The 288358-nt window shown below is 37.1% G+C and overlaps 1 protein-coding gene across 1 annotated transcript; it reads right to left on the reverse strand.

The window, feature by feature from the left end:
* Window positions 1-5421: 5421 nt before the first annotated feature.
* Window positions 5422-195892, reverse strand: cntln (centlein, centrosomal protein). Its single transcript, XM_088933536.1, has 27 exons — window positions 195724-195892; window positions 195075-195163; window positions 190591-190679; window positions 184140-184224; window positions 171770-171904; window positions 170985-171164; window positions 167075-167212; window positions 162372-162530; window positions 161959-162150; window positions 137020-137199; window positions 132026-132151; window positions 120328-120449; window positions 116822-116938; window positions 95312-95412; window positions 78471-78562; window positions 73587-74077; window positions 68135-68309; window positions 66405-66495; window positions 64866-65083; window positions 58537-58740; window positions 46740-46837; window positions 40928-41054; window positions 38703-38840; window positions 38176-38361; window positions 28610-28795; window positions 24767-24844; window positions 5422-6404 (listed from the first exon to the last, which is right to left on the reverse strand). Exons 2-27 carry the CDS (start codon window positions 195159-195161, stop codon window positions 6297-6299), a joined length of 3903 nt encoding a protein of 1300 aa, XP_088789662.1. The 5' UTR covers window positions 195162-195163; window positions 195724-195892; the 3' UTR covers window positions 5422-6296.
* Window positions 195893-288358: the final 92466 nt, after the last annotated feature.

Consider the following 288358-nt stretch of genomic DNA (forward strand, 5'->3'; position numbering starts at 1 on the left):
GGTACCAAGGTGTGATGTTCAAAGTACCCAAGAGCTTCCCAGCCACATTCCTAAAGACGTGAATCAGAGGAGCTAATTTGGAGCAAAGCTGTGCCAGGATTATTCTTTGCTCAAGGCAATAGAAAGATAAAATTCAAATCTTTTAGAAAACGTCATTCTAAATGTAATGATAAGCCTTGCTGCTACAAGACCAGTTCTCCGAACTAAATTAAATCTTTAACACACACATGCACACATGAATATAAGGAGGTATAGTCACATGGCTAAAGCTGGCATTAGGTAACATACGAAATTGATTCATTTTCTAACTGCCTTATTCAACACAGAATCGCAGGGAAGCCGGAGGCTATCCTAGCAAGCAATGGACTCAACGCAGGATACACACTGCATTGCAGTCCATTGCAGGACACACACACAGTCACACCACGGCCAATTTTTCCAGAAGCCATTGAACCTACCAGTATGTTTTTGGATTGTGGGAGGAAACTGGAGCACCTGAGGAAAACCACTGGGAGAACATACAAACTCCACACAGATAGCACCCCAGGATCTGGCTCCAGTGCAGTGAGGCAGCAATGCTCAGCACTGCGATAGTGTGCTGCCCACATATAAAAATGAGATCATCAAAAGGATAATTCGGTTAAGTCCACCTCTTTGTCTTTCGTTTCAAAAGGCCAAAAATACTGCTCAATAGGAAGACAGTGTAAAGGAACAAAAACAAGTTGAACTTGACAAGTCTTATGTCAAATTCACTTTAATAAACGCAAAACTGAGTTTATTTATCACTCAGAGTTTATTTATTAAGACTGGAAACAGTATCTTGTCGGTAAGATGAAACACTACCATTACTACCCTGACTATGTTTAATGTTCTCATTTCGCAATATCATAATATTTTGCAATATCTGGAATGCTGTAATTCTCCAGGTGCAATGTGTGTTATCTTTCCCTGAAGTAAAAAGCAAACCGTTCCAAAAATCAGAGAGTAGCGTATGTGAGTTTGCAATGCTTCGCAATTACTGTACACATCTAGAGCAAATAGCACTCTGAACACACAATATCAATGAAAAGAGAGAAAAAATTAAAAAGGATGACATGGCATTAACACATTGACATTGTATTAGCTTACATGTATAATGCTACTGTATGTTAATCCAATGAAGCTGAACCATATGATAAAAACCTCATCAGATTGTTTGTGAAGGATGGGAAAAAAAATGATAAAGTTGAAGATTTAACAAACACCTTCAGTACAGTGTAGTCTAGCAGACATCTTATTTCTTGAATGACATACTATTTTTTTTATTTCCACACCCACTTGTCAAAAGGGTGGAAATCACATTGTATTATCTCTTTATATACTAGTCAGCAATCGTCTTTTCCTGTAAGAAGTGCTCTTTAACCGTAAAAGCTTTTTTTACTATAATTTATCATTTTGCACTTTTTTTCTCCTGCTTTAAAGACTTTGGAATATATATGTGATAGAATTTTCTAGACTGCCTGTTTTAGTTACTCCAATCATTAACTGCAGAAAATGCAATTGTCTGTATGATATCAGAGAATCATCAGCAAAGCACTCCTAATTTTCAGGAAATCTGTATGCCTTGATTCATGTATAACCACTTAACTAAATTGTGTATTAGTAGAACAGTAATAGTGTCTTTATTGTTCCCTTTGGTTTATAAATTCACCTTTGGATCCCTTTGGTTAATCAGAGAAGTACAGTATGCTCGCAAAAGGAAAATTTGCTTGTGATACAAAGTGTGATAAAAACAACAAAGAACTTGTCACTTTTTTCTTCAGATGTAACCTGGTTAAATTCATTTCTCAACATTTCGATAATCCCTATTACTTCTTTACACTACACTCCAATTATGAATAGCCACAATTTATGATCAACATTTAATTAGAGTAATTATCCCATTTTCCCACATTTCTTCGATGTCCAATGGTGTGAATACTACTAGCCACTAGCTGCCAGACTCTCCTGTGTTCCTGATCCAAGACTTGACTGTGCTGTTGAATATTCTTGTGGAGGCAGCTCATTTGCCAATTGCCATATCTGAGCAATATTCTTTAATAACTGATTGTTATCTCAGGTCATGAACCTGAGTTGAAAAGAATATGGGTTCAACCTGATCTTTTTTTTAAAAAAAATGATGCTCAATACATTTAAATGGCGAATGTGTTGAGGAGGGAAGACATGCTCCATGTGGTACAAACTCAAGAAGGGCCATTCTCAGACTGCATCACAGAGAAGAAAGAACTCAAGAGGTCTCCCCCCTCTAATTCTTTAAAGCCATGAACAGCAACACTGCACACATACCGACCAATGATCCAGTCCAGTTAACAGTCACCGCTGTTTTCAAATTATTAAATTACGCACCATGTACTTTTTGTTCCGACCCTATACTGTATACTCTTGTGGCGAAAGGATGGCAATTGCTAATCGAATTCACGTCTGTATCCGACATGGCATCTGTAGATGATCGATGTAGATGATAGGGCAGGAGATTTAATGTTTCTCTCCTTAATTCATTCTTGCCTCATTTCCAAAATCGGCAAACTCTTAACTTGATGATGAAATCGCTTCGTTTAAAAAAAAAATAAAATCTATAAGCTGACATTTCAAAGAGAGGGGAGGAGAACAGGGTTTGTCCTCGGCTGGAAACGCAGGGGCCAGTAGAAAGACAAAGTTTAGCTCAGTTCATCATTTGGGCATCAGTCTTCATCAACTGAGAAAGGGACACGTGGAAGCATTTGTTCTTTTCTGGCATAATTAACACAAAGGCCTTTGTTAATTGCGCTCCAGATTCTGGGGTGGGCCCTGTGCCAGCTCTGATCCCATGATTCTCTTTGTACTCAGCTGCCTGGATTTTCCACCCTGCGACGTATCTAAACACAAGGGGAGCTTCCATTGATTGCTTCGGCATAAACTCTTCACCTTTTCCCCAAGAACATGGCGCAAGCCCTGGAAACTGGGACAGGTGGATTAAAAAAATGACACTCTGCACGTCTCCAGGAGAACAGAAAGGAGGAGGGGGGGTCGTAAAAAAACAACTTTGCATTGGTAACTACTGATCAAAGTAATTCTCCAATGAGACATTTTTTAATGAGAGAGTTGTGAAAAAAGTGGATTAGTCTCATTCTTCATTCCTATGGAGGATGTGGAATTATATTTGGTATCACAACGGATTTGAAGTGTACATTCTGTATCTTTTAACATCTTCACTGTAAAGCAGTGTAAGACCAGGTTAATTAAACCTTAGGGAAAGGCCTGCATTTGAATATGTCACATAAATACTAAAGTGTCAGTAGAAATGGCACGAGCGGAAAACATGTTGACTATGCAGTCTCCCGAACTTCAAAAAAAAAAAATGAATCCATATGCATTGCATAACTTTTTCCTCCCTCTGTGAAATTACTCCTGAGTTATTAATGTTTGTCATTAGGAGCATTATGCTTTAGGACAGTGACTCGAAACTGCAAATTTAAATGGGACAAATATTGACAATAGCCCACTCCTGGGTATTCCAAGAAGAAAAGATGCAAACTATGTTAATTAATGGTAATTAACCACCAGGGTTTCCTTATCCTGGATCCTAGATAAATTGGTCCCTGTGTTGCTGGAGACACAGTCCTGTGCTAATCCTTTATTATAAAAAGATAAAGGAAAACGACATCATTAGCATAAATTTGATGAGATAAAAAGTTGAATTATTCTTGTTAATTCCTGAATGGATAATTGTACATAAGGTTATTTAAAAAAAGAAAAAAAAATGAAAAGAAAGTAGAAAAAGAAATGAATACACAATAAAAAAAATCTGAAAAATAAAGGATTTATTCAAAGGAAAAAACCGAGAGGGTAACAACTGAAAACCCCCCATTAGTAAGAGCAGCAAGGTCAGCACAGTTTCTGGGCTTTGACACAATGAGACACTTTATATTTGATTTACTATAGTAATTCCAAATACAGTTGATATACACTTCTATAATAATTATCGATATAAGATAACTCTTACCTTTACGCAATGCCGCCAGAATTAATTGGTTGTGTTAACAGAAGATTAAACCAGCTTTAGAGCTGCTCTTGACTTTCTATTTAAGCAGAACGTCTCATTCTACAAATGTGGCTCTCTGGAGTTAGGAATGGCTTCAGATTTGAAGAGTGTGTAAGTAGTGTGAAAGACTCAGTACGTTCTCATCACGTCCTTGTGATTTTACAGGGAACAGCAGCCACAGAGATCAAACAATCTGGATTCTTAGTGACTTACATTCAGCACAATAAGAAACATGCCAATCAATAACTAATCATACTGAAATACTTAAGAAGTAGCAGAGAAACTGCAAAAAATATAACACCAACTGAGGCTTGAAAAGCCTAAGCTCTTGAACCTCTTGGAAATGATGTACAAATGTAATGCTCTTGTAACTACGATTATAATGGCTAACGTATTTTTGACAACCAAAAACCAGAAATTAAAGTGCAAAGTACTTTTCTATTTGTACTCAAAATTCATGGTCTGATGGGGCACTGCTACAGAAAGTGATTTCTATGCAATTGCATAGATTAAATTCATTTCAAATGCGAAATAGCAGGAATTGGATGTTAGAAGGTTTTCTGATGTGGTAAGTATATTATTCTATATTAAGTATAATATTGTCTCCCCATATTTGAAGAAATTTAAGAAAAAAAATCTATACTTAAGGCTTTAACCAGTGAACTATAAGGAGTGCAACAAACTATAGCTGAAAAGCAGAAAGACTACAGTGGCTTAAGCAGACTACACACCTTATTCAGACCCATCTTTATTAAACATTGAAAATTCTTTGTAAAACATACCACATGTTTAATTTCAAAAGACAAACATAAGTGTTTAAATAAATAAATCCCAATTAAAAAAAAAGATTAAGAAATACATCTGATATACTGTAGGATTTTAACAAAGTCATCCTATGCAGGCCATTTAACGTAAAAAGCAATGAAAGGCATAAAAACACAGAATCATAATTAAACATATAAAACATGGGATGTGTTCACTGTTTAATGTGATAAAGCACTGCAAGCAGCTAAGCGCTGAATTGCTGTTTCACACTAAATCATCCTTCACCGTGAGGATGTGTTTGGCTAGGATTTATTTTGTACTGCGTAAAATATGCTCAACACTAATTTCTTGCTACTAAATGTATAACCCACTTGTATCAAGAAGATAAACAGCTCCTCTTCCCTTTACCCTATACATGAAACATGAATTACCCACTGTGTAACTTTCACAGTTGCATATTTTATCTATATTTATGTACTTATGTTTTTTGCAAGCAAAGCATAAAAAAGGGGGTTTCTGTTTAATGGCACTGAAAAGGCCACTACAGGTAAGGCCACATCTTCTCTAGTTCATACCACTCTGTCCAATCTTGGTAGCCCTTGGTGAATTATATGGTTCTGATCAAAGCTGGTTAATGCCCTAGTCTGGATTTGGGCAACAAACAATATATAGGAAACTGGTTACCATACTCATAACATGCATATTTGTTTGTACAGATGTACAAAATGGCCTGCAAGTGCCATTATACTCTATAGCATCATAGCATCTGGAATGTAATTTTACAAGCAGAAAAAATCTTTTATTGCTCCAGTGCTTGAAGAATGCAGTGAGCTGTATGAACAAGGTTATCTGTAAGCAAAGAAGGTATGATGAACTTCAGTTCTTCCTTTCAGTAATGAAGTCAAAGGGCACAAATGACATCAACAGAGGAATAAACGTAAGTGTTGTTACTAGAGGAGAAACAGCTAACAAATCCCAAAGAAGCAATTCTGCATATGACACTGGGGGGCATTCTGAAAGGCATAATAATGCCTGCAATGTCAACACCACCCTTGTCCTCATGGGTATGAGTCAGCCTTGTCAAGCTGTTTGAAAAATTTAAATCTCAAAAAACAAAAAAGGAATAAGCTTCTGCTTTATTACCTGAGGTTCACATTGTGTAAAAAAGTCAGTAAATTAATAAATGGCTAAAGGGTATTAGAGCTCAGAATAGCTGATGTATTAGATGCATATTTACAAAACATGCCTCTAGGTCTCCAGTGAACTGTTGAATGAATGCAAGTGCTAATTTTGTCAGCTTCCCACCCATTAAAGCAACAGGTCATTATTAAGAATGTTGTGCTTTTGTACAAATATTGATGCACCACAAGCTGTAAAATAAAAAATCGACACTTGAGTGAAAATGATTCCTGGCACAATAAAACACTTGAAATGGATGACAGATTTTAGTGGAACACAAAGCAGCCTGGAGTCAGGCTTTTTCGCTGACTTCTCTGAGTGATGCCAGTTCTTCTGTCAGCATTTTCTTTTCCTTCATCTTTGCAAGCACGGCCTCCATTAAAAGTGTTGCGAGAGGAATCTGCGAAAGATACAAAACAATAAAAAAACATGTTCTGGGTTTGACATGTCGCTGCTCTTCTTTGTTTGTGGAGATCAGTTTATAACATGAAACTGAAGAAAACAATAAAAGAACTAAGTATTGGAGAACCTGTAAATCAATCTAAGAGTACCAGGTAGTAACGTTGCTATGGAGTACTGAGGTAGTATGAAGATATGAAGAATGCTAGTAGCATAGAAAGAATACTAAACACATTAATGTCCATTTAGAGCTTAGCATGAGTATCAAAGGATCTTGTGCTAAACAATAGATCACATCTACAGTACTTAACAGGATTCAATTACTATCCAAAAATTTGCAAAGCACTGTAGCAAAGCATTGTAGCAGTTTGGTGTGTATATTATTATCATCACATTTCAATTAGCAGGGGCCCTGGATAAGATCTGCCCATTTTGCTGTGGATTGGTTATACAGTACTATGTTTAACCTACATTGCTGTACTGTAAATGACTAATGCTAGTTATATTTGTTTACTCAAGAGCACAGGTGTATAATACAGTAATATTTGTTTTAAATATGACAGTTATCAAGCTTGGACAAAACGAGCTAAACAGTTTTTGAAGAGCAGCAGTTAAAATGTTACACTGAGATTTGATTGGTTAGGAAATGAGAAGTTTCTGGTATGAACCTCATCTTGTTGACAACCAGGTACAGACATGAGATCGACAGCAGAAATGTTAGAAGTGCAAATCTGAAACATGATTGGATGTTAAATCTGCCAAATTTAATTTAATTGGTGTAGTGCCCAGGACAGACAGTTTTGACAACAAAATGGTGGAGTGGTTCACTATAATGGCAACATATTGAAAGGAGAACAAAATGGCAATGAGGTGGCTATCTGGTTTTCTGCACTGTCCACTCTAGGGAGTAATCCAGCATCTTGCCCTGTATTTGCTGGATAGGATGCAGTTTGCGGCAACGTTTACCAGGATTAAACAGTTTTCGATTGGATACACGATTAAACTTGATGATTTCTTCAATTATATTTTAAAGCTGCATGTACAGAAAACTAGACATTGTTCTACTAAGACAGCTATCTGTATGAACATTTGGAGGAACAGAGACAAACTTAAAGACATGTTTTTTAAGTGTTAATGTGCAATAGCTCAAATACAACACAACCCCCTCCCACTTTGTATGCAACTACGTTTTGTATATCAGGATTTATATATTCAATATTTTTATTTAATTTTAGCACGTATGATTGTGTGTGTATGCTTTTCCATCTTAAATAATGCTAATCTTTGTGTTTTTTGTGTAAACACCCTTACACAGCTGTTTAATATTCTTTAATTAAACTTAACGGAGTGACTATTTGAGAGCTGTGTTTTTATAGTTTAACTGGGTACAATACGCTTTGAAAAAAAGCTGAATATACAGCTAATAATTATACTACACTGAAACAGTCAGAAACAGGCAACAGCTAAATATATATCCATCTGCTCCTCAGTTTTTGTATTTAATAAATACATTCCAATTCCCTGAATTGGCATCAAGAAGGACGATAATTATGACACTATGTTAAAAAGCATTGTACTGCAACTTCAATACATGACAATTATTCACTCAAAACACTATTCTACTTCATGCAGCTCATAATATTCTGAAGTAATTCCAAAGCACATTAAGGAGTAAGAGCATTAAGTCACCAAATTAAATAAATTTTTGTACTTCTTCATTTCCTTTTTCTTTGATTACATTTCTTATTAACACGCTGACACTCAAAAAGCTAAAAATTAATTTAATTGGACATCCAACTTTTGGGTTATTTCAAGTATTTGAGAAAAGGTACTAGTATAAAAACATACAGTATATTATAATAAATGTATTATAAATACATACATTATACTGTATATACTGTAGAAAATTCTTATCCATTCATCTATTATCAGAAAACTGCTTATTACAATTAAGGATCATAGTAACCAAGAGCCTATCCTTTTATCAGAGGGATCAAGTTGGGATTACAACCTGTACATGGTGTCAGTCTATAGCAGGGTGCATTCACATGCACAAGCATACATTAAACATTCATTTGTTTTAAAAATGCATATTTCTGAGGTAAAAAATTACTGTGTTTGTTTTCTGTGTGGATTAAACGGCATATTTAACACAACATGTTCCAAAAACTCATTTTAACATGTAGGCCAACAACCAAAATGAACCAGAATATGTCGATATACTATTTTATTCTGCATAATTATTGCATTCAATTATGTAGGCTTAATTCAGAGCAGCCACCTGAAAAAAAAAAGAATAATAAATATCCTATCATTCAAACTTCACAATATCTAGCACCTGTGACTATCCTGTTGAGCTGCTAGATCATTTGATAGGCTGCTGGTTTTTACAGCTGTAATCCATTTATAATGCAGAATTGCAACTTTGCCAGACACTGCAGGAGTCTTTCCTCAGCCTTCTTTAAAATTTCAGCATCCTGTGTTTGGTATATCTAAAGGGTTCCACAAGATATTTGAGCAAGTACAAGTCAAACAGCAGCAGATATACAGTATAGGTGTAACAGTCACAAACTGGTGATGCTAACACAAACTTATCAACTCAGCCATTAATTACATTGCAGCTGTAAGGGATTAGTGGTGTATTGGCTAATTATACATTGTAAAATATACAGAAATATACATATCCAATTTATCAAACAAAATGTCCTTTAAAGTCTCTATGAAACACTTCATCTGTTAAAATATAGATCTATATTTAAAATAGACTATTCTATGAAAATGCCTAAAATCGGTTTGACCATCGGTTTGACCAGCAACAGTGACCTGTGAGAATGCAAGATCACACCAATCTTCTCATTTAAGATGGGCCTTTTCTTGCTTAGTGCATCAACTGTGCATATATTCACGTTTTCTTCTGAAGCCGAAGATGGGCAAAACCACCACAGAAAACGGCCTATCTAGTAATATGTTATAATGAAGTGAATGTTCTTTTGAGATACTGCGAGCTTCCCTGAAATCACTTTTGAGTTTAATTTTATTAAATGTTTATACAGCGTGTTATGGGGACAGTGACTCAGCTGGTTAGAGCATGGGGCTGATTAAACATTTAATAGGGAATCTTACTCCCAGTAGAAATAAATGGGGGAAAAAGCTAATGTCAATAATAAAGGCCAGCTTATGTGCTGCTTCAAACTGCTTTCTCATTGTTAATGATGGAAAAGAAACATATTGACATTTTGGTTGAATTTCCCTTTCTCCTTCTCTTCAGTACAGATTTATGCCCTTTTACTAGAACAGGTGAGATACTTGACTTTTGAGTGTTGTTTTTAGTTGAAGTGCAACATCATTTTGGACTATTTTGTTGTACTGTCTAACATTGTCTGTTTTAAATTAGTTACTCCTTACAGGGTTACTGCAAATCCTGCAAACATGATTACACGGCAAAATTTAAACTGCAAGTTCTTTTAACATATTATGAACTCCACTGTGAGATGAACAAATATCTTGAAACAGTGGATTCCAAGAACTGACTAGTTGTAATGTACTGTGGTAGTGGCATTATTAAATTTAACCAAGCCATAAACCTGAATATCTTCGGCTTTGTTTCTTACTTACATAGCAAAATTTACTCTGAATTCCATCATTACAATTTCACAATGTAATTCTATATGCAATTTTATTTTTGCTTTCATTGTGCAATTCAACAATTGCTTTCATTGTGCAAAAATACCTGCAAGTGTCAACAGATCCCGAAGTGTCTTTGGACCAAATTCTAGTTTATGTGATGAGCAGTATGAATTAAGGCGTCCACCAGGCCACATCAAAACTCATTGGCTGTTTTCTCTCTCCTTCTCCATCTCGCTTTCATGCATGTTTTGAGAGTTCTAGTTAGTGACACTGAAGGAGCCAATGGTACCAGGTGATTTCAAAAGAAACTGTCTCTGCTGGTACTGTAACTATTTACCTGTCAGCATTAACATTCACTGGCTATTTAATAAATCAGGTTCAAAGAGGCCTTGGTGGATTTATTTATTTTGTTTCTGTGTACTTCATGTTGAATATAATTTTGTGTTGTTAAGGTACTGGGCACAAATTCTAAATTAAAAAAATGAATTTTCCAACTTCTGAACCAAAAGCACAGGCCAATAAAATAATTACAGTACATCCGACATCATCAAAAATGAAAGAAAATGAAAAGCTGATGAGAGGACAAGATTACCTCTATCTTATTGAGCGCTTCATGGATTACTGATCATGTTAATTATGTAATATGCAATAGGAGCAAGACTGTCATTCATCTTCAATGAGCTGATCAATAGGAGAGGTTATACTTATCTTCAGGGCATTTCCCCTCCAGCACCACAGCATTGCTCCTGTGAATCACACCTACGAGACTCTGCTTAGGCTTGCTAGTCCAAGCGGAAACACAGTGGCATGTCTCGTTCATGTCTCGTTCATTAAAGGAACAACTCCCTCTCGGGGAGTTCAATGCTGCATCATTTAGTAAGGTGTCTGGTGTAAAGCAGTCCCTCTCCTGAATACATCAACAGCAAAATATAAAATGAGCACAGAATTCTGTAAATAGGCATAAAAAACACAGTGATATGTGTTTTTGCAAATGGTACAAAATTCACGTTGTAGGAAGAGATACTGTAAACAAGTACATTGCTTGTTTTCTGCAAACTGAGTTCTTAAGATGACTTATTAAACACTGACCTTTATACTGTTGTTATATTTTAATATACATTAATGAAAAACACAAAAATATATGGAAAAGATATGAATAATAACTCATGATTGATCTACATTCACCTGATGCTAAAAATGATAACTTAAGAAATGACAGTGCACTATGTTTGTCCATAACACAAATGTTAGAACATTATCAGCATGTCAGATGATTTCAAGTGGCATTTAAAACAGAAAGGGAAAATCAAACTACTCATCGTATTCTATGTTCTCAAAAGAAACGCACACTGATACGTCTATCAAGATTATTAAATGAAATACCACACATACTAATTATAGTTATTATTGAACTCAGAACAGTGACAAGAGCAGCACTGCTTTTTTGGTAATGTTTTATTCATATAACATATACAAAGGGGTCAGCGATTCATTTTCATGGCTACTGTATATTGTAAGAATGAAAAGATATTGTACGAATGGACAAATAAACAGTAAATGTTTGGTGTTATTTTATTACATTGAGGTGACAAAGTCTCCATAATTATGTTTTGATAATCAGTTTAGGAGATATCAACTAGACTAGTATTTATGGCTTTGTCCTTTATTATTGAATTTCAGTTTAAATTCTGCAAAATGGATGATTACACCAAGCTGAATCCAGTCAGACAATGCTGAAATACCAATGTCCTTTTCTTCAAATGTTAGCATTCAAAAAATAATTCACAGAGGTTCAAATGCTTAACTGTAGCAATTTTATACCCCTGGCTAAATATATAATTTACTAAATCACTACATTGCATGAAAGCACCACAGTTTGTGTAACTGAGCCTGATTCTCAATGGCTCGATGATTTGTCAAATTAACACATAGCTTGACAGTGCCTTCTAAAACAAGTGCCAGAGGAACGACCAGCGTTTTACCTAAGATAATCTTCGAATGCTGCAGCAATAACATTTCAGAAGCAAAGAAATTCAGAAGGAAATGGTTGTAAGATGATGAGTCCTGTCTTACTTGACAGGCATTTTACTATTTATTCCATGGAGAAAACAAGCCTTTTCGTTGTCTTTGTTCAACCACTCATATCAGTGCATTATTTTTTCCACAAGATTCCAGGTTGGAGAATAAGAGGAGAAGGTCCTGTACAGTCAGGTCAAGGATCTGGAAGCTGATGTCAACAAAAGAAAGGAAAGCAGGGAGAGAGATCTCTATGCAGGGCAAGGTTTTTATAATTGAAGCAGCGAGGGTTTGGGTTTTAGGGTGAAATCTGACTGCAGATGGAAACACTCTTTAATAAGAGCCCTAAGGGGATATCATGCTCTTATTAACTAAAGTATGTGACCCTGAATTGGATGAAGTGGTTAGAAAATGAATAGATGGATGGATAGTTTACTAGACTCCTGCCACTGGGCAAGCTAAGAACCTTTTGCTGGAACCAGACATACAGTACAGTATGTCTAATCACCATACCACTCTTAGGGAAAAGACTACAGACCTGTAAGTGACAAACAATGTTTCCAAGTACTTGCATACAATAAAAAACAGGGTCATCACCACACATTTTTGTATTTAAACTAAAATAATGCAGAATGTGAAGGTGTTTTACTGGCCAATTTAATGACACTGTAGTGTTGATAGTGCCTCAGGCAATCCAAAGGGCACGAACACTACACAGTAAAAACATTGCCCCCTGTGAATTATCACCATTAAGAAGTAAACTTTTTAAGGTATTGATTATTTTGTCCTCCTTTAGAGGGTAACAAAAGCATCCTAAAGTCCAATTTGTGTGAGATATAGACAAGAAAATCCTGTAGCAAAACAACTGAAAATAAAGCCCTTTGAGAATCATAGTTCTAATAAACAGTGCTGGAATACAATTTAGTATTATGTGTGCTGATCATCCTTTAATTTAATAAGAGGCCAGCACTGAAATTTTACAATCCCTTGTTTAAAACATTTCTGGACTGTTTGATCCTCTTTGACTGATGTTTGGAAAAACACATATCCAGCATAACATCACTTAAGCTGTGTTTCACTACTACTTTGTGTCATATGTTATTGTGTGCACAATACTTCACTGATGTAGTAATGAACAATGTGCAGTACTAATTTGTTTCCCCTACCACAACGTCAGGCAATCTATAGGCCAGATCCAAGAGCACGAAAATGCAGTGAATGGGTGAGGTACTGTATATGAGATTTCAACTGAAGTGGTTTCTTAGGTTGTACAAACATTTCTTGTGTAATAAATTATTATTTGTTATTGACTTCTGTAGCACACCTCTGCTTTGACCCTTGTAACCCTCTGGTATGCAGACTTGGGGGTTTGCCAAAGAAAGTTGTTAAAACATGGAATGTAGATACTGCCCAACAAGAGCTAACCAGATAACCAACCAATAGTTCCTAACTGTGACTCAAATTAAAAATTTTAAAGGCAACAAGTGAATCGACAACAGCAAAAATAAAGCACACAAGTGAACACAAATGAAAAGCCCTGTTGTATATCGCTGAAATTTGCAACAAACATTTTCACACATGGAAGTATTGCCAAACTAACACAGAAGCACATCAGGAATGGATAAATGCAGAACTTACAGAAGAGTCATGATCCAGCCACAAAGACCCATCAATCAATAAATCTTTGATCCCATTAAGCTGCCTTTTTTAACCTAAAGCTATCACAGCTACCGACTGAAAATACAGTCAAATCCTTTTTATACAAAATGACTAAAAATGAGACTCATTCACCAAAACACTGATTGATTACAAAACTGACCTATTTGCACCTTAAAGGAGAAAGCCGGTATGAAACAAAGTCAGACAACCTATTCAAAACTGCAGCTGACAAGTTTATTAGGTCATTGCATACTAATTGTATTCTCCAACACATTTTCAGAATGCTGCATTACACATCTAAAAAAAACAGTTTTCCTAGTGCATCTTCCTAAGCAACAGTATGAAGGGCCTCTTTCTCATGTAACTCCAATGGAGTATCTGTAAATGTACTGACAGGTCCATGTGGAAACACCAACAGAGGTAAAAGTAGTCTCGTGCAAATCACTAGGCGGCAATGTTCTACATTCATAAACTAATTTCACCTTTAAATGGCCTCCACCTTGATTGTTAAATACTGTCAATTTGATACAGTTACCTTGGAGGTAGGTGTACATAAATATATGCATTGTAACAGATGGATAAGACTGATGAAAAAATAAAACACTGGTAGCTAGATTACATAACATAATTAATTTTACCATGATATTTGCACAATTATACAATAACAAGACATACTATAAAGCTAATTTTCAAATGGGTAATGTAACACCAATGGCACATAAAGAAATTAGACAATTCACCTATTCTACATAACATTTTAAAGATGGCTAGAACCCATATACAGTATATGTATACAGAGATACAAACTGTGTATGATATTTAAGACATCCCAAGTAATAGATTTTCAGATTTAAAACTAAACCACACTATTCCTACCATAATGTTAGTTTGTGAATGGGAAAATGTTAAACCATCCATAATTGATGGGCAATCCCAGACACGCAGACCAGAATTTGCACTTAAGAATAGTTTACCTGGAATACCAAACTCTTTGCAGTCTCTCAAACTACGGATATAATATTTAGTATGGGTCTAAGCTAACTTTCACCTCCAATTTATTTTGAAAAACTAAAAACGTATTAATAAACTACAACAACAATGCAGAAAGTGTCATACTCAAATTGTTAAATCCTATCTTAAACTATCGAAGCCCTTGCCGATCTTACTGTTTGTCTTCCTCAAATAGTGGATCATCTTCTGGCTCCTGAATGAGTTAAATTTAATTAGTTGAATGTAAGGACATTGCTGCTCATTGCTCCTGTCCTTAATTATTGATGGTAACGCCTTCCATTATTCAAAGGTTTCAAGGAACATGTTTGTTTGAACATAACAATTTACAATATATCATACTATCATATTATTCTAGTTCTGAGGCTGCAGCAATAGCCACACTGCACAATGTACTGTATTCTCTAATCTAGCAATTTCATTAGTCATTTATCCATTCACAGATTGATACATATACAGTATGTACAGTACATATGCCTAATAAATATCAATACAGTATATACAGTATTAAGTAATACAGGACAGAAAACCCAAGATTATATTTATGATCGTGAAGTATTGCTGCCTAGTGACTTGTAAGAAAATGTTTTTTTGAGATCACCATTATAACATTTTGGAGATTTGTTAGAGGAAAACTTTTTACACAATTACCTAAAAGCTCCTGAACTCTGGTTTTGGAATATTTTATGATTTTTTATTTTGCACTGGATGTCTTCCCTTTAAAGACAAAGGAGTACTATCAATGCAGTAAGGATGTTCATTCTTTCTCTAATCTTTCTTTCAACCAGTAATGCTTTGTTAAGCTTTTTGAACCCACTACTTATGAAGGATCAGAGAAGCCAGATCATATTGCCACACCAAAACCACACTGATTTCTTCACTTTGTTTTTAAAGCAATTAAGAATGGACTAAATATTTCAAACCTGTTAAAGGCTCAATTTTGCATTAAAAACATGCTTTCAGATAGGGGATTTTGGACTGAATAATTTTCGCTAAAGCTCCAATCTATTCTTTTCAATACTAATTATACACCAGTGATGAAGCTGCTTTCTATCCTACCCCAGAGCCCACAGAGACTTATATGAAAGGGAATATTCACTCTTGGGACAATAGATACAGTAATTAAAATGTTTTTTTTATGTTGTTTATACCATCAGGTCTGTGCAACCTGTGCTGTTAAATCTGACCTACATACACCTAAGATTAAATGAAAACGCATTTGAGGCCTTTGTTTTAGTTTATTTTTATCTAAAGAACAGACAGATAAAAAAAAAAACAAAAGCAGAACATCGTAAGTAAGTGAAGCAATTTTCCATAATATTCCCCAGCAGACTTGACAGAACACAAGACACTCCCAGTGCCACTAGTTCAATAACTGCTTCTGGACACACTGTTTGGACAGGAGGCTCCTATACTCAGATGCTTGGCTAGAAGTGATCATTCACGGACATCCACAAAACCATGCAGGCATGTTATCTGTCACCAGAGCTACGGGCATGCAGCATTATGAAGGTTGTGTGACTTTTGCCTCAGCCACACCTGGTGGCTCCTTGGTTAATTTAGTAGAATTGTCTGGATCTCTGCAAGTTGCTCAGCCTAATCTTCAACCAGCAATCTCCAGGCTGAAGGACCAAAGTCTTTTGTAAACAAAACATGACACTTTTTAATCCAAATGAGTATGAAAAAAGCTATCCAACCATGTTGTTGAAGCCCATACCCTGGTTTCTTTCAAGAGATTACTGAATGAAATCCTTGGATCAAATAACCACTAACTACTAAACAGGCCAGATGGGATGAATGGCTTCCTCACTGGTAACCTTTCTTATCTTCTTAATTCTCCAGTACCCTGTTTCTGTTTGTGTTCCTTTGCACTCAAACCACAACAGATTTCTTGAACCGCTTATTCTGAGATAAGTGAAAAAAGGACAAAAGTGGTTCTCTGGTTAGTTTTTGGGACAACATCGCTAATGTTAAAAATGCTAGTGCTTTCTCAACATTTTCAAAGATTAATTCATATTCATTTTCTTGTTATTTAATGTATGACAGATGTATATAGTCTAAATGGTCCATTATTGTTTTGGGGCTTTAGTAACATAAACATAACTAAATGCTTGAAAACCAACCAAAATGGGAAAAAGCCATCGGGGTAAGCACATTAAAGCAGTAGCAACAAATGAAGTCTATCACACTACAGTCATTTTTGACACAAACATTTCATTTTCTACTTCAGTTTTTAGAAGAGAGCTTTTTAAAATGTACAGTACTGTAATTAAAAAAATAGTTTTGGAAAGCTAGTATTCAAGTTTGGAAAGCTAGTATCCATTATCAAGAGATAAATGTCTAAACAGAAACAACAGTGTAACTGGAAAAGGCAAGTAATGAAATAAAAAAAATATCAGCTACATGCAACACACAGCTGCAATGCTTCAATACACCCTTGTCATCTCACAGCCCCTAACACAACTGGAGCCTGACAGACCTAATTCCCCCATCTCCTACTTCTCTTATCTTTATTCAGATTTGGCTACCATTTTAGAGCCCACACTCTTTAAGGTATTTCCTTAAGACCTTTAATATCATAGAAAAATAAACATAAATGAGCTCAAATACAAGACAACTGCATGGGGAAATGCAACTACAACTGCGAGCAGGTCTTTTTTACACAAAGGGTTGTCTGTGTCTGAAACAAGCCTCCTAGCCCTGTTGTCAAAACAGATTCGGTCTTCTTTCAAGAAAAGGCTGGATGAGATGCTCAGATCACTTTGCTACTAGCAAGAAAACCATAAACACTGGCCAAAAGCCTACTCTAATTTCTAACATTCTTACTGTCAACCAAAGAAGACTTATGACATTTTATATAGTCCAATATTGCAGTCAACAGGACACATTTACATTCCACTTGATGATATAATCTATTCACATTTCAGGACAGACTATGTTGACTGAACCACTTTTGTTCTGTGCAAAAAAGACAGTACCGAGTTCTATAAAAATCTAAAAATATCCATCTACAGATAGCACTATTATCACAACAATAATTTTGTAATATATTAAATCTTTCCTGTGCACACAGACATAAATCAAAATGTCCTTTTTTCTTCTCATATAGTCTCCATGGATCCTGCATAATGCTATGGACTGTTTTATTCCTCATCTCAGATAGCTTACTCCAAGGTGGTGCACAGTATGAAGTACAAGTATGACATGAACAAAAAATTAAACAAAAGAGCAAGGAAAAAAGATAAATACTGGAAATCATTGTTCTCTTTTTCCATTTCGGGACACTAGGTGGACCTGTTTAAACCTGTGCAGGAAAATTTCTCCCATGAGTCCAATAGAACACAAACATTACTGAGCAACTGGTACCGTGCTCACCCTAATGTACCAGTAAAGCAGGCTGTACAAGTAATAAAAAATAAAGAGTCAATGACTTTTTAAATGTTATTGTGCTGTCAGGGCGGAATAAAATTAGCTTGAAAAATGATCTAAAGGGATACGATGCAGTTCATTATGTATAACAGCAGAAGCAGCCGTATCCCAGTGTTCATAAAGACTGCTCCATTAAATTTACCTCCAGTCAATAATTAGGATTCCACAAATAAACCCAGGCAATTAAATCAATACTGCTGGGCAATTACCTTCTGGAGTCCTGACTCGGTGGCACAGAAAGACACTATATCTTAAAATACATTATTCACGGTATGACGCAATTGTATGCAGGACCCTTCGTTTACTTATAATAATTAGAAGGCAGCAAGCCAGCTTTCTTGGTGAACAGAGCTGCAGTGACCCTCTTCAGAGAGCCATTCTGCTTATTTCATTAAAGGCCACTGGTAAAAACCAACAACCGACTATGAATTAATGCAATTTATCACCCAACTTTTAGTACACATGTGAGGCTCCCAAGCAGTTGCTATCAGACAAGGATGATGGAAGCACAGTTGCTATTGAGGACACTAATAAGGCATTCCTGGCATCTAAAATTGAACAATATGACAAAAAGACAGATGTTAAGACAAATAAAATATTTACATTATACAGCAGTTTCCACATTTATTCATAGCCTTGAAGAACTGTGACAAAGTTGACTTGGCAAAGACAGTGGTGGTGTACATCAGGAGATTTCAACATGCACTGTATGAATTAAACTGTGATAAAATGTATGAAATGGAATACAACAACAACAGCATTACTTAAAAAAGCATACATTTTAATTATGTTAAAATATATTAATACCTTGTTAATATGTATAAATATTTAATATATATAGTAAATATGAAGTTATTTAAATATATGCCAGTAAATATAACATTTAAATACTGTATATATGCCACTAATATACCATGCTCTTAAATATTATCTCATCATATGCCTGATGACAACATTTTTCTTGAAACAGAATCTAGTTAAGGCCACAATTAGATCTGGTTTTCGGTGTATGGAAATACTGTAAAATTTAATGGAAACTTTAATTTATTTAATAAGGCCAGGGAGGGGCCCCCAAAACTATTTGCACCAGAGTCCATGATACCTAAGTTCCACTGGTTTCATGGCAACATAAAAATGACACATATTTGCCACATAGCCTCTAATTGACTTATGATTGAATTGATTGGTTATGTGAAATTCAAATTAGTTTTTGGAGCCACACCAGCAATACAATTAGTACAGCACAGGGAAGATCATTTTGAAAAATAATGCCATCCTTTCAATATGGTATAGAATCTCAGCATCTGAGTATAAAATGGATTTGTTGTGGTTTAGGATTGTTTTGCATTCGCTGATCCCCGATGCTTCATATGAGGATATTACAACCAAAAACCTGGCTCCTTCTGCTAAGATGCTCATGTTCGGAAAACAAAATAGACTTTTTAGTTGGATAATAACCTGAAACACACCTCCAAATCTACTGCCAAATGGGTAGGGGAGCATAAAATCAATGCTGTTTGGCCATCACAATCTCCAAATCTCAATCTGATAGAATACATGCTGCTACAAACGAATGAATTCAGAACTGATTTAACAGAATAAAATGGTAGGTTTGACAAAGAATCTCACAGAGCACACTTTAGGCAAACACAGGTTACTAAAGCTGCCTGTAATCTGTCTACAACACTATAGCACTTACATTGTTTAACATCTCAGCCCTGCTGGCAGTTAGGACAGAAGAGGCAACCCGGTGACTAATAGGTTTGATATTGACACTGCCATTCCAGTAATGGAGCTTTGTTACTGAGGCTAGTTCACTAACAGCTGACAGTGACAATGGCTTAAGAGACTTCTAGTGACAACGTACCTGTATTGAGAGTCTTACAGCACTGCTGAAAAACTAAGGCCTGTAGTTATCTAGAAAAGATTGTACATGATATTCGTGTTCTAGATCTTATATGAATGTGAACGGGATGGAATGGTGAATTTTATTGTACAGTCACTCTGACTGCAGAGAGAAAGGTATCTTTTTTAAAAGTGTTTAGTAAACCATAGCATTTGATTATACAAGGAGCCTACAAACTCAGTGACGTCTATTGTACAGTACCTAGAAGACAATTTCAGCTGAATGAAGACCAATGGTTGGACAACTAATCAGGCCAGAAATTTCCCAACTTATAAGGCTTCCAAAAGATAATGTGGGAGATCCATGGTAAGAAGAAATTGAGTAAGTTTAAAGCACAAGAGGTGAATTGACAAGAACAGACCTCAGCTTTACAGCCTGTCCTTACCACTGGATTCCCTGATCAGATATTGGACACAGAGGATACTTAGACCACCTGACTGGTCTCAGTATTCCCTAACCAGTGGGGTGTGTTATTATTTAACTTTTATAAATTGCTTGTAGTCAGGCCAATGTCAGGACTAACTTTAATATTTAACTATTGCCAAACTTCTTCTTCTGTATTAACACTTCTGCCCCCTTAATATTAACACACTTTCATAAAATGCCACCCTATTGTGAATTTAATACGACAGTATGTCCACAAAAGTGAAACCAATGCTTATTAATAATAATAAGCCACATTGGCACAATATTCTTTCTGCATAAATATTAAAAATGTGAAAAAGCTCATGTTAATATCCTTTATGTGCTAAATGCCACATGTGTATGGTCTGAAAACTAATTCAGAACAAAATAACAAAAACTGGAGCCATCATCTGCTTTGGTTCATATGGTTATCTTTTGTTTCATTTAAAACATTGTATCATGTACAGTTTTTGCATGATAATTTTCTCCACAACAATTAATAATTGAAAAGAGTATTTTAAATTAGTACACAGCTTAATAAATGGCACACTGTTTTCCAACAGTCAGCTTCATGATGAATAAATACATATTCATACAGAGACTTTTGTCTAGTAACATACTGTAACGTAAAATAATAAGAGACACCCACACAGTATTGACATTAAACATACATTTGTAATTAGAAAAAACTTGTTTACAATCATAGTGTGAAATGATTTACTAGCTCAAAACATAAAAACCCTATAAGGTTTTTAATTAATTGGCTCCCACTACGCTGTGTTTACGAAGACACTCGATATGGTGCTATCCTAGCTAGCTGTTCCATTGTCCATTTATGAGCAGGACAGCCCAGAATTCACTTGAAGTGCTCCATTGTTACATTCCAGCTTTAACCCGAAATAACCACAGACTTCACACATGCAGAAGAGAAAAAATGCACATGAACATCCTCAATTCTTTACTATTAAAGGAAAATATAACATCCTTTTGATTCTAGTTTCTAAAAAAATTATAAGAAAGTTCTTAGAAGACTAACATTTTTCTATGCTAGTAGACCAATACCACTTTAACAGTTCTCCTTTCAGCTGTACCTACAGTAATACAATTGAAGACAGATACGTTAGAATCAGTAGTCCAAATCAAATGTGCAGACTACAAACTGAAATATGTTTTCTCCGTAGTGCAGAAATCTTAAAATTCTGATTCAAATCCAACTCACCATGATATTTTAATTATACTTTTTCAGCATCCTTCAGTATTTTACATTAATACAGTTAAGCTACACAAAGTGAATTAGAAGGTTTTGTAACCGTGGCAAATATAGAGTGTACAGTGTTTTGTACATACACCAGGCCAGTGTAAGCAATATTAAGGTCACATATCCAGCCACTTGGATGTCAGTGCTAAGGGTTGGCGTGCTCCACAAAGTACATCTAGAAACACAGTAGATAAGCTGATCAAAGTCTACACCACAGCTTTTTTTTGGGGGTTCAACATCTGCAGACAACCACTTTTGGATATACAAGCAAGCATGAAATGTGAACAGATGTTTTGCTGAACTTAATAACATTGTGAAGAGCAGCAATATTTTTTTTTAAATAAAAGAATGTAAAATCTTTATCGAAAAGAAGAAAGAAACTTTGGTTGGCTTTGCTTTTATCAAGCAGTCAAAGACATCTTTGTGACTGTGGTGGCCATTTACATTACACTTTAATATATAATGAAGTGGACAAACAACCCAAATTATACAAAACTAACGATGTAAGTACTAGTACTGTATTTTGGCTGATGCTTTTATCAAAAGGGATGTTTGCACTCATTTATACAGCTGAGCACTTCACTGGTGGAATCTGAGTGAACTACTTTCCTCAAAGGTACAACAAAAGTGTCCCGACCCACGATCTGAACCCATGACTCTCCAGTTCAGAGTTCTAACCACTCTACACTTGCTTCAGCACACCATGCTTCAATATAATTAAGACAGGTTTTTCCTGTGAGTAAAGATACAAAATACATTTTTATACTTAGAACAAAACTTTCATGGAGTCTCTGAAATCCTACAAGCAATCACATTATTATAGATGGATAATTCAATATCCTGTCCACTTGCAGTCTTCCTTTGGATGACTGTTACCACACAAGCCCTGCGTAGCACATTTTGCAGTAACTGCCATAATCCACACAGCATGTCATGAAGTCATCTCTGTGCTCTTAATAACACTATTTTTTCTCATAATGATGCTCATAATAATGAGCTTAGCATTTACTGGCCAAAATGGCAGTTCAAAGAGTACAGTTAATCACAGCAAAGCTAAAAGTCTAGAAAGTAAAAGGCAATTATTATAGTTGCACAGGGCTGCACGAAGCCGTTTGACCTTCACATTCTTATATTTAAAATTAATAAAATATTTGCAGCAAACAAATGTTAAAATGTATACATACTGGCTTTTATACAATTACAAACAAAATTCCAACTTAAGTGCAGAATTAATACTTTTACTTAGTAAATCATCATTCTAAGAGGATAACAATAAGGTAATACATTCACAGCACTCTCTGGCTATTTGGTACGCTGACAGAAGATTACATCCAGTCACAATTATACATGACTGTATGTATAACATTTTTCTGATCTGTCTTCTGTTTTTTGTACGTATCACATTAAGACTTGGAATTTTCTTTTCCTTTTTGTAAAGCTACCAAATCATTCTTCAACATCAAAACATCACTCCAGCTACGCCTTTCTTTCTCATTTTCTCTGTTTCTCTCTTCTGATGTGTTTAGTCATCATTTTGTTCCACATTTACATGAATATTTGAGATATTGCTTCACTCTATTTACTTGAAATGGATCATCAGTGCACCAGTGTCAACAGGGGAACAACAATGTTTGTTTAATAACAGCATATTTATTTTTTAGAAACAGAAAAAGGGTTATTTTGTGTGGGGGGTATAGTAAACCACACTAGACATCAATCAATATTGGAAGATTTCCTGAAAATTGAGATTTTTTTGTAATAAGAACAGCATTTTGATCCTTTTTTAAACAACCATACAGCTTTCAAAGCCTTCTCATATTATATTTTCAACAAAAATCAGAGGAAGAGGAAGACCAGATGCACACATACAGGGCCTGCACTCACTCTCTCCCTCTCTCTTCCACAAAAATCTCACCTGCCAATAAACTGCCCTTGATCACTTACAAGAGCGGCATGGTCCCTGCAGACTGTCTGTTTATTAAGAAAAGGGGAAAAAAAACTTGAAAGAGAAGAAAAAGTATCACACAGGTCACCACAGCAGTCTCAATGGACTCCTCTGGGATTGGAGCTAGTCTCAGTCTTGTCATCCGCTGAGCAGTCTTCCACTCTGCCCAGAAAATGTCGATAGGAATATGTTTGAGAGGGTCTCTGGTGGACATTTTTTCATTCTTCCTGCATCGACAGGACGCCAAATCAATATTTAGTTCCCACTAACAAGCTTCTCGCGGTCTCAGTAGAAAATATTGTGTAGAATACAGGATGGCAGAACAGCTATCAGCTGTCCGGCTGTGAGGAAAACATGAATTGACTGGATACAGGTCTGTGGATAAAGGTCACCAAAATCTGTGAAGTGCTCCTCAGGTGTCCTGTGCAGAAATATCTAGCACCAGTACTCACACATAACAAAGCATTCCTGTTCTCTTATTTTCCCTTCGCTTTTCTTTTGGACGTGTATATGTTGTTTCAGAGGATCAGGCATCTCTTTCATCACTTAAAACTAAGTCTATTCTCATTTTGTATGTAATGGAATCTCTTTTATTCATCCTTACTTTCATAAAACCTACAGTAGATACACACAAGAACATCCAGCATTTAGCATTTGATTTGATTCAGGGATATCTCTTGAAAATGTGCAAGAATGAATGAATGGTTACCTTGGTTGTAACAAAATAGAACCCTGTATAACATCTTTATTTAACCTGAACAGTGTTTGAGAACCTTAGAGATACAATCTGCATTTGAATCTTATAAAGTAGAGAAGCTTTGCTCATACTTTACCCTGTTCTAATCTCTTTGTGAGAAAAGGAGAAAAAAGCCTTTTCAGTTTTCATTCCTACCTACAGTACAGTATCTAGGGGAAAGCTTTTTTGTTCTAACTGTTTTTATATTGTAAATTATGGTATCATATTTAAAAAAATGGCACTGCAAGAATTATACCATAGTCCTATTTGCTTCTGAAGTGAATAAATATTTGCACATTAGTAACACATGGTGTTTTTTAAAAAAAAGATCGCTTTAGCATCAGCAAGATCACACTGAAATTCCACATCAGTACCTGCTGCTGGAGGATGTTCGCAATATGATCCAGCCAGTCCTGGTCTTTTCTTCTTTCTATTTTGGCCTCTTCAGTTTCCTGTTAATAAAATGATAAAAGTGGATAAGAAAATCACTTTAATGCACGCAGGTCAGTTGAAGAACTTTCAGTTTTTTGTTAAAACATCACAAATGATGAAACAATTATGAAAAAAAATACATTTTAAGGTTATTGGGAGTGGAAGGGTGATTGATAAGGGTTCAAAATTCAATACTTTTAAATATAAAATCCTTTACTACCCTTTTATTACACCATATATAGATTTCTCTAATTTCAGTGTCTCCCAGCTGATCGTGAGGCATCCACGCTGTGCATTTCCATTCGCTCTGAGCATTTTAACCTCACGTGCTGCATTTACAAATGATGCCATGTGCTGGCTTGTTCCCGAAGGACTAAAAATCAAGTTTGGTACCTATTGTGTGTTTCAGCCTCCTTGACTCTAATCCTGTGTAGGTCAGTGTATTAGCAGACCTCTCCTAATTTCCATGCTTGCTGCTTGTAGTTCATGCTCATTATCATCAGCCAAGGGGGCTGCCATATTGTGCTCCATTCCTCTCTGAATTTCTGTCTGTACAACTCCTCTGGGGAGTAGACCCAGCCTGTCCCCCTCCAAGGATGCATAACAATGCACTGACCCTCCAATTCTCACTAGGCACCCATTGGAAAACAAACACGGCTTAGCAATTATAGGCTTATTACAAATGGATCATTAACTTTAAACAAGCTGTCATTTGAGATTGTGTGCATAATCTTGGACAGGAAAAAAAAAAGATCTATTTTTCAACCGACCTGATTTAATATCAGTTCAATTCTCAGAGCCTTGGCCCTGTGTTTTGACATTGTCCCCAGAACAAAAAGACTCGACAGCGAGATAATGCTTTTTAATGATATCATCAGGTCCTTCTCTTCTTTCCTGGAGGACTTGAGGAATATTTATGGCAAGCAATATATCATGACGTTATCCTCAGTATCACCTTCATTGATTTTCCTACTGTATTCATAAAAAAACTGGTTTGATCAAATTTTTACATTTATTTGACAGGTATGGTGGTTGAATGCTGAAATGTTTAATTTATTTTTAAATGCTCATTTTAAAGCATTCCTTACTCAATGCACAACTCATCCTGAATTCAGAGATAGAGGTGCTTTAAAACAGCTATACAAAATATGGAATTTTATTTAGATATTTTTAAATGTAATGTCCAACCAGGACTGTATCAAAAATGCTACATTTCGTAAATTATGTTAACCAACAGAAAACTTGAAATTTAGTGAATTATACAGTAACTAGGACTGTTATTCTTTTATCTTTGTTTTAATCCCAATTTGGCCCTTAAAGTGCTTGGACATCTTTGGATTCCACTTAGTTTTGCAAGCAAAACTTTAGTTCCTAGAACCTAGCAATCCGTTATAATAAAGATCATATATAACATGACTATGCTGCAATTTGTTCTGCAGTCACAGTCTTTTTTCCTCAGCCTACTGTCCTATTTCTTGTCCCAAGTCAATCCCAATTTACGTGTGGAAAATCTCTTAATACTGTATTTACAATGAAATTAATGTACATTTTATAGCAGTTTGATCCACTTCAGGTTCAACCTGAAGGACAGATAGAGCATAAGGTGAATTCAAATTTATTGTATGTTAAAACACATTAAAAAAAAAGTTTTGGAATGTCACTCTGTGCAGACGTAGTCACAGTAATTACCAAACTTCAAACACAGAACACATGGCAGCTTACATAAAAGGCTGAAGCATGCAAAGGGGCTATAATAGTTATGCAAAGGCAGCCTTTATTTCCCAAATGTATATGTCTACAACAGGTAACACTGAGGTTCTACAACATTTAGCTGAATTCAGTTGCTTATTCACTGAATCCTTAAGCGCACATTCTGCATCGAAGCTTCAATTAGAAAATGCATTTTTTCATTCAAGTTGCTTCTGATCCCTTGTCCACTGTTAGGGGGGTGCAATAATGTACAGGCTAGGGGAAGCACAAGTACCAGAATAACTATTTTTAATATGTGATATATTCTACTGTAGGTAGAAATATTGAAAATGTGAGATCTGTGTCAATCATTATACTTTATTTTAACTCAGGTACAGTAGATTTGTTACACAAGGGCAGATTTCCCCAGAAAATTAAATAAGCTCAGTCACATCATTCTCCATTAAAACGTATTTTTTCAAACATCTGAACGCCTCTGTGCATGTGACCATCTGCAAACACTGTCTGAGGATTTCACTTCTGCCGCAGTTCTGTCCTGCTGCACACAGATGTCAATGTGTACATTTAAACCCTACAATTAAGCTGATCATGTTGATGGTTCAGTCATTAGCCCATTAACAGTAGCAATTACAAATCTACAAATCTATTAAAATTATGTTCCCAGAAATTACAATGCTTATGCATAATTAGATGCTTATTAAGATAAAGATATGGTATCATGAGATATGGTAAATGGTAATAAAGAAGGTTTACATAACACTGAATGAATGTAACGTTTTTACTATGAATGTAACAGGTTTATGTTTTCCATTCATAGTAATACAGTATGACAGGAAATGACTGCATTTCCCTTTGCGTTTCTCCATGTTAGAGTAAATAAATATTAATTTACTCTAAATATTCTCTAAATCTGGGTAAATATTATATAAAATATTAATGTTAATTATTTATGTTAATAACATCTACAAACTGGACATTAAATTATACACATTTATAGTCATTTTAGGCCTTTTTCATGAATAAAAATTAGATCGTTAATTTAATTTTCACAATTCTCTTTGCAAGTCATCTAGTAGCGAGTCTGACTTTTCCTTTTGCTGGAATCAAGTCTTTGTTATCCAACATGGATTACTCTCATATTTGTGTAAGTGTGTGCAAAAAGCTATGAAAGTCAGGAGGACAATAAGCACATTTTCCAAGGATAGACAAGCCTTTATTCTCTATTATTTTATTTTTTATTCATAAAACTTCCTTGCCAAATACTCTCCCTTAGTTCTAAAATAAAGGTTTGTGAATAGTTAAAGATTTCAATTGTGTTTATATGTGCAATACCTATTAATTTGCTTTGGAATGGTTATCAGAATGGTACAGTATGTCTTGTTGACTGTACAAATACTGTATATCTCCCCTGTCATCTGAGCCCTTCACTTGAAGATTAAGCAACCATGTTGCTGTAGCTGATAGCCTGGCATCTTGCAAAACTCAGATGGATGAGATCTTCAAATCACTCAACTACTAATATTCAAAAGAGCTAGATGAGCCAAAAACCTTTTTGTCATTTGTTACCTTTATTTTATTCTTCTGTTCTCTTTTTTATTTCTGAAAATATGTTTTTCCTTCAATACCCCAATTAACAAAATAGTTATCCGATTATCTTAACTGCTATGGTCCTTATACTTGCATGGGAAGGACTGCGACTGTATGTTTTTATCTCTAAAATACACTCTGTCACAGCCATGCTGACATGTCAAAGTGTGAAAAACATAGGAAAGTGTGAGAAACTTTCTCGCAGTTATCAAAGACAGCAAGCACTGTTTGTAAGAGAGAAGGCTACAGTGCTAACTCACAGGAGCTCATTCAACTCTGTTAGGGTTTGCCAATCATGCATTGCCACTTAGAGAATTCAGGTCAGGGTCAGCTAATGGCATGGGATGGACATAAAATGTTTGGACTGTACAGTAGGTCTCAACCTTCACTCAAAAAATGAATGGATTTCCTGATTGAGTCATTTGGGAACCCCCTGCAGCAGTATCTAAATCCACACAACATAACCAGTCCTTGTTTTTTGCCCTTACTTCATCGTCTGTTTTCAACATGTCCTCCACATCTGCCTCAGAGATGTTCAGAATGGATGCTGCGATAGACTGAGCTCTGCAAATAGACTCCTTAGAAAGTCCTCCTGTGGCTGACGGCTTCTTCATCCTTCTCCTAAGCTGGGCCTTTGTGTCTTGTACATCCCTGAGTATCTCTGTTGCCAGAGCCTGCAGACAAAACAGTAAAATCTGTGTTATTAGTATAAAAAAAGAAGTCCTTCCTTGCTAACTTAGACAAGGGTAAAAACAAAACATCAGAGAATTTAAAGGCTGCTATAGATTTCAAAGGTCATTCAGTAATTTTTGGGGCTATGTAGCACTTACTAATGGTACTGTACATTACTGAGATTTGAACAGAATGTAGCCAGTCTATCTGGAGGTATAGAATTATGAACATTATACAGTACTTTTTATTTTTTCAATTACTCTGAAATTTCCTGTAGAATAAACATACTTAATGACTAAAAAAAATACCAGGTTATGATGTTTGCTTTTCTCATCATTACTAGTCTTCAAGGGAACATTTTTGTGAAACCATTGGAAACTGTTGATTCTACTCCACTTTTGACCTCATATACACTTTAAACTGCAGTATTGAGACCTTAGTTGAGACTTCATACCTTGTTGAAAGCTAAGAATTTATATTTTTTCATCATAACCCAAAACTTACTAACTATATGCCAAGTTTCATTAAATTAAAGCAATGTGGTTTACATGCTTGGCTAAGTTGACAAGGAATGACCCAATGTGCACTGTTTCTTGAAAGTTTGTATTTCACCACAAGGGAATTCACAGAAAAAATGCATTAAGAAAATCTACACAAGGACTCATACCGAAATGCAGCAGTGATAAATTGGATGCAACTTAATTTACATTTTTATGAGACCAATTATTTGGTCTTTTTTATAAAAAGAAATATCTTTTATGTTTTTGAAATGTTCTTCCCTAGTTCTCTCTATAGTGTCCAAAACAAAGGATAATTATTTTTATTTGCTTTCAGATGATGCAGCAATGAGTATACAAAAAGCCTATGATGACTGTTTTTCTAAAACTTATCAGAACAATCCAAATAATATTATAATTAAGCTTTGAAGAGTTTAAAATGTACCCATATGATCTCGGCAGCACTAAAACCTGATATTTTGAGTCTCTTTGTACTGCAGAGCAAGAAGTGAAATGTGAGATGTGTCTAGCTGCAGAAGACAATTAAATGTGCAAAAGCTGCCACTGTACTTGAGAAAGTCAATAAATTAATCTCCCCATTGCTTCATTTAGAGTTTATTGATTGCAGTAATAATCTTCTATATCATTTGCTATAAGTCTAATGAAGATCTGACCTCGAAATGGCTGGTCAGCAGAGATACGGGATAGCTGGATATTTCCCAACACATAGCACTCATATTCTGTGTGTATATAACCAGGCCTAATCATGAGTGTCCCAAAGCACAGTTTATAACACATCTTCACAGACCATGCTACTGTTTTATTTTTTTAGTTTCACGCTTATGATTTCATGGAGAGAAAGAAGAAAAAAACTCTTTACTTAGCATAGCCACCATTGTATTTCAATTGTGGTTTATATTTTTGAAGATTAAATTTAGGGGTGAAATTACTGTTGACAGATTGCAGACAGCAGATATTGGCATGCCGAGAAAAAAAAATACACATATGGAATGGAAAGTGAAAACAACCACAATGCAATTGTAGATCAATGCTCAAAGGCATGCTGCAGTGTGAATAAGAATTCATCAATAATTTGGTAAGTTTACAGCAACACTGTGCCGAACAGGGCAAAAATATAAGCCTTTTCCTTTCTTACAATTGAAGTGCTCCACTTACATAAAAAGTCCAGGCACTAAAATAATCACTGAACTATTTTTCCCTTTAAAGCTGCAAAATAGACATTTTAAGGACTGTAAGTTTATGCAAACCTCCCACATAAAGTGAAAACACATACAGTATAAGACAAAGAGAAACCTAAGACACTTAATACAATAATAAAGGAGTAAAACCTTTCCAGTAGGAGATTTAGCTTGAGAGATATGTGAGTTAAAAATCATGCAAGTCTAGTAAAAGATATAAATAAGTGATTTTACTTGAAAACCTTATCCTCCAGTAGGATCCTAGTGTGTGTGCTGTTTCTTTAGGAAGATGTGCAGCTTATTAACATCCACAGTGCCTATTACTTTGTTTACTGCCTAATAGATATTCATTGTCACTAGCCAGGACTTCAATTCCATTTACCTAAATCCCAGGTGGAGAGTAATCCTAACAGAGATTAACTGAATTTATCACTTATTCTTGCTCAGTCCCATCACCCATGAGAGGGTTTGTTAATATCTGTCAAGTGCTCTGACAAGGGACAAGTCAGAAAAAAGAAGCCTTGATGAAACAAACTATTCTGTGAGACATACTAGCCAGAGGGGCAATTAAAGGCTGGGAGTTTTACCAAAGGATTACTTGAAATAATGGAAAGTGGAAAATGCACAATTTTTTTTGTGACCTTTTTTAATTACTGAGCTTCAGCGGTTTAACTTTCAACCTTCCCTTTCCCTCTAAAACACCTCTGTGTGAAGCCCTCTGTACTTCAAATGCTGAATGCACTTCTTCCTTGTCTGTACACCTACTGTACTATAGCACTTATGTCATGTCCGCCCACTACGACTACACAATGAACACTGCTTCTCGGCTCAAGTGTTAAAGTGCACGCCTCACCTACAGTAGGTCCCAATCAAGCAACAAGCCATTAGCTCCCCATTCCTGTCAACAGAACCTCTGCAGAACTCCCCAGTGGTGCTCTAAGCTAAATGAGCACATCATGTGATGTGTCAGGTGTACTGCTAATTAGGTTCATTAGACGTACAGAGGACCTGACTAGATCAGAACACATTCATCAATCTTCAGAACTCCTCAGTTATGTGATGGCTTTCAAGCAGAAAAAACGAGGAAATGAAAATTAGAAACAAAAACACACAAAAAAACAAATGTGAATGAAAACAGATTTATCTTCATGTGTAAAGAAAGGGGAAAAATCCTTCAAGGGAAGTGGAAGAACAAACCTTAATTTTTCGTCTGTGATTTATCAAGCAAATGTCATCCTGTAAATGACATTTAAAATTTTAGAATCTAACTCTAAAAGATAAAGAATGCAAAAACAGGATGAAAGTGCCAGAAAATATTTTTATAAAACGTGCACGGTTCTATTAAACAGCAATTTTATGAGGTATCTCTTAGAGTTCATTAGTTAATGTGACTCCTGGCATCTAGAATGACTGCTGGCCATAAAAAGGACAATGAAAACTTGATAGAATTTTTAAAGGATGACCAATTTTTTTTTGTATGAACAGTGCTTTTGGTAATGTTGAGTATATCATTGCTTTTCTGGTACACATTCCTAAAAGCACTTACCAAATTAAAACCAAATTATTAACAGTAACTTACTTTGTTTTAGCGAATCTGAAATCACGGTAGGAGTTTTTCCCAGGTCTTATAGCAACATTCTTCTTTGAGAGTGAAAATACTGTGTACAACAGGCCATGCATATCATATACAGCAGAAAAAACAAAAGAAACTGTGAGAAATCTAAACAATACCACTGAGAAAGATTTTAAAGGGGAAAAAAAATGATGACTACATTTGTATTTCACCGCTTTCCATACCTCATACTATTGCATACAATAACAACTGCAGAGCCCAAGGCACTCCACTGCGCATTAAGTTAAAGCAAGATAAAGTCTTAGAAGTCTGCGATCTGACTTTAAAAGTTGTATCTGGTGCATTGTAAAGTGATTTTAAATAAAGGAGAAAACATCGGTGGACCCTGAAGGGCTGAAACTGTTGGGACTGTGAGCTCTCTGCACTGTGAAGAAATCCCAGTCCTGATCAATATTTGACAAGACTAAATCTCTTCTGAGCATTAGGTCAGGCCATCAAAGAATCTAATGTACTTTTATGGATCACTTGGATGCACTGTTTCAAAAAATCTGCATCATGAATGGTGATGTATAACACTGGGTTATGTGAAAGTTACACTTATCTTCCTTTTAGCAGCAGACTTTGAATTGGAGTTTCATGAACAAGACAGTGAGCTGAAGTCGGGTTACGTGAAATACATCCCTAGATGGCAATAGCTCTAAAACACTGAAGGAGGGTGGCCTTTTAAGTGTTGATTCTCACAAACATGAGAATCTATGCTGTTTTTAAATTACTGTGACCTTTCATTCAGAACTAAAACTGAAAAATATGGAACACGTACAGCATAAGTAGAAAGGAATCCATTTCTTTTAGAACTCTACAGATTCATACACAAGGGACATCACAAGAACATATGGCCACACTGTAGTTATAGGGTTACAGAAGTCACCAACAATGCATGAATAATATCAAATTAAATCCCATTTAAAGCTGTAAAGTATATGAAACAGGACACATTTACCCCTTTTGCATGTCAGAAAAATGTTTAATATTATTTATTAAAATAATAGTACTGTATCTCAAACAATAGTCTAATCTGCTAATTTAATTTATGATTAAATTATCACTTAAAAAGGATAATGTTTTTAAAGGGATGTGATTACTGTATGCTAATATACATGGCAGCAGATACAGAATGTGTAATGTAATAAAGCCTCCCATTTTGACTGCTTCTGACTTTTAAATATGATTTCTTAGAACTCAGTCTTACTCTTAATTATTAATTTATGCGGCTGATGCCTTTAACTAAAGATACCTACATCAGTACCCATTTAAACAGCTTGACAATTTACTGGAGCAGTACAATTTAAGTGAAGCACCTTGTTCCTTGGTACAACAGCAATGCCTCCTAGAACTGAGCCATTCTCCTTTTCTCAGAATGTTAGTGATTCCTGCACTTAGTGGTGCAGGATGGTCAACACAATAATGATTGCTCCCTGTTGGGATTTCAGAATATGGAGCAGATGATGAAACAAAAAGGGTTTCTTAAATTGCTTTGTCACTTATTTAGCAAATTATTATTATTATTAATTAAACCTATAACAAAAGTAAAACTTAATTCAAAAGGTAAATAATGTGCTATGTAATGTTTACACTTACTGATTCAAAAAAGAACCTTAACACCAAGATCCAATGGGTTGAATAAAATATTTGGAATTCTTGTGTAGAATTCAAATCAAATAATCAAATAATTATTTAGAATAATGTGTTCAATTTCAGTCAGAACATTAAAAAAATATTGCAGCTCTGGAGTCAGTCCAGAAGCTTTCTGGGTCTTCAAGAAATGTCCTACAGTGACAGGCTGAAGATCTGAACCTTTTTAGTGTTGAACACAGAAGACTATGAGGGGACCTGATACAAGTACTCAGAATCGTCTAGGGCAGTGGTTCTCAAACTATGGTATGCATACCACTTGTGGTACCTGGCGCTGCCAGGTAGTACGCCATATGACCCTGGAACTTTGTTGTGTGCACTGAAAAATTGGGACAGGTTTTCATATTTTCTATTTTAATAAAATTAGTTTGTGTCGAATACGCAGCTTACGTACTACGATACAGCACGCGCTAATACTTGAATGGACACAAGAGCTACTTTGTAATTCTATACCATTCTATAGGAATGCGTGCTACGAATTTAAGTGACCAATTGTATTTAAAAAAAGTTATCTCCAGCAAATAGCGAGGTAGGAGAATGTGCGTGATTGGGAAGCAATGCCAACCTTGTGAGCACAGGAAAGCGTGATAGATGAAAGAAAAATATTTAAGAATTGTTCTAGGTTAATTTGAGAAAAATACACAGAGCGTCTCTGTGTTTCATTCCCATGCGCATGAAATAAAAACGTGTAACTTCTGAGACGGACTCCTGAAACAGAAACTGGGAAAAATGCAAGCTTGCGGATTGCTAAAGCAGGTAAGCCCCACACTATTTGTAAAGAACTATTTACCGTTGGCAAAAGAGTTTACACGTATTATGTGGAGAAAAAGCTGCTAAACAGCTCGACCTGCTCCCCCCTCCGAAAGACAGTCACTCATATAATTATTGATATGGCAGGTAATATCAAAAGTACAGTATGCCGATAGAATGCGTTAAGATGAGCAAATGCTTTTTACTGCAACGAGATGAGTCTGTAGATGTTGTTGTTTTGGCCAATTTGCTCGTTAACGTTAGATACGAGTTTGAGGGTACGTCACATGAGGACTCTGTTCTGTAAGCCCCTACCAACAGGAACTACAGGAGAGCACATATTTCAGCTACTGAATGAATTATCGAAGTGAATGGCATCGACTGGATAAAATGCGTCAGAGTTTGTACAGACGGTGCTAGAGCGATGACAAGCCGACAGAGCGGTGTAGTTGCACGAATTAGACAGGGTACTCCAGATATGAAGTGGACGCACTGCTACATCAACCGCGAGGCCTTGGCCATCAAGAAAATGCCTGACGATTTAAAATCAGTTAGAATCTGCTGTGAATTGTATCAAGGCTCGACCAATTAATTCACATCTGCTTTGCTCGACTAAACAGGCTCACCCCTCTCACTGAAATTGTGCTTTTTTATTATTTTTAATTGTTGTTGTTCCTGTTATTCTGTAAAGCGCTTTGAGAAGCCACCTTTATATCTTATATCAAATAAAGTTTATTATAATGTGTATGTGAGTGTGCTTATGTTGGTCATTTAGAGTTTCTGGGGTTCCTATGAGAAGATGACTTGTAGGTGGTACTTGGATGCTTTGGTTTGATCAGGGGTGGTACTTGGTCCAAGAAGTTTGAGAACCACTGGTCTAGGGCACTGACACAGAGGATTTCTTCTAGTGAAACATGAACCTCAGGACACAAACCGAAAATATGTTGAAGTGCATTTTAAACCGAGAACAGCGAGCTCTTCTTTACTCAGACGGTTTTGGGTGTATGGCACAAGCTATTCAGACATGTGGTTGATGTCGATACATGTGGTTTCCTTCAAGAAGTGGCCGGATGAGACCCAATGATCAATACCAATGGACCTGGTGGGTCTTCTCGTGTATAACATTTATGATGTTTCCCTTATGTCAAACCAAATTAGAGAAATGTGAACAAAATTACAGATTAAAATATGATCATCTATTTTATTGTGATATGTAACATACTACATGTCAATGTGAAGTTAGTATTGAGTATAACCTTCCTTAGCATTAACACAATAACAGTAGCATTGAAGCATAGGCCTGATCAGAATCTGGAGGAATGTTTATTGAATGTTCAGCCACTGTTCCTGTGCAGTTTTTGCCAGCTAGTGAAGTTTACTCAGTTGCAGTTGTCTCCCGTTAATGGCGTTGGTGAGTTGGTCCCACAGATATTCTATTGGATTCTGCTGGAAAACTGACACTTCTGCATTGACTTGTAGGAACGGAAAAACTACTGTCTCATAATCAGTGAGCAGTAAGACTGCCTGCAAGTTGCAGCGAGAACATTCTTGTGTAAAACAGTTAAAGGAAGTCACTGCTCAGATCATCACACCTTCACTGCTTGAACAACAAAACAGTCAGCATACCGCTCACCAAAACCACTAAAAAATCCCTCCTTACATGGTAGCCTGCTTTAGGATGTCAAAGGCGAAATGGTATTGTGTCTTGAGTAAAACACTCCCCCACTTTCTCTGCCACCACCTGAAATGTTCTTTGGAACAAGATGGATAGCTTCATATCTCCACTGTCAAATTTACTCCTCAATAGCCTCCAAGCACGCAGGTCATTATTATACAGACTGTGGACCACAGTCATTCTTCTGATGGCTTGGCTCTTTATTTCCTGGAAGTTCTCATGCTGTAGCCATTGCAGCCTGAAAATGATCCTGACATGGCCTGTCCCTCAGAGAGCTGGGTTCCTGGTGATCTGGACTAACATTTCATACTCCATCTCTCACAGATAGGTCACCTTCCATACCTACCAATAGAAACCAGGTGATCTTCATTATTCAGACACGCTTATGTCTTTCACTTTTCATGTAAATCCTGTCTTTATGAATAGCTATTTCTACAGATTCTTCAACAATCTTATTTAAAATGTAAATAACATTAAGAACACGCAGAATGAGATACTGACACATGGTTTAAGGTTGCTGTGACCCTATGATGCATTATTATACAGTATATGGAAGTGCATGCAAGACATGTCTTACACACCAATATTACCACCAATATTCTGCCAATATTTCATGCTGGCACTTAGTTAATTACACTCTGGCTGGATGAATAGTTTTGTTTTAAAGCCTCAGTTTAATAAACTTTGTGATGTGCCATTAGGCATAACCAACGGTAGAAAACAAGCCACATGTGTATCACTGTTTCCATCATCAGGTGTTACCACTACCGCTGCAACAGCTACACTAAGAACAAAAAGAAAAGAAACTTATCTTGGGGCTGTCATAATAGGATATCAGACAGAAGTAGTAGTCTTAAAAAAGGCCTGAACCATGCAGTTAAGATAAAGGCAGAACAAACAATGTAAATTTTTTAGTACTCTCCTTTAGAGAAGCAAAAACACGCAACAATAGCTGACACAACAGTCCTAAGCTAGACAGAAAAGACAGAACTTTAAGGTTCTCAAATCATCAGTTTTGAACAGAGACATATCTCTATTACCTGTAGGAGTTTTCAGTGAATTTCAGCTCTGTCAAAAATGAAGTCTTGAAAGTCCACAGGAAACAAAAAAGCAAAATATGCCAACAGTATACAGCTGAGAGTGTGTCAAAAAGAATTATTGGACCTGATGATTTTAAAAAATATAAAAAAAAATATGAAACACATTTTTTCTCTCTTCAGAAAATGTTTTAAACAGATGCTTGATAAAATGTTGAGTTTAAAAAATATCCTATTATATTGGGTCATTTAATAAAACCTGAAAATGTATGCTATCGTGATTTTGCTGTCTGCCCTGAATACAACAGAAAATAATCTAATTAAAATCCCATAAATTGTCCCCACAATTTGTGCTGGAATGATGTGCTGCTATCTCTTTAAATGTCATTTATACCTTCAGTTTTTTTTTCTTTTTTTTTCAACTAGCGAAGCTAATTAGCAGATGTCACCCAGCTATGGAGTAGTAGAGGACAAGATGCAGCCTGGCCAGTCTTTATCTGACATAGCCAGACGCCTGCTTAGTTGAGTCTACAGTAGTACACCGAGACGAACCAGTCAATTTTCACAATAAATTGTGAGAGGCAGTCCACTGCCTATATTCCCTCAATTGGGATGTGCAGTGTTACACATTCCCTTACAATATTACTAATTTTATGATAGCCTTCTAAAGCTCTTTAGCTTTACTTTTCTGTCACAAAATGAACAATCGAGCAGTAAATTACAGTTACAGTATATTAATCTGGCGGCTTTAAACAATTTATTAATCCCTTTATTAATGCACATGGTATGATAAAAAAATATTTACTTGGTTAAATTGTGCACACAAAAAAATAGATCAATGAATTAACCATACAGAAATAAGAACAGCTGGAAAAAGACCAAATACCACTGGTGTTATCTCGGCAGCAGTAACATTCTTTTTTATCCTCCTTTGTTGACAAAATACAGCCTCGGCATACCTTGATGAAGCTGACCAGCTCCTCCAGCTGTCTGTTGGCAAGCCCCAGTTTCCTCTGCACACCCTCCAGGGCCTGTCCGCTCTGCAAGGCTAACCCGTGCATCTGCTGCGAGGCTGTCTCCTCCAGCTCTGTCAGGGCAATCTCAGACTCTGCCACCCTGGATTGCAGGTCCTGCACTTTCTGGTTCTGCGGTGTAAATCAAGAGCACGATCCCTTTGAGCAACACACTCCAGTAGATCTCCCTTAAGACCCTATTATCATGTGAGAAACGCACTAGTAACGTACCGGCAACTTTAGATCTAATGGTGGAGAAATGTATTTTTGTTCAAAAAGTCTTTAAACTAGACTACAAAATCCACTGGTTGCAATGACGTTCTGGTTTCATGGTACCATTAGATGGCCCACGGAACATAGCAGTTTTCTCTGGCTGAGCACAGGTTGCATCAGACGTTGGTGTGGAAACATCGAATTAAGGAAAAGCACAGAATCAGAAATTAAGACGTTTAACAAAAATATAAGAAGCTCACCTTCTTTTCTAGCTCTTCCCTCAGCTTGAGACAGGTCATGTCATGTTGATTCTTTTCTTTGGTGACTACGTTGAGCCTCTGCTTCAGGGAATCAATGAAGGTCTTTCTGTTGGATGCATCTTCAGACAGAGTCTTCACCTATTCAATTAAAAAGAGCAATCCTGGGATGAAGCCGATTCCAGTTCTGGTTGAGTTTGAAGATGCTTTCACTTTTTTTTAGTATTTAGTTATCTGACCCTTGCCACTACAATGAAAATGCAGTAAAAACAGGAAAAAGATCAAACTTTTACCAACACAAACATCTTCCCCCAATAGTGAAAACTAGTATTTTGATTACTTTCAATTGTTAAAGAAAATGGGGCCATTTTTTATTGGATCCAGGAGGAAAAGGTTAATTAAAACAACTTTACAACCATCTAGTTCATTTTACTTAAAAAAAGATGCTGTGCTTTGCATTGAGGTGATCACACATGCTTCAGAAAAGTGTTATGATTCTACTCCCCTCTCTCCTGTGTGTGATATGAGTTGTGGGATTCACAGAAGGCAAAATGGCTCAGAACACATAATGCCTTTACCACAGGCAGGGGGGTGGTTTCATTCCCATTGAGAAATTAAGAGCAAAGCTTTATTTATTCAGAACAGAGAAGTATCTTGTACTAACAGATAAAGTAAACCTGCCTCATTTGACTTGAACCCAAAACTTTCAGCATTTCTTTTAAATGGCTTATGTTTTACTTCAATGCTAGTCAATTTAATTGAAGACAATGTCAACTGCATATAGAAATTAATACAACCTTCTCATAAAGAGAATATTGGATAATTTGGTATACTGTACACTTTTACAGTGTTCACAGAATTCATCTGTGCCAATGTGCTTAATCACATTGCACTCTGAATAGTAAGAAGTGCTTGCTGTAAGAAATCAAACGGTCATTTTAAAAAAATCAGATATAAAGATGTTCCCTCTACATAACTAATCAAGATCAAATAGAATGGTAGAAACGGGCAGTTCAGTTTCCAGTTATCCCTGGCACATGAATGTAGTGTCAACTAAAGAATAACCACTGAAAAACTACTGAAGATCTGCATTCATAACAGCCTCCTAATGACCCCTGTAAAGTCTGATCTAAAATAATCAATCGTCAATCATATGAAATCTATATATCAACCAGTGTTTCGCTTAGCTACAAAGACAGCTGGTGTTTTTAAGTTCTGTGATCTCAGCTCTAAGTCATAATGATTTTCTGTGCACAAGCATCCCCAGTGCTGGAACTATTCTGCAATAGTCCTTCTATGGAGGATTAGCCGATGTCAGAAAGCAGTCCAAGGATTTTCACAAATAAACGATAACCCTCAGTGACTTGGTAAACCAACTGAGCTATAAGCTTTAGTGCGTCTAAACCGACTGAGCTATAACCTTTAACGAGTCTGTAAACTGACTGACCCATAACCTTTAGTGAGTCTGTAAACCAACCTGCCTTGATCTTGCAGGTCCTCAACCATACTGCCTGCCCTTACCTCCTTTAAAAGACTCCCAATTAACAGTTACTGGTTGTGCATTTGTGGTGACATGGTGGCACAGTGATTAGCATTGCTGACTCGCAGCTCTGGGCTCATGGGTTCAGTTCCAGGCCTGGGGTGCTATCTGGATGTTCTAACCATGTCTGAATGGGTTCCCTTCCCCGGGACAAAGATATGAGTGTGTTTGTGGCTGTGTGTGTACCCTGTGATGGACGGGAATCACATCCAGGGTGTAACTATCCTTGTGCCCATTGCTTGCTGGGTTATGCTTCAGCCTCCCTACAGCTCTGAAATGGATGAAGCAGTTAGAAAATGGATGGATGGTTGTCCTTTCTCCCTGATTCGTTTCTGGCACCTGTGTACAACTTCACACTTCTGGTTGGATTCTGGGCCAAGGCTGTTTCTGTGCTGTGTTAAAACTATTTTCTGATGGCCTCCAGTCCCCCTTCATCTCAATCTGATCAATCTGCGAAATCATCTCTTAGCTATTAAAAAAAATAACATTAGCTTATTCATCCAGGTGAGCTTCAGTAAGCTGGTTGTAGAGAGATTAACTATGAAGTATTAATTTTCCATACAAAAATCTTAATGGCATAATATCTGAACAAATCTGTATTTTTTTTAGTTTACCACAGGAGTCCTACAAGAGGCAAATTAGTTATTCGGAATAGTATGTCATATTTCACAAAAAAAGAGTGACACACTTTTTTCTCCAATTCTTCTATGAGGTCTTTGTGGGTCTTTTCATTTTCCTGAAGTGATTTTAATCTGGATTTCAGATCTTCAATTAGCTGCCTCTTCATGTTGATGTCTCTTTCCGTACGAGAAAGCCTAAAAGAATAAAAATATATTACTAAAACTGGTCGGCTGTCATATTTTAATTTCCTTCACTGCAATGGATATTTGTTCCACAGATGAAAATAATACACTCATTAAAATGCAGAATATATAATTTAAAGAAAAATGCATGATAACAATGTGGATTCATGTAGAAAATGACCACGATTTGTATAAAATTGTGTTAAAATAGGATTTACAAAATGAGGTTTATAATCCAAAAAAGAATAGTACATGATAGTTTTTATTTTTTATGCTCATTACATACAGTATTTCATATACAGGGATAGTTTGTAAAACTTAAATAACCATGTTCTTTTACTCTAAACAATTATTGAAGGATGATTCATACCATATACTGTAAGCATTGATTATCATTAAATTTATCAAGATGTGTTAGAGCAACACAAATATTATGTATGCTGAAAATCCTGTGAATAAAGTTATGAGGTACTCAAAACACATACCACAACTGTGGCCTTAAAACTTCAGTAATGAAAGAGAAACTGCTAATAACAAAAAATAAATATTTGAATATGAAACTACCATTTCCTAGATCTTGGCCAATAATAAGGGATAACATTAGCTGTTTCTGAATTCTCCCCACACAATTTGTTACATGTTAATATTCTAAAAGTCATCAAATCCAAAACACTCAAATGCCTGCTTAAGTATTGTTCGGCATTTCACAACTTTAAAAGATTACAACAGAGAATTCAGTCCCTGCGCAACTATCTAGATGTGTTTAACATGTACAGAACGTCACTTCAAATTTCAAACTGCAGCAGCCTGTCTGATTAATATTCTTGTACTCAAGTCACTTAAAGAACATTAAAGGATATACCTGTTTACACATCTTTTAAAAAATGCAGCTGCTTTCACTTGAAAAAAGCTAGGTTTTTTGGACAAGCATTGATTTTATGTACATGCAGATGCAGACAAACAGACTGCTGCATTCTGTAAAGCTCACATTTGAGTCAACAATAAATACATATGTTTATTTATGTCTAAACATATAAAGGTCTCTGTTTCCCAGGCTGAATGTGAGTAAAACACTTTGTAAAATGAATGATGCCATTAGAATGTGAGATTCTCTTACCAGAGTGACATTAAGTAAATGTGAGAGGTTAGCCCAGGGGACTGAGCCCTGGTTACCCAATGGATTTTAGCATTAATGAGAAAAACTTATTGAACCTTTAGAGCTCATATGGAGCAAAGCTGGCTCCTCTATTTACTCAAGACTCTGGCAATATCCTACCTGCGTTCACAGGCACTGTCAAGTGCTTCTTCCTCTTATGAAAGAATGCTAATGCCAATACCAAACATGATTTTTAAACAATTTAACAAAAGAGGAAGGATAAAATGGCATAAACCGTGGTACTTCAAATGACAATAACCTTGTTAATTCATAATTTTTCATGTTTTTCAACATTGAAGTTGTGATACCTTAAGGCTTCCCCTAGAGAGCTTGCTAAGCATTCATATAGTGTCCATTGACATAAATTCTACTAACCAATGCAGCATTCTTTTCTATTCAATTAGCATGTGTGAATAAATGTATCATATTAAAGGCAATGAGTCACTGGACCTCTGATCCTAATTTTTTTAAAAAGTAGTCATTTGACCCAATGACTCTTGTGATTCTCATGGAGTGCAAAACAGTTAGGGAAAACACATTCTTGGCTTGAGCAATGCTTTTAGATCTAAAGGAGAGGTTGTGAATTTTATCTAAACATCTAAACATTGTCTAATATTTAATCTGAATGTTTTTGCTCCTGAAGAATTTTTTTGTATTGTATTATTTGTTTTGTATTTTGTAATTTCAATTTCTTGAATGTTTTCTTGTATTTATGTTATCTATTGTGTATGATGTTGAACATATACATACTGTATACAGCCTGAATATTGTAACTTATAAAAATACTGAATATTTCACAGAATTCAAAATGGTGAATAAAGGAAATGTTATGACATGAATGACAATGAATGGAAATAAAGTAAAAACAAAGAATTTAAAAATATATGCAATTGAAAGACAACAGACTGGAGATCAAAGAAACCAAGCTATGACAAAAGGGCAAATGAAATATGGTTTTGTTCATAAATAAAGCACAGCTTTGGCAGTAGATATTGACTAAAGAAGCCTTAGTGCACTTTGAAATCCATTTTAAAAGAAGGCAGCCTTCTCTATGTGCACTTTAATACTCTTCTTAAAAATGTTTTTCTTTTCTACTACTTATTACTTGCTTCTGCTTAACAGTTATATCATTAGTATGATTAAAACGACCTCTACCTTCTAAATAATCAACAAATAAGATTTTATATTTATGATATTTTACAAAAACTATATTTTTCCAATATATTTTTTAATATACAGTATATATTTCAGATGTGAAGTACAGTATGGTCTCTGAAGTTTTGGAATATTCTAAATTTAATATTAAAATATAATGCAAACGCACAAAGACAGGAATAAAGAACTAATCACTTAATTATATATTGTTTTACCTTTTTAATTTGAATGAATAGATCTACTTGAAAATTGAGTTAATGAATAGGACATACAGAAACACCAATGTTTAAACCATTTAACTACTGAAATATTATTTTCCAACACTTCAATATATTGTTTAATCCACGTTGTGGAAGTGTAAAAGAAAACAACCACAACAGAGCAATGCAAGTGGAACTGTGAATCTCAGTGCAGCATTGCTAGTGAATGACCACAGTAATGACACTCTCTAAATTATTCTTGTTTAAAAAACAGCATCTCAAATAATAGATTCTCGGCCACAAGCAGAGACACGTTGTTGAAGACAAATCTCCAATTCTAGGAAATCTAAAATCTTTCCAGAAAAAGCACAGGTTTGACTATTGATATTGAACAATATATTGACAAATCATTGCACTGCCCCAGCCGTGGTTTCTAATTAATACATTTATATATCAGTTGGATAAACCATCACAAGATACTGTACAGTACATCCTGGATTCTGCCAAGCACTTAGGGGTGTTTAAAACATTTTTCCTGTATAATCTATCCCTGTCTCACTTTATATTAATTGGTCAATTAAAAAAAATTAGGTCACAACCATCAGGCTAAATTCCACACAGGGACTGAAATTAAATACAAAAAATAAGATATATAATATCTTGTCTTTCTGTATGGACTAAGTGTATTTATTTACTGTGCTAATTTTCTATTACACCAGTGTAATACCATATTACCAAGGTGCCAAACAATACTAGCTGCCTTTAAACATGCATTTTTGTCTACATCAAAATGTCCAGATGTTGACTGACTCTTGCACAGTTGTTCATCGGTTCTATATTTACTATAAAAGCCCTGTTGAAACTTACTTATGGGAGCATAACCTGCCAGTGCTATGTTAGTGACTGTGGGGAGAAAAATGAAAATGGAGTATTTTTTTTATTTACAAAATAGATTTAAAGTTCCAGTGGGACACGTCAATGTGAGCTCAATACTAAATAAAAAAACAAATCCTGCATTTTCTATAAGACCTAATTTAATAATACTCAGTGAGCACTCTGAAATGACAGATCGTTTATACTGTACAAATACAGCACCTTCCTTATTTAATCATACTCATGAATAAATCTGGAAAGAGGAAAAAAATATTATTGACAGACTTATGTTACAGACTACATAACATCCTGCTTACAAAATAATTGAAATTCAAAATACAGGGGCGTCACATTTATTCACACTTCTAAATATAATTTTAGATAGAATTTTCAAAAATATATGTAAGGCAACTGTGCTTTTTGCAAGGGCAATGGAAGACTTCAGAAAGTTCTAGAATACAGAGGCCTTCAAAGGGGTCCTATTTCCCTCTGATAGAAAAGAAGGTAATACAGGGAAGACATTCATGCATCATCATGGTTAAGGTCAGAGAGCTCTCAGAAGACAAAAGACAAATGGCTATTGACCTCCACAGGCTGGGAGGTGGGAATAAATGAATCTACACACCCACATATACATACAGTCATACATGTCACACTAAGAACGTGAAACCAGGGATTTAATCCTAAAACATTTCACCGGGGATTTCACGTATAGTATTTACTTAAATATTTCAGGATTGTGTGAAATCCCTGGTTCTACATTCTTATTGCAGCATACACATGAATAAACAGAATTTAACTGGTAAAGATTAATTTGTTAATAAGATTTTTTTTCTGATATACAGTAAGTAGGATATAGAGTTTGACTATGTGATCCAGCTGTAGGGCTCTGCATCCTCCAGTAAAAAAAAAGGAAATTAGAAATCAACCATATCAACTGTTTGCCTTTAGTAGCGCACACACATTATGATGGTCTTGTGATATATTTTAACAAGCATTTAATGTTCTTTCTTTTTTTCATGGAATTACAGTATAACCCATGCAACTGCACACTCTCATAATATATTAAACAACTGGATCAGGATAGTAAATTGAGCATTTAGGGATTATGTTTCAGATCTTGAATACGTAAGAATGAAGTGACTGGTTTGTTTAACTAACAATTTATGTTGTTTTTTTTTTACAACTGCAGTCGTTTGCAGCCACCTAGCCTACAAGAAACAGTTTTTGACATGCTGTGCTCTGGTCCTTTACTGCTGTTACAAGCCAACCCTTTATACATCTAGCATACAGAACACGTTACTTGGCCCTTTCAAAGCAATGACTGATTGTATTGATGGATCTCTCTTAATTGTGACAATTTAATTTAAAGTTATATAACTGTAACAAGAATTGCTTTAATTTAAGCGTAACTAGCAGTCTGACCTTTAAGCTAGGGACTGTATTTTAAGAATTTGTTAAATACATTATTACGCTAACCTGCATGGCAAGAATAATGAGTCACAGCTAACCTGTCATTAAGGAAACCTCCATTCTTTATTACAATATTTTTTCACTGCAAAGCACATATATTATTGAGAAAGAAGGATATAACGATTTCATGATTTGAAAATGCATTATTTATCCAGGGTCAAAAGAGGAAACATAAGGTTTGTATCATGGTGTAATTTGGAATTTACAAGAATGCATAAGATCTGGTGAGGTCAAGAATCACAGTGACAAGTACAGTATATAAATGAGAGACAGCAGAATTGTATGCAGCTGCCCCTCACACCATCGTGTTGCTCTCCTGTTTTTAGACACCTGAAGTCTTGCAGCAGAAGCAGAACTAGCTTTTTTTACTTCACTATTCCACAACTTCCAGTACTCATCTTGGTAGATGGCACCTACTGTATGTCAGGAAAAAAAATATGCATCTAGTCAAGTGTTTTGCAGTGAATAAAAAAAGGCTGGAAACCAAACTCTTGTCTTTATAGCAGGACTGAACACTATTAATCTTTTTGCTCAGTCAGTGATCAACACTTTGTGTTTTCAAGTTCACCCACGTTTTGTTTCTTGCTCATGGAAAGGCTAAGAAGGATTAAGACGTGGGTGCCTTCATATACATATTAAAGTTATTTTCTCTGAAGATATTTTCACCACAGTATGACATTCGTGTGGAACGCGTACAACATAATGTAGGTAGGTTGTACTGGATTTAAATTTTCTCTAAAGCTCTTCTCATCAGAAATGCCACACACTTGTTTTGCTTCAAAAACTCAGAGACGGAGCTGCCACACGGTGGCATCAAACACAACAAATAACCAGACATACTTCTCTTGCAGCTCCCCAATCTGCTCTTCCTTCTCCTGCAAGTCTGCTCTCAAGGCTTTACTGGCAGATGTGTGCTTTGCTATCTCATTAGAAGCATTCTGAAAGAACAAAAGAAAAAAAAAAGGGAAAAATGTATCACCTTTATTGTTTTCTTTAAGGTGGGGAATTCCACTGCAAACAGCATTTTACTTCCTGGTTTTTAAGATGAGAAAAAAAAATACGGTTTGCCATGCAATAAAAAGTAGCAAGCTTTTTTAATTTCTTTTTCTCATAACAGGATAAGAAATCTCAGGGTGGGACATGAAAACTAGGGATGTGCGTGATACTGTATATGGCAATGCTCTGCAAAATAATAGCAAAAAAAAAAATAATAAATTAGTGGTGTGTACAAAAAAAAGTTAACACAGAGAACAACACAGAGCAAAACTTATATTAATGGCGCAAAGGAGTATAGCAGTGTTACTCTGCTTCTTTAAAAAAAAAAAACATCTCTGGTTTGGCTTTATAGCCGGTTAACCTTCACAGCTCGATCCCCTTTGGGCAGCGAGAGAAACCGAAAACAACAATATTTGACAATGTAGAATTCAGCCCACATTGATGACATCTCCCCTGGCTGCACAGCTCTGCCCACGGAGAGGGACTGTGAAGGCTATCTGCAGGAATGATACAGACAAAAAGCCAAAGCCACTTCTGCACTGTTAAAAGACAAAACCTTGCCTTGGGTTGTAAAAGATGTTTCTCTTTATTTACAGCACGGAAACTTCATCAATGAAGGAAGCTCACAAACGAACTCTGGCAGGGTGGGAGACTAGTCTACTCCGTGGATAAGAAAGAGGAATGGTACATTAACTGTCGCAAATTATTTCTTTCTAATTTCTGTGTACATTTTAGTTGTTTACCAATTTTTAACGATAAAGGCAGTACGGGATAAAATCCACAGAGATTCACCTTTTATTTTCAGACAACCTACAGTACTGTAGGTACCTTCTAAAGTTTATTATGAAGCACCTCGTACCACACATCCACACTGAAGATAAGATTCGACAAAATCCATGTTATAGTATAGTAGAATCCTGTCTGTCTCAACAAGACGGGTTGTGTCTCTCGTTGCAAAATGGAGGCTGCACCCATGGTAGATAGAACTTCCCCAAGAAGCAGATGACAGGATCAGCAAACACCACAAGTGCTGACAGCTGGAGGAGGCACACATTTCTTTAGAGCAGACCATGTCCCCAGTGGTGCCGCTGATACCTCTCCAAGAGAGAAGACAGAGTAAAGAATTTCTGTTCAAGTTGGTAACATTGGTTAATAATTGGGATTACTACAAAGGACCAGCCAGAACGAAACATATAAGATTATAGGACACAGGATTACACAATGTAAACAAACCAAGACACACGGAATTGGAATCAAGGAATCTGTGCTATGTTGTTTTTTTTTCCATTTTAGATAGTGCTGAGGACAGACTGCATGGAACTCTATAAACTGAGATGCTTGAGACTAAACTTGAAACTGAATTTCAAAGTGCAGTCACAAGACACCATCTTCTGATTGAATGACTTCTGATGTTATCAATTTTAAGAATGAGAAATTCAGAAAATCAATTGCATTGGTCCGTAGATTCTTCAAGAGTGGTGTTCTTAACTAGATTTAAGAGATGATGAATTGTGGAAAAAAGGGTGCTAGGATTACTTTTCCCCTCTTCTATTAGCTTCCCAAAAAACGCTGACCTGGCAGCAGTCAGTACATTGCTTGAAGGCAAGTAAATGAACAGATACAACAGGCACCCTCTATCTACGTTCAGGATTATGTCCGAGACATTTCATGAAGGAAAGATGGCTGTTACAAGAGGTAATGACATGTAAATGAGACTTGTCAGTTTTTTACAGGTGATAAAATCGGAGCTAAATCAATGTACAATTTCACCAATGGTGTATTTGTAAAGCACAATGGAGTCCCTTAATACTAATTGGCTGAGGACCACTGATAGGAGAATGTAAACTCGGAAAAAGATATCTGTTTTAAACACTTGATGTTGCAGAACTTAGTTAATATGCAAATGCTAGTAAGTACATACTAGAACCTACAGATCAAAGCAAATGGTTAAATAATCTACTGTAAGTAACCAGCTCGAAGTCCCTAATAATAATAATAAAAATTGCTTACACTTACAGTGCTTTACAGGTAATGGGGACTCCCCTCCACCACCACCAATGTGCAGCATCCACCTAGATGATGCGACGGCAGCCATAGTGCGCCAGAACGCTCACCACACGTCAGCTATCAGTGGGGAGGAGAGCAGAGTAATGAAGCCAATTCATAGATGGGGATTATTAGGAGGCCATGATTAGGAAATTTGGCCAGGATGCCGGGGTAACACCCCTATTCTTTTCAAGAAACACCCTGGGATTTTTAATGACCACAGAGAGTCAGGACCTCGGTTTTACATCTCATCTGAAGGATAACATGATCCAGTATGTGATCTTTGCTGTTAGGGATCACATCCACCAATTAAAGCCAAAACAATTTAGAAAATAACATAATAATGCCAAAAAAGAAGAGTGAGGAGAATCAGCATGGATAACCCAAAATCTCTTGCATCTCCCCTAAAGTCCTTGTAAACTCAGACTCCAGCAGTAGCAAAAGAACAAAAAATAAATTCTCCTTGTATGGTCTACATACAAGCATGTTTGCTAGAGTAAAGATATCAATAATTTCAGCAACCTGCAGTCAAATAATTTAAAATCTGGTACAGGCAATGGCTTCAGAGCACTGTTAAGTCAATGTACAACTACCAGCCCAACCCCTCAACCACAAGTGCAAGAATTCTCTAAACAAAGGCAACCAGAGGAAAAGAACCAGAGTTAACAAAAAGGCATTCTAATTATATCAAGATTATATCAAGATAAAAAGGTTACTGTATATGATTATTCAGACAATCTTAAGTCTAGACACTTCTCATTAATAAATTAATTTAAATAGTAAAGCTGATGCAATATTTGAAAGAGACTTTGCAAACATTTTATTGTACTTCAGGATGACTGGCTGTACAAATAAAACAGAACAGTTGAACTACAGTATGTAAATAAAGCTGTCACCCAATACTCTGCACAGGCATCTGAGCCTGTACCGTAGGCCTTACGTACGAGCAAAAGCATTGTGTTCAGAAGAAATCCTATGCATATTACATTGAAAATGCAAAAATTGAGATGGAGAATAAATCAGAGACATAAAGTCAGACAAATATTAATTTGAATATTCAAAGTGAAGGATTCCCTAGTAGGAGCAAGAAAAGCATCAACCAAGTCCATTTCGGTGCCCAGATAACATTGCCTGAAATGACCCCAAGCAATGATCAACGCAAATACTAGTGAGCTCAAGAGTGGATCCAATTTTAAAGGGCTGGAAGAAATCGTAGACCTAGGTGTTGTGGACACATTTTTTACAGTACATCATGTAGACAACTGTGGGGAATCAATACAAAGACAAATGTGTTATACAAGTATAGATGTAAGAAGAAGTAGAATCAAGGGATGATTAGCACAATGAAGACATCACTTCACCAGCATTCCAGTACAACAGTGTGACACTGAGGCTCCTGCCACTGACCACCCTTTTTAATGATTTTTTTTTGTTGTCCCCTCCATTTGTGTGGACTTTTACTTCCGAAGTGTGTGGATGGCAGGAGCACAAAAGAAAATGGAATTATCCCCGGCCTCCTCTCCAAGAAAGAAGAAATTAAAAAAAACCTTGACTCTCCAGAACTGTCTCAAATGGCTAATCTGCTGCAGTGGTCTGCATTAGCAATCGCAGATTGTAAAAGTAAAGATGGCAATGGTGACCTCTCAAATTGCGATAATGGTGGAGAAATTTGAATGCCTTGAAGACAAGTGCGGCTAATTTGGAAAGTCTGGAGTGCTAAGTATCTGGATTGAGACACAACCTTTGAATCTCGTGCTTACTAGAAGATTAAGGGCCCAATAAGATAGCAGAAAAAAAATGTCATTCCCACTTTTGGCACAGAGATGTTTATCATCAAGCTGCTATACAGGTTTTGTGGAAGTAACTCTTCCACATGTCCCAGGTGTTTATCTTCCAATTTCATTGGTACAAAGCCGGACAGCTTTTTTTGAGGAACAGCAGGCAATCTAACCCTGCTCAGTCAGCGGAGGGATTCATGCTGCATCTCCATCCTGATTACAGTCCAACATCAGCTCACAGCTGATGCACAGTTGCTCTTTGCAGGAGGGAGGACATCACTTAAGAGGAGTGAGGGCTCCAGCCCTGCCTTCTGTAATCCTTGGTGTCTAAAGTTGCTTATGCTGTAAGAAAGTATCTATGCACCTTGGTGCAGATGGCAGAGAAGTTCACCGGAACATAAGGGATAATCCTGCGTTCTTAGAAGGGGCGAACACTATGAAACCCTTTAATGTTTCTTTTCACTTCTTAAGACGACTGTGTGCTGAAGTAATCAATCCTTGGTTGTATGAGATCCTTCTGACCTTATTTTGTTGTTTTATTTTTCACTTTTAATCTTTTAACCCTTTCTCTCACCCTCAGACTGACCTGCTCTTTGTATTCCTCTTTGATTATTTGTGAATTATTTACTTATGTTTTCTTACAGGGGGACAGAATACTTTGATGCTTGTTGACAGGAGTGTGGAGGGAAGAGCACTGTGTTTTGACAGCAATGTTGCCATACAGTAGATCCAAGAAAGGGAGGGGTGGGAAGAGGAGGAGGAATTCCCAGCTGAGGGGGGAGGGTCTCCTATCCTCCAAGGGGTTTTCTCTTTGGAGGGGATTCTTGTTTTGAGTGCTGTTTGGAAAGAGTGGCCACAATGGCACAGCTTCTATCTGTTTTCATTCTAGATGTCATTCCCTTACTGACAATGGATTTGCTTTTGATGAGCATGACTAAAGTTTCTGTGTATGTTGTTGTAGATTGTCTGCAGGCTCAGTTCTTCTAACAAAAGTGTTAGCTGTCTAGATTTGTGAGTTTTCAAAGGAGAAACAGATACTGCCGTGATAAAGAAATCTCACTAGCAAACAAAAAGACACTGGAAGATTTGCTAAGAAGCAAGCATCAGGAGAAGCATTTATAGAGAAAATAAAACAAAAGGGGTTTTAATTGCATTGCAAACTAATTTTAAAAAAATTCTATGCTGATGTCAGGGTGTGATGAATCGGGGAAACTGGCTTATACTGTATGAAAATGAATTTCAGGAAAAAAGTTTTTTTTTTAGTTTATATTCTTACCTAGTCAAATTTTTAACATCCTGCACAAAAAACCTTTGTACAATGTCGGATCTCATTGACTTTGGTATTATTATGGGTATGCTGTAGATAGGAATGCTATCATGAATCAAATATTTGATAGATCTAAATAGAAAGAGTTGTTTGATCTTTGTGTAGAAGATATATGGCATGAATTTACTCTTTTTCAGCAAGGAATAAATCACACTCCAGAACTGGCTATATTTTTTGCCTCCCAAACACAAACCACAGAGCTCTAATGGAAATGCAGAAGTGCGTTTTAAATCAGGAGGCACTTCTTTAATCAGAGGGTAAAGAAAGTATGGAGCCAGCTACCTGACCACATTGTTGAAGTTGATCCCCGATTTTTGGCTCTGGTTGGAAATGCCTGGATGAGATCCTTGGATCAATACACCACTAACTGCCAAACAGGCAAGATGGGCCAAATGGCCTCTTCTTGCTTGCAGCCTTTCTTATGTTCTTATGATTTTTGTTTTAAATACAGATGTCACATGTCACTATCAGATCACCATACCAGACAGTTTAAATATGATGCTACTACAGGACGCAGTGTCAAGCAATACTGAAGGAATGTCTCAATATTACCTGTCGCTCGGTCAATCACCCTCATATTTTATGCACTAGAAAATATCCTTATTAGAATCAGATTTATTGCTCAGACATTGTGCCAATTCTTATAAGTAGATTTAAGCTACATTATTATTTCAATAGTTGTCACCACAGCCACTTACCAGCATAGAGATACTTGTAATTATGTCAGCACAGGAAGAATTACTGGCAGATTCTGTCCAGATAAAAGCCACATTTGCCAAGCTTTATTCTACATCTTAGATTCTGGACATTCAATATGATCAGCGAAAATGTAGGCGGTTTCTGCCATTTCTTCATTTGACTCATCTTACTCCTGCAGAGGGAGCTGTGCAGGAGACACCTATATCTTCCACAGCTAAAGGAGGCAACAAGTACATCTCTTGGCTTTATATCCAAATTTCATTTGACTTTTCATGCTTTTTGTGTAGCTTTTTAGGTACTCTTTTGGTTGTTATGATACATTTGGAGAGAAGTTCTTTTCAAAACTATGTTAATACCAGTGTTATATGCCTATTATAAAAAAAAGAAAAGATCCCACACTTTATATAAGCTTTCAGCCCATCTCACTGATTTGCAGAGATGCCAAGGTGGTGTTAAGCAAGCTGGAGGTCTATATGAACAAATTTGTTCGCAATGATCAGACACGCTTTATTAGAGGATGATAATGTTCACATTATGACGGACATACAACTCCCTTGTGTTGTTCTTTCTATCGATGGAGAGAAGGTGTCCTATTGGCTTGAATAACTATGCTACCTAAGTTCTGGATATGGGTATGGGCATGTATGAACAGACTTCTTCAGGAATTGGGAACTTGCAATCAATACAATCTTCTAAGCGTGAAGTGTAGAAAAATACAGTTTTCAGTTGGTCTCATATTACTTATTCTTCCTCCTCCTTCACCATAAAACCTGACATGGAAGAAAAATCCATATCCAATGTTGAATTTGTCCTACAGGGCAAAACCTGACCAAAAAATATACGGTACAGTTCATGACGTAAGATCATTATGCACACAATGAATATATTTATCATGCACTGTACTTGTTTTAACCTTGAGTTAGTTGCAAAAATGATCTAGCAGCTCCAACATGTTGTAAAACTAATTAAGAAAATTCTGTATTTGATTATATATGAGCTTCAGAGACTGAAACAGGTGTACTGTCTCAAAGGAGGAAGGAGTTGTCAGCCAAACTAGCAGTATCCTGAGAGAGACAATCATTGAACAGATGACTGCCATATAACCCTGCAACTCACAACTGACAACCCACTGAAGCTAAGCAGGTGTGAGCCTGGATGAGAGACCTCGTGAGAAGAGGTGTCAGTGGGGCCACCAGGGGGTGCTCACCCTGCAGTCTGTGTGAGTCCTAATGCCCCAGTACAGTGACGTGGACACTATACTGTAAAAAGGTACTGTCCCTGGTGTCCTGGCTAAATTTCCCATTGGCCTTTACCAATCATGGCCTCCTAACAATCCCCATTTCTGACATCACTGTGTTCTCTTCCCAACTGAGAGCTGATGTGTGGTGAGCGTTCTGGCACACTATGGCTGACGTCATATCATCTAGGTGGATGCTGCATATTGGTGGTGGTGGAGGGGAGTCCCCATTACTGTAAAGCGCTTTGAGTGGAGTGTTGAGAAAAGCACTATATAAGTGTAAGGAATTATTATTATTATCAATATTATTGTTAATAAAATTTTGATGAAGTCCCAGCCACAAAGTGTGGTGCTGCACTCTTATTGGCACGGTCACAGAACGTGAACTTCAGTTAAAAAAAACTCTAGGAACTGCGATACCACAGCCAGGAATACTGCCACATAATCTAGTTCCTTTTCACTATTGACAAGGGAGACAAGTTGATTACAAAGGGAATGTCTAAACCACCAGTTGATGTATTATTACAGCCTTATGCTATCATGGGACAGTAAATCCCCTTGGACTCATCTACTTATTTGCATAAGGACAGTCTGGGAACCTTGAAAAGCCAGGTGAACCAGTTCACTAAACAGTTCATGCTGTTGACTTGATACTATGTGTGTTATACGTTACTACTGTATTTGTATAAGCACAAAAAGTAACATAAGCATATAAAGTAATTACAGTAGTTCAATGTCAGACTTGCTGGGATAATTTACAGCATTATCCTTCAGAACCTATGTAAGCACTTACAACTGCAACAAAACACACAAACTGCCATCCTAATTAATGTAAGGAGTTTGTATAAGTGAATTTGAGCACAAGCCTTAGGACAGCACAACTGTAAAGTACGCAAGACTGAATTCACTCAATTATAGTCAATGCAGGAAATATACAAACACATAACTTGTTTCTAACAAAACGCATTAAGGTAAGTGATGATATAGTGCCTTTAGAAAGTCAACCCTCTCCTTGGACTTTTTCGCATTTTTTCGCATATTGTGTTACAGCATGGAACCATGATGTATTTAACTGAGAATTTTTGCAACTCATCAACACAAAGTATTCTATAATGTCATAGTGAAAAAAAATCCAAACATTTTACTAAATTAATTAAAAATAAAAAAACAGAAAACAATTGAATCCATAAGTATTCCCCCCCCCACCCCTCCCCCAGAGTTTAAACTTCATAGGACTACCTTTGGCAGCAATAAGAGCTGTGAGTCTCTTTGGTTAAGTCTCTATCAACGTTGCACATCTTGACACTGGAATTTTTGCCCATTCTTCTTGGCAAAATTGCTCAAGCTCCATCAAGTTGGATAGGGACCGTTTGTGAACAGCAATTGTTAAGTGATTCCACAGATGCTCAGTTGGATTGAGGTCTGGGCTTTGACTGGGCCACTCCAGGACATTTACCTTATGGTTTTAAGCCACTCTATTGTGGCTTTTGCTGTACGTTTTGGGTTATTGTCCTGTTGGAAGATGAATCGTCTCTCAAGTCCCAGTGCTCTTTCAGATTGCAGCCAATTTCCTCCAGGATTTTTCTGTATTTAGCTCCATTTATTTTTCCTTCTATCTTTATGAGTTTTCCAGTCCCTGTGGCAGAGAAGCATCCCCAAAGCATTATGCTGCCACCACCATGCTTCACTGTAGGGGTGGTGTTCTCAGTGGGATGTGCTGTGTTAGGTTTGCGCCAAACATAAAGTCCAATTTTGGTCTCATCAGACCACAGAATCTTCCTCCAAATTATTGAGTCTCTCACAAGCCTTTGAGCAAACTCCAGCCGAGATCTGATATGAGTTTTTTCAACAAAGGCTTTCTTCTTGCCACCCTTCCGTACAAGCCAGATATATGAAGTGTGCGTGCTATTGTTGTCTCATGCACAATTTCTCCCATCTCTGTCATGGAGGACTGTAACTTCTTTAGAGTTGCCGTAGGCCTCTCGGGGGCCTCTCTTACTATGGCTCTTCTTGCCCGGACACTCAGTTTTGGAGGATGGACAGTTTTGGGCAGATTCACAGTTGTTCCATATTTTCTCACCTTTTTAATGATGGACTTCACTGTGCTTCAAGGTATATTCAATGTCTTGGAAATTTTCTAATATCCTTGCCCTGAATGGTATTTTTCAAGAACCTTGTCTGGGATATGCCTGGAATGTTCCTTGGCCTTCATGGTGCAGTGTTTCCTTGGAAATGCACTAACTAAGTGGGGAAGCTCCCAGACACAGGTGTATGTATTCCGAAATTGTGTGAAACACCTCAACAGCACACAGGTGGACTCAGTCAAGTAATTATGTGACTTGGAGAAGAGAGTTGGTTACTTCAGAGGTAATTTAGGTGCGTCAAATCAAGGGGGTGAATACTTATGCATTCAATTATTTTGTTTTTTTATTTTTAATTAATTTAGTAGAATGTCTGGATTTATTTTTACTTTGACATTATAGAGTGCTTTGTGTTGATGAGTGGCAAAAATTTTCACTCAGTTAAATACATCATGGTTCCATGCTGTAACACAATAAAATGTGAAAAAGTCCAAGGGTGGTGTAGATTTTCTATAGGCACTGTAAATCATAGATTTCCAGGTAGGCGTGCATGTGTTATTAAAAAGACTAAACACCTGTTCAAATATTTTTTACTATAGGAAATCAGACATGGGTGGAGCTTACTGTTTATACAGTATAAGTGAGCTCCAAAAGTGCTTACTGATCTAGAGTTTAACTCTGCAAAAGTTGTGTGCTTTTGTGTGATTAATTCTTTTGTCACTTTGTTTTGTTCCCTGAGTGTACTATATATACAGTATGTGTGTATATAAAATTGTACGTGTTGGACTATTTTGAACGTTTATTAGAGCTACTGTATTTCAATTTAGAATTGTTTTACCATTTTGATCCTTGTCTCTGGGATGTGTAAAAATCTACTTTTTCACAATTCTTGAATTAAGATCCTTTTGCTTGCTACCCCAAATGAACTTTTTGTCTCACATGACCCAAATGCAAATATAAAGTGTGTAAAGAGACTATTTGTTTTAGAGTTTTTGTTTTAATATTCAAGTTCTCAATTAAACATTAAAACTTGAGTAGATATTTCACAGCAATTGCTGCACAATTTCTGAAGGTGTTCTCTAGTTAAAGGCAGTGAACAAAAATGGGAAAACCTGGATTAATGAGGGACACAAGGAATAATGTAATTAAGAGCTTCCATGCAGGAGTGGCCCATGTGTAAATTAAGCAACTAACATCCCAGCATGCTTAGGGTCATGTATTAAAAATGCTGTACAGGACTGTTTGCCTTTAATTATGGGTGGCATGGCTGAAATCTGAAATCTCTGCTGTGATTTTTAAAGAGGGGTGATTGCTGGGGCCTATTTGGCAGGAGATCTAGTGACCAAGACAGTTCAACCTACTGATGTTTCATGAGCAACAATGTCTAAGAGGATATCAGCATGGAACTCAGTGGAAAAGACATCAACAGCAAAAATGCAACAGTGGGCAGAAGAGCACACTCCATGACTGTGTGAAGTAGAGGACAAAACAGACGAGCACCTGAACGTTGGGTAAGAAAAGCCAATTTAATCAAAAATGGTCCATCACAGACTCTAAAATGGTCCATCATGAACTCTGCTCTCTAAAGAGCATGATACCCAAGTTGGGTTGCAGTGCAAAAACCACTCATCACAACGGTGGTAATGCACATTTCTGAATCCAATGGTGCAAAGAGCACAGGCAATAGACTACCAAGTAGTGGAGAAATGTGATATGGTCTGGTGAGTTATCCTTGGTGTTTTAGCATGATTTAAATTGCTCTGACCCACAGAGCACGTATGGTTGCCCAGGGGTTTGATGAGCATGACACTGATGTTATCCATACTGTATGTCATGGCCTTCTTAGTCAGCAGACCTGAACCCAAAGGAGCATTTATGGGATGTATGGGATATTCTGGAACGATGCCTGAGACAGCGTTTTCCACCACTATTAAACATGTGTGATTTGACTGACCTTCGCATGGAAGCGTGGTGCTGCGTCCATCCTGCAGAATTCCAGATGCTGGTAGATGTTATACTACAGTGTATACAGTATTTACTTTACTTAAACAAAAAGAATTCTTTTCATAAATTATTTCCTTTAATTTCAAAGACTGAAAACCACATTTGATTGTCAAATATAAGCAAGCATGTAATGTACAAAAGAAAAATAGAATTAAAAACACTGTAATGAAAAACTAGATATACAGTACTGTATATATCCTTGTGCTTTTTCTGCTGAAACATTCATAAAGTTTGAGTCAGAAGCTTCCGTCATGTACAGTAAAAAATAATTTCCTACAAGCACTGCTAGTATCTGGTTAAAACGGGTAAAACGGTCAGACTGGGCTAAAATGTGGCATAACGAAGAAAGAAAACACAAAGAAACAGAAGAAATTAACATTTGGTTGAAATGAGGTCCAGCTAAAAGGCTGAGTTTTATGACACCCCCACATCATGGTACTGCTGTACCAAGTTAGTATTATCCACTGACCTTTAGCTTGTTCTGGAGCTGTTTTATTTCCATTTCCAAGTGCTTGGGTGAGGGGCCAGGGGGGTCTTCCTTGGGCCCAGGGGTCAGAGGGGGCTGCTCTGGTGTTGCCCTGACTGTCTGGTCCTGCTGTTGTTTCATCTGCTCCACCTCTCTCTCCAACACTTCCTTCTGCTGCTGAAGCTCTGCGAGGTCAGAGGTCAGTTTCTGTTTGAAGCCAAAAAAAAGAGAGAGGAAGAGAAGGTATCACCTCGCTCTGCCTAAATGTCTTTCAAAAGATTTGACTGTGTTGGGGGGAGTAAGGGAGGCAAACGAAACAACACACAAAGTCTCCCTGTGTGTTAGGGAAGATACATTTACAGTATTTGTCAATTAGAGCTCACATGAAAGTCATCCCTTCTTCCTGCAGAAGAAACACTGTTTTCATTTATGAATGGGAAAGTGTGTTAATTTCAAGAATTGTTTCATGTTAATGAAAAGCTAATCACTCAAAATTCATTGGCAATATTCTCATTTAAGCAGTAAATTACTTCAATAATACAGCTACGTTTTGCCCATGAGCAGGCAAGAAAACCATTCAGGACAGATTCTCTCTTGGTGTGTGGTACTAGGATGCACATAGAGCTCACGTTTTCCTTGATGATTTTTTTTCTAAAAAGATCAGTGAACTGAAAATGCTAAAAAATGGCACACAGCCATTAAAGTAGTACACAGCCATTAGTATTTATACTGTACTATACAAGTATAATAAGACAAATTAAGGAACAATAATTTACAACACAGGGACCGGACTGTTTCAGTATAATCAGCACAGAGTATACTTTGAAAGCAAAGCAATGGCCTCTGAAGCCACACATGCATTTACTTATGGCAATATTATGAATACAATATTTTATATTTATATTTCTATATTATTCAAATATAAAAATATTTTATAAATAAATTAAATTGCTAACACTTATATAGCACTTTTCTGGACACTCCACTCAAAGCGCTTTACAGGTAATGGGGACTCCCCTCTACCACCACCAATGTGCAGCATCCACCTGGATGATACGACGGCAGCCATAGTGCGCCAGAACGCTCACCACACGTGGGGAGGAGAGCAGAGTAATGAAGCCAATTCATAGATGGGGATTATTAGGAGGCCATGATTGGTAAGGGCCACTGGGAAATTTGGCCAGGACACTGGGGTTACACCCCTACTCTTTTCGAGAAATGCCCTGGGATTCTTAATGACCACAGAGAGTCAGGACCTCGGTTTTACATCATCCGAAGGACGGCGCCTGTTTACAGTATAGTGTCCCCGTCACTATACTGGGGCATTAAGACCCACATGGGCCACAGTGTGAGCGCCCCCCTGCTGGCTCCACTAACACCTCTTCCAGCAGCAACCTTAATTTTTCCCAGGAGTCTCCCATCCAGGTACTGACCAGGCTCACTCCTGGTCACACCTACACCTACATTTTAATAATAATATTTTATTTCTAAGGTACATCTGGTAAAAGTGTGTTTTTTCTCTGGGTGCTTTGATTTCTTTCCACAGTCTAAAGACATGCTAGTAATTTAACTGGCTTCTTGGCTGTGTATCTGCCCTGTGATGGACTGGTGTCCCATTTACGGTTTGCCCATTGCTTGCCAGGATACTTTGAATTGGAAGAAGCAGTTAGAATTTGGATGCATGGTTTAAGGTTTACCAGAAAAAGATAAATTAAGGAACCTTAATTTACAGTACAGGGACAGCACAGAGTACATTTGGAAGCAAAGTAATTCCCTCTCAGGTTTTCATCTGTTTTTGGATTATAAGTAAACCATCATCAAACATTTAGCACAATATTGAGCAACAAACAGTTTTTGTCCTAGACATTTATAGTATGCCGGGTGTAGGGTTCCCTCACTGTTATTGCAAAACTTAATCAAAGATGTGCATTTTATTATGGCAAACAAAAACGACCTTGCACAAAATATCTGCAAAATGTTTTGTCCACTGAGTGATAATTGATCATTTCACGCAGTACTTTATTTAGACATAGAAAATCAGGCTCCCGGAATCAGATTCCTCAGGAGAAAACTGACATGAAGCATAAAGGATATACTGTATTGATGTGAATCAGCCTGCTGACAAGTTTTGAGAGATCTTAACCAGATCAGGTTTCTTTTCCTCTAAACTGGGGCATACACTGGAATTTTGCAAATATTCGAGCTGATGTTTGTGAGGTTCCTGTATGTATGTAATAACTATTTACTTACATAAACCAATCCTGATTGTTCGGCTTCACTAAAAACGTGGACTAAGACTCCCACACAATTTTAACATTTTATTTTCTGTGTATATAGGTTTTTTTTCTATTCCAGTATAATAAGAAAAAAACATTTCACTGAGATTACAGTCTAAAGGAATTACATGAAGATAAACATGAGGAATGTGAATTAATTCATTATTTAGTATTTAAAACATGTTAGGTCTAAACCTACTGTAGTCAAAATGAGTGTACAGTATATAAAGCCAATCACACTAAATTTTTTGTAATCATACACAGCATTTGATTTAATAAATACGTAACCATCGTGCCAGTATGCCAACTACAAAGTGAGAGCTTTCAGTACAGTAAATCAGTGCAAGTTAAATTAAAGACTTCCCGGATCAACAAGTGTTCATAAGTAAGTAATATCGGTGGAAGGGTATATCCAATACTATATCAAAAAAGGGCTATTTAACAGAGTTAAAGAGAGTTGGCACCTGTAAACAGTGCAGTGGGTTACATCCTAAGAAATTCATTCAAAAATCATTCTTAAATGTTATGGATATACTTCCTTCCCTCATGTAGTCCATGTTTGTACAAGGCACTGTTGCAGCACTGAAGAGGAAGAAACAGGTTCCTGCTAATTTACTAGACATATCCCAGGGCAAACCAAGAGAAAGACTCATTTACAGCATTCTAAATTACACTTCAAAATGTAAATAATGTTTAAAAGCATAACAAACTTTGTAACCAAACAAGGAAATTACTTTTTGGGGGGAGAGCAGTGGGCTGCCATGAAAAAAAAAAATCATGGGAAAATAGCTCCATATTCAGTAGTTCCATATAGTATTTCAGGGAACTGATCTCTAGAATAATATTTGCTCTAGACTTGCAGTATACAGAACCACTAGAAATGTTGAATGCATAGAGGCAATTGAATTATATAAAATGTCAATGTAATGTGAACCAAAAGAACATTATTCTACACATCTTTTGCTAAGCAACATTCTCACCAAATATACATACAAGGGACATTAAGACATCCATACTGTACATGAAGACTTGAGCAGCACTACGCCAGAACTGTTAATCCCCAATGACAATGGCAGTGAACAGTTATTTCTAAAAACCCAAGGATGTAAAGATGATAATCCCGTACACTTATCCTGCATGAATGACAAACTGTTCTGTTAATATGCTTGACTGTAGCCCTGTAAAAGTAAAATTACCACTCCATATTTCACCTGCCACACACAAGTGTCAAACAAAGTTTCTTTAAGCTGCTGACATCCCAATTTCTGCATATAAATGTCCATATAAAAGCTAGGCAAATTCTCCTAATTACTGCTAATTTACTAGCCGACTTTTCTTTCTTTTCCATCTTTCAGCATACTTGTCTAATAAAGATGAACAAAGCTTCACTGAGCACAGCCAATAAAGGGATGACACTTGAGGAGTACTGCATTATTAAAAGGTCGTGTTAAAGATGGTCTGCAATTAACCAAGTAGATTTAAAGAACTTTAAGGCACCAAAAATGCCAATCTTTCACACAGCGCTAAAGTCAGAGCCCTGTGAGAGAAAGAAATGCTCTCCGTTTATTGCAAGGCAATTTTCCATCCAAAGTTTTACTCACTGTAATTACTTTTTAGGGGACGGCTGTGATGACTGACTGGTAAATGTGTTGTGTGTATGTTCCATTTATGCAGATCACGTCAAGTAAGAACATGAAAGGTCCTGCTCAGTCTGCAGTTTGTCAAGCACATTGCTACCGCTATACTTTCAGAACGATAAATTATTGATCAATGAGAATTGATAAGCAATTAAAATAGGGATGTTCCTGCAATTACAGAATGAAAAAAGACAGTTAATAACAATTTTGTGAACTAAAACAATATGCCTTGAAAATATAAGTGATTAGGAACTCTTCAGACGAATTACTGAATGTGTAGACGTAAATTACAGGTTCAAAACTCCTCATTTCCTCCATGAATATTAAAGGACACTGCTTAAACTATCAAATCCTTCCTAAGCCGTGAATGCAAAATCACTGCAGTTAAAATAATGTTTTAAAAAAAGCCCTTATGTATTCTCACTCTTACAATCTATTTGAAAAAAAAATGGTACATTAACAAAATGCACCAGCTTTCCAAAAACCCCGTTGGCAGGATCCCCCCAGTGAATGCTGGGTTATCAGACATGTACAGTTAAGTTTCTTTTGGGTAATAGTCTAAGCAGCTGATTCTTGTACAGTTCGCCCTAGAAACATGATCCCAGTGACATTTCACAAATTCCTGGATAAATGTTGCTCTGCTCTACCAGCACTGAGACAGGCTGTGTCATGCACAGATCAATAAGAAAGAGAGCGTTTCATCAGCTTCAAAACCAGGAGTGCTTCGGCTGGCAAAAGCCATGGCCCTTGAGGATCTGACATACATAAGGCTGGAGAACATTCGCAGGGTGTTTACTTTACAAGCCATCTGTAGCACTCAGACTTAACCCTTCAAGTGCTTGGACGTTGCCAACTGGTGGCGGTAAGGATCTTAAGAAGATCCTGGTGGAAATGCAAGGGCAAAAGGATTTTGCTGACCTGGTTCTTCTTGTTACAATGACGTCTTGCCTCGCCTAAGACAAAATGCTTTGTTGGCACTATTACCAGAATACATATGATTCAGTTAGCACTGCCAAGTTCTGTATAAGGCATTAGTACAGTAGTATTCAGTCCTGGTCATGAAAAGCCAGAATCCATCAGGTTTTCAGGAAACATATAATCCCCAATGAGTAAATACCTGGAAGCAGTGGAAATAAGAACCAACTAGGTGAACGTTTGATTCAAATCAAGTCACTAAGAGTCAGGGTGAAATGAAAACCAGAAGACAGTGGTAGCAGATCAAGGATCAAGGCTTTCACCCGTGTAGGAACATGGTGCAACATTTTAGAAAAATAAATTATTTCACAGCTGTAGAAATTAATTTAGAACATGCATTTTAGTTTACTGATTTGGAGTTTGTCAATAATACAGTAAAGCTTGTGCACCTCATCAATAACAGTAATTGGTGTAAGTAAACTTGATATCTGTGTGTAGAATACAGAGGCTTTCCATTAAACTAATCATTTCTAGATGTTTTTATGACTTCTAATTGTACCCTTGCAGTGTTTATCAAATTTGTCTATCTTTAAAATGATGAGTAACAGGTATTATTTAAAAATGCGTGGTTCTCTTTATATTATGTAAGTGCAAAAACTGTAGTTTACTTTGCTTTAGCACATGTTAAGAGTAGAAACATGGGATTCTTGGAACTTGAGATAAAATTCATCCCTTTACCAGCCTTTACAGTTTATGACCAATAGGAGGTTCTCCGAATCCTTGAGGATGAGGAATGTAATTTCATTTTCAGCTAGCTGTTGATTAAAAAACAACAAGGAGATCTTATACTCCCTTGTCCCAAAGGGCACGTCAGTGGCTTTATTCACTAGGAACACCTTTTAAAAGTCAAATGACTGCACAATGTGAGATGTTTTGTTTTTTCAGTTCTAACATAGTGTTCCAGGGCAGCGTTATAAAAGAACTTGGGAGTATTGTCTGTTTAACATATACAGACTGTCTACATAACATATTGTTTCTGTTCAGAAATATCTCTAGCAAAAAAGCTCTGAAGACTACCCTGTTTTCCTCTTCTGCTCAACTGATAAATTGAGACAAGCGGAGGTTCTGAACCAGTGGTCACATGGCAATGTGACAACACCTAGACTTAGTTTAAAGAACCTGTTAATCAGACCTCTGAGGGGTTTGACCTTTCTAGAGACAGATACGTGCCTGTTGCCTTTTTCTGCCTGTTACATCACTCCCGAAATTGTTCAGTGGGAAAAGCAGGACAGACAGAGCTCATCTCATTTCCTGTACAGGAGCATAGCAGCAATGGCACTAAAATGGCAGGCTCACAGCAGTCCTGTTCTATGGCGCCTGACCTCTGCCAGTGAGGGCAGCCCTGTCAGCCTTGCACTTATTAAGCATGATAAGGGCAAAGGCTCTGTTGTGCAGCAAGAGAAAAAAAATCATTTCCTTTCCGTCTTTTCTCTCTCTCCCTTACCTGTGAAACCTGCTTGCTGATCTGAAATCTCTGGGTTAGCAAGTTCAATTGCGATGTTATCTTCTTGTTGGTTTCTCTCAGCTCCCTGGCGGAGTTCTGAGCTGCTCTCTTCCCAGTTTGTAGAACAGCTATCTGCTGCTGTAGAGATATGATCCGCTGCTGCAGTGCCAGTGAGAAAGCTCTCTTCTGGGCCCCAGTCTTCTTCTTCTTGTGTTTACCTTTTACAAGGAAAAATAATACCACCTCTGGTGAGCTTACAAGGCATTGTCGGATGCTTCCCTTTTCTCTCCCTTTGTGTATAAATCAGAACAAAAATCAGATGTATTGATACTTTAACATGTCTTTAACATTAACATTTAACATTTAAAAGGTCATTTAGTCTTTTTCCTCATAGAAAAGAGTTAAAAAACAGGAGTTGACTTAGAAATGTAGTGAAAAGGTTTTTGTACTACCTGACTTTAATTATTTTTGCTGAGGCTTTTATTCATGAATCTTGTGGATGACATAAAAAAAAATTCAGTGACTGACACAGAAAACTTTTTTTTTTCTCTGAGCTTGGAGTCAAAAGATTTTTTTTTATAGTCCAAACTATCAGGTTGTTTTCCTCACAGAAAATGTGAGGATGCATCTCCAGCTCTGTGCTGGACTGCCTTCCAAGATCAATCCAGAAATGTTAAAATTACAACTAGTGAGGCCTAGTTCTGTAGTTCAGTTCCAGTGACCATGTTATAGGACAAATATTACTGCAAAATAAAAAGTAGTCAGGTCTGAAAGAAAACGTAACACTAAAATCAGCAAAATCTTTATAGCCTGAGTCAGAGAAAAGCACATGGGGACTTGATTCAGAAAAGTATTGACAACTGATTGACCCACAACAAAATGAAATATTAAACAGCAGAGACTTGTTTTTCATCAAGTGTTGTAGAAGTCCAGGACAAACCAAAGACTCTGTGTGGAAATATAATTCCTTGCTCAATAAGCTAATAGAAATAAGCAAAACATATCCAAGGGCCTCCTTGTCTGTAACTTTTATCTTCTTATTTTTGCCATATCAATGAGTGCATGTTGTGTAACTTATAGACTCCCAAGAGGCAGCTCTTCTTTTGAACTTTTTCCAAATTAATGGGTGGTAGGGTGGCTCTGTGGCTAAGGATCTATGCCTGTGGGTGGAAGGTTGCCAGTTCGCATCCTGTGGCCGGCAGAGGAATCCTACTCTGTTGGGCCCCTGAGCAAGGCCCCTAACCCCAACTGCTCCAGAGGTGCCATATAAATGGGTGACCCTGCGCTCTGACTCCAAGCTTCTCTCTCCCTGCCTGTGTGTCTCATGGAGAGCAAGCTGGGGTATGCGAAAAGACAAACTCCTAAGAAATTGTACAGTATATGGCCAATAAAGTGATCTTGAACTCCAGCAGGTAACTTGCACCGATTTTTCTAATAAGCCATAGCATCATACAGATTTACATTACACATATTTGCATTAAGATTACCAAAGTTACCTAAATGTTAAATTTACAATACAATAAAAAACAGATACTATACCTTTGTGTGTTTCTTGTCGTGCATTAGTTGTGGGCTGCCTGCTCACCTGTGTGATTATGTTTTTCTTTTGGATTTCAGTACTATCACATTCCTTAAAACAAAAACAATACCATTTGAAATGAAATATAACACAGCTAAGAACAGTATAAATGAAAGACAGAAAAAGAAAACCTGTTCCATAAAAACCGAAACGTCATTTAACCTTAATGGAGTTCTAGGCTCTTTAGCTACAAGCTTCTTGTGCATTGATAGAAATGTTGCCCTTTGCTTTAACTTTACAACATAGTAAACTGATCTGTCTTAATCCCCAAATCATACTTACTGATTAATGTATAAAGCAGTTTTCTACATTAACATGTAATGATCAACAACATGTTTTTGTACTAAATGAAACAAGGATTTTAGAATTCTTTTAGAATACAAGACAAATGAACAACACTTTCTCAAGCACATCAATAGGAAAAAACTGTGACACTCTGTAGAAAACTCATTGGTAGTAGTCCCAAACCTGTCCGTAAATATATCCAATTTTTTTTTTCTTTGAAGGTTTTTTAAAATAATTCTTTTTGAAGAATGAGAGGATGCATGGGACAGTCTCTCTGAAAGAAACCACTTCACTTAATTTACATATTTCTCAGGCTGTTACTGCTTTTTACGACTGTAATGCATCAACTTTACAAGCAGAACAAACAAGAAAAATTAGTATAATGAAGGAGTCAGGCCACAGTGCATTTATGTGGAGTCAAATAAAAGCTAAGTCTATAATAGTGATGAGTCCTTCTCCAAAAGACAATTTACAACATTTAAAAGGGGCTGTGGCCAGTCTCCATTAAATTTTACCACAGTTATTTCAACTGCTATTAAAAATATTTAAATTAGGAAAAAGATTTCCAAGTCACTTTTTACCAACAAAGCAAGATACTAAAACAAGATGCAAGTGTGCTACTTTTTTTGCAAACTAATAAAAGTTAAGAAGCAAAAATGCTATAGTATGTCGATACATTTCAATAAAATAAAATTTCTAAGTTCAGTTCTTTGAATGTAGATTGGGTAATGATTAAAGAGAAGTCAAATGCTCAGAAAAACAATTTTCCAGTTTTAATTTGTTCTGGAGCTCTGTCAGGCAGAATGCATGAAAGATCACAGAATACTGAAATTCTAGTTGTTGGGCTGCATTAGAACTGAGTCAACCACATCAGGCTGACAGTCAGATTTCTTAAATTAAAATCAGCACTTCTAATGCAATATCCATTTATCTTACATTTCCATTATAACTTTAAGGCAACAGACAACAAACAAGGCATGGTTTGTTTTTCCTCACATCTCATTTAAAGAATAATTAACCACGTTTTAACCTCATCTAAATGACTATATAGTTTTTAAATTACAGAAAATAATCACTAAAAATAGCTACTAATGCCAGGTGCTCTGAAGTTCTCATTACAGTACAGTGCGTTGCATAAAACAGCATCACCTAACATAAAGAGAACTGTGTACATTTGCCATCCGTTACTTTTGGAAATAATGAAACTCAGTAATCTTAATCTGGGCAATTATCAATACGTGTAAAGTTATTACTGGCAGGACTGATAGCTTACAAGGCAGAATGCAGCCCCAGCCACTGATTGCTATCACATTGTGATTTGATATTTTAAGCAATGTCAGGAATATTAGTGTTGTGGGAAACCATCACATACTGCACACTGGAGGAAAGCACTTTTAAAAAGCACCTTAAAAGGACAGTGCTTCAGATGAGAACTCTGTGGGGCCGGTATGGGGTCTCGAGGAACGTCGCTTTCTTTGCTGGTGCTCAGAGTGTCATCTGTCTCCCGGGAAGGGAATCTGCACGCTGCGGGTCCTGTGAGCAGCTCATCCAGGCTCTCCGAGCATCCCTCTTCACTGTCACTGGAGAACAAGGGGGGAGTGGAGTTTACAGATGAAATATTTCCACTGTGTTTCCCCACAACTGGAAACATGTACTGCAAGTGTATAGTATGTGGCACCTTATTTTAAAACTAAATTAGCACTTAGTCACTTAGTCACTCTAGGTAAACAAATGACCAATCCCTTGTACTGTACTGAAAATGTCTTCGTAAAACAACACTTATTTATAAATGCATGTTGAGTCTAGGAAAACAAAAAATATGTTAGCTTTAACTAAATCATTTAGGTAAAGCTAACATGTTTGAAAATGTTAAACATTACTTCTGCAATGCTAATTCTCTCAATTTAACCAACTTCCATTACTCCTAAATATAGTTCATTAGCCTTACAAAACAGGCTTCAGTTAAAAACTCCACAAGTACTTGTCTGTTAACAGTTCTCATGTCTTTGTACTCTGTGAGCTTACTTTACTTTTATCAAGAAGCATTAAATTGGTGAAGGCATAGTGGTAGGTGGTTTTCTTCAGAGAGCTGTTTCAGAAATAAAAACAGCACCTCTTCCAAATGCAGAAATAAAGAGTCGGAGTCTATGATACATGTAAGGTTAAAGAGTTATACATTTTTTAAAAAAAAGCACTCTTCTCCTATGAGCAAAGAATCAACATATGTAATATAGGTCCAAGAGTAAATCACTAATGATACAGTATCTTAAAGGTGTCTCACCTGCAGTTCACCCATTTTGCCTACAGATGTCTACACAGGAAGCAAACTAATTCACAAAAATATGATTCTGCTGTCATTGTAAAATGATCCACACAAAGAATTTGCAAATGAGAAAAAGTAAAGCATTCTTGTTTAGGACCTAATTCTTCTATAATAACATGCACAAATGTAACAAAGTCTGATCAAAGAAGCTGGCAAACTAAGGTGTACTGTACAGTAGGTCCAACTGTCAGGAAAAGAGCAGAAGCAAAAAAAAAATCTTCACCTCAATTTGTGCTTTATAAACAGAGTAAGAGAAAAACTAAAGACAGTTGGGGAATGTTCTGGCTTCTGTCTTCACCAGGGATGAAGCACAATGTCACTAACAATAACTGGAAAAGTGATGTTACACACCAGGAACAGAAGCTCTCAGTTTATCTGTGGTCCCAAGCACACCTACCAGTTTTTGAATACATGCATCTTTCACTATTCTTTAGCACTAGTGGATGTATTGCAAGTCTTCAGTTAGAAAAAAGAGTCATCACTTGGGAAGTCTATCTATGAAACCGTGTAGCTAATGTGTCGTAAGTGGGAAAATACTACAGTATCAGGATCAAAGATTGCAAAGTCATCTAGGAATATTTTGATTAGAAGATGTTTTCCTGTGATATGGGAAATATTATAATTGAGGAGATGGGATTTCCTTAACATTGTTCTTAAATGCAGTAATGTTCTTGATCTCATAGTACAGAACCCATTTCATCTGAGAAATCCCAGGTATACCGGCACTTGCTGACCATAACAAGTTGCAATATTTGTACTCTGTGTTTTTGAGCTGGGGTAGACTAATAAAACAGCAGAGGAAAAAAGAGCCAAGTTAAGATGTTGGATTAGGAGACTCTCTCCATGCTAGCAGCTTTACTATGCTTCTTTCCATGCTCAGAATTTCTACAGAATCATATACAGGATATAGATTATATACTATAGCTTAGTTATAGGATTTGAAGAATCTGATTGGATAACTATTTGAAAATGATTCCTATAATTCAATTAGCTCTTAAGATCTATTATGCAAAACCAAATGTTAAAGATGAAGCATTTTCAGGGGAAATTTGGGGAGTACTTCTGTTAACACACTGTAAGTAGGTATGATCCCATACTGAAATACAACAGAAACACAATGAAATCCCTCTTAAGGTAAACCATGCATTTATAGAAATAAATCCTCACTTTTATCACCCATCTAAATTTAAAAGAACTTAGGATACATTTTGATGTTGTGAGAGTACAGCCAATCGGAAGCCAGTCAGGTGACTGCTAAAAAAAACAGGAAGAAGAAGTTTCCAGGGTCAGTCTGTGAGAACGAATGTCTGTAGGCCAGAGGGCAGAGACTCTCTGTGTGCTGTCCACAGGACAGACAAGGACTGACTATGGACTAAAGGATGTGTTTCTGAGGAAAAAAAAAAAACTGTCAGATTTTTGTGAATTTTTTGGAAGCTTTGTTTTTGTGGCCAATAAGCAGTTCAGCTTATAGGGACTTCATGAAGAAGTTTAGGCAGGAGCTGAAGAAGTGCTCAAGATTTTGTTTGGTTTGGTTCTGGTGTTTTTGATTTCCCCAGAACTGTAAATAAAGGCAGAAAGGTGTTTTTGAACCTCACAGCTATGATTTCTTTAAAAATCCCGTTGTGACACGCCCATGGGTATGTCACTATATTAAGAAAATGTTGCCAGCGTTGCTTTTTTAATTGGTGCAAGTACAGTACAAACACAGTACACATATATTGCGTGATGTAATTTTGTACGAAAATGTCTTGATGCAGAATAACAGTGCATTAATTCTACCATTCAACTGCAAGATACCATGAATTGATAATTGTAAAGATGTTGAATGTCACAGTAGTTGGTGACATTCAGTGTTGGGAAAAGTTATTTTTAAACAGACATACAGAGCAATTATAATTTATTTGTGTAAGTGATTATTTTTAAAATTAACATTGGAGAAAAATAATTTTAAAAAGTCAATTACTGTGATCTGTGTAGTATGTGTTTAGTTACAATGTAAAGTAATACATTACCTCTTAAAAGCAATTTTCCCCAACTTCTTATTAAGTTAAAAAAGTAATCCCTCCTTTGGGACTAGAAGCAGGCCAATTAGTGACAGAAGAGTGAAAAAAATGTCTGTCAGACTATGGTTTACAATTCTACGGATCTTAGTTTGGCCAAATCCTTACTCATTAACATCACGCTGGGATGAAGTAGGCACTAACCCTGATCACAGAAGATGGAAAAGTGTCATTTTTTTTTCCTGAATGGAGATTTTAATCTGAACCTTGAGGATAGCTCTCTCATCTGATGGCCAGAGAGAGCAATTTACACAGAACTGTGCTGTGGAATGAGATCGATTTGCTGGGTGTTGGTCTGGAGTACAATTAACACTGACATCTGACCACAGCTTGTTGTTCATATAGACCTAATGCCCAGCACGATGTGGGAAACATTGTGAAACCAGTCCTGACTCCACTATTAATGAAGGCTGGCAGATACTGACTAATAGAACACTGTTTGCCCCCCATGCAGAGAGGATAACAGAGGCATTTCTTAATGTAAATAGCAGTAGTGGATTGGCTTTCATGATTGCCCAATATCAACCATATCATAGATCTGTAGGATGATTTGGGCTGTTGTTTGACAGCAGCATCCTGAACCATAGACTTGTGGAGCTGGTGCAAGAAATCGAGCATCACTCTCCCCCAAGCACTTGTGGGACATCTGTGACAGCTGATGGCTCACAGACTTCAGGAATCTGTCAGGGCACAAGGTGGTCATACCAATTACTAGGCTTCATTGACCCCTGAATGTTATTATGACATTGATTATGTCACAGTAAATCTATTCCAGGTGGGACTGTGGTTGTTTATTCTGCCTGTTGCATTGACAGTTGTCATAGTCAAAGTTGCCAAAGTCTAAAATTAAACTAACTGATAGATGGCCACCTCTAATCCAAATTATCTCTGGCAACACTGTATAATGTGTGTCTTATATGGTACCTGTCACAGTAGTTTTTAGACATGGGAAACCTACAAAGATGTTGGATAACATAGGACTTTATTCACTAATGTGGTTGACAGAGCTATGAATCGTATCAAAGTCATAGTATTCTTTTATGTTCCTCACCAAGCATCCATTGACTCCAAGAACATGACCTTCTGGCAGGACTCATAGTATGAATCATGGCATAAGCCTGTTTACCTGGGAATTCCTTTGAGCAATGCCATTCATCACAGGCAGAAATTATTAGACTGCCTGAGTGACATGTCTGTCACGGCTATGAGCAAGAGAAGGCTGACCCCGCTCAAGTCAGTGTAAGAGATTTGCTAAGCAGTGAAAGCAATGCAGCACAGGTGGTGTAATTACTTAGCCTCAAGTTAAAATGAGCATAAGAGACAGACTGCTACAGTATACTGAAAACGGTGAACTTCAAATTCAGGATGAAGTTAAATGTGTTACCAATCCAGAAACGTACATTTACTGTATTTTCTTTAGTTGCATTTCACTGAATAGAACTGACAAATTACACTTTATCATATGTTTCCAGGCAATTAATGAGAATGGCATTACCTTCAAAGACAAAAACTGGATGTGGTTTTAAGAAATACAGCCAAAGGCAGTTAGCTTTGGTAAGATCAAAAGTAAGATCAGGTCATTGGCATTTAGACGATATAGCCTACATTTTTTCCCGATGAATTCCTGGAGGGAATGTGTTAACCTGCCAGCAAAACTGACTCTTACTTTAACTGTTAACTGTGTCTTAAACATTCCCTTGACATATTAATTAACATAAAAATAACTCTCATTATCTTTGTTATACTGGAGATCCATGAGTTCTGATTTAGCTGTGCACTGTTTAATGGTGTTTTTAACTTATTATTTTAAAAATTGCACTGAAGTACTTCAATTAAGAACTGCAAGAGACCACATCATTTTTAACCATCATTCAATAAATGTTCGTTCAGTGGCTTTGCATAAAACATACATGAAATAATTAGTGTGGATGGTTCTTAATTTAAAGGATGTTAAACAGCTTGTAGACATCTGGTAGAAAGCCGAAATGGGTCATTCAAAATTTATCTAACTAAATTAAGGGAAGAAAAAAAAATGGTTTCTCATCCTGGATCGACATGTCACGAGATAACTAAACTGACTTAGTAGGCTTGCCTGGGAATCCTTAGCTGTCAGTGGTGAATATGCAAAGGGCCAGCAAATTAAATCAACCTGCCAAACTGTCAATTTCAAGCCTCATGACTGCATGAAAATGGCATCACTGGAAGAAATCAAGCATTGCCTTATTCTGGATTTCCTGGCATCAGTTCAACTGCTCATGCAGAGGTGGCTAATTTTGCATGCAAATTTCAGTCAATAAGCTCCGAGCAAGACATCCCAGGATATTTCAAAGGATCTGACAGTAGTTTTTTTTTCTTTTTTTTTTCTCCTGAATACCAAATCGACAGTAGTTGAAATTCAATCTCCCCATTTGCTTATGCTTTGCATATGCACACTGTCCCCTTGCTACATATGCCCAAAATAATGAGAGGAGTACCTGTCTCGGCTCATGTCCTCCCAGTCGTCCTTATTGAAGTTCTCGAATAAGCTCCTCATTTCTTTGATGGACTGACTGAGGAACGCTCGCCTCCGTCGGAGTGAGTGTTTGGCCCGGGCTGCTTTGAATTTAACCTTGGAGCCTCCTGCCCTGCTGCCCGAGCGCCGCGCAGCGGCCCGCTCCCGCCGGAGCTCCTCCACCTGCCTCGTCAGGCGGCTGCACTCCCTCCTCAGCTCGTTAGCGTCGGTCACTTGCCCCCTCAGGGCGGCCACTCGCTTCTCCAGCTCGGCTACGGTGGCCTGCAGCTGCTCCCGCTCCCCTCTGGCCTGCGCCACCGCCGCCGCCGCTGCCTCCCTGGCCTCCCCCTGGCGGCGCAGCCGGGCCAGGGAGACCTGCAGCCCGTCTCGCGCCCGGGTCAGCTCCTCGTTGGCCTCCGACAGCCTCTGTGTCTCCCTCTCCAGCGCTCTCATCTTCTTCTCCAGATGGCTAATCTGCAGCAGACCAACAATATGGCATCTGGTCTAAAAACCATGGCTGCAGTAACAGCATGTTTAGCAGATGAAACAAAACTGAAGATGGTTACTTTTGATACAGGGCCTATATACAGTATATAGACTCTTAGACAATTAAGAGTTTGTAAATATTAATGTTAATTTACAAGACAGAGCACGGAAGAGGATAAAAAACAACAGATAGGAAAATAAAACTTAATTTCATACTTAAATATTTTACTTATGTGAAATAATAATGTGAGCAACAGTGTAATTACTAGTAAATACTTTTACCAAAGAACAAAGTGCATGTTGCCACATGCACTTTTCCTATAGTAAGTGATTGATGTTACAGCGGAGGCAATAGTACCAGCTTTCTTGCTTATATTTCATGTGGTTTATCAGTGCCAGTGTGGCTGAAAAAAAACTATTTTCTATTGCTGTTAATCCCTTAGGTCAACCTTTCTTGTTTATCAACTTGTGGGAATAACATTTTTCTTTCGTTGTACACTTAAAGACACTCCTGCCCGTCCCTAGAGTGCAAGTCTTTTTATTCAGTGATGTTTGTGATATTAAGAAGACACAGAGTGATGGATGGTATGTATTTTTGGGTGAGAAGAAAAATAAAAATCTTCTGGAACTATTAAAGTCATATGTCAAATAGGATTAAGGAACAGGCTCCATTTTTCTAGAGTATATACGGGATTAAGTGGCTCTGCTTTTAATGGTAATAGGCCTAAATTGTGTTATGTCAACTGAATAATCAACATATAACAGAATTTAGCCACACGAAATCAGTACAAACCAGCTGCATTACACCTAAAGCTTATAACTTGGAATCAAAGCAGCATTATCAAACTAATGGTAGATATTACACCATTTGGAATACTTTAACATTACCGTTGTTCATTTGCTGAAAGTAATTGTTATAAAGGATTGAAAGAATTGATTTGCTGCTGAAAAATACAAGCTTTGCTTTTTTAGCGAAAATACAAATGTGAGCAAACATCAACAATACAGTGTCATGTTTATGCTCCACTTTTCCATCTGCAAAAAAGCATTCTTATCTTGGTCTTATTAATCAAAGTTCACTTTCATTTTTACACAGTACATACTTTTGACTTGACTGTAAATATACAGTAAGTGGAAATTACTGTTCTCAAAGTGTGGACACTTTGTTAAAAAAGTTGTTGTTAGATGTTTTTTATGTACATTTTTACACAGTACATACTTTTGACTTGACTGTAAATATACAGTAAGTGGAAATTACTGTTCTCAAAGTGTGGACACTTTGTTAAAAAAGTTGTTGTTAGATGTACTGTAGCTATTAGTCAGTTGATAATTCTAGGGAATACTGTATTGCCGGCACTCGGTTTTATTTTTTACTGTATAAAACATCATTTAGTCATTTTTCATCTGAGAATGTGGTATTATTTTACTGCAGAAAGGTAGAGACTCCTTATTTTTGTATTTTTTATTGTAGGCTGTCAGTTACTCGGAAACTTTAAAAAGTTACAGAAACACTTTTGACAGCTTTGTTCTTTTCCTTCCTTTTAATTTAGTGCTTTGATATTATAATAGAAATCCACACATTCTTACCAGCTTACCAGGCTAGATGTTACTCTGTTTTACATAGCCTTAAAGAAATGTACGGTACTGTATAGATAAAGGTACTTCTTTTTAAAGTTCAAGTGCTGTGGGTTGGCAAATCCATCTGAATGAACTCTATTATGAGAGCCTGTGTGGACTGTTGACTTTCACACAAGCTCCTGTCACCCATTACTAAATACAAAAAAGGTCTATTTTGTCTCTATGTTAAATCTTTGTCAAGCCAGTTAAAAAGAACAGTAAATGCCTGCTGGGTGTATACCCCGAGGCAATCTCCCTTTATTTTGGCACTCTCTGGCCTCTACTATGCATGTTACCTTTCAAACAAAATTACTGTTCCTCTCGCTTACTGATGATAGACTGAAATAAATTGTGTGACATCCACACACTGTGGGGCCCGAATTATTTCAATTACTCACCCTTCCTAAAAATAAATTAGCGGCAGCATTTCCTCTTCTCTGTGTTATTATATTTAACATGATGTTTGTCATTCAGTAATAACGAGATGACAGCCTTCATTACCTGACCATATGGCATTTGTTAGAAGTACATGCAACTGTATCATCTGCTGTAAATTACTCCCTAACAACTTAATTCACAGTCCACAAATGCAGCACTAGCCTCCAAAAAAACAGGGAATGATACGTTTTCCAGACTATTTAAAGGACATGCTGCTCCATCTGCCATTAGTAAGACATTAAACCAGAGATCATCTACTCTACGCAGAAACTAGCAATGAAGATGTTCATTCAGTGGATACGCAGTAGGAAATTAAATGTAGCTGTACTTCATTATGACTGGTGTGCCCTATTATTTCTGTAGCTGACATTCTGACACCAAAATGTATACTGGAAGATTAGAAATTCTGCAGATCGAAGTGGCCTGGTTTTACAGATTGGTAGATAATACGGACAGAAATTCATCAGTTTGAAACAAAAAAAAGAATGATTTGTGGATTTTTATAAAGAAATACAATTAAAGATTCGATTCTCAGGAAGTTCATATGTCTCAGTAACTTTTTACTATATCCACAAGATGTTTAAAGGAGGCAGTTCTCCCATTTCTCCCTTCCTCTTATCAATTTCAGCTATACACCTGATTTTGATAAACACTTAGGATTCCTCGACACCCTTTACTTCGATTTTACTATTGATGTTCAACTCAATTTAAGATGGAAGGCTGGGGAGGCCGGTCGTGACGGAAACCTGCTATCTGGCAAACCACCTCCTGCTGGAACAGAAGTTCAGAAGGTGCGGATTTCGGAAAGAGAATATCAGCGGAGGGCTTCAAAACACTCCCAGACATGTCTGGCTCGGGTTCAAAACTTACACAGCAACCCTCATAAAGAAACTCCTGCTGATGGAACTCCCCAGACCTCAGTGCTTCCACTGCAAAATCTGGCAACTGGGACAATGCAAGGAGAATGAAATACCTCCCGATTGCTCGTCTTTATGAAGACAGCCACAGGAGTTCCAGAAAATGTGAAACAAAAAACAAAGACCATTGTAAGAAAGTGTAATACAGTATAACTGTAAATCTTGAATGGTTTACAGAATATGTTTGATAGTCCCTTAATTGCTTATAACTGGTCGAGGGGCTTCTGTGTCCTCAGTGGTCAACGTTTTCTGTGTCTCTTTCACCCAAGTCTATCTCTTTTTGATCTTGGACAACTAAAGCTTATTCCTTGCTTTTAATCTTTGAAGTCCAGATTCATTAATTATTTTACCTTCTGGATCTGGCAGAGCAGCTCCAGAATTCAGATGGACTTTTGTAAGCTGTTTTCACCCAGTGCAACGTTTGCTAAACTGAGACTTACAGTCTGTCTTTAACACTTTTTAGAGCATTCAGGACAGCACACCTGAAATATTTAATCAGTTTGGGCTTTTTAACCTGAAAGAACCCCTAAAACAAAAGAAAACTGCATCTCAGATTACTCATCTTTAGCTGATTCCCTTGTCTTCTGTGTTTTTTTATTGACGTATAACTTTTTGAAAAATATAAATTCACCTTGGAATTCACCCCTACTGAAAAACACAGAACTTCACCAAACAACACTTTCGGCCAGAGAAATGGAAATAATTTTTCAAATGGTCTTACTAACAATTAGAACTCACGGAAGTCCTATATCTTATTAAATCTTGTTTAAGATTCATTAAAGATATTCCTTATAAATCTTCTGGACATCCCATTCTATGAGATCATCTGGTGTGCAAAAATATAGGGTGTACATAATAGTTCAATTCACATTGTTTATTTTGGTTTTATTAACATTTTACTAATTATTATTTAACTCTGGATGTTCTAGCTCATGTGATGTAGAGTTAACCAGAGCACGACTTTCTACACAAGCATGAAAAGACATTTAGATTTTTGAGCAAAAACATCGTTGATCTATGGCAAAGCATTCAATAATCCATAGAACAACACTCAAGATAGCAGATACTTGGAATTCTGTTGTTAATTCAGGGAATACAGCATATTCAGTATATTATTTACACAGATTAGTGTATATCAAAAGGGGTGTGCTGTAGACTTATAGAAATGCCAATAAAAACAGATAACTGCATCATATGAAATTAAAAACTGGATTGCGAGTGTAGATGGAACACTTAAAGACAACTTTATTAAAGTAAAAGCTTTAACCTCTACAACTGCTGAAGGGTTCATACGTGATCAGTCCTATTCTGGAGCTAGTAAATTGCAAAGTAGTCTCATTTTATTTTCCATTCTTTTTCCTTCATTCACAGTGGCAACCATGGCACATGGGAAATCTCTTTATCTGTACCTTTTGTAATGACTGTTCCGTTCTGTCTTTGTCCTCCTTTTTGGGAGTGCTGCTCTTGACCCCACCATCCTCCTCCAGTCTGAAGAGAAGCTCTGCCAGGGAACAAAGCACATATTGTGACATGACGTGTCTAGCTCAAACAAGCACCTTGTCATCTTCAATACCGCATTCTATAAAGACTCGATTAGCAATAATTAGATCTATTTTCTTTTCACTTTGTCTGGCCGTTCTTTGCAAAGATGGCTTTCCTACCTTAAAGTCGCATAATTGCTCTAGTCAGTCTTAAGATATTCTCTTAAAAGACGCATTCTTTGCAATTAAGTGGTAGGTGCCCAGGTAGTCTAATCTGTTTGTATCTTCTTTCAGGACTAGTAGCAGTTCAAAAAGTAATAATTGTGAAAATCCAAGAACTGGGCACACAGTAAAACTGATTTAGCTTAACCTACTGTAGCTTTGCAGGTCCAATAGCTTTAAAGTGAAAGCAGACCTTAGGGGATTTCCCAGTTCTGCAATACTTAATGACCCTTCTGAAACTGAACTTCTTCAGTGGCTAACCCACTGGAAGTACAGCTTTAAGTATTTCAAAATTGTTTATGCAGTTGAGCCTAGTGAGTAAGCAAGCTGAGCAAGCCTAGTGCCAAGCAAGCTGAATAACAAACATTGATTAAAGAGCACAACAGGGTGCCTGAGTGATACAAATACTGTACATGAGTACTGCAGTACACAGTATAGCAAGGAGTCAATCATAGGCATCATAAAGAATGCATAGGACAGATATATAGATAGATATCCTACTTAAATAATGTAACCTTGTTAATTTACAGTTAAACCAATATTCTCATTTAAGTGGGACTATGAGTGTTAGCAGTGTACATTAAAAACCAAAATTAAGTAAAATAAAGTAAAACAAACCTACTGTATACAAACTTACAGTAAGCATCCAGAATATCAAAACACCTCATTTAGTTGTATCATCTCACAAACTGTGTTATAAGATTTTTCACATCCTGTAACTCAATTTCTAGCTCAAATTAATTGCCAGCAAGCATGTTTCATTCTAATTTACACCCATCAATTTATTGCTGGTATTTGTGCTAGCAAACGGCATAGCAGCATCAGCATCATAATTGGAAAAATAAGTAGTTTTAAGGTTACACATGATAAATATTCCCTATTTCTATGAACAATGACGCATTGCTACCATCCACACTTTGAGGCAAATATCTGACTAAAAAAAATCTACTCTAAACGTATCAGAACTCACAAAAAACAAATAATCCAAAAAGATTTGGCGTATACAGATAACAAATTAAAACACATGATGTGTGCACTACATTTCCAAAGACCTGGGAAATAAAGTGTAGTACAGGGTAAAAACAAAACACAGTTAAACATGGCCAGGAGCACCACCAGCTACAGTACTTGTCATCTCAGCAAGTAAGAAATTTGCTCTATGCAATAAAGAGCTCACTGAAGCTGAACAATTTAGATGTCTTTGACTAACAGTAATTTGGTGACATAACATCTTAGCAAAAGCAATCAGTAGCACTCGTCCAATTAGTGTTGACGCCATAAAATAACTGCATGCTAACTGCTTTGCAAACAATTGCTGTCTTTATTAAAGTAGTATTTGACTGCTTAGTCCACTAGAGTGTAAAGTGTCCCAATTTGTTTAGTGACTGCAGCTGTACAGTCATATATAATATGAATGGACTGAATTTAAGAAAAGTGTTTAAAAAATAGTTTTTTAATGTTTTCTGGCACTTTGCCAATGGTGTATGGTACAGTTATACAAGCTACAAAACGCAATGTACTGTAATAGAATAAAATACAGCATTGTTTCAAATTAAAGTTTCAAGTTTCGAAATTACAGAAGGGATTGCAACACATGAAAGAGCGTGAGAAATTACCCCAAACTTTCTTACAGTAAGATTATTGATCCTGAAATGATGAATTATCTTATTTGCAGAAAAGTCCACTCACTACTGTAAAACCATACTGTTATTGAATGAAAGAATTCCTGCTTTCGTGGTATTTCTTGTAAACTGGAGTAATTTCTAAAACAACAGGTAAAAAAAATTATAAACCAAGAACTGAGGTTAGCCATTCTTCATGAGACAGTAACTAGGAAAAGTCAACTGCACCTCATTTTAATTGTGTACTTTGACAGTTCATAACACAAGATAAGATCACTTTATTGGTCATATACAATTTCTTGTATTAGGACTTTGTCTTTCTGCATACCCCAGCTTGCTCTCCATGAGACACACAGACAGGGAGAGAAGCTTGGGGTCAGAGCACAGGGTCAGCCATTTATACGGCGCCCCTGGAGCAGTTGGGGTTAAGGGCCTTGCTCAGGGGCCCAACGGAGTAGGATTCCTCTGCCGGCCATGGGATACAAACCAGCAACCTTCCAGCCACAGGCGCAGATCCTTAGCCACAGAGCCACCGCATCCTTCCCAAATTGCAACAGTGTATAAGGTAGACAGGGAATTAAATGTCATGTGCAGAGACAATCTAGATTATTTCTTCATTAAACAACAGGCCACATTAAATTAAAAGTCTGATCCATCCGCCAAACACAAATTGTAAATCCAATATAGGAATGTTCCTTTGAATAAAATACTAGAAGCTTCTGGAAAACAGAAAGTTGCAATTATTTGGAAGTTGCTGGCAGTTGGTCCAATAAATGGAAAGAAAAACTAGAAATCTGAAGCTGAGCTCCAAAATATAGTAAAATATTAAAGTAAGGCACAGCAGGTAACAATGCAAGTGTGCTGTGAATGTAGGATGTTTCTGTACTGCATCAATAATTGTGTAGCTTCTAATTAAAACACAAACCTTTATTTATAAGAATACAAGCCTCACACAAACCAATCTAGCATATTTATGGGGCTCCCCATTAAAACCTAATGAGCTCTTTATTCTGATTTCTAAAGAAGAAAGTCACCTTCCTTAACATTTTCATTCTTGATTCATGCCCAAATATAGTTTTATGAAACCAGACAACTAGTTTTAAGATAAACGCTTGAACTGTACACAAAGTAACATAAATAAAGCAAAGAAACAAAAAATAAAGGAGAATAACGTGGAGTCCCATCACATTGCATTCTAGTTCTTACTTATTATTGGCACAAATTATCAACCTGCTGTGTTCACATTTAAATTCTTTTTCCCCCCAATTGCTTTGGTTTTTACAGCAAAGCCAGCATGTTGCATCTTCTATCAAACATATGTTTTTCTGCACGAAAAAAGCAAAGGAAGAAAAGACCACAAAACTCCAAGGAGGCGCATTTTAGTGCAGTTGCTAAATCAGCATCTCAGACTCTCTTGGGTTTCCAAATGAATGCAACTTTCACAGGAAGCACTTTGGTCGCGGCTGAAAACAACGCCTCCAGCTATATTACTCTGCCATTCTCCAGGCGCTCAGACTCAGAAGCATCAAACACAAAGGGTTAAAAATGGGAGGAAAAAAAAAGAGTCTGTTTTAAAGAGTCAGGAGAGAAAGAAACAAAAGGAAAAAAAAACTTTTTGCTAGTTTAAAGAAGAAACTTTTTGGCTTCCCTTTTTAAAAAAAAAACTTTCATGCTGTATCCAGTAGCCAATTTGTTGAATGAGCTTAAAAAAGTTAAATATTGATGCACTAACTTCCCAAGTCAGCTAACCTTTGGCGGGCAAGAGAGTACAGGGGGCAAAGAAGAGGGATATTCTCCATAGGTTAACATTCCTTTTTGCATTAGCAATGGCTAACAAGTTTGTTACATTAAATTAGCCAGCTCTTTTGTCTTGCGCACATGTCACATCCAATTAATTGTCATGTGTGCATCTTATGAACACAGCGCAACACACAGGATCCTTAAGCAGAAAGAGGCAAATTATCCCATTCTCCTGCAGTTGGGGAATACGTACCTCAACTTTACCTTGATACTAATCCAGTGGCTCCCAAGCCACTTGTGCAGTGTCCCTAAGCACAGCAGTGCTGCATACATTAATGACTGTCTAAGGCACAGAAAGAAACAAAGACCAATGTGTAAATGCCTTTCATCTTCTGCTATTATTTATTTTGATGTCTATCTGGTAGACTGCAACCTCTACCCTTTGTTTGGGTCAAGGCATTCATCGGAATCAATGCAGTGTTGGGAGGAAGCATGTTTTATAGATTTTGTTTTGTAGTTAAATTCACTTTCCTTACAGGGCAATTTATGGTTTGTTTGGTTTGTTTTTAAACTCCTTAATTGAAACACAAAGACGTGAGACAGAAACACAAGGGTCAACTTCAAAACGTTCCTCAAAAACGGGAAGCCAAGAAACCAAAAAAAGATTTCTAAAAGCACATCTATTGGAATGATAAAAAATATATATTTTTTAAATTTCCAATAAAAATCTATTTTGTAAATGAAATATAGATGATCGATTAATAGAAACGTACCTCCTTCATTCAATTAAATCAACAAATGAGAGCAAGAAAAGGAGGCAGATCATAATCATTAAAAACTGAAATTTGTAAGACAAGCAGGGATCTGCAGGACAAATATTTCTAAACTTTGTTCTCTGTTATAATTTTTTTTTCTGGAGGAGGGAGGGATGTTCATCCTCTTGGATGAATAATCTCATTTTTTAAATAATCTTTATATATTGTATACTGTATAGTTATGTCTATAAAGATCTCAATGTAAACTGCACATTAAGTACATAGATAATATAAGGCCACTATATCTCACTTTAAATATTTTAATATGCAAGAATCAGTATTTAAGATACTGTAAATGTATCGTGACACTGAAATTACAAAAAGAGCTTTCTCTTGGGCTATGCCTGTATTTCAGCTAGGAGCCTGCACAAGTCTGTCAATTCCAAAAAAACATACTTTGACATATAACGTGACACCTGTGCGTTCAGTTACAGTTACTGACATGTTATGGAAAACCCATGTGGGTCACAACAGAACCAACAAGCGATGGTATTAGATATAAACAGGAGACACATTCTTTCATTTTTATCTAACATTGTATCTGTGTTAGTGGTTTATTAGCTAACTAACAAATATCTAGCAAGTAGGGTGTTAATAGGTATACTGTATTTTTTGTGTTTTCTAAATATAAAATCAATTGAACAAACTTACAAGGGAAACTCTTCCACAATCTAAAGGTGCAAATTGAGACGCAGACTAGGTTTGAATCAGAGGTTCAAGATAAATATACTTTTTCATTTAGCAGAAAATGGCTTAGGCAGCCATGACCTAGAGCAAAGAACTGGATCAAATTGTGCTGTGTTGCACACAGCTTCGAATATTGTCCTATTAAATCTGCATTGCTCATTTTTCATGGTTTCAACCTTACAGTATATACTGTATTTCACCAAATAATGCTGCAAATATCAATTGATTGCCAATCCAAGGCTGTGGATACGTCTTTTTAGCGGATTTTCTTCTAGAGTCACTATGTGATCAGATTCCAATTAAATGAGTTCCCTGTTGATAGTCGCAAGTTCCGTTTCAGGAAACTCTAATTCATTTCCAAGCTGGAAATCCATGCTTTTGGCAGTGGTGTGCACAAAAGAAATGGAAGCAAGTAGAAGCATCCACATGAGCCAGCCACAAGGTACTGTACCAGGAATGCTACTGCATATCAAATATGTACTGCCGAAAGACTAAGGTACTCATTTCTCTCCACAACCGACCTTGAGATTTGTACTAAAAAATGTTCCTATTTGTCCAACTGGGAATGTCCACACTGTATTACTGCCTCCTTCGGTCACAATAAATTTGTGCACTCAAAATGTTTTCTTTACAGGTTCTAGCAGAATAATAGGAAGTGAGACTTCTCAGTCAATACCCCACTAAAGACTTTTTTTAATACACCAACAGGCAGCCCATGTCCACAAAAGATGTAGCATAAGTAAATTAGTATGATGACTTCATTGCTATTTAACAAAAAATATCAGTGATAGTAGAGACACAGGTGGGTTTTGCATTGGCTCCTTGGATGAGTATTTGTAATATCCTTGCACTAGTTATATTAACCATATTATATATAAAGTATAAGAATATAAAAGCATAGAAGAAGGTATGCACAAAATTTACACAGGGATTGTACCATCTTATTCTAACTGATGTGACCTACTGTACTTAGAACCAGATAGCAAAATACCCACAGTGGTCGTCTTGGGCCCAATTCTCAAATACAGCATTAAACTTTCTGGAGTGTGGACACGAGTCATATTTGACAATTTTAATCCACCTTGTATCTGCCCAATGTGAGTGGTGATCTGAGTGTGGGAAAACTGTAAGCCATGTAGGGATGTCTCCAGTTAGACGCGATTTCTTGGAATGGAACAGATTTTCAGGGTGTTGTCATTTCTTGAGAAGGAGTGAAATTTCAGAATGTAAAATGGAAAGACAGCTGGTTCCATATAGTAACCTAAAAAAGATTTGTAAACCGCAACTTTAATAGGAAAGAACAGCAAGTTTGTTCTTAAAAAAACATAAAACTGAACACTTGAGATTAAACTTATGGAAAGGGATGATAAAAATATAGTGTAAAGAATAAAAGCACTTCCAAGCTGTCCAATAAAAATGGAATATAAAAAAGCAAGTTCATATAGTACTAATCTGCATCTTGAGCAAAACGGCAGAAGAGTTTGATTTAAAACAATAGTATCATTTTCTGAAATTCTGTACATTACATTATTGGTCACAACAATATAGCAATATATATATATATTGCTGTTCTGGATTCAGTCCAGAGAAGCACAACCTTGGACAGACAAGACCTGATTCAACCAAAAACGTAGCCAAAACATCAAATTTAAGATAAGTTATGTCTGCATTGCTCATTTTTATTCAAGCCTGTTACTGAATTCAACTGAATCAGCGCCATTGTGTTTATAGATGACATTAAGTCAATAGTGAGGAAGCATGCATTCATTGGTTGACCAGTTATTTCATTATTCTTACCAGTACTAATTTTGGAAATAAGGGAACATGATTTACATACTGTAAATCAGTGAATGATAATCCTGGAAAAGAAGCATAGAAAGCATAGAAAAATGATAAATTTTAATAGCAAAAGTTTAATGAAAAAATGTAATAGCAAAACACTTACAGTACCAAAGTAATATATCTGCCACAATTATGAAATCCACTCAAAGCTGCTGATATGAATACTTAGATTTATTTTGAATAGTGGTTTACAAAATAATAGACTCTTACGCTGGACCTTTAACTTCTGTTCACCGGATTTTCCGCAGAAAGTAAACATTAAAATCAGGCAAGTCAATGTTTAGTCTGTGGGCCACACAGGACTCTCCAAAAGTATTTGGACAGTGAAGTCTAAACTGAGATTTTCACTACAAACTATAATTTCAACTAAATAATTTCTCAAGACAAAATATGACTGATAAGTACAGTTCTTCAGTATTTGATGTTTTATTAAGTTCAGATCTACCCTTTTTGTTCTGATTGACAGTACTGAACCCCTTTATTTTGTAGGCAGTGAAAATATTACAATTGTCTGATATGCGTCTCTTATAGGGCAGGTGTTGGGTAATTAGGCACTCATAAAAGAGCTGTGAACATCCTATCAACCTGACTCTTTGACTTCAGACTCAAAATCTAGATGAAAAAAAGAAAAACAGACAATTTTGAAAAAAAAAACTCAGATTCGTAGCACAGAAATTGGGAAAATCAAAATTATCACTGGAATATACTGAAGAAGCAAAAAAAAACAAGCATTGTGTAATTATCCATCAGCCAAGATTAGTTTGGCAAAAAAACACATTTGCAGTTGATGACATAGAAACGATCGAAGCTGTCAAGGAAAATCCTAAAACAACTGTCAGTGAAAACACCATCATCCTCAAGAGTACAGAGGTGAAGGTATCAAAATCTACTGTTGACTGAGACAGTAGAATTGCAAAGCCTGCAAGATGTAAACCTCTCATCAGCATGCAGAACAGAAAAGTCCAATTAGAATTTGCTCAGAAATACTAAAATAAACCAGGAGAGAACAAAGTTACAAAAATAACCTGGGAAAGAATAGAGTTCTAAAGACAGATGAGACCAGGTTTAGGTTAAAATGGGGAGAAAGATGAAAACAACAGATAACCAAAGAACATCACCTAAACTGTGAAGCAATTGCAATTGTGGGGTAACATCATGTCCTGGGCATGCATGAGTGCTTCTGGAATTGGCTAATGTGTATTTCTTGCAGATGAAACTAATGATAGCAGAAGCAGATTGCAGAATTATGAACTTTAAAGAAACACTTGTCTGGTTATGCAGAATATGCTTCTATACTTACCATTCAGCATAACAAAGACCCAAGACATATGGACAATGCAACTGAGGAGGTTATCAGGTCTTACTCTGGTAAAGTCAATCTCCAGATTTAAATGCAGCTCAACATACTGAAGAAAAAACTTGAAATCAGAACATCCCAAGAACAGGCAATAACTCAAAGTAGCTGCAGCAAAGGCTTGGCAAAGCATCTCAGATAATTACAGAAAGATTTTGCTGAGCTCAGTGGATCACTGATGTCTTGCTTTTAGAACTATGCAGCCAAATAATGACATTTAGACTCTACCGAAAGTGAATTTGTGCTAATACTTATGATTACTTGAAAACACTGGGTTGAATACATGCTACTATGATGATGTGTACAGTATATTATATTGAACTCATCATGTCACGCCTGAGCAAGCGCTGGTGATCAGTCCCGCATACATACTGTACACAGGACAGCACACATCCCGGCATTGTTAGAACACCCTAACACGGTAGACATTCCCAGCTGGCAGCTAATTAAGTTATTATTTAAGTATCAGTTCCAATTTTCTTTAAATACTTCCTTCGCCCTTCACAACGAGCTGAGCAACTGCACGATTTCCTACGTCGTAGCTTCCTTATGCCAGTTTTCTTTTTCCTCTACGGTTTTGCGTTTACTTCTTTGTTCTTTGCAATTACGGCTCTGCAGCCCTGAGTGTTGGGTTACTTTTGTGTCTTCCGATTTCTTTTTGGCTTCCCTTTTCCCTTTTGTTGCAGTGTTCAATTTTGTTGCTAGTGAGCTCTCAGCGGCTTTTTTACCTTGTCACGTCATTACACATCATTCATATTAATCTCATTATTAATCACAAAAGCTAATTTAATTTAAAAAATAATTGTTGGTCAGCACAGTAAAAAGGCCAAATTATTAAGGAACATTTAGTTTTTGCTGACATAACTTCTTTCACACTCATACTGTTCATACAGTTTGAGCATTCTAGTTTTGATTAAAAATATCCACTTTAGAAAAAGCTTATATAAAGTATCCTTTGTAATCCAACAAAATGGACATCATTGTAAGGAGGAGAATACCTTTGCAAGACACCACACTGTATATATAGTACAGTATATATACAGTATAATACTGCTAACTTGTTTAGCAAACAGATTATTCCACTCAACAAATATAGATGTTATTCAGTTTCAGTCCTCAAATAAAAACAATAATTTTTCACTTATTGTGAAAAAAAACAACGAATTATGTACTATGGCATAGATGATATCAACACAGAGGTGCACTGATGTTCCCAAGGTATTATTTTATGCACATCATTAAAACAAGGAAATTAACAAAAAATAAGACCCTTTACTTAAAGTGGGGGGCGAGCGTTTGCTGAAATATGGGCACTTGCTTGAATGATTTCAATTTTTCTATTTCTTAATCTGATACTCCAGACATCTAGGGGAAATTCCTTTAATAAATAGCCAAAACCACGTGCTGAGGAAGAAGGAAGGGAGGAGTGTCAGATTTTTGTGACTTGAGTGATCATAAAAAAGCATCATTAATTTCAAGCACTATTAACAAGATAGTGCTCAGAAAAATGAAGAAATGTCACTGGAACCTCTAAAACAGAAGAAACCTTTGCAGTCCCACCTTTGAAACAATCCCCAGAATGGAAAAATGCTGCAGCTGATATTATCAATCAAAACAATAAAATCTTGCAGTTTTAGTCACTTTTTTTTAAAGGATATTGCGCTTCACTTGAGGAACTGCCAGCAAGAAGTCTTTTGACATCTGCTGGCAGTGTAGTTGGCAAATGTAAGCTGAATTTTCATTAACTCAAGTGCACAAATTAATTAATTATTAGAAAGATAGGGCCATGACCCTCACCAGGCAAAACAGACAGCAAATGAATAGATTGATAGAAACACAGGGGTTTTTTGAAAGCTGTCATTTTCAACATTTATCACAATTATTTATAATGTGCATTTTTTTGATACACCGTTACAGTAGCTTGTTCTTTCTGTTGATATAATTTCCTTTAGGATCTTTTCATGTCTTTCGCTGCCCTGCTCCACAATTCAAACCAAAAGGTCTAAATTCACCCTGTCATTGCTAGCATCAGTTTACTCTACTACGATAGTGTTGGAGTGCAATTGTAACCACTTTTAAGGTCAATTATGTGGAAAACCAAACTAAGAACAAAAAGGCTTTTAGGTTTTCTAATTATATCACCAAGCGGATGGACTCCTTCACTGGTTTACAAAATAAAGATGTTTCTTTTCCTTAACCACTTTGCAAACAACTGCATATGAAATAAACCGGTGGTGTTCATATCACCTGCAAACAAGATGAACTAAGTGTGAAGGCCTATTTCACATGCTCCCATGAGTGGTCGTTATAGACCAGCTTGGCTTTAAATAGTTTCAATTTTTAAAGGGAAGAGCAAACTGTGAACTCAGAAGCAGTTTAGATACAAGAATAATAACACAAAGGGCAAACAAAGCATCACAATGAAAGAAACTCTCTAAATTAAATGACACAAAACATTAACACTTTAAGAATAATAATGAGTTTAATTTAATGTACTGTATTACAAGGTCAGACTTAAATTTCCTCTCCTCAAAGAAATAAAATAAAACTTTAAAAAATCTTGAACTACATAGTTTTTGTTAGTTTCAGTTTTATTGATTTGATCAACATAACATGAATATAAGCAACGCAGAATGTAAAATCTTCCTGGAGAAAAGTAATATAAGCAACGTTTGTAAAAATACTAGAGCCAGGGATCCAATGATGATAATTAAATATCAATTCAAAACAACTATATACAGTAGCTGGCTTTTAATTAGATGAGTACAATAACTTAATATAACCCTATGAATCAAGCAGCATCACAACACTTTGAATCTGCTTGAAAAAAAAAAGGAAAATAACAGCAGCTCCACCGCCTCTTTGAATAAGCTGACTTTGAAATTAATGCAACTCTCACTGAAAGGCATCTCACTATGGCCATGAAACAGCAGAGCCCCACATTCTAATTGGCTCATCCTTTCTGCTATGACTGACTGCAGTGCCATAATCTGATTGATTTACCTATTTAATAGGATAATTTCTCTATTTAATATAGTTTAGAGTGCAAAGTGATATATTTATCCCCACTAAGCATCATTACCATCAATTTGCTCTCATTGTTACAGAAGGACACTTAGCAGTATAGTTGTTAAAAACCACACAAACCGACGGCCTCAAAAATCACCTCAAAACTGGATCTACACCTCTGTGACCTCAGTCTCAACAAACACTGTATGTTGTAAGCTTCACAAAGTTGATATTTATGGCAGGGCTACCATTCAGTAACCACCTGTAACCAAAGGCTAATGCGCAGCAATGCATAACATGGTATAATAAGCACAAAACCTGGACTTCTGAGCAATGGAAGAAGGTAAGGTATTGGTCTGATGTATTTTCTTTTAGTTTTTTTCCTACATCTGGATGGGCTTATGTTTGGAGAAAGCTCTCAATCTACACTGCCTGTTCCCAGCTTTTAAACATGGTGATGGATGTGTTATGTTATAGGCAGCCATCTTGTGGGAATCATTCAGTCTGGTTGTTATTCTGCATGGAAGAATCAGGACCAAGGAATACAAAGCCATCTTAGGTGACCAGGTGGACCCTATGGTGTATATTGTTTACTCAAGATATTCCTATATTCCAATACATTAACACACTATACACACTGCTAAACTGATTCAAGAGTGGTTTCATGAGTACTAGGATGAAGTCAAAGGCCTTAAATCTTCCATCACCAGATCTAAACCTTATGGGAAGTTCTTAAACATGTGGAGTAGATTTCCACTTCCTTCATCTCTCAAAGAAATGGAGGGATTCCTCCATGAACAATGGTGCAATATTCCACTAGAAACCCTTCAAAGCTTGTACTTAATGTATAACAGTATTCCTAGAGGGACTGAAGCAATTTTGAAGGCAAAAGGTGGCCCAACCCCTTATAAGTAAATACATATTCATATATGGCTTGGTTTTTCCATTATTTTGTTCACCCCCTTTATGATAACACATAATTCTGTAGTGGGAAGTGGGGAGGGCTCATCTGAAATTCAGACCAACACAGTGGACTGTATGAAACTGCCTCAAAACTGAAATTACATTTAGCACATGCTGGTTTCCAAATTGAAAGCTTTAGCTTCCTCCTGGAGGCCCAGGGGTAATCCCCATCACAGTACTGATCGTAAATAAGGGCTAAGATAAGAGCTAACAAATTGTGGTCTGTCACAGGGACAATACAGATGGGGAGGGAGGGGGCAGATATAGTGTGTTATTTTTTTTAAAGGGATTCAATAAATGTTTCCCTTAGGTCTCTCTAGAAGTGATTACTAATAATACGCTTCGGAAGACAAGTCTATCTCTTTCTTGTGGTCCAATCATAAAAGTGTCAAAATGTCTGAGGTGTGGTTAGTGTCTTCTAGGTGGCTCATCCCAATCGATAGCCAGGATATGAAGGATCGCAAATGCTGCAATAATGACGTAGGTTCTTTTTGGACAAGTACGCAAACCAAAGGAGAGACAAGATTTTTTTTTTAATTCCAGAAGCGTGTTCTGTATCTACAGCTTGTCAGCTTGTAAGAGTGTTAGAAAATACCTCATAAAGAAAAAAAAGATGGTCACCCAAGAGGCCTACACAAAACAAGGCTTCCTCAGAACTGACCTTGTGGTGGCCCTTGTCAAAATTGCAAGTACACTTGCACACTGTGAATTTTTAGGTCATGGTCACAGATCATCTAAGCAAGTGAGATGTAGGGGGTCCAGAGTCTGTGATCAAAGTAATAATAAAAGTTGACCTTGTTTTTTCTTAGTTAAATAAATTTTGGGTAAATGATTAAGTGTCAGTTCAGAAAGAGACCATATAAGATCAGATCAAGACAAGAAAGAAAAAGGAGAGGAAAAGAGGAAAATAATGTCAGGCCATAAGACAGAAAGGAGCACAGGAGATGGAACTTGAAGCTTATGCCAGGCAAGACTCCATACTTAAAGATCATCAGGAAAAACGTGATTGGAGCTAAGTGTTTGAATCTTGCTAAGAAAGCTTGTTAATCTGTAGCTTTTACAGAACCAGGAGCTCCTGAGGTTTAATTATGCACCTCCCACTTTGTGGGTGCACTTTAGAACAAAGTTAGATTAAAGATAGGCTACCATTTATTTTGTGGCATCCGGGTTAGAGAGAGAGAGAGCTTTAATCGTAGGCTGTATTATATTTAGTATAGAAGGTAACTTATGTCTTCTGTGGCCTCTGTAGGCATTAATACTTGTAAAATATTTGGTAGGAGCCTGGGGTTTTCTGGGTGGAATTGGCTTAGGTTTTAAAATGCCTTGTCTGTAAATTTGTAAATACAGTAAGTTGTATGCTGTATGTTTATGTAATGTAGTGCATGTCACTGTCATTGTTAATAAATATTTTGTAAATAGATATTTCTTTAACCAAGTGTGCCTGGATTATTACTCTTTTCACCAAAGTTGTGCTATAGAACAAATAATTAATGTGCCTCTGACTATATCAACTGCTCAGGTATATTCTTGGCAGAAATCTTTACAAGTTGGAGATTATGATCAATTTTAAATTATTTAATTAATCTGCTCAGTCATTTTCGTAGCCCTTCATTTGTAACAATACGCAAGCCTGTTAATTTAAATCATATCTTTATGTTGTTTGTGAAAACGAATTTGAATGTTTGTAGATCATTGTTGATCAATCTTTCTGGTGGTAGGGCAAACACTGCTCTTATGACCATTTATCAGATCACCCCCACAGCAATGAAAAGTAGCACAAAAAGCCCAGTGTTAGCAAAATCTGCAATATAGGGTCAACAGGGCACTCTTCTTGGAAACTCGATACCTAATTTTGAACTCATGTTCACTGCATTTTTAAATGGGTCACGTAAATATGCCTGGATATTATTTGAGCTGATTGTATATGCAGTGCAAACAGGACTCCCTTGTAATGGCTTCACATCTTAATACACAAATAACTGTGTCCTTGTGCCACTTTATGGAAGAACTACTAAAATAATTATGCAGCTGTTACAAAGTACTTATTAATTTAAAATAGTTCATCACCATCACAATTACGCTTCGGTTGTAAAATGCAAAGAATATATTAGAATACATTATGATATATTGAAAGCCCATTTATTAGGTCTACCCATCTGGATTTAAAATGCCTTTCCAAAAACATTCCAAATAACTGATTCATCGTCCTGAACCACTGACAATGCCAATAAATTTGTATCTGATGATTAATTTAATTAGCCCTTGTTATTCACACACCGATATATTTATAACACACAAAGTCTTATGAATTAGATAAAGTGTCTTCAAAATTTCTTTGGACCCCTGATGAAACAAGAACAATGCCCATTAAATAACAGAAATATTTACAAACTGGCTTATGTCTTTTGAAGAAAAAAGAAAAAAATGTTATATGCAATCTTAACAGAATATATCAAATATGACCAAACTAAGTTATATTTATTATATTGAATTCCAGGAAAAATGAGCATACTATTTATTCATACCCCTGAATTATTTTGTACATCTTCCTCTGACAGGAATTACTTTAACTTGACACCAACTAGAGTGTGATAGAAGATTTAGACACTTGAGAGTGCAAAACTATGAACATTCCTCCATGTAGAACTGCTCTAAGCCCTTCAGATTCTTTCTGTTAGTGAACTAATACCTTGAGTTAGAGAGAATATTCAATTGGATCAAGGTTTGGAGATTGAAATGGCCAATTGGGAATATTGTTTTGGGTGCAGTAAAGCAGTCCTTTTTCGATTTGGCTAACTATACAGTAATAGCATGCTAGAATGCCTATTTTTCTGCGAAGCTCAAGCTTTTAAGACAAAAGAACTTGGTATTTGGTCACCATGACCTGGTACATGGTTCAATGTTGACAAGGGATTCAGGACCAAAGACGCAAAATCACAGCAAAACACAACAAACCCACACATTTCAAACTGGGCATGAGTGTTTTCTCTACAAGACCGTCATATTTTTTACACCAAACATAACACTAATGAGCATGTCCAAAAAAAGCTAAAATTGTATTTTATCCATGTTTGGCAAGTCTGAGTCGCCTCTTTTTGTGGTAAGACCTCAAAAGAGACTTCTTTTTAACACCATTATGAATGCAACATTCATGCAGGCAACTTTGAGTGGGAACTTTCGACAGGGAAGTAAAAAGTATTCAAATGTCGTATCTGAGCACAAGCAGTTATTTTGAAAAATATGTATTTAGGTAAAGGTTTGCTTCTAGAAAACTACTTGAGCATTAGTACAAAAGTATTATCTCTTAACAGTACACAAGTATCAGAAGAAAAACATAGTCAACTTTAAATTCTACATACTATATGCAAATCTAGTCTTACCCTGAGTTCCACACCTATTAATTATCAGTGACACTCCGATTTTACATATATTAATGGTTACATTAAAATCTTGATTAAGGGTTTTAAATTATGATCCTTAAATAAAACCATTCAAATATCAAATGTTAAAATTACTGTTTTGAAAGTGCCTGTTAGATTCCTACTACTCTTCTAAATTACTCAACTGATCCAACACTGCTGAACAGCAGCAAACCACCATAAACAGTCAAATAACAGACATTTCTCCTACAATAGGACAGTTGTATTCCTGGAAAACAACAAAAGCAGAAGGCATACACATGTGAAAAACTATATTATCAAGTCATTACTTGAAAGTACTGTACATCAGCTTTTAGATTTAATGTTTCTGAAGACTAAACAATAGGCAGTACCTAGGCAGTTCCCATATTATGATTTCTATCTGTTACACAAAATACAGTAAGTTGATCATGCATTTTCTTTTCTTTCAAAATGAGATTTCTCCTCCAACACATTCAACACATCACATTCACATTTTAACACTGAATACAAAATACTGAATAACTTGAATTTAAAGTATCCCTTTATTTTTTTGGAGGGAACTACTTTCTTTTTCCATGTTTGACATAACGGTAGTCAGTGAAATAGTTTTGTGATCCAATAAGCTCCAATACAGGTTTTTCTGAACACACTTTTTTAAAAAATTATTACAGTATTCCAAAGAAGCCTAAACATACTGTATGGATGTAGACTGATGATCAACAAATAAACCTAGATCAGGTTTTGAAATTAAATGACAACTTTCTCTTAAGATATAAGTTAAGTCTCCAACGTAGTTCTGCATTTATTTCGTTTCAATTGGTACTGATTAAATTCTATTGATTGTGAGCATCGTACTTACTAGTGAACAACTTAGTACACAGCTCCATACGAACTCTTTCATGAGCACTAGGCCATGAAAGTGGCCATCTTAAGGTAGGGGATTTCTTACATACTCTTACGCAGAGTGACTTACAATATAAAATTAACATTATGTGAATGCAAGGAACACTGGTGCAAGTATAATAAAATACAAACACATTCAAATAAAAAGAAAGAAAAACAAGGAAGTCAGTTTTTTTAAGTTGGCCAGTGATCTTGGTGGGGGTCCTCTTACCTTGGTGCTCATGCTGAAGACATACTCGGAGCTCCTGGACAGTAGCCTTGTCCAGCGCCGACTGTACTCTCAGCACATCCAGCTCCTCTTCTAGGTTGGCTCTGCCATTTCAGGCAAAACAAGGTTTGTTAATTTCGTATGTCACTGACAGTGCTTTCTGTGAGCCAAATTAATTAAAGATGAGCTAAATACTAATGTCTATTTCACCATTACTTAGCACTAACATGACCTATGTTTTGTGTGTTTTCACACATACTGACTTTAGTTAATCAGTGGAATACTTTAGTGATACGATATGCTCTATACTGTATTCTATTTCTAAGGACCATACTGCACATTTCATATAAATAATACAATATTGCCTAATTCCATCAGTGACAAATTCATCTTTTGTTGGGGGAGAAAAAAAATTCAAATACTGAAGTTACAATTCCTAAAGAAAGCCTGAAAACCTGTTATTTAATGGTAGCAAATTATTTGGCCAGGACTTAAACCATGTCATACAGAATGTTAAAATTTGATTTATGTAAATGCATCGATAAGATAACTGTAATAAATATAGACTCATAATGAGCAGCACAAAGACACATTGGTTAGCACTGCTGCTTCGCAGTGCTGGGGCCCTGGGTTCAATTCTGGACCTGAGGTGTTATATGTGTGGAGTTTGTATGTTCTCCCTGTGTTTGCGTTGGTTTCTTCTTGGTCCTCTGGTTTCTTCTCACAGCTCAAAGACATGAAGCTGTGGCAGGTTAATTGGCTTCTGAGGAAATTGGCCCTGGTGTGAGTGTGTGTGGGTTTGTCTCTGTGTGCCCTGCAATGGACTAGCCTAATGACAGGTTAGGCTAGGGTCCACCATGACTCTCTTGGATTGGATAAAACAGTTAGAAAATGGATATATATGAAATAGTTGTAACATAATAATACCAAAACATTTCTCATGTGAATATTTTTTCATTATTTTGTTGTTTGGAATTCAAAATTTAGCAATCATCATATTTAATTTTAACATTCCAAATGTCTGTAGATGTCTGTAGATGTATCACTGTGAAATACAAATTTGCTTAGTTCAAAAAGCATTACGCATAAACTCACAGTCCTCTACAAACATTTTAAATAGTCCTGATGGGCATTATAGTGTTAAAACAACGGCATTGTGAAAATAGTGCACTTCATGCTTTGGGAGAAAAAAAAAAGAAAAACTGACAAGTACTGAAACTAAACCCAATTACCTAACTGCAATTATTTTTGATTCATGTTAATGGCTAATTAAGAGGAAAGAAAGCCATGCTCAAACATGCACTTTCAAGTTATTATTAGGACCTAAAGAAATCTGCAGAGAATTTAGGCAAACTCCACAGAGAGTTTTTCACCTGAAATATGCACCTATTTTTTTTTTCATTTACCCTATATCTGCAGCAAATATTTGTAAACTTTGAATGAAAGCCAAAACACATTTTCTGAAATTCCAAGGGGCTTCCATGTCAAGCTATTTTTATATTTTCCTCTATCCAGAGCAAGGGACCTTTTCTGTAGCAGACCAGTGGCAATTTCCTGATGTTTCCTAGATATAAATTACACCAGTAGTGAATGAAAGGTGGAAAAAGTTCCCTTCTCTGGTTACAACAGAGGCAGCTGTGTCTGTATTAAAAGGAAGTCGTTTTAATTAATATACTCTGTCTTGGCCCTGCAGGCAATGGGAAATTAAACTGAAAATGTGTCCCTTTCCTAGAATGTCCACCATAAAATTACACCGGTGACATGTTCTGGGCCCTTGATTAAATAACTGGGAAAATAGTTTATTTCTAATTCATTCACTGTTTCAGAACACACTAATCAAAATGACATTGTTTATACACCTAAATTGTCACAATGTGTACCTCTATTCCAATTTCTTATATACTGTAAAATACTTGCTGCAAACCTTCTAATTACATATATTACTGATTTCCATCAATATTATTTCAAAGTACCACAGTATTTAATATTAATATATTCTAAAATATGAATATGAATATATAAATATATATACCAAGCATATTTTTTCTTACTCAGTCCAATATGATTTTGATTCATACAAAGAATGAATGAATACAATCAAAAATGCTTGACCTCAGACACACTTCTCATATTTTGTGATTGGCAGTTCCAGTCAAAAATAAGTGCAAGATGAAAGTGGATGTTTGAGAATGCTCACTTTGTTAAATATTTCACAAATTATACAGTATTCTTTGAACGTTTTGGCTCTGACTCAATATTAAGTAAATGGACATCATGATTGGTAATTGCTGCATGTATAATATGGGTCGTAGTGCATAAGGCCTGAGTGGCATTTCACATGATACACATAACGTGTTCCTAGTTACAGCAGTAAGAAAAGGAAACTCAATTTAATCAAAAAGGAACGTTGTCTCCCAAATTCACATATGACCTTAAGAAGCATATGAAAAATGAACACAAATTAGTATAAAGTACAAACTGCAAATTGTGCTAATACTTAAACACTGAACCAACTCACTCTTTCTGAACAAATAATATGTTCCTTTATTATAGCAGTTACCAATCAGTTACAATTTTTCTTAGTGTTCATATTTCTAAAATGTAAAGAGCTCATATTTGGAACATGTAGTACAATTGGATTTTCTGTTTTGGATTATGCCTACTAAACCTGTGATGGAATTCATATCTATCTTTTTCTAGGATTAGAAATTTAAGATCTGTTTTAAAATGTACCATACACTTAAACAAAGGTACCGTTCTTACTTCTCTATTTTATAATATTGGATTTTGACATGTCAGTGCTGTTTGAGAAATCTCTCCACCAGAAATTTGAGAACAAAATTTGCTGTATCACTTTTTTAATTACTGCTGTGATTGAGAAAAACATATTAGATTAGACATATTTGGTTATCACTGAATGACTGAGTAGAGATCTGTTAAAGTGGACTGGAGAGAGAATAACAACACAGTGATTTAGAGTGATAAAGCCACAGGAGATTTATAATGTGTTCTATACTGAAAGTGAATGGTTTATGCTAAAATACCAGCACAAGTCACAATATTGAACATTCATACAGTATATATGTTAAAAACACCAGTTACAGAGATTATTTATTAATGTTGATCCACAGTTGGATGTTGTTGATACTATTCAACATATGGGTACATCTGGAGTTCCAGAGAGGCTCAGCCAGTAGAGAAACATGTTCTGAGGTCCATGGTTCAGACACCGCTAGCTCATGTTTGGGTGATGTCATTAACAGACTATGATCTGGATTAACACAATTGTTGTAACTGGTCATTTGCTGGCCAAAGCTTCTGCCTTTGTTGTGCTCCTTCAGAGTTACGGCTTTGGCATGCTGGGCTCCTGTGGGTGGTCTTTACTAACTCTGCGTAAGACGTTATAGGGCTTAAAGTGTAAAAAGGGGGACAGGGGCTCCACACTTCACATCATCTTCATACCTCCTGAGCATGTAGTGAGACGAGGTTATGGACAAATAATGAATCCAGTTTCAAGGAAACAACAAAAAAAATTAACTACTGATTCTAACTTTAAAAAACAAATTTCTTCATAAATTTTCTTACACTATTATTGCAAGCATTTGTTTTTACTGTGAACGGTAACAACCACTGAATGCATCATTATGGAGACGTTTATAAGGTTTGTTTTGAAACAACAGTAGTGGTAATCTAAGAGGTTCTCTTCTTTTTTTCCTGCTATTCCTTAATGTCCCTCTCTACTACCACACATGAGAAAAAAATACAGTATCTACAGTATGTCAATCTTCATGACATATCACTAGTGGAAGAACTGAATGTTTTGTAGCATGCAGTTGGACAGAAACTTTCAAAGACTTCATTAAGAGATATTAGTTTAAAAGTTTGTAAATCAAATTAAACTATGGTTCAGTTAAACTGGGGAAGTGGTGGTTGTCTTTCATGGGCAATTAAAAGTTTGCATTTAGCCAGCTTTAACAATGACAGCCCCTGCTGCTCTACCAACATCTCTATTACCGAAATTCCTCCTTTTTTGTCTCTCTCTCGCTTACAAAGCTTTAACAGCCTGTACCTAAAGTGTTTCTGTGGCAACCTTTAATGTACTACTTTGTACTCTTACACGCAACAATACTGAGCCAGACGGTCTGTTTACATATGAACAGCTTGTTCCTGAAGTGGAATGAAACAGAGCCAGTGGTGCAACAGCACAGAGAGTGCAATTCCATAGGCAACAAATTTCATGAAGTAATTTACATTCTGTACAACCCTTAATTGGGGCTGCACTAGTTGTTACCTACTTATGGTCACTTAGCGTCTCTGTAAAAGTAATCCATTTACACACTGCTAAAGTTACTACAGCAACAGTGACCCTATTTTTGTCTGACAGATAATTCTTTACTCTTCTGGTTTTCATTGGTAGGATTTGGTCTATGAGAAGCATATTAAATTATTATTATGCCAGTCAATGGTTTCCTCACACAGCTTCATTGGATTGATTTTATGTACAAATTATAAACTAAAAGAAAAATTCTATATGGAAGAAATGGGGTGTTCTAATACTGTACATTTACATAACACAGCACAGCAAAGCGGGATTTTAACAAGAGCATTCAAACTTCCAGTATAGCTTTGGTCCATCAATCCATTTTATAACAGCTTCATCCAATTCAGAATCGCAAGGGAGCAAGAGTCTGTCTTGGTAAGCAATGGGTGCAAGGAGGGGTTCATCGTGGACAGCACACCAATACCAACACCAACACCAACATCACTGGGCACACACAAACACACACACGCACACACTCTCACCAGAGCTGATCTTCCCAGTCAAATAACCTACCAGTAAGTCTCTGGACGGTGGGAGAAAACTGGAGCACCCAGAGAAAAAACATATGAACATGGGTGGAACATACAGACTCCACACAGATAGCACCTCAGGAACTGAACGCAGGGTCTCCGCGCTGCAAGGTCACTTGCACTACTGTGCCACCCAAAGCTTTTGTGTCTCTTACCAAATAAGATTCCGTACAATATCGCTTAAGCGTAGGTTGCAGCTGCCAGGAAGAAAAAAAAAAAATCAACTCAAACTTAAAGGGTGCCATTCCATCTCCGGCCACAACATGCAGCTTCATTTGAAAAGAGCGTGGAAGAAAAGATGTAAAAGACATGAATACCAATTCACACCTTCAGAGAAAGAAAAAAAACTCATACAGTGACTCGGGGGAGTTACAGTTATCTGGGACCGCTGTGACCTGTCATTATGCTGCCAAAGCAGCCACGGAGCAGAAAACAGATGAAGCGATAGGAACAGCAGACAGCATGTGTTTCACACATACTTCAACAAAGGCATTTGATGGGCTATGGGGAATTCGGAGCAGAGGCCATGTGACTGCAAGCCTTAGTGGTAAAAGCATTCTAAATGCAAGGTGATCTGATTTCATCCATCCTTTTAATGTGCCCCATTCTTTCGTTTCTCCTGTCTCCCATGGCACTCCCCACCTCACCAGGCTACTCTAGTCCACAATGAACTCCCTAAGAATCTAATATTTTCTGGTTTCGTGAAGTGCTTCGAGGATTTGTCAGTTCCTTTGAGTAACAAAAAAAAATGTTACTCCCTCGTGTAAATGTCTAGACGTAAACGAAGCAGAAGGTTTTGGCAAAGGATTATTGATGCACTTGCACGTGTGCTGCACAAAGCCCGGTCAGCCATGAAAAGCAGAAATTTGTCAGTAACACACATACATACACAAAAGAAAGAGATTTTTCCTGCCAGATTCCATTTACCTTAACCTAACCCCTATAGTCTTTACTATTTACTTTACTAAGTTTAACCATGTGTTAAAAAGGTAGAAACAAAGGTTTTAGTTTTAAACACCTTCACATTAAAAGGCTGAATTTTAGGTTTCTCAAATATTAACTGATGAAAAGTACCCCTAGTTTGTAGCAGTCAGGAGAAATTTAAGTTTTTATCTGATTTAATGCAAACTAGTACTATTGTATGCAAACTACAGTAAGTATTAAAGCTTTCTGTGACTGTAAATTAGTGTGAATTATGTAAAAACTTAGCTATTAAATGTTCTAAAATGCTATTATAAAATTATCTTATCAGGAACTGTAGCATAAAGTGTTGGTCCCTATTTTACTGTTGCTGCACCACTGCCATCCACTACAGGGACAGAAACACTAAGGTCGCCCTGCAGTCTCCACACAGACTTTCCACTGGTGTTACTGGACACCCACCACAGGGCACATCGAAATCCGTCTCTGACCACTCAAATTTCTCAAACAGCCCTCACACCCTCTTGATGTTGCTCCATGTTAATGAACCATCTCACATTGACATTGTCTCCAGAACACTACTCTGTCATCTTTACAATGGTCTTCAATGATACAGATAAATGATATACAGTATGAGCAAACAGTAGCTCACGCCTTGGGAAGTACACATAAACCTTTATACACCTGAGTTGTCAATTTAATTCAATAGTTATTGTATCAAGGTTTGAATCCATCTCAAGGGTCAGGGTGCTTTTGACTTACTGATTTTTCCCTAGTTATCCATCAAAGCTGCTGAACAGTTGCATGAAAAGTGCGTGCTTGGCATCTATTAAAGGTTATTATTTTCTAACTGTTTCCTCCTGGTGTAAATGAGTTATTTTTCTCCCATTTGTTCTTGACTGAACTTTCTCAAAAGCCTTTTTCAACCAGAAGCACTTCAGACCAGGTCTAACACCACAGGGAAACCTGAGACTTTCTCCTAACTCCAGAAATCCAAAAGGCACTGCTTGCGATTTTATTAGTTGCTCAGGTTCAACTCCTAAGTACCTAAGAAAATTCTTCCTATAGTTCAGGGATTCCTTGACAGATGATAACATGGTTTTGTCAACTGCACGTAATTGTTTCTGAAATGTTTATTTATTTTTCATTTTGTAACCTGTGATTCTTGTGTGAATACTTCAATTTGAATAACAGATGTTGACTTACTCTCAATTTGTGCCTCTCAGGACAGCAACTGTCTCTACTTCAGAGGTTTTCTCTGATTAAATATTCTTGATAAAAAATAAAGCAACGTAACACCTTGGTTAACATATATTTGAGAATTTTAAATAAAAATGGAATGAGCATTACATTTCTGTGTTACACATAGCCAGCCAGGACCATTACATAATTTGCTAAAGCCTGGGTAAAACTCCAGATATTAATGGTCTATTAAGGAATTCCTGCCTTCATTAGATACATATGGGTAGGTGATGTTTTTGAGAAAATCAAGCTGTTTTTATATTTGTAAGGTACTTTTACACAGATGAAAATCTTCAATTCATGTGAAAGGCAATTAAACAGTGCAAGTTCATTTTTTTTAAAATAATAAAGCAGTAATAATTATTGAAATTTACAGTATTACCTCTGGGAAATAATTCAGTCCATCTTACACTGAGGAAGAAATACTGTATGAATCAATTACAAAACATATTTCCTTTTCTTTAATTGCGCATATAATTTTGGCAGTTTTCTTTTAAACTGATTTACTAGAGGTTATGAACCAAGCTGCAACTTAATTGAATTGGAGAGACAATTTCTCAGTTCTCTACTACCTGGTCTGTTGTGCAGAGGGGCTGCTGATGTACAGTAGCGTGGCTGCTGTGTGTTCCCTAGGTGAGAGCTGTTTGAAGTGGGTACCCTCCTATACGTGAAGTGCTTTGAGATCCTTTGGTTTGGACTATATACAGTAAACGCCATTCATTCAATTTAAATTATTGGTATGAAAACATCTGATGTCTCTAGTCATTCCAAAACTAGTTACTAATAAATAACTACAACTAGGAAAGCCTAAAAGGCTTAAACAGTGATTTTGTCATCACTTTGTTAATAAATATATGAGTTTAAGCTTGCATACAGTATATGCCTATGTGTTTACTGATGCAGACTTATATAGTATATGTGTTGTACAAACTGCCAAAAAATTAATTGTGTCTGCATTGTCAAAGCAGTGTATTAAGGAGGTTCAAGATATACAAAAAATAAAACCTATGAGGAATTAATCCTTTCCGAGGAAGTACAAAACCCATTTGGGTCTTCAGGTTCTATGTCATGGATACCACAACATCATATAGAAGGTGCAAATCAAGTCATAAAATCAATACAGAGAGTCCCTGTTATACTCCAATCTGATATACATTTCCTCGCACTGACGTCGAGATATTGGGGACGCGATTCCAGCACGAATGTTCTTTTTGGGATTGCAACAAAACCGTTTCCTGCACTTGAGTATATTGCTATGGACTTATATTGTTACATACTCATACAGTATATAGCGTTTTGCTTGGCTGGTGGGGAACATCAGAGAATGCTATCATATTCTATCTTTACATCCAGAAAGATGAGTTCCAAGAGCGTAAGTGCAGGTGCTAAACATAAGAAGAAGCCCAGTAGCTTCAACAATCAGGCACAACCTATCCATTTCTCAAGGTTTGAGAATATAAATGAGAGTTTGGTTATGAAAGTTTGTTAAAAATCTTATTTAAAATGATTTTTTGATCATTTTAAAGGTCAAGATAAGTGTGAATGAGGTTATCCTCTTACAGTCTTTAATGTTTCTAATGGGTAAATTTTCCCTATATACTGTATGTTGTTTCGTTTTAAGTCTCGACCTTATGTTCCCTAACCCTAACGTACAGTATATTGGGGACCGTCTATAACTTGGTCACCTTAACCTTGATGACAGCTTTGCATGTCATGGAGGTTATATGATGTTAAAGAATTCATATATGCTGTAGAATTATACTGAATCTAGGACATTTGCATTAAAAAAACGTAAAATGGGTATTCAAGTACCTCCGTCGATATAAATATGGATATAAGAAAAATTAAAGAGAATTCAACAGATCAAAGAAAAAGATCAGTCTTTACAATTAACTTTATAAGAGAATGCAAAATATATTACACTAAAAATGGAGTTCTACACTTTAAGGGTCTCATTCACAAAAGGTTCTAGTCTCATTAAAAGTGAGTAAACCTGAGCAGATAAAGCGAATGTAATGAAAAGCAGCATCCAAAAACCTCAAAAGGCAGCAACCGACTATACACCTCGGTTGTGCACGAATACAGACCTGTAGAAACTTAGAAATGAGGGTAACAATATTCACACAAGTGGCTTAACTGAACAACTGAACCCAAGCATGAGTGGGCTATCTGTTCACACTATGCACACAAGAAAAGACTCCATTATCAAGAGTAAGAAGACCGGACCAGAGTACAAAATATAATGATTAGTGAAGCACGGGTTGACTCACAACACGAGTCGGGCGGGCTCGGGTTAAAAAAAAAGATTTTAGATCGGGTCGGGCGGGTGTGGGTTAATTTCTTCACAACCGTGGGTGGGTGCGGGTAAAAAAAAAAGCCAACCTGCACATCACTAAAAATGATATCTAAAATACTGCTGTGTACTAGAGGTCTTTAAACACCTATATAAGTGCCCCTTATCTTAAAAGTGACTTCCACCACCCAAAGCATGGCTGAAAAGTGAGATAAAGTGATTATTGAGGTGTCCGTGCAGCTGCAGTGGTACAATATCCTGCTAGATATATCTCAATATGAATGTGAATTTCCAATCCAACTTCACTGATTCCACCTAGATGAATCAGATACTGGACCTTAAGATATTAACAGGCCTAAGAGAACTTAAGGAAAAAAAACTGTACTTTGAATTTTAAGGACCTAGTGGAACAATTTTAAGTTTCCTTTTACAAATCCATCTGGCAAGTTTTACTCTTGCTTATCTGGAAACAAGAATCATCTTGTATGCAAGATCCATCAAGGAATGCTTTCCTTCTTCTTGGATCAGTGCCTCTTCACAAAGGACTTATCTTGTTCTTTACAAAGGACTGCGCTTGAGGTTCTTTTGCATATCTTTCCCTCCGTGTAATTCCGCATCACCTCAAAGGTAAGAGAAAACGTGAGGAAAGGCAGGACAAGCTGCAGACATTCTTCTTCCTGGACCATTCACCCAACATATTTCACTGTTTTGGAACAATGGTAGCAGCCTGTCCATCTTATGGGGTGTTGGGATCTTTGGTTGCTGCAGCTATCTCTCCATCTCAAGTGGACACTTGGGAGGCTTCAGCTTCTTTCTCTGTCAAAGGATGGTCAGGCTGCCCTTCCTCCTCAGTTACATGGACCTCCGTTTCTTCTTTAATTCCTAGTTAGGGAAGATCTGGCAGGTCTATGTCTTAATTCTCAATTCGAAGCTTGACCCCAGGGTCTCGAAAAGGCAGCAGTGGGCAGTTTTATTCGTTCTTGTGGTCTTCCTCGGGCACAAGGTTGTCATTCTCTCCTTCATCCCTGCCAAAAGAATTTTCTGATCCTGCGCCTCCATCAATAGGCTCTCTGGCAATAACTTGCTTGACTTAAGATCACCTCATCCGCTTCTGAAGGCACACAGAATCTGCCTTTAACTCTGATGAATGGAGCTCCTTCTTCCTCACCTTCAAGAACTCTTTAAACATGGGCTATAGATAAATTAAAAAAAAAAACATCCAGCAAGTGTTACTCTTGCTTATTTGGAAACAAGAATCATCCTGAATGCATGACCCATCAAGGAATGTTTTCCTTCTTCTTGGACCAGTGCCTCTTCACAAAAGGCTTGTCCTTCTCATTTATATCCATTCCTTGGAATTCCTCATTTTCTTCTTTTGGATTAGCTGCTCCTGGGTGCAATTCAAGTTTGCAATGGTTAATTTAAGCTTGGGTTGTAACTGGCTAAGATGCATCTGTCTCTGAGTCCCAGCTACCTCTGCATCCTAGATACTCTCACTCTTGCCCAGCTGCTACCAGACTTCCGCCTCACGTTTTTTCTGTGTATCTAGCTTTGCCATTTCCAACTGTCCCAGAAACTCTTTAGCTGTGTCACTGTTACAGACTTCCGGCCCTCCAGAAGTCGGAAACATCCTCCCATCTCTTTCCAGTAGCTCTGGAGATGTTAATTTCATCTTTGTGGCACAGTTTCTTGGGGAAAGACTTTGTTTCCTCCTCACACTCCAAGGTGGAGGGCAAATTCTTTCCTTCTTTATATTGACCTGCATCTCTTTTCTTCTCTTTCCATTTGTTTTTGTACAGGATTCTATGGCCTCAGGAATCACCGTCATCAGGTTCCTACTTATGCGCTGCAGCTCACCTGTTTCTGGCTGCATTTTTTTACTCATTCTCCTTTTCATGCTTCTGGTCTGACAGCTTTACAACAGACTATAATCTGGACACTTAATTATCCTGGACCTTTGGGCATCTTGTCTAGCTCCGTGAGGGCAGTTGGATGGGTAGTGGCCATACTCTATCCAATCCAAACATAATGTGCTTTTCTATTTATAGAGAGGGGAAATCAAGACCTTAGTTTGACCAACTTCTTTGTAACCTCTCCAAAAACAGCTGGGTAGATAAGATGCCTACTGACATCAAATTAAACTCTCTAATTAAATTACAAAATTCTTCTAAAAAAATACAAGTAAGCTCGTTGGTCAATCCTTTCCTTGCTCCCTCCTGCTTCTGGTGTAACACATAAAAGAGGCTCTGTAGACAGCAGAGGCTGAAGGCACCTGGCATCGTCTGCTTCCGGTCTTTAATAGACACCCAACCAATTGTTTTCCTCTAATTGGTCAGGTGACACAGGACAACAGTTTATTCCTCACCTTATTTCTCAACTTTTTGGGGAATTTGTTTCAGGCAACAACTTACTTTCTTGTCTAAACCTACCAGCCTCATTCAGGCCCTTAAAGGCTGAAAACCTTCAGTTCTATCAAAAAGGGTTTATCATTAAAATCGAGTCATACCGTAACTGAGAATCTTTGCATACCCTGTGTGCATATTTTAAAACCTTACTTCTACATACTGAGGGCTTCTAGAAATGAAGGATTTAATTAAATGATTCAAAGGCATGAGTTGCAACCATAAAGACATTTAATTTTTGTAAAAATTTTGATGCTCAAACCGGAATGATTACACTTACAGTATATCCATCATCAGAAAGCTGCTTATTTCTGGTTAAGTGTCACAGTATCCCAGATCCTATCTAGGAAGCATGATCAGAAAGCAGGACTACACATTTAAATGGGATACAAGCTATCACACAGCTTACATGGACAATTTAGAGACACAAATTAACCAAGCCATCTCTTTGGAAGGTGAGAGGTAACCAGAGCACTTAGGGAAAACCGAAGACAAACAAAAGACAGACTCAAAGCATTCCTCTAATCACTTAAGAAGGCAAGAAGTGAAATGCCTTTCATTTTAATTTTCTTATAACATTACTAAGCTATATTTTAAGTTGCTGCTTATATAAATATTCAAATACTACATTACCTCGTCCGAGTATGTGCAGTATTGTGACGGTACAATATCATCCTGCACAATAGCAGTAAACTGGACATTTAGCCGTTTTTCATTTATTTACATTTTTGTCCCTGTTTTATAATGCAAGATAAAAGAAACACTTTGACATTTGGACATTTTGACATTCATAAACATGCTGTGTACTCTTCTTGATCAGATAGCGTGAAAAAGGAAAAAAAAGAAAATGCAGTTGGTCTTATGACTTGCTCATTGGCTTCCATTTAACATTGTGCAGTATCTGCATACCAAACAGGCTTTCACTCTGGTGCGCTTATTTTATATAGTGTTATACAAAAGGTCATTTATTGTATTTGTCAGCCACACAGTAACTACAGTTGTTGTACACTTACAGTGTACATAACTATTGAGAACTGCAGACCCAAATTGGTTAATGTTATATAAAGCTAGAAAGGGTCTTTGGGTAACCAAGTCTCGCTTATGGTATTTTCCTCAGATTCCTCAGTTCTGACATCCATGCACCCATGACAGGATACTAATGACCAGTTGCCTAAAATGTTATTCATCATGTCAGAATGAGTAAACCTGGATGAATGTGACACTTTTGTTCTGTTTGCTTTTTAGCAATCCAAAAAGTAGTTTCCGGGGCCTTCCGTCTGTGCATGACTTGGTTGATAATATACAGTATTTCTGCTTCATTCATTTTTGTACCATTTCTTGAAATAGTTCCTCTTGCACTGCATGTAACCATTCATTACGTGAAAATTTTTTATACTCATCTTGCAGCACACTGATTATTTGATTTTCATTCACACAAAATGCTGCAAGGTTTAGTTCCTACAGACCACAATTCCCTGTGAGACTCAGAAGTACATGCAGGAGTAAGTATTTGGAATAAATCTGTGTTTACACGTGCTAATATTCCACTAATCCACTAAGAGTACAATATTCCAGAGATCTTACATTTGGAATACTGACGTTCATTTTCTGAATAAGCTGCTTACAATATCACTCCACAACATCGAATGCATATGTATTTACTCTACACTCACTTCATTTTTACAACAGTTTTTCCCATACTCTGCACAAAAAAACCCTGCTGGTACTGCCAGTATGTCCCATGAAAAAAGAAAAAATAACTTAGGAGAGGTCTACTGAAGATGGAGAAGAGACATTACTTGAGTCAAGTGGGAATATCATCATATTTACTTCAGAAGAGGCTTGGCAGTTGGAGATTCCCTACAGTACACCAGCCTCTGCAGTCAAGACAAACTGCTGATGTTCAGACTGCTCTCTGTTCCGTGGCTGAAGGCAATATATATCCTGTTGACTAGTAAGCCATGAAACACTTTGCAGCCACAACATCTTAAAAGAATGCGAGATTAAGACATCTGACTAAGAAGCAAATGATCCTTTAAGAGTTTTACTTCTTTATGCACTGCATAGAATATGATGATGGATTAATGCTGTGAATTGTGAAAAAAAATATCACTAATCATTACTTTTGAACAAATGAGCATTATTTTGTAAATTCAGAAGAATGACACCGAAGGACAAGAAGACATATACGCATGCTGCAGAAATATACATTGTTGCTTAGCTGATGTTTGTGCCTCATTTAAAAACCACAGTTCAGGACTGCAAGTAGACACATGACTGAAATACTGTACGCACCTGTTTCACAGAACCATGTCAGGCAAAACAAAGATCAGAAACTGATCTATAAACTTTCTGGTGCACAGCAAAGTTAAAGGTCCACGTTAATGCAGTGTGTATACCTTTTCTTGAATAAACCTACCTTATAAAATGCAAAAACTGACATAAACATACACCGAGATATTAAAAGAGGAGCTCAAAGTCTGCTCTTACCACAGAAAGCTTGCAATCTAAGATCAGGAATGTTGCGTATGCTACGCATACACACACCCCTCTCCATTAAGTTGTTAATTGTTATATTTTCCAGCATTGCAAACTTTGAAACCATTAATTTTATACCCCAGTAAAGCACTGAAATCATCCAAAACAAGAGATCAGGCATGACTGGGTGACATTGTCTACATATAAAAATATATCATCGGCACAGAGTTTGTTAACGTGATCCCAAACCAATATGATCTAAAACTGACCACCAATATTACCACTCAAACTGAGGAAAAGCTATCTAGGTATTCAAAGAAAGAACAGGCAAAGACAATGACTATAACTTAATGTATAATGTGGAGAAGGTAGCAAGTTGTAACACATGAAGAGAGTGATAACACTATTAGAGCAAATCAGACACAAAATTTCTCAATAATGTTGAAGCCAGATACACGTCTTTAATCTCTTTTGACTTCAATCTATCATATATACTGTATAATTCATGACTGTATTCATACATTTATCAAGAATAACATCAGACTCAGAAAGATGCAGCAGAACTATTAAAAATGTGGTTGGAAAATCATAGGGGCATAAACTGAAACAACAGTTATTTTATTAACTGTTTTTAACCATATTAGACTCCCAAAATCAAAATCTGAATTAAATTAAAATTCCTTATAGTTTGTACTTTGTTTTCTCTACAAAAGAGAGGGCTGACATATCATAATACTTTTTAGAACAACTACTAACATCTAGTTGTTTCAGATGAGACTCCTGTATCAAAGCAACACCTGATCTTTCTTGCATATCAAGTCTAAACAGCTAGCACAGTTCAAAGGACACTTAGGCTTGAATAAATATTACAGCAACTATCCATGGGAATGACAGATGATGTCAAATCTGATGTCAAAAATAAGTATGACATGAATAATGATACATACCTGTAGCAGCTGAAACATAAGAATGGAGACAAACAAGAAATTCTTAATCTTGCTCTTTAACAGGTTACTACCAACTCCCTACCAAAACCAAGTTAAAACAGCAGAGGTACTCAGGTAAACACAGGTAAAGAGGGCTAGATTGTGTGTTTTCTATCAACAGCAAATGTGTAGATCATAAAATGCTGAAAATAAAACACCTGGGACTTATCTCCAGAAGTTCTTTGTGCCCAATCCAACAGCCGGTCCCACTTCACTAAAGCTGGCAAACACAAAGTGACTGCCCTTTCTAAGGATACAACTAATATCATCCTTCTCTCCTTTCTCTAGCAAACACACTTTGCAAATGCTATTGCATCGGATCGGCATCCTTACAATCCATGTTTACTGCCTTTACTCAGAAAATTCGTGCATTCAAGGAAGAGATGTGCACATGATAAAAACAAAAAACTGATTGGAGAATATTGCAGATTTAATTGTGATCCTGGTTACATTATTCTTATCATCTCAAATATACAGTAAATATGTCACAAATAAAACTGAAAAAAAGTATTGAGAAACACTAACTACATAAACTAAATGTTAAATCTTAAATGTTAGATTGGTCTATTTAATAAATTCTCAGGTTATTTCTATTTTCTTATAGTTTATAATTTGTTAACTGCCACAGATATAAACTATTGACATACTGTATGTATTTCACACTATATATGTTAGCAGTTAGCAATCTTTTGGTTTAGATCTTTTGCCATCTAGCAGATCTAGAAATAAAGATCGATTCAAAAATCAGGACTGTGAGATACACATCCTCCTGTTTATTATGTTATATTGTAAAATAGAAGATACTGTATAATTAAATACAGCTTTATGAATAAAACTACAATTATAAAAAAGAAAGAGTAACTTTTGAAAATGCTAACCTTTGATTAAATGGTATTTATAATTGAATTAATATTCATTTTTCCACATTCAAAGGAAAACACTTCCCAAGTGATCATCTATAGTAGTTGAACCCAAGTTCTCCCATGCTACAGCAAATCTTAAAAGAAACAAGTTAAGAAAGACTGAGAATGTTAAAATCTGAATAACCCAGCCGACAACTATTAAATTGCTGCTGCTTGCCTGTTCACAAATTCACAGCAAAGGCTTTCCAAAAGTTCAGAAGAAGTGGTAATCATAAGAAATGGAAAAGTGGTGAAATCATTAATCACTAATTGAAAAGTGAAGCTTTTTTTGGAATAATTAATTTAGCAAATAATTAATGCAGGGGCACGCCGTGTGGTCTTTTCAGAACATGCATAAAACATTCTGTCTTTGTGTGCTTCTCACTTGCTGCAAGACCCAGGGCAAAAGACACTCATTACCTCTAATACCTTATAGCAATCAAGATGAAAAGAAAATAACTAAGAAAAATTGTAAACTTTATTAGACTCCATTAAAGTCAAAGTCTGGGATCATGTCTGTACTGGTCATCTGCAGTAGTAGCAATGCTTTACAAATCATCTTAAAGGCTTCTTTAAGTAATGATTGCTTAATTTCTTCTTTGATGCTGTCTGAGGGTATTTCTGCTCTGAGTGCTATCTTTGCTCTGTTTAGACTCTGAATAATGTTGCTCTTTCTTTACCAACAGACCTTTATCAACAGTTTACAACCGTGAACATGAAATGTGAATTAAAAATGGTCCTACTTTAAAACGTAGCACTGCAGCCAAGCAATTTATTTTGAAAACAACCAAGTTTAAGCTTCATTAACCCTGAAATTTAAATGCACTTAAGGCTTTTTTTATGTAATGCATGTAGGCTTTACTCACGATAAACAACTCTTTTAACCAATTGTATCTGAAGTGTTTCAAGACCTTCTATCATGTCAGTTAACATCAACTAGCCAGGGAAAAGAGATCTGACAGGCATATCACACTGCTTTTTAACTTCCATTACATCTGGAGTCATCTTACTAGAGTTTCACATAGTCTTGTGATTAGACTTGTTTCAAGATTTTTCTGATATTCCAACACTCCACCCTTAACACACACAAACACAGACGATGGATGGAGAAAGGAAGGTTATTACTACATTTAATGTTCATGAAATGAGAAAATATGGAAACTATGGACAGTGGTGACACCAAAGCAGTGTGAGAAAGAAGTTACACATATTCTCAGCTCTCAGTCTATCATAGGAATACAAGGTTCCACAATAAAAGAGGACATTCAATTTATCTAGTTTGTTTGGTTTCAGGTAGCTAAGTGATGCAAGTGATCTTGCCTAGCTGTTTCTTCAAAGAAGCAATGCTGTCATTTTCAACAATATTGCTGGGAAGCTTGTTCAAGATTCCTACAACCATTTTGCAAAGCAGTGCCTCCTGTTCGTAGTTTTAAAAGCACTTCTCCGGCATTTACTGCTCCAGTATTTTTCCATTGTTTCAAAACCAGCTCCTGACACCTTTGTAGAGATATTTTGCCACTTCTTCAAAACACACAGCTTTAATGTCTGTTTTCTGTTTGGTTTCCTGTTAGCATATTTTAATTACAATCCATGACACCTCAATGAGATTCAAGTCTGGAGTTGGCAGAAATTCTTCTGTTGACTTATTATTCTGTTGGAATACTAATGTGTGTTCAAATACACTGTATTGAATACATTGTATTGAATACACTACTTGCAGGCAGTAGGCTTTTAAAGTTACTGTATGTTTGGACCGATAACAGGTTGTCCTGATAGGGGTTATGTAATTAGTGGACTGCCACAGGGGGTTGTATTAGGGCTATAGCTTTATCTTATTAATATAAATGATCTAGATTCTAATATAGTTACTAAACAATCAGAAATTGCAAAGGAAATTTCACAATATTTAGATAGATGGGCGACCACCTGACAAATAACATTTAATGTGGACAATTAATGTAGGAAATTACATCTACTGCAGTAGAAGCGAACTATACAGTACATCCAAAAGTAACACGGAGCCACTTATGAAAATGACAGGTGTTTATCTTGATGCATTATTTATGTATTTTAGACGCGTGAGGAAGCAGTAAAAAGGCAAAAACAATTACTTATACTGTACTTAAAAGTGTTGAATACAAATTGAGGGATGTAATGGTAAAATTGTAAAAGATGCTAGTAAGGATTCCTTTTGAACAGTATAAATGAAATATATTGCTGCTCTAGAAAAGTCCAGAAAAGAGCAATCACATGCTGTACATTCCCAGACTAAAAAGAACGTTCCAGCACTGACAGATTGAAAGATCTTGAACAGAGTAAATATGAGTGCATCGGCAGCAGAAGTGGCCATGCATGTCCAGGCCAGGACATGCTTTACACATGAGGTGGCGTTTTTTGAATCTTCAGCAGTTCCTTTCTTCCTCCACACTTCAAACTTTCCATCACCTAAGGTGTATCTTGGTGTCATCTTTCCATAAAACATTGTTCCAAAACTCTCCTGGTTTAGTTTTTGTGCTTTAGAGCAAATTCTGAATCGTGTTGGAGGTGCTGTCATGGCCTGGGCATGCATGTTTACCTCTGGAACTGGCTCACTCTTATTTATAGATCATGTAACAAACGAAAAGTGAATTCTGAAGTGTACCAAAACCTTTTCTCTGTTATGCAAAACAAACAAAACCTTATGATAAGTCAATACATATTGGTGGTGTTTTGCCATACATTACATCGTGATAATGACACTAAACATTCAGCTAATGCAGGTGAAAAACAGTAGAAAAACCACAGGAAAAAAATTAAAAATCATTTGTTGCAGCAGCAAAATATCTCAAATGATTACACAAAGAGTTTCGTGAACACCATGACTCATAAACTTCATGCAGTTACTGCTTCAAAGCACTTTGCCACCAAATACTGCTTTTTACACTCTGAAATTAATTTAAAGCTAATGTGTCTAATTACTTAAGGTAACTTAAAAATTACTGAGTGAACACAAAGTATGGTTTTGTTCTAGTAAGATCACATGTATATATGGGATTATCCAAAAATAAAAAAAAAGTTTATTATATTTATCATTCATATTAATCTAATGAACACAAATGCAAATTACTTGACCTCAAAGCAAAAATAAGTTTGGACTCTGTAGTCCCAATATTATTATACGTAGTCCCAAAGGAACAACTTTGTGCAGCATTTACGGAGATTTACTGTTTTAAGCAAAGTCACGCATCTTATTGTTATCCTAAAATCTGCAATGGATATGATCATTAGAGATATCCCTTTTCAACATGTATGCCAAAAATACAAGATTTCTGGTGTAGCACATGGCAAACTGTTCTATCAAACTGTATAATCATGTAAACAAATACAAATAAAAATCTTCTCCCACAGTATTCTACTATATAAAAACTGGTGATGAGCCACAGTTCATTGAAGTCTTTTGTCCACATACTGACAGGGTTAAGCTCAGAAATAGATTAATAAAGCAACACATCTGGTGAAGAATCAGGTGAGTCCCTTGGCGTACTTCCGCACCAGATAAACCTACTTTCATTTTCTGCACCATGCTTCCGTATTGATGCTTAATCCTGCCTGGCGTACACCATCAAGTGTGTGTAAACTCCTAGGGTGTGCTTGGCATGCTCCCTAGAAGCACAAAAATGCCTTTCAACTCGAGGAACAGGAAGGCTTAGTGCTAAAATCTCCTTTTGCTTGTGTAAGACTCCTGGAACAGAATTGTGGAAGTGCTTGTTTAAATCTTTCCAAAGGTAAAGAAAAACCCAACAAAAGGCCAGGTACTGTATACAGGTTACAAATGATTCATCCTGATTTGCCTTTCAAATAGCTGAAGAGAGAAAGTGTCATCATCTGAAACTGTGAAGGACAAACCAGGAAAAGAAGAGATGACGCAAAGCCTTAAAGCGAGCGCTAAGTAATGAAACCCTTGTGGCCTCCTCTATTGTATAATAGTATGTAAATGCAACCTTTACCAACAATTATTAAATACAAACACTACACTACACAGTAATTAACCAGTAAGGACACTTATTTGCACAACCTTCAGAAACACAATCATCTTAATACGGTCAGCGGAATGGCATGATGCCACTTACTGGGTTTCTAATGTCAGCATGTCCGCTTGTTATTGCACAAGGCAAGGTCTTAATTGTTGGCTATCAACAATAATTTAGTTCGCTGGCCGCAAAACAGCTTGATAAAGACCAGAGCCTAATTACGCCTTGCATGTTACCTTCCTTTTCACCCGAACAATAAAAAGGCGTTTTGAGGAGCTCTGCTTACTTTATCACACTGAGCCTGTAATAGTCTGCGAGCCTGCGAGATCAAAGGGTGCGCTGGAGTTTTTCTAAAGCACGAGTTAGACCCCGCCAAGTTTATTTTGCACTTACTCCAGCTAAAAAAGCTGTGTGAAGGGATCAGCGCTAACCCCAGAGGACAGGCGGTGCACAGCAAGAAAGAGAGCGACTCCCTCGTGCTTTTCGCAGGTCAGTTCCAAGGACCATGTTAGCAGATCCGCAGCAGACCCTTAACAGGCAGCTCGGCTGCTACCAGTAATTAGCTTGGACAGCTCTGGCTCCGAGAGAGGCAGCAAGGCTACATCATAATGAGCTCAGCTGGGATTAGCAGGACAGGGCAGGGAACCAAGAGAGCTGAGGCCTCCTGCATCACGTACATAGCGAGGAGATCAAACAAGGATGGCTGGCTAGGTTATCCCCTCACTGCCTCGTTCCGAAAATGAAGCACGGCAGTGTGCAAAATACAGGCTAATGAAGAGCGACACCTCCAACAGATGAGAGCCACATTAATTAACACAATCCCTCGATCGCATTATGCAGTTACTGTTACCACTGCTAAACTTGTCACTGCTGCTGATAGGAACAGACCGCTTTGCTCCTGATGAAAGAAGTTCTTTGGGTATGTGTTTATACACACACACACATACATTTACTCACATACTTATATATGCATGTATGTATGAAGTAGCACACCCCTGAGCCAGTAGTAAATGAAACGCAGTTAACATATTTTTTAATTTTAAAAACAAAATTATTTTAATGATCTGCTGTTTGCAGTTAAGCCGGCTCACTGATAAAAGGGGAGAGGACACGGCCAAGCTGCAAGATTTTCCCTTGCGCGCCCCCCTCCAAAAATGACAAGATGTTACATGTTCATAACTAAGTAATCAGTTTGAAAAAAAAAAGATAAAAAAGAGAATGCTGCGTCTTGGGCTGCTCATTCTAGAAATGAGAGTTGGCTAATGATCTTTCGCTAGTACCCGCTGGCTGCTAATAACTGGTGAGAGGAAGTGATGCTGTGAAGTTCTTAAGGGTGACTGCAATGTGTCATGTGGGAGGGGGTGGGGTATTTGAAATGACATTACTCTGCTGCAGTGAAGAATAAAGCAAGAAATGGAGAGCACTCACTTTTCAGTTAGCAGCTTCTTGTGTTCTCGTTTGAAGTACGCCAGCTCATTCCAGACAGCATCGCTGTTCTCCTGTCTCAGCTGCCAGGGCTCAGCACGCAGACTTCGGCTGCCGCCTCTAGTCCTGTGAAGACACAGATATGGGAGAACCAGTTCTGGGCACACCTGGCTTTCGCTCTTGTGGGTTAAGAAGACCGCAAATACAGGCAATTTGGAGAAAAGCGCATTGTTAGCAAGGAAAGGGAAGGAAATGCTGCACGGATGAAAATGTTCATACCGTAGTAATGTTGTCACAGAGTCACAGCAGCATTAACAGACTCACATAGAACACAGCAGTGTACATTTTTTATCTCCCAGCATTCCAGGCTTTAATCTGTGCTTGAGATTTCTACCAATTTTTTTTATGTGAAGTGCATCCTCTCTGACATTTTGACATTGTTTCATAAAGCTTTGAAAATTTGGACAATGCCTGGGTTCTGCTACAACAAGTCACCATTCGGATGAATATAGCAGGGACATTGCTTCACTGGAGATACTGTACGGCTTTTGCTTTTAAGATTATGCCACATGTTGATACAGGATGGCTTATCAGAAAAAAATTGACTGCAAAAAAACCCTTGTGCAGCAGAAAATGTAGTTTAGCCAGATCATAACTAAAATCACAGAATAGATCACACACTACTGCTCTAAATCCACAGAAATGGCAGATTGTGACAGCACAAGCAAAGTTCTTTACTCAAACTGGTACAAGCTTGTCACAATGCATTACTAATTCAATGCTGTGAAATTAAATTATGAAATAATTTTATTATGGGAATTGTTCAAACCACATTTTAACAAAACGTAGTGTGGACATTTATGTCTCTTATTGGTCTTTGAAATTGCTAACATATTTTACACAAGCACATAAGTCAATCGCGAATATGCAGCATCCCTTATTCCATTTTGTGTTATCTTGAAATACTAACTATAGGCATCACTTATGCCTCAGTTGCCCAGTTTATTTTCAGATCCAGTTGTTTACTATTTTGGGTTCTAGAGTAAAAACTTCTGTATAACGTCTGAACAGCTTCAGATACTGTAGGTACTGTATCATACTGTACTTTCTGCCATTGTATAGAAAAATGCTACTCACATGTTGGTTAACTCATTGCTTCATTCAGACTTTTCTTTTTTCGCATAATGTGTGCTGCTTTAATATGTTTACATGGCATTTTGTTGAAGGCTATGTTAAAAAATAACAACTGACCCTTAATTAACCTAGTGCAAAAGGTACATGGTGCACAGTTCTATAAACTGAAGTTGAAAGTAAAATTCAGCACAATATACTGAGCATAAACAGAAATTTAACTCCAACACATTCACACAATTATCAGGAAAATTAATTTTGTAGCCGGTCAGACATTTTACTGAACAAACATGTAAATTTATTATTCTGACATTTATCATAGCACAGTTGAACAAGAGGTTGTCTGCTGTAAAAGTCTCAGGCGAATTGCATGTGTACAGTAGCATGTGTGGCCACTCCCAGCCATACGATGTGCAATACTTGCTTAACCAGGCTGGTAGGATTCTGTCCCATGCCTGTCATAGATCAAAAACGAGAAGCTGCCTATTCGCTGGTCTCTGAGACCTACATTACATAGCACATCATTTCTGATCATCAGATATGTTCAACAAGGCTCAGATCTAATGAATAGGGCATCCACACCACACAAATCATATTCTCACATTCAAAACAAAGCCATTTTTTAAACAAGCAACATAAAGATACTCTAATACTTATACAAGAGTCAAAGTCAATCCAATGCATCACGACTGGGCATGATAACGCCAAAAACATTTGATCATAGTACAAAATCCACATATTTTCTGAAAACATTTTAAGAGAAGACTTCTAATTTTAATGTTGGCTTAGATAGTACTACAAATGCGACAATGTCTCAGCTGCACAATTAGCAAATGACAGAGATAAAAGGCTAAAATAACTGACTCTGCATCTCCATTTACTGCATCTCCCTAACAAGTTAGGCTCTCTTTATTACTGAAGCTCTGAAAAAGTAACTTTCCAAACACATGGTTAATTGCTTGAACTCTTTAATGCCGTAAATGTATCAAGCTTTGATCAGAGCTACGATGTTTTATTATTATTTAATTTTATTTACTTATTCCCCAACTCTCCCCTGCTGATTTCGAACTGTTTTTTGAATCACTACTCAGCCTGTTTATGATGTAAAGTAACCATACAAATAATTATGAATGACACATGAGTTACACAGGGTTGTTCCAATGTAAGCCAGATGAATTTAAATGAAGTCCTGGGTAGCAACAGACTTAATATATTGGAGACTAATCCTTACGAGTGTCCAAAGACTTATTTTCCAGTGTGTTCATTGAGAAAGCTGTTTCATTTAGCCTTTGGAAATCACAGGAAGACAGCCAGATGTAGAAAAAGCAAAATGCACAGAGCAAGTGTTTTTTTCTTGCAGTGTTAAAAAAGGTAATCCTGCCCTTAAACATTTGTATATGCTTCTTGAGTTTAAATCTCTTTCTGTGTGCTAAAGAATACAATGTCAATTTTTTTTTAAAACATGAAACATCCTTAAAATGTACCTGTTTATTACAGAATCTGTGACTTGGGTAATATACGGTATAGACTCATCGCATGAACTCATCAAAGCCAGTCGGACAAAAGCAGACTTTTGACAGACAGAAATATCCAAATACACCACATGCTAAGACTCTCGCCAATCGGTGGGAATCTTTAATAGGCAAAGCATGCAATGAGGACCTAAATTTTCCCCCCTGACTTGTTAGAGCTGATTTTTCTACGTTAACAGAGTGCGTTTAAGTCATTTCTTATTGTCTCCAAATCAGGCTAGATTTGCTCCTCTGGGTTTGCTCTGTTTAAGGATGCAGTTAGCCTAGAAACAAGCTATTAAAACATCCCTTTATTCAACCCAACTTATAAGAAGATGGCTCCTTGATTAGTCAAAGAACACTTAAAAGTAACAATGGAATTGTACACTATATTCGTTCTTTCCTTAAAAGTCAGATTTATCATTTTAAATTTCAAAAAGACTAAACAACTGAATTTATCTCTTATGTAATACAGTAAAGATATAGTAAAATATAGCAAAGTGCTTAACAATGTACTGTATAAGTGAAAGGATTAATGAGTCAAAAGTACAGTATAACTGCATAGTTAAGACCAGAAGAAGCTAAATATGACGTTTTTACACAAATAAAAACACAAATGAAATCACCTGCCCACTAGTCATTAGCTCAACATACTATAGAAATTCAATTTTATTTAACCCAATAATACACATGAAAAGATTAATATTCCCATCCTTGGTGGATCTCATGAACTTTCTCCTCACCCTGATAAAGCACCAAGTGTTTTTATGGGTAATACAAGTTTTGATTGGAATGGTGCTCTAAAACACAAAAGTTGTACAAGATGACATAACATTGCTACATGTGCAGATGGTGTCTGCTACTTACTTGCCCAGCATGCTCTCCATCTCTTTCAGTTGCTCTTTGACAGTCCTATAGTTGGTCTGTATGAGTCGCAGGCGTTGGTGACGCTTATCATGTGCTTTCTTCAGTTCCTCGCTTTCTTGGGTCTCACAAGACAAAACATTGAAGAAAAAGAAAACAGCACTCACTCAAAATGGCATTGAAAAATGTTTTTCACAGTTATATTTCCACAGACAAGATGAATATTATAAACCTCATCAGGCCTTCAACAAATGCTTAAACAAAGTCAAAGCTTCCAATCTAACTCAATTAAAATATCGAAATAGTTTTCAAGAAGATCTTATACATTTCATGTCTTGAAACACAGTTAATTTCAATAAAACAATCAAATCATTTTTTAATAAACAGCAACAAGGTACAAAATACAAGGTATTAAGAGTAAGATATAAACCCATTATTTCTAGAAATTAGGTGTCCTCTTTCTGGCCTAAACATACATTTTCAGACTTGGAAGGAGCCCATGACTAAATACAAAGATGCAAAGATCTGTTACATATCCAGCTACTTCTTCCACATCATTGAGGACAACCATACAAATCCTAGAAACCAGTTCTCCACCATCAACAGATTGCTTAAGCCAGACTCCCCCACCACATTACCTACTTCATCCCAACTTTGTAACACATTCTTAGTTAGCTCCAAAATCGACAACATCTGGCATCACATTCTCCCTACAACGCATGTGACCTCCACACCATCCCCCTTCAAAACTGCTTCTGTCACCCCTATGCCAACAAAAACAAAACAAACATGACTCTGGACAACATAAACAATCTCTGCCATATATCCAATGTACACTTTCTTGCAAAAATGTTGGAACATGCTGTTACATTTGAGTTAAATAACCACCTCATTGGTAATAGCCTCTTCAAACCCCTCTAATCTGGTTTCAGTACAGAAACCGCCCTGGTTAAAGTCACTAACAATTTTCTTTCAGCTTTGGATTCTGGTTCTCCCACTTTCCTTATTCTCCTTGCTCTTAAATGGTTCAAGCCTTACTTTACTGATCGCCATTAGTCTCTTGGCAGTTTCAGTTCTGAAATCAAAATTGTTAAGTCTGGTATTACTCAGGGCTCAATACTAGACCCCCTACTATTCAGCATTTACACGTTCCCACTTGGTCAGCTAATAAGATCAAATGGTCTAAATGATCATTTCTATACTGATGATAATTAAATCTACATCCATACTAAACATAACACTGAAGTGCCACTGCTCTGTCTTAATGTACCTTTGACATAAAAACATGGATGACTCAAATTTGCCTACATTTAAACTGTGACAAGACTAAAGTCAAGCTTCTTGATGCACCCCTATAGCAACTGTTTATAACTTGGTAAAGCTAATGCAGTAAATGTATCTGTAGATGGTACTCTATTTGAATGTCAATCTAAATTGAAGAACCTGGGGGTGACATTTGATCTGGCTTGATGTTTGTCCCACACGTGCAACATATTGTAAAAACATAATTCTTTCACTTCAGAAATATCACCAGACTACATCCTACGTTTTTTCGCAAACTGTTGGTGAAAAGGTGGTCAACACGTTTGTCTTCTCTCGAATTGATTACTGTAAAGCCCTACTCACTGGGATATCTAAATCCACACTGAAAATACTACAGTATGTCCAAAATTCGGCAACCAGAATCCTGACCAGATCTAGTGATCACATTACTCCTATCCTGGAGTGTTGCACTGGCTTCCTATCAAGTTTTGTGTCGACTTCAAAATCCTCCTGCTCACCTACTGTACAAAGCACTGCATGGCTTGGCACTTTAGCATCTGTCTGAGTTACTATCGTCCTCCTCTTCACTTTGTAACCTTCGTTCGTCTAGTTCTGGTCTCATGTTTGTCCCCCAAGCTCTTCTCTCACTCTGCGGGTGACAGGGCCTTCTCCTGCTATGCACCTAAGCTCTGGAATTGTATCCCTAGGGATATCAGAGAGTCACCTTCCCAGAGCTCTTTCAAATCAAGACCAAAACCTTCTTCTTTAGAAGGGCTTTTACAGTATTTAACTGGTTCTGTGCCTGCCCCTTTGCTTTCCTACTGTATTCCAGACCCATGTTGTAATTGTGTAATTCTGACTCTTCCTCTCATAGTGTATTTTTTTTTCTTTGAGAAGCCACTTTTAAAGGCACTATATCAAATAAAGTTGCATTTATTATTTTTCAGTAAATCTGAATGAAACATTATAATAATTGTAATAAATTATATCACTCCAATCATTATGAACCAGTCACTCAGACCTCAAGAGCTCATCCTATCTAATAATGTTAAACAATATAAAACACGAGGAAAAAAAGAGTAGTTAATAATAATAATTGCTTACACTTATATAGTGCTTTTCTGGAAACTCCACTCAAAGTGCTTTACAGGTAATGGGGACTCCCCTCCACCACCACCAATGTGCAGCATCCACCTGGATGATGCAATGGCAGCCATAGTGAGCCAGAACGCTCACCACACATCAGCTATCAGTGGGGAGGAAAGCAGAGTAGGAGTAAGGGCCAATGGGAAATTTGGCCAGGACACTGGGGTTACACCCCTACTCTTTTCGAGAAATGCTCTGGGATTTTAATGAGAGTCAGGACCTCGGTTTTGCATCTCATCCAAAGGACAGCGCCTGTTTACAGTGTAGTGTCCCCATCACTATACTGGGGCATTAGGACCCACATGGACCGCAGGGTGAGCGCCCCCCTGCTGGCCCCACTAACACCACTTCCAGCAGCAACCTTAGTTTTTCCCAGGAGGTCTCCCATCCAGGTACTGACCAGGCTCACACCTGCTTAGCTTCAGTGGGTTGCCAGTTGTGAGTTGCAGGGTGACATGGCTGCTGGCATAGTTCTCATTAAATAAAGAAATGGTGGCATCTAAAATGTTAAATTATTCTGATTCTTCTATGGAATTCTTCTTCTATAGAATCCCTGTCAAAATCAAAAGTGATACCCCTTGAATCTTGCAGTTCTCTTGGACTTAAAACACTTTCAGTTTCCCTCTAAAATCAATACAATTTCCATTAATTTTGTCAATGCTAAATTATCTGTCACCACTACACCATAATTATAAAAAGAAAAATAGGTTGGTTAAAGCCATAACTTCTTTCATTAGTGGATAAGGCTTTGTGGTATGCCATGCATTGTTGCTGACAATTTTCAAGATTAAAGCTAAAATATAATGTATATTACATCCTAAATTTGCTATTTTACAGGCTAAATATACACGACTGTGCAAAAGTCTTAGGAGTTGTTTTACGTTCATTGCTGAAGTACAGTATTTGTACGTTATGCGCATCACAAAACCTTCTCCTAGTGCTTTCTACTATTTTAACAGTGTTGTAGTTGTTAAATATCAATACATTTAATTGTGGGTGAGGAGAAACCCAGCTCGTCTTTTAGTGATCTTTAATTTACACTGATGAAAGTCTTCTAAAACATGATCACAGGAGCTCAAGGTAAACTAAACAAGAGCAGGTAGTACAAACTGTTGCAGTTGAAAATCCATCACTTTTACCAATCAAAACAAATTAAGAAAATGAGACAGTCTGCAAACAAGAAGTAATTCAGCCCTTCAAGCTCATTTTATTCTTAGTAGCTAACTAATCCAAGAATTTTATCCAGCCAGCTCTTCAAAAAGAACAAATCGCTTCCACAACACGATTGGCTAGCTTGTTCCAGACTCCTACAACACATTGTGTAAAGAAGTGTCTCTTATTGTCAATTTTTAATACACTTCCTTTCAGCTGCTACTTGTGTCCTGTCTCACATTTCACTGATGATCAATCAGGTTTTCCTCACTCAAAAAAAAACAATATAAATCCTTCAGTGGGGCGTCTCCGATCATGATCAAAACCACAGCACCTCAAGGTAAACAATAAATTAGCAACCAGTATGAAGTGTTGTGGTAGATAATCACTTGTGTTAAAGAATCAGATATAATTGGCTCTTTTTCAAATGTTCATTAACATAATTTGTTCCTCTATACTTACCCATAAAAAGCTTATTTGTGTGACAAAATACAGCTCTATCATGATTAATTATCTTAAAATAAAATAGTCAAAACAACTGATCAACGAAAGCCATAAAATAGTGTTCCTATATGCAGATAAAAATCCAGTGAGTGAAAAGAGGTCTAATCCAAAAGGTCTAATGTCTTCAGCACAGCAGTGTAAGTTTTGTCAGCTATCTAAAAACCTGAAATAGTAAAAACACTTCACTTTGAGGAAGAGTATAAATGAAATTCATATGATACTCGTATCCATTGCTTAAAAAGCCTAATAACACAAGAACCTTTGATATCAACTGAGAAAAACCACACAAAAGACAAACACAATTTTTAATCAAACTTTTAGAATCCATAATGACCCAAACAAAATTCATTAATTTATTTTCCATAATGATTTAAGGTTACACATAAAAATCTTAAATATAATTTGTTTCTCATTCTGTGACTGCAAGATTTCTATAAAATGCTCCCGTTCTTATCGGCGCTCAACCACTGACATAAAATAAGGGTTACCCACTTTACAACACACCTGAAGATAAAACTGCTGCATTTGAAAAAAAAAAACAGTACAGAGCCACAAAGTTTTTGAAGAGTTTCTCTCTGTTCACTTTTTTTTTTCTAGTTTCTGTCGGCGTGGAACATTGACAAGGGTTTCTCAAAGCCAGCTTGGCACCTGAGACGCAATTAGTTGCAAACATTTACATTCAAAGAACATGGAGACAAAAGAGGTTCTTCACACTCCTTTCCCCCAGCAGGATTTGCTGTTGAGTGAGGGTCACCTAGAATTGTCGGAAAATATTAGGGTAGGCTAGTAGCTATTAAAACTCCCAAATTACATGGGACTTAAGGTGAATATATAGATTTTCCTGACAAAAAAACATTATTCTGACCTTAACAGCGAACACTTTAAACAGGCAGGCTAAAACAGGACAGGTTTCTGCTTCAGTGGCCAGAGCTCTAAAACTTGTCTCCTGGTTTGAAGGAAAGAGCTTGTTTACTGCTGATATGACACGGCTGCCCTGTGGAGAGGGAAATGCAGGCCCTGAACCCTGTTATTATTAACAAGGACAAAAAGAACAAGCACCACAATAAGCAATGTGACAAGTATGGATTTACTGTTAGATATTCACAAAGGACATCAGTTATGCTGCGGCTATTAAAACAAACTGGATTTTTTTTTATTTAAAGACAAAAGGTCTGTGTGATTGTTCCCGCATGTTTCAGTGTCATGACATTTGGGAAATATCCACTTTTCAACCCATAAAATGGAACATGGGCCATTTTTGGTACCAAAATCATTGTATTGGTACGTATACTTAGAAATCAGCACTAGTTTATTTTATAACTTCTTTTCTTTACTTTAATGGACTGTATTTAATGGTATGAGATAAATGTATTAAGATGTACTAACTGTATTAAAGGCCCAGAGGACAACAAACTCTAAAAAAACAGATTCACATTTAATTTGCACGATAGTCTTGGTTGAGAGTTCACAGAGAGCAGCACACTGGCACGTCTATTTGCATTTGCTAGGCAATGTGCACTCTAATTGATCTATCAGTCTCAAGAAATAGTTGCCTGTAATTCAAAAGAAGAATTATTGCAAGACAATAAATCTGGAAGAGTGGTATAGTTTGCACTATATAGCATGGTTAAATAAAAAAGAATGTAAAAATGAAACATAAGAATCAGAAATGAGTTTAAGAATCCTGTATTCTTTTTGATTGTGCAGTTGGACAGAACTTGTACTGTCCATTTCATTTCTTAATTTCACTGTTATGCGGTCTGAGGAATTCTCTCTGCTCTGGTATGCTGTCTGTGTCATTCTCAAAGTGCTGAGGTGGTAATGTGTTGCGCTAACTTAGTTCTTACACCTTACTGACATGAGGATCATATTATCGTGACCTTTTCAGCGTCATGATTTTTTCAATACATTATATTTCAAGATTCTAATGCAACACTGATTCGTATTCCATAGTGTATTTTTCCGTAATATTGATATTTTTGGTTGCTGCTGGAAGAGTACCTTAACGGCATAACAAACCATTGCAACTGCAAGAAAAATTTAAATAACAGTTGAGAACAAAAAAACAATTTGAAATTCAATCACGCAATCTACACCTTAAATAGACTCACAAAACTAAAATTGTTAATTATTATTAAGTGAGAGTGAGCGACAGGGGGATAAAACTAAAGAATGAGTGACGCTTGAAAGCAAAAAACAATGCTATAAATCAAAATATAGAGGATGTTTTAAGCTTGTCAATTAAGATCAAAATGTGGGGCTATACAACATTGGTAACAGAACAGTCAGAAATGATCAGGACACCATCTTGTTGTCCTTTATTTAACCATCTGGGCAATTTGGGAAAAAGAGGAAGAATGAAGGTCAGAAGAATTAAACGGCTGATTAGTTTAGGGCCATTCAGAGTCCCGCAGAATCTTTTTAACTGACCAGTGTGCCAGCTGCTCTCCTGCTGTTTCATTACTTTCGTAGAAATTCAATATGGGGAAGAGACTAAAAATTAAAAGGTCAAGAAGGATGCTGCTGCTGGTTTAAACAAAATTATAATTCAATTCCTCTACGGCTGTCAGTCTTCCCGCACTGGTGGCAACATTTTTTTAGCTTTATGAACCCACTGAGTGTAAACCAAAAGTGTTGTGGAGAGAGCTGCTGCCTCACTGCTCTACAGTCCTGGGTTTAATGGATACCCTCTGTGTGGGGGCTGCATGTTCCCCCTGTGTTTGTGTGTATTTTTTCTTGCTTCCTGCACCCATCAAGCCTGTGGTGATGAATGTCGCAGGAGTGTATGTGGACGCAATGTAATAGACTGACATCCCATTCAGGGTGTAATCCAGGATGGCTCAACACTTACCAGGGTAAGCTTTCTAATAATGGATGGACTATCCGCGTTACTTATGCACAATATAAATTGAAATTGACTATACACATCACTGCTTTTCATGAAAGCTGCCAACATTTCTGTTCAGGAGGATGAGGGTCCAACCTACACCTGTCTGTATCCATGGGGGTGGCTTGGAGATAGTTGACTCATACAAGTACAGTACCATGTTCACATCGACGATAGACTGGAATGGACTAATAACACTGAGGCCATCTACATGAAGGGCCAGAGCCGACTTTACTTCTGGAAGAGGGTTAACGTGTGTAGTCAGATGCTTCATAAGTTCTATAAGTCTGTTGTAGCGAGTGCCATTTTCTATGCGGTGGTGTGCTGGGGCTTTGGGATTAGAGCTGGGGATGCCAACAGGCTGAACAAGCTCATCAAAAGAGCAAGTTCTGTCATTGGGTCTGATCTGGACCCCTTGGAGGTAGTGGCTGAGAGGAGAATGGTGTCCAAATTAAAGACCATCAGGGACAACGTCTCCCACCCCCTATATGACATGCTTGTCGGAGTAAAGAGCACGTTCAGCAATAGGCGTGTGACAGGGAGCGCTACAGATGGTCATTCTTACCTTCTGCCATAAAACTGTACAACGCGTCTACTGTGTGTCTGGGCAGGGACAACATTGACTTGTTTGGGACTAAACCCAAATCCTCTGTTTCCAACTAGTGTCCAATATACAGTATGCTTGTGGATAATGTGCAATATATTTATACTGTGCAATACATCTTCTTGTGTATTGTACATTCTGGTTTGTTTTTGTATATTCTGTACTGTGTGCAATTCTCTATACTGCACTCTATATTGCACTTCTCACTGACTGTGCTTACTGTAATGTATTGTTGTATTATTGTATTAGTATGTTACACCGTACTGTGTTGACTGTGCCTGGCTGCTGTTGCACTGCAATTTTCCTCACGGGATTAATAAAGTTTCTATCTAATCACATGATCCAATTTAACACAAACACCTGTTAGCTGAGTTAAATCTAATGATTTCAAGGGAAAAGTTATTTCTTTTAATTGAAACCTAGACTGGGAAGAAATTACTCAGGAAATTAAGCAACCCCCCCCCCAAACAAATACACTAACCCTGCCTTTCCAGTTTCTAAACCAATTACAACTGTAGCTTTTATCAAAACATAGCTCCAAAAACACTCTTCTTCTCATCTCTCAAACTGGTAAAATCTCCTTACAATTACAAGGGCTAGATTTTGCTAAGCAATTGATTCTAGGAGAACAAAGCTCAGACAGGGCAAGCTCACCCTAACCTCAAAGTACAGAGGGTTATAGGTGGTGTCTGTAGTACAGAAAAGCTTCTGCTCCACTGCCTGTAATGCACTGACATACCAGCCAATAAGGACCGACAGAAAACATCAAATGGTCTGCCAGTTTAACTTGGAGCCCTCTGCTGAACCCTTGATCTCAGTCACTATGTAAAACAAGCTAAAACAGCATCGGTTACTCAGTACACCACCATTTTACTGAATAAAAACAAAACAAGAAAGAATGCTGCACACAGTTTAAGGTCATTCATAATGACCCTACTGATAAACATTCTTATAATGCATCAACAAAAAAGGGCATTCTGAGATCTGAAGGAAGCTTACAAAAAACAAAACAACTAAAGTCTGCATTCTCTCATTGCTGGAGGCCTTTGATGAATCCTTAGAGACAAACTATAAAGGTTATTTAATTCTGTACAAGATGCCTACTATGATCTTCGCCTTTGCTCAAGGTGAAAGTTTTTATGCCTTTTTGCTTTGTCTTTGTTCAGCTTCTGCAGATTGCTCCACAAAGCTACTCATTAAATGGGTAAGCCACCAGTTGCAGAATTGCAACATCTGCTTAATCGATGCTGGCTTTTTACTGAATATTTAAAGAATGAAAAAGTGCTGAACTTGAAAATGTAGGCTGTAACAAGTGTTCATTAGTGGAAAGCCATATCAAGTTCTGGGCTGGAGGAGGAGCTTTTTAATTTGAAAATTTTAACCCAAGATCATGGGGTACTATAGGTGCAACAACAGAGACCACCAGGAAGAATCCACATTGAAAAACATCCTACAAAAGACGAAGAACTGCTCTATATCCCACCTGCTGTTTGGTGGGTCATCTGAATTTTTTTTAAATATAGAAGTATAGGTCACAGCTTTGTCACACTGTTGACAAACATGCGGTACGTGATGGGTGAAACATATACTGTAAAAGCAAATCTCCTTGACTTTTTATTAAGTTATTTATGTTTCCGCAGACAAAATCAAGAAAAAAGCAAACACCTTACTGGGTGAGCATTCTTGAATTAAGAGCACATTGCTCATAGGAGGAAAATGATATTCATCTGAAGTTTAACATTTGGGTGGTCAGAACCTTATATTTATTTTATTGCTAAGATGGAAGGGTATTTGTGTTTTAATTCACATCTCAAAATCTTATGACTTCCTATCGCAAACAAATTTCACCTTTCTTGATCAGTCTAATTTAAAGTCATTTACATTAATAATAATAATAATTGTTTACACTTATATAGCGCTTTTCTGGACAATCCACTCAAAGTGCTTTACAGGTAATGGGGACTCCCCTCCACCACCACCAATCTGCAGCATCCACCTGGATGATGCGACGGCAGTCATAGTGCGCCAGAACGCTCACCACACATCAGCTATCAGTGGGGAGGAGAGCAGAGTGATGAAGCCAATTCATAGATGGGGATTATTAGGAGGCCATGATTGGTAAGGGCCAATGGGAAATTCGGCCAGGATGCCAGGGTTACACCCCTACATTAACTAAAATGAAGCTGAAACATCCAAATCTGTACTTTGCCTAAATCTGCTTTCAAACTTTGCTCACACCCATGTGTCAGTTTTTACACCTGAGTTAGGCAATGCACAGTAAGCAAAGGCCACATACACAGCCCTAAAAAAGCCTCAAGGCCAATCGGTCCCCAACAAAAACACAATTAATATAACACTACTCATCAATGCCAATACCTTTTACACAATCTAGAATTTTGTATTGGAGCAGACATGCAAATAAGCATTTCATTGCACTTGTGCATATGACAAATAAACTCAACTGAACTAGAATTACCATCCATCCATCTCGGAGCCTATCTCAGCAAGTAATGGACACAAGGAAGGATACACCGCATACAAGATACAGGGAGCTAATTCATTGTAGGGTACACACAGACATAAACACAGACACACGCTCACGCCAATTTTCACAGAAGGCAAATAACCTATAAGTATCAGAAAGAAGAGCACCCGGAGGAGACCCACACAAACACAGGGAAAACAGACAAACTCCATGCAGATAGGACACCAGGTGCCAGGTCTGGAACTGAACCTAGAGCCCCAGTGGTGCAAGGCTGTAATACTAACCACTGAGCCAGTGAGCCACCCATCTAGAATGACCAAAATACACTGTATACAGTATAGTGTGATTAGACATTGTTATATAAAGATACAAATATTGCAGTTAGAGTCAACAGCGCATTGTTCTATAGTTAAAACGTGTTGCTTATTAGAGCCAAGATCCCAAAAAAGGCATTATGTATATTTCTGAATAATTTGTCATAACCTTAGAACCACCTGCTCTCCCTAAACACAAACCTTCTAAAAAAATCATAGCCTTTTTTATTTACAGAGGTTTTATTCAGAGAAATGGTTAGACTGATTTTTTAAAAAGAAAATCAGACATCACAGATGTGATACAGTAAATCTGAATCAACAGTACAGCCAAGAGTGATATAAGAAGAAAGTGGGAAGTTTGTAAAATAAAATAACCTGAATATGTTTGTCTTCAAGGTCTGTTTTCTGGCTCTATGTCTCTTGTCGAAAGTAAGCCTTGCTACATGGTAACCTCTCTAGAATTTCACACTGATTATGTTTGGCATCACAGAGGGTCGTAGGCAACCGACTGCAGACAATACTATTCCAGTTTAATCATCTTTACTCACAACCCAAAACAATCCAACTGCTTTCGGTTTGGTTTGTCACTGGCTTCAACTGGACACCTTTTAGGCTCTACACTAGGCTAATTAATATACAGATTATTACTAAATAATTTGAATAATATGTATATCAACACAACATATGCATTTTATTACTCAATAACTCCATAACAGAATCCTCCACTGGCTGAACCTTACACAAGAATGTGAAAAGGAGATCTTAGCCCACGTCAAGAAAAACGTGACATCACAAAATCCAAAACTTTTTTAAAAAGGCCCATGTGTTCTTCTGAGCAGTCACTTTGTTGTTCTTTACAGTCCCCCCCCCCCCCCACTTTTGAACTGTTTTGGAATTTTACGGCTGAGAAACATTAAAGCAGGGCTCCAATCAGCCAGAGCTAAGTGAGGAAACTGAGCAAGGGATCTGAGAAAAGTCAAACCATGTAGGGAACAGAGAATCCCCCTCTCTCCTGAACATTTAATCACTTTCATGGCCGCAAAGTTACTCGCCATGGTTATAAACATTCAAGCGCAAAGGTGGGCTGTTCTCGAAACGGCCAGGAACAGGTGCGCGATATTCATGCTCTGTAGTGCTGTATATTCAGACGTGGCTCGTCTTGAGCAGCTTATGGGGCTTGGTTAACTACAGCCTAGTGTCACATTTAGCAATGCGGGATGATGATCATTTCAGCAGTATGATTGCATTATAGCGTGTTACCTGGATTTCAAAGCATCGGGATTTTTTAATTCCCTATATAATTATGCTAGGAAATAATAAGAAAAAAAAATGGACCGTGCTTTCACCTTTAACTTGACAAGCTCTTCCAAGTTGCGGATCTTACTCTCGGCTATTCTGAGTCTCATCTTTTCCTCGGCAACACCGGCACAGCTCATCGGGGACAGAGACCTTGAACGCTTCACAGGTGGATCCTAGAGAATAAAACCAGGACATGCTTGAACAAGTTTCAACACTGTATTATGAAAAGCATGCAAAATTAAACTACAAGTAATTGAGAATACTAATAATGAATTATAAAAAATCCTATACAGAATACCAAAGGAATAACAAGCAGAAGTACCACAGTGCTACCACTAAAGGTTTCTCTGTGACTTGCTAATGAGTATATTCATTTACATTTACATTGTTTCTTTCACAATAATGATGTCCCATTAGGGAAGACTAAAGGGTTATAGATTCAGAAATGCAAGAAACCTCATTACAAAGGAGGGGATGGAGGCTAGTCTAATTGCTCTATGAGGGTCCAAGGTTACACTTGATAGGACAACTGGAAACAATTGGGAAATGATTTCTCTTTCTTTGAAATACTTAAACACATTGTAAAGCAGAGGGAACAATATGCTGGAAGAATATAAATACAAGAGACAGTACTTCATAGTGTGAACTGACCAGATGGTCGTTAAATGTAATGTGACTTTGATGATAAATCTCAGTTCAAAACAAGATAATCTGAACCTCAAGGATGAAAATGGAAGAATTCATGTAAAACCAACATCTATTATTGATTAAATACCATTTAAAATATTTTTTTTTAAATTTGTAAAAACAAAACATTAGGTAAATATACAGGGGAACAAATGAACTTTTAATTCAAAACTGCAATGATCAGATTGTATGTGAAGGAGGCTGAACATTTGCAAAAACTGCAAAGAAGACATACAAAGTGGAATTTACAGACTGCAGTATTCAGTCCACTAAGTCAGTACTTGACATTGGCAGTAATTACTACTGTCAGTATTTTGGATAGGTCTCTACAAGTTTCACTCAATGGGATGGCGTAATTTTGGCCATTCTTCCTGGCAAAATTGCTCCAGTTCTGACACATTTGCTGGGGACTGCAATCAGGAGCCAAGACCGATGTCAAGACTTTGACCGAGCAGCTTGAGGACAATCACACTGATCACGTCAGGCCCCTTCAGTGTGGCTTTAGCCTTATGCTTTAGTTCGGTGTCCTGATCTGATCCATTTTTCCCTCAATGCTTACAAGTTTCCTAATCCCTGCTGACGAGAGACATTCCCATAAACGGTGGTGCCGCCTCCATGCTTAACAGTTTTGATATTGCTGACTGAGTGATGTTGCGGTGTGGGGCTTGCGCCAGAAGTACAGTATTACTTTTAGAAAAAATGTTCATTTCGGTTTAATCTGCCAGTAGAACCTTCTACCACATGTCTGCAGGATATCTCATACAAGATTTAAGTTAACGTTTTCAGTAAAGGCTTTTTTTTATCACCCATACAGGCCATGTTTGTTTAGAGACCAGGATATTGTTGATGTACTCTATGAACAGTTACTCCCATCTCAGACAGAACTTTACACATCTTTCAAAGACTATCTTTACATACTATCAACATTGGTTAGTTACATCAATGAACACTTCTACAAGGCATCCTATTGTTGTAGTGTATAAGTGACAACATCATGACAAATTAACTTATTTAATTTACTGTAGCCATCAGATAATACTGTATCTTGTGAAACAATCTGTTTACAAACAAAATTTTCACTGTGCTGTATATATGAAATTATGCAATATGAAGAAATAGCACAGAGGCACAGTGGTTAGCATTGCTGCGTTACAGCACTGGGCCCTGCGTTCAATTACGAATCTGGGGTGCTGCCTGTGTGGAGTTTGCATGTTCTCCCATGTTCACTTGGGATTCCTCTGCATGCTCCGGTTTCCTCCTAAAGTCCAAACATATACTGATAGGTTAACTGGCTTCTAAGAAAGTTGGCCCTGGGTGTTTAGTGTGTCTGTATGTGTGTTTCCCACGATAGACTGGCAGTGTACACTATATTGTGGATGGGATGCCAGTGTGCCCGTTGTTTGCTGGGATATTCTCCCTATCCCCTGAGACACTGTATTGGATGAAGCGTTTGGAAAATGGCTGGATGATGGATATGATATAAATATGTGTTGGCATAGTGATCATATCATTTTAAGCTCTATTTACTTTACGTCTTTGAAGGTACAGTAAAACTTTCTGATGGCCATGCCAAAAAAAACACACTAAAATCTTATGAAGAAATATTTTTTTTTATTCTGGGATGTGTATAAAAAAAACACCCCTATTATTTTTCTCTTTCCTCAATAGTACACTTTTTTAAAATATCCGCCATCTTGTTAAAATATCAGAGGAAATTAAACAGAGCAATGGAGCAATCAACCACCATTAACTAAAAATAGCCTAGGTCTAATGGTATAGAGTTGTACATTACAGAGGAAAACAGTACAACAGAAGAAGAAACTGAAACTATTTTTAAATAAATGATAAAAAATCGATCGAGAGGCAAAGATAAAAACAGTTGATGAGAATTTATATAAAGAAAGAGGAAAGCATTTTAGTGCATGAAAATACAGTGGAATGATCAGTAATGAACATGTATTAGGTCTCCAAGAATATGGTTTTCAGCAGCTTTGCAACAAACACTAAAGAGCTGCAGCAACAGCAACAGTGATGCAATGTCAAGACTGCCCGACGTTCTTTCGTGTTCTGCCATCTTCGAAGCGCTAGAAAGCCTCAGGACAAAAGACGAACCACAATGATGTGCCTGGCAGCTGGCTTGTGGCAAAGTCCTGTGTATGACATATGCTATAATCACTTTACTAACATGCAAAGCATTGCTTTAAAATGTGAGAATACAGCAGTTATTTGCCAAAAATGCCTGTGATTCTGGCTGCAGATCTCTCAGGGCTATGCTTCATAAGGTACAGAGTGTGCAGCCTGGATCAGGCTATCATTAGCAGGACTCTGTGTAGTATGGGAAATGTGTTGTGCAAAACATTTAAATAATATTAAATATTTGTCCATGCCTTTTAATCATACCTACTGAAACTCGATACTGTGTAATACCTATAAATGTTATCTTGAAGCCTGAAAAGTAAGTCATACTTGAAATAGGAATCATTGTTATAACAGAAGAAAATACTTTAATTGGGTGGAGCTTCACCATATGGCCCGACAATGACTCAAAAGATACAGCCAATGAAGGCAATATTTGCATCAGGAGAAAAACAAATAATTCCAAATGAGTAAGCAATATAAATGCTGAAGATAAAAATAAAATCAAAATCCCCAAGAATTCAAAGTGGTTTCATCAAACAAGCATCTTAAAAGATTACACAGTTTGCTGAGCTCAATGGGTTACAGACTTCACGCACCGATTCCCTTAAAAGGACATGCAACCCAATATTGACTTGTACTTAACATGAATGTGTCTCAGTACTTGAAATTATTGGGTTGAAGTATGATTTTCCTTCTAATATGACCAAATGAACTGTATGTATGAAACGTCACAAACATAAAACATATTACACTGCAGTTATCATTCATATGAAGTTTCTTATTACAAATATTAATTGCCTGACTGCAAAGCAAAAACACTAATTTTGACTTTGCTGTCTCAAGACTTTTGTACTTTATATAAATGGAAACAACTTAAAGGACATTTTACTTTGCATAATGGACAGCCTTTATTATTAATAACATTTTAATATTTGTGTCTTCAAATTGGATTGGAAAAGGGATTGTAAGTGAACCCATTTTGTGCACTATGTGCACTATCCCAAATGAAGAATGTGAAGATCCTCGCTGTTACAACCACTGTAATGCCTGGTACAGCTGTGGATGTTTCACTTTGTAGATGCTCAGGGGTCCAGACGTAATTTACATCTTCTTGTGTTAAAAGCATCCCCCACAAAAAAAGGAAGATAATGTAAAGTCACAAGTCTCAAGATTTTGGGAAATATGGAGACCAAGATCAGCCATGACTAAAATAACCAGAAACTGGATAACCCTCAACACATTCAGTTGACAGTTGACAGGGGCATGATAAAGAAACTCCTAGTCTCTCATGGTAATGTGCTGCTTTCTAGAGCATTTCTGTGGATACCCATCCATCCATCTATATTCTAACCTCTTCTTCCTATTCATGGTCACAGGGAGCCGGAGCCTATCCCAGCAAGCAACAGGCGCAAGGCAGGGTACTGTACACCCAGGGCGGGATGCCAGTCCATCACAGGGCACATACAGACACAAACAGTCATGCACACACTCGCAACCAGGGCCAATTTTTCACATGATCAAATAGATTTGTCTTAATTATGTGACAAAGTCATCAGTATCACTCAGAATACACGGAAAGCTGACTCTAACGTGACAAGAGATGCAAGGGTGAAATAAAGATACACAAACAGGGTGTTAATGTACAGTATTTGATATTTTTGTGTGATTCTTGTAGGAGCAGTGGAATAGTTCTTTCATGTGTTTTATTACAGTGTGATACATCTTTACACATCTTAACTGTAAAATGCTTTGAGAAATTCATAAGAAAGAACCTCTATAAAATACTGCAGTTTACTAATAGCCAAAAAGTCTAAATAGTCTTAAGCCTATAACGGAAATGTGTGTTGATCCCAGAATTGCCACAAAAAACCTGGAAATTCTGGAGCTTTAGTCCAAACTATATTGCACACCAACTCATTAAATTTATCATGCATCAGACTGCACACTACCTCCAGGTAACCTTCAAAATTCCCTGACATTTACTAAAAGATTAAAGCTCAGACTTTCATTCTTGAAATAAACCAAAGTTTAAAACTAAAAGATCCATGTTCCAGACACTGTTCTTCAGTTTCCGCGTCCTACTTCTGAAGTTAATATGGATTACTGAGCAATGCTGGGCAACAGACTGAGATAGCAGCCTCTGTGCTGGTGATTACTGTTGGAATAAATGAGCTCCATCACAAATGATAAGAAATGAGCCAATAGAACATCATGCCTGTACCTTGCGACTCCTTTCATCTCTCAATGTGCGGCTGTCTTGCCCATCCCTGCTGACAGAATTGAGAGCAACTAGCTTGGCGTTGGCTGTCTCCAACTCCTCCCTCAGCTGGTTCAGCTCAGCCCTCTGTGCAGCAACCAAGGACTCCAGCTCTCCTACGGACACATGCTGGTGCTCCTGGAATATAATAAAATTAAATTATTAAATTAACTGATTTCCCCAAGGCTAACAGAGATCCATTCAGAGGCACTACATGCCCAAGATAATCTGGCTGTGACCTGTGTGTAACCGCTGTGACATTCAAGAAAAAAAACAGACATTGGTGCACGAGGGCTCTATGCAGCCAGAGCCAATAGTGCTGATTATAAATTCTACCAGGATGTCACCGCAAACTACAGCTACACACATAATGAAGTTTCAAGAAGGGCTCAATTTTTGCCTATCCCCAGCTCTAAGATGTACTGTAAGTATCTGTCTCTGTACCACAAAGTCCCAGCATTTACCATATTAACACCCCTCCATCATCCCTACATCCACTACCAATGTGGCAAACCTTTGGGTTATTGGGGAGGGGCTACAAATCCCTCTTTCATTAGTCCAGAGGGTTGTCCCTCAAACCAAGAAGGTAAAACCTAAAACATCAATAATCCCGCAGTCGCAATACTGGGAGTGTTCTTTTATCTTCTTAATTTAAAATATCTAAAATTCTAAGCATCTTAAAATATGCAGGAAAAACAAAACATCATAATGGGAGCATTACATACCTACTATACAGTACAAGATGTAAGTTCCTTTTCAGGCCATAAAGGCCCATGGGGAATGGGGGGCAAGGACCACCATTTTTCTCAACCATCCGACACTGGAGGTGGAGGTGATGTGGTCAGTATCATGCTCCAGCCGGCCTATTACCCCCGGAAGGATTAACCCCCGGTACTGGTACTCATTTGGAAAGCTGGCTGAGTGGACCCGGGAGCCGCCAGGAAGGAATTAGCTACAGTACATCGCTTGCCCCTACCTGGGATTGAACCCAGGACCTTCTGGTCAGGGGCTAGACACCCTTGCCGTCTGAACTACCACGGCTCCACTATACAAGATGCGGACAATCATAATTATTAAAATACAATAAAAAAAACAATATGCTAATAAATGAACAAGACATTGACAGGGCACAGGTCTGTGTTCTAAGGAAGCTACCGCAGCTAATTCCTAAAAGAAACAGATTTACAATAATATAATGTTCTCCATAAAATCTAACAAAAGCCCAAAAGATTGGGACACAAAATGGTCCTGATCAATAAAGAATATCAAAATAGACAGAACAATATGGTACAGACAAAACAAAACCTTTTATTCAATTTCATGGTATTTCTGTAAAATAATATGACATGTCCACTCTGCTTACAGACATTCTCATTACTCAAAGCAATGTGCGTTTTGAAGTAATAAAATAAGCAATTAAACTCCCATGGGCCTGCTTTACAATGCTGCCATGCTTCAAGTGTTCTCGGGTGTACAATGGACACTCCACAAAAGTGTACTCCCCAGGGTTTGGATGCTATTACTTAATTATCACAGGGTATTTGGGGGCATTTCAAATTGAGCATAACTATTTTAGTAAAAACACTTTGCAATGCATATCAAAACACTACTTTACAAAATTACAAAAATGTCCCCTTAACTGAGTATTTGTAGAAATTATTCTTCAGAAACATCCTTGATTATGAAGAAGTAATAATACCTGCCAAGGATCCAAACGTTCCTTAGGTACAGTAGGTTTACTTATATTACAATCTCTAATCTCTGTCCCTGAATTGGTAACAATTTTCAACGAGAAGGAAAATTAGGATGTGACAACACCTTTTATTTATGTGGTTTAATTATGTTGGATAGTATGTACATTATATTGCTCTGGAGTGTCTCTATGGCATTTTATTTTTCTTCCTCTAGGGTACAGGTTCAGTCTCCACTTCTCTCTGCCAGGCGCAAGTCAGCCGGCTCAATTAGAGACTGGGAAATCCCACAACATGTTGATGTATATCTATTCATCACCGCCTACGAGTCAGTCAATTAAAGAGCATCTTCAGAAACTATTAGGCTTATTAAAATAATTGTAAAAAGGGAAACAGTCAAACGGGCATAGTCTGAATTTACCGTGTTGACTCAAATTGTCTACAAAATTAAAAAGATGTTAACAGATTGTCACTTATTTGTTCAAGAATATAACTAAATTTCCCCAGATCATAACTACAGTATGGCTATATATACACACCACTGCTCTGTTCAAACATTAAAATTAATGTTAAAAAAGCACAATAATGTATTTTGCTGAACAAGCTGCTCATGTAAAAGTGTATAATAGTACACGGAGAGAGATTATGCTGCCAATTATATTGAGATTATTAGTAAAGGACAAACACATCAAATTTCCAGTCTCTACCTCCTGAAGCCTTACTCACAAAGTTTCAGAAAAAATCATACAGGATAAAACTTCAAATTTGAATACAATATTACAGAATTCTGGGGTGTATCAATGATTGATATACTGTAAATGTTTGCGACATTTTACATATTAAACTGACTTGAACACTCTCCCTTTCATATTGAGTGTATCCATTCTCAGTATCTAATATAATAATACATATAATTAATATATTATACTATTAGTATATAATAATATAATTAAGAGAGAGAATATAAAAGAATTTATATTAGCAATATTAAAAAATCCTTCAAAAGCAGATTTCAGTGCTTGTATTGAAAGTACCTGTGAATATTTGTTCTTTATTTCTTGATTCGTTCCAAGTAAAATCTATGTTTTATTCATGTATTCTCCTCACAAAAGGAATCTCCAATTGTTAATTAACCTTAGTCACCACTACAAGCCTTGTACTTTAACAGAAGCCGACAGCAAACTATCATCCCCCTGAAACAACAGCTGCGGAGTTATCTACTTCTTTTCACTCTGCACAATAACAGCACGAGGAGCGCAAGGAAGAGGCGATGGATGGAGGACTGAAGCAGCTGCCTCTGGGAACACTGTCAGCTCCCTTAAGCTTGACAAGCTACAGGTGTAGCTATTGCACGGCAAAAAAAAGGAAACCCTGGCTGCGTTCAAAAGCAGCCGACCCCAACAGTATTTGACTGTGCACCTCCGTGGGGAAGTGGATTTCAAATCTGGCAATGCTGTGACATATAGACCAGATTCAATTCAAACCACTCTAAACTACAAGTCCTAAAATTTGAACCATTCCAGTTCTTTATAGGTCTATGTTTTCTTAACACCTCCTTCGTTTTGCTTTTTTTCAGTTAGTTTGAGGTCATCTAAGAACATGTACATCTCAGCTAACTACGGACTTGTGAAAGCAAGCCACATAACATACAATATATATTGCTTATTCTCCCCATTTATAACCAAATTTATGAAGGACTGGGATTAGATGGAAGAAGTTAGTCTTCCCGGATATACGGATCCAGCATTTGTCGTGTTCTTGGAGGGAACATTTGCATTAAAACCCAGGAAGAGATAACACACACATTCCCCAGAGATGTAAAAAGGTTGGGAAGCTTCATACATCTGGCACTTTTGAAGGGGCAGGAGATCTCACTCTTGACACGGGAAATGTATAAATGTGCTCTAGTGCATTATCATCGCTATAAATTAGGACCTCAATCATTATCAGACAAAAAAGGAGAAAAACTGCTAATGCACAGTCTTCAATCTGCTAACTATGCATTCCATAATAGCATATAATTATTAAAAACTGACAAGTAGGCTTTGCCACCTGTGTTTTCAGGAAGCCAGGTAATGAAAAAACAACAACGCTGTCATCACCTCTCGATTCCTGATTGCATTATCAAAACTGCAGCCGAGTTTGGCATCTGGGTGTGACCTTGTTAACTGCTAGGGTAATTAAGTTTAACCAATTGGGAGAAGGGATGATAAATTATTAGCAAGAAGATTTTGTTCACATTTTATTAAATTGGCCTGTCAAAGGGTCGGCCAAATTATCTGGGGCCTCATTTATTGGAGGCCAGCCATATTGCCACATCTGTTACAATTATTTATAATTTCAGCAGTTGAAAACCAACTGAGTTAGGCATCCGCCATGTAAAGTAATTTACAAATTATCTGATGAGGGAGTGTTTTAGCTTTTCCCTTATTTCTAGCCAGCAGAAAGCCGCACTGTAATTACCGAACACGATTAGGTTCTTTGGGGAACTTATCTTGCGCTCGTAGCCGTAGTAAGATGCGGCAAGAACATATGGAGGAGCTTGTGCTTGTACTCCCTGAAGCTCGTGACCCGTCTGCCGCTGAGCCCTTGAGCTGAATTTGAATGAGAGTGCCATGGCTAATGTTCTACACATGCACCATTTATGCCACAAAACAAATCTGATCACTGTTAATTATGAAGCAGCTATAATCAGCCCTTCACATCTGTGTAATGTGAAGCTCAGTAGGCTGTATTCCAATAATGCATGACTACCTTTGGGTCGCCAATAGCAAGCCATATTGTCTGGGTTAGTACAGTAGCTCCTGAATTCAAAGTAACTCCATTGACAGGAGCCCAACAAAAGGACAAGGCAGCCGGTTTGAAAGCATTGAGTCTTATCTTTTCCAGTCTTGACCGAAGCGCTTTAAGCATATGGTGGTAGCTCATTAATGAGCTGCAACACACAGTGGTCTAATTTAATGAAACCACTTGAGCTATTAAAAACAAAAAACTGGTCTTTGTTACTCTCCATCCTAAGTGTTTAAGTCTCCAAACCTGTCATGGACAAACATGCAATTTTTTTTTAAAGTTTTACAACACTGTTTAGGATGATTTCTGAAAAATGTATTAACACGTAAACTTTAAATTTTCCAAAAATTGCTAATTAAAATAAAACCACCATGTTGCAAAAACATATGTAATGGCTGTACACTAAGTGGGCACATGCGACATTACAAAATGAATACTGCTATGCAGTAAACTCTAGCAACTGATGTACTAAAGAGCTGTATATAAAAATCTGTCAGCCCACATGGAGAGTATACTGTATGCCTTTCATATCACCAATCTCAGATACAATACCATTGCTTCTGTTAAACCAGAGTCTTCTGCTAATTTCTTTGTCTTTCTTGTTAGTCTAATCGAATACTGTGCATGATTGCACTTTTTAAAATCCTTACAGGAAAACACCAGAAGCAAGCACAACAATATGAATGAGGTATAAACAGACCTGTCCATGGTCCTGTTCCTGGTCATACATAACATTGAATAAAGGTCACTGTTGCTAGTTGTCTTGGATAACATCTACTTTTTATAAAACTGAAATTCAATAAAGAAATATATTCTTAAACCTTACAGATAGTACAACTGTGGCATACAAGGATAAGAACAAAACTAGCAGACTATTTTGATAAGAACACAAAATTTGATTTTCTGGTTTTGCAACCACTGCAAAACCATTGAAAAACATTAGTTTGGTTTTCAAAGGTGACTTCTATATTTTACTGACATACTTTTCTGAGCAACTTCTGTTTTTGCAATTTATAGATTTATAGATTTCAAGTCGTGATATAAAGACGGCAAGGATGCACCACTTGTTCTGGAACAAGATGGAGTAATAAAATGAGGTAGAAGCGTGCTTCACTGCAAACTCACAGGTAAACAGTTACACAATGGGCTCCGCCATCATCAACTGCACCAAAAGAGGAAACATTTAAAAAGAGAGGATGACCATGGGGTGTTATGAAACAGCCCACAAAAAGCCTTTTAAATACTGCCATAAGTGCTGCTGTCAGGAATTGACCCAGGAGGGTGAATACATATGGAATCAATATATTTTAAATTTTGGGGATTTTCTTTGTGGTTTGCACTGACACTGCTTTATCCCATAAAGTGTTCAAGTCTAAGCATTCAAGTTTTGATTACAATATCCACTTAAAGAATGCATATGCAGTATATTATCTGTAATTCCACAAAACAGGACATCATTAGAAGCAGTTCAAGTAGGTAGCTGCGTCAGCATGCGTAGGCTGCAAAGGAACAAGTAAAGGTTCAGTCCATGCTGAAAAGAGAAGAAAAGAAACATAACGTTTCAGCCTTCTTCGGGTGTCATCATTAGAAACAGGTGAAAACTTTGGCAATGCAATGTATATCAGGGGGTCTCCTGAGTGGTTCAATGGGTAAATGCAGCTGACTGAGCTTAGTTTGAGCTCTGTGATCACAGGGTCATGTTACTTGCTAACTGTGTCCGGGATTTGCCAAGCAGCAACACAGTAATAAGTGGTTGTGCACTGCCAGAGTAGGGTGAGATAAGTTGGACAGGGCTCTCTCAGCAACTCCTATGGTCTCCTGGGTGCTTGCAGATGTCATAGGTCAGATAAGAACCTCTTCTAATCAGAGCTGAACCTCCGGTACGGGGCAGTGCCCCCTTGCGATGTTTTAAAAGACAAATGTCTCAAAGGCGAGAGAGTCAGTCATCTTGCACTTCCTCATTCTCCCTCTCAGGCAGTCGCAGGGTTCATCTGAATTGAGATATGAAAAACACAGTGGGCTATTCCAAACCAAGTGTATGTAAAAAAATGACAGGCAATTCTAAACAAAAAAAAAAACACACAGTACAGTAGGGTCTTAACATTCCTATGGGTTCGATGCACAGAACCACTCTAAATAGCTAAATCTGCACGTAACTAAGGCCACCTCTATACAGTCAGATAATTTACTACAGTATATAGTATGAATGGTTGAAAGACATACAGTAAGTAACCTTCCATTTTATGATAATTAAAGTACTAATGCATTGGATTTAAGTTGATTAAAATATCATCCATCCATTTTCTAACAGCTTCATTCAATATAGAGTCGCAGGAGAGACGGAGGCTATCTCAGCAAGCAGCAGGTAAGAGGTAGGATACACCCTGGACATGACGCCGGTCCATAGCAGGGCACATAGCCACAAACACAGACACACACACACTCCCACCAGGGCCGATATTCCCAGAACCCATTAACCTACCAGTATGTCTTTGGATTGTGGGAGGAAACTGGAGCACCCGGAGGAAACCCACACAACTACAGGGGGGGCATACAAACTCCACACAGATAGCACCCCAGGTCCAGAACCGAATCCAGGGTTCAGCGCTGCAAGGCAGTAAATGCTAACCACTGTGTCACCGTGCCACCCAAAATAACAAATAACAACTAAAACAAATAATCACAAACATCCCTGCTCTGTGACAAGCACACCCCACCGTAATGAAAGGACCATAAAACTGTCAGTGAGCCTGTAAAGTTGTCTCCAGCCTGTCATTCCCCCCGCCACCAACACGGAACTGCAGGGGTGCTCATTACTATACAAGAATAAGCCCACATTGAAATGTTTGAGCAGAGGTACTTGGGCAGGGAGCAGGGAGAGGCTCACCCAGTTGCTAGATTCGCCTCACAATCCTTGTGTGTTTGGGGGCTAATTTGAAAGTTGCACTTAACAACCTTCGGTCTGTGTTTGTCCCACTCTGCTCATCTTCCATTTAAGACCCCGTCAGGCAGAACAAATGGAGAATAAGAGAATTTACGAATGTTAAACTCACAGATGTTGAGACCTTACTGTATATAATGTTAGAAATGTTTTAAAAAGTTACAGTGCATATGTGATAAACTGCATATCAAAATATTGTATAATTTTACTCAAGGTTCATTTTATTTGCATCACTGTTTTAACCCAGTGCATGGTGCACAGGATTGCTGGAACTTGTAACATTTAAAATGCCTTTTCCTTAAGAGAGGGCAATCTCAAAACATCTCAAAATATTCAAAAGAAAATGTGGATTATTGTGACATAAAGACCTACATTTTTATATTATACATTTATACGTCTGTTTCAGGATTCTAACTTCCAAGTAAAGGTTCTTCTTATGGTTAGGATACAGTGCTAGCAGAACACAGGAATAAAAAGAAAGTACAGTTGAAAAAGTTTGTGAACCCTGGATTTCTGCAATAATTACCCATAAAAATGTGGTCTGATCTTCAACTAAGTCACAATAATAGACAAACACAATCTGCTTAAACTAATAACACACAAACAATTGTACTTCTTCTTGTCAGTACTGAACACATCGTTTGAACATTCACAGTCTAGGTTGGAAAAAGTACTGTATGTAAACTTCTAGGCAAATGACTTCTCCAAAAGCTAATTGGAGTCAGGTGTTCCAATCAATGAGATGAGATTGGAGGTGCCCTGCCCTATAAAAAAGGCACACAAAGATTGGTTACTGACAGAGTCTGCTCTTCTCAAGAAAGAGCTGTTCATGTGAACCATGCCCCGATCAAATGAAATACCAGAGGACCTTATAAGAAGAATTGTAGAGATGCATAAAGCTACAGTAGAAAAGGCTACAAAAGCATGTCTAAAGGTCTGGGTCCACAGTAAGACAAACTGTCAACAAATGGAGGAAATTCAGTACTGTTGCTACTCTCCCTAGGAGTGGGCGTCCTGCAAAGATCACGGCAAGAGCGCAGTGTGCAATGCTGAAGGAGGTGAAAAGGAACCCTAGGGTAACCGCAAAAGACCTGCAGAAATCCCTTGAACTTGTCAAAGTCTCTGTTCATGTGTCCACTATAAGAAAAACACTGAACAAGAATGGTGTTAATGGAAGGACACCACGGAGGAAACCACTGCTCTCCAAAAAAACATTATTACACGTCTCAAGTTTGCAAAAGACCATCTGGATGTTCCACAACGCTTCTGGGACAATGTTCTGTGGACAGATGACGCAAAAGCTGAACTCTTTGGCAGAAACGCACAACGCTATGTTTGGAGGAAAAAAAGCACTGCACACCAACATCAAAACCTCATGCCAACTGTGAAGCATGGTGGAGGGAGCATCATGGTTTGGGGCTGCTTTGCTGCTTCAGGGCCTGGACAGTTTGCTATCATAGAGGGAACAATGAATTCAAAATCGTATCAAGAAATTCTGGAGAATGTCAGGGTAGCAATCCATCACCTGAAGCTTAATAGAAGTTGGGTGATGCAGCAAGACAATGACCCAAAACACAGGAGTAAATCAACAACAGAATGGCTTAAACAGAAGAAAATTTGTGTTCTGGAATGGGCAAGTCAAAGTCCAGACCTCAACCCAATTGAGATGCTGTGGCATGACCTGAAGAGAAGTGTTCACAGAAGGAATCCCAGAAATACCAATGAAGTGAAACAGTTTTGTAAGGAGGAATGGTCTTAAATTCCTCCTAACTGTTGTGCAAGTCTCATCAACAGCTACAGAAAACATCTGGTAGAGGTTATTGCTGCTAAAGGAGGTTCAGTTACTAAATACAAGGGTTCACATACTTTTTCCAGCCTGGAATGTATATGTATGTATAAACGAATGTATAAACGATGTGTTTAATATTGACAAGAAGAAATACAATTGTGTGTTATTAGTTAAAGCAGATTGTGTTTGCCTATTATTGTGATTTAGTTGAAGATCAGACCACCTTTTCATGAGTAATTAATGTAGAAATCCAGGTAATTCCAAATGTGTTTTTTTTTTCTTGCAACTGTATATAATAATTATGGTGAAAATAATATAATTATTCTTGTGAACCAACAGATCCAACAATTCATGCCAAACTGCAGTTCTTCAAAATATTAGCAACTACATTTCAGAAAGCTGAACTTTTTCAACATATTCACAGTTCCTAACACAAGCAAGAATTGAAACTAAAAGGAAAGATGTACTAACCCAGCTAACAATATGTAAGGATAAAATGGATCCTTAAAACCTGCGTTTTAACTCATGCCACCATCATATCACAATAACATATTTGCATAGTCTTAAATAACTGAAAATGGTGACTGAAATTTTCTATAAACAATTAAAGAGATGTTAACAGATTGTCACTTATTTGTTCAAAAGTATAACTAGATTTCCCCAGCAACGCTCTGTACAAACATTAAAGTAAATTAAAAAAAAAAACAATGCATTCTGCTGAACAAGCTGTTCTTGTAAATGTAAACAAAAGTACATGGAGAGAGATTATGCTGTTCATTATACTGAGATTTTTAGTAAAGCATCAACACTTTTCACAGTTCTGGTTTCTAACATTTCTGCCCCCCATATAGATGGAATGGATTCCATCTATCCATTTTCTAACCACTTTATCCAGTTCAGGGCTGCGGGGGAACTTGAGCTTATCCCAGCAAGCAACAGGCGGAAGGCAGGATATACCAGGATAAACCTGGATGGGATGCCAGGTTTGGTTACAGATAGGATATCTCAACACTGTTGGGTGTTCTGTGGTTGTAGATGCTAAAATACTACTGTAGTACAGACGGCTGGGATGCGGGACGTCATGGCGTAGTTAATTGTAGTTTTGAAATAAGTTCATTACGAATGACCCTGGAGAGCTGAGTTGAGAGATATCGACATACCTTCATTTACTCAGCTCTGAAACACAGACTATCTGAGTCCCTTTTATACATAAGATACAGTATAGCCACAAATTACCTACTGTTTTACCATAAATGTTAGGAAACATTATATAATTGGTATGAATATATTTAAAAACCAGCACAGAATGTAAATTCCATACATTATCCGGATTCTCCCAAAAGTCACACTATCTAGGCTGGTAAATAAAGATTTGTCATCATACAATATGTGCTCTGCCCTTCTTTATCAAACATGAAGCAAAAAAGTCTTAATTAAACACTACAGGATCATACACATTCTAAATTGTGTCTGTACTGAATCTGCTTCCAAGATTTTATGAACTTATTTTCTGAGGTGCCTGGTTTGACCGAGTCCCATTTCAAGACGTCAATGTCCCTGCATAGTCAGATTGGGCTTCCATGCTCCATTTCGTTTGGCTTCTAAACCTTTCCAGTAAGTGATTCACTGCGTTGACTGTTAATTCATGCCCAGTGCTTGAATATTATTATAGAATGCACCATATTTGCAATTTTTGTTCAAATTAAGATACAGCATTACTATTTATGTTTTGTGTTGTTGTTTGATAGGGGGCACGTTTGTAGCTACTGTACAGTAGTTATAATTCTGCAAAACACATTTCATGAGCCATAAGTATATGATATGTTATTTGTTCTAGCCGTTGGCATTAGCTTATTTTCAAAAGAGATTCTAGATTAACCTTTATTCTTAACAATTGTTTCCACACAAATGTCCAGGCACGTACAACAACCCCGAGTATTTTAATATTTCACAGTTTTTCGAAGACATAGCCGATCAAAGGAAACACAAACCACTACTCTAAACATGACCCTGCCTGTACATAACAAGCAAGATGGCTTAGGTCAAGGTTATGTTTTAAAGATAATAAAGTTGTACTGACAGATTCCAAACTGTAGGAGCACCGTTGGAAGAACAACATTTCTAGTTTGGTTAGCAGCTTCCAAGAAAATTCTGTCATTTCTTTTTTACTTCAGCAAAAATTAAAATGGCTTAAATCTTTATAATCTGGTTTGGAAGTTTGGAGTCTTCTGCTCACACCTTCTACTCAATATGCTCATTTGGAGCACTGAGATGGTAGACATTAGACAATAGTTGACACAAGTATAGAATGCCATGAAAAATCCTGACTAAATGCCCTGCTGTTATTTTGCTATTTTTCTGAAACCTTTTTCCTAAAAATGTTTCCATCAGCTATTACAGCCACATTATTTCATGCACGTTTAGTAACTAATCGCTATTGTTAACCCTTCCATCATAATCATTCTTCTTTCCTGTCAAGTGCATCCTAAATCATTTCAATGGGATTGAGGTTAAAGGGTCTGCAGACGCCTAAGTATCAATTTTCTCATTTAGGTTTGAATCCAACAATGTTTTTAGATGATGGATCCTTACCATGTGTTTTATATTGGTCACTATGTCGTTCAAATCAAACATTAGTCTTTTCATCTGAAGGCAAAAAAAGGTCAAGCTATATTCTTTCCAGGAAAAAAAACCCTTTTGCATAAGCAATACAAAAAAGGAAATGCAAAGTCTGACACTTAATGTCAGATTCATATTATGCTAAATTTTAAAGAACAATACAATAATGTAATACGTTATACACCGGGTTTTGTGATGTATATTCATCCCCTACAAAGTTCCAATATTTTGCCTGCAATTATAGCACTTTCAAGCAGGACTTTATATTTGGAATCTACACACTTGAATCTACTCCACACTGATAAAAATAAAAAAATGCTGACAGTATGTAAATAACATTTTTAAAGAAAATTAGAATTCCTAATTCAATTCCATTGCTATTGCTAAATCAGTTCAGGTGCAAAAGAAGAATTTCAAAGGTTGTTAAATTAGTCTAATACTCTCTGTCTAAGAACAGCAATTTGACTTGACCTCAGAGTAAATGCATCTGTCCTTGTAAGATCCCACAGATACATATTGAATTTCAAGCCACAACTTGCAGTGATACGACAAATCGACCATGAAGACTAAGGAGCTTTCAAAACAAATCAGGGATAAAGAAGTAGAGAGGCACGGAAGTAGAGAGTTTACGAGATGGTTACATCCAACTTTGAGCACCTCAGTCCATCATTATGAAGTGGAATGTACATCATCAGACACTACCGGGATCAGACCACTGCTACAAATTGAACAACCAGGTGAGCAGGAAACCACATTTGGAAAGATTTTCAAAGTCTACTGTCTGAGATGATTGGCAAGAAAGAATCCGTGCTGAAAAAGACATTATACATTTTTTATGAAAAATACTGCAACATTTTTGCCAGACAATTTTCTGGTCAGATGAGACAAAAATTGAACTTTTGGTCTATATACAAAGTCTGGCAATAGCCCAGCAAAGCACATCACCCAGTCAGCAATATTCCAACTGTTAAGCATGGTGGTGGTAGCAACATTTTATGGGGAATCTTCTCATCAGCAGGGACCAGGAAGCTTGTCAGAATTAAGGAACAATGTAGGGTACATAGTACAAGAGAGTCCTAGAGGAAGTCCAGCCCAAGTCACCCAAGAATCTGAAAATGGATCAAATATTCAAATTTCAGCTGGATGCAAAGAATTAGGCAGAAGCCACACAGAAGTAGTAGAAGACATTAAATGTCCTTGAACGGCCCGGTCAAGGTCTTGACAACAGTTCATCTAATGAAGTTCTCAGAACTTAAGCAATTTTGCCAGGAAGAATGGAGAAAATTATACATCCCACAGTTCAGACCAGGTGGAAACCTATGCAAAAATACTGACAGCATTAATTGCTACTAAAGATGCTTCTACCAAGTACTGACAGCAGGGGGCTAAATATGTATATACTTAATAAAATAGAAAGGAACAACATTTTTGAGAAAGGTTCTTCTTGTAGATTTTGACAGTTAAATACCTCCCACTGCATAAAAGTGTAAGTTGCTTTGCATAAAAACAGCAGTCAAATGAATTAACAATAATGCCTGAACCCATAATTAAGGCTTTGTTGACAATTATCCAGTCAGTGGATAGGTTCACTGGTTGACAGCACAGCCAAGCTGGAATTCAGACAGATACCACTGTGCCTGTACCTAAAATGTACTATATTACTACAGTCTGCAGGTATGTATAAAGCGACACAAAATTTGGGGTGGACCGGTGGCTCTGTGGCTAAGGATTTGCGATCTCCAGGGGCGCCGTACAATGGCAGATCCTGCGCTCTGACCCCAGGCTCTCTCCCTATCTGTATGTCTGTGTGTCTCATGGAGAGCAAGCTGGGGTATGCGAAAAGATAATGCCTAATGCAAGAAATTGTAAAGGGTTAATAAAGTAATGTTATTATTATATTATTATTAAATACTTGGAAAAGACAAACATTTGCACCTGCTAACAGTGTAAACCAGCTATTCCAACCTTTTTTACTAGTAAATGTAATATTCTACGTTCATCTTAAAGGAATATTTTTATATTGGAATATTGTATCATTGTTATCATAATCATTGAGGACAATTTCCTACAGCTTATAAGAGAAATATGAACTTGCATTTGATATTATTAAATATTGCTGCTAAACTAAAGCAATCACTTTTATCATTTCAGATATGTGAAAAAAGCTCATATACAAATCCCTACAATTAAGTACATTTCTGGTTATACTGTACATGTTAAGGAACAAGTAATACGTTTATTCCATGCTAAAAAGAGAAGAAAGAAAACACAATGTTTCAGCTGTAAGAAGGCTCCACAGTCGAAATGTTGTGTTTTCTTTCTTCTCTTTTCAGCATGGAATAAACCTATTACTTGTTCCTCTGCAGCCTACACATGCTGACGCAGTTACCCACCTGTACATTTTAATGCTCAAATCAATCTGCAACAAAATTTGCAACCGTTAAAGAGAAATCAGCTATCAATAAGCCTTTGCATGTACTATTATATAACTTTATGGCTGAATGAATACCTCTGATTGGTGGGCAAAGCTGTATAAGAAATTTGTGATAGGCTCTATAAGGACATGAATGAAAACACCATTGTTGCATGGACTGCAAAACTAGTATGGTGACATCTTACAGAATACAATACTCTACCTAACTTACCCTTTGAAAACACACCATGACATTTCCATGTGGTATTTTTAAAAGCATTTTTCAGGTTCCAAAATATCTCAAATGTACAGTGAGTAAATAAATCATTTTTACATGATTTTCAATGTATTCACTTGTGCACAACTTTGATGACTCAAGTAATTTTCTCGTAATCACAGCGATTTCACATTTTCCCAAATCTCCCGCCGCAAACCCAAAGCAATATGTAGCCGTCAGTTCTTTACCCTCTGCACGAAGGAACACTGAGATTTATCTCCATGGCTCTGATGTCTTGTGCCGGAGAGGAACAGCTGGAACTTTGTTTGAACTGCCGCCCAGACAATTAAAAACCCACCGTTTACTAAAAGCACAGAAAGCCTGAGGACTGTCATGTATTTAAATCTGGATGCTGTCCCTGCATAGCTTTTAAATACCAGTTTAATTGCATTTCATTATACTGACGCTTCGGATAATGTCCTGCTCTTGTCCACCTGTGTACTTGCACTAGTGATGTATGCCCTTGGTGGGCATGCAGGATTGTTGTTACAGCAGCTGTTAGGTTGGCACTATCTGCCGCTAGGTAATCGGTTCCAAGTGCCAGGCCAAAGCAGCATGTCTTCTGGTTTGCAGGCAGAATGGTGTCTAGAGCAGCCATGCCCTTTGGCAGGATAGGCAAGCAGCCATTTTCAGCACTATCCTTTATGGCTGCCCTCTGCAAGGCATCAGAGACAGGAATCTGGGGCTCCAAAACAACTCATTAGGGGCAATTAGGAATGAGCCCTTAAACAAACTAAACCAGATTTGAGGACTGTGGTCTATACTATGGATTCAGTTCCACAAATTCTTACATTCATGAAGGACTTGTCACAGTGACAAATAAATCGTAACAAGGTTTGGCACCGCCTTATTTAATATGGCATAAATTAACATCAAATTCATATGCAATTGCATATTAATTGCACATTAAAATAATGCCATATTACTTTCAATTAGGGTTTAAAATTAAATGTTTTCATTAAAGGAATGTCAACAATGTGAAGCGAATGAAATTTGACAACTAGTAACTCTTATATGGTAAAATGTCTACTACAACTAAGTTGCCAAACCTTGGCACAATCCACTTCTTCTGACAGAAATGTGTAGGCAATAACATAAAGTAATTGCTCCTTTTTCAGTTAAGTATCATCTCTGCTCTGTAATTCCATCAGCCTTAACATTTGTGTTTTAATGTTGACTGAAAGTTACAAGGTGGGTGAATTTAATATGCAAATGCATAATTTATGTTATGCAAAATAAAACAGTACCCAAAATTTTGTATAAATACATGTCACTTCAGGAATTATACTTTAAAATAAGTTCTTTACAAATCTAAATGCATCCAAATACAATTTTTTTCATTACATTACTAATAATTTAGTCCCTTTCCTGTTGTCTAAAGAACACTTTCAACAAAATGCAGATTGCTCTGTTCCGTTACTAAAAATATAATGTTACTCAAAGATAAAGCACTCTTTTAAAAGGTCTAACAATACTGTTAAGTATTTTGAATGCCTCCAAAACAATCTGTCATTTGCTAGTAAAAACAAAATAATTTCCAATGTACATTTTCGTACAGAGAAAAAAATAATATAACACCAACATCAAGGGGAACAAAGTCAGTCTTTTAACCAATGTTTAAGTCCACATCTGTACCATTAACAATCTGCAGTGACTTGCTCAATAAAATGAAGAAAAGACAATAGAAAATAATCATGTAAACATATATAAAATACAGTTCTGCTCATTTAAAAGAGTAGAAGAAATTACTATTCAGATTAAATGCATTACTATGATAAAATTATTTACAGTTCATTGTAAGTAAAAAAGGGCTCAGTACCAAGAAACAATACTGTAAAAAATAAAATCTTTTTCCCCATTCAGAAACCAAAAGAGAAAAATGTTGATCCACAACATGGAAACAAAACACACAATGCTAGTTCTCTCCCTTCACGGAACAATGTTCAAAGCCATCTCTCTCATTTATTTAAATGAGAGCCGAGTTACTGGGTCTCCCCAGCGATGAGTACTTTGATCATTTCCAACAGTACTTCCAAACATTTAAAATTAAAATAAATCTCTCTAACAACCTGTGCATTAGAATTTAACAGGTGTTCAGGAAAAAGTTGCAACAGAATTTCAGATTACACTGGAATACACACCCCTGCCGGTGCAATTATAAATAAGGAACAGAAAGCCCCAATGACTGCATTTCTCCTTGGGATGCCTTATCTGTTAACTTTGATGTCTGCAGGTAAAAAAGTTAAGAAACAAAGCAGTTAGGCACTCACTACATATGTTCTATAAACACAATTTAATATTAATGAACTGTACCGGTTTGTGTATTAAACATACAATGATTACAGCCCCCAAAATATGTGATTTGCCTTCTCATGCTGGGAAGGTCTTGCACTGAATCCACTTCCATCAGAGAGCTCGGCACACAACAGCACACAGGCCTGCAATGCAGCTATAGGGGTTCAGAACTAACTGTGGGGAAAGTTGCACTGTTGAATGTGATTAAAGTCTAATTAAATCATTAACAGTTCGAAGTGTGCTGTGTTTAAGCAGAAGAAGGCACTGTGATCTCAGCAGTCACACTCTATTACAATGGCTTTTGTGGTCTTTGTTTGATCCTTTTTGGTTTTGTTTTTATGCTGAACCAATGTGGAATCGCTAATTGTTTTATGTTTCATCTCAGGGCAAAGACTCCTGTACTGCGTGGGGAAACAGAGGGGCAGGCAAGACAGGCCAACTCATCCACCCATTAGAGCGATTCGTTCAGCCACACACTGCAATCTCCACACTGCCTTCCTGTACAGTTAGAGGACTAATTAGAGGCTCATTTATGTCATTGCAAGCGCACAGAAAGTAGCAGGGGTTGCTATTTTCACCAGGACCAAGAGAGCCATCTAATGCCAACCCTACCCCCCCGTACCCCAATTGGAGAATCCTGGTCACAGATGGCTAGTGACTTTGTCATTGCTTCAGAGTTATAACTACAGAAATTTTGCACTTCTTTACATTACAGTTGTCACCTCATACAAAATCCTCATAAAAAGCATCGATACACCAACCTGTTTATGAATTGTGGGTTCTACATTTTTTTTTAAATGATGGCAGTGAATTAAGAAAAACATGTCACATCCATCAATTTTCTAACCACTTCATCCAATGCAGACAGACAGACAGACAGACAGACAGACAGACAGACAGACAGACAGACAGACAGACAGACAGACAGACAGACAGACAGACAGACAGACAGACAGACAGACCGGCCGACCGGCCGACCGGCCGACCGACCACGGCCAGTTTTTCCAGAAGCCAATTAATCTTTCGGACTGTGGGAGGAAACCCAAACGAACATGGAGAGAACATACAAACTCCATGCAGATAATACCCTATGTCTGGAACTAAACCCAGGGCCTCAGCACTGTCATTAAATGGGGTGAAAAAACCTTTAATAAGCTGCTTAATTGCCTGATTGAGATTGGGAGGGTCCGCCTGATTGAAAAATTTATGGCACAGGGTCGGAAGGAGGCCTGTCCGAGCCCATGCGAATGTACCGGTTGCCCAGGGCAACATCCAGATGCAAATCACTCCCAGCCCAGGCGCAACATGCCTATCATAGAATCAAACACAATGGAGTAACAATGGAAACACAATTACTGAAAAAAACGATTAGTTTATCAATAACCAAGAAAATAAAATGAATATACATTTCATGAGTGCTCAGTATAGTGGTGGAACACCCACACATGAAGTAAGCAAGCCAGTGAAAAAGTGTCTGGAATCAGAGCTCATCAGGCACTTGGCATAATTTTAATGATTGTATAAGCAGTTCCGTGTAAAACCTGTTTTTGGGAGCTCACTGAAAAAGAAAAATTAGTAATTAAAATGAGTAATTAAACTTGTGTCTATTACATTAAATTGTGAACAACAGGAAAGATTTTTTGCAAGCACCAGCTAAACATGGCTGGTGGCAAACACTTGCAATATTTATTTTTATTATTTGATTTTTTTTTCCGTGGGCTATGGCGTAAACTTCTTAAATCTTTTCAATTACATTTAATTTTTAAGAAGCGTCTCATAAAAGCTCTCTATGGCATACTCCCTCCCCTCACATCAGGGGATGCTTGCAAATGAAAACAGTTAGTTTTCAAAAGTTATCACAATGCAAACACTTTTCCCTGTTTCAGTTCTTGGCATTTGTACATTCATGGAATTGGAGACCACTGGTGGATACTTCCACCTGGACCTGTCGGCATTCACCGAATAGAACATATGAAACTGTACTGCAGCAGGCCTGATCGGCACTTGACCAGGTGCACCTTAGTCTGAAAGAAAATGCACTTTAAAGTGAGAAAATGGAACTGGGAAATGTTCTAAAATTTTACTTGGGTGGCTTACATATAGAAGTGAAAGCACATATTTATTTTCTTGGCCAATACTAACATAATTCCTACTGCTTCTATTATTGGATTAGTATAAAAATATCCTGACCAACAGTATGGCAAAGATGTCTATTGCTAATGTAAAGATTTAAAGAGATTTTAGTATTGGTGAATAAGACACTATGGTGAAAAAACTGGGGTTGTTTTTATATTTTAAGACTTAGTCATCCTAATGGGCTTGTAAATGCACAGTAAGTACTCATTTCATTTGACTGAATTGTGAAAGATAAAAAAACAAATTTGAACAAGTTTGGAAAAACGGCACAAATAAGGCATTTTATAGCAAGTGTAAGAGGGCCAGAGGAAGGGTCATCCAGGACAGGTATTTTAGGAACGATCTGCTCACTATACTTGACTTAGACCTGACCAAGATGGCCGCTAAGAGAAACCAGCTGACCCACAGATGGAAAGGACTCGGTTTGAAAGACAACGAGACACAGGTGGGTCTCATCACGAGACAAAATATATATGGCCTGGAAACAGTGAACTGGCGCGGAAGCCAGTAGGTGAATGCGTTTTGGAGGAGATCGTGGAGTTTTGGTTGGTGTGGAAAAAGAGTTAAGGACAACGGATTTACGGAATAAGTAAAGAATAACGGCATACAGTTAGTGATTTGGACTCGAAAACTTCACGAAAATAAGAGAAGAGGGTGTGGTGTGAGTACTTTTGTAACTATTACATAAACCTATTCCCCCCGGGGCACCACACAAGGAATTAGGATTCACAAGCTGAAAATGTTCTTCCAAAATTAAATAGAAAATGGTTGCACAGAGTATTTTATAAAGTAGTGTGACAATTAATTTGCAATAGAAAAGTATAACCACATGGTCACGATGTACTTTTGATGATGTGATGCCACACGGGGCAGCATTTACTAAAGGTTGTGATCCAGTTGTGCCTACAGTGACTGACAAGCCCGTCACTGGTCATTGGGGAGACTTTTTGCTTGTTTTTTCCCCTCTCTCCTCCAAGAGTAGGGTTGTCTCTAAAAAACCTCCAGATCATTTTTTCCATCAGCTGTAAAGTCACTAAGGTACTCTGAGCCCTTCATTCGCAATATCCCCCGATGGCTTATCCTTAGACCCTGGTCCATTACAGCTGCCAGTGTGGCTCACTCATGCCAAGTTACCACTGCATTTGATCCTCATGGTGTCTCCACCACATGCCTACCACCAGAAGCCAGCAGCTAGACACTACCCTTTCAATATCCTGCACTTGAGGTGCAGGATCAGGGCCTCTACACCACACCACTACTCTCTGGTTCTCACACATTGCCGGAGGCCAGCTGCTAGTCAGATCATTCCATCACTCTGGACTTCCCGTGTTGAGTGAGGGTCTTCCTGGCCACAACCCTGCTCTCTGGATTTCACTAACTACTCACTAATATTTTTACTCAAAAGTGTTACTTTAGCTCGCACATAAAGAATTACTTTAACACACATTAACAAACTTCCTTTCCATCAGCCACAACAGACAGGTCAGCAGCCCTGCAGCTCAATAGCCCTGTTCCTTTGGCATGCCTCCAGAACAGCCTGTTATTAACTTTTCGCAGACGAATCCCCTCCGGGTCGCTTGATCTTAGTCACTCTCCTTCTGGGGGGAGGTCTTCCTCTCTGTTTCTCTTGCTGGTTTCCTGTTTCACAACAGTCACACACGCAGACGCCAGCCTTATGCTCTCACACAACACCGACCAGCTCACTTACAATACAATACAGACAACTACACAAATGCTGACAGCTACTAGAGCCACCAATCGCCAGCTGAATAAGCACACCGTGAGACCTGTACATTTACATCAGACTGATATTGTCTTAAGAACCGCTGATACACACAGAGCAACAGAGTCCCGCTTTCTCTCTGTGCTTCGGGCAGGTCACAAAAAAGAAAGGCACTGCAGAGAATGGTCAATATGGCCCAGAAGATCATCGGCTGTGGTCTCACTGAGATTAAACAGCTCTATGTGGACCACTGCCATGGTAGAAATCACAGAGGACAGTCGCCACCCCGGGCATGAGCTCTTTACCCCACTGCCCTCAGGCAAGAGATACAAGAGCATACGGACACTGACTACTAGATTCTTCAATAGCTTCTACACACAAGCAGTGCGATTGGCGAACACATTTAGCCATGCCCCTCGGACCACACCTACACCCTCTACCACATTATGATTTCTTATTTATTGCACATCTCCAGTCATTGTTTACACATCTGCATTGTTTACATTTAAACTGTTTATTTGTACATTGTCTACTGTTTGTTTATATATTGTCTTGATGCACTGTCTGCACTTTGTGTTTTTACACTTGTTTCAACAATCGAGAGACTTTCTGTAAGTAAGAATTCCATTGTACCAGTACATCTACCGGTTACATATGGCAATAAAGTTCAAGTTCAAGGTCACTCTCATGGCCACGCTTCTGCATAAATCAAGCCGACAAAAACACACATAAGTCTGCACCTCAGTCTCTCCGGCTCAGCCAGGTCTTCTGCCTAGCCCCTCACGTGCTGGCTAAACTACGCGCCAAGTCCATGCTTTCTTGGGAAGCGAGTTCAGAACTGACAGCCTGATTTGTCAGCTCTGCTCACAGGGTAAGATCCAATCTGCACTTATAAGTCCGCCCACAGCTGTAGCTCATCAGCTTACATGCTTCCTACAGCTGCAGTCACTCAGATACAAATGATTCTCAAGGAGAAGATCCATCCTTCAGCATCCCCATGCCTTATGGCAACTTACAATTACAATGGATATTATATTTAAAGAAACAAGGATTACATTTTATCCACAAGTTAATAACCTCTGAAAGACGTACAGACAATCTATACCTATTGGAAATACCCAAAGTAAATATCTGTGATTGCAACACTGCTATGTAATTATTTTGTTAAAAGTTCATCATGCTAACTTTTTAGTACCCTGTTTTCAATGGATTGATTATGCTGATATGAGATATTTGTTAAGGGAATATTTAATGTGTTTCACATGCGTTTTTCTACAATTTGCTTTTACCCTTCCCCTGATTTGTGCTTTTCAATAACTCTATCCCAGATTTTCTTTTAATGTTCTTTTGTCTTCCTGATGTAGTTTTTGTTGGTTGCTGTAGTTATCAACTTTGGAACCTCCCTGTGAAAGGTGTATTTAACCTGAACTCATGTGAAACACCTTTAACTGTACACATGTGTACTACAACTAATTTATTCTAAACACAACTGACTGCACCAGAGACCATTCTGGAATGTCATAGAAAAGAGGGTGAATACTTATGCTGTTATTTTCTGTTTTATAATTACAATTTAATGAGGGTTATCTGTAGAATTTGTTTTCTCTTTAACTTTATACAGTAGGATGCTTTGTGTCAATCAAATCTGAACTTTTTTACAGGTCACTTATTCTACAGTATATTTTACACTTGATCTGACAAACACCTTATAACTGAATTGCTCTTATAGTTAAATTGCTTTTCTCTCTTAATACTCTTAAAATATGAAATACTTAATACTCTGAAATAAAATACTCAGTTTAGGACTATGTTGAGTGTGCAGTTATTGTTGTTTTTTTTTTTTAAACATTTGTTAAAGTGCCACCTCCATTTCAACTTGATAACGACTGCGATTCTGAAAGCTTGCATTTAAGAAGTACAGAATGACACACATCACATTATTCAAAACAGTTTAAGACTTTTTTACATATCAAGTAGTTCCATGTACTACAGTACATAATTATTTTGTGACTCAGTGTTACACAGTGTGGAAAATTAATAAATACATAATTGCTCCACATTTACGACTGACATTCTGTCAATGGTTCTCTAAAATATGTCTATTTCTTAGGTTCTGGCACGTTTACCACTGGGTTTCAGGGAACATGGGTTTCAGCTGCAAACAGGCTTGATTTGAAGATGCAGTACAAAGAGAATTCAAATAACTTCTGTAAAGTTTATTTCTCCCTACCAATTACACATGTAAGCCTCTTTCATACTGAAAAGCTGAATTTATCTCTCCATATAACTGGCATACGTTTTTTTTTTACCAGTTTATTACCTGAAGTGAATTTTTATTGAATCCTACAGAGCTATAATTGGGATAGAAAGGAAAAAAAACTACTCACATCTTCAGATTTATTCTCTCGCTTCTCAAACATCTATCCACTTGGCACTCTTTAAAGTCTGTTACAGTTTCAGATACATCCTGCAAACATATTCAACCACTCTCACAAGAGAAAAAGGAAACGGCTGTAGTGCATTATAATAACATAGAACAAAAGGTGTTTCAGTTATTATTTATTTTGTATAGATGCATATAGCAGGACCTCTTATTCTTTTTGATTTTTGACAAGAGATATCATGAAGGAAGCTTACCCTTAAATAATTGAATGATTACAGTAATGCTAGATTATCTGCATTGCATAAACCCTTACTGGGACTACTACGATAGGGGGCAAGCAGAAGTTGGGACTGAGGAAATGCGTCCAAACATGATGTTGTCTTAACAAGACGTTTTGCATTTTTTAATAACTCTTTTTGGTAACCAACAGCCTATCCAAATGAATACAATTAAGCTATAAATATATAAATTGATGGGATTCTGGCTATTTCAAATAAATATTACAGTTTTGTATTCAAAACTGAGTATTTCTATACAGTTTGGGCATAGGAAAAATTCAATTGCTTAAATGAGCAATTTCAGACCACAAGTAAATAGGAATTTGACTGCCATACTAATTTATCAGCAAAATAAAAAAAAGTATCAAATTCTTCATTTCCTTTCAGCAATACGAATACTAAAAGTGAACCGCACCAATAGAATGGATCCAAGCAAAAACTATAAAATACAAATCAGTTTTAGAATAACTGCAGCTTCTGTTTTGCACTCAATTGTTCTGCCTTTGATATTCCTAATAAAAATAGTCTACTCCATTTAATATGAGTGTTCTCTTTGGAAAAAGTTTGGACCCCACCCAGAAAAGTGTGCCATTTGCTCTTGCAATAAAAAAGATTTTCATGATTATATTTGTCCACTTAATGTCAAAAACAAATACAACCAAATTTACAACTCAGTTACAGTACATGAAACTCTTCTGTGAAAGACTCAATAACAAAAATTACTCTGTAAGTTTTTATAAACTTGTTGCTATTTCTTCATCTCTATGATCAAATAATTACTATTTCTAAAAAATGAAATTCTGCAAAATAAGAGCACTTCTGGTTTTGTTTATCCTCCTTTGAAACAGACCATTAGCCACTGAACGTGCAGGTGAATGAGACAGCACCAGATTGGAATCACGTACACACAGCAGGGACAGCAGCTTCTGGTTTCATACTGTATAGACTCTGAGGTTTATCTGATCGAAAATTTTCTTCTCCCTCATTCCTAGCTCCTTTCATTTCAGTCACATTTCTGAAGGGTGCAGCAAGAACATATTTCAATAAAAAGGTTCTGGGTAACCCCAAACCCACATACTGTATGTACTCATGCACTGTACTAGAGAATTATTTTGTGACTCAGTATTACATAGTGTGGGAAATTACAACTATTATAATGCATACATTGTAAAATGTTATAATTTTATAATCATCAAGAGTACCTTTGACACCACATGGTTTTAACCTCTAGATGACTGGAACATTCCCAAGTGTTTCTTTCAGTTTTGAAGAGCATGATCTTCTAACCTTATTCAGCAAATCTCTGACTCTGTCATGCCCCTCTAGGTCCAAAACTGTGCTCCGCAGTCTATCAATTTAACAAAACCAGAAAAAATCAACACAGAAGGACATCTGCTAGCTTGAATATTGAGGCAAAACTCTGAGAAAGTACAAATTCTTACCTGTTAAACATGGTCACTAAGAATCTCATGAGCTATTGAACCAATGTACGATTTTGCATTCTATAAGCGGTGTGTGCCCGTAATGAAAAATACACGTGTTGCTTAGTTCAGAAACATTACCTCCAGATGCTTGGCATTTGTCTGCTTTGCCTGATGATGAGCCGTGACCAAAGCTTGCTGCAACCTGGCTTGTAACTGGCTGATATGTTGCTCCTTTTGGTGCAACTGTGCTGTTAAGGCAATGTGGCTTTGACGCAGCTGCATCTCGCTGGTTTTTAAGGCTTCATACCGCATGCTCAGATCATTGTACAGCTGCAAGAACCAAAACAGATTTACTCACAAACCTGAGAAATGGCCAAGCAGGTTAAACGCACATATCAGCAGTTTTTCTTTCTAAGGAGATTTACAGTACACTAGATGCTAAAATCACACGGAAAGCCTACTTCGAAGACTTGAGATGGTGCTGACAAAGGAGCAAGCAGTTAGTCTAATCTGCCTCTGAAATACAAAAACTGAATTTCAGGAACAATTACCCTTTGGCAGGATATAGTTTCGGTGGTGTGCGCATCTTCCTGGTTGCGCAGCACCTTCTGAGTGTCCAGATTGAGGCCCTCGAGCTGCTGGATGATCTCTGCTTGCTGGGCCGCATGCTCAGTACTCTGTTTATAGAGGTTCTGAAGCTCCTGCAGCTCCTTCCTGCAAGGAGAGTAGGACAAGGACCTCAAGGATACAATAATGAACTCCTACTGCATTTTCATTTACACCTTCTCCCCGGGTCACGAAAACCCCAATTTACCTCAATTTGACAAACCTCCCATGGATCCCATAATAATCCCATTTTCCAGTTGCAGAAAGCTTACGTTAGATGGGTAAAGAGCAAGCCAAGTGGCAAATCCCTTTAAAAGTTTATAAGCACAGAGTACGCATAATGCAGTCACCACCATGACTCCATATCACGATCAGTTTCACTTTGTTTTTGCTCTCTTGTGACATCCTCTGTGTATCATCAGGCGCATTTTCACTGAAAAGTCTGAGTAACCCAGTAATTCATTGGGAGCCCCGAACTAATTTTATTCTGAACTGTGTATTTCATTTTATGCTGAATTACTGAAAAGTACAGTGCACGGCAATTAATTATACAGTATATAATTTATGAATTCATTAAAAAACATAATTCTCTTTCTCCAGTACTTAATTTATTTACTGTAGTGTAAATATTGTAGTGTATTCTGTAAATGTAAGCTACAGTATATTCGGTATTTAATTATTTTAATTATTGGATTTTAAAACTTTTTTACAGCATCATTTAATGTCTCTCCCTATATGTAAACAGGTAAAGTTTCCTTTCTCTCTGTCTAACTCCTGAATTACTAGCTGCAGCTATATTCTCTCACCTGCTCTGTACCTCCTCCATTATCAGCACACACATACCTCTTACCATTACAGGACAACAGACCCTGGTGAGCCTGTGATTCTGTTCTTCTGCTCCTTTTTGCTTGCTTGCCAAGTGAAGGAGCAGGGGAAAACAAGGGGAACTCCAAAGTATTATAAATTTAAATTCTCTATATGTGTTTAGGCAATGGCTAAAAAAACGGGTCACTTACAACTTACATAAGGATTTATAGAACTGAAAAGGCATAACACAGGAAGTGAATACATTTTCCAATCGGATATGTCAGCTCTCTATTCCAACAGCAGTCTCAATGTTTATACTGTAAGCTTGCAAACTCTTCCAGAATAAAACAAAGCAATTTTTAAAGAAAACAAAGGCAGATACAAGACATTGTGCAGAGTGATTTTGAATACTTATAATGCGCCTTTATCTTTATTTGTGTTTTACTTCTTTCTCATTAGAAATTCTCCCAGATGAAAATTATGAATTTTAGATCACCCTTCTTTACACCTGTTTCTAAATTTCTTAGCTGAAGGATCCCTTTCAGGTCATACTTTTCCATAAGAAAGTCCCCCACACCCCCAAGACTAAATTGAAATAAAAGCAAATTGTAATGCTAATTATAAAGCAAGGACTAAATAATCCATTCAACATATTTCCATTCACAAAACTAAAACCGATTTATAGTCAGCCTTTTCTAGGAAACCTTGGAGTATGTCTGACAAAGCTGAAGGGTGCCCAGATCATGATTTGGAAACAATCTTTTTAAAACAGAGAAGAAAAAAAACTGAACTCGAAACAACTTATTCTTTGAACAAAAGTGGCATTTACAAGTATTTCAATTAGGCTTTCAGAAAACCCTTACAGAAGATGTGAGTGACATCTTATTCAAACGGCTATGCTAAGTACCAGTATAAGCAACAGTTTGATTAAAGCTAAGGCTCTCAATCTCTGTACATTTTTATTATATTGACTAAAGCTCACTGCTCTTTGCCAAATCCTGTGTGGTACCCTTTTTATTCTCCAAAGCACATCAAGTATGCAGGGCTTATCCAATGGCTTTATCACAGAGAAGATTTACATGTCGCCAGAGAAACTCAAATTGGAACATGTTAAAGCTTTCACCTAGGCCTTTACAAACTTACGCTGCCCTGTTAGACTAAAACCACAATTAAACTACTCAGTCAATTTACTAAAACTTTAAAAGATTTATGGCATTCAATAAGATTATAAATCAATTAATTCACTGCCTATTTTACTTAACATAGTGCCCTCCTGAGTTATAAGCCATACATAATTCAAAAAAGGATCAAAAGTATGCCTGAAGAATTATAAGTACATATGTTTTGCATGCATGATGTCTCTATGACACTTTTATTGCTACTGATGACATTTTTATAGAGAACAGAGAAATGTTAAAAAAAAAATACTATTATACATTTTGCCAAATGTTGCTGCAATCATTTAAGCAACGGCTCTAATTATTCTCTTCAGTTCAGGATGTGATTTGAAACATTTAAGCGGTATGTTAAAGTTTTATTGCATTGACTTTCGAGACGTCAGATTCCAGTCAATGCATGGCAGTGGCTTCAAGGCTCCTGCCAATCTGAGGTTGGACCCATACCAACTACATGCTCTGCCATTATATTGAGGTTTAAAGAAGGGCATCTCTCTAACAGCTCTGAGTAGTGATGTCGAAATGACTGCAACCTAAAAAGCAAAACGGAGGCTGTCATCTTAAAAGTATGTGCATTGGACTGAAGACATTCGAAAAGCCACGTGGCAGATGTGGACAATGAAAAGAAACAGAACACGTATATTACGAAGACAGCTGCAGCTATGTGATATGTTGAAAAGTAGAAAATGGATGACATGCCTTTTTTCTTTTGGAGCAGAGTCATGCATTTTTTATTTAATGGGTACTTACTGTACATTTTCAATGTACTGAAAAGTGGAGTATGCAAAGTTGCTAATAGTATAACAATGAATATGTCATGTCATTTACCAAACTGTTTTATACCATACGGTGTCGTGGGAAGCCAGAGCCTACCCGGCAAGCAACGAGTGCAAGGCAGGGTACACCCTGGACAGGGCGCCAGTCCATTGCAGGGCGAGTGCAAGCCAATCATACATGGGGACAATTTGGAGGCCACGGTAAAGGCTGAGGGGGGGGGAATTTGGCCCAGACACCAAGATAACTCCCTACTCTTATCGAGAAATGCCTTTAAGGACCGCTGAGAGTCAGGACCTCAGTTCAACATCTCAATTAAAAGAGGGCGCTATACCGGGGCATTACAACCCACACAGGCCGAAGGGTGGGCGCTCCCCGCTGGTCCCACTAACCAGAAGCACATACCACTACCAGAAGCAACCATAGCTTCCCAGGAGGTCTCTTATCCAGGTTCTGACCAGTCTCAACCCTGCTTAGCTTCAGTAGGGTAGCCAGTTGAGAGCTGCAGGGTGATACAGCTGCTGGATGAATATGAATACTGAAATTTATGTTCACTACTCTTTTTTAAAAAATATTAATTTACTTGTAATTTTAACCTTACAAGATCAGCAAAAGACACTATAATAAAATCAAAGGTTTGATTACTATATCCTAAAGGGCTAAGAAAAGACAAGAATATAACTATAGGAAGTCGTCCATAATATGTGCTAAATATTTTTCAACATTTTTATAAACACTAAACCTTAAACTCTAAAAAAATAAACATCAAGGAGAGTATTATGAAGGCACTGACCGAGAAAAGATAATCAGTTACGCAAAGTGCTCTCTTCCATACAACCTATATCGTATCATTTTACAGAATAAAGGGTATTTTCTTCTCCACACAAAATCGGAATCAGATGCTATATAACTAAAACAAAAAGCTGAGTGAATTAAGATATCAGGCATCCGTTATGTAGTGCAGTCTATTACTATAACAAAAATTGACTTTTTCTTATATACAAATGTAGAGGTTTAATGAAATGATCTCAGCAGGTAGCTTTTTCAAAATTGTATACAAACAATAATTGCTCCTAAGAAGCATACTGGGCTTGCAATTTGTGACTGACATGTGGAAGAAGTGATTTAATTCAGGATAAAGTTTGTTCGGTAACTATTAAAGTGTATACAGTATACTTCAAAGACACTTATGTTTTGCTATTTATTTTCTTCATGGAAAATCGCTTTTGTTATGTTCTTTGTAAAACTCTGCTTCAAGCAGCTCAGTGCTACAGATAGTATTATTAAATGTAGGTGCCCCTTACTTAAAACAATGAAAAACAACATTTATGTTGTGAAAAGTAACATACAGAATAAATAGTAACGGTTACAAAACTGCTGTTCCACATTTATCAGTTGAGGTTGAGGCCATTCTCTGTTCCTTGTGCCTTCTGTGTTCCTTGTCTTTTTTAAATCAAGAGAATTCTTACAAATTAGAGGAGTCACATTATTCCAGTGCATTTGGCTATATTCAAACTGCCTCGAAATTTAGGAAGGAAAAGATGAAATAGGAAATCTGAAAATAATTATCTGTCAGAATCGCAGCCAATCACAGACCACATAAACAGAAAGAGGTAAAGTTTCCATCTTACTATGCCTGAATTGTTAACATAAACTTGCATTAATATGATTTCAGATAAACTAAGAAAACCAACGCTGGTTTGAAACAATGTGTCACAAATTTGTTTATCATTTCAGCTTGGTTAACTACTCTAACTCCAATAAAAGCCTAGAACATTTACATTTTTGTGTAAAAGAGAAAAAAAACAACACAAAAATGTAGCACCTCTTAAAATTAGAGGTGACAATTAGAGACATAAGAAAATCATGCTGTGCATAAGCTACAATCCCACTTGCCTGAGTCTGGTCACATCTGCTTCTTTTTGTACCAGTTCAGTTTCTTTGAATGAAAGTTGAGCAGCCAGATCGTTGCATTTGTTGTGCATCTCTTCAACCTGCTTTCTGTATTCTTTAATGTCATCTTCTAACACCTGAAAATTAAAATAAATAAGAGACTATCTGTGTCGTATATTTTCTTCATAAATGCAATGAGAGTACTTTAATATGATGCAGTGCTAACCACTGCCATTGTGTCTAAATCAGCTCAAAAAAATAATAAACTTTAAATTCTGAGGGCATACATTCAAAACTCAAGACACTTAAATCCCATAAGAGGAACAAGAATTTGTACAAATGTAGAAACGGACACACTGAAAGGAAGAAAGTAGTTATAAGCGACTTTGCTCTACCAAAACCTGTATTTCCTTCAGTATCTGATCAAAAGCCATATGGACATCAACAGGAAAACATCCTTTAGGGAAGCAAACTACAGTACATCATCAAAAGACACAATACCGTTTTTAACTAAAGTGCTGAATGTGTTTAATTTTGTACATCTTCCAACAAATTATTTCTTCATTATTACAGTTTAGATGAAGGACTTGGAGAGAGTCATTTGCTGCTTTTGAAACTCATCGAGTCTAACATTTCTCCTTTTGGAAAAGCACTTCCATCTTCAGGGGTCATAATAACACCTCTCAATTAATCCTCAGTTTGCACAAACCAAACCACATGTAACACACTGTCTATCTCACTGAACTAGATAGTTTCACTTCTATAATTTAAAGATTTCTATGCTGGGTGGAGAGCAAAAAAGATGACGTCCCGGTAGTGAAAGGATTCTCAAGATGCGCATCGCCTTCAGCTTGAGTGTAGATTCTTGTGGGTCATCTTCAAATCACAGGAGCAGCCATAATTATGAAGTAAAACAATTAAACTTATAGGGAAAGACCCACAGACTGCCAGCAAAGAGCACAAGGCAAAAATAAAAGAAAAACTCTCCAATGGACAACTTTAATTAATAACACTTTGAATCAACACTGAAATCATTATGATCAAACAGTAATTACCCATTTGCTGAGGTTAAAGTACCTGTGGCTCAAAGTAAACTTTCATCAGTGAATACCCTGTGTTTTTAAATTATGAATGTGCACTCTGCATAAAGATTATTAAAATACAGGAGACTTCTTTAAGCAATGTGGGGCCATGAAAAACAACCCTACATGGTCTCTTGTTTGGACATAATAGAGCACGTAACATTTTTACATGCCAGGTATGAGAAGAAGGCTTTTTCTTTAGAACAGGCAGCCCAGCCCTCCCTATTCCACCCCCAGTTGAAAAGAGAACTACAGACCTCATGATGTACCATGAAAAAGAACATATCTTGCAATATCTGTATCTGTGTAAGTGGGAGGACATTGCTCTGTTCAAATTCTTAAAAACAGAAGTTCATGCATAATTCAACCAGTGGTACTGAGCTTGAAGCCCTAAGAAAATGCTTGGCATCGGTAAAGTTAATTTGGCTGAAAGATCAAGAAACTATGGTTCTGACTTCTGGAAATTACTGTTACTGTTATTAAGTTATTAAGTACTGTAGCTCAAAAGATGATGTGAAAACACTGATTACTTTCACATAAAGGCCTCTATTTTTCTTTCTTATCTACTGTAATGTTGCGTATTTATGAAACAGCAGTGGACCGGGTATTAATGAATGACATACGGCTCTAAGCTAAAATGGTGCTTTGTCGGATGGTGAAGCACACTGTACAGAGAAATGTACCTACTTCCTCTAAGTAAATCACCATGGTCCAGTTATTGTAATGCTACAGACAGTGCATGCATCTTATATTACATTTGTCTCTTTGATGTTTGAATCGCAAACATTTTTAGCTCACAAGACAAATTCATTGCTCTGTCTACAATGTGTCAACTGATACAGTTATCAGCTGCAAAATAAAGGTTAGGAAGCTTGAGTACTAAACATAACCCAAGCCCAAAGCGTGGCGGTAGGCAAAACTCATAATCCCGTGAAATGTCTTTGACTGTCACCCTCTCAAGTAGTCACATGTGGTAAATCGCACTTCAAATAATATTGTAGGCACAAATGTTTTCTGTTAGTGCCATGGCAAGGAAGGAAAGATAAACAGGAATGGACTAAAGCTGTGTAATGTGAGGTAATCATTCTGGTAGTATGAACCTAGTCTGGTAGTAGTTTATTGGAAACACAAAAATAAACCGCATCACACTATTTCAATCAAGGAAAGGATAGTAAACATCCATTGGTGACTTTTACGTACTGTATCAGCCACCACAGTATTCAGAAAGCAGTCTGTCATAAGAAAAAGCAAATAATTCCCTTTTTGCAGCATTTACTACTGGCAAAAAAGCCTAAGTGGAAGAAATACATAATAGAAATGATATCCGTGAAGGTGCTACAGATAGTACAGCCACAGCTAATGATGGTCTTCACAAAGGCACTGTCTCAGAATCAATGAGTGGTTTAATCGTGCAAGGTTTGATTAAAAAATAATCATTACAAAATAATTCAAACACTGTTTGGAGTACCTTTTTATATTAGCTCCCAGGGTTGCTTTTTTTAGTCAGGGTATGATGTGTGTCTTGTTACCTCCTATGGCAAAGACCAGGATGAACAACCACAGGTTGTATGGCTCATGTTCCAACAAGGTGGACGGGTTTTAGAGAAGGGTAAGGGTACATAAAACAGCAGAGTGGTCTGTGTTCAGCCTTCTGGTCACACACCACATGGAGCAATACCATGCTGTGTAAGTAGATGTCCAAAACTCTTACATTTGAAAAACTAAATTGCTGCCATCTTGTCTCCACTCTTGCCAAGATTGTGAGATGTTGTCCCAGCAGGGATTCAGTCCTCGTGTCTCAGGCATCCACCTAGTCTACAATGAACCCAACTCTCCTCAGTCCTACTCTCACCACAGGAACAATCTCTGTTACTGGGGAACCCGGGAGGGTTACATCACTGCACACTGTTACTCACCTTACAAGGCTATGATCCCCATTGATAGGTTAAAGCATTAATTATACATGTTTGTTTCATTATTTGCATTGATAAATGCAGTGCCCTGTGCCTTCTGATACAAATTTAATTGTATTGTCTGCATGTAGAGCGTTCATACTGTATCTTCAAATCTGAATGGCTTTAGTAAACAAGTTCTGCTTTAGTGACCAGAAACTGTTTGGTATGAACTCCAATAAACCACGTCTTAAAAAACATTGATTAAATGTGTACCTGGTGCGCTGTTTTTTGTTCTCCCCTGGTTGTTTAAACTAAATGGACTTAATCATCACAGTGTTTTTTAATTAAGAGAAAATAAATATGATAGATATGACAAGTCAGGCAAGTCTGTTATTTTAAGACGATATACTGCATGGGTTTAATTCCAGTCTTACATCACCTATAAAGGATTCAATGGTGAGGGAGTAGCTATAGGCAGAACCTACTGCCACCGATTACTTTTACTCTTAAGTTTCTTCCAGGAGCAGGTAACTAGGCTGAAGAAAGGTTATTTACTGTACACTTGCAAAAGTTAGATCACTGGAGAGTTAAAAGATCAAAGCAGAAACAACAATAGAGATCAGTGAAAGATGCATAACAGGGAATGTATTAATTAGATAAGGAATTAAAGCAAAAGTCCAGATCATATTAAAGAAACCCTTAAGACTCAGGTGTTAAGACATGAAAAGTCATTATTTCTCCCACCTTCTGCAAAGAGTATCAATTTTTAAAAACGCCAAGTCGCAGGACAACTTATTTTACATGTATGATGGTAAAAAGAAGTCTGAGGCACACAGAATAAAGGGAACCCTTCCTCTCGTCTGCCCAGGGAGTCCCTTCATTTGCACACATCCACCCCGGCACCCCCTCCCTGTGCTTCGCCTCTGTGTTACCTTGACTTTGGAGTCGATGCCAGACTTCTCCTGTTTCCACTGGGCCGCCTGCTTCTGCAGTTTCTCCAGGTCACTTAGCAGGTCAGAGCAGCGTGTGTTTAATCCTTCCTTTCCCTCCTCCAGATTCCTCACAACACGCCGCTGCTCCTCCTCCTTCTTTTTCGTTCTCTCCTTAAAATCCTGTAGGAAAGAGTCACAAGGGCCAAATAAACAAAAAAAGGCAGGAAGGTTAATATAAATATGTATACTCAGAACTGTGCAGCTTTACCTACACAGCAGCTCCTTACATATCTGATTGGCAAGGTCACCTGGATGCTTTCATTGGTCTTCTCTCATGCAGGTAGAAGGGCCATATTTTCCCTTTAATGACAGCTCTAATGAGAACACATTTACTACAAGCCCATTAATTGATCAAGCATCCTTTGATGCTGTCCCCAGCTATTTTTGAGACCCACAAAGACACATCCTCCCAGACCTCGCCTTTATCAATTAATAATGTGAGTCCCATCAGAATCTAATTAGGAGAAGCCACATCATCACATGCATACTTTCTTTGCTCCATTTCCATCATTAACTATTTATCTGGAAGTTATCAGGCTTAGATTCTCAGCTTTTAAGCAGCTTTTTGCCGGGTTTGGTGTGCAGAAGAGAAACCACAAGGTTTTTTAAAGTGATTTTGAGGCCTTAGGCAATCTTCCTGTGGGACTTGTCATTTTCTGTGTCACAAAGGCAGATACAGCTTCAAGCGCTGCTTCAAAGCCATGGCACTGGAAATATGTACAGACCTTATGTTCTTGACTTTTATCCTCCAATTTCTGTCGCAAAGCAGTCAGATCTTTCTTCATTAAGCCTTTCTCTTCATCCACAGCTATCTTTCTCTGAAGAAGGTTGTTTATTTCTTGTTGCTGCCCTGTCACTTTCTGTTCAAGTACCGAAAAGGGGGAAACAGAAGAGAGACAGCCATTAGAGAAATGCAAGCTGAGGTCAGGCTCACTAAATGGAGCTTATAATATTTCTCAATGTGATTAAATATTAAATAAAGGGTCCCTTTTAAGTGAAATTGCCCTTGGTAATATGTGAAAGTAGCAGAAATGACATTTTCTGACGCTTGACTTCGAAGGACACTTACAGCACAGTGTTTAACAGCAACTCTGAGTCTGAGCATATCCCCAGAAGGCTAGTTTCATTTCACCGGGAATACATGGACATGCAGTCCTGTCACTTTGACTGCATCACCTTAAGGCTTTGTTTAATGGCAGGACAGAAGAAGTTTATCTAAAACCATTTGATACTTCGATCCTCTAATACAGGATGATTCAAAGCATTATGGTACAGGTTACCCAAATTTCTCAACGCCTGCAACCATTTATCTGTACTGGACTAACTTCTCTTGAAAGAACACAATCTTTTTTATGTTTTTCCATAATCAGTAGTCTAAATTAAAATGAAAAAGATACAAAGCCAAGCACTATCCACTTGGGCGGGTACTCTATATGCAATTGATTACTGAAGAGCACACAAGTGCAGTAGAAAAGCAGCTACAGTATCTCTCCTGAGTATTCACCTACATTTTCAAAGTAATGATGTTGTTTACAGAACCTGATTTCTTTTCTGAGTCTTCTCATAAATCTGATTATGCCTTAACTACACATTTTAAGTATGCTGAAAATACCTAATAATGGAAAAATGCACTGCATTGTTGTAGTTTAAAAATATATCACCTTATTTAGCTCAATGTGCTAAATAGAATATTGTTCGTGTGTGAACAATTTTCCCAAAACACAAACTCAGATACAAAGATAAAAATAACCAACTCTACATGTTTACAGGTTCAAAATGAAAGTCTCCTTTCCCAATTTTCATTATGTCATATCGAGCTACAAATGCAACCTCGAAATCTATTATCTCTCAAAGGATTTTGGTCCTTAAGATCTGATTAAGGTATTCTGGTTGAATGGATACATAAAAAGAGTATTCACTTTGGTTTGAGCATTAAGAGGGAGCACAACTCTAAATGAATCCCTCATTAGGTGAAAAATATAGCACACTGAGCATTTTATACAAGGTACCTAATGGTTCTTCAGAACACTAGTACCACATGATTTGCCAAGTGGTCCAACTCTAGACCACAGAGCTCATCCTGCTCTCCATGAGTAATTCTTTAATAGAATATGCAATAGAAAAGAAAGATTTTATTATATTTTTTCGTTAATCACTATCAAATTAATTACGAGCTTATTCATAAATGAATTGGGTTAGTCTCCTGCAATTATATTGTTATCTGAAATACAAATCCTCATATCTGAATTGCTTATTCCCACAATGCACTTCAATTCTAGTATCTAGACTGCAGTTGATCTCTAATTATTGAATACCGGGGAAGTGTTTTAGCTTCCCACAACTCCAGTCTTCTCAATGATACAACGACTCACTATAAACAAGAAAAATCACTTACTATTCTATGAAAGCCGTCATTCCATTTGTGCAAGGATTTACACACACTCAAAGCTTTTCAATGATGAGAAAAAACAGTAGATCTTCAAATGACACATGAATCTAAGACTAAAATGCTCACATCCCTCCCTCCCATTATAAAAAAACTTGCTAAAAACAAACCTGTACATGAATTAAATTACCTTTAAAAAATAATATGCAAAAGGGAGTTTTTTATACACTTTTATTGTACTTGTGCCTTGATGGCTGTTCCAAATATGAGAAAAATAAAGTTGGATGAGGATTCTTCTTATAATAGTTGATTTTTGAGACATCCTTGGAACAGTCTTTGGCAATGATATAAACCACTGCTGGCGAATGATATTTTAAAAATATAGCATTGTGCCCTGGGATGTAATTAATTGCCATGTTGGGAAAACACTTAAAATCTTCCAGATAGTGGATCTACATTTTTGTCCATTCAAAATGCAGAAGGGTTTTAATAGAGATTTATACTGTAAGTGGAAAAAAAATCAAATGCTGATAATGAGGTAGGCAAGAACAATTTTAACCCCAGAAGAGTTCAACTCGTAAAAAAAAAAGGTTTAAAGAAGTTAAGAGGTCTAGGACAGAAAGATTAGCATTAGAAATTCCCTGTGCAGCTCAAAAATGAAAGCTAATTATGTTATAAAAAATGGAAAGAAAAGAGGATTTCTTGTCAAAAGTTAGTGGAAAAGGCACCAGAAATACATAATTCTAAAAATGCAGCAGACCATCACATCTCTGATAATGGGACAAAAGTTTCATTTTTTATTTGTGTTAGCAGCTAAGATTCCAATAAAGGATGTCAGTAGTCAAAAGGACGCTGGAGAGAAGGCTGAAGATTTAAACCTCAGAGCATTATTTTTCTTGTTGGATTCCCTTACACACTGCAGACCTAAAAAAGAGCATTAGTTTTTGCAACACAGGCATTTAAAACCAGATCTTGCTCTCAGTTAATTTATAGGCAAATGGGCTATCCTTGCCTTTAATGGATTAAAGAGGAAGATCTCACTACTGTTGTCCTATTGTTGTCTTTTTCTTGGCATTTTATTACTGTAGCTTCCATGTTTGAAAACAAACCCTGCACAGAAGATTCGAAAAAAAGAATATTCTAAACATATTAATGACAATTAATGGGCTACTGAGCATACATCATAAAACTTTAAATATTAATAACACGCACTCCATAATAACATTAATATCCTGTGTGATCACATTCTAATGTCTAGAGCACACAAATTCAGCTTGTTATATTGTTTTCACTCCTGATGTTTATCTCAGGATGCAGCACAAGGCATTTTAGCCCCCACCTCCAAACGACTCTCTCTCTCTGCCTAAAAACGATTTTTGACTCAAGGAGTACATAAAGCATTTCCAACCATGTACATTAAGAGGGGAAAATAGTGTTTTAATGGGTTAAAGGGGTGGAAACAGTTTCCCAGGAATGAAATTACTCAATAAACAGCTTTCCTATGAACTAAGCTTCCTCTAAGCTTAGGATATTTTGTATGTTTCTGAACATAAACTGGGCAGCCAACAAACAGCAAAGGAAAAACTTTATGGTAAAAGGAGGCATTAGTGTTAACACTTGCAGTATTAGGACACTGTCCCCAGTAGGCCTTTGAAATACCCTGATGCCCTAAAAAATATGCTACTTACCTTACTGGATAACTTTAATGATTATCTTCTCAAAACCACCCTTTACTGACAAACCCTCTCTATATTATAGTTTTGTCACAAGACACTTTAGAACTGTTCTTGAAACAGTCACAAATGAAACTAGGCAATATGGTTGACCTCTGACCTCTTACCAGTGCCAAAGTTCAATTATTGTAAAAATAAAGATACAGTACCTACATCATAATTTGACTAAACAATTACAAGAAAAGAATAAATTGCATGGTCTAGTCATTTAAAATCTATTTCAGGTTCAACAGTATAACTTATATGAACCCTATACATTTTTTAACTTACTATTATAATAAAGCATAACATACCATATACTGTAGTAGTTCTGTATCTTTCTAAAAAAAAATATTTCATGTCTAACAAAAAGCAGTTCTACTGACTTTCACAAATTCCAGCTGGAAAAGAGAATAATAAATGTTTCTGTGCCTCAGAAATTGCAGTAGGAATTTGTTTGAATCTATAAGCTTTAATTACACAGGAAAATATGACAAAAATAGGCAACTTACAAAGTATTTTACATAATCGAATTGTAACAGTATACACAAATCATGGATGCCAGGTTTTATGTCATCCAACAAACCCCTTTCAACTCTTCTATGACTCTTCTATCATAGCGCATACTTACTATCTCGCAAAACCTGTGATTTTCCAACTCAGCTGGGATTTTTTAATCAGTTAAATGATGCAGGGTGCTTTTTATATTTATGTTTATTCATTAATAGAGCTTACTAAGAGCTGCCGTTCCAAAAACCTGCCTTCAATGATGAAAATCTAATGGCTTTTACTAGCTCAAAAGATCAGAGATGCCGCGTCATCTTTTCTTGTATGGCACTTTTTATTGCTGGCATCTTTTACTGGAAAATGAGGTTCAAGTGGCAGTGCAGAGTGGCTCAGGGACCAGCCAGAATTACTGTATTACAGCGGCACCCATAACCATATGAAATGGTGGTAGAAGTGCAGGAATTTGAAAGGGGATTTTGTGGAATAAAAAGAATAACTTCCAATATGCCTTTATGTGTGAATATAACATATTCTGTACTGCATAGCCTATAACATTATAACTAAATGACTATTGGCTGCAAAACAAAAGATGAATGAAATATGGGAGTTGATCTCAAGAGACGGCAAGATAAAGACAAGCTTGCAAAAACAAAGGATGAACACAGCAAATTACAGCTTTTGGTGGAAAAAGACTGTGAAGCCCTTCTTCCAGCAGTTCATTAAAAGCTCATGAAGATCAAGCCAAAATACTCACAGCAAAAGATAATATTCATCCCCATGATTCATAGCAACTGCATATTCTAATACGCACCATAAAGTGGAAAGGTGTTTCTTGTAAGATAAATATGCTAAACAAAAACTATTGAAAAAAGATAAGTTTAATGCATGCTTTTATAAAAAAAAGTACCTAGAGTGTGGGCATAGCTTAAATGGTTTTGGCATCATTTTTATTAATTGGTCATTTGTGAGTGGCTGTAATACACTTGAGTGACTGCTGCATAATCACTAATCACCTCATTAGTGAAAGATTTGATGGAGCACAGGTGATGAAGTGATTTAAACTGTTAAATGTCAAACACTCAGAAATCAAGAAGGAAAAATAAAGAAAGGAGACGATATGCTGTGCCTATAAGGAGAACAACACCTTTGTTCCATCAAGATGTTGGAGGCTAGACAAAGTCAGGGCACTGTCTCTCACAGTCTGGAGTGTTCACAGCCAGCAATTTCTAACCTGCCACAGTGTTACAGCCAAACAATCGTACAATACGAAGCTATGATCTGGGAGGCCACGAGTCACAACACTGCATCAAGATCAGGTCTAAGCATGAGGGTCTGTACTAGAGTGTTTAGTTGCTCCAAATCTCCACTTGTACCGATGCCAACACAGCAGCAAGATGTTACACTGAACCTGGAACCTCACACTCACCCTTCACAAAGCAGAATTTTCCACTATAAAACATATAATTCCTTTCACTATATTGTCGTTTGCAGAATTAAATCTTCAGTTCTTTTTAATACTCATATTCAGCTAATAGGAACTTATATACTATAATAATAATAATAATAATAATACTCATAATCAGCTCAACACATAGGAGTGAATATTAATAGGACACTTTTGTGGCTGGGGGCCAACTGGGTTACATTAGGTTAGCAATATATGTAGTTGTCAGAAAAGTTACCTTATTCTGAAGGTTTGAAACAATCGGTATTGTTTTGCTGTATTTGCATAGCTACCTTGGCCAAGATACAGATGATCAAAGGAGTGTTACTAATTATTAAATAAAGCTAAACTAATTCACAAAGATCATTAAACCAGCCATATTAAAACATGAATATTCAACAGTGACCAGAACATTCCCAGTGAGGTCATTAAGCTTGAGTCCATGGGAATTGACCATAGAATACGGTAAGAGACATACTGTATACTGTAGACACGAGAGGAAAAGGGGGAAGAAGGACAAACATCATCAGAAACTTGTCCCATGAGAAAGCACTGTTGTTTCTTCAGACAAACCTAGAAATCTGAAAATCTAAAAATCTGAAAGAATACCAGACTCTTGACCTTATTGTAAAGAGGTTAGCAGTCTTATCTTTTAGCTAAATTCAGATTTCCTTTTTTGATTCTCTGGCTATATAACTCCTACTGTATGTTAGTGATAGATTGTTGAAATAGGGAAATTAATTCCCCTTCATTGATGAACATCCATTTAGAGGAAGAGATTGATTCCTGGTTAGACCCATTTCATTTAATAGAACACAGGTTCCATTCTTGCCCAAGTGTTTAGATTCTAGGGGCAGATTTCTGGGTATTTGATATATACAGAAGGTAGGACTGTGTGTTGTGTAATTCTGTGTTAGTGTTATTTATTATTGATAAATATTTGTCAAAGTTTGGATTTGATTACATCTCTGCTGTGTTAAAGCACACAAGATGCATGCCTTAATCGCTCAGTAATCCTTAATTTTAGTGGTTGAATTATTCATTTTTATTATTTGCTTTCTTAGGTGGTATCAGGATCTAATTGTTATATTTTTTTATATTGATCTAATAACCTGTTTCATAATGCTAACACACCACACACACCTATTCATTACAATACTATTAACTTTAAGTGTTTCTCTTTAAACAGGCACATTTTTATATATCACAAGTTAGGAATTTATAGACCACTTAATATAATTAAATATTGCACATAGCTATTTACTATCACTGGCACTGCTGCTAATTCGAGATTTTCTTGTGGATGTACTTTGGTGATATGGTGATGCCAGTCTCATTTGGCATGAGAAACTCTTGTTGCACTACGGTATGAAACCCATCTGTTAATCTTTAGACTTCAAGGAAAATGATGAGGAAAGCTTCTAAATTAAAACAAAACTGATGGCCAGTGGGCTGGGGAACTAGATATGCAGCAGCATTCCAAAAACTAAACTGGCTCTTAAGAATATTTACTTAGAGATTAAGACCAAAGAGCCAAATAATATTCAAATATAAGGTACAGTATGCACTGCAATATTGTTAAATGTCCACTATCAGCCTACATATATAATTAAACATTTTTAATAATACACTTAATTTATATTTTTCTATTTCACTTCATTACCACCATTAATAGCTGCACCTGAAAGCCTAACATTTGTCCATCCATTTTCTAACCACTTTATCTAATTTGGGTCACTAGGGACCCAGTGCCTAACCCAGCAAGCAATGGGTACAAGGCAGGATACACCCTGGACAGAACGCCAGTCCATCACAGGGCACACACAGACAGACACAAACATAAACACTCATACCAGGGCCTATTTTCTCATACCAGTATGTTTTTTGAATTATGAGAGGAAACTGGAACACCCAGATGAAACCCACTCGAACACTGGGAGAACAGAAAAACTCCTTATGTATAATACCCGTGGTCTGGAATTGAACCCAGAGCCCCAGCTCTGTGAGACAGCAATGCTAACCACTGTGCCACTGTGTCGCCTGAAAACCTACCAACATAACATAAATAACATTTAAACATTTATTGCCACTTCATTCCAGAGGGTCGAGGCAACCCAGATCCTAACCAGGCAGACAAAAGGGCTCAAGGCCAGACAAACCACCAAATGTTTCTCATTTGCTACAAGGTGGCAAAAATGTGAGTTCTCATGTGAAACACTCCTTAAAACAAGTTTCAAATTACATAACTTCTTTGAAGAAAGAGGATGCTTCCCAAGAATTGAAAGTTTTATTTTTCCAGCCAAGGTCTACCACTTGTTTCATGTGGAAAAACCACTGTCTCTGCTTTTTTGAGAAAACTTGAGAAAAAATGATCTAATGCTCTTAATGCTCAACTACCCTCTCCCAGAAAAACTACAACACCTGCTATGATAGGGCTACAGGTTAATTTACAATGTCACCTGCACTGTGATAGATTCAGCTCACAATATAGGCACCTGTCAGTCAATGGAGAGTCTTTCATTACTTTCACTTTCAATTGCTGCATGTACTGTAGGCTAATAATCTCCGAAGAGGCTCCTTAATGCAATCATCAGCTGTAATATATTTGGTTTGCTACACTGGTCGCTCATCTTAACAGATTTAACAGATACAATTAGTTCAGAGATAATAACATGACTGACTGAAACACAAACTGTTACAAATAATGAGCATCCTCATGGAGAGACTCCTCTATCACTGCTGTGGAAGTGAGAGCTAAACATGCAGGCACTACACTGCTGATCTTTTGGGTGCGAAATGGAACTGACAAGAAGAAATGACTTGTGATTTAGTCACTTGAAATCCATTCGTCAAGGAAACGGAAGACAGCTGCCTTTTTACAGTAAGTGTTGTCCGTTTCAATGCCTTCAGGGGTACACTTAAATGTTAAACAATACCCATCTTAAATTTAAAACAATGTACCAGTATTTCTGGATCAATGCAATACAGCTTCCATTTCTGCCACTCTTTCATAATCTCACTTGAGCTCTCAAACTTTTTTTATTTACTCACTGAAATACGATCACGTTTCTAGTATTTTACAGATTGAGTGAAGTGTTCAGAAAAGTGCTATATAAGTGTATGGGATTATTATTAGAAATTTGATGCAATGGCATGCTGGTAAATACCTTAATATTGGCCAACTACATTTACTGTACTTATGAGTAAATATCATGAGATCCATGGGATGATAATTGTGCACGGCAGATCCTAACACAGAATCCATCACGTAGTGCCTCTCAACAAATTGTTCAAATAACTGCACGTATTTTGAGTACAGTGCTGCTTGAAAGTTTTGTTTCTGTTACATTATTACTATGAAATCCTTGTTTAATCAAAACTAGTCCTTACTTTTCTAAAAAAAATCCACAAATTCTATGTAGTGTTTAGAGGAATTGATGCATATAATAGGAAAAGAAATAGGTAAATAAGAATTAGAGCATTTACAAATGTAATTGAACCACAAAGTTCATTAGCCCACTCAAGGAGATAAGTATGATCAAGTGGGAAAATAACCTCTTAACCAATCCAAGAACCAATCACTAGGACAAAGTCTTGTAGGCCCTAAATTACATTAAGGAAAGAAATATGTTTTGGAATTCATCAGTCTACTGTGGGATAATAAAATTAGTAGTAGTAATAGGTTAGAAGTTAGTTGATGGATAGTAAGATAGGTAAAATAGTTAATAGTCATCCAGGTGGATGCTGCACATTGGTGGTGGTGGAGGGGAGTCCCATTACCTGTAAAGCGCTTTGAGTGGAGTGTCCAGAAAAGCGCTATATAAGTGTAAGCAATTATTATTAATTATTATTATTATTATTATTATTATTATTATTATTATACTTTCGAAATTGAGAAAATTTAAGACCACAGTGACTCTACCTAGATGTGGATGTTCTTCAAACTTATCCCACAGAGCAAGAAATCCAAGAAAACCCATACAGAATGTCTAAAAGAACCCCAGGACCACATCTAAGGCTCTCCAGGCTCTTTTGCTGCAGCTGATGTCCATGTTCATACCTCAATAATACAATGCAAGCTGAACGGTAATGGCATTCATGGGAGAAAACCTTTCACCTCAAAAAAGAACATTGATGCTCGTCTTAAGTTTGCAAAAGATCATCTAGATGATCTTGTTGATTTTTGGAAGAATATTCTCTGGAAGGATGAGTCTAACATTGATCTTTTTGGCCACAAGAAAAAATGCCATGTTTGGCAAACACCTACCACCAAAATCACCTTATCCCTATTGTCAAGCATGGTAGTAGGAGTGTCATGGTTTGGGTCTGCTTTCAAGCCCATGGACCTGGATAACTCACCATCCATTCTCAACTCACCATTGAGAGAACAATGAATTTAGAATCATACCAAAATATTCTGGAAGAGAATGTCAGGCCCTCTGTCCATGAGATGAAAAAAGGTCCTCCAGCATGACAACTACCATGAACATTCCAGCAAATCTACCAAAGAATGGATTAAGAGGAAGAAATTCCATTTTGCTTTGGCCGAGTCAAAGTCCAGATCTTAACCCAACAGAAATGTTGTGGCAAGACCTGAAGAGTTCATGCAAGACAGCCAACAAATCTGGAGCAGTTGAAGCAGTTTTGTAAGGACGAATGGGCAAATATTCCTCAAAGCAGATGTGAGAATCTGATTAGTAACTACAGAATATGTTTGTCATACTGTAGCTCCTTATGTATGTGCCACTGCTTATTGCATTAAAAGGTTCACTTGCTTTTGCCCAAAGGGATCATTGAGTTTCTGTTAAATAAACATGTTTTATTTAATCATGAAACAATTTGTGTACAGTACGTATGTCTGTTATTTGGGTCAATTTAATTTAATATTGCAGTTCAGTTAAAAGATTTTTTAAGATAATTTTTCTAAGACTATGAAAGATGAAAGGTTCAAATACAGTACTTTCAAGGAACACTGTGTATTTGAGCTTTGTTGCAATGTAATCACAGTCAATGTGTTACACCAGTGTTCTCCTTGAAGAATCTATAAATCTCTATGTTGTTATTATTTTATTATTTTTGTGAATAGCTGAATATAACATTAGCCTGGGTATTTCAGTAGCATCAATTTATTTTAAAAACTGTGTACCCTTTAGAAACAGATACAAATTGATAATTTTGTTTCCTTTGTTTAGAAGTGTCAACTGTTTGCTTTTATTTTGAAGCAAGCCTGATTTCAATAAAACGTTTTTATTAAAGATTTCTAAGACCCAACAAAAGACACTGATTGTATCTACACAATTCTGTGGAAGATTTTTTATAGAATGTTTCATATGAGACCAACCCCTTCCAATTATGTGCCATTAAGGATACACTTTTTAAAGTAAATATTTTAATCGAACCTTGAATGTTTAAGGGGAAGTGCAGTCCCAATTTTTTCAGACCAATTAAATCTTGGTAACTAATTAAATTAATTTACATTAATTTAATTTTTTGAGAAAAATTTTATAAATTTAGAACAAAATCGTGAACTTTGTGAAAGTACTTTATAGTCTCCATGCTGTCACAAACCACTAGTCTTGCCACAGCTGAGAGCGAGAATTTGCATGAATTGTGATACAAAGCAGCCCTTCCTGCTCACTAGTCACTGTAATAACTAAAGTAATGAGATGTATGAATAAGTACAGTATGCAGCAGAAATTTAACTGCAGAAATGTTCCAACATGATCTATATGCAGAGTTAACAAAGAAGTTGTATTTGTCAGTAAAACCGTCTCAAAGTCAAGAACAACATTCCTATTGGATTAAAAGAGACGTGAGATCTATTCACAAGCCTATACTTTTATAATGTAATAGGACTGCTTCACCTCACTGGAACTTTGGTTGCCTTGTTCTGAATTGCAGAACATGTCACTGCGCATATGTGGAAATGTGGTCTTTTTTTGTGATGTAAATTGGTGGTTTTACACATTACTGTTAACATTTTACTTTCATTGTGGTTTGAAATACACTCATCAATGCCAAATGTTTCTAAGCACCAAAACAAAAATAGTGTTACAGTTCCCCTTTAAACCTGAACAGTTTTACAGCTGAAAGAAGATAAATGTGAGAAAACACTGCAAAGAAAAATTGAAAACTAAAATATGTTGATTGCAGAAGTATTCACACCTCCCCCCCAAGTCAAAATTTAATGGAAGCACCTTTGGCAGAAATTACAGCTATGAGTTTCTTTTGGATAAGTCTCTACAAACTTTACACACTGGGATGACGTAAATGACACCCATTCTTTTTTAGCATCATGCTCAAGTCTTGTCAAGAAGGTTGGGGATTGTTGATTGAGTTTTCCTCTAAGATTTGCCTGTACTGTGTTCCATTTTCCCCTTAATCTTGCCAAACTTCAAAGTTCCTACTGATGAGAAGCAGCCAAATAACAAAATAGTGTCACACAACCATGCTTGACAGTAGGGATATTGTTGTCTGGGTGATATGCTGTATCGGGTTGGGTTTGGGCCAATGTTTTACATTTAGACCAGAACGTTTCAATTTTATGTCCTCTGAACATAAAACCTTTTGCCACATATTTGATCAGACTGGCATCCTAAAGAAAACCAATCATTAGTCCCTAAGATACTTTAGTAAAACCTGTTACAATCTATACCCAGCAAGAATTGATACTACAAAACACTGAATAACTAAAATAAATCATTCCTAAAGATTGATGGGCCTTTCTTAATTATGAGGGAGGATCTTTTTAATAGTTGGAAGCTTATTGAGATAATTAATGAAATAATTGCAAAAAGATTATTGTCAAATACTATAAAAAATATATGGCTTATCCATCTTAAAGACTATGATTTAACCACAGTTTCATTTTTCAGAGTTTAATTTCTGTTTATACTCTCATTACAAACCTAAAATGTGAATAATAGCAAAAAATGTTTTCTAAATGTAAAGAAAAAAATATTTAGGAATGTTTTTCTAAATGTAAAGTAAAAATTTTAAACTGCAAAGTTAAACAGATTGAAAATGACAGGGGTATCTTTACATACCTGCTCCAACTCCTGTATTTTATTGTCTTTAACTTGCAGAATCTCCAATACCTTCCGGTCTTTGGCTTCAGCTTTCTGCTTCTCTCTAGAAAGAATACATAATAAAAAGCCCTCAGTGATCATTTGTAGCTCATCATGTGAATTCTCCATCGCCTAATGATCAGTGTCATTTTCAAGTATTAAAGATCATATGAAACTGACAGACCCTGCATAAAAAAAAAATTGAGCATATGGCATGTGACAGCAAATTAACTCATCAGGCAAAAAATGACAACTATATTCACCAAGAGGAAAGTACTGTACAGTATGTTGTTTTGTACAAGGAATATCCAGAGGAAAGACATAGTACATCCAGCATAGTTTCTAAAATTCTTGTGTAACAATAAATAAGTTCAAGAAAGGAAACAAGGAGATGTAAAAGGAAACACCTTACTTTAGCCCTATTTACAAAGGAAATGATAACTTGCACAGAGTTCTATTGTACCCTACTTGCTTGTACCGATGAAGTACTGATAAAATGAGCAAAGGTATTAGTTTACCAGCTACTGTACATGTGATTAGTCTTAGATGTATCAAAACAACAAAAGATTAGATCATTTTCATGGAAGGAATTGCCAGATTATTTTTAAATAATTATCTTTACATTCTTTATATTTTTTAAATTAGTCCTCTGTAAAATACCCTTAGGTTGCTGTTGCTTACTTTTCATGTGGGATTAGAACCTTCAAAGGAAAGAAGCAATGGTTCTCTTATTCTGTTCAACTAAACAATTTTTACCTGGTGAGGACTGTTTTATTACAGATTTTCACACACCAAATGCAAGTACTTTGACTTAAAGATACATGCACCTTAATTTATTGACATATACTCATCCAGTTAACACGTCTTCCACTCACTCCTTTTATTAGTGCAAAAATCATCATGATACATCAGCTATTCAAAACATGGAAAATAAAACATTAACACAGACAGACAATGCTACTGAATATTTGTTTTTGTATATATTAGGAAATGTACATTTGAAAATAACTAATAGCCTGCAATCTTTTAAAATATTACTAAACACTCGAAGCACTCACAGTATTCTAACAATGCACAGCTGATACAACATCTGTGTGCTGAGAAGTGAAAGAAACACACATGACAACATCTGCAGTCAATGGCATGAGCTTATTCACAACTGATAACACATGAACTGAATATCTTATATTAAGGGCTGGTGGATTTATCCCCATAATATGGCCTTGTGATCCTGGGGTGAGCCATATGCAATAGATCTACCTGGACACTTTCCCTTTCCAATCATTTCCAATGGTTTTAAGTGAACCATGACCCTCTGATATACATCTATGATCAAGAAAGACTGGATACTGAATAGTTAAAGAGAACAACTGATGTGAACCGTGAATTCTACACAGTTTTCCACAATAAGACATGGACTCAGAAATAGATGTTTGTTTAAATGTCAGATGTTCTGGGGGAAAAATGTAATATCACTTGACTTTCACCTAGTCCTTACATAGATAAAACTGACCAATTTGACAAATAACACACAAAAATTCTACCTTCTTATTGCTTTTTGTAAAATAAAATCTGCCAGCATTCAATATCTTTGTGTGAAAAAGTAAGTGCATGCCTTGATTCAGTAACTTGTGGCATCCACTTTAACCACAATAACATGAAATGGTACTGTTACATGTTTCCTGTAAGAGTTGATCAGTCTCGCACATCGCCTGGGACAAATTCTGGCCCACTCTTCCTTAAAGAACTGCTTCAATGGCTTTTTTCTATGCACAGCCCTGTTTAGGTCCCACCACAGCATCTCTACGGAGTTTAGGTCTGGACTTTGACTTTCCATTCCAAAATCCTGAATTTCTTCTTTTCAAGCCATTCTGTCATAGATTATTTTACGTGTTTATGATTGCTGTCCTGTTGCATAATCCAGTTTTGGTTCAGCTTTGCTTGTCGGACAGACGGTCTCACAATTTCTTCTGGGATACTCTTGTTATTGTGTGAAATTCATGGAAGACTCAATGATAGCAAGGCTTTCAAGACCTGAGGCAACAAAGCAAACTCCGCCATGCTTGATGGCTGGTATGAGACTCTTCTGGTCAAAGGTTGTTTGATTTTTGCCAAATGTGATGTTTTGCACTATGGCCAAACGACTCCACTTTTGACACAGTTCGGAGAGAACTGTTCCAGAAGTCTTGTTTTTCATTTAAGTGGTGTTTGGCAAACTTAAGACATGTGGCAATGTTGTTTTTGGAGAGCAGGGGTTTCCTCCTGGAAAACGTTCCATTCTTATTCTAACTTTTCCTGATAATGGACTCATGAACTCTGACATTTGCCATACGAGAAAGGCCTGTAGAGCCCTGGATGTTACCTTGGAGTTCTTTGAGATTTCTAGGAGCATCATACAGGCAGATCTTGCAAAGAACTTGGTTGGACGGCCACCCCTTGTTAAAATGGCAACAGTGTTTAATTTTCTCCATTTGTAGATTATCTTTCTTACCATGGAATGGTGGACTGCAAATTGTTTGGATATGGCTTTGACAAGCAACAACAATTCACAGATTTGTTTTAATTTGGCCTTGATGTGTTACCACAAACCTAAGTGTTTAAGGCCAAACTGACAAAGATTCTGATTTTAAATACAGGTGAAATCACCTCCTGATGACCAACTAATCACTTGCACATGTTTTGGTGCACTTGATTCTATATACCATCTTCATTGAGATGTTAGGACTAAAGGTGCACTTATTTTTTCCACACAAAGAGTTTGAATGCTGGGTGATTATTTTAAAGGGGAACTGCAACACTATTTTTATATTTCGGGGATAGAAAGAATCAGCATTGATAAGTGCATTTTAAACCACAATAAAAATAAAATGTGGTTTGAAATGCACTTAGGAGGAGGTAACTTGTAAAACCTCCAATGTACATCACAAAACAAATGAAATTTCCAGGTATGCACAGTGCCATTTTCTGTGATACAGAACAAGCCAACAAAACTGTACATTTTAAACAAGCAGGTTTGTGAATACAACTCTTTTAATCCAATATAACTATTGTTCTCATCTTCAAGATGGTTTTGCCGATAAATGGAACTCTGCATGCAGATTTCTGCGGTGAAATGTGTGCTGCACATCTTGTACTTATTCTCTCGTACATGGCATTACATTAGTCATTACAGTGACTAGTGAGCAGGAAGGGCAGCATCACATCATAATTCGTGGGAACTCTTGCTCCCACCCAAGCGAGACCAGGGGTTTGCGACAATATGGTGACTTACAGTACTTTCATAAAGTTTGCAAGTTTGAGCTTAATTTGAAATTAATATTTTGTTCCTATACCATTAACAAATTGATTTTGTTACTGAGATTTAATTACCGGTCTGAGAAATTGAGACTGCAGTTCCCCTTCAAATAAATTATAACTAAGATTTTGTGTGGTATTTGTACAGTGAGGTTATTTCTATCTTCTATTAGGACTTGTTGTGGACTAGGTGAAGGTCAATCATGTTTAAATATGTAAAACCATACATGTAAGTATACCCTAGGGGGGTATACTTACACACTCTATCTGTATATATTTACAAACTGAATTTGATATACCCATATACTGTAAATGTGTCACTAAATTGCAAAAAAATAATGCTGCCACAAAAACTTAATTAAACATAAACATGGGGCATTAAAAGCCCTTTTTAATATTACTTAGCACTTCCTTTCATCACATTGCTGGTTCTACATTAAGTGACAGATCCACCGTCATCAAATGATTGCAGGAAATGTAAACTGGGCAGAATATTTCAGTCCTGATTAATAAAGAACCTTAGCTACCGACTGAAAACAGTCCTCTGAGCCAATGAGAATGTACACCTAATTTCCAAGTATAACAGTAAAACCAAAAAAATGAGGTCAGAAAAAAACTCAGACGTTCCCTTTAAACACTGTACACACTTCCCTAGTGCAAATAACAGAAGAAGTGTGTCAATCAGCACCAGTATAAGATTACACTGATCTTCAGATACTGTAATTAAGATGACATCAAATCTGAAATTCGGCTCACATTCCCTTGTGAACTGTAATCATTTCCAACATACCTTTCATACTAAATGTCTTTTTTGTGAGCACCAGGGAAGAAAAAAACAATCTGAGACTCAAGCCAGTCTTTTTTTGAACATCTGCAGATCACTGGGGTTCCCCCAAAGGATTTTTAAGTTATGCCTGCCTCTGGTGAATAAAGTGCTAAACTTGCACCTTACAATTCAGACTGTGTCCTTAGCAGCCAACCAGTTGGTATAAGACCAGCTGAATTCCCACAGGCCCAGCGCACTTTCAGACTTAACTGCAGTAGCTGCAATTATCATGTCAATACCCCATGCTCTGATATGCTGATACACACGCACTCACGGTGCATGTTACCTTGTCTCAGAGGAACTCTCCTCATTTCTTTATTTTCCAATAAAGCAAAATATTAACAGACAGATCAAGGTACCGTGGCGTGCTTTCTGCATTCACCAACTACTGGATTTTTTTTTTAACTGAAAGGCTTGGCCAAGGAAAACCTTTTGTATTCTAAACAAAAATGGGGAATTGCCATTCAAAACAGGAAGAGTATGGCATTAGTTTCAAGGCACTATATTTTACTTTCAATGGGAGAACCCTCAATTTCAAAGGTACAACATTCAGTCCACTAAACTATAGGTTTAAAAGCAGTGTAACAAGTTCACCACAAAGCAGTAATGATTAGAACATTATAAAGATTTACAACACAAACCAGACACAAGAAAGGTCTGAGCAGTTATATACTTATTGGGTTAGCATCAGTTATTACATACCACACTATATCTTGTGCTCTGATAATCCACGTACAGCTGTGATCGTTTGCATTTTACCCCGATTTGTACTGTAGTGCTTCGGTTCAGTACCTGATCCAAGGAAAGATTGGAGTTGTATTCATTTTCTTAGCTGTCAGTCACTTAGAACTACTGAACATGGAATTAAACATGAATAAAATAAGGAATCAGAGATAAAACTAATTCTAGATCATTTTTACATATTTTAATGGTGTGGGGTTAAAAGTAGAGCCTCAACGGTTGGCAGAAATCAGGTTGTGAAAAGCATTTCCCAACAAGACTAACAATACAGTATACAGGTATGTTCATTTTCACTGAATACTTGCCCATCCGGATATTTTTCAGGAAACAAAAGACAGTTTAACTTCACCTTCTGAATTCCATACCTCAAAATGGTATTTGATGACATGTGAATCTATTTTTAATGTAAACATTATGGGCTCTTTTCATCAAAGCGGTTCCACTGCTGAGTGACTTGATTAAGGACAAAGGTCCTTTACATCACCGTGAATGCAGAAAATGGCAAAGATCCTTCTAAAGAGTCATAGTTTATTGCCATATGCAAAACACAACATGCCATTCTTGAAACTAAGTTACCTATAATTGCCTTCTCTTCTGAATTGTGAAAATGACACTGGTGACAGAATGAGTGACCAGAAATGATCAGTGTACAGCCTACAATGGGTGCACAGTAGGCCTGTGTATATCTCTGGGCTGCCTGTCTTCAAAGGTGGCACCAATTAAACACCTTCAGGACAATCTGCTGCTGCCACAGAATCTTAAGCATCAAGAGAAGTGCAAACCATGTCTGTCCATAAAGTTTTACGTTTCCTTAAATCAGAAGCAACCTAAGAACTGTGCAGAAGAGTTACTGGTCTGGTTATGCTGAGAGTGAGCTAATTTAAGTCATGCAGACACCTTGTGTTGCTGACAATTCAAAGAGACCTACAAATCCTTCTGGCATGCTGCCCTGAGGTTGGACTAGTAGTACAATGAACTAGAGGTGCATCTCATCCAGGAACAGCGTACAATAGTCAAGGTATTCCTTTAGGTTCTCAGTCAACTTATAACAGAAAAACTACAGCCAGCATTGCTAGGCATCACACATAATACTAATTCTGGAAAAAACAAAGCCAGGATTATAATCAGTTAACCAGCACTGAATATTATTTGGGCTGTCAATTTTCCAAAGGGACATACAGTACGTTCTGTATAAGAATGTACGTTACAGTATATTAGAGCAGCTTCATCACTCACAATGACATGGTGGAGTATAGAAGCTGATGACGCATCATTCTTTACCAAAAAAAATAAAAAAAATCGGCACCCACCACAAATTTAGAAAAAAAAAAGAAACTAAGAATTGTAATTACAAAGTGTGAGGCACTCTGTTGCTACCAGAACAACAGTATACAAAACATCACAAGCTAACAAAGAGAGTGAAATTTGTTTTGGTATTTAGCATGTGTTTCATGTAAAATAAATGACTTGTGAACAACTGCTTGCATCACATGAAGTGAGACAAACCAAAATGTCTGCAGCGCTACAGTAAAGTCAATCCCAAATTCCAAATCCCACGTTTCTACTCACCTCTCCACAACCAAGCTCACGGCCTGGGTCAGGTCTGGGTTGGCGACTTGAAGGCGTTTCCATAAGGACCACACAAACTCCTTATCGGCCTGAAGAGAACAATGCGTCAATCAGGTCTAATTTTACCCTGATATATCCATCCATCCATTTTCAAACTGCTTCATCCAATTCAGGGTTGTGATGAGAGGGAGCAAAAGGCACAAGACTGGATAGACCCTGGATGAGATGCGCAGTCCATTGCAGGTCAGACAGATACGGTAGAAACACGCACACACTCACACCAGGGCCAATTTTCCCAGAAGCTAGTTATCCTACCAACATGTCTTGGTAGGTGGAAACCCATATGAACATGGGGAGAACTTACAGACTCCGCCTTGACATACATTTTTAAAAATATAGCCACACAGAAAGCAGCTTATTCTTCATATAAGTCATGACAACCCTCACAGGGCGCAGGTCAGAACTGTACATCCTGCAGGGAGTGTCAGTTCATTACACGGGGAACGCACATGCACAGTGACAACTTAAGAGAAGCTAATCTGGGCAGAATGTCTTCGGAAAGTGAGACGAATGATCCACTGGCAAAAACAAAGAGAATGTGCAAACACCACTTACAGTATAAGGAGTCCAGTATTGCACTCTGGACTTCATTTTTGTTTTCCATATTGCCAACATGATTAGAGGTCAATCATCTACTGTAGGTTCAAGTTCCAATTTTAGTTATGAACCATGCAACAAAGCCTGAGTAAAAAAATGTTGTAATTGTAGTGGACATGACAAATTTCAAATAATAACATAAATGAAATAATATAAATAGTTCCAATATAGAAGAACAGAAAATAACACTAAGCTAAAAATACAAAATATTGTAACAAAGATGTTCAAAGTCTCATCTTAAATTAGAAAAGTACCTACAAAGACTTAAAGAAGATTCTGATAAAGTGTTGAAATAGGCTTGTTAATACTGTAGGCTTGTTCATAGTTCATAGCAACAGTTAAATTAAACTCATATCAGGCAATTCATATTTCTTGAAATTTAATTACAAATGCTACAGAAAACAAACTATGAAACTATGTTACACAAAATCTGCATACAGAAATAACCTCGAAGTATAACAGTTAGTATAAGAAACAACTAATCGACCGGCTATCATTGAAACGTTGACATGAAACATATCACAAATCATAGGTGATAAAAATAGTTGACAAGGAAAGTTGCACTGCAGGGGGAATGTAGCAAGTCTGATAAATTTCCAATTCAAATATGCTGGAAGTATTTGCTTCTTTTTTTAAGATGAATTACATTTAATGAGAAACATCTAAAACTACACAGTTTTGAACATTAAAAGGCAGACTTATTCCAATTGACTTAACATAAAATTATCTGTTAAAATACGTTCGTATCATCATAAGATAAAAGTCACTGCTCTCGCTAGAATCTACTGGTCTCCAATTAGTACATGAATCTTGAACCACATTCAAAAGTGTCTGATCAATTATTTATTAAATGGCAGAGGCAGACCTTGATAGACCATTGGTTGAACATACAAAGTGGAGCAAAGATGGGCAAAATAAAGATCTCACATACTCTGAACCCACATTTGCAGTTAATGATGAATTAAGAACAGTCAGACTTCAAAAAGGTAGTCTCTTATGCTGTCAGGAAGGACCCAGGGTAAGAAATAGAAATGTATCAGGAGCTCCTTGATGCATGTTTGTTTCAGTCAGTTTTCATACTCTCCGAATATACAGCAACACATACTGACATAAAGCCCCTTCCATTTTGCTGACGTACTGTAATGCATAGTGGTTGCTCTTACTGGTTCTGATAAGGCCTTGTCACTTGGCCCAAATCAGCGTGGCAAATGCCAAATATAGGCACAAGGATGTATTTGTAATAAAGAGTGATGACACGCCTCTTCTGCACAGAGAGGGCTGTACTGACATAAAAGGTCAGATCTACAGCACTAACAAACCTTGACTGAGACAACGGATATTCAAAATGTTGTAAAGACTGTCTCTTTATCTCTCTTTTCATATGGTGTTCTTGTGATATACCTATCAGCAAACAACCTGACAAAGCCAATGAAACCATCACATGTGTCAGGATGCAAAGTGGATGTTAACTAAGTGGCAATGAATAGGATATTCATAAATTAACTGAATCGGCTTCCCTCAGCTACTGTAGCAATGGACTAATCTGACTTCTTAGATTGACCTTTTAGCCTAAACCAAAAAATGCCGAGCAACATGTGCTTGTCTTGTGACCTTCTCAAGACATCAGGTTTAGTGGTGTGAACACAATTCGCTTCATAGAGCCCAGCTTTCCCTAATTTTAAAATACAGGGCTACATATTCAGCTAGTGCAGTAGATTCAAATATATGTTATAAACCATAATATATTTTCAGAAAAAGCAATTATTAATTTCAAATAAATAAAGCATATGCATGTTGTTCTTTTAAAGTTTTTTTTTTAAACAGTAATAAAGCAAGCCTAATCACTTTAATCCAAGACTACAGACTTTAATTTCTGGGAATTCTGAATAGATTAATCCCCCCCAAAAAAGCATGATTATTTAGCTGAATGGTAAATATATTAAGAACTAGAAAACAACAAAAAAACTCACTTGATAAATATCTGAAAGCACGCAATGAACCAGGTGGCATCCACTGTCATACTGTTACAGGCCAGAAATGACTATAAAATTCACTTTTTAAAAATGATTCTATGTGATCAGTAATGGAGTGACATCTCATCCAGGGTGTACCCCGCTTTGCACCCATTGCCTGGATAGTTTTGGGCTCCCCCACAACCCTGATTGATGGATGGATTCTATGTGATGATGTGACATGTTCTTCATTCAGGTACATGTCAGCCACAAACAGCTCTATCTTTCACTAAAAACCCTACAGGCCGTAACTCACTTCCACAAAGTCTTACAACACTTTCCTGACTGAATGTTTCAGGTCAGTAAGTAACAGCGTAAATGTTCAAGTGGAGAAGCATTTGTCAATGGGCAGGTATTTTTTGCATATTGAACTGTTCTCGTGGGTATGTGGCCTCACTGCTGCCACCTCAGGTCGGCCCCCCCACCGCTGGGGGCTCGAACCCGGGCCTCCAGCGTCACTCAGCAGGGAAGCAGCCAGCTAAGCTAAAGGGAGATCTCCCCTCAGCCCGGTGGCTGAGGTCCCTGCTATTCACAGGGAAGGGTGGTGACATCACCGCGCTGGCAAGCCGGCTCACACAACCTGTAATGTGTACGGCCATATGCGTTACAGTACTATATACTGTATATAAGATTGGTTTTCTGCATACTTCTGAAATATGATTTTTGTTAGTTTTTTTTATTCGTACAAAAGCAACCCCTGTTGCTTGCTAAATGCTAGAGATCTTGAAAAGTTAATTAGTTTACAAACTGGCATAAAGTGAATAGCATAGTGCTAGTCTTCAGCTCTTCTGGCCTAGGAATTGGCATACAGTGTTTCTAACTTGGAGAATGTGTATAAAAATAACTCATCCGTCTAACCATCTTATAACTGCTTCTTCCAATTCAGGGTTATAGGGGAGCCAGAGACTATCCTGGCAAGCAGTGGGCGCAAGGCAGGGCAAACACAAACACAGACATACACAAACACAAACAAGGGTGTAATTAACACCCTTTCCAGCAGCACCTTCAGATGAAAATGTATAGTTGTATTTCTACAGTGTTTCAGTCTATATGTCAAAACAGAAAATTTGCTGTGCAAAGGGAATCACATGCAATTTACCCATTTGTGCTGAAATCGGAGTGTCTTTTTAACTTCAGTTCAATGACAGTAATACTCATCTTTCAAGAAAAGTTCACACCTGTTGCATAATGTGATACAATGATTTAATCCATGAAGAGAGACAAGGTTTGTCAACCTTTTCCAAGATTGTCATACTCATGTCTCCAAACAAACTGAAGCAACACAAAGTTGACTTTATGATGACATAATAGCAAAAAGTAGACATGTTTATGATGACATAATAAAAAAAGAGTGGTGATGTATTCCCATTGGTTGGACCTTGAAGGTTAATTCTCTCTCTGTGCTCAAAAATGAAATTCAGTTCAAAATGGGGGAGAGTGGCACATTTTGAACTTTTTGCTTGCATTTCTTTATTTGAAAAGTTGCAAAAATATTCAATCGGAGCAAAAAGCTGTCAACGTTATCCTGTGTCATTAATAGGATCCGCTGTCGCAAAACATACTTTAGCTACAGTAGAATCTCAATCGGCCATGGTTACAGAAACTATTCATCGATTAACAAGAACTACTCGAAAGATAGGTTAAGAAGTAAAATAGGTGTCTGACTATAGAGAGCCGTCTTGTCACGGGATACTGGCACATACTGCACTGACTCTAGGAACAAACCAATAACTTCCTCTTATACTACTCCTATAATACCAGGATGAAAGATGTGTGTAGAGACGTCTGTATGGCACACAAAACATAAGCCGTTACCTGACATTGAACGAGCTCTTCGGTGAGGTTTTTTACTTCTTCTTCCAGCAGCAACATTCGACCTCGATCACCCTGCTTTGCAGCCATTGCTATGATGTACAGTATAACCACAATCAGAACATAAAAAACTCAGTTTCATACAGAATGTACAGTAGGAGAGAGCAAATAAGAAAGGATAAAAATATTGTATCTGAAACATCACGGATGTGGATATGGCCGAGTAAGAGCCAGTTCAAGATGTTAAGCATTTGATTGCAAATACCGCAATGCAATTCAAGTCCATTATTAGTCCAAGTATTAGAACACATATTGTTGAATTTGCACGACTGCAATTTTACTTTCACGTTTTAAGATTTGTTTATTACGTTACAGATGGGACTGATATAGCATTCCACCTGTTGGATACGGCACCGGCAAAGATTAGAACGTGATTTGCATTCATTTTTAAGATATAACTGGTCATGCGTGGAAATCAAAAGTATGTATTACACTTTATAAATCAGTTAAAGCACCGAAAATGTGTACAGTCGCATTTAGCAGTTACTCGGTTGCCCTGGAAACAGCATAGCCTACCGGGTGCAGTAGTTGACAGATGACAGGCCAAGAAAGACTTTAAATGCATAAAGCCGCGTTCCTGTAAATCACGTACCTGTTGTTAAAACTTTTCCCTCGTTAGCCAAGTTTGTTTTTCAAAGTAATATGTACTATTTTACATTGTCGAACAATACGCAAAACTCAGTTCCTCCCACAGCTCGCCCTGTTCCGGTAGCAGCTGTTTGTTCAAACCTGCGCGCTGTTTTCCGCCGCAAACTGTTTCCTCTTGTCTAAGCTTCACGGCATTTCACTGCATTTCGTTTCGTAATATGGCTAGAGGAGCTGTAGCGAAGGGAAAGTCGATGCAAACTTGTCAGAAGGCAGTTCATGAAAGAGTGGAGTTGGATTAGTTTTTGGTGTGGTGCTGTGTTATTTCCGTAGTCTCTTTACTTTAGCACTTTAGTGTAAAAGAATTGCACAGCCTTACCAGGAGATGTTTTACAAGTTTTTTATAACGCGAATAACTGCATGGATGTTTTTGATAATGGATTGTAGTTTGCTACACATCACAAATATGTGCGTGCAACGAAATTAGCGCAAAGAAAATGAAAACTACAAAATATAACGAATGTCGGCACGATAGTTTTATTTTGAAAGCAAAGAAGGTTTAAAGTACAGTAATTTTCTAGTATCCGTTTTCCGTTGTTGGTTCATTTTGTACTCCATCGTAAATGATCCTGGAACTGAATTTTTAGACTAGGCTCAAGTTTATTGTTCTGATAACGATTTGTGTGGATTGAACAATTCAAATAGTGTGATTCGTCTCGTCTATTTGCATTTGTAAAGGATTTGCGTGCCTTGTGTCTCGCGTTCACTACAGTAAAAAAATCCTCATGCGTTGTATGATGTACATCATTCATATTTAATGATATCTCTGATAACAAGAGTTATCAGATATCAACAGTTTATGTATGCAAAGATACAATACATAAAAAACAATGACAAACGTTGGGAAACAGTAGTCTAGAGAAAAAAAAATCTGTCTGAATTGTTTGATATTGCCAGGCACCACTGTAGTGGGGCAGTTGGTTCTACTGACCCACAGCTCTTCTGATTTCAGACTGGGGTTCCTTCTCTTTCTGGTTTTACATGGTCTTCACTAGTTTGCTGGGTGCTCCAGTTTCATCCTACTTTCTATGAGGGTGCCAGTTAAGTTACCTGCTAACTCCACACTGTCCCTGTGTGCTTGTATGTGTGCTCTGAGACAGATCACCATTCCAAGCTTGTAGCCCTACTTTGTACCCTGTTGTCCCATGTCCCTAACCAAAAATAAGTAACTTGCAACTGCCAATCTGATTTCAGATTTGCACAAAAATGACCACATTTTCATGTAGTTAAAAAGCACCGAATCCCCCCAAAATTCCTATATTTTGCATGTTCTTAGTTTTAGAAAATTAGAATTTTAGAAACAGTATTATTACATACAGTGCTGTAGATTGGAAAGGATTCACCATTTTTCTACATAATGACATTATACCACCTTTACATCCCTATTATATTACATCCATATAATTAAAAATAAACTAATTACAAAATAATTGTTAACTATAAATCTTCAGGTGTGAGCACAGCCGAAGCGTTGTGTTTTATCTCTTCTCTTTTCAGCATGGAATAAACCTATTACGTGTTCCTTTGCAGACTATGCATGCTGACACAGCTACCCACCTGAACTACTATAAATCTGTAATCCTTTTAAATGTTCCACTTGTTAAAAGGTTTCCAAGCCCAAACTAGAAAATAATAATTGAGATTTACAAAAAGTTATTAGTATTTACTATGTTAAGAAAGTGTCAGTAAAACAGCACAGATATCAGATTCTGATAATCCCATTTCTTTTTCTGTAATATGTATATTGTTCATACCAAAGAGAATAACTTAAATTTTACACTGAATGAGCAAAGAGAACCTTATGTTCAAGTTATGCTGGCAGCCTATACTTCTTAGCAACAGATGGATTATGGCTTGCTATCAGATACTAAAATCCCAGTATTGGAAAACAATGCTTAACTAGATTTGGAAACTATGAATTATGAAAAATTCTGTGAATTTGGTTTCCTTCATTCAAACAAATCTTATCAGTTTCGTTTTTTTGAAGGACCTAAGTTACTTCTAAAAAGAAGTCAATTGATTTGACATGACCACAGAAACAGTGGTTTCTCATTAAGAATCTCATTTGCAATGCAATTTCAGAGTCTCAAGACTGACTCGTAATTCACAACATCTGCCCCATGGGTTGTGTGAAACTTGGCATTTATGAATCATCCTTTTTTCTGCCTGTTTTTTTCCTATTCCATTCATTTTTTGGCATCTATTGTAAATACAATTTAATACAATTTAAATACATGCACTATGCAGTGTATATTATCTGCGTAAACTAACCAAATTATCACATATGGAAAAGTAGAATTCAGTACACTGTGATAATATAGAGAAGGCCCACAATTGTCCTTGTGCTGCCAATATCACTACAGGGATTCAAAATATGATCATATTTATAGCAACAAATTAGTTTTACATTAAGGAGTGAGACTGGTGGATGTTTGAACAAAAAAACAACCGTGAAAGTGAAATTTTCTGTTTCAATGAACATCTTACTTTCTAAGCATTTATCTTAAAATCAACTACTGTCCACATCTGTCTCAAAGAAATTCAAGGATGAAGTTGCTGAAAAGTATTATTAATAATATTGTCATTAAGATATTGTAGGATTTAACCATTTCTTATCATGTTCAACACTTTTTGTGTTTCTAACATTGTACTGTACACTGTTTATCAATTCATCTACCCATTTTCTACCCATTTTATCTAATTCAGGGACAGAAGGGAGCTAGAGCCTATCCCAGCAAGCAAAAGACACAAGGCACACTACACCCTGGATGGAACACCAGTCCATCACAGGGCAGACAGCCACAAACACAGATATACTGTATATACACCCATACCCAGAAGCCAATTATCCTACCAGTATACTGTATTAGAAATTGAATCCAGGGCCCCAGTATTGTGACACAGCAATGCTTGCTGATCAATTATAAATTACAAGTTCTTGATCTTCAGTGGTAGAGTGTGTACATCAGCTTTTGATTCTGTTTTCTATCTATTTGATTTATTTGCGTTGTTGAAAAAAAAACATTTTTTTTACTTTGTTATTCTGCCATCTCTTCTTTCTGTTCTCTCCTCACAGTCCAATGCTAACTTGAGTCAGATTCAGAAGGGGAAATTCTGACTTGAGATATCAAGGCATATCTAAAATGTACTGTACCAGAGAAGCTGATGGAAAGATGAGCATCAGTTTGATGTCTTGTTGGTCTATGTAGATTAGTTTTAATATAATGGTCATAATGGTTTCCAAATTCAGTGGCCACTTAAAATGCCTGTTAATTATTCATTTTTTTTAATTATATAACCAGACGAGTCAAGTGAGAACAAATTTTCATTAACAATGACAACCTGGAGAGTACATGTATACAGTATATATACATAAATATACATGGACAGTACAGGTATGTGTTTTACTACAGCAATTTGAGTGTAGTACCTTGTTGAAGGTTACAAAAGCAGTGTTTCTCTCAGGACTTGCAAAGCGTCCCACAGCTATGTTTTTGCCAAAACCAAAAACCAAACAGTCACTTGTCTAGGACATATTTGCATAAACAGCAGTGAAACAAAACACAATACAGTACTGTAATTCCTTTATCATATTTCAATAGCGAGTAAAAATATGCTGTATTTTTTTACATATTATTGTACAAACTACATATTTTTTATAAAGATCTATATGCAAAGCCGCATAAGAGTGTTTTTGTGTTTGACACAATAAACATTTTAATTGTGGAGATTCATTTGTTTTTAGATTTTATAACAGACAGTAAACTGCACATCAGGTTTAGAATTTTACAATGCTAATATTGATTATTTTTGTATTCTTCAGAGAAAAGAGCAAAGGTAATGCAACTTATACTGTATACTGTACATACAGTATGAAGGGAAGGCCACTGTAAATTGCATTAGTCAGAAATACTTCTTTAAACTGTTATGATTGTTCTAAAGATTTTAAAAAATGCATCTTAAAGCCCATCTGTTTTAATTGGAGTAGAATCTCAACCCTGCTATAGTTCTTTGGTATTTTCTTTGAAGTCTTTGATTTATGTTGACTTGTTACTTTCATGTTTTCTGATCATTTCCTTATTTATGAATTCACATTTTTTATAGCTTTCATTGTTATTTATGTTATTCTGTCCGTATCATTTCCAATACTGTGTCTTTTGAGTCTTTTTCACCTTCTTTTGACAGTCTTTTTTAAGTCTTTGTCAAATAGTAGGCATTTCTCCATTGTGTTTTTGTGTACTGTGTTGTTTATATGAAAGATTAATCCACATATGAAAGTCTCTTGTAGCAGTGAGTGAATTCCTCTGTAGGTTTGGTTTTGTTTTATGTTACTAGAGTGTAGTCTTTACCTATTTTGGAAAGCTTTTCTGTAAAATAATTGCTTTAACTTTAGCAGGTTGCTTTTCAGCCATTTCTCATCTCAATTAACCCTTCCTGTCTCAATTTGTTCTTTTTTTTTCCATGAAACCACGTTAGAAGTCTACCCTCTTTTATTTTAGATTTTATTTGAGAACAATTGAAATATCTGTACTCTGTGTTACATGATTGTTGTATTGGATGAATGTTAAGAGTTAGACTGAATCACAGTAAATTCATTCACTGAAAAACAAAAATCATCTCATCCAATCTTGAGCTTATGTGAAGAGACTGAGTGGTTTCAGTGCATGGAATGATGTTTTTATTAACGCATGTCCTCTAAAAATTATATAAAATCGTATAGTGGTATAACGTACATACATCCATTTTCTAATCACTTCATCTAGTATAAGGTTGCAGCAGAGCAAGGGTCTATCCTGGCAAGCAACAGGTGCAAGAAAGAACACTCCCTGGATGGGACACAGGTACATCATATATAATATAATGTGCAAAATGTGAACTTAATTAACTCAATACAAGACACCTTACTTTTAAATGCTCATGTTTTTAACAGGTTACTTTCAAATTCCTGCTATTTAGCAAAATTAAAATGGACCAAACTGAAATGGTTAAAAAAATCAAATGTATCAGTTTCTTTTTATGAATGATGTAAAGCCACGTGTACATTTCTTTAGGTTACACAAGTATCCAACTCTTTTTCTGCAAAGTCATTGTCCTGTAGCCATATAGGGAGTCATAAATATTCACATAGGAGAAATATGAAATACATGTTAATTTATTTTAATGAAACAATTGCTTTATTCAATAAAACAACCATGCACAGATAGAACTGAAAATTAGAAGACTTTGTTCTCAAAAACGACTACTTCTGAAGTTGTATGTAGTAGGCATTCGCAGAAATTCAAGTGTTTTGCTTGAGAACTGGGTAATGAAAACAAAAAGTACAGTTAAGAAGTGATATAATTAGTGGAGTCCAACAGGGTTTTATATTAGGCTACTACTCTTCCTAATTTATATCAATGACTGATCTAGATTTTGGGATAGTTACAGAAATAAACTAGTTCAGTTTGCAGAAGATACCAAAGAAAATTAGCAAGCACTGTAGAAGCAGCAATGGAAATTCAGAAAGACTTAGATTAAATCTGGGTAAACACATGGATACTTAAGCTGAACACGTGCAGAGTATTAAACACCAGTAGCAAATATAAGCTGTAGATACAGCATGGGAAACACCAAACTTGGAAAGTATATTTATGAACAAGATTTAGGTATTTATAATGCCTTAGAAAAGTTTTCACCCCCTGCCAATAACATTACATTTTGAGGAATCACAGGTAATGTGTATAGTTTTTGTCAAATTAATTTGTTTATTGAAAACTGTAATGATCGTACTGAACACTAACATACAGTATGAAGGAAGTTGAATGTCAGGAAAATGCCTAGAAGAATTCCAAAGTAGAATTCACAGATTTTTCAAGTATTCCTTGCTTGGCTTTGGGAGTAATTACTGATGTCTGTATTTTGGATAGACCTCAAATAGTTGTAGTGGGATGGTGTAATTTTGTCCATTCTTCCTGGTATAGTTGCTTCAGTTAAAGTTTGGTGTAGATAGTTGCCTGATGAACTATCACTCACACCTGATACTAGGATTTTGACTGGACCACTCAAGGAAATTCACTTTGTTCTTTTCAAACTCCTTGGGTGTAGTCCTGGTTCAGGACTTTGTTCTGCTGAAGTGTGAATTTTTGTCCCAGGTTTAGATTTTTGGGCAGCTCAAGCAAATTTTCATCAAGGATTCGCCTGGACATTTTTTACCTCAGTTCTGACACGATTCCCAGTCCCTGCTGATGAGGCAACATGCTTGACAGTTGAGATAGTGCTGACTGGTGTGCTCTGTTTGGCTTGCACCAGACAGAAAGCTTTGCATTTACACCACAAAGTTCAATTTTTGTCTAGTCTGACCATAAAACCATCTGCTACATGTCTTCAGAATATTTCATACAAGACTTAAAAAAAAGTGTTTTTCAGTGGTAGTTTCTAGGTAGTATAATGCACATTACTCTTCTCTATCATGGACTTCACTGTACTGTAAGTAATAAGTATTTTTCCCTTGATCTGTGTCTCTCTACCACCTGATTGTTTTGGGAAACTCATTGATCTTTATAGTCAAAATATCATACCACTGTGTGAATTAAAGCCAGTTTGTCACTTGCTCAAAACTTTACAAACAAGAACAAAAACAAAAACTGGTTACACATTGAAATAATATTTTCATTTTCCTTAGTTTGTATCTGCCTTTTACTATGAGATACAACACAGAAAACCACAAAGCACACACATGTTTAACACATTCTATGATATATACCACCCATTGGATAATACATTATTATTTATTTTAATTTGAAAATAAACAGACACATGCAATGAAGAACAAAGAAGAGATTTTCTAGTAACCTTATGTGCTGTACATTGAAATTTACCACCACCTTCCCAGGCTTCAGTTAATGTCCTGGTATGACCCAACAAGGTACAGTCAATATCTGTACAGTGACCCCCTTTTCTTAGGAATGCAGTAGGACAAGAATTAAAGGGCTATTTACCAGAACTGGACTAAAGGGCCATAATACAATGTAAAAAACACTTGTATTTACTTACAAATGATTTGTGAGTGGCACAATGGTGTGATGGGTCCTGGGTTTGATTCCAGCTATAGTCATCCACCCATAGGCAGCTTATATGCCAGCAGCTATATTACCCTGCAACTCACAACTGGCAACCTACTGAAACTAAGCAGGTGTGAGCCTGGTCAGTACCTGGATGAGAGACCTCCTGGGGAAATTTAAGGTTGCTGCTGGAAGAGGTCTTAGTGGGACCAGCAAGGGGCATTCACCCTGCAGTCTATGTGGGTCCTAATGCCCTACTATGGTGACAGGGACACTATATTGTAATAAGGTGCCGTCCGTCGGATGACATGTAAAACTGAGGTCCTGACTCTCTGTTGTCATTAAAAATCCTAGGGTGTTTCTCGAAAAGAGTAGAGGTGCAACCCTGGCATCCTGGCCAATTTTTCCATTGGCCCTTACCAATCATGGCCTCCTAATAATCCCCATCTATGAATTGGCTTCATTACTCTGTTCTCCTCCTCACTGATAGCTTATGTGTGGTGAGTGTTCTGGCACACTATGGCTGCCGTCGCATCATCCAGGTGGGGCTACACATTACTGTACCTGTAAAGCGCTTTTGAGTGGAGTTTCCAGAAAAGTACAATATAAGTGTAAGCAATTATTGTATTAATTTCTACATGTTGTCACTGTTTTCATGGATATTTTTTTCTAAGTACCTTGATTTTCTCCACCTCTCAAAAACATGCTCAATCACAAGTCTGACTGACTGTTCTAAATTGTCCCTGTTCTTTATGGTCCTGTGATGTACTGTACTGACTCAACAACACTTGACACTCATGCCATCCAATAAGAAAGTAGTGAACCAATTGTTGGATAAAAAACACCAAAGACAAATAATACTTAGTTATTAACAAAAAAAAATATTTAGCATTTATCCCATTAAGGCAGGTAAATCACAATAGATCTTAGAAGAATAAACCTAAACCAATATGGCATTACTGTATGTCCAAGATCAGGTGCCAACTGCAGACTTCTGACAACTGATGGTATTTCATTTTCTTCAGATGTTCCCCTTGCAATTAAAACTGTAAGGCAACCAAAAAGCAGTAATTTGGGGGGCATTTTGAAATTTTGTGTTTGTTTTCAAGCTTGAAATTTTAAATTGATTTAATTTCATTTACAGCAACCATTTTATCCTAAGAATGGCAAGAATGAGCAATCGTTGATTTTTACTGTTAGTGCATCCATTTGGAAGTCCAGGTTCACTTTTACAAGGCACATTTATAACTTACAGTACTTGAATTACTAGCTTACAAGTACATCTTAGCTGACTTCCTCCTATTTAATTCATTAAGCAATTATTTCACTGAATATTTTAAAACAGAAGCGTACAATTTTGTAGAAATAATCTTAGCTATTTGTATGGTTGAATAATGCAATGTTTTCTCTCATTTTATATTCTTCACTGTGTTTGACAGGAATTAGTAGGCTACCACCTAGAAGTGCTTTGTGAAACTGGCCCCAGGTTGTAAGTCACAGACTATGTGTAGTGCCGTCTGTCACTTCAGCATAATGGTTATGCACTTCATCTGTGAGTAAATAGGTCTTTTCTGGTTTTAAAACAGATCTGTGCTTGAAACCTCTCACTGAAAATGTTTACTTCCCAGACTTTGCTAAAAATTCAGTATTAATGTGTGCACTAGAAAAACAATAGGTTACACAGTTAACTTTTTTTTTCAGAAAACACTGCCAGGAGGAGTAATTGATCATTGCTTCATAAGTATCTTATTTAAGCAATGGCAAGACTACACTAAAATTGACCTACAGGAGACAGTTCCTTGCTTCCACACTGTGTCAGTGAAGTCTGTAGGGAAAAGAAAACACCAGACTGCTGGTGTAAGCAGTGATGGTGGGTGGACCAGTAGGTGGCGCTCAATGGCAGAGTTTATGAGTAGGTGTGTTCCACCGGTGATCAGTCTAAATTGATCTCTGGGTGTGTGCTTATTGAAATTGTTCCATTAATTCAATAAGTTAAGTAATTTCTCACCTCTCTACCTGCTGCTGGTGCATAATGGCTGCCTTACATAGATGAAGCAGGTTCCCTGCTATGTGTAAAGGGATTTCGGGTCATTTGGGATGAAAAGTACTATACAAATGAAAGGAATTATTTTTACCTACTATGTATGTTTATTTAACATTCCTGGCACACTTATGGTACATTAAATAGATGCCCTGTGTAGTGCCATTTGTTTTAACAACCTAATGTAAAACCATATTGAATAACCAATCTGCAAAGGGTCCTGTTTATAATGTGAGAAACAAAGCAATCAGCTAAATTCCTTCTGCATGTTATTTCAATCCACTTCCCCTGTGTGAAGTTAAGAAATCTCTTAACGTGTATGATTTTCAGGCCCATCTTTTGGCATTCGATGAGCTTGTCTCAGCTGGGGTCATTTGAACTTCTTCCACCCTTAGAAACATTGACACAAACTTTGTAATTCATCTTTCCTTAGTGAAAGCTGAAATTGCTGAGTGTGTAAGCTTGGTTCCCTGTATGTGCTATTGGTCTTCTTTAGGAGGCTTCTAGGATTCTCTACGGTATCTAGTGGTCACATTGCTCTGATCCTGGCTATTTTACACCTGCCCTTCGATTCTATTTAAAGTTTCCGTAGACATCGCCCAGTTTTGAAAGAACACACTAAGCAAGTTCTCCATTTTAAATAGAGCTGGATCAAAAGGGATGGATGCATAGGGTCAGTGTTACTGTGCATGTCAGGATCTGTCCCAGTTACATTCCTCTGCATTTTAAAGGCATCACACACAAATACTAATGAGTAGCAGTGACGCAAAACGTTTTGTACAGTTGAACTGTTATAGTCTGTTTTGAAGGGAAGTGGAAAAAGAAAAATGTAATTTCTGCACAAGATATGCGGGAGATTTTCTGTAGTTTAAGAAAAGGGTTTAGACAACTCTTCTGAATTAGGCTAGGGGGCGCTTTTTACCTCTGCAGGCTTAGGCTGAGTTTCTCAGTGAAGTTATGCAAAGCTTATTACTGACACTGTGCAACTCAAGTTGCAGCTTTAGCCTGGATGTCTTATCTAAGCCCTGACAAACTGTGAAAGGCAGGAGCAAAGAATTAGACATCAAATGTATAGTTCCTTAATAAAGGGATGTATGACAGTTCAATACCAAAAGTGTCTATATTAATTAAAAACCACTTTATTGCTGTTCCTCTTTTCTAATCAGAAGACAGCATTTTATCGGAACTGTTAAACTGGGAGAATTAAAGGAAAAAACCTGATCTTTTGTTTCAATTTTTTTAATGCCGTATTTATGTCTTTTTTTTTATTTGGCAATGTTAATGTGTTTAATTTACATATAAAAATAACATCTGTAGTAAAGGCATTAAGTTGTGTCTGGAATAGAAGGTTTGGCTGTATTACTCACCTCAAAGTTTACGTCTCACTTTTTAGAAAACTGCCTTATTCCAGCTGAAGTAAAAAAAAGATTTAAGTATCCTGATGTGATAACAAACCACAGAATATTTTGAATCATTTATTAATGACATGCCTTACGTATTCTGGCTATAATTAGGCAATCGGACCAATTTTTACGATGACCTAAATGTGTTTTTATTCTCAGGTAGCACTGAACCTTTTATTTCTCTTTTGCACAACACTGAATTAAATGAGGGACACCATGATGGCACAGTGGTTGGCATTGTTGCAGAGTGAGGTCCAGGGTTGAGTTTCTGGGGTACTACAATATCCGCGTGGAGATCCGAATGTGTTCCTCCAGGTGCTCCGGTTGCTTCCATCAGTCCAAAATCATGCTAGCAGGTCAATTGGGTTCTGGGAAAATTGGCCCTGGTGTGATTGTGTGCGTGTTAGTGTGTGTGATAAACTGCCATTCTGTCCAGAGTGTACAGTACCTTGCCTTACACCCGGGATAGGCTCCGGCTCCCCGTTGATCCTGAATTGTAGGAAGTGATTAGAAAATGGATGGTGGGATGAAATAAATGAGAGTATTGCATCTAGTCAAAATATAGGAATAGCTATGGCTCATTTTATTATCTTTCTTGCTACTTCTTTCATTTAAAGGGACTCACATTCCACAGTTCACTAGGACTTTGAGATCTTACTGTGTATCCACAATTTGCTGTATTTTCCAAAAGAAAAAAATTGTGACCAGCTCTCCTACACCCAGGCACATTAGAGTTAATAATCAATATTTGGTGTTTTGATTTAGTATGATTTTTACTTGCACATTTTCTGACTTGTTAAGATCTGAAGCTGATAAAGCTCCCTTTTAGGGAATGTCAGTGAAATTAAACCATACTATATAAATTAAGTTTGGTTTTGGATACCACGTATAAGGTTACATTCCCTTACTAATTTTTATTTATTGTTTTCTTGGACTTTGTACAATATTACCTACTGTAATGAACTACTATATTTGTTTTAGACACAAACTTTTAGGAAGTTAATATGACTCTACAGACATACAAAATGATGTTTGATTGATAGGCTGAAAAAGGTGATAATTTTTTTCACCTTGCAATAGACATTTACTATATAGATTTTTAAACACATATTAAATGTACGTTTAAGTAAAAGTTACAAAACTATGAAGAATATAAATCAAGAAATATTAAGGAACATCCTAGTCGGCCTAAGTTATTAAGTCATACTATTTATTTGTTTTAATTTACAGTATAAGGCACCTGGCTAGGTTAGGTATTGACACTAAAAAGAGCATATCCTTTTAAATTCATCATCTAAATCGAAACAAGCAAAATTAAATTGTGTTTTGCTTCATTTGAGGAAGACTTCTTTCCAAGAATGTGCAAATAAATGACTTAGTTTATCTTAGATAACAGTAGGATTTGAATATTACCCATACCCGCTATTACCTATTGTCACAAAGCCCCAACCTGAATATTCAATCAATGAAACCTGTGCAGTCAATGATTGTGGCCTTAAGAAATGAATGAATCACCATCCAATGTGACAGATTTTCCTGGAAATGAGGAAGTAGTGAATGAACGGCATCTGTTTGTCAAGTGGTGAACTGAGCAAGATTTGCCTCAATATGAACAGAATATCCTGGCAACGGAACTGCACAAAATTCACTCCGACATTGTTAACCTCACTACAATGTCAAAAAAGTCATCTGTGGTGTGAAGGGAGAGGTTGCACGCCAATGTGAAGGGTTCTGATCTAGCTGTGCGGAGCTGACCATGTTGCCACAGGAGACCTGGAGGCCTCAGCCTTCTCAGCATCTGGAGAAGGAAAATTAGCGTTTGTTTCTCCTATCCGTGACACAGGGACTCTGTTCTGAGAAATCTTTTTGAGAGGGCGTAGGAGGAGAAAAGCTACAGGATCAGATGTTCTCTATTCTCCAGTCATGAATAGTCATTAGGTTTTAAAAGTAATTTAAATAGCCCAATGAATAGAGAATTGCAACACAGTTTTACCAAGTACAAATGTGGCCATTAAAGAATAGAATGGCCAATTATTTTTTAACCCAGATAATTTATCATAGCCAAATGTATGTTTACCGCAACTCAGCGTGCAGCTACAGTATGAACCCTGCAACCACACACAGGGGAGAACGAGGAAGTGTAGGCAGACTCCTCCAACCCTCCCACCTGTGGGCCATTTGCCTTTTTATGTCACAGGCTGCACCCAGGCTGGAATCTTTTTTACTTGAATCATAGAGCTTGACTAGAACTTAAACAAGAACGTTAGAATTTGTCCATTTACAGTAAGTGATTAAGAACTCACATGGAATGAAATAAAAAAGTACTTAGGCCCTCCTAACCAGGGTTGTAGATTTGTGTTCGAGGGTAAAAAAAAGGCTGCCAAAGTCTATTTATTAATTTATCACCGAAGAAAGATATTGCTCCCCTTGCTCACAAATTGTTTGCAAAACTCAGGTTAACCTGAAACTGACTTTCCAAACCAAAGTAAACAGGGAGAGGTGTGAATTCTTGAATTTAAAAATCGAAAGGTAAAACTGAGCACAAAATTAAAGTCTTTTTGCTTTGAATATACAAAGCCAAGAGCTAAGAACCTTCAGGGATTTCAGAAGCCTGACAGTCTCCGCCTGCCACCTCAGATAAGTAGGCTGTCTACTGAATCATGTTTAGAGCATCTTTCATTCTGTGGAAAATAAATAATACTGAATGCAGGCAGCATTAGGTCGGCTGCTTTGAAGAACAGTTGTTGAACAAATACTTGTTACAGTGACAGTTTGAACTCCATTTGGTAAACCGTGTCATTTTTGTGTATTCATTAAGAAAACTGTTGAAAAGCATCCCAATAGTAAAAAAAAACATACTTGTTTTATAAGAAGAGCCTGTTCTCAGAGCTCTGTTTCTCTGCACTGAGCAGGTTCCCTAGTGTTATGTCTTGTCAGAACAGTAGACATTTTGCAGATGTGAAATAGGTGGCAGCACAAAGCATGCATCTTCAGCAGAGTTTGCCTGAACCCAAGCTGAAAGACTTCAATGAAACTCATGTCAGTTGATTTATAAGGAATACTCGACTTGTCACTCTCCTAGTTCACCTGACAGCATCCCCACGTTTGAACCAGAAGGAGCTCTGGTTTAAATCTCCAGTCACTCTCTCTTCAGTAGAAAATAAAGCACATCAAGGAGAGTCCCAGTCCAGCTTCCCCTGATAAATTTTGACTCTGGAAAATCACAAACCATTTATCCGGAATGGTCACGGTTTCCAGGTTCAATCTAAAAATATTTCAGCTCTTCCATAACATGCTCAGATGGAAAGTCATGTCTTCTCTGACAGGCCTTTCAGTTTATCTTCATAAATCAGGCACTCTTCAGCGTTCTTTGTCCTATCCCTTGTATGAACCCCACATCATGTGCCTTTATCGCTTGCACGAACAGACCTCGTACTCCCACAAGACCTTACAAATCTTTGCACAACCATCTCTGTATAGCCACTTGGCACTTGAGACTTCTTCATCTGATAACCTTTAGGTCATCCCTAGTCTGTAAAGCCTCTTTATAATAGTAGAATTCATTAAGTTGAATATGACTTCCTGGAGGCAGATGGGATAGGGTCAAGACATGGGCAGTGGCTGCCCATGTGCCCCGGCAGTAGTGTGGGAAAAGAGATTAAGTATTGCCCCTTGGGCTTTTAATGGTCAGGGACTGAAATGTAAGGTGCTGGTTCTCTCTAGGTAAAATTCAACATGGGAGGTTGGAGAGCTGTTACTCAGGTAAGAAACTCCTGATAAAGGTAGGTCCAAGGAGCCATTAGACTAAAGATGCTGCTTACTTTTTTATTTTAATTCCTGATTTTGTTACAGTATGTTGATAGCATCCTGGTGAATAAAAGCATGGAGAGTTGAGAGACTCCCTATGTAATGAAGGAGACAAAATGAAGCATGTACTGTATATTCAGCACCTGTATGACCATGGGACACGTTATCTTTTTTTTTTTTCCTATTCCCGTTATTTTCATGTCATGTGTCCTGGAAGTTCTGTGGAACTACCAGATATTTATTAACTAGGTTTGTCCCTGTAACCCATGTACTGCAGTGGAAGTAGAAGGACACTGCAAATGGAATTGTTTGACCTGTGGCTGTAGCCATTTGTCACTTAATGTGCTCCACAGAACCTACCAGAGCGAATAAGACAGTATGACTGTTTATCAGACTGTATGACTATCACTGCCATTACTGCAAGCTCACAAAAACCTATCGTACAGTGTAAGCTGACTGAAGCCCACACAGGCCTGGCAATGCTTTACCAATGGTATGCCTCTCCTTGAGGAATCCTCATTGCTAACTAAGGATTTAGCCAGGTCTCAATCCAACCACCCAACCCAACCACGTCTCAGCTATGACCTTAGGTAATGGCACAGTAGAATCATTTGGGAAACACTTATTTATCACATTTACTCTTGTATCATGAGCTTGCTCTCTTTGGCAACAATATGCCTGTGTTAAGGTTCATTTGCTTCAAGCAGTAGCTTGTAAATGTATTTAAACACCTGATTTCTCCCTCAATTTGTGTTTGAGGTGCATGCAAAAAATCCTGATTCAACTTAAATAAATAAAATAATTGAAACCAGGGATCCTCTGTCACCCAGGTAATTAATATTTAGTTTAATAGAAAATAGGAATGTACTGTAGCTAGGTATTGCATATTGAAATGTATACAAAAATCACCACATTTTTGTGTACAACTAAAAAGTGACACTTTTAATGTTTTAGTATACATGCATGCCACCTGTATGCAGATTATACTTTTGCCACCCCAAAATGAAAATTTCACACCAGCACATCAAGGAGTTTTGACATGTTTCCTTCATTTTAGCTTCACCGGGCCTGAGTGTCTCAACCTGACCTGCATACAGGTTGAGTTCTGTGATCGTGGGCTCGAACTTGGGTCATGTCTTTAGTAAACCATGACCCGAAGTCCTCCAGTGGTGGCTCACTGATCTGATCATAGATGTGAACTGTGTGCAAAGAGTGGTTGTAACAGAATATGAAAAAAACTATCCTAAACTTAAAAATATGTATTATTTTACAACACAACAAATGGCATCCCTGGCACTCTAAGCTGTAACTTTCTCTCCCAAGGTAATGAACCAAAACTGTCTAGCTGTATGTTTGTGTGTGAGAACCTACTGCTATTAAATCTAAAATCGTGCCCCTAAAGAGAATTCTAACATGTCAAGTAAAGGTGTTCTGGAGTTTCATGTCATGAAAGGGCTTCATCTGTAAAATGTCAATGACTAATTCATAAATTTACTTTAAGATTCATTTATCTTGGTAAAACAAAAAAATATATATTTGAAAGTTATAGTTTGAAATACTATAAATAATACCTTTTAAAACCAAAAGGTTTTAGGTATTTGTTTCTGTAAATAACATCTTGTTAGCTGTTGGTCTGCCATTTATCAATGCCTCATACATTCCCTATGAATGCAAGTCACATGAGTTATTTATTACTACCACAAAACATATTAAGCAAACATCAATACAGGGCTTTCAAGTGATAACTACAACGTGGAAGTGAATTTCACTGATGGTTGGTGACAACTGTAAAGCAGTTTAATTGTGAATTACTTGGATAGATGATACACTGTACTAACAAGTAAATGTGAATAGATACATTTTTCTTTTCTGACAATACATCTTTTGGAAATCTGGCCACATCTGACTTGAAGGGCAAATACCGTGTTATTCTGAAAGACCAGATTCTGAAAAGAGGAGAATGTTGAAATATCAAAAGATTCTGTAATAGAACATCCATTTGGATGAATATGATCCTGCACAGGGACGTGGTCATTTTGACCTCTGCGTTTCAGCATGTCAGGAAGAAAACCTTCCTGGGTCAATTTGAGTGGCCACACTTTGAAAGCAATAGACAGCTAGTGACCCAAAAAAACAAATTGCCTAAGCTGATCTTTACTCTCGGAAGCTCAATACCTCAAATGCAACCTTTAAGTTTAACTGCAAGCAAGGAGAAGTCCTCTGGGCCGATAAAGCTGGAGACCAGTCACCAATAGTTCAGTAGTTCTGTTTGAAATCACTTTCATGTGAGCTTTAAATTGTAAGATGTTATTTGACAATCCAAAAATGGGGAGATATACACTGTGAAAAGGGAGATGGTGTGTCAATTTACACTGCTGCTGTCACTGGAGCTGGTCTAGGCTCCCGCGAAGCATAGTTCAGGACCTTATGCAGATGGTATAATCCGGAAGTGACTGGAATAAGACTTCAAGGGAAACACAGCAGGAGCAGGACGGGATGACAGACAGGGGGGTGTGACGGCTGTGATCTGGTGCTTAGGGGGCGTGGCACAGGCGAACAAGTCCTGAGGTAGTCCAAAGGGGAAACCGGGACGCAGTCCAGGGTCCAGGAGCCGGGAGAGCCAATCGGAGACAGACAAGATTAAAACCGGAACGGGATCCGGAACAGGAACAGGGACAGGAAACCAGGAGGAAAAAAAACAGTAACGTGGCCAGACGCTCTGAGCCCTGGACTCAGCAGGTCAGGACGCCGTGATGAAGCCTATGCCATCGGGTCTCTCCAGGACCCACTGGTAGGCAGGCTTCTGGGCATCCATCTTCCAATGCAGAGCGGGGGATAATGGGAGTGCCAGGCTTAAATAAGGAGACAAAACAAGGGGCAGGTGCATGTACTCAACTTAAATATGAAAGGGCCAGAGCTCCATTAAAAGGAGGGATTATGATCATGACAGCTACCTCATATCTTCTGGATTCAAGTCTGGCCTGGGGTGTAATCTTTCAGGAGTTTGCATGTTCTCCTCTTATCTGCGTGGAGTTCCTCCCAGTATCATGGGATGAATACAGTAAGTGTCTCTAAACCATCCTGGCTGTAGTCCCACATTATTCCCTTTGCTGGCTAATTTAGGCTCCAGCTCACCATGACAGTTTAGAGATATATGAGTTACTGATGATGGAGGGATGGTGGATGGATAGATGGTTGGGTATCATATTTATACAGAGCTATTATAAAGCTAGTTGGCCGATTCAAATAGCTGCACACAGAGAACTGCGTTGTGGAGCAATTCAATTTGGCATACAACACAGTTGTGTACCAAAAGCGAGATCATGGAGTAAATGGTCACATGGAAAATGTGTCGTAAACACAGTACCAAACAGTTCTGAATTGCTGGTATCCACCAGAAAACACCTCCAAGCCAGCATGGACACAAATGTTTGTCATATTGAGGAGAAAACATATTCTCTGATGTGTACCACTGTTATCAATGGGATAATTCCCCCCTGATTCCTTTTGTACATGAGATGAATGTTTTTGTTCAGTGGTGCACAGGTCTCTTGTTGTTTGATCTTATACATGAAACTAAATGACAGGTCTGTGGCTGTCAATGAATTGCAGTGGTGTTTATGGAATCAGTGACTTCATGTGTACCTGCCTTCTTGTCTATTTAGAAAATGAGCCCCGCAATGATTTAAAGGCACAAGATTTGAAACTACCAAATAAAACTGGTATACAGTATCTACAGTACAGGACATTTTTCTTCTAGGGGGACAATAAGACCTTTAGAAAATATTTCTGTACGTATATAATTTAACATACGTTTAACCTCAAATCAGTATAGCATACAGTAGGTTACATGATGATAATGAAATGATAATGATAATGTAAGGAGACTTGATCCTTTCCAAGACTGTTCCACCGTAATATGCAAAAGGAGCAGAATGTGAATGACGTTAATAAATTTAGGGGTCATTCTCTGTGTCATGCAAGGCAACAGCTTACTTAGATTTTATGTGGGGAACTCCATCAGCAATGCTAACTCATGATACGGCACTCCGTTGCAGATAGATAATCTACACTTTATTTTAGGTACTGTGAGCCCACATGTGCTCAATGTGATTGAGGTTCAGTGGTTGGTCAGGCCATGGAAACTTTCCTTTCAATCTGTGTGTGTCAGGAGGAGCTTGAGCTGAAAACACTGCTGTCTTCAGGCTGACTCCTGGTGACACGGACAGGCATCATTCCTTCATGAAGAGAATCCTGAAGGACTGTATCAGCCAGAAGTTACAGAGGCCCTCAAGTAGACAAGACAGCAACGCATGTTACACACTGATGAGGCATCAGACCTCTCCCACAGCCAGACCAATCCACTGCTATAAACAAGTGAGAACTAGTTTAGAAAAACCCTTTGAAACTGGCCCAGTAAATCTTGAGGCTAGGATTTCATATCTCTGCCACACAACGTGCTCAAGTATTACTGGTTGCATTCATGTTATTAATGTTACTGTTGTTACTGTTAGGTTTGAGCACATGGCAGATGCATAAGGTTACTTACTGTAGGTTGCTAGGAGAAGAAAAGGCAAACCACAAGAACTAAATTTTAGTTTCATTGCAATTCTAGTTTTCTTTTTAAAGCAGTCGTATTTGGGTACTGTGAAGTGGAAATTTAAGAATGACACTGCCTTTATCTTAATAGTTACACTTCACTTAAAGGGCTTAAAGAGCAACTAAAGTTACAGTAGCAAGTCTTATTTCTTTCCGTGTGTGTACTGTAACTATATAGATTTACAGTATACAACAAGTTGCATATATTTGTATATGTAGCAGATGGCCAATGTTGTAACTAGTTTCTACATGCCCTGTGCTCACTGAGTGCAGTCTCCTGTAATCCCGTGGATGAATGACTAGTACCCTAATTTACTTTCATCTTTAAAATGAATTGTTTTATACACCCTCGTTGGTGATGTATGATTGTACAATACATATATACCCTGTAGATATTTTACTGTATAAATGTAAATACAGCATGAATAATGAGTGTCGGTAGCCTTAATTTCTTTATAACAGTATGATTTCTTTGCAGGTCTTTCTTTAGAACTTTCAAATGATCATCTGCAACATCATGGTTTGATGTGAAGCATGGCTTTTTTTAGGGGTATGCATTAATCTACTTAGGCACAATAATTCATTTTTGGTTTAATTGTATACATTTCGTTCTTTTCAGCAACGAAATACTGATGTTCAATCTTGTATGACACGCTAAACTTCATAAACCTTAGCCTATAGTGTTCGTTCCATAAGAGACTAGTCGGGACAAGACGTGCAGCTACTGTGCTCGCAATTCGCTTATGCACTACCTAATCTCTACAGGATTGTCTTTTGTAAATAGAAAAATCTTTACTTATAATTAAAACTGTTAAGTAGATTGCCATACATGACTGTCCTCCTAAACTAGAAACGTGCATTGAAATATCATATTTTTACAGTACGTCGAAACAGCACCGCTGTCCCTGCAATGAAAGTAAACTAAGTGCTGTGTAAGTACTAATAAGTGGTGTACGGTCTACTGTACATGTCTGCAGGGCAGGGTTTTAGTTTAGTTGGCTCAGTGTCACACACAGATGTGACTCTTTACCCCTACACAACACCGTGACGGCTAAAATCCAGCCTAAAAATCACTCAGATTACACTCCAGAGGAAGAGCTACTCGACACGACAGACGAAAATCAAATCTGTAAGCATCTCGTCTAATTCCGAATGCGCCGAACTTCCAGAAATCAACTGAATCTTCTCTTTCCCAGTCAGCAGCGATTGACTGCCTTCAGCAGACTAAGCACTTAAACGCGACCGAGGAGGAACGCGAGAGAGACGGTCTATTTTTTTCCCCCAGACAAGCGCAGAGGTTTACTGGGATAACTTATTACTGTTCCTGGAGAGGAGAGCCAATAACAGTCAGCGATTTCCTTCTGCAATTTGTGTTCCAGGTTTTGGAAAGGGGACAATAGTGTGTTCTAATACTGAGAACTGCGGTGCTTCACGAGGAACGTCGTCTTGCGCGCAGCAGCAGGCGAGAATTCCGTGCAGAACCGGGTGTAAAAGAAGACGCGTTGCTTCCTTCTTTTAAAGTCATAAAACACTTAATACGGCTGCATCTCAGCAGCACTACCCAGGAGGACACCTTCAGACTTCTCGATTTCCTCAGAGACTGAAAGTGGGGAGAAAAGAAGTTCCCCACTTGAGGGCGAAATCATACTTTTCAGGACGTCAAGTTTAAAAGCTACAGGACCTGGGCTCTTCCAGAGACAACATGCAGAAATGGTAAATATGTAAACGGTATGCTCTTGCTGTACCAAAATTCATTCAATTTCGTGTTACTCCATACACAGCTCTATGCATGGCAAACTTTTTTTTGAAAACTTTCTTGAACAGCTTGGCCTGGTATGTTTGTACTTGTCCTGCAGAGTCGATGAAGCAAATACTAACAAGTATAGGGACGCTTAGGTGGCATTGTTATTTTGTTCTGTATCAGATTTTACTTTAAAACAAACTTTCACAGGATCCATTCGCCCATTGTGTCTTTCATTATTTTATTTTATAGAATTTCATTAAACAAACTTGGTTTTCCTTGATATTATTCATATTCCTCTAGTTCCTTGTTTGTTATCTCACATTTTATAAAGCGCTCAATATTTGTTTTATGCTGTCAGAATAAAAAAAAATATCACGTCTGTTTATTTTTCCTATAGCTAAGTTTATATACTGTGCAACTTCAAAAGTTAAAATGTAACCGCCAAACCAGCCTTTTCTAGAACTAGCGCAGACCCCAAAAGCATGTCCATTTCATTACAAATGTATGAAGACTAATGAAATGTATTTATTATTATTAACAAGAATAATGCTGAGCATAAGAAAGTGTAACAGGGTGAATGTTTTATCGCCACGCATTAGACAGTTTTAAGTGAGCGTTTTCTTCTATCGTTTGCTATTCTTTAGTTGTGGGCGTAATAGTAACGTGTAGTGCTCTTCACGGCTATCGACAGTTGGTTTTCGGCTGTAGTGAAGACATTACGGGCATGACCCAGTACAAAGATATCATTTTAACAGCAATACCTGGTCTTGTTCAAGTTAGGAAAGACGCACGGTGAACTGTCAAAAGCAGGCAACTTTGAGAAAGCTCTCAGTGCTTTACAAATACTGGAGAAGGTGTGCTGGTACTGTACATGATACAACAGCTTTGCAGTGGATATTCGTTTTCCCGAGACTTTCAAAAAGAAGTTACAAGACTCTGTCTGGGCCACGAAAATTTGTCTTTTGGCCTGTACCTGTTTAAGACTTCACCAGTTTAATTGCTTATTATTACGTGTGACGAAACTACACCCGAAACAGCACTGAAGAACTTGTCTTCGCTTTACAAGCGTTTCTGTTAGCGTTGCCGTGCTTTTTTACCCTCTGGTGACACTTTTCGAAGATTCCTTTTGAAAGAATGCGCAACCTTAAGTGGATGTAAACAGCGAAATGTTTTTGTTTTAAATAAAAGTGTGCTTAGCATTTTTTTACAGGGGAAATATATTACTCGTCTCAGCAAAAGGGCATGAAACGATCGATGTCGTCGGCACACAAAAGGTTTTTCGCATTGCAGTTGTTAAAAAGCATTTTTTAATAATGATGCCTTGTAACAGGCGTGTATTAATTTGTTGAAACAATTGAACACTTTTATTCTTTATTTAAAAATCGGACAACAATCCAATAAGACAAATCAGACAATACAGTAAGACATATTTACACTAAAGATACCGATAAATGCTGTTTGAAGGCAGTAGGTTAAGTGTAAGCGTATTGAGTGGGAATAATACATTTGAATAAATAAGTAGTTGTACATAAGCAGGGTGGCCCCAAAGTCATGTTGTTCTAGACTGTGTTACAATGCATTTATTAAGATTTTAAACCAGGATGGCAGTTTTTCTTAAATTCAGTGATGAAACCAAAAACAAGCGTTGATACAAGTTGAAAACAAAAGTTAACCTGAACCAAATCATAAATAATAACAATGTACTTTAAATTATAGTCCAATATTGACTGAGTGCTGATGTTTAAAAAAAAACTGTCAATAAGCTGCTTAAGTGCCTTGTGTTGTATAAACCAAATCAATAAAAAGATTAAAGTGAACAAAGTAACAGCAACAGAGGTTTCACCATAGTTCATTCAGCTTTGATTGAATTATAAATACAATCCACCATGCAGTAATTAAGATAAATTTAATTTTGAAAGAATGTGATTTTCATAAATAAATTGTAGATTAATAATTTACATTGTTCACAAGTGTTTACACTGTGAAGTGAGTACAATATTCAAGTACTGTATGAAGTCACACAGTTATGAAAATTGCATTTACTTAATCATTTCAATGAAAATAAAATGTGCAGCTTTATGTCTTCACAGACTTGTGGTCTTCAAGAAAACAAGAGGACAGTATTTATTCTGTTTGGTTGTGAAACTAACAGCTGTTTTTGCCATTTTTAAAATACAAACCTTCAAAAGAGTGCCAACTAAGAATCATGTTCGAAAATCAGCATTACACGACTTTCTGCCTTTTCTCATTGATGCATATAACAGGCTCGGAATGGGGAAAAAAAAGTTTTCATGCAGGAGTAACAGATTTAAGCTTGTTAAGGAAATAAAAGAGGGAAAAAAGATCACAGCTCCCTCCTTTTAAAAGCGCTTGTACTCTCCAGTTTGACTGCTCCAGTCAGAGTTTATGAGTTCAGCGCTTTACATAATATTTTGTCCTAATCTTGGTTCCTGTCAGAGATGTTTCATGGTTGTGTAAGTGCTGCAGTCAAGAATGCCAATTTGCATTCCAGGAGTGTCATTTGATTACTTTTATCTGTGCAGCTTCTAGACTAGCCCAGACCTTCGCATTTCATCTTGCCATGTCACAAGTCAACACGGTGTCGTCTTTTTCAGAAATCAGCCCAGATTTAGACAAGGGAAGGGGGTGTGGGTGGAGGGGGGGGGGGGGGCGGGGGAGCACTTTCATGTTGTAGGCTGAGTCCCAGGCTAGCTTGTCAGCAGTAGGCTGTGATTCACTGGGGCTCTGAAGAATTGGAAAGTAGATGATGGTTAGACGGTTCAATAAGCCCATGGACAGGTAGCCTGTGATGGCCCCAAGAGAGCCAGTCTTAATGAAGAACAGGTCTGCTTAGTTCTTCACTCCCTGACCCCATGTTGTCCCCACAGTTTTCTCATTTGATCTCTCCCAGCAAATTGATCTTTTCTAGTATTTTTTTTACCTTCCAAGTTAGTCCTTGTGGGAGCTAAATTAACAGAGCAACTTAAGTTGGATAATACAGCTGTTGGAAAAGAAATTGGACACTGGCCTTTTCTGTTCGTTCTTTTCTTACTGTTGTTTGGTTCTTTCAGTGCCGGGGTTTAAAACAGTCTTGTCTAAGACAGATCAGAAAGGTCAGGTTCAAGCCTTGACTCGGGACAGTAGCACCACATGTATTTATTAAGTATATACTGTATCTAAACACACATACGTGGATAGCACATACTGTATATATTTAAGTGTGCACATTTTTCTGTCTGTCAGATCAGTATTTTGTTTACTACATGAGTGCTGTAAGAAAATACTTAATTTTCATTTCATTGTTACATATTCACGTCATTTACAAGGTAGCCATGTTTTCTGTTAAAAACCAAATTCATTTTAAGATGTACCCCAGCATATTTTCCTTTTAGAATGAGGCAGATATTGGTCTTTGTTGAAGAACCTCAACAGCAAAATGACAAAAGCAATCAACAGAAGTAACATTTACAAAGTATGTAGTTTTTTTTTTGCAAGGTAAAAAGTAACTACTACATACACCTTAGTACTACCCTAAAGAATAATCATCCATCCTTTATCAGAAATGTCCTTATTTATAGATGATAAATATATAATTTAAATTTACTCCTATTCAGTATTTCATTTTTCTTGGTTGTGTAAGGCTTTGGTTTTTGAGTCAATTTAGCAGAAAACATAATTAAACAGAAAACAAAAATGGCATTACAAAACTATGCCAATCTTTCAATCCATGCACTAATTAAACACACAAGTGTATAAATGTAAGAATCCAAATTAAACTGTTCATTTTCATAGAACAATGGTTTATTTTGTGACAGAAGTTACAGCCTGAAATGTAGTCATGCTTGTTGCAGCACTTTGCCTTTGAGACCATACAAGAAGAGCACACCATCTGCTGAGCTCTTGTGACGCATATGGAAAGGTTATATGCACAAGAAGATGAACTGCAGTTGTATGCTTGCTTTGTTGTGATCTTTGCTTGAGCCTGGCCTCTTCTGCTGTATCCTTCTTGGATTGCTATTGTAACGATAGTTCATCCATGAGAACAGATTATAGCCAACACCGCCATTGGCAAACTATTTAGACCTGCCTTAACAAGGCATTTCAGAAGACAGTGTCATGGCAACATGGCAAGAGGTGATGTATTGACTTGCATAGGTTTTGAAACAATTTGGTTTGGTAGGTGTTCAATCTGATGCAGCACTGAAGCTTTGCAGTTTCCTGTGCATTGTATGTGTTTTTTTTGGACAAACAGGAATTGCAGAGACATTTTCAGACTCTTACGTGATGCATGATTTACAATAATCAAAAACATATTTTGAAGTAGAACTTGCTTCAGTTGGCTTTCCTTGAGTGGCCATATATGTATATACAGCCCACGTTATTCTCATTTGTTCCTCATGGAAATATCTCTTCTTCTGGCAGTCGGATTTCCAAGTACAGGAGGGCATGTCAGATCTTTTTCATAATCGCATGTGATTTTACAATATAATAAATATTTTGTAGTTTTAAGTTTTTCACAGTCTGCTGTTCGTTTAAGTTGTACAGTATGTGTTCCTGAAACACAGTGGGCAGATGTTGATGTCTTCAAACTGCTTGCAGAATAGCCTTGTCCCTTAAAAACAGCATATGATTCTATATTTTTTTTCTATAAATACTGTACACACACTTAGTGTTTTAAATTAAAGGTTTATATGAAGAAGAGGCAGAACATGTCCTATGTGACTTCTTCAAAATTCTCCATGTTAATGTCCCACTACCCCACCGAGACTGGAGCTCCTCTTGGAAATTCATTTTCTGTGCCCATCCAAGTGATACTTCTTTAGAAAGCCGCAAGCTGCCAAGCTGTAAATGAAACCACCTGAGGATAGCGGCCATCAGATTCATTTCTTTTATGAGTCCTGTTGGACATTACTCCCCCATCTCTTAACAAATCCAGAAGTGGAAAGTTCCAGAAGTTTCCTAGTCAGACATCTGAAATGCTTGTGATTCATTTTCTTCCCCCCCTTTCAAAACATACTTTTTTAATTGTTATTAGTTTGTGTGCTCCTTGTTTGTGAAAATTATTTCCCAAATAAAATATGGGTTTTGCTACCCAAACAATGGAACCTTTCAAGTGGTGTGTGAAAAACTGTGTAATTAAGTGCGAATAATTTAATTATTGCCATAACAAGAGTTGAAGAGTTTTGTGAATTTTTTTTCCTATTATTTTTCTTGTGAAATTCAGCAAGATGCCTTGGCACAATCAATAGTGTTAAAAGAGTAAGCAAACAGCATTTTCCAACCTGGTGTTATTTTTCAGGAAAAGGTCCCAATGAAGAAAATAGCGCTATTCATTATTGTTGGGATGGGGAGTCAAACTGTAAAAATATGTTTTAATTGTTGTTGTTGTTTGTTTGAGCATTGCCAATAATATGCCTACTGTGAATTTATTCACAAAAAAACAGAAAATACTGTCCCTTAAACTTTCATTTTAAACATTTAAACATGTTTGGTGTTTTTTTACATCAAAAATTTAGTTGCGGTTGATTTTCAGGGCATTGGGAATCACAGAGGGATATCATTTAGCTGTGTAGAGATAACTGAGGCATCTGTTGAAACCAGAGTTAGTGATAGTGTTTCTTGGCAGTGGCAGAAAAGGTAATATTTTCAGAACTTTTTTTCCCCCTCTTAAGCTGAAATGAAGTCTTTGAAAAGGACACTGTAACTGAAGCTTAAGACATAATGATTAAACAAAGAGGCTGTGAAATCTTCAAACAAATTGGAATGCAAACTGTAATTTAATAGAAAGCACAGTGGGTGACATACTTGATTTAAAACAATATACATTAGCTGGACATTAATTATACTTATAAACAATACAGTGAAAAGAATATCAAAAACAGTGAACCCCTTAAAACCACTTATGTAACTTATGTAACAGAAGTCAACTAAGAAATTTGGATACAGTGGACATTTTCCTGTTATAGTAAGACAAAAAATTGAATACAGAGGTACTGGACAGTATATTTTAGGGATGTTTGAATAGTTCTTTATTTTGTCTCTTACTTAAATCCTAAGTTTAGTATCTGTGAGATTTATATCTTGGCCTGTAGTTTAAATTGATAGCGGTTTAATCATTTTAAGAAGCATATAAGGTACCTGCTAGTATTCTTATGTTATGCATATTTTTGTTTTTTCGAAGAGCTGTAAAACAAATATAAGAAACATAACTTACATATAAATTTAACCCTTTGCAAGAAGTAATAACAACGTATGTTATTATGGTACATTCCATTTCCTGGAATTCTAATGCCGTCACTCAGTGTTGATATAATTTGATTATTTGACTAGTACTCACGTGCTTCCAGGTGTTGAAGAACTCGGAATGTGACGGCATGCGCTGTGGAAAGACTTGAGTAGCTCTTCTTCTGAAGCGACCTTTGTGTTTCTGAGAAGTTTGCACCTTGAGAGGCTCACTTCTCGAGAGGATAAAGGATGGTATTGCTCTGAAACTAAGGAAGAGGCTACTAAAGTAGGATGCTAGGATGTGGTACCAATTGGAAGATCTTGCCAATATTTACAAGGCCCTTTTAAGATGTCTTTGGATTTTAGAGTATATAATATCTTTTGTAATGTTTAATTCTCTTAAACTGTTTTATGCTCTTTAATGTTTTAAGATCAATATGTCATTCAAAAACCTTTTGCTTTTTCAAAAGAATGGGTGCTGTTGTTTCCACAAAGATAACTATTGAATTACCTTCCATTCCTTTTGGAATGCTTTTGGAGAAAATGTTATCTGGATTGAGTTAATGTATCTTTCAAGAAGTAAATATGCAGATTTTCTTTATTTATTATACCGGTGTGTGACATGGGATTATTTTTTCTCAGAAATAATGAAACTCCGCACAGTAAAATGAACACTTTAGTGTGTCAAACAGTGGCTTTAAGCTGATCGGACTTGGGGAGAGTGGGAGCTCCAATTCAGCTGCAATTCATCCTTTTAAAGGGGTAAAAAAGTAATTCAAACCGACTGGAAAGACGTAGGAACCGGCAGCTATTGCAAAGAACAGGAGTTTGTCTGTAATGGATGATTCAGTAGGGAGGTATAGGGTTATGTTCTGTAATTTGTATTTTATAGCCAGCACAAGACTGTCCAATATAAATTGCCTGATGTTATGCTGGGTGGAACATGCCGAAAACCTGGGAAAATCATGTGGAGCCCAGGCACCCCTTTCCTTTTCTCAGTTAATCGTTTGAGCACTCTTTTTCTCCAGTGGATAACCAAACCGCTTTGCAATCCTGTATGAAAGGCTCAAGGCAGTGGAGTTTTCTGTTTTAGGAAGGCAACATTGTGTTAAGCTGGGTCTTTTCCTGTATTTGACTTTATTTTTTTTTTGTGTGTGGAATTAAAAGCTTTAATTTGAGGTCTTCAAGAAAGGTAATACATGTTAATGGTTTCTTAACATTTTTCCTAAAATCTTTATTATATTACACTGTACAGTATATAAAGAAGCCTCACAAAGTTTTATTTTACACTAGTGCTAACTGCACTATCAGCTAATGAGTTTTAAGATTTCCTTACCTGTGTTACCTCCGTTGATAGATTTACATGTTTCATTTTGTAGCATAGGAAATAAAATGTTCAAATACTTAATGCTGTAAAATGTTTGTATAAAGTGAAATACCTCCAGCAAATGCTGGGGAAATTAAAAGACCCTAAGATGCCTTGTTTTCTTACTAGGTTTACTGATAGGACATAATCCCTTGAGATGCATCATCTCGTTTTCAAGATAATGCAGCTCAAGGGGTTATATTCTATCATTATAATAATATATATTATGTCAAAATATATCCACATTCTTTTAGAATACTTACACAATATTTTGACAAAAAACTTAAAAACTGTTTATACCATTACACTCCCTGCAATTTTCAGTGTGCCTCAGGTGTTGATGGTCTCTGACTGTACAGTAATGTGAACATTTTGTGAGAGAATTTCCCTTTGTAGAAGAGATGATGTCAACCAAGCTATATTCAGCTCTCCATTATTCTTATTAGACAGATGCGAAGTGTTCAGAAGACAACATTCCCATGCAAAGCACAAGTATAGTAGATTGAATAAATGTTAATGGTTGCACCTTTATGACATCCAGCTAAGTACGTAAGGTATCCTAAACAAAAACAACAGTAGAAGTTTAAAAAAATACAACAAAAAAACATTTATCTTAGTAATAAACACTTGTCAATTTTTTTCCATACTAAAATCTCATAAAGTTTTTACAACACTTAATATACTTTTTGCTTTTAAAGACTCTGCAGCAGCTATTTCTGAATAGGCATTGCTTTTTTTGTGCAAGAAAACTCACATTACTGAACGGTGATGTTCTTTTTCAAAGAAAGTTGGAATCCCCTTAATAGACCCTGTTGAGGTCCTTGTTAAGTCATAGGTTTACAACAGTGACTGATTTATTTATTGTTTTACGAAACACTTTCACAAGAAGTTGAATTAAACCCTTAGCCAAAGCCCTAGTTTCAGAGAGCTGAGGGCCTCACACCTTTTCTATAGTAAAACGAAAGGCTACATAATTACGGTATTGTCCATATGTCAAATATTAATTTTTGGTGTAAAATACAGGTCTTGGATCTTATGCTTGTCTTTTGTATTTCTGTTATAAATTATAATATTATCTAAAAAACAGAACCTTTTTTATAGCAAAAGCACAGACATCAATGGCTAAAGAGGTTACAGGACCTAAAACAGTACTAAATCCCTTTCTTAAAATGACTTTTCAAAAGTAGTCGCTCCTGAAGTTACATTCACTAAATGTAGGTAAACTACACATCAGACATAGAAAGTTGTTTAGGAAAAGTTAGTATAAGAAGAATATTGTTATCCACATGTGGTAAACTGTATAAACAAACTCTGAAAACACTGTGATGATACTATTCTTTCTTATTTTGGAAGCAGTTTAGCTGATAAAAGGAAAAAGCACACAAAAGACAAAAAATCAGTCACTGTTTACTTAGAGACGTAGTCATGTTAATAAGTATGTTTGAAGGTAAAGAATACTATCAGCAAAATAAAAATCACAATGAATTTATTTTTTGTTATTCCTTTTAATAGTTTAAAATTTTCTTTATGAAGACAGAATTATGACAGTTCATTAAAATTGCTAAAATTGTTTTTGAAGACGTATATTCACACTTAAAAAAAATAACATTGCATTCTTTGAGCTACATTTGTATGTCCTAATCCTGTACGTTGGTACATAATGTAAGCTCTGTAAGAAACTAATCTTGACAATAGATTAAGAGACACATTCTATTTCAGTGAGAGTTGGATCACAACTGACTTTATGATCAGCTTGCAATCACATGATCACCAGGAAAAAACAATGAGCATGTACCTGTAGTTCTGCAAATTAGCCTTTGTTTCCTTCATTCAAAGAGCATGTTCCATTCCACTTCTTTGTGTAATAATTAAAAAACAAGCTACACTTGAAGGAAAATATGACTGGTTTTCCTTATTATGTTTTACATCTGGCTCTAAATGTTAGTTGCATTAGAAGGCTTTCCTCACCCATTATAAGTCAAATACATGAAGGAACATACAAAAGCACTGACAAATGTATTTTTCACCCTATTTTATTTTTTAAATAATAAGAGTTAGCTAAATATAATGAAAAATAAGGATAAAATAAATAAAAACAGTCTTTTTGTTTTAAACAAATAGTGATGTGTACATAATCAGACATAAACTTGAACTGTAAACTGGCTAGATTAGGCTCTTGAAGTAAACTTTCAAGATGGAATTGAATTCCCAGTAACAATCATGTGACTCTGGTAATATAATTAATCAATTTTTTCAATTGCCAATTTATTGCGGTTTTGTGTAAGACAGTCATTAGAATGTGCCTGTATTTTTGCTTTGAAATGATTGTGCAACAATTAATAGTCATATGCATTAAAAAGCAATATTTAAAATAAAAAAATAGCTGTTAGAAGTAATAGCAGTATTGACTAGTTTGATAAATCAATAAACACACGCAACCTCCTTTGTGCAGCTTTTATAGAAAAAATGAAGCCATGTGGGGTTGCGACAGTATAAAGTGAAAACATACATTTCCTTAGCATACGTGTTAGGAGGATTTTGTGATCTTTTCAAGAATCCACTCCATTTAATAATCAAGAGGTCTAAATGGGCCAAAAGCCGCTAAGGCACATTCCCATGTTTCTTTATGCGTAGTTCCAGAACTTTTTTGTGCATTTCTACCAGAGAACAATTTTACAGACTTGTCACAATCAGGTCGGCATGTGTAAGGAAGAATTCAAATTGAACGGTGTTTTTTCTTAATATATTTTGATCTTTCATTTCAATTGATTTGATTTACTCTGCTTTCCCCCACTGCTTCCTGTCCTTCTTTGAAAATGATCAGGGAAGCCTTAATGAGAAAATTTATCGCCAGGAGCAGAAGACATGACGAGTTATTTCAGAGCCGGATAACACTGGCAGGTATTCTGCAGGGAAGGGACAGGACAGCATGCCGGCTGATAAAAAAAAAGAAGTTTCTAAGAGGCTTCTTTCATGTGACTTTACATTCCACTAGGGCGCATGTACCAAAGTACACAAGACAAGACTTGCAAACCCCCCCACCCCACCCTTCCACCCTTTCTTGTGATGACCTTAACATTTATCAAAGAACCCCATGCTGAAATTCTTTTCAGTATCTTTTCGTTTGTGAAAGCCAGACATGCACTCAGACACAAAAAGACTCTGTTGTAGGGCAAGCTGGTTTAAATATTGTGACTCTGCGAAAGGGTCTGTCCTTGCTCGGCTCTGAGCCCCAAAGAGCTCGGCCTCAGGGGCCTGTGGATTACCGCAGCCCCCTCCTTTATTGTACCTCTTGTCAGTTTGTCCTATTCATTTAACCTTTCATTAGTGTCTGCACAGCTTCGCTGTCTGGGAAGGCAGGAACAAAGCCAAAAGCCCACTGTCACAGTTATTAGATTCTTCGCTCCTATCCCGGCAACCACAAAAGAGAAATGGGGAACACCATTATTGTACCAGCAAATTTCCTGGGGTGCAGCTCTCCTGTGTTCGTCAAGGACATGTGCCACATGTTGATAGTGCACGGCGGTCAGAGACGAGAGTGTCATGGGGGTAGGCTGAGGTCTGGCTGTAATAGCACTTCGTAGGAGTTTACTGCAAACACAAACAGTTAGTGCTGGAATTCTGTTTTTAATAGGCATCCAGAGGCCAGGCTGCTCTCAGTGTATTTTCTGAGGCCTGTTAGCTTCTCTCGCTGACAGTTTACTTTAACTGTAGCTCTGAAAAAAAAAAGGACTTTTGGAGCTGTGCTGATATCTAATATGTTTGAATGCTTAAACAGATCTTTTTTTTTATACAGATGATTAAGAAAACTAAACTCATATTTGCCTTTCTTTCTTGGTTTGGATTCAGAAATTCAGACTGCCAACGGACAAAAAAGTCCAAAAGCAGCACATTCTGTTAAATTTTCTTTAAAAAATACTTTGGGGTTTCTGCTCTTGTAGTTTGAACTCTTTCGTTAAAAAATGATTTTTTTTGTTAGTTTCTGACAACTCACATTTGTGACAGTGACAGAAAAAAATGGAAAATGTTTAGAATCTCTTGAGTTGATTATTTTGAAAATAGCCCATTTGTTCTGTTTTACAGCTGGTAACATTCTTTATGCAATATTTTGGTTGTGCAGGACAGGTGAAAATTGCTTTTGTGTATCTGAATTCCTTTTGGAGCAGTGATTCTTTTATTTGGTTGTGTTCTGGAGACATGGCTCTTGGCAGTGCTTGACTTGTGGTGCCATACTGTATATGAACCGGTTTAAGTTCCTATCTGAAAGTAAGTCAGTCTGAAGTGCATATATATGTATATGTTTGCTACCAGCACTAGAGAAATACTAGGGTATTTTTGTTTGTTTTTTATTTTGGGATTACATTTACTGTAAGTATACAGCTTCAGTTATGATAAGCTGTATATTTTTTTCTGTTTTTTTAAATTATTACATTATATGTGCAATTTAGATTTATATAAATTATTACTTTGGGTTTTGTTTGCTAAATTTAGTGATTTATGCATTTGTGCATTTTCATACTTTTTAGTTTAATATTACATTGTAATGTAGGCTAACTAAAAAGAAATTGGCCTTAAACATAATTTCAGCACCTACAGTATTAACTGCAACTTGTAAACCCATTGAATTTGTGTCACACATTGAAACTGATGAAAAATATAAATATATATCATATATATATATATAATGGCAAATATCTGTTTAAATACAATGTTAAAAGTTCTGACATTAGTTTCTTTAAATGCTCAAGCAAAACTAAACATTTCATGTTGTGGTTGAAAGCCATTGTTTGAGCTGATGTTAAGTGCCATACAGTACGTTTTTTGGTCAATTTGGTTCTATAGAGAAATGTACAGTAAAACCAGAACATGCAGATGAGAGCTGAGGGTGATTAGATAGAGTCCTTACACTACAATCATGCCAATATTTCAGTAGTCTCCCTGCTATTTGTATTGAATTAAATGACTATGCATCAGGAATCCTGTCATCTTCCTTGTAAGTGTAGTAATGTGTCACCTGAGTCCTGAGGTCATTAATTGCTTACCTGTCGAAATATATTGAGGCACTAAAGAGAGGAACAATGTACAGCATCAGAGCAGAGACCATTTCACAGGGCCTTGATTAAGCGCATCCTTCAAACTTGTCACTTGCTGTGTGCCTGGCCACTGCTCATTTTCAGACTTTAATACACTCTAGTCCTACTAATAGTACATACAGCTCAGTTAGAATACAGGGCTGAAATGCTATTCTCTACCACAGACCGACTCAGCAAGCTGACTTTTCAGTCTTTCTGATGTGTCCTTGTTTTAGACATACAGAATGATTTTAGCCGTATTTTTATTAGTGTTGCGTATCACTGTTTGGGATCTGGATTCATGATTATAAAAAAACACTAAAAAGTTTTGAACTTGCCCAAATGTCAACTGTGAACAACCCACATGTGATGCTGGATATGTGTCCATCTGAGGTTTGGAGCAAAACTGGGCAAAAATGACCTATTCTCTGGCTGTGCTTCAGGCCATAAAAAGATACTGTTGGCATTGCCAATTGGACCTGGGCTTACAGTATCTCTAAAATGTGATGTGTTTGACAGTAAAACAGTAAAGAAAGAACGAAAGGTGTTTGACATTTGAATTTGTGTGACACATTGAAACTGAACACGCATTGAAACTTATGAACTTATAAACTCTGTTTTAAAATCTGACAAGTTTTTTTTCCTTTCTTGGATTTGAAACTTAATTTTGGTGTTCATTCTGCTTTACCACTGGCTGTACACACGTTCTTTCTTTTTAATTTATGTATTTGCTCTGCAGAGCTCGCTTGTGGTGTTTCCTGGGGCACAGAACTCTCGTCTTACTCTTTGCACAATACACCAAATGTAAGAGGCAGAACAACAAGACTGGTGTCCACGATTTATACTCATGTATTGAGCAACTCCTATAAACCACTGGTGATTAGTGCTATGTGGAATAGGGACATTCCTCTTGTAAATGAACCCATCGCAGTTTAGAACAATTTGTGTTGTGTCTGGAGAGGCCCTGATCATCAGCTGATCTGTTTCTAATATACTTAACCCCTCGGATACGATTTTTAATGGGTCCCACTGATACCCCTTTGTTCGGACTGTGCCTCCAGGGAGAAATGGCTATTTTTTTCATATGACATGGGAATGTTCAGATGTGACTTTGTTTTGGGGATCTGTTCAACTTTGGCTACGTTTCTCAGGGAAAGAAATATTCCTTGCTGTTTGGTAATGTTTCTTCACTTGCTTCGCCAGTGTAGCAGAGGAGGCTGTGGATAATGGGTATCATGGTTTCTGAAAGAATGGTCATCCTGTTTTGGCAGCCCCTGCATCACCTTCTCTGGTGTCTATGGGCCTTTCTTGGTTGATCACATGGTGTTCTCCATTACTTGGGCCCAATGGGGCAGAGAGGGAACTGTCTGGGCCTGGGAAGTAGCAGTATTCACCTTTAAAAGCACTGTTAAACCCATCTTCTGCTTTCACTGTTGGAGGATTTTCTGTGTCCTACAGTATATGAGTATAAGATGCTACCTAAGGAAAACATTGGGGGTGTTAGGAGGAGAAATAAAATAAGTGGAGATATTCTGTGTTACCTTGTTGAATTCTGTTGTTTGTTTCCTAATAAAGAAAAACTTTTAAAAAATATTCCTTGTGTGATAACATAAACCCCGCTTTCAACTCAAAATGGTTAGTTGGAGACACAAAAGTGGCATAAAATAAGCTTAAAATGTGTCACTTTGCTCCTTTTATGTTCAAAATAAGAATAACAGTACATGAATAAATGGTGTAAATTGTTGTTTGATCTAATGGTATTGTGAATCTAGCTTCATGACATAAGGTCGAATGCATTCTAAATGAGGTTTTATAAATACAGATCGAACCAAATAGAAAGGGAGATCAAAACAGAAGGAAATTTAAATCCAGCTTGATTAGCTTTGATTAGACTTTGGGTTTGGTTTTTTAATTAGCTCGATTCAAACACGCTGTTGGGCATTTTGAGTGCGGCTATAGATTTAAACCAAACTTTCATTGTTTAGTTAATCTACATGTTACATACTGTATGGTTTTAGTTGTTTGTCACTTTATTTTAATAATTAAGGCAGAGGTTACTACAAAGTACTAGATTTGGATCTGTCTCAGTTTAATTGGTGGCACAACTAGGCTGTACATGTAACTCATTTGTGGTTTCCCAGGCAACCTCAGGACAAGCCCTGTGATGCCTATGACTACTTTAGGCACTGTGTTTGCTTGTGTACTCGGTATTTGGCGTGTAGCTACTTTTCCCTGGCTTTACCATTTAACCTGAATCTGGTAGCCCTGTGAAGCTGCGGTCTCTCTGAACTCTAATTGCTTGGGGAAGAAGTGCTTATTTTATCTAAGAGGTCTGAATTTCCTTTTCTTCAAGTTAACACAGGTCTTTTATTTATTACTGTCTGAGTAATTACTTTTGTAGTTCTTTTGATAGACTGTTATTGCTTTAACTACATTGTCCCTATAGGAATTTGGAGGCTTTCCAGTTTTATTAGACAAAAGTTTCATTATTCATCTTGGCATTAAGGCAGCCATTAGATGCTTATTTCCAGCTTAACATATCCATTCCAACCGCACAATATATTTTTTTTTAAACTTTGGAATCCGTTTGTACAAAATGTTTGACAACAAACATAAGGATATTATTTCTGCAAAGTGGCTTGTGCCTCACAATAAAGATGAACACAGATGGATATCTCCTCTCCAAGACAGCCCATCTTGTAGTTTCAGTAGAGTGCTTTTTATTTAATGTTATTGACTGTTAATTTAACCAAGTCCTGTTTAAATCATTCCTTCTGTTGTTCTGCTGCCCCAAAGACACATTCACTTATCATACCATAGCAAAATTTAAAATTTACTTTTTTTTTTGATTTTGTGCTTTAAGAAAAATACATTTTAAAGTGGTGGTCTGGAACAGAAAATTACAATATGTGTAAATGTCATATATACTGTATGTGTTCTAACGAGACAACTGAAAAGTTGTGCAAAACACATTATGATCATGTGATCAACAAAAACAATAGAGATCCCAATCCGGGAGCAGTTTTTCAGGTCAGGATCTTATCTTCCTAACCAAGTAAATAAATACATTTTGCTTAACTGACTGTTGTAAAGTCAGACAGTTGAGTCAAGAGCTCTATGCCTTCCTTCTGTTGTTTGTAATTTACAAGTCACACAGCTCCCACCCTTCTTGTTTGTTACTAAGATCAATGGCTTGGCTCCTAGGTCACTTCACAGTCCTCACCCATGACCCAGGAGCCACGAGCCATTTCAGCACCCTGCATAACTCTAGGAAGTGACTGTTTATAATAAAACATGGTAGTTTCAACTGTGCTTGAGTAATTAAAGCTCTGTGCCAGGGATTTAGACATAGTACAATATCCATGCTCCATTTACCAGAGATTTCAAATTGATTGCTTTTGTTTGAAGTGCTCCTTTCATGACGATAACAGATTCATAACAGAGATGCCGCCCTACTAATGTAATCATAAAAAGGCTTTTTTTTAGCAATTGGAAAGAAAACAGCAAGTAAACGTAGCTGGGAAAGGAGGTTATACATTTAAAAGTTCAGAAAAGGTCCATGGCTGAGTGATGCTGGGACAACCCAGAGCGCAAAGAAAGGGCTCAAAAGCACCAGTTCACTTGTGATTGGCCTCAAAATGTGCACACACTTTAAAAGCCATGACTTGCAATAACTCCTTGCTTTTATATAGGACTTTTCATCCCAAAGGATCTCACAGTGCTTTACATACAGTATAGACGAAGACTATTCAGTCCACCACTGAAGTTCAGAACTTACCTGGGTGACACATGGAAGTGCATTACATAGCAGACTACATAAAGAAGTGAGAAATTGTATCGGTACTTACATTAAGGGAGAACCGCAGGTAGGTAAAACTGTGCAGCTTCAGAGTGGGACTTAGCCAAGACATCATGATCCTGTTCTTATCAACAGTTCCTTGGGATCATTATTGGTCAAGTACAGTAGTCTGGAAGAATGCCACCTTCACGTCCACCAACAGTGCTTACAGAAGCAACATGGTGTTCCTCAGATTTCTCCCTGCTGAAATCGCAATAGAAAGTTGATTTAAATAGGGAAATACACTAAATATCCACTGTGTGTCATTGCAATGATAAGTCATAGAGTATAAATGTGCACCGAATCCTCATTGTAAGCACACGTGAAGAAAAATGGGATCTTTAAATTGTGTACTCAAGTGGAGTTAAGGTTGACTGGAATATGAACATACAGTAATTACTGACATTGGCTGGTATATGTGCCAGTTCTTTCACAAAGTTTTCAATTGTCATAAAATCCGTTTGAGATAATATACTTTAGCTGTGATGGTGAACCTGCACTGAATATTGTTTCCTGGAAGGCGACCCAAATTAAGCACAGGTTGATGTGACTTTACAGGGTGTCTCGTGAGGCTAAGCTGCCTTGCCGTGGTTTGGGCTGGGGAGTGGGGTGTTAGTTGCGTGGATTCGCTGTACTTTGGTGAGTCTTCAAAAGTCTTCAGGGCCCAGTGGTTTTTATCAGGCAGACCCTCCATACTTTTTCATCACTGGGGATTAATTCTGTTTACGCTGGAACTTGTGTAATTGGTCCTTAATACGTTTAGTTTGCCATTTAAGTTATTTTTAATTCTGTTGAACAGAAAGGATTGGGAAAGGTGCTTTCTTGAGAAGCTTTGTGATGTCTGTGTTGTAAAAAGATCCTGCCTGATGTCATTTTTGATATTGAATTAAATGGTAAAAACTGATAGATGAAATGGAAGTTGTGCTTTTACAAGCATCTCACACTAGTGATTTAGCTGCTATTAAGCAGTCAGCATATAATTAGAGACACTGTGAAGTCAGTGGGGGTCATTTTCATGAGGATAATGTAAATACCACTAGTTGCAGTTTCTTTCAGTGGGAGATATGCTGGTTTACTGTGACATAGCTTTTACAATGTACTTATACAGTGAAGGCTGGGATCTCGAAAGCCATTTGTTACCCTCTTGAATGGCAGATGTTCAGGTAGTCGACAGCAGGAATTATTTCTTATATCAGCCAGACGGCAGTGTCGTTCACGAACATGGAGGTTTATATTGCTTTAAATATTAAGAAAATATTAATCGGATCTTTTCAAATGTTGCTTTAACATAAAAACTACATCTGAAATTAACATTAAGATTTCAGTTGAATTTAACTCTACATTTATTTCAGAAAATAATACTGTTGAATTTGTGTTCTTTTGTTTAAAAAGGCATGTTTTTTTCTTCTTTAATCAGAAGTATGGTAATTGTTTCTTCCTTTGTAGAAATAGGTCTGGTTTATTGTTTTCTGGTTCAGAAGAGGTACAGCATTTCTCTGGCAGCAATGGAAAGAAAACGTGAAGGAATTCATCACCTAGTCCATAAAAAATGCATTTTGTATTAGTAGTATAAATGAATTTCTTCTACAACAAATGCCAAGATACAGTAATTCCACAAAAGAATATGTTAAAAGGGGGTAGACATTAATGATTTAACAGGCCAAGTTGTAGATTTGATTTCAGGACCCAAAAAAGGAAAAAATAAAGTTTTCTCAGTGGGCTCCCTTCTCCCCACCCTTTTTAATTTTTATTTTTTGTTATCCATTATGTGTGATATGGCAACACTACACATAATCAATCCTTTCTAATTATGTTTCCAGTTTGGTAAAAGAGCTCAACATTTTCCATAGGGCCCTGGGCTAAGGGTTCAGATTAATAAGACCATTCGAGTCTCTGGGGCAAACCCAGAGAGCTGGAAAAATATAGTTTTTTTTTTGGAGCAGAGTTTATTTTATTTCATTTTTATATATATATCTTTCTCCTTTGTTGCACAGATTACAGTGAAAAAGAGATGTGCAAAAGCATTATAGCCAGACCTTTTGTGAATAAGGTCTGTTCATCTCGTAACTAACCATCATCCAAATTCTTTTGACTGAAGGATGTTATGAATTTTGCAATACTTTACTTCACACTGTAAACTGAAATAAAGTATTCATCTCTTACAGTTTTCTGGAAAAAGGTATTAGCCCTAAGTAGACTGTGCACAGATAATGTCTCCCATGTAGAAACAAAAAGAAAATCCTACAGGATTTTGGTCCGAAAAACCTTCTAAATTGCATGTGTCCACTGTGAATCCCATATTTTCCCTGTAATATAAGTCCTGTAGGACCTTCCCTGTGAGATTCCTGGAGATATCATTTTGTGTGTGTGGGTGGATGGCAAGGGGAGGGGAGCTCTGTTTGCACATGAAACACAGCAACAGAATTTGAGGGAATTTGAAAGGCTCATCATTAAATGTGAAGATCCATACACATAAAAGCCGTGCATTTTCATTGCAGTATTAAGCGATGTTGAAAATCCCTTACATCAACTTTTAACTGTACTGAACAATGATTTTTTTTTCAATTTTAGTATGGCTTTGTACTTCCATTTTTCTGTGCGGTCAACACATCTTACAGTAAACAAAGCTCTCGGTAACAACATCAAGTGAATCTTACTGTAAGTAATCTTGTGTGGCAGTAATTGACAGTTTTATCAGATTATTATGGTCAAGCTACCTTATCTAAGTTGCTTCTTATTTTGTAAATGCCAAAGAAGTTTTCCTTAGTGTTGATTAAGTCACTCTCTAGTGGGGTAACTGTCAATTGTGACAAAAGTATATAATAATGAAAAAACATGAAACACAAATGACAAGAGTCTGCAAAGTAAGAGTAGCACTTAACAAAATAAGCTATTATTATAGTGTGCCATGCTGTCTCATAAAGGCTTATAATTAGATGCTTTCTACAGTGTAATCATTTGCAATGAAACAAGATTTAAAGTAAGTGAAAAAAGTCACTTTCTTATGTTGCTGATTACAGACAGTATTGTGGGCTGACAGAATATGTGAGCACTTGCTCAGAGAGTTGCTCTGTATAGTAAACCCCTAAGCTCCCTGCTGTAATGGTTTCGTTTCTGCCTAGCAAAGAATTTAGAGTTAAGATAAGATAAGAGATAAGATCACTTTATTAGCCATATACAATTTCTTGCATTAGGAATTCATCTTTTCGCATACCCCAGCTTGCTCTCCGTGAGACACAGACACACACAGACAGGGAGTTGGCCTTGTATAGGAAAATGTTATATATAATGTATATGATCATTTAAATGTTTTATTGTTAAACAGCCATTGTTCCCACTTAATTCAATGTTATATTTTTATATTCTACAATTTCATCAAGCTGAACCCTGAATACTCTACTTGTTATGCAGTTTTTAGCATATTTTGCTTATCAGAAATAAAACAGGTACTCATTTATCAATGTGAAATTAATTCTGTTTTTTAATCTGTATTTGTCAATGAAATCTGTTAAGAAGTCGTTGAACAGTAGTTTATTCTAGCAGGTGTAAGTGTGTTCTTCTGACTTAACTGATTTAAGATACCGGGTTCCAGCTGTACCTCTAGGGACTTCTATGTAGACCCTATATATATATATTGAGTTCGGTCAGTCTTGACATATATTTTTATAGGGCAATGAAAATGTTTCAGGCAAATGTTATTAATATTCTTACAACATGTCGATGTACTTAATTTCAACTGTAAGCTTGCCACTTTGTTTTTAAAGCTAAAGAATTCCACAGTTTAAAGAGTTGGAGTTTATAGCATTTGGCAGTCCTATCGTTTGTGAGATGGGCAAGATCTCAAAAATTCGTTTTGTTGTATTTCAGATACCTTGGGTTTGAAAAACACTTTGAAAATTACTGGAAGCAACAGGTAGTTTCTAGTGAATTTGTCTTCTACTTTTAACAACGTGAAGACAGTTTGTAATAGTTTTCTGGTCAAGGGTATTATCTGATATGTCTTGGTACTGTAGATCCTTTAAATTAGAGTTCAGTTTGATTTAGTCATTATCCCATACCCCATTCCACACTTTATATTTGGCAGATTCAGCCATTCCTAGAACACCACCGTACCAACCTGCCTGTCTAATTTTAGACAAATGCTGCAGAAGTAATTCACAGGATCAGTAAATACCAAAACTTTTGAAACCTCCCCAAAAATCACAGACTGTTTCATTTCACTCTTTGCTGGTGGGTGCAATTGTTTTGGAAACAGAACAGGATTGAAGTGCTCAGTCTTGAAAAAGGTATCAGTGAGTGTTTAATGGACAGAAAAAGTGAAAAACATTCAGAACACAAACTTCTGCATCAGTATGTTTTTTGTTATTTATTCTGGAACATTTATCTCCACAGAAATGTTCAAATCAAAAGGCTGTCCTCATTTTTTTTTTGTAATATTAGCATATATTATGAACACAAGCATAAGATTAAATATGTAAAAAAATTAAATATGTAGTCCTTTGCATGCACGACAGTTCATTTTATACCTCTTGATTGCTATTTTATACATTCCTTATTTTTCTTGTTTGTTTTTCAAAGGTTTGTAAAATTTTAACTGTGATGGTAAATACACAGTGGTATTCAGATTGCTTAAATTCAGTTTAGTGCCTCTCCAAAACTGCATTCATATTGTTGTAACATTAACAAGACTTTTTGTTTGCTTCCTTGCCCAGAAAATATTGCAGTTCTTGCTGTGATCACTCTGCAACAGGCACATAACTGATGTTTTCCCCAGTTCTGCTCAGCTGTCTGCTATAAATTGTGAATGAGTTTCAAAACACTCTCTGCCTTAGATTTGTTTTTCTGCATGTGTCTGCAAAAGTTGCATTGTGTTTCTGTCAGTGTGGTGTAGATGCGCGCAGAAGCTGTTTCTTCATCTTGGGCTTGTCTGACTGGCATGAACTCTCATGCAGGCAGGCAGGCAGTTATCCAAACACAGTTGCGCCACAGTTCTCTGAAAATTGCTCTTCAACAGGCTGATTACTGTAAGCATATGTTTTTGAAAACATGCTTCTATTGACCTTCACAGAGCAAGTTTAGCCCTAAAGGAGTTAGTGGGTTTGGAAAGGGTGTTAAGTTTGTACAGGCTGAAATAGTGAGGTTTTTGAAGTGCATATACAGTAAATATGGAAATATTCATATGTTGTTGCAATATAGAAGATCTTACTATGATGTATTGTATAAATACTATACTGTATGTAAAAACTCATGGCAAAGCAGTGCTGGATTCTCTTGTGATGTTTGATTTCATTGGGGAATCATTCTTCATTGCTCAGAGCACCTGAGTTTATTGGAAATTCCAGCTACAACTGACACCTATTGCTTTCGTGGATTGCATTATTGCAATTAGATGTTGCTGTTCTGTTATGTTGTGAGCAATCTGAGAGACACCCATTTCTCTGTAAACCAAAGTAGTGGTAACAATAGATAGTCTGCAAGTCTGACTCTGGGTAGCATTTAAATATCATTCCTACCTGCTTGATTCTTGACCTTGGTTAGGCAACGCGTAGCATTAGTTGCTTAGATGAGGAAACTTTGTTTTTTGGTATGTCCATAAATACCGGTAATGTGTTTGGATGACTTGACTCAGTTTAGTCTGCACAGGAAAAATGGTACAAACTGAGAAGATATACAAGTACTATATGTCATATCCCATTGATTTAATTTTGTTTTGGCAAAACAAACAATAATCAGAACCATACATGATTGTGTGTGTATGTATGTATTGTATTGCTGGTTTAAGAAAATGTGATGGACCAATTAGCTCTAAACAGCAGAAACCATAAGTCTACTTTTCATTTAGAATGAAAGCTGTGTATTACCCTTGAAGCCCGTGTGTGCACAATGTCTGTCCCCATGTCACACCTAATTATATCTTTGGTAGGTTTCCCAGGGCCATAATTGGAAAAAACAGGCCAACCACAGCAGAGCATAATACAGTATCGGATCTCAATGAAATATTTCCCACTGTTGAGCAAGTCACAATTGTAAACAGACGGTGGAAGTCTTGAATGTCATTCTTTCCAACTGGATCCTTGCAGTTGTGAATAGAGTTGTGTGGGCACAAGCATTCTCTCTTATTTTAGTGATGGTTTGAAGGCCCAGGTTGGTTTAAATATCATTGCAGAAAATAATCAAGAGTGCCTTCAGCGTTTTGTGGTCCAGACAAATTATTTTCAATTTGTGCATGCCTATTAAAATATTAATAATTTTGTTTCCCTTTGTGTAGTTATGCAGCCTGTGTGATTAGTTTTCCCTGTACAGGACCTTCAAACAGAGACTGTGTAGATCATTACCATAACATTGTTATTTATGGTTGTGCTATAGTCAGTGTAGAGGCAGGAATTAAATTAAAACACTTAAATTGATGTAAATAATCAGTTTGATCCCCTGAATATAGTTGTATAAATATTTTATGCATGTGTGTGGCTGTGCTTCTTTCATTTTATAAGTTTTAAATCTATTGGACAGGTATATTGAAAAAACATAGAAGGTGGTATTCATGAAGTGCTCAAATGGTCACTACAAACATCTCAATTAATCGATCAAAGTTATAAGGAATTACATGGAATCAAGAAGAATAAGAGAGGTATAATACACTAACAGGCATGTGCTTAACTGGGAACGTAGTATAAAATGTCTTTAATCACAAACATTACTTAAAGGATGGAGACATTTGAAAAAGCAAAAGATGGACGTACTAGGCTCTAAGCAAAACGATTGTTTCAAAAAATAATCTAATGTAGCAACTTGTTATAAATGATAAAAGCAGTAGACAATTAAGGAAAGTGAACACATCAACACAATTCCATCTGAAAATAGTTACCAACCTTCGGTGTTTTTAAGGATTTGGATTACTGGTAGTTTACAGTAAAACTTAAATTCTGGTGGGCTTTCCTTTTATGTAACCTTAACCAGAGCTTTGGTTACTCAAATTACAGTAACAGGGTATTACTGTAGCTCAGTAACTTCAGATTGTCAAGTACCAGAGTATTGCACCTGTATTATAAAAAGCTCAGAAAGCTTTGAAATGTTATAATGCAGATGTTAAAATGGAATGTTATAATCGTATCAGAGGGGGGAAAATACTTTGCTTTCTTTTGTATCAATAAATTCTTTAATTTTATTTATAATAATGGATGTTAAACAATGGAAGGTTAACCCTTCTCAAATAATTAGACTATATACTGTATATAATGTTAATAGACTGGCCTTTTCCAGATAAAAACAAACTGTTAAGAGAATATTAGGGCATGGTGAATAAGGTCACATGAGGACAATATATTCTTGCTTTGTTAATTTATTCATTCCAAACTCAATTCTTGGAAATAATAGTTCATAATTCATGCACACATTACCTACTATAAATGTATTATTTTTCACAGTTTGTTAACTGTATCTGTTAGCCTCTCATCGAACCAGCACACAATTCTGAGTCAAAAACCAAAATGCAAGTTCAAATTCACGAGGAACTAGCATTGCAATAACTGTATACTGCTGAATCCCAATCCAGATTAATTCAGCTCTTTTTAGGCAATATAAAGATTTAAACTGTGTTTTGCTGTTAAGGTTGTAAAACGAATGCTACTTTTTAAAATTAGGATGGATATGATACTAATGAAAAAACGCAACAGAAAAATAACTTCCCAAGCTGAATATTGCTCTCCTCATTTAAAAGACCTGTTAAGACTTGGATATCTGAAAATGTTTTTTTTATTACTTTTTATGAAAATGTAACTTAGTTTTATTGTATAAATTGTGTAGTGCACCTTCTACTTTCTTTCATGTATTAGAAGAAAGGCAAAACGCCTGCATATCACCAAGTTAGGAGTGTATGTACAGATAAATATACAGTACATTTCAGTATATGCATGAATGGTATTTATACATCTATGCATATTTCTGTACAAACGCACAGAGCCCTGCCATCTTAAAGCCAGCAATGCAAAACATGTTACATGGTAGTTTAGTTTTTCCACTGGATGTCCACATTCATGTTATATTTATTATGGCCCTTCCTGTATTGGCAACTGCCATTCGTTTTTGTGTTGTTGTACTTTAATTATCAAACACACGCTTGTAATAACTATACCACACAACTGCAGTGGCGCATTCCTGGTTTTCTACAGTATCCAGAATGCCAGGCCCTGGACAATGGCTGGAGCATTTTTTTCATGAAGAAGAGTCTCGGGAAATCATTTAGTCCATGATATCCCAACCCCTCTTATTACTTTTTAGAAAAAAAACCTCTTTCGAAACCTAAATGCTAGTAGGTATACCACTAAAGGAAGCTATAGTTATGTGCAGCAGCATGCTTAGAAGCATTTGGCTTGTAGTCCTTCAACAAGGAGTAGACAAAGTCCAGTGCAACTATATTCTTTGATGGAGTGTCTTTGGAGCTTCTTGCAAACAATTGCTGTCTGTGCTGTATCTTTCTGTGAAGTAAAATATAGTTTTGGAAGTAAAAGTCATTTAAAAAACTAAAGTTACGTAATATGACAACCTACAGTAAATCTTAGTTAATCGGAAAGATTAATTGTGAAGCGTTGCAAGCACAGGTCATAAAAGTGTTTGCAAACAGTAGATCGGGATGCGCTGCAAGAGTCTGCGCAGAGCTCTGAACGCAGACTAATCTTGTACAGTGTACCAGCTGAATCGTATTTGCTATGTAGTACACACACTTTGAGACTGAAAGCAATTAACGGAGACTAATGAGGAAAAAAAGCCCAGAAACTGTTGTATGAAACTTCAACACAGGCTGACGTCAACGCATAAGAGGGTTGAAGAGGTGGATGAAAAGCTGGAACAAGACATCTAAAACTTAAAATGATTATCATACCTTAGGGTATAAAAAGGTATTACATTGGAAAAGCTCTTCCATCTTCTAATGTTTATGCCTACATCTCTGGGAGTGGCAGTGGCAGTGTTTTGGAATGATCATTTCTGAAAACTTTTATACTGTTTTAACACATTCATAGTGACTAGAAATTCTTCATCCAAACCTATACCCCAAACCCACCCCAGTTCATTGTTTTTAACAGCACTGTGGTGACCGCAGGAAGGACATAATGAAGTGAGACCCGTTCTTTTGCAAGTTTATCCAAATCTTTGTACATATATGCTATAAATTCAGTGTATATTTTTATAAAGGTAAAACAGTTGTAGAATGTTGAAAAAACTTACCGGATGAAAATAATCTTATGATTGTAGCTGTCAGTAATATTCAGTTCTGGTCTTGGAGGGCCATTGTATTTCCTGCATTTCATTTTATCTCAAATGATTTTATTTCAAATGAATGTTTACTTAATTTGTTTGAATTATCACTGTTTCCAGGTCTTTACATGTTGTTATGAGTTATTTCTAAAACCTGGTGGACTATGGCCAGCCAGCACTGGAGAGTGAATATCACTGAAAGGAAAACATTGACATTGTGGTGACAGTAGCCCCTGGTTTTATGGATCCTTTTATACTGTACTTGATCAGCTCTTTGTTTCACATATTTCACCAAGATCCTTTGTTACTTCATTATCCTTGAGTTTTAGTAAATTATACCTGTTTGTAATAATCCTAAATAGCCACTACCTTTAAAACTGGAGAACCGATGGAAAATAAAGGGCAGAACTTGGAAGGCAAAATGTGATACAGAAAGAGACTGAGACTTAGAAAAAATAAGTACAATTTAATTTTCTACTCTAATCTATAGAAACTTTCCAGTTCCTGAAAATGTAATTGTGTTATCTTCAGCAGCACACTGACTAGTTACGTATAGGTAGTGGAGAAAAAATGGAAGCATCTGGGTAAATGCGGGACACTAAGTACACTGCAAGCACGGGCTTCCACTCAGGTATGGCTTATTCGTAAATTAAACAAATAACTAAAGCATGCTTAAGGTCTTGTATATAACATGTTCGTTGACTATGATTGTAGTGGATACCACACTTCAGGACAGTGGTATCTGTGTATTAGTTTGAAGTGCAAGGCAAACGGCTACAGAGCAATTAACTGCGAATTTCAACCTGGGGTGCAAACAGCAAAATAAGTCAAAAATGGTTCACTGGACTCCACAGAGCAGGGCATCATGGTCAGGTTGCAGCATACAAATCGCACATCACACCAGCAATGCATGTTTATGAGTCCAGTAGTGCAAAGAGCACAGGCAATGATTTGTGTACGAGAAAGGAAGAAGTGTGATAAGATATTCTTAACAAATGAACAAGTACACATGTGGCGACAACCCAGAGAACTCGCTAATGCTTGGTGAAGGGCTGTTGGTTCTGTAGTGTCTTTCGGCACACTTTCCTGGCAGAATATGGGTGCACTCATTCCCTTACAAGGCAAAGTCAGTGCTAAGGGCTACTTATGGTACTGACTGATCATCTTCTCCCCACATTGCACCACTTCTTTCCTATATCGAGGGGTGTTTTCCAGGATGAGTGCTCTCCATTTGCAGAGCATGTGTGTTTGCCCAGTGGTTTGATGAGCATAATACTAATATGTGGTTACCAGATCTGAACCCAACTGAGCTTTTGTGAGTTATTGTGGAACGATGATTGAGACAGCATTTTCCACCTCCAACGGCCATGCAGGAATGGTAATGGTGTCGCATCCCACCTGCAGAATACCAGATGCTATGATGCACACAGCCCCTACTGGCATGAAGCACGGTTTTGAAGTTAAACACAGAATGTTTGGTCTGCTGTAGCACAAGATTTCAATATTTGAGCTGCAATTTAACTTACACGACAACATCTTTATCAATAGCTGCAGAATTTTCTTTGTGTCGTTTCAATGTAAAAGTCTGTGGATAAGAAATCTTTAACACATACTGTGCATACTGTGGTTGATCCCACCTTATGCATTGAAATGGGACTTTGGGTAAGTTTGATGAGGGCTCTAAAGAGAGGACTAGGGTGTTATTTGTTTTCATGGTGTTAATGGACTTGTGAGGATACATTGTTTGTTCATTAAACTCATACTGTAAATAAAGCACCTAGGCACCTTCATTAAAATACTTCAAGTGATTAGTCTATCATTCTCGAATGCAGGTTGCAAAAACCAGTTCTTCAGTTCAAGCTCCGAAAGAGCCTGTCAGGTAACCCTGTCAGTAACAATAGATATAATGTGTTTAAGACCATTAAAATGAAATCTGTTAGTATAAATTTGGCTCTAATTATTTTATTCATTAGTTGTCAACTTCAATTAATGTATGAAATACTGTTGTTTAGGGGTTTTTAACATTTTAACTAGGTAAATCGTAGAAAAAGAGTACCCTGTTAGATAAAGTGTGTCACAGAAATCCTACCATACAAGTGTCTATAAACAGACCTAATTTGTTATATTTAGTAAACACAGTTTATTCCTGGGTTGACTTGATGAAAGGTCAGGTTGATGCAATGTGTAACAACAGATAAGAAACCTCTTCTGTGGGTAAAAAGTAGCACAAATTAACTCAAATTAATGATAAGCAACATAATGAAATCATTGTATTTCAAAAAGGGTTACAGGTTGAAGGAGATTTTGTCTGCCATTAGTTTTACTAATCCAATGTTTTTGTTTTGGCAAATAAACAGAATGAACCTGTTTGTAAATAATTATTTTAGAACGTAACTAGTAAATTCATTTAAACATCAGTTTGGAATGTATTACACATACTAATAGATGTGCAGTAGTCCATTATATTATAATATGGCTCAGCATTGTATCTAGCTGAATTGCATACTTTGAAGTTACCATTTACATTTTGTAAGTATCAGGACCATCTTAATACATGAAAATATTGGTTGGAATTGGTTGAAGGCTGCTTTTAGATGGAGACAGAATACTGGGGAATGCCATTTCTTTAAATATTGAATAAATATTTTCCCCAAGTTGAAACAAAGATAATAAAGCATTTTTTTGTATGTGATAGAGACCATATTAATAACAAGTTATACCAGATACAGTACTGTTCTTAGACATGTGTCCTCATACATAACCATACACAGAGGTTAGAACAGTGAAACAGTATGTCACACCAGTACGTTTGCTCACAGTAACTGACTTTCTGCAATATTATTCCTCTCCTGAAATCCCATTTCAAGATTCAACCTCAAGTTAAGGATCAAGGGGCTCCATCTTGAATGCAGTGAGTCAGATAGAAGCTTTGAAAAATGCTACTGCTGTGGTAATTCTGTTCAGAATATAATTAGGAATACCAAGATTTGTCTCACAGAGATACAAACAAACAAAATAGGAAAACACTGCAGGAAATGTACAAACATTGCAGCCATGTGTTGTTGTAAGAGTAGCTGTTTTATTTTGAATAACCTTGTGCTTTTGTTTGGGGAATGTCATTCTGCTGAGGAAACCTTCATTCAACAGACGTGCAGAAGTATTGCAGTGGGTGTTATGCTCTCAAAAGCAGGAAGCTTAGCTATTAGATAGCCAATTAATGGGCAGCTAAACATGAAAACAAAAACAGAGACTTCAGACACACAGGTACCAGGCCTGGCTGTTGGAAGCTTACATGACATGCCCTATAAGTGCAAGTCCTGACTGAGCTTCTCAAACAAATAGCCTAAACCATGGGTGCCACTCAGCTAGACATCGTCAAGCATCTGCAGACTACTTTAACAGCTGTCTTAAGTGTAGGATGAAGACAGACATCAAAACTTTGGAACCAGACAAAGTTCCTGTAAGCATTTAACAGATGTTATAATTGAGTGTTAGATGTTACGGATGATCCTTTTATGAAGGAAAAAGATATCCCGCAGCTTCAGGCTATTGTGTGTGCTCTGTGAGAACCTCCTTAGAAAAAGAGATTAACTGAAGAGGAAGAGAAAAAAATCAAGTGAGTGAGTAGTACCAAACAAAAGCACTTTAAGCCCTTTTCAGGTAATCTCAGATGCATTATTTTAGAGTAGTGATAACTTTCAGATATGTAAATGATATATTTAATAAAATGTATCTGTGCCCTTCTCCACATTTAAATCACGTTCCAGTTGTTTACAAACTTCACAGTGCAATCTGGAGCAACTTTTAATAAAACCATTTTATTTCTAAGCGCTTTTCAAGTAAGGCAAAGCTTTGTATAAGAGTGCATGTGCAATACACAGGAGTAAAAAGACAAAAACAGCACACGTGCATAGTAACACCAAGAGCACTGCTAAATTATACTGTACATTAAATGCTTTAGTGGAAAAAATGTCTTTAAACAGGTTTTAACGTTGCTAGAGTCTTTAATGGATTTACCCAGTGAGTTCCACAGATATGGTGTTGTGCACTAGAAGGCTCTAGCCTAGTCTGATCAAAGGTAAGAATCAGCAGATCACAGAATAAGAGATGGACTACAAAATGTGCTATACTGTGTGCTATATACTGTAGCATAATTTCCTTGTGATAATATGGAACTATGCTATTCAGTACCTTATACATGAATAGAAGAACCTGAAAATCTACTCTAGTTACACAGGTAGCAAGAGACATTTACAAAGGTTTGGGGTAATGTGCTGATGCAGAGCACTTTTATTAAGAAGACGAGTCACATAATTCTAGAGATACTAAAACCTATTAACTAGTAAGTAAATCATTACGGTAATCTGATCTTGATGGAAGTAAAGGCATGAATTAATATTTCAACATCAGATGGGCAGAGCAAGGCATGCAGCTGAGTAATAAAGACATGCTCCTGACATGTGCTTCACACAGTCAAGTAATAATATTTTCTTGCATGTACAGTATGTAGCCCTCTCATCACAAAAGATCCCAGAGTCCTTTATACTATATAGGACCAGTTCAGCTCCCATCTGGTGATGCATGTTATTACACGCAGTTATTATGTGCTAGTATCCCTATTATTTAGCAGATCAGATATAGAAGGGACAAATTGCTTTACCAGTTGATTTAAGAGGGCATTTTACTGTAGGTTGGACAGATCAGATTTTTCAAATCTAAGGTAAACTTTTGTTACCTTAATTTAGTGAGAACCGTAAAATGAGATCTTTAATGACCAGGTAATAAGGACCTCAGTTTAATTTCTCAGGGATGACACTACCTATACTACAGTGTCCTCAACCACCATACTAGGACATTGGTTTTGGATATTGGTCCAGTGGTCCAGAGGGAATTATGCCACCTATTGGTCAACCAGCACCACTTGCAACAATAACCTGGTTTTCCTTAGACACCTCCCATCCCAGTACAGACCAGGCCTGGCCTTTGATTGGATCAGGCATCAGGAGGTAACACTGCTGTCCAACCATGTCCCTCCCTTTTCCCTAACCAGGTATAGAACCAGGCTGTGGCCTGGAATGAAAACACAGACTAACATACAGATAGCCCCTAAATAGCCAGTCCTCTGTCATGTACTGTATATACAGAAGCCTGACTGGAAGAATGCCAGAGAAAAAAGTTTCATCTGGATCTCTGGATCACTGTAATGTATCATAAATATCAGTGTCTCTTTGAAAGCTTCAATTACAACCAGCTTGCCAGTCTGATATAAATTCACAATGATCATTATATTTTATTTAACACTATGTGATGCCATTTTGAGTAACAGCTGTTTTGTTGGGGTTCTGGCATGTCAACTTTTAAAAATATAAATTCCCCTTCTTTGTAAGCTTCATGTAAAAGGTCTGTGCTTTGAATCTCATATATCAACAACGGTTTGAATGTTTATAATGGCAAAGTGGCATTCTTATTCTTAAAAAAATGTCTATCCCCATCTTTTACAGAAATACGTTTAGAATCAATATAAATGGTTTATGATTATGGCACAATATGAGTGAAGCAAACTAAGGCAAAATGGACATGTTAGCTGCACACATCTTCAGTTACTTTTTTAACAGCTACTGTATATCCATATGTTTTGTTATTTATAATAACAGGGATTCACAATAAGTATTTGTCAGAAAAAAGGTAGCTTTTTTCTTAAATACTGTATATAGCAGGACTGTTTTGCCCTTATTTTTAAAAGGGAAAAACTTCTAATATGGATTGAGAAGGCAGGCTGAATTCCACTCTAGAAATCTAAATCTGCATTATTCCATTACTGTGGGCTTACCTCTAGCATGTACAGTAGGTGGAAAAGTGTGTCGCACTAAACTGGTCACATGACTCAATGCCAATCTTAACCAATTGCCAGACTAGGGAATTCTGAAGCTGTAATATAAATATATATATACACATCCATGTGTTATAATCATCATTAGCTCCAGTTTATCCTTTAATCCTTAAATGGATAAGCCTTCCCGATTAGCTGTAATTAGGCAAATTGTTGGTATAATTATCTCCAATTAAACTTTATTAGCCAGATAACAACACTTCTCAAAGTATGGAGTTTAGCTTAAATACGATGTGTATTAAATACTGATGTTGTCATTTTCCCTATCAGACTCACTTATTTAAATAATGGGATTTGACTATAACAGCTGTAATAATTGCAACTGCAGTTGGTTAAAAAAAATTGCATATCTCCTCTTTTTTTAAAAAAAATCTGATGTATGTTTCTGCGTCATCCAAGGTTGTGGTCACCTTCAGAGTGTTTTGTGGAAAGTGTTACAAGACCTGAATTTGACATTTTTAGTTTCTCTGTGCTTGTGTTGGGAGGGGGTGGTAACGTTTCATTTTTTGCTTTGATTAAATGACTGCATTTTGAACAAAAATTGTTGGTACAGAATAATTGTAATCTGTGCTTTCTAACATTACAATGAAAGTTTCTCAAAGAAAAGAAACCATGGTCCTATTTATTTCTAGGCAAAAATGTAAATGAACGCCTTCTTGCTTAGTTTAAGTACAGTTAAATTCATGAGAATATTCACATATCATTTACGATTATTGACATATTTGAGGAGAAATGGTAATAAATTACTTAAAAATGCTTTCCACTTGCAATAAATACTTCTGAATCTTTCAGAATCTTTAAGCATAAGAAAGTTACTTCTTTCTTTAATATTGTGAAGTAACTTTTTACAGTTGTTTTACAGAAATAGTTTTAAAAATAATGGTTGCTACACTGGGATTAAAGTTATACAAGGTACTAAAGAGATGTTAGTACTATTGAAGTACACCATTTTGTATTCTTCTTCAATGTACTGTAAGTGTACTGTAGTTCCCCAGAGTTGTGTTGTACAAAGCAATGTACAAAAAAGTTAAAGTAATAACATGGATAACCATTTTATATAATTTGATAGTCTTGAATTTTATGTATTTGAGGGAATAGATACTAAACACACACGCTCAATTAGACCGGGGCTGCTGTGAGCCTGTTGGGGGGACTGTTCTGTGGCTTTTCTCAAAAGGCTACCACTGCCTGACGCTTCGCCAGAACACATCCCAGACCCCTCTCTCCCCTTTTCCTTTCCTGTAGTTCATATTTCAGTTTGCTCCCAGGAGCTCGCAGGTCTGTGCCAGACGGAAATTCGCTGAGGCTGCAGGAGCCCCTCGGAGGCCACACGGAGGAGGGACAGGCGGGGAACAATCGGGCCCAGTCCTCGTGCTCCAGCCTGCCAGGCTGCACAGGTCCTCAGGGTGACTCCTTGCCTGCTCTTGGCTCGGTTCCCTCTGCCTCCCCCACCGCCGCCTCCTCTCTCCTCTCCCTTTTCCAGTACTCCCCCGAGTCAACCGTGAGGCCATCCAGTCATACGTTGTCCATCAGATGTGTTTACTTTTTCCGTGACAGCCGACACATCTGGAGCGCATATTCAGGTTATTCCAGTGCCACTAGACACATTCCACGAGATCATTTCAGCGGTTGTTATGGCGATCTTCTCCCCTCCAGTGATTTTCAAGTTGCATGACAGAAATTGCTGGAGCTAACCAGGAGTGCAGGGGAGGAGGGGGGGTGGAGGGGTGGGGGGCGGAAGGAGGAGGGGGACAAAAGTCAACGGGATCAGAAAGGGGTTCCTTTCAGAGAGCGAACTAATTAGTGACCTAGCCCTCTTCCCAGGGCACTGAGCATATGGTTTAATGAAGTAAGGCAATGACACTTTTTTTTCCTTGTGTGCCCCTGTCTGTCTGTATGTTTGTGTGAGGCTGTAATGGCACAAGCTGTCAACAGGCAGGAATTTTCTCTTTTCTCACTTTTAGGCTTGTTTGGACTTAATCCTTGTCTCTTTGCTGCGTGGTTTAATATGAAAAAAAGTTTACAACTTGAAAGATTTATTTTTAGTTTTTATTTAACGTTGGAGTTATAGACATTTTACAGACTTTTGTATTGATATGTAAAACATATTTTACTTTTGATATTTGGTGTGGAAAATGTATGATTGCTCAAAAGCCAAAAGTGAATTTGTTTTTTGTTTGTGCCAAATTATTTGTTTCCTGACAGAAAATCATGTCCTGTAGAAGAAAATGCGTTAGATTCTTGGTGTCAATGAAGAATGCGAATATGTGAATATATAAATTATCAAAAAGGAAAAGAAAATATGGAGATATGTCCATGTTCATAAAGATATTCTAAGCAAAGTGTTTTTATGGTAGTAAAATCAAGTAACGAGATCCTTTTTATTTGATAAACGTGCTCTTTTGTTTGATATATTCTTAAAAAGACCTTTAGTGGCACTGTCGACCGAAGCTGTATTTTGTGCAAGAAACCAGGAACTCTTAGAATACTTAAAAATACAGCACCCAGTTCTTGTATTCCAAAGTCCTTATGTCAAAATCTCCAAATTAACAAACGTGAAACAAATTCTTTCAGAGAGAAGACTCAGACTTGTGGGACACTGCCATACAAGTGGTGCAAGGCTATGGTAATGAAATTGAAAACATGAACAAGATTTACATCTATCATTTAAAAAAAATGTAATTTGCCTCAGATCTGGAAACATGCTGAATTCATTCTGTTGAGACAAGGGGTTGAACTGAGTAAATTAGGGCGGATGTGTAACAAATGAGCAGGCCCCTTAGGCCATGCAGGACAGGAGGTTTGGACAACCCCTGTCCATATTATTTCTTGGAAGGAACTAGATCTGATTTTGTTGCTGGTCCCAGTGTTCAGGTAAAGGACAGAGGGGGCTGGTCTCTGCTGAGTTGAATCGGAGAAGCTGAACTCATGTTTATTCAGCTCAACGCCTCAACAGCCAGGGCCCAGGGCTCAGCCTGATTAGACGGTTCTGTCATGCCACCAGCGACTCATCAGAGATTGCACCTAGGCCGGGGAGCTCAGTGCGCTGGCCGTGGGGTTGAACGCCAGTCCTCCAGAGATGAGGGGGCGACCTGTTCTCTGGGTTGTTTGATCTCATAAAGAAGAACGAAGACATGAGACTCCCCCCTCTCCCCCTCCCAACACACGCATACACTGTAGCTTTGCATTCCAGTGCTGGTGTAATGTAGTGATTTTCAACACTGTTCAGCAACATATTGCATCAGTGGGTTTCTATTGTTGGCTGCACCCGTCTGCCTTTGGAGAAGTACAATGAGATTGAATCTTTCATTGTGGGTCCTGTGATGTTTTTCACGGGCTGCTCGGTATTGTCACGTACATCTTTATTCATGGTTATGTTAAACACTAATGTTAACACCAACCTACAGAATACAACATAATTGACTAGAACTCACCCCAATAATGTTTGATTTAATGAATATTATAACAATTCTAGTGCTTTAGGATGATTGATACATATTAAATAACTTTAGTAACCAAATCAACTACACAAACACAACGTTATAGTGAAAAAATATATTGCTGAAAGTGCAAATGTCTGCTGGTCACCTTTGGCAAGTCTTTTGTACATCTAATAAGTAGCCAAATTTGTGTGTTTTATCCACAATCCGCTAGCCACAGGTTTCAGTTTTCATGTCTGATCTTCTAGTCTTCAAAATTGTGTGGGGAACCAAGCTGTGAACCCCAAACTCTGCTCATTGGTGGCATGAATTGCACTTGAAATCAGGGCTCCTGAGGTGATAGGACAAAGGAAGAAAAGTTTTCCCCCTTGTTACAGTAACTACAGCCACTGAACTCGTAACACAGTTCAGCCATTAGACACATTCAAGATCAGCAGCCCAGCACGACGTCCTTGTAACCGTTGATTCCGATGGGGGAAAATTCAGAATTTTGCGAAACCTGAAGTGTTTGTGTAGTTTTAAAGTAGAAGTAACTGCTGGTGTTGGTTTAAGGTAGAGTTAACTGCTGCTGTAGAAGGCCGCCTTCTTTGTGAAAACGCATTTCAAAGTCAGATCACAGTGTCAGTGTGCAGGTCATGTGTGTTCTGGAGATCCTGTTTCTGAAGAGTTTCATATGTGGTATGTCATGTTAAGCCCAACATTGGTCTTACTTAACTGATTTTGAATGATTTCAAAGCATGTTTTGTTTTTAAATGATACCTTACGTATAGATATTGTCAGTACATATGAATTCTAAATTGAAGAAATTATTGTTGCTGTTCTCTACATGTTTCACAGGAGCCAGTTCTCTACCGGGTTTTGGAAGAGTACTGTATTAGCACCTGAAACCCCTTTAAGTTAATTTTTTTTCCAAATTACATTTGTTGTGACTTAAGTACAGTAGTGCTCCAAAATGATATTAGTTCCTACTTGATACACAGTAATTGCATTGGAAACCTCTAAGCCAGTCATTCTGTGTCTAGGTGCTAATTTGATTCTTTCTCATGCTAAGAGCCATATTCACAAATCATTAAGTGCAAGGTTTAGTTGAAATCTTTTGTGTTGTTTGTATTTTAGGTAAATGAAGCTGGTTACAGATCAGAAAAAGGTGCAGGAATGTATTATCTCTCCTAAGCAGATGAGTCCTTTATGGAAAAAAACCCAAAAACAATTGTTTATTGCAAAAAAAGTTTGCATTAAGCAGTTTTGGACACACTGTATATTTTGCATTAAAAACGTATACTCATACTGTATATACATTTACCAAATAAACATAATGTTTAGAACCTCTCTTTCACAACCTTCTTATGCTCTTCTGTATTTTTTCACACAAAGTTAATCTTTATTTGATTACATAGTATATGAGAATAGCTCCATTTTCAGTGACAGCAAAGCACGTCTAGTAACAAGCATCTTCCATAAAAATCAGTGAAACAATTTACTTTCTCCTGAACATTGCTAGAGTTATGCACAGGTCACTACCAACTTGTCCTGGACTGGACGTGCCTTAGTTTTAATGCACAGACATGCAAGTAATATTTTTTTAAATCTGGAATAGAACACCACTCTTCAGTTGTTTTTTTTTTTGTTTTTGCCATTTAAAAAGGATCAAATAAAAAAAAAATCAAACTTTGGATTTCATCTGTAACCTTGCTGACACAGTGTTCTTTTCTCAGAATACTCTGACTCCGTTTAGGGAATGGCTCAAGACCACCTGAACTGCAAACCAACCCCAGTCTGAAACAGTTCCAGTCTCTTGCCGTTTTCTTTTGATAACAAATAACAAAGCCCCAGCCTTTTCAGGGAATTTTCATTACCGCCCAGTCCCCTCTCCAGTGCTCCTTAAAGCGTTCAACAGCTGCACCATGTATCATGTCCAAACATTGTTAAATGCTCTGTACAGGGTGTGACAAAGAGTTAGCTCAGAGCTATACAAACCATCTTTGCGTGCGGCCTCTACAGTCATCTTCCAAACAGATAAGGCAGTCTTGGGAGCCCTTGTAAGGTTTCAATTTTTCTTTTTCTGATTCTTTGCTTTCCATCAGGTTTTTGCTTTCTATTGCCGAAAAATGCAGTTATGTCATAATAGGTGCGGCGCAGAATGGGGTAATAATTAAGTCCTAATTATCATCATTATTTTCTCTCTTCCCTACACCTACGTCGTCTGTCTGTTGCTGATTTCAACCTTCAAACAGTTTCCAGTTGCTCTCAGAAAATGGGGAGTACATTTTGAACCAGTGCTTGGAGTTCAGAAAATCGCTGTTAATTAATAAAACAGACGAAGACGGAAAGAACGAACAAATCGCTCCATAATCACTAAAGTGTGGACATGTTAGCTGTGGTTTAACGGAGAATCTGTATTTCATGTAACAGCAGCATTCCTGGTCTGTATGTGTTTTTAATTTAGTTCTGAAAACAACTTGCTTGCTTACCTTAGCAGAGAGATGTAGAGACTCGCCTAAAACTATCACGCAGTGCAATCGACTGTTTTCACAGCAGTGCACTTCTTGTTTTCAGCACTTTCAAGTGAAATGTATGTTTGTTCTCAGTTTTACACTGGCTGTAGGTACTGTACAGTATGTGGTCTTAATATTCAGAAGGGTTAAAAAACTCCAAATATTTTATTTTGCATCATTTGGAGCAAAAAGTCCATTCTGGATGTTTGTTAGTGAAGATCACTATCCCCCCTGGGAATAAAAAAAAAAGTGAAGGACACAACATAAACGTAAATGTCCATTGGATCGAAATATGATGATTTGTTCCAGTCTCATTTTACATTTCAGATACTCTCCTTTGGCCTACTGTAGCCTTTCATGGAGCACTAACTACTGCTCATACGTTATTTTATTCTCCTGATACTCATTCAGATCCCATGACTTAATGGATTTTGGCATTCATTGTAGGGAAGTCCCTAGGATTAAACACAAGAAAAGTCTTTTGGTTTCTTTTCAATGTCCAGAGCAAGTAAAACTATACAACAGTTTAGTAAAACAGTCTGAATAGAAAGCCTCATGCTATAATGCAGTGCCCTGGTGGACATACTGTATTGTGGATGAAACACAACAGAGCAGATAAAAAACAAACACAAACAATTTTAAATAGTTATGGTGCATCTTTTGGGATGTGCTTGTGCAGAAGCCTGATATTTACAAATTGCTGAAAAAGCAGAAAGTTACTCTATATCGAGGTGGGATTTATTTATTAGGAAAGTATATTTATTTTAGTAGTTTAACTACAGTAGATCTCAGGACGGCATGCAAACATTGCTTTAGAAGCATTATTTTACTTGTGTCTTTGTCTGGTGTTTTCTAAAAAGGCACTGGAATTGCCAGTTAAAGATGATTTTGATGGCTTGAAATTGTAGAGGCAGGCATTGCAATTCTGTAAAACCGTAAAATGAATAATACAGATATTGATTTTCAAGCTGAACATTGTAACATTTTAGCACAAAAAAGGCTTCTTTGTCAAATGCATTAAAACCGATTTCTGTAGTTTTGATGAAAGCATTTGGTGCGTCCCTTAGCCCCCTTAAGTCCATTTTCCACATTCCTCTTACTGGGATACCACTGTGACCGGTCATTAAGGCCATTGCACATACCTGCCCCAGGGAGCCCTGCAGGGTCATGTTATTAGCACAGGTTTTAATTTATCAAGAGCTGTGTGTCCCAGCTCTGGTTCTGCAAGTCATGTGTTATTAACTGCAGTGCTGCATTACAAGGGGCATTACTGAGAGATGCCTAAGTCTATCACATAGACCAAGACAGCATGACGCACGTTTTTTGTTTCTAGCTTTTTCTGAATTATGAACTCCTGATGGAATCTTAACCTTAAAAGTAATAATGTTTTAACCAGGCCACTTTGTACCCAAGTTTGGACCAAGTTATTTGATCAATTTCAGGGCTGATGGGGAATCAGTTTCTTTAATTGGTGCAATGATTAAGGTGCCCCTTTTAAAGTTAGCATAGATTCTCCATCTCAATCTCCTGTAAAATGACTGTTTTAAACTGTGCTATCCAAGAGAACTCAATTTGGACTTCTTTGTTCAAAGACAATTTTAGCCTACTATGAAGACAGTTTGGCACATCTAAAATATTCTGTTAACTTTTCTGTACAAACATAGATAGCAGTTCAACAGAATGAACATTATTCACTGTATGTGGATCATAATGTAAAATGACTTCCCCCATTAAAAAAAATCAAATTCTTTGAAATTGCTGTTAAAATGAGTGTTTTGGGATACAAATGCTCTGTTAGGCACAGCCGCAAATGTCTATCTTAAAAGTAAGTTATGCAAAAAAAATACTGACCTACCAGTAATGTAGTACAGTTTTATTTTAAAAATATTTTCTTAGTACTGCAGGAGGTTTTCAGATGTACAGTATAGAGAGCCAAGCAATTTGTAAATAAACAGGCTTGACATACTGTACAAAAAATATGTGATGCATATTGACACAAAATCATGAACAGAATGGAGAACATTCAAACAGCATAATTCTGGTCTTATGTATTATCTAAGGCCTGATGCAGTAAGATAATATTCATACTGCATGTATGGAAGTATCATAGTGAAAATGGAAGATTTCAGTGAGTGTGCTTTTTTTAATGTGGCATGGATTATATATTGGTGTGTGTACTATATATGCTTCAGATATAATTTTAGAAATCCAGTTGAGTGGTTTCCATCCATTACTTTGTGAAGTCTGCAGTTTTCATAGGTCAGCTACCTAAAGAACTGGAACCGTGTGCTATTAAAAATTTCATTATGAAAATTTAAAGTGACATAGAAGTACTGTAGATGAATTCATTGCATTTTCCACAGAGACATTTTGTACCTTCTAGATGACCAAAGAAGGATGTAAATCTTCTAACCCTAATCCTGGCTTTTGGGGTGTACTAAGATTTACATTTCAAAACATTTCACAATACTGACCACATTTTCTAATGCACCTCTTCTGAACATTGAAAATAATGTTGAATAATACCAATCAGTTAGGGCTGAAAAAACCAAGTGCTAATTACTGACAAATTAACGTTAGCATACTGTATAAAGTTTTTGAAAATCTAGAAGTTATTTCTTTTCAATTATACAGTTGGAGTTGTACAAAGGAAAAATAATGGACAAAAAAGTACAAAATAAAATCTTGCATGTTTTTGAAACACAATCATACTTATTTTGAATGTTGTTCATTTTAAGAAGTTTATATTTTTTAATGTCAAGGGTGAAAATAATCAGTATATGAGCAATGAGGTTCTGGTATAAATTATGTCATCGGTGAGCTCATTGCCATTGTTTTGTATTTTAATAATTCACTGAGGCTTTTTTAGATCCAAACTTATTTGTGGCTTTTTCCGCCACACAGGATGAAGGTTAAGCTTGCATTGATGTTGCCCAAATCCCTTTTTGAAAAGGAAAGTTTAATCCGGAACGTTTCTATTAGAGGTGTTTATGTAATAATGTTTCCTTTCATGTTTTCACAAGTAAAATTGCCAGATTTTACCTGAGAAAACAAGGCAACCAGATACATTTCTGGGCTTAAAGGAAGGTTCCACAGTGATAGGCTAGAAAAACCTAACCTTTTTAGTTCCAAAAAGAGGAGACTGAGGGCACCTGATCCAAGTATTCAAAAGCACCGACAGAATCAAACCAGTAAACTTCTTCAGTAACAGCAGAGAAACAAAACCCAAGGACACAAGTGGGAACTACATGGAAGAGCATTTACTGTAAATCTGAGACAAGGAGGCACTGTCCATCCTTGGCAAAAAATTACTGTCAAACAGGCTAAATGGGCCAAAATGTCTACTGAAGCCTTCTTTTGTTTTTAATCAAAGTATGTATGAATTTAAAGCCTGGAATATATCATTTTCCCATCGTAACAGTATATGGCTTAGGTACACAAATAAATAAGTGACATTTAATATTTCAGTGCCAATGTTTCACTATGAACTCTTTGAGTCTGCTCCTTTGTCTGCTCAAGATGTTTTTTTCCTTGAAACCGCCACCTTGGGACTAACTTTGTTTTAGTTCCTCTAAGGATTTTCTGATTAAGTGATATGGATTAAAAGCAGCCACAAAGAAAGTTTGGAGGCTGCATCCATCATCAGGGTGGCGGATGGGCTAGTTAAGGGAGCGGGAGGGTGGCGGGACCAGTACACATTTGTCACTGGTGAGTAGCTTTTAAAAAATGTATTACATGAGCACGTTGGGAAGTGAGCTGCAGCTGCGGGGGATTACGGCTCTGAGTGGGTCTAGGATCCAGGAATGCATTCAGATCCACCAGGGGATTGCTGTCCCTTGCTGTTCGCCTGGGCCTTACTGAAACAGGAGTGAAGAGCCAGCGCAGGTCCCACAGACTCCTGTCACCTCGTACAGATGTCCGTCGCAAACCGTAACCTCAGGCGGTGTTACTTTTCAGTCTGGGCCACATGCGTGCCCCCCTCTCCCGTAAACTCGAATGGCGGTTGCAAAACACCCCCTTCTAGATAACGATGGGGGAGAAGGGGTGTCAGTTATTGCCGGATTTTCAGCCACACATAATTATGTAAGAAAAATATATTTTTGAGTTATTTTGTTTTAACAATTGCAGTTAACACAGGCAATAGAAATTATGCCTTTTTATCACGAATATACAAACTCTGTATTTCATGCATTGTAAATATACTGTATAAAGTTCACCAAAGTCTACAAAATGCAAACAGCACCCATCGTAAGCAATTGACCTACCGCTGTAGATCACCTTTTGATATTTCTGAATTATTAGCAGTATTAGTATTTACTGTATTTTGTATTTGTACATTTTACAGAGCTTTTTATTCTACATATTGTTTGCATTTAAGTGTATTTTTGTCAAATGAATGTTTTTAAAACTTTTGTTAAAGCATTCAAAAAACAACACCGATCATGAGCAATTTGCTTACCCCTACACCAGTTGTGCTATTCTTTGTCTTTTATTGTAGGGAAAATCCAGTATTTTTGCTTTTACAGACAAAATTCCCCTCTAGCAGATTTTGTCCGTTAAATTTGAAGTTCGTTAATGGGAAGTCAGTTCAACTGAAGGTTTTCTGTACATTCATATTTTATTATACAAACACAAATGTAAAACTGTTTTTTTTTATTTTACCTTGTGCTATAAGCCTCTCAACTCCACTTGAGACAAAATGATTTCTCAGCTGTATATGAAAGCAACCTATTCATTTTTGGATGAGCTCGATTGTTTTCTTGTCACAACTTGAATGAGTCTTTGATTCTGCTTTGTTAATGATAATGCACAGAAGGAGGGGACCATGAGTTTGTCGCCCAGCCTGATCATGTTTGAACTGCTCTGTCAGCTGCCCATTTTTAATTTTCTTGGAACACAGAGAATCGTCTTGTCAGAACTGTCAGTGCTGGAGTTTGGAAAACTAAGTTGCCCCATCTCTTGTATTCCAACAGAAAAGCAATATTTATTTTAGGCTTGCCAAGTAATTCTGAAACATGGCAAATGTGAAAAGGTGTCGTATGATACCTCACCTCCAACCCCTATTTGTTTAAAAATCTAAGTTTAAATTTGTATCAATTTCAAATTAGCTCTTACTCCTAAAACCTCACTCCATATTGTATATAAGAACACATTTCTCATACAGTACCTACACACAACATACTTTCCTCTCAGGTACTTAGAAGTAATCTTTTGTATTGTCTTTTGACACATGTTGTACAGGCATTTAAAAAATTGTATTATTTTTATACTATTCAGAGTTCACACATTTTTGTTGCTGTATGTTTTGCGGCATGAACTACACTACAATTTGCTAATTTAAAGAATGAACATTGTGCTGTACATTCATAGTCATGCAGGCCTTAAGCATTAAAGCAGAAAGATCATTTTAAGCATGATTCATTGCTTTGCCATAATCTTCAAACTTCATACAGTATAGTACAAGCTCAGGCACCTAGAGGAGGGGGTGGGTGCACCTTATAAAATGCTGCATGTTTTGACATATTCCCCTGCCACTTCTCCCACCTCCCTATGCTTCACTAAGTGAAAAACTCATACATATTGTTATTAGCAGCTTTGGAAATGCATGAAACACAGGTACTTTTGTTGCCCATAAGAACTAACATGTCATTCAGAAAAGCTGCCATTGTTATGGACAAGAGAGGTTGCTTCTCTTCCTGGTCAGACTTTTAGTGCATTTTTAAAGACAAAAATTAAGTTGATCTTTCACACAACAGGAACAGGGTTTGTGAGAGTGTACCTCTGGACATTAAAACTCAGTTCACCATACTGTATGCATTTAAAGCAATTGTTTGAAGATAACCACCCTGTACTTATGATATTTCAGTACAACTCCCCTCTAACCTGCATCAGTATAAACCATAATTCATTTATCCAGTGTTTTTTTTTTAGTTTACTCTAAATGGGAAGTCATTAACTGAAATTTGCGAGGGAAAACGTCAGTCTCACAACAGCAGCACCTAATCACCAAACCACCTACATAAACTGAACTCAAACACCTCCCTTTTGCATTCGTCTCAAGTAATCCTCCTCCACCCCATCTCCAGCTTGCAGCTACCCCTTGGTTCACTAACTCTGACTGGGGTTGAAGCCTCATAGTCCTATGGCCAGGAGGATACCCAGTAACCAAACGAGATAAGCCGAACTTTTCTCACCAAGTATTCCAAACACTCACAAAGCATTCAGTCCTTGGGTGTTGTTGTCCTTACTTAACTTATTATAACCCCAAAGAATTATATAAAATTCCGATTTTCTATAAACACATTAAAATGAATTCATTTGGTGAGCAATTTCATGCTTTTCTGTTTGATCTGCTGTGTGGAGAGGCTGCTGGCAGATAGTGGCTGCAACACATTACCAAGGTAGGGGTTTTACTTCAGTGGTCTCAGTGAACTGAGTCCTCTTTCAGGGGACAGGTTGCTGTGATGTAAAGTGCTATAAAATGATAAAAATTTATTATAACAAACAGGATTATTGATGTTGTTGGATTTGCTAAACAAGAAATAAATTAACTGTTAGATGTCAGTGTCACCACAGTCCATTTCTGTGCTTCTGTTTGGTGTAACAGTTACTTCTTTGAGAAATGTAGGGACAAGAGAGAGGTTAGGACATGAACTACACACGTGGAAGCTTTAAGAATAGAAACCATTAGAATATTGTGATCCAAAAATACAAATAATTTCACTTTTGGATCTCTTTTTCAAAGTTCTGTTTTAGAATTTTACTGTTCTACCAGAAATAATGTACAGTGCTCTGTTTTAAAATGTACTCTTGGAGTGGTGAGGCAGGAGGGACTGAGACAGAGAGATAGTCAAATCCCACCATTAGGTGTCTGAATTCCTGCTGTAAGCAGAGTTTCTCTCCTACCTACAGAGTGGATTTCTAAGCATTCCAGCATTGTCCAGAGAAATGGCTCTGGAGTTGACCAAAAATGTTAGGAATGACAGACTGTTGTATATCTTTGTAAAGGAAAGAGCACAGTCGCCTGTGTCCAGACTACCTGGGGGAAATCTGACTTCTCTGGGTTGCTGAGCAGATTGTCCCAGGGAATTCTGAAAACATCTCTAGGATTTCCTGTGATTCAAAACACATGAGTTCCTTATTAGAATGTGGCTGTTGATCTGAAGTTTTCAATAGTTCTTGCAGTCTGAGGGGAAAATAGGAAACTGTAATAAATTTGCTGAATATATTGGATTCATTTATACCATGTACTACAAGAGACTTTTCATATGTTTAATTTCCTTGCAAAAAAGTATAATTAAGAGGGCACTGAAATGTACTGTATAACATATGTCTGAAGTAAATAAAAATAGCTTGAAGTATTTAGTTCAGTGTGAAGAACTGTAACACAAAACAGGTATTGCCTTCACCTTTTTGTATATTATTATTTTTTGTTGTTGTTGTTGTTATTGTTGTTATTATTATGTTAATTTGTTGGTGTTAGTATAAATCAGTTTTCATGCTGGTCAACTTTAACTTTCCAGTTCAGTTTTTGCACTTGTATATGTTTGTGATTATTTTGGATCTTTAGAAGATTATCTTGCATGTAAGTTACATCTGCTTCCTCTCCTTTTATTTATGCATGTGTGTATTGTTTTCAAGTGTTGACTGAAAGATACATTCTGGGTTCTCAGGTCATCCTGTTCTGGACAAATTGAAGTTTCAGCAGTCAAGTGCAATATGATGTGAAGCGAAAATATCCATTAATCTGTCTGATTTAGCATCCATTACCAGAATGCTGGTAATAAAGGAAAAGGTGCTCATTGAGAAATTAAATGTTTTAGTCATTGAGTCTCACAATTCAGTTGCATCATGTCACACTATACAATATTTGATATTGATTCCTTCTTTTTAAATATATTATTCTAGCATTGTATTTGACTTTTGTTTATAAAAACGTTAAAGCCCATTAGCAAACAAATTTTAGTGTGGTTTGAAAGGTTTGATATTTTTCAAAATACAACCCTAACCTACAGTAGAGAAATATACATTTTACAGCTTAGCAGAACATTCCAGTTTTCTGATACTTCCGTTTTTTGTGTTATAAGCCTTAACTTTCTACATAAGCATCCACAGCAACGCCTGCATAATGCATAACAAATACCTGCCAGACAATGTTGAGCTTGTGTCTGCTCTGTTTTGTGCTTAGTTTTGTGTCATACTGTCATGCCGTGCGAGTGTGTGCAGATTATTTCTTAGGCAGGACTGTTTATGTTAAAATGGCAGAGCTCGGTAGCATCAGTAAATGACTGTTTCGCTTGCAAGACAGCACAAAACATTTTTTTTTGTTGTGGAGCTGAGTGAAATTGTTTTCCAGGTAGAGAAGAGGCTGTGGGCACAGCTTTGAGACATAGTTTTAAAGCGCAGCCTAGGTGGGCCTGCTTCTGCAGTGTATTGTACCATTACATCAGTTTTCCATAACAAAAACCTGTCTGGGCTAAAGTATAGGATTGGGAGCACACTTAATTGCATTCCCTGATGAGAACTTTACCTAGGCTGTCTGTCTTTTCTAATTGACCGTCACTCAAGCCACTCTAACTTTTCGCACTTTTGACATGGAGTACAAAAAGAGACTTGACTTGTTAGAGGCAACACATCTGCGGTTGGATCTGTGATATCTTAACACCAGATGGCAGGTTTAGGCCAACATCTTAAAAGCCCGTTTTAGGTGGTCAAACGCTTTAGAGATCTTATCTTTAGCTTCTCCACCTCCCTGCCCCAACCCAACAGTAACTACTGGTGGAGGCTCGCCAATTATCTACAATCGGACTTTAACTGCTTGAGGAAGCTCCCTTAAGTGCTTAACATTCATTAAAGGGCACATCCTCATATTAACTTTTCTTTTTTTTACAAAAAGCGTACTGATACTACAAATAACAATAAATGAAAAGCACATGCCGGGAGCTAGCCCTGCTAAATGTACACTTTCCTAATAATGAATTAAGAAAATTAGTATTTTCTTCTTTGTGCTATGTATGTCATCATAAGGAGGACACATTCAGAGATTCACTGGGGTGTTACAGATATTTCAAAACGGCACCTGTCTTTCCTGGGAGAGATAACTGAAATCAGCGTATGTAATTTTCACTATCAGTGCAGATAGTGATTACAGTACTTTCTCTTTCTCCAGGAACTTTGCCTGCTCTAAGAGGATCTTAAGAGGCTGTTCAGTGAATCCAATCCTGCTATCCCAGTAACACTCAGATTTCAGCCAATCAGCATTTTGGAAATGTATTATCTTTTTGTACATACTACCCAAGGTTATCCACAAAATAAACTAAAAATATGTTTTTAATCGCTGTACAAGTCTCTTATAAATGATATAAATATATTGCTTGTTGTTGTTTTTTTCTTTTCAGTGTTATAAGGGCACCATCAGGGGTATAGCATTGCATTTTGCTCTCTGCTTGGGCAGCGTTTGCTGATATTCTGCAGTAAAGAGCTACTTATGAAGTGTTGGATTGCTTTGTGAAGGAGACTACTGTATTGTGGTACAGTAGCTACAGTATGAACAGAGAGAAAATTGGAGTCTTGGATGGAGCATTCGAAGCAGGGGTTTGAAACAATGTAAGGGAAATAAATTCCTTCCATTGTAAGAAAGCTGCTTTTCCTTTGGAGGGTTGTGAAACCCTCAAAACCTATCTTCGAAGCACAGGGCCGCAAGGCTGGACTGAGACCACGTGACCGTGCTATCCCTAGACAGGACGACAATCTATCAAAGCGACAGGAAAAAAGGGACCATTTAGAGTAGGCAGCTGAATCTAACCAGCACATCTGTGGGAGGTGGAAAGCTTGTGGAGAAAACCATTTCAGACACAGGGAGAACATGCACACTCCGCCCAGACACTCAAGGCCAGAATCAGATATGGGACATCTTGATTCATGAGGCGGCAGTAGTAACCGCCAAGTCTCGTTTCCGTGCTACCCAATTAGATCAATTCAATTCCAAAAACACAGAAACATGCTGACACATATGGCCGTTAAAATTCTCACGTTTCTTTTTGCTCTTTGTGCCTTTCCTTTCTTCCTTTTGAAACACATATGTCAGTGGGGCTAAGGTGTGGTGCCTCAGAGTGTGTGATTCTTGTCGTGACAGGCATGGCATTAGGGGCTGTTAGGCAGTGACGAGGTGTGACAGGCAGGCTTGTGGTGCCTCCAGGGTCCTCAGTCAGCACTCCTACACAGCAGTGCCAATTGAGAAACACAGCACAGCTGGTACTTGTAGCCCCCTCTGTCGAACAGCATTATAAGACAGAATAGCACTGCGACTTGACTGGATCTTCTGTTTGTTGTCTGGGAAGATCATTGTGAATTCTCCTTTAAAACTGTGCTATGTGTAAATATTCCAAACCACAGGGCAGAGAATGTTGAAATCACAAGATTTCCCATCCGTTTAGTTGCTTATTACAGAGTGTGCACTCAAATGAACAATAGACGTTCATCGCATTGAGTGGGCAGAATGGTCTTTTGAGACTAGGGAGGGAATTCTGTCTTTACAGGTTTGTGGTGTGATGGGAGGAGTGGGGAAACTGAAGAAATTAAAAAAAAAACTCAAAAGTGTTAATGGTGGTAGCGCAGAGGGAAAAGTTGTAAAAGGGAGAAAACTGATATCAGATTATTTGCCATTGTGCTGTACACAGTGTTTACAATTCCTGTTTTGAAATCTTCAGCCCATCATCAATAGGGCATAATGTAAAGAAGGATTCTCAAAATCATAAAGTTGCTTTTTTTTCTCCGTCTTCTCCTTTCATTGTAATTTTGATTACATTTCATTGTAATTTCATTTCAGAACACAAAAAAAACGTCAACCTATCTACTGTATAAAGGATTTGTAAATGGCACAGAATGTGAATTTCCTTCCGTTAAAACAAAATGACACGAAAAGAGATTGGAACTGAAAGAGCCACAGGGACGTTACCACACGAGAGGGGCTCTTAAGTCAGCTTGTAATCGTTGTCTAACAGTTTGAGTGTACAAAACACGTTCCACTTGGCTGGGCGAGAACAATGACCCCAGCCTGGGAGGCCAGCACACCTCGAGGAGCTGGGAGTGTTAATGACCATGGTGTGTGTGTGCGCCTGTCTCTGCCTGGCAGACGCTGATGGGTGGCTCCAACACTTAAGCTAATGACACAGTGGGAATGTTAGTGACCACCAAGCGCAAATATAGCCCGCTGCTTTGGTGCATCTCAAATGTCTGGCAAAGGAGGTCAGTGAATAGCAAATAGGCCGGATAGGTCCTGACTCTCTGTGGTCATTAAAAATCCCAGGGCGTTTCTCGAAAATAGTAGGGGTGTAACCCCGGCGTCCTGGCCAAATTTCCCATTGGCCCTTACCAATCATGGCTTCCTAATAATCCCCATCTCTGAACTGGCTTCATTACTCTCTGCTCTCCTCCCCACTAATAGCTGATGTGTGGTGAGCGTTCTGGCGCACTATGGCTGCCGTCGCATCATCCAGGTGGGTGCTGCACATTGGTGGTGGTGGAGGGGAGACCCCATTACCTGTAAAGCGCTTTGAGTGGAGGGTCCAGAAAAGCGCGATATAAGTGTAAGCAATTATTATTATTATAGCAGTGTGGCTGGCTTTGCCGTCAAACCTTTTCAAAATACTGAAATTTTAGGTGTTAATTTTAATAAAGTTTCATATTCACGGAGCTTTGCCATAGTAACATCTTTGCTTCCTATAACAGTTGATATTGCCCAGCTTTCTCATAGTGAACTATTTCCAGGCTCATTGTACAAGCATCTGGCTTCTTCATGACTGTGAGCATCAAGGTACAGTATACTTCATGCACAAGGCAAGGCTATGAGATATGGATATGTTTGTGTCTGATCCACTTTGTGCTGGGTGTTTTGTTGTAGAAGTATTATGTCTATGTCTGTGAAAAGATGGTATTGAAATACAATCGTGCTGGTACATGTATAGTATTAAACAGAAATATGCAGCAACTGGGATATTTTTTCACAAGTGAAAATTGTTCCTCCCAATGATCAGTTATTAATCTCATTTCCAATATGAGATTGGAAATGTGCTTAGAGTTTGAGAAGGATGGAATTTGCCATGGTGTTTCTCAATGGGAAAATCCACAAGATTAGAGCTGAAATGAACATTCCCATTTGCTACTAAAATATCAAAGTGACCTTGGGCAACCTTCTTTTTTATGGTGGATGACGCTGGTTTCTCATAAATGGCTACTGCTGTAGGTCTTCCACAAGAACTAGATTAAATAATATGGCTTCATTCAGGAGTTGGATCCCACACAAACTATCACCGTGTTCATTAAAACACAAAATGTGAAAACAAATGCAGTCTCTCATCTCTTCTGTGAAGTCATGTTTGTAGTTCTGAAGTCCTAGTGATTTTTAAAGATGAATTGTATCTCCTTCTTTTTTACCCTAATTAAGCGAGTCTCTCTGTAGAGTCACTTTACAAGCTATACATCAGCAGATGTATTAAGTTTAAGGCAAATTTCATATTGGAGCATGCTGTGTTTTTTTTCTTCTCTTCAATAAGGACACCTAAGGCCTGGGGCACAGTAGTGTCTCCACACGTTGAAAACCGAGTCAAACCACATTAATCAGGACAGTTTTAAAAGATCTTTTTAAACAAAAAATCTGTTATTGAAGTGTAGCCCCCCCACACACACACAAACTTTTACAGGCAACAAGCAAATACAGTAACTCATTAAAGATAAATGAAACCTTTCAGATTTAACTTCAGTGTAAGGGTTAAATTGTTTATATCCTGTTTTGCGTTTGTATTTGGACACCAATTTCAGTTCATTAAGTGGAACAATTTCAATTAGCTTTTGAAAAGATTTTCCTTTCCGACTTGCTTTCTATTTTTATTTCTTCCCCTTGGCTTTTCCTCCTAAATTTGTATTGCAAATTTCAGCGGTACCTCTCCAATGCTACCCACACTAAAGTGAGGAATGCTAAAGACTCATAACAGCTTTTCTGTCTTACCTTTCCGACAGATGTTTTTTGTCACTAGCAATATAAACCCTTCTGTCACAGGTCACATCTTTGACGACCTCTGCTTACCCATTTTGGGTACTTGCACTATAAAGATCAATAGTGTGTTGTCCGGTGTAAAAGTTTGCTTTTTTGAAGATGTATTAATATTTGGTGTCTTTTATTCTTTTACAAAATTGTTAGCATTCAGCTTTGGAAAAACAACTGAACACATAGTCATGTACTGTAGATTTTCATGTAGTTCATGATAGGCTGAGGCCTATGTTTGTACTACATACAGTGGAGTGTTAAGTGATCTCTGCTTCCTTTAATAAACCTTATAGATTTAAAATTTTGGCATTTTATGTTCAAATATATCAAGAGCTATTATTGTTTTTATGAGTTGTGTATATTTGTGTTAGAAAATACTTGTAATAATGAAATACCTAACAATACCTATCCCTTTTGTATTCATTATAATCTCTGTCAAATACAGTACATTTAGTTATTATTCTCTGTAATCAGTGGACAACATCCTTAGGGTTGTGTAAAAACATTTTACAATCAGTTGTACAAAACATTGAGAAAAATATAGTAACTTTTCTATAAATCTTAAAAATAAAAATTGGCTTATTGAGTTGTTAAATGTTTTTGAAAAGAAAATTAGCCTTTGCTAATAGTTATTATTAATTTTTATCAATAATGTACAGTATCTTGCAGAATGTCCACAAAAGTAAGCAAGGAAGAGTGCGTTTATCAGTTAACCAGAGACCCATCTAAAATGTATTATACAGTATTTAAGAATACGAATATATGTACTCGGTTCATCACGGTTAAACGATTTTCTCTATACTAAAATTAACCTAATGCACCGTATTTAAGTATAACTTTTCTCAAGTTGAGATTTTTAAGTGCTTATAAATTGAAGTGCGTGTGTGAAAAGGGGGAAATATCCGTCAATACAAACGGCCGCGAACAGCTGTAGCTTCCTGTGACTTGCAGGCAGATGTTAGTTGCAATTACGCTTCAGAAAATCGGATCACCTTCTTGGCTGGATACATCAGCGGGTACTGACGTCTTTCGGATCGTGTACAGCAAACTGAAACCAACGGTCTACCGAAAGTGTTATACGATTGGCATGAGTACCATTTACACACTTTTCTGAGTTGCAGAACAGAACACAGGTACCGATTCTTAAAAAAAAACAAGTGTTACTTGATAGCAATACAACGAAAATGTATGATTTGTAGCACTAGCAATTAGATTAGGATACGTCAAAAAGATGTACTGTACGTCTAAGCTGCTTAGTTACTTGTAGAGATACAGTATTTGTACTTTTTGCGTATCGATAGAACCGCTTAAAATACAAAGAAAATGTAATAAAAGCATAAATACTATTGAAATACGGGCACAAAGAAGCTAATATCTGCATCTAAAGTAGATTTAATCAGCTTCACCCGTTATTATTTATATTATTATTATTCTCTTCTCAGCTTCACCGATGTAAACGGAGTTTTCACGAGCTCCATTAAAATTTGCAGTAGTCTTCCCTTGACAATTGGGAGATTTGCATCTGGTATCGAATCACTCAACTGAACGGAAGATCGCTTCTCCTTGGAGTGCTGATAAGCGGACACATGACATTTGCAAAGAGCGCTTTGCCCACTCGAGTGCCAGGGCATTCCGAAGAAGAATCCGCACTTTCCAATTTCATCAGAAACGTAGGGAATATTGCAAATGACACTACCAAATCAACTGTAAATAGATGATAATTTGATTGACATCTGGAAAGCTGTCACAAGCCGAGCAGCCCATAACAGGAACATTTACCGAGTGCAAAGGCAGCTTTCAAGTAAATCACTTTTTGTCCAGTGGGGCCCCGCCAGATTATAATTGCTTGTCCTTCCCTTCACTGCAAATTCCCCATTACCGTTACCAGCAGTGTCTCATTTAAAGCAAGGTTGTCTTCTAAATATTCACACGGCACCTTGTGTTAACCCTTACCTCGCCTTCCACAGAACGGACTTGGTGTTGCGTGCCTGTGTACTAGAGCCTAAATGTCTGTACTTGTAACAGAAAGCAGACACGATTTGCGTATTATTCGAGGCGCTGAATGAACGGAAATGGTTGTGAATTTATAAATTTCCGAAAATACAAATATTTTCAAAAATATCTGACAACAAGAAAGCAGATTCGGCTTGTAGAAAAAAAAAACGAACTGGTAGTGATACAGTAGGTCCTCTTTGGATTTTCTGAAGCACATTTTTAATATTCTTGTGATTTACAGGTTTTCTGTAACAATACATACTGATAATTAGACTTTAGATTTTTTAATTTAGTATTTAGATGTTGAGAGCATGTTAGGCTCTTTTTTCTTTAGGGTACAAACTTGTAGATTTTCAAAGATTAAATGTTTAAAATACATAAGTCAAACCTACAGTAGCTCACATTTTATAATGTTATGCAGTTAAATTTGGAAAAGCAAATTGTTCTCACCTTAAAAACTCAAGTTTCTTTTTTCTTTTCCCTATTGTTTTATTTTCAAATCATGTACATTTGATATGTATAGAATTCCCACTTAAATAATTGCATTTTATGCCATTACCTTGAAATAAAAAGAGCTACCCTGTGCCTAGTATTAAATGGTTTTATGATAATGATCCAATTAAAAATACAATATGTATTTGTATTATTAGACAGTTATCTCTTTAAAACAGTGACACATATAGCTGTATTATTGTTTTAAAAACTATTTATTGAATGTATCTCTTACTTGATTGCAGGAAGTTTTTTAAAACCAGCTCTTCAGTTATCACAATGTTCTTGTACTGGAGATAATCCAAGAATAGTGTGTACAATAGCTCTTGTTACCACAAATGAAAGCATGTTAAATAAGCAGACGATTCTCAGACTACAACAACGAAGGCATTCAGGAGATGTAAATGGCCATCTATTTTGTTTTATTCACTTTCCAGTCCTCAAGGTCTACCTAAACGTTCACTTAACTTAAGACTGTTTTGTTTGCATCCAATAAAGAACAGAAAAACAAATTTCTAAAAAAAATGTATATGTGGTTTAATCACTTATAAGTGGATTAGAAAATATGCATTTGCACTAATGGTAGTGGTTGTATGGAACAAATAGCCAAGCTTTGGCGTTTCTGGATTCTCTGGTATCCCTGAAGTTTTAGCAACCTTATGGGAACTGAGCACTTCTAGGAAATGGAAAATCTAAAGGGTAGAAAATTGCCTTTTCTTATGTGTTAACATGTATTCTTAAAAAATAGCAAAACAGTACTTTTAAAGATTAAGTAGCTTGGTTGTAACAAAGCAAATGGTAGAAAGTAGCACGAGTCCCTGAGGTGAACTGAGTTGAGTCGGCTTTATTAATTAATCAGTGATATCGTTTATCGCAAATATTTATGCGAAGATTAAAAGTCATTTAACTTTAGGCCAGTGTTTGATCTGGTCTTTGAACTTACCTGTTACTGTTAATTTCAGTTCCCATCTACCCAGTTTAAACACAGTGCTTGTGGACGAGGTCTTACCACTTGCAAAAAAAAAAACTGCTACTGTATGAAATGTGTGAAATGTTTGGTGGTGTGGTTCCCACTGGCTATCTAAAGGACTGTGCCCCTTGGTCTTTGACATGTTGAGTCTCCTGTGCAGTTTTACCTAACCTTTGACTGGATGTAAGTCATGAGAGACCCCTAGAGGTTGTGCCTACTTGTGCCAGTTGACATACAGTATAGCAAAGTTTAAAGTGATACTGTAGCATGGCGAATAAACAATTATTTTAAGAAGCCTGTGAGGACTAACAGCAGTGCAGGTGTGTAAGTACAGTAAAGACCTCCACAGTACATACAAAGAAAACACTATGAAAGCCCAGCTCTGTAAAGCAGCAACAATAATTTTCTGGTTAAACTTCTGCTCTGTTGCTTCTGATCTGTCCAATTCTCCTTTTCTTCAGCTTTTTGCTGCAGTGTCCTTCACTTTAATTCCTTCAAAGGTGCTTTAATTTATTTGAACCTATTTAAGATCACAAATTTCATATGGCATTTGTGTTCACACTGTAAACGTCAGTTATAGCTGACATGTAGTGTGTGCATCCAGGAAAGCATTCGTTTTCTTAGAAACGTATGGGTATTTTTTAAAATGTATTTTATGAAGACTTCCGTGGCGTAGAAGCTGTGTTGAGTAACATGAGCTGCAGAGTCTTGTCTTAATTGTACCAGTGAAGCAAAAAAGCAATATGTTTCAAGTTTTTGAAACTTCACATGTGTGTACAGTATATGCCACTATTCCCAATCTGGCAATCCTTTTGAAATATGAATAGGCAGGTACTGGCTTTTCATAAAATCTAACAGCTTGTGCACACCAAAAAATGGATCAAACTGGATTGCCAAGGGAGTTTTATCTGTTTTGGCACTAAGGGACCCCTCTCCTTACTTGAAGCTTTTATCAACCTCATGTTCGTTCCTGTTCTTTGTACTGAGGTCAATAGCAGATTGTGTTGACTGACCATGTTTGTCTGCGCCAAACTGTGTTCCTAATCTGGAACTGTGCACTTACAGCATTTACAGTACTGGCAAGTGAAAATGATATTAAAATATTTTGAACAGTGCATACTGTACCTCAACAATATAACAGTAAATTACAATGTTAACCAGTGATGTAAATAATTGCATCTAGATTAAGACAGTCTGCAAGGACAACATTAATAAATGTAGTTGATGTACAGTATGATATCTGTGGATTATTCGTGGAATTCTTTAACGTGTGGGACATCTTGACGTAGTTTTTTCTCCATGTATTTGGCTCATGCACCAAATTAAAAACAACAATATGTGTTTTGTTTGGTAAGGGAATTACTTCCTGTTTTGTTTTAAAAAGGCCCTTGACAAATAAAAGAAAAATATTTTATTTTGTAAAATAAATGCCACACACAAAATCTAAAAGTATTCTGTACATTTCTATAACACCTTGTTATTTAGCATTCTTTGGTTAACCATTGTCACTAGGACAAAATAAAATAAATACAGTAACAACACAAAAAATAAATGTTTGTTTTCTTAAATTTTGTGTATGTTTAGACACTAATCAGCACTTTTCTTTTTCTTTTCTTTCTATATTTTCCATTATTTCTGCTGTGGATGCTGGCATCTTTTGCTGTAAAAGGTAAGTAGTTTCATTTTTACTTTTTCATTTCTATTTTCATTTCAGGCTGGTATCTTAAAGCAATAAAATATCCTAATGTGCTTTTACTTTTTTTGCTGCGACAAACCTACATTGGGTGGTCTGTGAGAAATTTGCTATCACCCACAGAACTTTTTGAAGGAACACAAACAAAAATGTTGGCCTTATAGAAGGTTCTGGTTCTTATTATTTTAAATAACGCACACTTAGGGAGTCAACAATGCCTTTGGTAAGGAAGGAAATCATCCTGGGCAGCAAAATGCAGACCAAGTCTTAAAAAAAGATTTGGGTTTGTGATTTTATAAAAACAGTTCGCATGTAGACCTGCCCTCTGTGTTTCATCTAAAACATCAAGAGTTTTGAATGTAGGTAAATAATTGAAAACAAATCACAGAGAGGTGCAGTAGAGTTTAGCTAGCGCAAGATTTCTCTTTAATATAGTAGATGGGTGTCAACCTAGTCACCTTTTCTCTTGTTTTGTCACTCAGAGAACATGCTGTATGAACAAGCACAGGCCCCGGGCACTCTTTTGTTTTAGCTAATTAACTAATTAAGAGATGCGGACATATGTGCTTCAACAGCGCTCTTTGTGGGCACATAATGCACCCAGAGCTGACAAATTCAAACACAGCTTATCCCATTCCTTGACAATACAGCTGTGTGTTGTTGTTCTCTGCAGTGTGAAATTTCAAAAACAAAAAGCCTTAATTTTGCTGGCTAGTTATTCAGGATTTGACAAAACCATCCTGAAGGCGTTCCATCCATGTCAAATAATGCCTCTCCGAACAAAGCTTTAAGCTGTAACGTGTGCTGAGAAATGAGAGGATTTACATTCACATGGCGGCCTGGCGCTAGCTCACTTCAGAGTGGCGTGTCTCTTGAGAGGGTGCAAGGGTAACGGTAGATTTTTGCCTCAAGCCAAGCTTGCACAGGAGCCCTGGTAAACAACCAGGAACATACACAAGCAGCAGAGAAGAGCTGTCTTCAATATGTCTCCATTCTTGGGGAAAAAAAAAAGAAATAAATCTTAACTGTCTAACAAGCTGGAGTTGGAGTGGGGCTGTAGTCATATCGGCAAAAGCCGTTGGGCATTTGCCCGGAAGACAATCTGTACTTCGTGTTTATCGCACAAACACTTGAGAAATCATTTCATGTTGTCTCCCTCATCACCTACCCCCTTCTTCTATCCCTGTTCTTTGTAACGCACTGTAAAGGAGTCCAAGGGGGTCGCGGATCCTGCTAATTGTACTGGGCCTGCATGCACCACGATTTGTCAACAAGATTTGTAAGGGTAGGCATGCAGCTAAATGGAATAGGAAGAGACGCGGCAGTGGACTGTTAGTCCATTAGTTAGCTCCGGCAGCGTGCTTTTGCTAAGGAGCCTTCTAATGGGTTCTCGGCAATAATTACTGTCTCTCTGTCCTCGTGCTATTCAACATGACATGTGCTTCACTGAAGACCTAGCTAATATGTTTGCACTCTAACAGCCCAAAACATTGAATCTCCTTGAATATGTGATGCGACGGTCCTGGGAAGAGGTCCTTTTCTTATTGCTTAAAGTAATTTGCTCTTTACTGGAGAATCACAAAGCATATTACAGACTCAGAGTAACTGAAGAGTTTTGTTGTCGATGAACAGGATCCAGGCTTTTTCTCACTCTTCTTCTTTTTGCTCTAGTGTATCGATTGTATACTTGCAATTCACCTGTTCTCCCCTGGGGAAGTCTAGCTTTTGCTCCATGTCGAGCTTAGTGGATATATATTGATTGGAATGAATTAACCCTATAAAGGCAAAGATGTTAAGTAGTACGTTCAGAGGCTGTTCTATATTGGCCTTGCTTGTAAAAGAAAATACCTTAAACATAATTGTAGGTGTGCAAGCTTTTGCAAATTCAGGTTCTGTAGCATAAAATGTTCAATATGATAGTCTCTCTCAGTGCAAAAGATCTAAGAAAGTCCATAAAATTGTCAGATTATTACATTTTCTTCCAAAGCTGTTCCCAAAGATTTCTGTGAAACTGAAGGTTGAAGGTTTTTGTTGAATGGTTGCATTTGAGTTTTAAAGAAAGTTTTAAAAGAAAGTTTTAAAGAGTGAATAAACTGCAGTATATAAACTTCTGGTAATCCTGTATTTTAGTTTACTGTGGAACCTATTTTAAACTGTTGTAAAGTAAAACTGTATCATACACTGTACTAAACCCCTTGTGTTACAGCTACAAATGATAAATTCAGTACATAATGATAAATTTAAATCTAGCTAATGTAAACTCTTCATCACATACCGATTTTCTAATTTGCCATTGACGAATAAATTAATCAAAGTTTTGATTACAGTAAAACTGGCTTTAATCCTTGAGGGCCTGTAAAATTTCAATGCACTTCCTCACTCAATGTCTCAATTTGCCCTGCAGAGTCTGCTCAACTGCTTCTTCTGACTCTGTTAGAATGGCAATTACAAACAATGCAATTGTCTCACAAAATGTTATGCAAACAGATTGATGGTGCTAACCAATAAAAATGGTGGTTAGCAAGGTGCATGATTTTAGTATATTGTACTGTATTGGGTTTTGTTACTATAATTATATAGTAACAAAACCCAATACCCAATACAATAATCACCATAGTAGTTTTCCACGACTTAGCTTTTAATTGATGTAATCAATTGCTTCCAGTACTTCTTACTTAAAGATTTAAAGCCTTAGTTAATCAAACCTTTGACCTGTCACCCAATCATAAATTCTAAATGCAGTACTTTATTGCTGCTTTCAATTGGGCAGTGACACTTTTAGATGTTTTGTAACTGGCAGGTAGGTGGAATTTGTCATGAATCTACAGCGGAAAAGACTGGATTCTTAATGAGACAGGGTAATGGATTTGACATCTGCATTTTGTGAAATGTGTTAAATTGTGTGCCTCTTTTGTTGCCTTCGTAGGAGTGAATTTTAAAAAGAATCCTCGTGCCTTTCCCTGTACTTGAATTTAATATACTCTCCAGAAAAAACACTACACATGAAGTACTTGTATGGTGTCATTTTGTTTTGATCTTATCTAGATAAATTCAGATGAAGAAGTCAGAGTTTTAATACCATGTGTGTTCATTCCTTGCAGCAAAGACGGCATCGCATCAGTTGCTCAGTAAGCTAATCAGTGGCTGAGGCTGACCTTGGTAAATGGTGTTCTGTGAGCTTCCACTAAGAGCAAAGACATTATGAGCAGTGGTGTTCGAAATACACCATGCAATTTAAATCTCAAGTCATCTGAAAATATTTAACAGGATCCCACTAGGTGTACCGGTATCCTAAAGATAGTAAGCTTGGATGTGTCTGGGAGCAAGTTATTGCTGAAAATGTTGATGAGCATGGTTTTTTCTTTGATGTAGACACCTCAAAATAACGACTAAGCATTCAAATTAAGAGATCTTTCACTGGATTCAAACAAGACTGGATTTTTAGCTATCTACTTTATGGTCCCAGTTGCTGAGTTTGTAAACAGTATTTTTACATCATGCACTGAAAAGGCATGCAAAATATGAAATTGAGAATCCTGCTTATAGGAGTCCTAGGATTTGATTCTTCTCAGCTTCTGACAGCTTTAACATTGCAACATTCGTGCTTATGCAGTTTTTGTGTTTTTATGCTTTTTTATTTCTAAACAGTGACTAAATATTAACCACAAAATTTTAAGCTGCCACTGCTGACTGAACTGTGCTGGATGTGCTGTACATTCATCTCAAACATATGATATGCGATGTCCAAATCTCTGTGTGTCTTTATTACGAGTGTCAGAAATATGTACTGTATGTCCACCTGAAAAGTTTCACTGGAGTTCACTGGATTGTAAATGTAAAATATATTAACCATAGGGAATGATTATGCAATTAATTAAGTTTGTGTAAGGTGGGTAAGTTATCACCAGATTTCACCAATGGCTTAGCAAATATGAATGAGACCTGTAATGAATCACCAAAAAATAGACATTAGGACATAAAAAAATAAAGAAATGAAATACCAGGGGAGAGAAAAGATATAAGTTATATATTAAGTAAATATATCAAGCTGTGAAATATATGTATTTTAAACGTAGTGCCACTACCATAATAGATACAGTTGTGCTTATTATGCAGTTATCTTATTCTCATTTAAAGGCAGGGGACTAACCAGTGACGGTGACCTTTCCCATCTCTATAAATGCTTAGGTTACAAAATAAAACACCTTTCCCTGCATGGGGACTACGTTTTTCAGCAGGCGACCAGAAAAAGGAGGAGGTTTCAACTTTTCAAAATGTATTTTCTTTACATGCCAGGTACCAGATGTGGATGTTGGCAGAGCTTTGGAGGGTCATAGGGCAAAATCAAATCCCAGGGCCGAGGGGAATAAAGTTTCAGGGCTGTTGTGTGCTGCTGAATTTGTGGAAAGCCTCCCTCCCCAACTCTGGGCATTCCTGCAGGGGCCGAGAGCTGTGCTCCCTACATGGCACAATCCACAATGTCTCAGGAGCAACACAAAGGCAGCTACTCTGCTTATTGTAGCTGCTGACCAACCAAAGTTCCAGTCTCTTGTAAAGGGGACACACTGAGAAATATTATCGGCGCTTTTAAGTGACACGCAATGGACAGAAGAATAGAATTTGCAGAAGTGAAATGAATCATGCTACTAGCCTAGTAAAAATGAAACATCAAAAATGGAGCCTCATAAATTAAGTGCATACCTTAGGGATGGCTGACTGTTTTGTGAATACGTTCACAATTGTTAAAGATTTCTAGAAAACGACCTTTTTAATGATAGTTATAAAGTAACAACAAAATTTCATTCCTGTAGGTTTTTTCCAGCCTGCGTAAGGTAATTAAAAATATCTTACTGGTGGGTTGAGCAGTGTGTCCATAGCTTGGATGGCAGTTGGTCATGATGTGTCTCTAAAATTAAAGGATGTCTGAGTGGAGCAGTTTGAATTCTGTCCTTTATCAACCGAAGATTAAATATTTTGTGTAAAAACAATTTCATTTCTTTTCTTTTTTGGTAATTCTTTTGTGTCATTAATACATTTCAAGCACATAGTGATCTTGCTATCTTTAGTTGATTTTCTCCCTGCTTCGAAACTTTTGATCAGTTCTCGGTGACAATTTCATTATAGAGACAGAATGTTCTTTGTTATTTTAGTCCCAGTGGAGCAGAAGAAAAAAAAAAACTCAAGAGCCACCCTTAATACAGCAGTTTCATTTCATTAGCGCAATATGCGATGGGAGTACCTGAACAATTGAAGGTTCTCCTTCTGTGGAAACTTCTAGAGAGTCGGCTGAAGAGTCTCACAGGCTCTTATCCTTAACCTGGGTTAATGGAAACTATTATTTCTGGGAGATCACCAACAAAAAAAGTCACTGAGTTCATTGCCTTCATATACCTTGTGTTCATGTCACCTTTTCCAAAGGACAATAAACTTAACGAGCTTTATACCAAAAAAAGACTCCAAATCCAGTGCATAATTGTTTTAGTGTGTGGTTGGCAGCATAAGTACTAAAGTCATTTTTGAGTGATGAATCATTGTGGCAATCTTGGGCCATTTATTGTTTTACTTTTAATTGCTTAAAATCTTTTCAAAAGCAGTACAATTTGAGGTGTGTGAATTCAAAAATACAGTATTGCATTGTAGTCACACTGAGCTCACTGTATTGAACAAAAGAACAGTTTGTATTTTAGGCGGCTGAATTGCATGTTTATGTTAATAGGACCATATCATGAATAGACCACAAATGTATACAATAAATAGAACTGAAATGCATTTGGAGCTAGACATATATCTTTGATGACTTGTTATCCCCAGAATATGTTTTTAGTTTTGCTATTTACATTTGTGGTCTGAATCTGTCAGAGCTGGTGTAAGTGGATTTTGCCGTATTTCTGGCAGTTTTATGTAAACCAAGAAAGTGAGTAATTAAAAATCCTGTTGGTTTTTGCTGTTATCTCTGAATGGGGAAATAAATATAATTATCTTCTCTAATTCTTGTATGATAATTAATTGCTCTATTAAAATAATAGAACTTGAATCTACTTTCAGTCTTTTTGAATCAACTTTGAAACTAGCTAAATACCAAACCTTAGCCCTTAACAATGAACTGCCCTGACTACAAAATAATATGCAATGTATGCAACAAAACACCAAGCACAAAAAGGAGTAGAAACAAATGGTTTTATCCTGGTAGCTTGTTTTTGTGCCTTTGGTGTGGCTTGCACAGAGTGAAGCTGGTGTCCATTCTGCTTGAATGAACTTTGAGTCTGAGGGGGAGGGAGGTGGGTGATTCTTCTGTGAATGTGAAAGGAGGGTATGCAGTGAAACAGAGAATGCTGGGATATCCTCAACATTATCTGTATGTAACTGTAATGGTAAAGTTGGACTGATGTTACAGGCTGTGATGATGATTGATCTCCTGTTCCTTAAATCTCATTTGTTCCTATTTTCAGCATTATTTGCCTCCTGAAAAATGGAAGATTTTTTTTCTCTCCTGTTCAGTGTTTTTGCAGTATATGACGGGTAGTCTTTATGGGTTTTGGGCATGTCAGATGGGATGTACATGGTGGATTAGTTGGGGAATTTAGTTCAGTATTACGTGGGTTCAAGAAAATGCCAGGGAAGTCAGGGAACAAGCTACAATTTCATATTTATACTTAATATTTGTTCTTCATTTGTTCAGCGATTTGATGTTAAGCATTCTAAAGTATGTTTTTCAGAGGTAAAGCAAAAAATGTATGTAAAGTAAGGTGAAACCTTCTTCTCATGCTTCTATTGCATTTATTACTGTCTGTGAGAGTCACTCTGTACTGTGTTTTATTCTGACTTATGACCTGGATATAAAAAGATGAGGATATCTTAAAGGACAGTTGCATTTCGTAGATCACCGTGGAGCTCTAGAAGCTATTGCACTTTTGAAAGATTTTTAACACTTTTTCAAAGCTTCTTTTTGAAGGGAAATAAGAATTTTCAAACCTCAAAAGCTTCATTGACCCCCCCACACAAAACCCTGCTTGCTTTTCTTGTATGTGCACTTTTGCGTTATAGTTGGTTTTTTAGGTTCTAAAGTGCATTTCTGTAGGATTTACTATACTTTGAGTCTCTGTCCACGTTTCTCTTGGAACATGTCTTGTGCAGTATGAAGACTTTGGGTTGGTACACACCTCTTCTGCCTTCTGAAGGCGCATTGTTCAGAACTGCAGTGAATAGGGAAGTGTTGAATTCCAACCCACATTCTACACGTGGTTAAACACATGAGGAGAAACAAATTTGCATATAAAAAACTGAACTGACAGAGTGTGTAAGAGAAATGGGATATGTAAACAAATTAAGAGTCAGAATTATCAGGTGGATTAGCTGTTTTCAAGATTTATTTCCTAGAAACACAGAAAAATCTTTCAACAAACCAGTCACTGTTCATTGTTTAAAGTTAGTTTTGAGACCTACTAACAGCATTACTAGTTTGGATCTTTCCCTTTGTAAAATGAGAGTTTTCAATTAATGTACCTATATGTTGCGTTCAAAGTGAAATTGTTTTAATCTTTAGGCTACTTTAGCTTTGCATCCCAAATCAAAAGAGTGATGTTTGTATGTGCTCTGATATGCTTTTACATTAAATCTAATCCTTGCGTTTTTAAAATGTTTTCACATCTTGGTAGTACTGTTATCTTTTAACAATACATTCTACTGTGTCGGGATGTGTTGGACAGTTAGCAGGTTTAATGCACAGTTCAAAATCAGCACTTTAAAAAGTCATTTTATTGTTGTAGTTTGCACAGATTTTTTAGAGGGCAGCTGTATATGGAGGTGATTATTTGAACAATTAATTTTGGAATCGCAAATGGAGAGAGAGCAGCATGCCCTGCGAAATCTCACATCACCATTGAAAAGACTGATATCGTAATGTGTTAAATTTGAGTTCTCTTTTCTGTTATACATTTCAAAATATATTGGATTTCCAACTTCACCTCAGCACTTCAGTCCATACGTGAAGGAAACACATTGAAACCAGATGATCATGCTCTCTGATCTTATAGCCAATTTTTTTTTTTGAGCTGCTGAAACCCATCAGTAAAAGTTATTGGCCTGTGAGAGATCTGACCTTCTCCCTAGGCAGTGGTCACCCAGCATCACTGGACATTTGCTGAGAAAGATGTGGGAAAGAGGAACCATTGCTGTTGAAATAAAAAACATCCCCTAGCCATACATATTTCAGATACCAGTTTTGGACTTTCCCCAGGTCTGAAGCTGGAGTTATTCGAATAAGTTGGTATTGCTAAAAATGAAGAGAATAGATATACCAGTCACACAGAATGGCTGAAATGGCGCAACAAATTGATGAAAGTATTTTCTATCACAGTTTTGTTCATACATAGTTCCTAGAATTAAATGAGATATTCAAGCTCCATTTTTAAATGAACTTTCTGAAAAAAAATTGATTTGACGCCCACAAACCTGACCAATGTGAGGAAGTTGTTTTGCCTGAGTTCAGTTAGCAGTGCGGTGGATGACTGATGGCAGAATCCCATCCAGCCTTTTCCTTAAACATCCTTGCTAATGAGCATGTTAGCAGTGGGTGGACTGTTCTAAGCCTTCTGCACTGATAGGTCTGTGTCCAGTTTTCAGTTCTCAACACATCTTCTCTTAATTTCATTTTGCAACTGTAGGTTATGTTTCCATTGCTAAGCTTGAAATATACCCTTATACTGACTCTGTAAGTACCTTGAAGAATATTGACAAATAGAATTAAATTCTCTTTGTGCAAGACTAACAAAAATTAGTTCCTTGTGTTTTAAATATGTAAAATTTGGATATGCAATCCACAATTAGGATAAGAGATAAAATAAGACTTTATTGATCCTGAAGGGAAATTGAGGCAGCATTCCTATTCCGTTTGTGATATTCAAGCAATAATCAGTTGATATTCAGTATCAGGAGTTACTGCAGACTGGACCCTGAAGCTTGTGTACTCAGAACTGCCAACATGTTGAACCTTACTCTGAAAAAAAAACATTTTGAAATAGTGCTGCTGCTGAAGAAAACAAAATAGATCATTCATTTTGTCCATTGATCACAAAATATACAAGTTTTTTCCTAATTTCTTGAACATTCTCGAAACAGATTTCTGTCATGACCCAAAGTATTCAGTAAATGATTTCCAGCATGTAAGGTACAGTTTTTGAAATTGTCCTCTTGGTGAGGATGAAGTGTTCATATTAAAAACCTTCCTCTCTGATGTCCATGAAAATAATAAAATATAGCAATTATTCTTATTAGTTCAGGTGGCTAGCTGTGTCAGCATGCGTAGGCTACAAAGGAACAAGTAATAGGTTTATTCCATGCTGATAAGAGAATAAAGGAAACACAACGTTTCTTCTCTTTTCAGCATGAAATAAACCTATTAATTATTCTTAATTTCACATTCCAAACTGAAATATGCAGGTTTTGTAACATACATTATTTTCTTATGAGAATCTATATGATTATATTTGAATAGTCATACTTTACTCAAAGGGACAGTCATAGAAAGGCAAAATCGCCCCCCCGCCCCCCCACTGGCTCCAGCTTCCCACAACCCCACCAACCACCACAGAAAGTCACACAGAGCTAGCAAAACCCATTGAAGTGAATTTCTATCAACCGTTTTTATAGCATATCCCCATGTGGACATGTTTGACTATTCAGACATAGAAAACCTCCAAAGTACACAGAGAATTGAAAAGGAATGTGTATTCCCATGCTTCTGTAGACTGTGCACTGTGTATTCTGAATGCTATAAGCAAGTAGCAAAAAAAAAAACATACCACTTGTAAACATTTATTGAGACATCTGACGAGACAAAAACAGGGATCACTCTGTTAGTGTAGTCAACTGCCTTTTTAAATAGGAAGATGTGGATTTTTACACATTATTTCCCCCTTTATTTTTCATTTCAGTATTGCAGCCAAATTCGAATTAGTGCGGAATAGAGACTAAATGTATCGCGAGGTTGAAACAATAAAAGTTTATTGGACGTAATTCACACGGCTGAGGGAACAGGGGAACATGAGGATGAAACTCACAGGACCCCCCAGAAGAGATTAAAGGGACCCCATAATGGTACTGGTTCAGCGATGGAGCTTGTGGTACATGAGGTCTGGATATACAGTAAGCGAGGCTTTGGAGAAGCACTGATCTTGGTAGTGGTGAAGGAGATGGGGATTGCACTAATGCGGGAGACACTGCACCCGCCTGGAAGAGGTTTCAACTCTGAGGTCAGCTTTGTAGCCCGTTGTGGAAGTGGTGCCGGAACCGGTAGACAACTGTTGGTGAACAAACTGAAATGTTGACTGAGAAGAGTGTAGGTAGCAATATGAAAAAAAGACTTGTTGGACTGAGACGGAGTATAAGAATTCTGCGTGAAAACCCATAAAATGATAACGGCTGAAGCAATGATCCTTAAGGCAAGCAGGAGTCCAGTACATTTGAGAGGGTCACCACCAGGGCTCTGTGTGAAAGCTCAGGAGCTGGGCCTTGAGGGGCAGCACCACTTTGGTTGAACTCATTCATCGCATTTGGAAACCAATGGGAAGGAGTGAGCGTCAGCAACTGGGGGGCTGCTGTGGGGTGAGCAGGAAGGAAGGGTTGGGAAAGGAGGAGAGAATAAACACCGGAGATAGGCAGGAACTGGAGTTTGCAGTGGGTTGATACCTGGGGATGAAATGGGGCAGAAGGGGGGGGGGGAGAGCAGACAGGGCTGGGTCTCAGGAAGGTGGGGGCAGGAGAAGGAGAGAGAGAAGGGAAAAAGGAGTGGAAACGACCATGGTTGATCCAGAGCTGCGGAAAGGGGTGACAAATTCAGTAAGAGCCGGAAGAGAAGAGCAGAGGTGGGGTCTGTGGGGAGCCAGTTGCTTTCTGCCGAGTGTTGGAAAGTAGGAAAGTAGAGGTCAAGGAGGTGGATGGATGGATGGATGTTTGACCGTTATGCCTTCCAGGATGTAGGGACAGCAACATCCTGTTGCTGTTACCGTAACATTAGTTTTTTTTTATGTTGTTAGCCTTGTAACCAACCTCCAACATGTAGGACCTACCGTAGCACCTAACGACGGACACAAACCCACTACCCTGAGATTATGAGTCAGATGCTCTACCAACACAGCTAGTCAGGGCCAGGTCAAGGAGATGCTTGTTTGAAATGGAGCAAGGATGAAGCTGAGCAGAGGCAACAACTGTCATTTTCTCCAGGAACAGCTAGGGATTGTGCAGGAACACATATAATGCACATTTTAGCAAACGTGTTGCTCTTGTATAAAAATCTTTGAAAGCTGTTATTACCACCTTAATGAAAAATGTTGTTCGTAATTGTCTGTGGCCAGCAAACATTCGAATTTCATTATTTATTTAACATTTTATTGGCTATACAATCTATGAGCGAAGGACCACAGTGAATTTAAAATTTAACTTATTAAAAATATTGGGGGGGTTGCATGGTGGTGCAGTGGTAGGTATTAATGCCTGGCAACGCTGAAGCCCTGAGTTCAGTGCTAAGAGTGCTTTCTGTGTGGAGTTTGCATGTTCTCCATGTGTTTGCATGGGTTTCCTCCAGGTACTCTGTTTTCCTCCCATGGTCCAAAGACATGCTGGTAGGTTGGTTGGCTTTTGGGAAAATTGGCCCTGGTGTGAGTGTGTGCGTGTCTGTTTCTGTATCGGCCCTGGCGGTGCACAGGTGTCCCGTCCAGGGTGTACCCTGCCTTGCTCCTGTTTCTTGCTGAGATAGGCTTCGGCTTCCACAAGACTCTGAATTGAAAGAAGTGAGTAGAAAATGGATGAATGGAAAAATATTGAGAAAAGAAGTGAAGCTGGAAAGCAGTGAGAAAACAATGAAAATAGGGATAATTGTGCTAAAGTCATATGGTATGGTAGAGGTTTCTGTTGAAGGAATGACTTCTTTCAAATTATGGCACCTGTATTTAACCCCAGTAAACCACTCACATTTATAACTCCGAATAATGAGATGCCTTTATTTGCCTGCGTTTCAGTTCTAAGTGCAGCTGCATTTTTTTCTGCTCCTTGGTACCTCTGCTCTGAGTACAAAGCTCTCTAGAGACCTGCAGCTTCAGCAGCACTCACAGAAGAGCAGGGTTTGGCCCTCTCTTCTCTGCATTAACACTGCTTAGTGAACCATTACACATTTCTCCCTTGGAAGCCTATTGCAACATATACAGTAGTGTAGTATTTAGTTGACACCGATGGTGACGTTGGTTCCAAACTATACAACAAAACTCCAGGGTGTCCACAGCATGCGATTGATTATTAAACCTGCAGAGAGAAAAGATTTCTGGCAAATGTATTCAAGTATCATCATTCTTTTCCAACTAGCTTTACAGATCTTATTAGGTGTGCAGAGATGATTATAGGAAAAGAAGCACTTTGTTTCCACTTCAAACATGGAACTCAGAAGGGCTGTATTCTGGGAGCTGGCACCATTTGAAAATTTGGCACACTGAAAAGTTAACATAATACATAATGTATTTTACCATAAAGTATTTTTAGGTCACTTTCCTCATTTCGGATGATACTGAGATGAAAAAAGAAGGTAAACAAGTGAAAAACAAAAATTGCCCCTTGTAGAAAAGAGAAAGAATAAAGCAATATTTTAAACAGTCCTTAAAATCTGTCTCTCCCATAAAGTCTGCTTCTTGCCTGTTTCTTGCTGCTTTGTGCCCTCCAAACACAGGGTTTTGTGTGGTGGGCAATGGCACACGTCCACACTTTCACAATGGCCACAAAACAGACTGCAGTGAATAGGAAGGGCACCCTTTTCTAACCGCAGTTTGTTTCTGTCGCTGTTTCTTGCTTCCATCTGTTTTGCTCTTTCATTTTTCTGTTGTTGTTTCTTTGATTAGGCCCAGGCTTTCTCTACCTCGTTTTTCCTTAACAGATATCTGTAAATATCTGTGGCTGCTTTGGGGATTCAGTGGACTGCTTTCTCAGTTTGTTGTTTATTTAGATCATGTACCAAAAAACAAACAAAATAAAAAAATAATATAAAGACTGTTTATAGCAAGAGTGTCAAACTCTGTTTCATGAGGGCTGTTTGGCTTTTGTTCCGCACGAGCTCTTTTTTTTGTTATATTTTTCAATCTTTCACAGTGAGTGTCCATGCCTGAAGTGTTTGAGGGGGCAATATAGACTCATCTTTCAGAGTGTGTCAGCTGGTGGCTTTATTCTACAGGGAAGGTTATATGTAATGAATCAAGTAAATAGTAATTTTAATTATTTACTAGGGAAGCACAGTGGTGCATTGGTTAGCATTGCAGCCTTGCAGCGCTAGGGTCCAATACCGGACCTGGGGTGCTACCTGTGTGGAGTTTGCATGTCCTCCACATGTTTGTGTGAGTTTCCTCCAGGTGCTCTGGTTTCCTCCTACAGTCCAAAAACATACTGCTAGATTACGGGGCTTCTGGGGAAATTGACTCTGGTGTGAGTGTGCATTTGTGTCTGTATGTGACCTGTGATAGACTGGCATCCTGTCTAGTGTGTATCCTGCCTTTCACCCGTTGCTTGCCGGGATAGGCTCCTGTTCCACTATGAATCTGAACTGCATGAAGCTGTTAGAAAATGGATGGAATTAAGTAATAACACCTCAGATTAAATGGGGACAGAAAGTCTTGTAAAAACTCTTTACGATCCTTTACTTTGGCTAGTGTTCTCCACATTGGAACCTCACATGTATCTGCATTAAATATGCTGTCCTTCTACAGTATATTACAATAAAGTATATTCACAGGACATTTGTTTGCATATTTTTTAGTTCTGTTCTTTTATTTTAGTTTGTTTATTGCTTTTAAAAAATAACAGGTACAGCAGGAGGAAACCAATCATATTGAAACTCCTGAATTAAGTCACGGACTAGCAGAATCATCTGTAGACAGCAGATAATTTTAATGTGGGAAATGATAATACAAATCAGAAAATGTAAATCATTATGGATCGTTTCGAGCACACTGAGTGATACATACATCACTTGAAAACGAATAATGATGCAGCTGGCGGTATTCCCAGCAGACTTTTTCTACAGCACTTGAAGTCAATACAAGTCTCTTGTACTACAGACAATATAGAATCTGTGTTCCTAATTTCAAGATTGTATTGTTACTGTATCTCTATAAAATCATCCCATTGGCAGGTTTTCCCATTGTATGACCTAGCCTTTGTTCTTAGCACAGAAGAGGTGTTCAGAGCTGAATGTAAAATATTCTGCAGCACTAACAAGGACCAAATTCAAGACGCTGGCCCTAAACCCTTTCTTATTTTTCTTTTCCTTTTCCTGTTGCATCTTGAAGTCAAAGACCTTTGCGCTGGCATTGGAGCTTTGAACACCTTTGATCTGGGAAAGGTGGGAGATGATACTTGCAGGAACAAGGAAGAGGGATTCTGTACAGGGTGGAATTTGCACTGTCTCAGCGCTGAGACACTTGTAGTCACCAAAGACCAAGAGTATGGGGGAGGGGATGTTCTCCCCAGTCTGGGTTCCCAGTTTAAAAAAGTAAACCAGACATAAGCTTGGCTTGCTAAGCTTTGATGTGATATCTCAAGAGAGTAGAATGAAGGCACCTTTACTTACTGTAGGTGCCTCTGTGGACTTGGCATCATTAAAGTTTCATGGAGGCCTACACAGAAGAGTTCGCTCCCCGTAGAGGGGTTTACCAATTTTGAGATGACCCTTTTGTCTGGCCAGCTCTTTTAGGTCATCTGTCATTGGAGGAGTATCATACAATCGCGTCTCAGAAAAGAAGAAAGTCCAATGGACAGGTAAAGAAAAAGAACAATTAAGAAAAGCAGCAGAAGAGGCATACAAATCCGACTCGAATTAGGGGGAGGTAAGAAAAAAAGATTGTCTTTTGTTGTCAAAAGTGACAGGCAAGCCAGAGAAAAGCAGATAGATCTTGGCGAAGTCAGTGCAACCCCTAAATCCTTGCATTGATGTGGAAAAGTCAAGAGGCTTTTCTTTGACAATGTCGCGGTCAGCCCGTGTGAATCCTAGTCCTGTTCCTGTGTGTGTGTGAGAGAAAGCAGAGTAAACACTTTATGAACTGCTCTGCCTGATCCATTGGGCTGTCTGGAGAAGAAGTCCCAGGGCACTGAAGAGTAAGCAATCAGACCAGAAATGGTCAATGCAGCATGTCTAATGGTGAAGAGTAGTGTGAAGGAAGTCACAGCAGACACAACAGGCCTGCTAAAGAGGCCATTTACTCCCCGGGTGTTATTGGACAAATAGGTAAATATAAATAAAGATTTGTTGAGAAGAAGCTTTCTGAAACTGTGCTGTAATGAAACTTGCTGTGTTTCCCTTTTTTTTAATATCATGGCTGAAACCGATATTTCCCTGGTGTTATTTGTGTGTTTCTAGTGCAGAAAAAATCAATACACTATCTCTCTTTCTATATATACAGTACACTAAATATTAAATCCCTGTATCTTCTATTGCTAATTACTACTGAGTTAATTGAATGTTTAATAACTGAGAAACTGTTATTGACAAAGATGTATAGTTAAACAAGGAATAGTTACAAAAGATAAAACAGTGAATGCATATAAGTTGTTCTTTTACATGGATGGTGTATTGCTTCAATTTTCTATTAAGGCAGAATGTAGTGATCTGCTAAGAGTTTAAGAGCTTTGGTTTGTCACCAAAGAAAAAAAACCAGAAAGCTTCTCCATCTTTCCAGTGTTAGGTGGTTTTGCTGGTGTTAATAGCTATGAACAGTACTGTTGCATTTTCCTCCTGTGTTGTTTCAGATGGATAGTTCTGTCTGATCCAGTTAAAAACTCTGATCCAGAGTTAAAAACTTGGAAGAGTCTTAATTGCTGAAAAAAATCTTGCTTCTTCCTTTGCTTGAAACATATTGAAGTTTGTAGAAAATATGTTATAAACACATACCCTATGTTGCCAGATGACCAAAAAAGCACAAATTGATCATTTGCCTTTCAGAATGTATAATGCATACAAAACAGCCTTTTCGAATAAAACAACTTTTGACCTACAATGTACAGTAAAATTATAAGAAATCTTCCCTCAGTTTCCTCAGCGTTAGACTTTCCTGTCCCAAAGTGCTTCTAATGCAGTTCAATTCTCTGCTTCTAATGCAGTTTCGCTCCTGGCTTATTCAAGATTGTCACTTTCACTGAGGGTTTTA

Source organism: Atractosteus spatula, chromosome 1 (assembly GCF_055471065.1).
Source record: "Atractosteus spatula isolate fAtrSpa1 chromosome 1, fAtrSpa1.hap1, whole genome shotgun sequence".
NCBI classification, from domain to species: Eukaryota; Metazoa; Chordata; class Actinopteri; order Semionotiformes; family Lepisosteidae; genus Atractosteus; species Atractosteus spatula.

Coding starts and splice junctions, on each gene's coding strand:
- cntln (XM_088933536.1), bottom strand. CDS start 195,161: ATGGCTGCAAAGCAGGGTGATCGAGGTCGAATGTTGCTGCTGGAAGAA. Junction 162,151..162,371: donor AAACTATATCCTGCCAAAGG/GTAATTGTTCCT, acceptor TGGTTCTTGCAG/CTGTACAATGATCTGAGCAT. Junction 132,152..137,019: donor AAAGGAGTCGCAAGGTACAG/GCATGATGTTCT, acceptor TTTATTCTCTAG/GATCCACCTGTGAAGCGTTC.